At 40.9% G+C, this 288,358-nt stretch overlaps 8 protein-coding genes across 8 annotated transcripts; 1 reads left to right on the top strand and 7 right to left on the bottom strand.

The window, feature by feature from the left end:
- Positions 1-28,135: 28,135 nt before the first annotated feature.
- Positions 28,136-54,984, bottom strand: cdk7 (cyclin-dependent kinase 7). Its single transcript, XM_072257817.1, has 12 exons — positions 54,883-54,984; positions 46,672-46,731; positions 44,775-44,808; positions 41,360-41,427; positions 38,256-38,324; positions 38,031-38,141; positions 35,065-35,183; positions 33,488-33,587; positions 31,519-31,605; positions 30,531-30,680; positions 29,595-29,739; positions 28,136-28,678 (listed from the first exon to the last, which is right to left on the bottom strand). The coding sequence occupies exons 1-12, from the start codon at positions 54,946-54,948 to the stop codon at positions 28,650-28,652; spliced, it is 1,038 nt and encodes a 345-aa protein (XP_072113918.1). The 5' UTR covers positions 54,949-54,984; the 3' UTR covers positions 28,136-28,649.
- Positions 54,985-59,225: 4,241 nt separating this feature from the next.
- kgd4 (alpha-ketoglutarate dehydrogenase subunit 4) lies at positions 59,226-79,917 on the bottom strand. The gene is made up of 4 exons (XM_072257816.1): positions 79,811-79,917; positions 72,973-73,036; positions 62,103-62,290; positions 59,226-60,730 (listed from the first exon to the last, which is right to left on the bottom strand). The coding sequence occupies exons 1-4, from the start codon at positions 79,859-79,861 to the stop codon at positions 60,713-60,715; spliced, it is 321 nt and encodes a 106-aa protein (XP_072113917.1). The 5' UTR covers positions 79,862-79,917; the 3' UTR covers positions 59,226-60,712.
- Positions 79,918-81,516: 1,599 nt separating this feature from the next.
- Positions 81,517-106,124, bottom strand: cenph (centromere protein H). Its single transcript, XM_072257815.1, has 10 exons — positions 106,027-106,124; positions 99,439-99,576; positions 98,909-98,964; positions 92,774-92,822; positions 92,559-92,630; positions 91,969-92,025; positions 90,807-90,870; positions 89,997-90,048; positions 87,826-87,986; positions 81,517-82,925 (listed from the first exon to the last, which is right to left on the bottom strand). The coding sequence occupies exons 1-10, from the start codon at positions 106,122-106,124 to the stop codon at positions 82,818-82,820; spliced, it is 855 nt and encodes a 284-aa protein (XP_072113916.1). The 3' UTR covers positions 81,517-82,817.
- Positions 106,125-109,757: 3,633 nt separating this feature from the next.
- On the top strand, positions 109,758-134,993 carry LOC140197483 (uncharacterized). Its single transcript, XM_072257444.1, has 8 exons — positions 109,758-109,975; positions 114,536-114,612; positions 117,585-117,667; positions 119,823-119,940; positions 120,376-120,512; positions 123,829-123,980; positions 128,815-128,932; positions 134,732-134,993. Exons 1-8 carry the CDS (start codon positions 109,758-109,760, stop codon positions 134,972-134,974), a joined length of 1,146 nt encoding a protein of 381 aa, XP_072113545.1. The 3' UTR covers positions 134,975-134,993.
- Positions 134,994-139,396: 4,403 nt separating this feature from the next.
- On the bottom strand, positions 139,397-153,931 carry LOC140197219 (uncharacterized). Its single transcript, XM_072257142.1, has 6 exons — positions 153,105-153,931; positions 152,767-152,918; positions 150,211-150,379; positions 149,392-149,466; positions 148,021-148,156; positions 139,397-139,959 (listed from the first exon to the last, which is right to left on the bottom strand). The coding sequence occupies exons 1-6, from the start codon at positions 153,163-153,165 to the stop codon at positions 139,692-139,694; spliced, it is 861 nt and encodes a 286-aa protein (XP_072113243.1). The 5' UTR covers positions 153,166-153,931; the 3' UTR covers positions 139,397-139,691.
- Positions 153,932-158,428: 4,497 nt separating this feature from the next.
- Positions 158,429-170,573, bottom strand: LOC140197218 (G2/mitotic-specific cyclin-B1-like). Its single transcript, XM_072257141.1, has 9 exons — positions 170,527-170,573; positions 166,317-166,442; positions 162,362-162,487; positions 161,443-161,610; positions 160,116-160,274; positions 159,560-159,796; positions 159,096-159,236; positions 158,907-159,017; positions 158,429-158,555 (listed from the first exon to the last, which is right to left on the bottom strand). Exons 1-9 carry the CDS (start codon positions 170,545-170,547, stop codon positions 158,442-158,444), a joined length of 1,203 nt encoding a protein of 400 aa, XP_072113242.1. The 5' UTR covers positions 170,548-170,573; the 3' UTR covers positions 158,429-158,441.
- A 5,941-nt stretch (positions 170,574-176,514) lies between these two features.
- On the bottom strand, positions 176,515-187,576 carry ccnb1 (cyclin B1). Its single transcript, XM_072257814.1, has 9 exons — positions 187,511-187,576; positions 185,181-185,312; positions 184,931-185,020; positions 183,653-183,823; positions 182,699-182,857; positions 180,612-180,848; positions 178,319-178,459; positions 178,128-178,238; positions 176,515-176,729 (listed from the first exon to the last, which is right to left on the bottom strand). The coding sequence occupies exons 1-9, from the start codon at positions 187,529-187,531 to the stop codon at positions 176,619-176,621; spliced, it is 1,173 nt and encodes a 390-aa protein (XP_072113915.1). The 5' UTR covers positions 187,532-187,576; the 3' UTR covers positions 176,515-176,618.
- Positions 187,577-211,161: 23,585 nt separating this feature from the next.
- Positions 211,162-246,693, bottom strand: slc30a5 (solute carrier family 30 member 5). The gene is made up of 16 exons (XM_072257813.1): positions 246,271-246,693; positions 237,709-237,831; positions 236,322-236,388; positions 232,765-232,850; positions 231,581-231,668; positions 227,940-228,027; positions 227,735-227,811; positions 226,542-226,712; positions 222,762-223,050; positions 220,358-220,566; positions 218,949-219,106; positions 217,617-217,746; positions 217,104-217,347; positions 215,407-215,633; positions 214,493-214,621; positions 211,162-212,706 (listed from the first exon to the last, which is right to left on the bottom strand). The coding sequence occupies exons 1-16, from the start codon at positions 246,339-246,341 to the stop codon at positions 212,536-212,538; spliced, it is 2,328 nt and encodes a 775-aa protein (XP_072113914.1). The 5' UTR covers positions 246,342-246,693; the 3' UTR covers positions 211,162-212,535.
- Positions 246,694-288,358: the final 41,665 nt, after the last annotated feature.

Raw genomic sequence — 288,358 nt, 5'->3', positions numbered from 1 at the left:
GTTCCACACGGTAGGCTTATTCAGAAAGTCAGAAGGCATGGGATCTAGGGAAGTTTGGCCAGGTGTATTCAGAATTGGCTTGCCTGCAGAAGGCAGAGGGTCGTGATGGAGGGAGTACATTCAGATTGGAGGACTGTGTCTAGTGTGTCCCACAAGGATCTGTTCTGGGACCTCTACTTTTCGTGATTTTTATTAACGACCTGGATATGGGGGTAGAAGGGTGGGTTGACAAGTTTGCAGACAACACAAAGGTTGGTGGTGTTGTGGATAGTGTAGAGGATTGTCAAAGATTGCAGAGAGACATTGATAGGATGCAGAAGTGGGCTGAAAAGTGGCAGATGGAGTTCAACCCGGAGAAGTGTGAGGTGGTACACTTTGGAAAGACAAACTCCAAGGCAGAGTACAAAGTAAATGGCAGGATACTTGGTAGTGTGGAGGAGCAGAGGGATCTTGGGGTACATGTCCACAGATCCCAGAAAGTTCGCTCACAGGTAGATAGAGTAGTAAAGAAAGCTTATGGGGTGTTAGCTTTCATAAGTCGAGGGATAGAGTTTAAGAGTCGCGATGTAATGATGCAACTCTATAAAACTCTGGTTAGGCCACACTTGGAGTACTGTGTCCATTTCTGGTCGCCTCACTATAGGAAGGATGTGGAAGCATTGGAAAGGGTACAGAGGAGATTTACCAGGATGCTGCCTGGTTTAGAGAGTATGCATTATGATCAGAGATTAAGGGAGCTAGGGCTTTACTCTTTGGAGAGAAGGAGGATGAGAAGAGACATGATAGAGGTGTACAAGATAAGAGGAATAGATAGAGTGGATAGCCAGCGCCTCTTCCCCAGGGCACCACTGCTTAATACAAGAGGGCATGGCTTTAAGGTAAGGGGTGGGAAGTTCAAGGGGGATATTAGAGGAAGGTTTTTTACTCAAAGAGTGGTTAGTGCGTGGAATGCACTGCCTGAGTCAGTGGTGGAGGCAGATACATTCGTGAAGTTTAAGAGACTACTAGACAGGTATATGGAGGAATTTAAGGTGGGGGGTTATATGGGAGGTAGGGTTTGAGGGTCGGCACAACATTGTGGGCTAAAGGGCCTGTAATGTGCTGTACTATTCTATGTTCTATGTTCTATCACAATCTTTCCAAGGTTTTGGGGCAGGGGTCACTTTGCTTGACAGGCGAGAATTGTGACTGTGAAACAATCTCAGCTTCTGGGGACTCTTCTGTGGTGATTGTAGAAGTTGACTCTGAGACTGCAGGAAGCGGTTCTAACAGTTCTGGCCTCCATTCTTCTCAAACAAGAAATTTGTGCCCATGAATGGTCTGGCAAAATCCTCGTGAATCCTCTGCCAGGGCAATGCAGGCCTTTGCCAGGGATGGAGAGGCATTGCCCTGGGCACCTTCTGGATGTGTCACCATACTGAACAATATATGGCGATCTGCTTGATCTGTCCCTGGCCACCAGACAAAGCTTTGAGCCAACACTTTCATTTTGGCCATGTCTAGAAGACCAGCATGTAGCTCCTTCAACACTTCTGCTCTCAGCTTGGAAGCTGCACAACTCTCAATCCCCACATAAGGCAACCCCTGTCATGGGCAAGTTCATCCCAGTGCTGGTAAAAATAGGGGGAACTGGAGTTTCTGCAAGACATTCCAGTCATTTTGAGTTGCTATGTCAACCTGAGACAGTGTGGGGTTTTTCAGCTTTCCTTTGGATCATGCCTGTCGTAATAGTGAGACTTTTGATTTGCACTGGGGAGAATACATCAAGAGAAACGTCCTCTTTTGTAAATTTTTCAGGTATTTCCTTTTCCAAGGGTAGACAAGACAACCCATCAGCATTTCCATGAATAGTTGTCCTCCTGAATTTGATCTTGTAGTTGTGTCCTCTAAGAAACAGAGCCCATCTCTGTATTCGTGCTGCTGTTGTTAGTGGAACACCCTTCTGTGGATTGAAAATGGACACTGGTCATTGATGATCAGTAACAAGGGTAAAACCTCTCCTATACAAGTTCTCGTTGAAATGTTTACACACCAGACCAGACTCAAGGCTTCTCTGTCAATGTGGTAAGGGAAAGCGATGCAAAAGGGAGAGGCGTTCACTTTCACCACTCATAACATGTGACATAACTGCACCTACAGCACAGGCAAGTTTCACTGAGTGGTCTGGAGCATAAGCTTTGAGTACAGTGTCTGTCGTAACCATTTCCTTTACCTTTTGGAAACCACCTCACACTGCTTTGTCCGTTGCCATTTCCTCCCAATGATGTGGTGAGTTCAAGGGATGGAGCACAGTAGCCAGATTTGGCAGAAACCACAAGACCATAAGATATAAGAGCAGGATTAAGCCATTCAGCCCATCGAGTCTGCTCTACCATTCCACCATGGCTTGATCCTGGATCCCACTCAACACCATACACCTGCCTTCTCACCACATCCTTTGATGCCCTAACCGATCAGGAAATAACCAACTTCCGCCTTAAGCATATGCACAGAATTGGCCTCCACCGCAGTCTGTGGCAAAGCATTCCACAGACTTAGTACTCTCTGTCTAAAAAACTTCCCCCTTACCTCTGTTCTAAAGGGTCGCCCTTCAATTTTGAGGCTGTGCTCTCTAGTTCTGGATACCCCCACCATAGGGAACATCCTCTCCACATCCACCCTACATAGTCCTTTCAATGTTCGATAAGCTTCACGCATTCTTCTAATTTTCCAGTGAAGCCCAAAGTTGCCAAATGCTCCTCATACATTAACCGCTTCATTCCCAGAATCATCCTTGTGAACCTCCTCTGTACTCTCTCCAGTTACAACACTTCCTTTCTGAGATATGGGACCCAAAACTGTTCACGATAAACCAAGTGCAGGCTGACTACTGTCTTATAAAGGCTCAGCATTATCTCCTTGCTTTTATATTCTATTCCCCTTGAAAAAGATACCAAAATTGCGTTTGCCTTCTTTACCACAGACTCAACCTGTAAATTAACCTTCTGGGAGTCTTGTATGATGCCTCCAAGTCCCTCTGCACCTCTGATGTTTGAACCTTCTCCCAATATAGATAATAGTCTGTGCTATTGTTCCTTTTACCGAAATGCATTATCATACTTTTTCCAACACTGTATTCCATCTGCCACTTTTTTTGACTATTCTTCCAATTTGTCTAAGTCCTGCTGCAATCACATTGCTTCCTCAGCACTACCTACCCTTCCACCTATCTTCGTATCATCCGCAAACTTTGCCACAAAGCCATCAATTCCATTATCTAAATCATTGACAAACATTGTGAAAAGTAGAAGTCCCAATACCGACCCCTGAGGAACTCCACTAGTCACTGGCAGCCAACCAGAAAAGGCCCTGTCTGCCATTCCACTACCTGCCCCAGTATCTTTCCTATAACTCCATGGGATTTTATCTTGTTATGCAGCCTTATGTGTGGCACCTTGTCAAATGCCTTCTGAAACCCCAAGTAAATAACATCCACTGCCTCTCTTTTGTCCACCCTGCTTGTTACTTCCTCGAAGAATTTTAATAGCTTTGTCAGAGGATATTTTCCTTTACAGAAACCACCCTGATGTTGATGTTATCATTAGTCTCCGAGCACCTCAAACCTCATCCTTAATAATAGATGCCCCAATAATTTCCCAACCACTGAGGTTAGACTAACTGGCCTATAATTTCTTTTCTTTTGCCTTCCTCCCTTCTTAAAGTATGGAGTAACATTTGCAATCTTCCAGTCCTCCGGGACCATGCCAGAATCAAGCTGATTCTTGGAAGATCATGACCAATGCATTCATTATCCCTACAGCAGCCTCTCTCAGGACTCTGGGATGTAGTCTATTGGGCCCAGGTGACTTATCCACCTTAAGACCTTTGAGTTTCCCTAGCATTTTTTCCTTTGTAATAGCAATGGAACCTGTTGTAGTAATTGACAAATCCTAAAAAGGACCACAACTGAGACATCCACCACTTTGTCCTTTGGCCTTGGGGCACCCACCACTGTTTGAATTTTCTCAGCACCCTTGTGTAATGCTTATGTGTCAATGGTGTGGCTACAAAGGTGATGCTTGGTTTAAAGAATTTACTCTAGTGCCATGCACTGAGCCCATAATCTCCTAATCTTTTTAAGGCTGTCTTGAGATTTTGGATATGTTCCTCATCATCCTGAGCAGTAACAATAATGTCACCTAGGTAACACTGAGCACCTGTGCAGCCTTGCAACACCTGGTCCATAGCTTTCTGCCAGAGTGCAGGCGCAGATGCTACTCCTATTGTAGCGATTAAAGCCCTTTGTGAGTGTTTATGGTGAGAAACACTTTGGACTCTACTTCCATCACCATCTGTTGGTCGGCCTCAACTAAGTCCACTTCACTGACGTGTTTCCTTCCAGAAAGGTTTGCAAAGATATCCTCCATCCTGGGCAGAGGGTATTGATCTACTTTCGGTACTGAGTAGATGGTGACATTAAAATCACCACAAATCCTGACAGATCCTTTCTTCTTGGCTACTGGAATTACTGGCATTGCCAATGGGCTCCCCTCAACCCTGAAAAAAATTCTTTCCACCTCCATGCAATCTAGCTCACCAGCTAATTTATCATGGATGGTATAAAGAGCTGGACTATACTTTTCTCCAATGTAAGTTCTTAGTTTGATAGCTGCAGTTTAGAGTCATTGAAATGCCATTCAAACTCATTTTGTGGAATGACTGAAACAGCCAAGCCAGTGTGCAATTCCATTCTATTTAATTTGAATTCACTTCTGGTGTAAGCCATATTGCTTGTCCCTTTCTAGTTTACACATTGTAAATCTCAAGGCTACCTAGTCCTGTATCACTCTTTGTATGTGTCCTATTTTGTTGCATTTTCTGTAGGTTTCACCTTTAAACCTGCATTGGTGAGCCGTTGCCACAATGGTACCACAACTGGTTTGGCCAGGCTGGTTTCTGTTTAAACATTGCAATTTTGTTCACACTCATTTTTGTTCTTGGCTGCAACTCAATTGCATCTCTGTCTGCAGTTTCTATTAATACAGCAATTTCAACTGCTCTTTTAAATGGGAGTTTTCTTCCAGTTAGCAACCATTTTTGAATGTTTTCTTGTAAGATTCCAGAAACTAAATGATCTCTCAGTGCATAATTAAACCTATCACTAACAATGCTCGGACAATCTCTTCAGTTCAGTCAAGTGTGCTGAAATGGATTCCCCTTCCTTTTGATTCTGCTTACGTAACCTAAAGCGTTCTGCAATTAACAACGGTTCCAATTCTAAATGTTGCTGCATTTATTGCACCTAGCTCACTTTGGCTGGTTTGGTTGGAGCAGTTAAATTTCTAAGCAAACTGTATACTCCTCCATCTAATACACTCAGCAAAAACAGCACTTGCTTCTCATTGGCTATTTCATTTGCTTCAAAATACTACTCAATTTGTTCTGTATACAGCAGCCAGTTATCTGTTATGTGATTAAGTGCATCTTTCCAATGTATCCAACCATTTCTGCTTTATTTTTCCATTTACTTTATCACCCCATACTCACTGTTTATAAACTCGTGAGTTTGTCCATTTTATGCCCTTTTTAAAAACGAACATCTCAGTCATTTCCTGAAGAAGTATGTGCTGCACTATTTTTTCATTCAATTGTTTCTCGCTGTGCTTTTTTTTACTTGAATGTCTCGATGCACTTCAACAGGTAGGTGGTCATCTTGGGCTCAATTAAAACTTCTTCATCGCCACTGTTATGTTTTGTAATTCCAAAACATAAACCTAATTGTAAGCAAAAACACAGAGTGTCTTAGTTTCATTTTAACTTTAGCGAGACTCGCTGTTATGACAAAGTGGCGTGATGACGTATGCCATTCACATACTTTTACATATAATCTGCAATACGTTCTGTAAACAGGCAAGAATTTTTTAGCAAGCAATATATTTACAATATTACTCAAATATTACTGACATATTAAATACACTGCACTAAGTACAGCTCAAAGTTTGCTGATGACTTCACAGTTGTTGGTCAAATCAAGGAGGCGGGAGGAGAAGATGGCGGCACGACGCAGTGCACGCAGCTCTCCAGTGAAATGATATCGTATTTGTTAAGTAGGGGCCGTGCACAATTCTAATTTGAGGGAGACAGATGTGAGAAGCAGAGGAACATCTGGAGAAAAACTTCTGAAATGCCCGGTTCGCTGCCGCTGCTATTGTGCGATCGAGAATTTCCAGAGGGAAGGCCCCAAAATCCCCGGCTTTGCCTGCTGCTGGTGACTGAGGCTGAGGTCGAAGCGTTCGGCAGAGATGGTGCTCGGTACTCAGTGTCAGAGGGCTGATCAGAGGCTTGAAGTTTTCAGATGACTCAGAGTCGGACTGTGGTCGGGCATGGCAGAGAGAGTTTTCTTCCTTCTCCCGTCTGCGTGAGATGTGGGGCTTTCAAGAGACTTTGAACTTTTTTACTGTGATCATGGCCTGTTCTTCATCAAGTTATGGTACTGTTGCACTGTTGTAACTATATGTTATAATTATGTGGTTTTGTTAGTTTTTCAGTCTTGGTCTGTCCTGTGTTTCTGTGATATCACACCAGAGGAATATTGTATCATTTCTTAATGCATGCATTACTAAATGACAATAAGAGAGGACTGCGTGTCCTCATAATCTAATCTAATCCAATCTAAAAAATCAAAGGTAGTGACAAATCAGCACTTAGGTGAGAGGATGAAAACCTGATTGAGTGGTGCCACAACTATAATCTCTCACTCAACATCAGCAAATCCAAAGAGTTGATTATTGACCACAAGAGGTAAAACTGGAGGCTCATGAGCCAGTCCTCATTAAGGGACAGAGGTGGAGAGGGTCAGTAGCTTTAAATTCCTTGGCGTTATCAATCAGAGGATCTGTCCTGGACCAGCACATTAGTGAAGATACAACAGGACTTCTGTTTTCTTAGAGGTTTGTGTGGATCCAGCAGAAACTTTGACAAACTTCTATAGATGCACAGTGGTGAGTATCCTAATTGGTTGCATCATGGCCTGGTACAGAAGCACCAATGCCCAAGAACAGAAAAAACTGCAAAAAGTCACGGATAAAGCCCAGCACATCCCAGGCAAAGCCCTCCCCTCCAATGAGTGCAATGCCTTTACACGGAGTGCTGCCACATGAAAGCAGCATCCATCATCAAAGACCCCTAGCATGCTCTCTTCTTGCCATGCTCTCAGACAGGTGGTACAGGAGCCTGAGGTCTCACACCACCTGGTTCAGGACAATTACCATCCTACAACCATCGGGCTCCTGAAACATCGTGGATAACTTAACTCAACACAACTCTGAACTGATTCTGCAACCTACAAACTCTTTACAACTTAGGTTCTGAATCTTATTTTTTTCAATTTGCCAATTTTTTTTCTTTTTTTGCACATTGGTTGTTTGTCAGCCTTTGCTTATGTATGTTTTTTTGTGGATTCTTTCTGTGTTTTTTTTATTTTTCCTGTGAATGCCGGTAACAAAATGAATCTCAGGGTAGTATGCATATAACATTTATGTATTTTGATAATAAATTTACTTTGATGTTTGAACTTTGAATGTGTTGACATATGATACTAAGAATTTAAAAAAGTTTTGTGCTGTTTCAGAATTAGAGATTGAATAGTCTGAGTCTGTCTGCCCTGGAGCAAAGGGGGCTGACAGATGATATAATAGAAAAATGTAACATTGTGATAGACAGCTAGAGTCTGCTTTCAATAGTAAAATGAAAGGACCTGGGCTTAAAGTGATTTAAGGTGGAGGAGGTTTGAAGCAGATCTGAGGGATTAACTTTTCAGACAAGAGTATCTGGAAAGAGCTGCCAGAGGAGGTGTTGGAGTTAAGAACAGTAACAACACTTGAGTGGTGTCTGGACAGGAACCTGAAAGAGCAGAGTGGAGAGGGATACAGAATTAATGCAGGCAAGTGGGATTAGTACAGACAGGTATGATGGTTGACAGGGCCTGTTTCTCCTGCTACTCAACTTTACGACTTTATGCCTTGATGATCTCTCGGTTGTGAGAATTCTCTAATGTAAGTGTTTCAATAGCTGCTGGATACTGACAAAGGTGAAGTGTGACCTCAGAGGGTTTCTATGGAGGTGAATGGAAATGGTGCCATTTCATGGCTATGTTCACACTATGGGTCACTGGTACTTAACAACTGGAGATATTAGGCTCGACTTCACAGTCATCTGGCACTTCTATGTTCTTCTATGTTTGCATGTATGACCTGAAGGCCCCATAGAGTACAGCATCCAGAATTTCTATCCTCTCTCTCAGAGGGTTCAGATGGTCTAGGCCAGCCACATGCTCTGGATAAGTTGATGTGGTCTATGCATTCATTTGAGGCGAATAAAACTCCCAGAAGTGATGACTTGCCAGATTCTAAGGGACAGTACAGACTTTGTCGGTGACTTTTTCCAGCTGGAAGTGTGTCAGGATCCACGAGGAAGTGCATTTACGTGGAGCATTGCCACAAGCAAACAGCATTCACCATCCAGGCCATGCCTTTCCTCACTACTACCATCAGGCAGCAGACACAGATGCCTGAAGGCTCACACCACCAGGATCATGAACACTTAATACCCTACAAGCATCAGGCTTCTGAACCGCTGTACATAACTTCACTCACTGCAACCCTGAACTGATTCTATGAGCTACAGGCTCACTTTCAAGGACTCTTGACAGCTCGTGATCTCAGTCTTTTTTTATTTGGGCAGTTTGTCTTCTTTTGCACGTGTTTGCTTGTCAGTCGTTGTTTATGCATGTTTTTTCATAGATTCTACTGCACTTTTATTTTTCCTATAACTGTCTACAAAAACATTAAACTCAAGATAGCATATGATAACATATATGTACTTCAATAATAAACTTACTTTAAACTTCACCCTTGTCCAAAGCAATGCGGAAGTGAAGAGATCAGAAATAGATGACTCAACTCACTGCTTAAAGTTGTTTACACGATTCTGTTCAAAGCCGTTGCCAATTCATTCAGCTCACTGCACATGAGTCACCCAGACCTACATCATACACAACAGCAGGAATCTAGAGTGAAAATGGAGAGGATGTTTCCCACAGTGGGGAAGTCTCTGACCAGAGGACACAACCTGAGAATACAAGGATATCCTTTTAGAACAGAGGTGAGGAGGAATTTCCTTGGCCAGAGGGAGATGAATCTGTGCAAAGAAGGCTGGGAGAACAAACCGTTGGGTATATTTGCAGCGGAGGTGGATAGGTTCAAAGTAAATTTATTATCAAAGTACATATATATGACCTTGAGATTCATTTTCTGTGGGCATACTCAATAAATCCATAATAGAATAATAAAAGATTGCACCCAATAGGGTGGACAACTCATGTACAAAAGACAACAAACTGCAAATACAAAAAGAAATTTTAAAAAAAGGAAATAATAATAATAAAATAAGTAAGCAATAAATATCAAGAACATGAGATGGAGAGTCCTTAAAAGTAAGTCCATAGGTTGTGCAAGCAGTTCAGTGAAGGGGTGAATTGAGTTGAGTGAAGTTATTCCCTCTGGTTCAAGAGCCTGATGGCTGAGGGGTGATAACTGTTCCCGAACCCGCTGTGAATTCTGAGCTCCTGTATCTTCTTCCTGATGGCAGAGGTGAGAAGAGAGTGTCCTGGGTAGTGGGTGGGTGTGGGGGGGGGGGGTCACATCAGTGATGATGGATGCTGTGTTTCTCCATGTAGACGTGCTCAATGGTGGGGAAAGGGTGTCAAAGATTAAGGGGAGAAGGCAGGAGAATGGGGTTGAGAGGGATAATATATCAGCCCTGATGGAATGGCGGAGCAGACTCGATGGGATCAATGTCCAAATTCTGCCTCTGTGTTTTATGGTTTATTCTGACAGCCCTGCTGTCTTAGGGTATACTTACCTATGTACAGGACAGGAGAGACTTGATTATCTTGGACCAACAGAAAGCCTTTACAGAGTATTGCACAAGTATATGATGGAACATTCTCTCCTGAATGGGCCTTGGGGAAGAAGTCTTTAACTGGATACAACAGCTTCACACAGCTATCAGTAGCATAGTCCAAGTCAACAGCTGGGAAGCAGATGCTTCCTGATCACATTTGAAGCCAGGCAAGGTTTCCCTCACTTTTCTGTCTATTTCTGTTGCATTCAGTCCAACAGGAAGGACTATGGCAAAAGAGAGGTGATGATCCCAGTCAACGCCTCCTGTACGTGGACATCACCATCTCCTCTTCGAAACCCCACCATTAAACGATAGAATGATCAGCATCTGACACAAGATTAAACTGGTCCCAATGACCAAAATCAGTTGCAGTGAATGTGAAGCCACAAACTTTTGGTGAATGGTCTGACCAAAATTTGATCCCTTCACTGTCAGATCTGGGAAGATGGAAAGACAGTTCTGAGGAACTGGGGCAAGAATTGAATTGAATTTATTTAAATCTTACATCCATCCCACAACATGAGGGAGAAAACATCTTTGCGTTATGACTCCATCACAATGTACAGACATGTGAATTTATGTCTAATGGCTTGTAGAAAGAAGCTGTCCCATCGCCTGTTGGTCCTGGCTTTAATGCTGCAATACCATTTGCCAGACAGAAGTAGCTGAAACAGTTTATGGTTAAGGTGACTGGTGTCCTCGATGATCCTCCAGGCCTTCTTTCTGCACCTGCTGCTGTAAGTGTCCTCAATGGAGGGAAGTTCACATCCACGGATGTGCTGGGCTGTCCGTACCTCTCTCTGCAGTGCCCAGCGATCAAGGTTGGTGCAGTTCCCATACCAGGTGATACAGCCAGTCAGGATGCTCTCAATGGTGCCCCTGCAGAAAGTCTTGAGGATTTGGGTGCTCATGCTGAACTTCTTCAGTCGCCTGAGGCGGAAGAGACGCTGTTGTGCTTTTTTTGCCACGAAGCTGGTGTGTACAGTCCAGGTGAGATAATCAGTGATGTGTATATTGAGGAACTTGAAACTACTCACCCTCTCAAGTATAGACTCATTGATATTGATCAGGGCGAGCCTGTCTCCGTTCCTCCTTTAATCTACAATCAGCTCTTTTGTGTATTATGAACATTGAGGGAGAGGTTGTTATTTTGGCACCACTGTGTCAGGGTGTCAACCTCTCCTCTGTAGGCTTGAGTTAACTAGTCAAGGAGATGCAGATTTTGGGAAAGTAGGAGCAGTGCCCCCTTTTAATTGGAAGAAGGAAGTTGACCTGACCCATAATTGCCTCCTGCACTGCACCAGTTCCTAAACTGTCCCAAAGGAATGATCCTCCACAGAGACAGCAGAGAAGGTGTACACAATTGTCATGGTCCGGTCTGTGAAGTCCACATCCGGTTCATGGTCCGGTCCGTGGACTCTGGGTCTTCCAGCTATCCCTTGTTTGAGTTAATCATGGGCACCTGATTCCCATCTTGGGGCTTGGAATATAAGTAGCCTTGGGGTTGAGTTTGAGTGGCTGGTTTGCTTGTCAGTCCCCCTTGGAGCAACCTGCTGATAGAAGGCTAGTGAAACCATTCATGATCTCTAGGCCTGGTTGGAGGACCACTGCTTCATGGAGCCTTGTTGCCACTTGTTGGAATAGTCTTTGCGATATGGATTTGGCTGTTTCCTGGGCCAGCTGAGTGGCTGCCAGCTACTCTGAGCTAGGTAGGGATCCAGCTGTTTCTGTAGCCAGCTGAGGTTGCTGGCTGAACTGAGATTCGGAGCAGCCCCAAAGTGGAGATGGAACTGTCTGTTGTTCTTTGGTGTTTGTCTCTTCTTGTCCTCGCCTCTGTGGGGTAAGTCAGGCCGTTTTGCTGTTGCCCTGTGGGGGGGATGTGTCTTGTCTTGTCCTCGCCTCCGTGGGGTAAGTCAGGCCCTTCTGCTGTTGCCCTGCGGGGGGGGGAGTCATGTCTTGTCCTGCCTTTGCCTCTGCTGGGTAAGTCCGGCCATTCTGCCATTAGCCAACAGGTGGGCCTGTCCCACCTTGGTGTGGAGAAGTTCAGTCCCGGCTTGTCTAAGTATAAGTCCCATCTCTATGTCTATGTACTGTGCTGTCTCATGTTAGTGTCGTGTTAAAGATGAGTCCCGGCTTTTTGAAGGATAAGTCCCGGCTCTATGTTAATGTACAGTTCCCAGTCTGTCTCCGAGTTCCAGCCTCCGAGTTGTCAGCCTCCGCAAGCTCAGGATCCCAGACCCCAGCCGGCAGCCAAGCTCAAGATCCCAGACCCCAGCCGGCAGCCAAGCCCAGGAGCCCAAGCCTCGAGGATCCCGCAGCCAAGCTCCAGGAACCCAAGCCTGAAGTCCCCAGCCCACAGCCAAGCTCCAAGAATACAAGCCTGAAGTCCTCAGCCTCCAAGCTCAAGACCCAAGACGCCAGCCTCAAGCCTCTGGAGCAAAGACCCCAGCCTGTCTCCAAGTTCAAGACTCTAGGCCCCAACCACATCCTGTCTTGAAGCCATGTCATGTCCTTGCCTGGTTCTGGGTTCCTAGCCTGATGCAAGACCCAGGTTCTGGGTCCTTGTCCAGTCTCGGGCTCGGAGTCAAAGCCTTGTCTCCTAGTCCATGGTTCCTAGTCCTGGTCCTGCTTTTCCTAGCCCAAGTCTGCGTTCTTGTCCCTGCTCCTTGTCTATATCCTGTCACATCCCTACTCTAGTCAAGTCCTGTTCCTGGTACTTCAGTGTCTGTGTCTCACATTTGGGTCCATCCCCAGCACCCCACTGTGACAGAATGAACCAGCCAACCATAGACCCAGCGACACAGACACTGGAGGTGAACTCTTGCTGCCCAGGATTCCCTAGTGCCGAAACTTCCCACCCACCCGCCCAAGTTGTCCTAAGTCCTGGAGAGCCTCTTCAGTCACCCGGAAGCTCCCGTGGGGGTGGGGGGGGGGCGGTACTGGCCTGGCCTGGTCCGTGAAGTCTGCATTCCGGTTCACGGTCCGGTCCGTGGACTCAGGACTCCGGGTCTCCCTTGTTTGAGTTAATCATAGGCACCTGATTCCCATCTTGGGGCTTGGAATATAAGTAGCCTTGGGGTTGAGTCTGTGTGGCTGGTTTGTCTTGTCAGTCCCCCTTGGAGCAACCTGCTGATGGAAGGCTAGTGAAACCATTCGTGATCTCTAGGCCTGGTTGGAGGACCACTGCTTCATGGAGCCTTGTTGCCACTCGGAGTCATCTTTGCGGTATGGATTTGGCTGTTTCCCGGGCCAGCTGAGTGGCTATCAGCCACTCCGAGCTAGGTAGTGATCCAGCTGTTTCCGTAGCCAGCGGAGGTTGCTGGCTGTAACTGTGACTCAGAGCAACCCCGAAGCAGAGATGGAACTGTCTGTCATTCTGTGGTGTTTGTCTCTTCTTGACCTCACCTCCGTGGGGTAAGTCAGGCTGTTTTGCTGTTGCCCTGCGGGGGTCATGTCTTGTCTTGTCTTTGCCTCTGTGGGGTAAGTCCGGCCGTTCTGCCGTTACCCAACAGGTGGACCTGTCCCACCTTGGTGTGGAGAAGTTGAGTCCCGGCTCTGTGTCTATGTACTGTGCTGTCTTATGTTGGTGTCGTGTTAAAGATGAGCCCCGGCTTTTTGAAGGATAAGTCCCGGATCTATGTTAATGTACAGTTCCCAGTCTGTCTCCGATTTCCAGCCTCCGAGTTATCAGCGTCCGCAAGCTCAGGATCCCAGACCCCAGCCAGCAGCCAAGCTCCAGGAGCCCCAGCCTCAAGGATCCCGCAGCCAAGCTCCAGGAGCCCCAGCCTCAAGGATCCCGCAGTCAAGCTCCAGGAGCCCCAGCCTCAAGGATCCCGCAGCCTCCAAGCTCAAGACCCAAGACCCCAGCCTCAAGCCTCTAGAGCAAAGGCCCCAGCCTGTCTGCAAGCTCAGGGCTCTAGACCCCAAACATGTCCTGTCCTGAAGCCATGTCATGTCCTTGCCTGGTTCTGGGGTCCGAGCCCGAGGCAAGACTCAGGTTCTGGATCCTTGTCCAGTCTCAGGCTTGGAGTCGAATCCTTGTCTCCATGGTTTCTAGTCTTGGTCCTGCTTTCCCTAGCCCAAGTCTGCGTTCTTGTCCCCACTCCTTGCCTGTATCCTGTTATGTCCCTACTCTAGTCAAGTTCTGTTCCTTGTACTTCAGTGTCTGTGTCTCGCATTTGGGTCCGTTCCCGGCACCCCATTGCGACAACCACCTGATGGTGCCTTTGTGTGTGGCTGCATCAAACTGTGAATGGATGCTGGGTATGTGAATAGGAAGTATGAGCATGAGAGGAGGTTCTACGTGAGCCCCTTGATTGAAAGAAGGGGCAGGCCTCTTTGCCAGAAGAACTCTATTCAGTTAGACTGAATACCAGCTGCCCCCATAGATCGGTTTCTGCAGAAATTACTTTGGACCACAAATCATTCAAAGGTCAGCAAAGGGTATTCCATAGGCCTTGGTGGAGGAGATAATGAATCTTATTAGAATGTTCCCTTAGGGAATTGTTAAAGTCAATCTGCAGAATGCCTCTTAATGAGTACTCTCAAGCAAGCACTGAGACCTTGTTCAGCTAGTGGTGAGAATGGCCTTTCCTGTCAGATCCTTAATGCAGCTCCCAGAAGGTCTACAAAAGGATGTGATGTTCTTTGGCAGTTGCTGTGTAACACAAGGCTCTGTGGTCGTACGGACTGTTCCCAGTGCTGAGAGGAACATCGACCGCTGCTGGAAGGCCACCAACTCGGTGAAAGGACGTATAGCTTGGAATCTTTCCAGTGCAAGGAGATGTCTGCAGCTGACTGGCACATCCCAAGGTGCAGGAGCAGCTGCTGGGGGGCACTGAAGCTCAGTACAGTCACCATATGAGCCCTGTGAAGAAAGGCTACAGGGAGGGGTTTCCGCAAGGGTGGGCACCTTGTGAAATAACTTCGCAAATTTATCACTGTCACAGTATTTGGGACTGAAAATATTCAGACTTCCAGCTGGGTACAGGTATTGATTTTAACCGACAATTCGATGACAAGCTCTGCCATCTTCATCGGGGATGACGCCTGGGCATGTCTAGTCAGGTGGTATTTATACCCCCGTCATCCATACCCCCCTCCACCCCCAGTCAGGTTTCTGCTGCCCCGCCTTGCTTCCGGTTTTTGGGACCACTTGGTGAAGGAACCCATTGCAATAAAACTAGAGGGAAAGAATTTTAACCAAGACAAAGGTCTCTCTTGAAGTAAGAACTGGAATTCGATTGTAAACAATGTGGGAGAGTGGAAACCTGATTGGATGAGGACCAACCAATCGGAAGGGACAAATGATGGGCGTATAAATACCACCGGACTAGCCATGCCCTGGCATAATACCTGATGAAGATGGCAGAGTTTGTCATTGGTTCTAATCAATAGTTGTACCCGGCTGGAAGCCCAAGAAACAATTATTGGTCATATTGACATATTGTAAATATCGTGAGTAAATGTGTTAATATGCTTGGTGCAGTGAACAAAGACAATGTTCTGCTTCCTGTTGTATAATTATATATTTTAGGTTTGAAGTATAGGGTAAATGGAGGCATGTTTTGTTGTATTTATTTCTTTATATCTTAGATTAATTTGCAATACATTATTGTCTTTAAATACAGGAATAGTCTAAAGTATTTAGTCGATAACTTTAATTCAAAGTTAATTTTAAAAAGATTTAAATGCTTCTCATTATCAGACAATTACGACAAGTGGCACTGGGTAGTGGAAGTGAGTAACTATGTTTTTAGCACAACGCATATCAAGAAAAATGCAATGGATTTACATTTGAAAGAAGATCTGGCTGGATTGGGCAAAGCGGTTAGTTTCACCATTGCGCATTCCCAGCTGACATCCAAGATGAATTTTATATCACAGTCAGCAGGTAGTGGATGAAGTGGGATTGCATACAACAGTACAGCACAGGGACAGACCACTCGTGATTGCTAGGGATTATTTTGGTGATAGCAGATACTAATTCAAATGTCCTGACGAAGGGTCTCGGCACAAAATGTCGACTGTTTAGACGTTTCCATAGATGCTGCCTGACCTGCTGAGTTCTTCCAGCATTTTGTGTGTGCTGCTTTAATTCAAATGAGAGCCAGTCTTCAGGAAATAAAAGCTGTTCACAATTTAACTTCAAATGATACCATTGAAACCAGTCTTTGGCTTTCGGGCATTCTAATTCTGTACCACTGAAACTATGCCGGGGTAAACAATAGATGAATGTTCATGCAACACACATAAAAGTTGCTGCAATTTTTATGTGTTGCGTGAAATTCCAGCATCTGTAGATTTCCTCGTGTTTGCAAGATGAATGTTCATGTTTGGTGACCGAAACCTTCAGGATGAGATCTAGGAGGTGATTGTGTAGCTATCTCCTGTATTAAGATATTGTTAAAGACATATCCCTGCCATTCCATGTATAGTTCAGGCCAGGTCTTTATTGTCCCCTCATATTCCGGCTACTTGTAACCTGAGGGAGTCGTAATAAAGAAAAAGCATTTTTGGCTGCTCGGGGTTCGCGCTCAAAGCTTTCGGACCAGTCTTTGAATATTCAAAGCATTCTGCTCGTTGGGACATGCTCCCTCTGTAAATATGTGTTTCTACTAAGTTACCCAATGACGACGTTCAAGCTGCTAAAGTTAAGCAGGTAATTACTCTATAGCTGCTGAAACTGAAACTAATTGTTTATAGTTGTGGTTAAATGTATAAAACTTTACGCGGCGGTGATCAATAAAGATCACTTAGAACCGTCAGTTTCGGTGTCTCCTGTGACTTAGTTCAGCAGTCACAACAGGGACTTACTAATTGCTTTACAGCCTGCTCAACTTTACCATCTATAAAAGTCAATGAAGTTAAAATTCATCTGGGCACAAAACAGTTTGTTGTGACCCCAGCCAGACTTCACTAGGCAGCTTGTTTATGATTACTAGTACCTGGACCAATCCTGAACTGTGTTCATTTGTCTGCTACACAGTAGCTTGGAACATCCTCTGGAAGGTCAATTGATTATTTATTTTCATTTATTTAGACCTGCAGCGCAGAAACGGGTCCTTCCAGCCCAAAGCCCGTTCTCCCCGAACACATCCACGTGGCCAGTTAACCTACACCCAAATGTCTCTGGAATGTGGGAGAAAACCAGAACACCCGGACAAAAACCCCCACAAGGTCACAGGAGGACATACAAACCCTTTATAGACAACGGCGGTATTGAACCCACGTCGACCCGATAGCGTTGCAGCGCTGTAGCTACGCTACCGGGCCGCTCGATTAACTTGTCTTTACTTGAGGCGATTAATGAATCAAGGAAAACGGAGCGAAAAGAACATAATTGTAAATGTCCCATTAAGGCTCTCGGGATCGCAACCCCCGGCTGGTGCGGAGGATCACGTAGAACCTCAGCTTCGCAATCCTTATCCCCTACTTGCATACGTGGTTCCTGCGAAAAACAGAATTACATCAGATCACCTGTTAGATTAGCTACCGCAAAGGCTGCATTCAAACGTGCACATAAAATAGCCTCCAAAGACGACTTTAGACGTAATTTTTGAAAATTCCATCCGTCCGGGAGTCAGGGCAGAATGTACAGCATTTCTGCGCCCTCTAGTGGATTATAGTCGCAGCTAGCAGAACCTATGATTTGAACGGAAAATGTACCCTGCCACCGACTGTCCAGCATCCAAAACTTGTACACATTTCGGATTCGGAAATCATTACATTTTTGCTAATCGGAAGCAGATGCCAAGCAAGTGCTGTGAAAATAAAAGCTTATTCTCTCATATTTTCAGTTCTATTTTCTTTCAAATTGCTCAGTTAGGAGCAATAAACTAAACACAAGGACGGATCAGCTGGATATAATAACTTGCCACAGAGTTCTGGAATTTACTTAATGCCAGTCAGAAATGAGATTTCTAAAGAAACTAAGCCACTCACTACTTTGTAGTAATCATCAGCTTCTAACAGGAAATGTCTCCGCCACGGACATGGGATCCAGAGAGCTGACTCAGGAAATGCAAATCCAACTGAAAAGCACAGCATTTGGATGATGAATAAATGACACAAACTATCACCACGACCTCAATAAAATCTAATTTAGACAGTCAGAAGAAGAATCAGCATTGCCACCAAGGCAAAGATGATTAACAGATACTGTATACAGTAAACTGCACAGATTTGTAGAAATTATTTCATTTTGGCCTATTTTGTGGCTTGTGCTGAAAAGTGCTATTGGTTACTGTTATTCTGGCAGATGCCTTAAGGTTTGCCATTTTCCCCTGCATCTGTTTTAATTTCAGACACTATAAATTCAGTGTTGCCACTGCTTCTGAAAAGTTACCTCTGGGGAAGTTGCCCTGAAATGCCAGTCAGTACAAGTTTCTTTGCAACTGCCTCTTGCAATAGCAGATTAATTTTCTCCATGTAGACATATGAAACTACGGGGTGCACTCTTCTCTGAGGCTTTAGATACACATTATTTAAAAACCACATTCAACATGTAGAATTTGATACCCATTCTAAATGCCCTTGAAAGTGGTCAGGAGACTGCTTTCTGAATTATTATGGTGCATGGGTTAAATGTATTCCCACAATTGCTGTTGGGCGGAGTTCAAATGAAGAAACAGCAAGGATGAATGGTTTACAACTTGGAGGAGAATTTGCATGTGAGGTATTCACAAGTCAATTAGCATTTAGTTAGACTGTAAATTTGGGAGGTGCAATGAAAGAAAGTTGCTGCAATTATCACATTGAAACACACATAAACCATGCTGACTTTTTTTCCACAACATCTATTTTTTAACTCATTATACACATAAAATGGTTTGCCATACTCTTCTATGGTAAAGCTGTTACAAGCTACAACTCAGTTGTTATTATGTTCAAACCAGGAATAGCTCAAAATCTACATCAATTTCCATGCACTTATGGAATTAAAGCACAATAGACATTAATTATTTTTAAAAACGCAAACATGAGGAAATCTGCAGATGCTGTAATTTCAAGCAACACAGATAAAAGTTGCTAGTGAACACAGCAGGCCAGGCAGGATCTCTAGGAAGAGGTACAGTCGATGTTTCGGGCCGAGACCCTTTGTCAGGACTAACTGAAGGAAGAGCTAGTAAGAGATTTGAAAGTTGGAGGGGGAGGGGGAGATCCAAAATGATAGGAGGAGACAGGAGGGGGAGGGATGGAGCCAAGAGCTGGACAGTTGATTGGCAAAAGGGATATGAGAGGATCATGGGACAGGAGGCCCAGGGAGAAGGAAAAGGGGGAGGGGGGAAGCCCAGAGGATGGCAAGGGGTATAGTGAGAGGGACAGAGGAAGAAAAAGGAGAGAGAGAAAGAATATATATATACACACACACACACACATATATGATAAATAAAAAAATAACGGAGGGGGTACGAGGGGGAGGTGGGGCATTAACTGAAGATAGAGAAGTCAATGTTCATGCCATCAGGTTGGAGGCTACCCAGACAGAATATAAGATGTTGTTCCTCCAATCTGAGTGTGGCTTCATCTTGACAGTAGAGGAGGTCGTTGTTAGACATATCAGAATGGGAATGGAACGTGGAATTAAAATGTGTGGTCACTGAGAGATCCTGCTTTCTCTGGTGGACAGAGCGTAGGTGTTCAGCGAAACGGTCTCCCAGTCTGCATCGTGTCTCGCCAATACAGGTTTCCCCCGCCATCCGAAGGTAGAGCGTTCCTATGAAACTGTTCGTAAGCCGGAATGTCGTAAAGTGAAGAAGCAATTACCATTTATTTATATGGGAAAATTTTGTGAGCGTTTGCAGACCCAAAAATAACCTACCAAATCATGCCAAATAACACATAAAACCTAAAATAACAGTAACATATAGTAAAAGCAGGAATGATATAATAAATACACAGCCTATATAAAGTAGAAATACTTTTCCACAATCATTGCCGGCACTGTTCTCCGTAACGAAAATCTCACGCAAGCGCTCTCGGCAGAAAATCTCACACAAGCTCTGTTGGCAAAAACACTCTCTCCAGTAACCTTTAAGCTATGAAGCTGCCAAATCATACCAAATAACATGTAAAAATACACAGCCTATATAGAGTAGAAATAATGCATGTACAGTGTAGTATCACTTACGGGAATCAGGGAGACAGCTTGCCGAGCCCACTGATGATGGTGTGTTAGACTAGGTTGTCGCAGGTTGGGTGGTGCAGTGGCCCCCCACCCTCCAGGCTGCTGAGCGATACATTGCCCCAAAGCACGCAGGGGTGTAACGGTAGCCAGGAGGCATCCAGCACATCTTTAAGAAAAAAGCCGAAACAAACATGCTAATTAATTAGGTGCCACCCGGCACGTAATTGTAGGCCCAGATCAGTGCCGATTTCCGATTGCATCGTCTCTGATCTGGGCCGACAATTACGTGTCAGGGGCACCTAAATAATTAGCATGTTTATTTCAGCTTTTTTCTTAAAGATGTGCTGTGTGCCTCCCGGCTACCGCTGCATTCTCCACGAATCGCTATCTGTCCGTGGCCTGGGGTGGTGGGACACTGGGGTGTCATCTCATCGCCTGTTTCCATTAGAGCAGGCAGCTCAGCTTCTCCCATGACTGCTCACCTCGATGTCGAAGATTGAGGTTCATCGTCTGCTGTGGCTGATGTGGAAGGCTTGCTTGACTGCTGAGCCTCGCACATTTTTCTATCACACAGTTCTTTGTAAGGACTCAAACCATCCTGCAAATATCCCCTAAACCGACGTACCCTTTCAAAATTAAAGTCGTACTTTATCTTAACTCATTCGGTTTCGATTGTTATCCTTTTTTCTTTCAATTGCATCAGCTCTTCATCTGTCAGTTCTTGGACATGGGATGCCAAAACCTCTTCAAAATCATGTTTGTCAGCTTCCAGAAGCCAAACTCACTTTGTCCTTACTTCATTCACCACGATCGAATTGCTTAATTATGTCTAGTTCTACGCTAAGTATAACACCCTTACGAGCTCTTTCAGGCTTTTCCGATACCATAGAGCTCATCTTGCTAATGGCTGCTCACAGGCACGTGTTAAAGCAATGCCGGTGAGAATGCAGTTCTGAATCCGAGGAGAGCGGCTGCTCGGGGTGCACACTGCCTTTTTTCATGCGCTGATTTTTTATTGCGCACTGCTTTTTTTTTGTAACAGTGAAAACACCTTCTGAAAGCGAAAACAGGGTACTAATGTAGGTCTTTCATAACAGTGAGGTTTCGTAAAGCGAACATTCAAAAAGCAGGGGACACCTGTATATAAAAGGCCACATTGGGAGCACAGCCGACTCACAGGTGAAGTGTTGCCTCACCTGGAAGGACTGTCTGGGGCCCTGAATGGTGGTAAGGGAGGAAGTGTAAGGACATGTGTAGCACTTGTTCCGCTTACAAGGATAAGTGCCGAGAGGGAGATCGGTGGGGAGGGATGGGGGGACGAATGGACAAGGGAGTTGGGTAGGGAGCGATCCCTGCAGAAAGCAGAGGTCGGGGGAGGGAAAGATGTTTTTTTTTCTGTATCTCGGACATTACCTTGAACCCTGCCCCTTATGGACAAAAAGACATTTTTTTCATTGTACTGTGTCTCATTGTACTTATGTAATTACAATAAACTCAATTTGACTTGAAACGTGTGGAGCTGGTGGACATGTGAATGGGAACAGGTCACAGGGAAATATGAAGGACGGGGACCATTAAGAGAGCCATCATAGACTTGATGAGGCATTTGGCATGCTTTCCTCCTCCTGTCCTCAGAAAACATGATAAATTTTATATTTTACCTTGGAAAAATGGTTTCGAGATCCACAGTTGGACAATCAACATCAGAGGTGTGTAGAAAGAGCTACCTTCTAATCAAAACAGTGATCGAGATTTTAAAGGCAGAGTTTCACAACAGTTTCTCTGAGTTAAGGAGCAACCAATCAGCAAGAGGCAGTGCGTAAAAAGATCTACCTTTAAGACAGGTCCGCATTCAAGATTTAAAAAACCCAGCTTCACAGCAGTCTTCTCTGAGTTGGACAACCAATGTCAGAGATGCGTAAAAAGAGCTAGCTCTTTAGTAGGATGGTGATCGAGATTTTAAAGGCTGAGATTTGTGGCAGTTTCTCTGAGTTGAGGAGCGACCAATCAACAAGAGGAGTTCATTAGAAAGGGCCAGTAAAAATAACTCAAGTGCAAGCAGAGTGGCCATTCTTTAGAGTGGCTTTGGCTCATCAGGGTTGGGTGAGGTAAAGTACCTTGTAAGTTACTCTCTCTCTGTTCTTACTTGTTCATTTTTCATCTGTTAGAGCATTGTAGGTTAGAGAGAATAGCTCTGGGGCAGTGTTTCGTACTCTGGGATGTGGGAAGTCTGGGAGGCCTCCAGTCTCCCAGATAAACACATCTGCGTCAGATGCACCGAGTTGTGGCTCCTGAGGGAACGTATTAAGGAACTGAAGCCGCAGCTCGATGACCTTTGACTTCCATGGGAGAATGAGGAGGTGATAGACAGGAGCTACAGGGAGGTAGTCACCCCTAGATTACAGGAGATGGGTAACTGGGTGACTAACAGGAGGAGGGGAAATGCACAGCCAGTGCAGAGTATCCCTGTGGCCATTCACCTCAATAATGATTATACAACTTTAGATACTGTTGAGGGAAATGACCTAAGGGGGGGCAAATTGACCGGGTCTCTGGCACTGAGTCTGGTGCTGTGGCCCAGAAGAGCAGAGAGGTGAAGAGGACTGCAGTGTTGATAGGATGTTCCATTGTAAGAGGAACAGAGATGAGGTTCTTTGGGTGTGATAGAGACACCCGGATGGTATGTTGCCTCCTTGGTGCCAGGATCAGGAATGTCTCAGATTGTGTCCATGGCATTCTCAAGGACAAGGGTGAGCAGTCAGAACATATTGGCACCAATGCAAGGTGAGGAGTTCCTTAAGAGAGATTTTAAGGAGCTATGTAGAAAGCTGAGAAACGGGACCTTCAAGGTGATAATCCCTGGCTTTGAGGGTAAGAATAGGATAATTTGGCTGGTGAACGTGTGGCTGAAGAACTGGTGCAGGGGGCAGGGGTTCAGATTTCTGGATCATTGGCATCTCTTCTGAGAAAGGTATGACCTGTACATAAGGGATGGGTTACAATTGAACCCAAATGGATCCAATATCCTTGTGGGTAGGTTGGCTGGAGTTTTCTAGGTAGGCTTAACCTAATTTGACAGGGGGATGGGAACCAGAGTGATAATGCTGAAGATGAGGTTGTTGGTTTATAAACAAAGGCAAAGTGTAGTGGAACTCCTAGCAAGGAGAGGCTGATGATAGGGCAAAATTGCAGTCAACAGGATGAGTTGCAATGCAAAAGGTGGACAGCATTGAAAAGGGTGAGAACAACTGAAGCTTTTATATTTGAAACTGAATAAGTATTTTACAAATCAGTTGGAATTCCTTGAAGAAATAACAAGCAGGGTAGACAAAGGAGAATCGATTGATGTTGTGTACTTGGATTTTCAGAAGGCCTTTGACAAGGTACCACACTATGGGCCCCTTATCTTAGTAAGGATGTACTGAAACTGGAGAATGTTCGAAGGAGCTTTATGAAAATGATTCTAGGATTGAATGGCTTGTCATACGAAGAATGTTTGACTGACCTATATTCACTGGAACTCAGAATGAGGGGTGACCTAATTGAAACCTGTCAAAAAGGCCTGGATATAGTGGATGTGGATGTGGAGATGATGATTCCTATGGTGGGAGAGTCTAAGACCAGAGGACACACCCTCAGAATAAAGGGACATCCTTTTAGAATGGAGATGAGAAATTTCTTCAGCCTGAGAGTGCCGAATCTGTGCCACAGGCAGCTGTGGGGGCCATCTTTGTGTATATTTAAGGTGAAGGCTGATAGATTCTTGATTGGACAGGGCATGAAGGGATATGGGGGGGGAAGGTAGGAGATTGGGGCTGAGATGAACAATGCATCAGCCATGATGAAATGGCAGAGCAGACTCAATGGGCAAACGGCCTAATTCTGCTCCTTTATCTCATGGTCTTATAGATTCTAAATTATTTGTAATATTGTTGAAAATAAATGAGGTCATATTGCATAGTATGTGTAGCTTGGTCCAGATCATAAACAGTAGACTGTTTAAAATAAACTATCACTAATCTTAAACATTTGTGCTGCTCATTTTGAATTTGCTGCCACAAAGGTAAAGAGAGCTGACTTAACACTGGCCTGAGGCCCAGTGTAATAGTCACCAAATGCTATACTTGACACTAGATCTGTTTCGATTTGCCAGGTGTAGAGAGGGAAATCAACAAAAAGAATCAGGTGAGAGGTGATCAATTGTTTAAAAAAAACTATGTAGGTATAGTGCAAGTAAAAAGACAGACAGATGCTATTCCCATTTCGATAGAAAGGAAGGAAAATGACCTATGGATAATTTGGGGAAAAGTCTGATTCTAATAACACTATCGCAACTTCAGAATCTGGATACTGCATGAGAAATCTTGGAAGTAAATGCTGCTGTTTGTAAAAAGTGACTATCATTGGCATCAATGCATTTGAAAGTCACATTCCAATTTGGCCTACAGGGCATTATTGGGTTACACCAGGAGCTCCCAAACTGGGATCGACGGACCCCTCGGTTAATGGTAGGGATCGATGGCATAAAAAAGGCTGGGAAACCCTGGGTTACTCCAACGTGGTTGACTCAAGACTACCCATTGATGGCCTATCAAGCCCCCAAATAGAAGGAGAGCAGATTATACAGCTAAGGTGTAGGTTTCCCTGATCCTGCATGATCAACATCTGGAGACTGGTGCTGAACTGAAAAAGCGGTACTATAATTAACCAGTAGGCAGGCAGGGTTATACCATCACACAGATCATCCAGTTTTCTCTATAGCAATTCAAGCTAATCTCCAATCATCAGACACAAACAAGAGTGTCCAAATTCTGAGGAATACGGTCACCCCTCAGGTCATACACCATCCTGACTTGGATATACTTGGTCACTGCTTTACTTGTTGTCGGTCAAAAATCCTGAAACAGATAGCAATACATATAACAACACACATCAAAGTTGCTGGTGAACGCAGCAGGCCAGGCAGCATCTCTAGGAAAAGGTACAGTCGATGTTTCGGGCCGAGACCCTTCGTCAGGACTAACCCAGGGAAGAGTGAGTAAGAGGTTTGTAAGTGGGAGGGGGAGGGGGAGATCCAAAATGATAGGAGAAGACAGGAGGGGGAAGGATAGAGCCAAGCGCTGGACACGTGATTGGCAAAAGGGATATGAGAGGATCATGGGACAGGAGGTCTGGGAAGAAAGACAAGGGGGGGGACCCAGAGGATGGGCAAGGGGTATATTCAGAGGGACAGAGGGAGAAAAAGGAGAGTGAGAGAAAGAATGTGTGCATAAAAATAAATAACGGATGGGGTACGAGGGGGAGGTGGGGCATTAGCAGAAGTTAGAGAAGTCGATGTTCATGCCATCAGTTTGGAGGCTACTCAGATGGAATATAAGGTGTTGTTCCTCCAGCCTGAGTGTGGCTTCATCTTTACAGTAGAGGAGGCCGTGGATAGACATGTCAGAATGGGAATGGGATGTGGAATTAAAATGTCTGGCCACTGGGAGATCCTGCTTTCTCTGGCGGACAGAGCGTAGGTGTTCAGCAAAGCGGTTTCCCAGTCTGTGTCGGGTCTCGCCAATATATAGAAGGCCACATTGGGAGCACCGATCGCGGTATATCACCCCAGCCAACTCACAGGTGAAGTGTTGCCTCACCTGGAAGGACTATTTGGGGCCCTGAATGGTAGTAAGGGAGGAAGTGTAAGGGCATGTGTAGCACTTGTTCTGCTTATAAGGATAAGTGCCAGGAGAGAGATCAGTGGGGAGGGATGGGGGGGAACGAATGGACAAGGGAGTCGCGTAGGGAGCGATCCCTACAGAAAGCGGGGTGGGGGGGGGAAGAGAAAGATGGGATCCTGGATCCTGTTGGTGGTGGGATCCTGTTGGAGGTGGCGGAAGTCACGGAGAATGATATGTTGGACCCAGAGGTTGGTGGGGTGGTAGGTGAGGACCAGGGGAACCCTATTCCTAGTGGGGTGGTAGGAGGATGGAGTGAGAGCAGATGTGTGTGAAATGGGGGAGATGCATTTGAGAGCAGAGTTGATGGTGGAGGAAGGGAAGCCCCTTTCTTTAAAAAAGGACATCTCCCTCGTCCTGGAATGAAAAGCCTCATCCTGAGAGCAGATGCGGCAGAGATGGAGGAATTGCGAGAAGGGGATGGCATTTTTGCAAGAGACAGGGTGAGAAGAGGAATAGTCCAGATAGCTGTGAGAGTCAGTAGGCTTATAGTAGACATCAGTGGATAAGCTGTCTCCAGAGATAGAGACAGAAAGATCTAGAAAGGGGAGGGAGGTGTCGGAAATGGACCAGGTAAACTTGAGGGCAGGGTGAAAGTTGGAGGCAAAGTTAATAAAGTCAACGAGCTCTGCATGCGTGCAGGAAGCAGCGCCAATGCAGTCGTCGATGTAGCGAAGGAAAAGTGGGGGACAGATACCAGAATAGGCACGGAACATAGATTGTTCCACAAAGCCAACAAAAAGGCAGACATAGCTAGGACCCATAGGGGTGCCCATAGCTACACCTTTAGTTTGGAGGAAGTGGGAGGAGACAAAGGTGAAATTATTAAGAGTAAGGACTAATTCCACTAGACGGAGCAGAGTGAATACATATGGTAGAAGTACTTAGAACACAAGTTCTGGAGTTCAAGTATTCCCATCACAACCTTCCCATAACTACTGAAAATGCCATTACATAATCAGTTCTTCAGAAATACCACAGCCTGAATGATTATTGACAAACTTGCTTTAAAACATACAAATTACTACAGGAACGCAGCAGGCCAGGCAGCATCTATGGAAAAGAAAAGAGTCCACGTTTTGAGCCAAGACCCCTCATCAGTATGATAGTTACTCTAGATTTCCAGCATCTGCAGAATCTTTTGTGCTTAAAATATACAGTAGCATTTTCCTTGTCATCACGATGTGACAAGGTATATACAAGCAACTGAGTGCCATATACTAGCAAGCATTGTTGTAATACAGTTCTGAAAAGACAAGCAGTATGCAATAGCAAGATCCAATGTTTATCTATAGAGGTACAGTGTGGAATAGGCCCTTCCAATGCCCAACAACCCTGGATTTAACACTAACCCAATTGCAGGACAATCTACAATGACTAGTTAACCTAACAACCAGTTTAAAAAAAACTCATTGAAGGATAAATATTAAACAAGGATCTTTACATGCTCCTGAGGGGTTGGGGTGATGGTGTGAAGTTGTGCGTAAACGTGATGTTTTATTGTGTCAAAGGACAATACAGCATAGATGGTCCTTCTGCCCACCTAGACCTGCACCTGGGCCATTGTCCTCCATACTCTTCTGATTCATGTACTTATCCAAACTTCTCTTAAATTTTGGAATTGAACCTGTATCGACCACTTCGCTGGCAGTTCCTTCCACACTGTCACCACCAAGTGAAAAAGCTCCCCCTTAGGTTCCCCTTAAACGGGCGTCCTTTAAGAATGGAGATGAGGAGGAATTTCTTTAGCCAGAGAGTGGTGAAACTGTGAACCAGTCAGATGTGGAGGCCAAACCTTTATGTATATTAAGGTAGAGGTTGATAGACTCTTGATTGGTCAGGGCATGAAGAGATACAGGGGAGAAGGCAGGAGATTGGGACTGAGAGGGAATTGGATCAGCCATGGTGAAATGGCACAGCAGACTCGATGGGTCAAATGGCCTAATTCTGCTCCTATATCTTATGCTCTTAAATATCTTGCCTTTCACCCTGAACCTATTAGACATAGTTCTAGTCTCACCCAAACTCAGTAAAAAAAATGCCTGGTTGCATTTACCCTATCTATACTCCTCATAATTTTGTCTCCACTCACTCTCCTACATTTCAGGGAATAAGATGTCATGGATCTTGATTTAACAATCCTTTTCTAATGTTAAAAAAGGCAAGTTAGACACTGTAACTTCATGACAGCATTTCTAGGGTTTCCACGCCATTTGTAATCCTCTATTTGCCTTTGTGGAGCTCTGATATTGCAGGTCTCAGATATCCAGCAGTATATCATAAAGTATGACCATTATTCAGTCAGCTACAATACAAGCTGAGGGAAAACATTTCAAAGGTTCTTTTATTATCAAAGTATGTATGCAGAAATACAACTCGGATTTGTCTTCTCCAGATAGCCATAAAAAAAACAGAAAACCATAGTAGTTGAAAAAAAGACATAAATCCCCCCTGCATGAAAAGAAAAATACACAAAAATTCGCAAACTCCAAACCCAACCCCTCCCTTGCATAAAAACTAACAGGATCACCCAACCTCCAGCCTGCCAATCGGCAACAGGAAAGAATGGGTGAGAGCATGAAAAAAAAGCATAAAACTGACAGAGGCCAATATGAACTACATATTATAGATCCATGGTACAAAAAGCAATCAATAACACTATACATATTTCTTAAACATTTATTGGAAAAATTACTGAGACATCATTATTCACAAGTACAAATCAAGACCCTTTTGGATGTAATAAATCTATTCTACTTTGTACACAGCAGCTAAGTCTTTGAGTTACAATATGTAACTGGTATATTATCTTCTATCGCATGTTGGTTCCTTTTCTGTCCAGTATTCAATGACAAAGGTCAGAAAATTAATCTCTTAGCCAGGCCACCTGAAAATAAATGCAACAGTATTTAATAGTTGATATTAAACAAAATAAATATGCCACCCCATTCTTTGCATTGAAATACTGACCTTGAGGAAAAGAAGTAGTACAGGCAAGTGCTTGACTTACTTCACCAATTATTTTCAATTATTTGCTCAAATTTCAAAGTAAATACATTCAAATTTATGAAAAATAATACATAACTAAGACTGACAAACATCTAATGTGCAAAAGAGGACAAATTGTGCAAATAATAAATAAAAATGTAGATAAGTAACACTGAGAACGTGAGTTATAGATTCTTTGAAAGTGAGTCTCTAGTTTGTGGAATCAGTTCATCATTGAGATGAGTGAAGTTATCCATGCCAGTCCAGGAGCCTGATGGTCATCGGGTAATAACCGTTCCTGAACCTGGTGTGGGACCTAAGGCTCCAGTACCTGATGGTAGTAGTGAGAAGACAGCATGGCCTGGACACTGGGGGCGCTTGATGAAGGACGGTGCATTCTTGTAGCAGTGCTTGTTAGCACTGTAATTAAGTTCAGCCTTTTACTGGTTAATTTTTATTATTTACACTAATCTGAAAGTTTAGAAACGCCTTTGCGTTGAGTAGGTGGTAAGAGCAAGCAATGAGTCCAAATCAACCCAATGCTTGCCACAATTCTAGAAAAACAAATTGGCTAGCAACATTTCACTAAGGGAAAAGAGAGGTATATAATATGGGGTCTTCACTTGGAGAACCCAACAGGGGTTCAATCACTAAGGGAACAGTGGTAGATTATCATCTATTATTTGCATGCATATTACTGGTAGAAGTTGCGGTGCTCAAGATAAACCACAAGTATACAAGTTAGACAACATTTTAAAAAGCAATGTGGGGGAAGAAAATGTGGCACTCTCCAATGCACGAAGCCTGCGCATTACCTTGCTCCAGGTTTTCAGTTCGTTTACGCTTGAAGCTTGTCTTAACCTCTTGCTCCTTTAAGGCTTCTGTTGAGCAGTTGGGTCGGGGCAGTTGAGGTCCTGCTGTTGGTCCTGGACGATTACTAAAATACCTCTTCTTCAGTGCCTAGGAAGATTGCATTTCCCCAATTATACTGGAAGTGGCAAGGGGCAATCTAAAATTATGAAACTTCCAAAGAGGTGATTAATTAGTTTTAGTACCATCTATGAACGATCTTGTAAATTAACACGAAGTTTGAAGTCCTTCTCTTCTTACCAGTTTTATTTCTCCTCCACTCAATGGCATTGACGTCCCAGTTTCCTCTTTACAGGTTGCATAATCTTACTCTCATCTGACACCCACACATTCATGTTAAAGCGGATTTTCGATCAGCATTCAGAATGGCAACAGATTAGAAGTATTTAGTTCTTCATTCCCAGTTATATATTCATCCTCACCATCATCATGTGCCATGTCATTTGATGTGGTCGATCATGTTCTTTTCATGACCATGATCGTTCTTGGCAAATTAGTTTGCATTGCCTTCTTCTGGGCAGCGTCTTTCCAAGACGGGTGACCCCAGCCATTATCATTACTCTTCACAGAGTGCCTGGCATCAGTGGTTGCATAACCAGGACTTGTGATATATGTACCACCTGCTCCCACAGCTTCATATGACCCTGATTGGGGGGCTAAGCAGGTGCTGCACCTTGCCCAAGGGTGACCTGCAGGCTAGTGGAGGGAAGGAGTGCCTTCTACCTCCTTTGGTACAGACGTATCTCCACCCCACCACCCAAATTAAATATTCATCCTCCTAAAGTACAAACTTGATCGACTGAATTGACAGCACATTGCTTTTCATAGTTATTTATATACAAACGTTTGTAAATCGGTATCATAAATAAGCATCGATTTACCTGTGTAGCTGTTATTCTTGTACAAGGATTAAAAGTAAAGAGATCTTGTAATAATTCAAGTAGGTCATCCCCAGCAGCACTGAATATATGCTCCAAAGGAGTTCCAGGAAAGCGTTTAAACGATACATAGTCTGGAAGGCTCGTCATTCCCTGCAATTAAAAGAAATATTCATGCAAACTGAAATGCCAAATCTGGATGTGGGGCATAACGTACAACTGCAATAAACTGAGCATTTATCCTTCTGTTTTTCCAATATGATCCAGATTTGTAAAGAGCATTCATTTTATAGATATTTAATCCAACACAAGAAACTCTCGAAGATAAATTAATTTTTAGGAACAGTTTCTTCCCCTCCGCCATCAGATTTCTCAAGTCCATGAACCCATAAACGTTTCATCACCATCTTGCTCTCTTTATTTTATTTTCCTTACTGTAATTTATTTTTATGTATTGTAATGTACAGCTGCTGCAAAACAACAAATTTCACAATATATGTCAGTGAGTATAAACCGGTTTCTGATTCTTTATATAACCTGATCAATGTTGCTAAGATTATTGCTTTATTTTAATGCATCATATTGTTCAAAAGGCAAAGAAAACAGTTTGGTTTATTCTTCGGACGTGCTGTACACTTGCAAGACAGAAATATTGCGCTATATTCTCCTCCTTAGAAGCAAATTTTAAGAACATGGCAAGCAGTAATCCATAACAAGCGTAGCATTATGCACAATTAATTTTAATTGATTAAAAATCATTAGCAGAATATTTCAAATCCTCTGCCCAATTTTAATATTTATGTTGAACAGCAAAATTAACCCAAAATAAGGGGACACATGTAACACCAATCAAATGTCAAAACTATGAAGGTGGAGGTCCAGCATTTCCTGGGGTGAGCTAACTATGCAAGTAAAATCGCATGCCTTTGGACAAGTGCTTCACGTTTCAGTGCTCATTTGCTTATAGTTCTCATTCAGAAAACTGACTTACAGGCCACAGTTCTTCTGTCGGCGTGCCCAAAGCTTCGAATATTTTTGTCAGCTGGTCTAGATCTGAATCGCCAGGTAAAAATGGTGTCTACATCAATACAAAATACAAACATTTAAGCCAGCAATAGCTTTTGGCTATTTAATCTATTTTGTTAAAGTATGTACAAATAAAGTTGAAATACAATAGTAAGAAAACAGCTTTGAAATTCAAATAACACCCTGAACATTTTCATGAATGAAAGATCCAACTCTACTGTGCCAGTGGCTAAACTAGGAACACAAGTATCCCAAACATCCGCTATCAGCAAGACAGTACTCCCTACCTTCCCCACTACTGACCAGGAACATGATACACATCCTTTTGATTGTACCCTCAGCAATAATTTACCCCGTGGCTCTGTTGGAGAGGCTGCAAGTGAGGACTGGTGATGGGAGGCCTTGTTGAGGGATGCAGACACTCATCACCAGGACGTGGAGCTCAGAGTGTAGGCCAGGCTGGGGACCAGCAGCAACTACTGCATTAAAACAGACCACCCCTCCTCAGCACAGAGGAATCTCCATGGAAACAAAATAGAAAACCAATGGAAAGCGATGAATAATCCCGCAGGATGTAGGTGGTGCATCAACACGTGGAGCAGATACTGTCTGTCACCAGCAATGGCCATGCTCACCGTGCTGGCTGAGGTGCAGTCACAGTCCTTGCCAAGCCCACTCACCACCAGATCTCTACAGATAACCATGGGGTGATTTGCTTTGTATTCGCACCAGACCTCTGGCACAGCTGTGGGAGGGTAGGGGGTTCACACAGGTCCCAGGAACAATAGTACACAGCAGCAGAAGGGCAAGGGTTCCAAAATACCATCTGATCAATCTATCTTGACTGAGGCCACATTCAGATCATCAAATCCTCACAATTTCCCTGTCCCTGGGCCCAGCTTACATTTTAGGATTATCACTTCCTCTGCTGGTAGTTTGGGAGAAGTTACAGTCTACTGTTTAACTTTCTTGGGATTATCTTGTACTATTTGTCCATCGCCCTTCTGCAGGCTTGCACTGTGTACCAGTACAGCAATGACTCAAGATTAAAATCCTGGTTTTCAGACCGTCTGAGGCCTTGCTTGTAATTGTACCCATCCTTATTACTTCCTCATCTCTGCTGAACTGTGGCATAACATTCAGGGCTGCCTGATCTTGATGCCTATAAGGAGCTTACCATTTCTCTGACCATTTATGTCCAGTGCTCATGGTTCCTCGCATATTGTATTAACTCTGCCAGTAAACTGGCTACTGCTCATTGCCCTTTATTGTGGATAACTGGCAGAAGGGGAGTTGATGTGCATGTGAGAGAGAACAGGTTGCAGGGCCATTGAGAAAGAGAGACTGGGAATGATGGCATTCATCTGTTATATTTGCCCTTTGGGGACAGCATGGAGCTGATGGGCCAGATGTCCTCCGGTGTTAGACTAACTTGGTAACAAGAAAGTTCTCATCACAAAACATCTGCAGTCCTCCAATTCTGTTTTCTGGCACATCCCAATTTTAGCTGTTGACTACAATCCCTCCAGCTGGTTAGGCCACAAGGTTCTGGACTAACACACTCAACTTCTCATTCACTCATCCCTCCTTTACGAAATTCCGTACATTTTCCCCCGATTAAGTTTCTGCTCAGTTACTGTAGTACCTCATATTTGATAGAGCTCATCTGGAGCTCCTCAGGATGCTTCACTACGTTCAACATGCTAGAAGATACTTGAGCTTTCATGCTACAACTGACCAGTGAAAAACTAAGACTTTGCAGAATGCGCTCACAATGTTTGTGCCCTCAGCGAAGAAGGGAACAAACATTTAAAAGGAAGAAACAAATTATTATTGGATAATATGTAACAGAAAAAGTAGTTAACTTCACTTTAAATGTTAATAATATTTAAAGGAATTTATTTATCCAGTTACTTTCAATTGTAAGTACTTACCCGAAGAAGCAGCTCAGCCAATATGCAACCAACAGCCCACATGTCTACTCCAACACCGTACATTCTTGCTCCAAACAATAACTCCGGTGATCTGTACCACCTGAAATACAGCATTACTTTTTCATTAAAAAGGTTTTTACAGAAGTTAGGAAATGCTCAACTAGAAACTTGAGCAAGTCTCTGTCCCTCATCAATTCTAAGGCAACCTACTGCAGATTCCAAATACTCCTGGGACAAAATAATTCTTCCTCAGATCAAAGTTCAAAGTAAATTTATTACCAAAGTGCATACATGTTACCATACAGTGCCCCAAGATTAATTTTCTTGCAGGCAATCACATTGGAACAAAGCAATACCTCTCTAAGTCTCCTTTTCCTAGCCTTAAACCTATGACCTCTGGTTTTAAACAGTCTGTTTCAGGGGAGAAGTTTCTTACCCTCATAATTCTGAATACCTCCATCAGATACCCCCTCAACCTCCTGCACTCCAAGGGAAACAAACTCAACATATACAATCTTTCCTTATAACTGATTGCTCCATCCCAGGCAACATCCTGGTTAATCTGATCTGCACTTTTGCCAGTGCAATCACATGCTCCTGTGGTGCAGCCACCAGAATTGCACACAGTACTTGAAATATGGTCAATGTTTTCTAAAGTTATACTATTAAAGAAGGCAAGCACCCCACATCCCTCCTTAAACATGATACCTTCAGGTTTCTATATCTTGTACACAAAGGTCCCTTTGTTTCTCAGTACTCCCTAGGGGCCATTGTGTACAAAGCAGCCTTCTTAATCCTTCAAAAATTCATCAGCTCATTTTTATCTGGATTAAATACCTGCCCAATTTAACAAATCATTAGTATTGTTCTGCATCTCCCTCACCATCAACAACACTAATTTTTGTGTCATCTGCAAACATATTACATTCACATCTAAATCTTCAGTGCATTTAACAAACAGCAAGGGCCCTAGTACCCATCCCAGTGGTAACCACAGGCTTCCAATCACAAAAACACGCTCAGCCTACTATTACCAAACCAATTTTGTACCTCATTTACCAACTTGTCTTGAAACCCCTAGGCTCTAATGTTAAAGACCTGTCTTCCATGTGGAGAACTTGTCAAAAGGCCTTCCTGATGTCCGTTAGACTGTATCGGGGGTTCCCAACCTTTTTCTATGCCATGGACCAATACAATTATGTGGACACCAGGCTGGGAACCCTGGACTATATCAACAGCAATTTTTGCATCCGTACACTTTATTACCTCTTCAAAAAATTCAATCATGTTGGAAAAACCAGGTCACCCCCAAACTAAACCAGGCAAGCTGTCTTTGTGTAACCCTGCTTTTCTAATTATTGTCTACATCAGCAAATAAAAAGCAATCTTAGCGGCCTTGTTTCTGAACAAACAGGAAGGTAATCATAAGCTGCAGAAAATCTTGACAAAATTATTAGTCCACATCACTGGCCACAACCTGACTTTAAAGCTCTAGATGAACTTTCCCAACATGTAAACACGGCTTCATTCTTTCCCCATATAATTAGATCTTGGTAAGTTCTCTTGCGAGGTATTACCTTGTTACTACCTGATGTGTATACATTCTATTGGGGCTTCCAAACGATTTGGCCAAACCGAAGTCAGCAAGTTTGAGGATTCCTTTATCATCTACTAATAAGTTGTTGGGCTTCATATCCTGAAAAAAATACATTAAAATCAATATTCACAATGGTCTTCTGTAAAATATTCAAATTAAATGATTCAGTAGTAGTAATAAGAAGAGGATGTAGATGTGGTGAGGACCTACAAGTATCTGGGGGTGCACTTGGATGACAGACTTGAGTGGAGCACCAACACAGAGGCTGTGTACAAGAAGGGCCAAGGTTGCCTCTACTTCCTGAGGAGACTGAGGTCCTTTGACATATGCAGGCCTATTCTTCATTTGTTTTACCAGTCTGTTGTCGCCAGTACAATCTTCCATCTGATGGTGTGCTGGAGCAATGTCAAAAACATGGGTGATGCCAACATGCTCAGTAAATTGATCAGAAAGGCTGGCTCTGTCATAGGGGTCAAACTGGACATATTGGAGGCTGTGGTAGAACAAAGGACCCTACGGAAAATCCTGGCAATTCTGGACAATGTTTCTCATCCTCTGCATGCCACCTTGGCTGAACAGAGGAGCACTTTTAGTGATAGACTAAGACAACTGTGCTGCTCCAAAGAGCGCTGTCTGAGGTCATTCTTACCCTCAGCCATTAGGCTCTATAATGAATCAACCTATAGCCAGGGGAGTGATGATCTCCTCCTGTTAGACTGTTTATGGTAACTTATTTTTTATTCTTTCTACTTCTCTTCTAATATTTATATCTGTGAACTTGTAATGCTACTGTGACACTGTAATTTCCTTTGGGATCAATGAAGTATCCATCTACCTATCTAAAAGCTTAGATAGGGAACAGATTAACATGCTTGTGCCACATCTTTGAAAGTATCTCCAAATTAGTCCCACATCCTAGCACTTTCCCACTGCTCCTCTATATCACGTACGTATACTGTATTACTCGCCCTTCAGTAACTTCCTACAGATTCTGACTCTATTACCCTGTGAAGCAGATCATAACTACCCTCAATGCACAATAAATTAGGCCCATTCCCTCCCTTGTTTTTTTTGACAGTTAGATATATAACTGCAGTCATAAATCCACTTGGAGGTGCTTTCTCTATTTGGATCTATTTCTCTATTTGATTATCTCTATTTGGACCTCACTCTCTTCCCTGTGCTGAGAATAAATTCTCCAGTACCTCCATCTTTTTGACATAACTAAAAGCCTTCATTCCAAGCATCATCCTGATAAACCACATTGTGCTCACATCAAAGTTTTGAAATATTTTTAAAAGTACAATGCCCAAAAAAGTAACATAATTCCCCAGGAGATGGTTAGCCAGTGATTTGCAAAGGTTAGTGGGATTGCCTTCTTCAGGTTATCTACTCTCTTGGTTTTCCAATTTTAATAAATAATTAACCACAATTGTTTATGAACTACTTTATCAGCTGTCACCTGAATATTCAATGATTCGTGATCATTCATAGTTTGCTTTGTATTTGCAAAGCAACACATCTAAATTATAGTTCCTCTCTACACCCCCTCCCCCCAGAGCATGTTATTTCATGTTCTGCAATGCATTTGCCAGATATCAAGAAACTCACAGAACGGTCACAACACGAGGCCATTCAGCCCATTGAGCCTACTCAAGCTCCATGAAGGAGTCCTGCTCACCCTACCCTCTCTTCATTTCCCTCCACTCACCTTGATTTCAGATACTTCATCAGCTTCCTACTGAACCTGACTCTGCTACTGTCCTGGTCTTTCATTCCAGATTACAGCCACTCTGTGTTTTAAAAAACAAGTTTTTCCCCTTAAAAGGAAACTCTCAATACTCAAGACATGGCTGAAACAACATTGCATAAAATTTCATGACTTCTTTGATGTCTATAAATCTATTCATACAGAAGAGAATTTCACGTTTTTTCAGAAATGCTTTCACCCTGTATTATGCACACTCGTGGATCTCTGTTCTGCTACACTTTTAGAAATAAGCCATCCACCTTATTTTGCCTCTTCTTGTTCTATTGACAAAATAAAACACCTTGTATTTCGCAGCACTAAATTTTCCCTGCCAACCATCCTGCATCTTCTTTAAATTCATACTCATCCATTTTATTCCTCACATGCCTCTCAAGTTTTGTGTCATCTGCTGTAATGTAACTTTGTGCAAGTTTCAATTCCTCATTGTTCTAAGTTATTATTTGTTTTGTTGCTTGCTATTTATCCTTCTATGGCTCTTCCTCTGCATTAAAATCTCAGACTATTACAATGGAGCAGCTTCACCAGATACATAACACACTCGGAGGGCTGTATCTGTGGAGAGAAATAAACAGTTTAGGTATGGGGCCATGACCCTTCATATGGGCCGAAAAGGAAGGAAAGGAAGAAGGGCTTCTGCCCCCTTCCTTCCCCGAACTGAGGAAGAGTCTTGGCCCAAAATATTGACTGTTCCTTCCCCTCCATTAATGCTACCTGACTGGCTGGGTTCAATGAGCACTTTGTGTATGTTGCTGAAAATTTTCTGCACCTGAAGAATTGCTTGTGTCACAAACTTGGAAGTCTGCTCCAGAGTATCCTGCACCATGGGAATAAATTTGAACATGTAGAGAATGTTCTCTCCATTTGCTCCTTTTCCTCTCTCCCATTCATACAGTAAGAGCATTTTGAATTTGAAACACTTTGCCCTAGTTATATAAATTAGATAGCAATTATATGAATGTAGGGCTTTCAAAAAAAACTCAAGACAAAAAAGCACAGAGCTATGGAATAAACCCTACATCAGAACTGATTTTTACAATGAAGTTGCACTTAATGATAAACCAGAATCTTACTTTAAAATGCCAGTTTTAGATTAGATATAATCTATTAGAATAGTGGATAGAGTACATTCTCAGACATAACATACAGGTATAAAACAGATGCATGATACACCTTACCCTATGTAGAATCCAGTGCATATGAAGATATTCTAAACCCTGGAGTGTCATTAACATATATGCTTTTATATTTGCAGGAGTCAGCACAAGGCTAGTATCTTTTATTATCACCTGTATTTAATGAAAAGGTAGTTAAAAATAAAGCTTCATGACATGAACAAAATAATGTAGTTTTCATCACATGTACATTGCTGGCCAGAAAATTGTATTCACACGAAATTTTACCTCTAAATCAGTCTCCATAAAGTCAAACACAAGACTGATGTTGGACTTGTGACCAAAGGCATCAAGAAGCTATGGAGAAAAATTACAACACATCAGCATCATATACAAATTTGGAGGAGAAGGGCACTCAGCTCTTCAGTCCTGCACTACCACTTAATAAGATCATGGCCAAGCTGACTGCAACCTCAACCCCACATGGAAGTATAGAGTCTTACAGCATGGAAGCAGGTGCTTTGGACCAACCTGTCCACGCTAACTGTGTTGCCCAGAAAGCTGGCCCCACCTGCCCAGATCTGGCCATATCCCTCTAAACCTCTCCTACCCATATACTTAACTACATGGCTTTTCAATGTTGCTAACGTTCCTGCCTCAACTACTGTTCCTGGCAGCTCTATCCAAATATGCCCCCCCCCCCCGCCTTTGCATGAAGCTGCTGCCTCGGATGTTCCTTTTAAATCTCTTCCCTCTGGTCTTAATCCTATTGTGTATAGCATCTCGCCCTGGGAAAAAGACTTCTCTATGCCTCTCATGATCTTATACATCGCTCTCTCATCACCCCTCAATCTCTCATGCTCCAGGGAATAAAGTCCTAGTCTATACAACATCTCCTTGTAATTCAAGTCCCCAAATCCAGGCAACATCCTGGTCAATTCTCCTCTGTACTTTTTCTAGTTTAATCACATCTTTCCTATAACTGCATCAATGAAACAGTGCACAACACTCTAAGTGAGGCCTCATCAACATCTCACATAACTGCAACATAACTCCCCAACTCCTAAACTTAATGCCCCGACCAACATAGGTCAATGTGCCAACCGCCTTCTTCAACACCCTGTCTTCCTGAGACACTGCCTTCAGTGAATTAAGAACTTGCATTCCGAGGTCCCTCTGTTCCATAACACTCCCCAGGGCCATACCATTCACTCTATAATCCCTACCCTGGTTTGATCTCCCAAAATGCAATACCTCATTTATCTGGATTGAAAGCCATCTGCCAGTCCTCAGCCCACGTACCTAGCTTTTCAAAATCCCTCTGTAAAGTTTCATAACCTTCTACCCTGTCTACAGCAACAGCTATTTTAGTATCTTCTGCAAACTTACTGACCTTGCCTTGGTGCACTCACGTCCAAAAGGTTCATATATTTACAAAGGTCCAGGCACCAATCCCTTTTGCATACCACCAGACACAGTTCTCTAATTCAGAAAACCACTTGACCATCCCCACTGCTTCCTAGCCAATTATGAACCTGAACAGCTATTTCCTCTTAGTTCCCATGCAATCTAACCTTACAGACTAGCCTCTGACAAGGGATCCATCTTGACATCACCACCTAACAGTCAACCTCTGCAAGATCCCACCTAATTGCTTCAAAGTTTGCTCCGTCACCTTAACCTGTAAGCTGGTCGTATCCTTCTCTGCAACTATTTAAGAACTAATAGAATTATGGTCACAGGACCCAAAGTGCTCTACAACAGACATTTTTGTCACTTACCTTACCTCGTTTCCCAGGAGGCTCAATGTCGCACCCCCTCTAGTAGGCCCCTCTCTATATTGATAGCAACAGCTTTCTGTCTGTCAGCTCACAGTAAGCTTTCATTGCCTTACTCATCAAATCTCTTACAATAGTTTTCACCCAAAAGTACTTAAATCCTCTACGATAAATCGTTTTGAAGAAGTCTGAAAGATTCATGACCCTTGGAGAAAAAATATCACCATATCTCTGCTTAAATGGATGGCCTCTTATTTTTACTAGTGATCTCCAGACCTAGAGCTATTGCTACATCATGAAACATCCTTTCTACATCCACCTCACAGCTTGCCAAAGCCCCTTAGGATCTTATCATTCAATCAAGTTTCTTCTGAATCTTCTAAACACCATTAGATGCCAGCCTGGCATAACCCGTCTTTCCTCGTAAAACAACCTTCTAGTCCAGTTATTTGTCTATTAGTCCAAGTAAGAGTACAGCTGAACCACTTCCAAAACGCTTACACACTTAAATAGGGAAACCATATAGTAGCCAGGACTTCAGTTGTAGACTCACCAATGCCATAACTTCTACACTTTTTTGTTCGATTGCTCTAGTGATAAGTGATAACATTTTGTTACTTTTAACAATTTATTGTTTTAACAACATATTAGCAAATCAGATATCTGCTTTTTTCTTATTTGTCCTGCTAAAATGGAGTATCTCCCATTTGAATTTGAATTGACTTTATTTCTTACATCCATCCTTCGTATACATGAGGAGTAAAAGTCTTTAGTTTACGCCCCCGTCTAAATGTGCAATATGCAATTTATAGTAATTTATAATAACTAGTATGTACAACAGGACAGTCAAAATATCATAGAAAGACAATTGTATCAGCGTGAATTAAGCAGTCTGATGGCCTGGTGGAAGAAGCTGTCCTGGAGCCTGTTGGTCCTGGCTTTTAAGCTGCAGTACTGTTTTCCTGATGGTAGCAGCTGGAACAGTTTGTGGTTGGGGTGACTTGGGTCCCCAATGATCCTTCAGGCCCTTTTTACACACCTGTCTTTGTAAGTGTCTGAATAGTGGGAAGTTCATGTCTATAGATTCGCTAGGCTGTCTGCACCACTCTCTGCAGAAACCTGTGATTGAGGGAAGTACAGTTCCCATACCAGCTAGTGTTGCAACCGGTCAGGATGCTCTCAACTGTACCCCTGTAGAAGGTTTGTAGGATTTGGGGGCCCATACCAAACTTCTTCAACTGTCTGAGGTGAAAGATGCGCTGTTGTTCCTTTTTACTCATTACACCCCATTTCCAAGAAGGTGTGTAATATGGAAAAATGTGAAGTGATTTTCCTTTGACAAATTGATCACAATGCAGATAGACTGAAAGAACCAACAATTATGAGCATCCTTCATAAGTTCTAGATAATATTTCGGTATAATGCAGTTTAAGTTCACTAGGAACTAAACTAGTAAGGCAAAAGCTGGCCTTTGATTTTAAAAAAACTTACGATTCCACAAGCCTGACAGGTTCAGCCATCAGAATGTAGCTAAAGCAGACTTGCGGAACAAAGTATTTATTTGTCAGTCAGATTATATATACAAAATGATTTTGAAATTTTGTGCATACTTACTCCTATAATATTTGGATGACTGAGTTCCTGTAATAGTTTGATTTCTCTCAAGGCTGTTCTATTAATTCCTAAAAGAAACAGTATTTGTTAATGAAAAATGGATGTGATGAGACAGCATACAATGATAATTAAAATGATTTAACCAGCTCGAAATCTCTTCAAGCGTTTGTCATTTGTTCTCTTTAACTATAACAGACAACTTTCCGTTCCGTGGACAGGGTGCAGGAGACTTCAGAGCTATTAAAATCAAAGGTGAATCTGACTTTTGGGTTATGACAATGATTAGGTGTTCCTAGATCAATTTCTGCAATTTCCTAATCATATTTTTAAAAAACCATATTAATAAATCAGTCCATTCTATACCTGATCTATAAAACACCACCAATATAATACCATTACCTCATTTATATAAGATATTATCTGTTTCTAGTTCAATAAACTTGAACAATGGAATGCAAATTTGTTAACTCGCTGCTGATAACTACCTTGGTATAATATTGTTCTTCAGCATTTTAAAAGGGATGTGGGCAAAGAGTTAAATTCTCAATCCATATTACAGTTGTGTCCTATACTAGCCTGCTGAGATAAAGTAATCATTTTGCACTCTGTTTTTGAGTAGTAAACAAACATACCGATGATTGTAAAATGATATGCTGGCTTTACTGATTATATTTATGGGAGGGGGAGGGGGAGAGGGGGATACCAAAGTGCTGGGTTTTGGATTGTAGTTTTGATGGACTCTGGATCAAATTCCCTTTGGGGCTTCTGCTGTTGCTTGCATGGTGGGTGGGGAATCGATGTATTTGCTGCTACTTCTGCGAAGGCTGAGGAGTGTGGAGGGGGGGGTTTTGGGGCTTCGAAGTTCTATCATTCATTCTATTGGGTCTCGTTTCCTGGATGCCTGTGAAAAGTATGAATTTCAGGTTGTATACTGTATACCTTCTCTAATATTAAAGGACCTGAATCTAAATTATTCAAGATGATGATTAACATTAGTCACATCAAGTTAAACAGCAAAACAGATAATTCCCTAGAAGCTGACAAAAATAAAATAAATAACTTGTTGGAATTATTCTAGACGATCAGTTTGTGACAGTATTAAACAGGTAACCTATCAATGCAGTTCTTTTACTTGGACCCTTTTTTTAAAATTGAAACTGAACATTAAAATGAAAAAAAAAGCTTCATGTGAAAACTCCACCCTTATTTAATTAATTCCTTCTAAAATTACACCTGAAATTATCATAGTTTTAAAATAATTACTGAGAAGGTTACAACCAGTTCACAGGTCTTGAACTGTGACAGCAAAGTTTGGAGAGATTATCTGGGACATTAAGAGTTCTTAGTAAATGACATATTTTGAAAGATATGATAATGAACTGTACAGAGTTATCCAACTTCAAACTGAACAGAAGATTTTGTAAAACAAAAAACACATGCAAAAGCAATTCATGGTATATCTTTATAATTAGACTATCCAGTTTAGAAGTGAGTGGACAGGGACACAAGACTCCAGATGCTGGAATAAGGAGCAAAATACACAATGCTGGAGGAATTAAGAAAGTCAGGCAGCATCGTGGACAGAATAGATAATCCATGTTTTAGACCGTAAAACATAGGAGTAGAATTAGGCCAGCTGGCCCATCAAGTCTGCTCCGCCATTCAATCATGGCTCATCCATTTTTTCCTCCTCCTCAACCCCAGTTCCCGGCCTTCTCCCTGTAACCTTTGATGCCATGTCCAATCAAGAACCTATCAATCTCTGCCTTAAACACACCCAACGACCTGCCCTCTACAGCTGCATGTGGCAACAAATTCCACAAATTCACCACCCTTTGGCTGAAGAAATTTCTTCGCATCTCGATTTTGAAAGGGCGCCCCTCTAACCTGAGGATGTGCCCTCTTGTCCTAGACTCTCCCATCATGGGAAACATCCTTTCCACATCTACTCTGTCTCGATCTTTCAACGTTTGAAAGGTTTCAATGTGATCCCCCTTCATCCTTCTGAATTCCAGCGAGTACAGACCCAGAGCTATCAAATGTTCCTCGTATGATAACCCTTTCATTCCTGGAATCATCCTTGTGAACCTCCTCTGGACCCTCTCCAATGCTAGCACATCTCTTCTAAGATGAGGGGCCCAAAACTGTACACAATACTCAAGGTCAGGCCTCACCAGTGCCTTATACAGCCTCAGCATCACATCCTTGCTTTTGGTTTGAGACATTTCATTTGTTGGATGGAAGGGGGTTGGATATATATAGAAAGGCAATCAGTGCCCACTGTTGAAACTGCATGATCCAGACAACAACTTCTGTGATCATATGTACATCATTAAATATGAAATTGGGAAACTACTGCCAAAATTTCCCTGCTCCTCCAGAGGTTATACTTATTTGCTGAGAGATTTGGTAATGAATCACATGGATTGGCATGTCCTGATGAAAGGCCTCAGTCCGAAATGTCGACTGTGTATTCCCATCTATAGATGCTGCCTGACCTGCTGAGCTCCTCCAGCACATTGTGTGTATTGCTCTAGATTTCCAGCATCTGCAGTACCTTTTGTGTCTCTGGAACAGAATGAACTGCTACACTTATCCAGCAGATAATCAATTCAATTTGCAGAAAAAAGTTACGTTTTCCCACTGAAGGACAAGTAATTTATAAATGGCAATCTTAATTTATACCGAATAGAAAAATATCCTTGAGGATTTAATAAATGATAGTGATTTTAAAAATTCTATCTTTTCCCCCTTTTTTGGGCTTCTCTATATGATTTTGTAGTTAAATTAATTATTAATCAACACTTGCTAGTTCAGAGGATCAATTTCAAATTTTTCATGCAGTTTGGTTAAAAGAACACAGCAATCAAATCATGTGAAGGTGTTGTACAGCAGTGGATCACTGCTCAGCACAGGTTCTAGTGCAGGAGTAAGTGGAAAAACTACTGGCACTGCACATTTATGCTGCTCACAAAAGTATCATAGAAATCAACAACATTTATTGAAATTAAAATGAAAGGTTCTGACAGAGGGTCTTCCGTTTTTTTAAAACAGATGTTGTATGACCAGTTGAGTATTTCAGCATTTTGTTTTTATTTAGATGTCCAGCAACTGCAACTGTTTAATTTTAACACAAAACTATTGTATTCTTTCTAATATCAAATATAGCTATTTGGATTATGCGCTGTACGTGATATACAGTATGTACCCTTGGTCCCTGAAGAGAAGTGTTTCATTTAGCTGTATACATGTGTACAGTTGAATGACTATAAACTTAAACTTGAAATCTGAATCAATTAGGATACAAGAACACATGAAAATAGGATTAGACTACCCAATCCCTCAAGCCTGATCTGCCATCTAATAAAGTCACAGTTGATTTTCCCCAAGCCTCAACTCCTAATGCACTACTCACCGTCTTTAGCTTCTGATCTGTGACCAACCTTAATCTGAAAAGTAAATACAAGATTGTATTTAAATGGAGCGTATTTATGTAGCTTGCTATACATGTATTGTCTGCATTTCTGGTTTTTCCAAGTTTACTGCGGTAAACTGTTTAACTTGCTTTCAAAACTGTTAGTTACATTAATTCTAAGATGGACTCCAGACAGCAATCAAAGACAAGCCTATCTTCAAGATGGAAAGCATGGAAATCCCTCATGAGATAGATGTACTGCCAATGATTAGCGAAGAGAATGTCTGTAAAATTTCATGTGAGGGTGGGGGAATTTTCTTTTCAGAATATTTTTCTATTTGACACATCAAGAAATCACTGGATTTGTTTCTGCTCTGTCTCCATTTTTACTACAATGAAAGTGTGATGCTAGATGGAGTCTGGGAGTCTTATTCTGAGTTCCTCAAATTACATCAACAAAACATGTAGGTATCAAGAACAAGGGGTGTCTAACTAGCAAACCTCCTAAAATTTTTAGCTTTAAAAATAAGATTTATGCTACATAATATTTAAAAAAATAAATCTAGATAAAGTTTACTAATATATTACAATTGTCAGACTTCAAAAACATTGTTTTGGCAACAAAATACTTTGGGAATTCTTGTGGTCATATAAATACATATTTTTTTAAAACTTTGGAACCCTAATCCCTTCTCAATGTAGAAGATAAATTTAACAATGTCTGGAACTTGACCCTGCTTTAATATCAGACTAAGTTCAATCTCATGTTTAAAAACACACTGTATCATTTAAGTCTAGGTCAGAATAGGTCAAATATGCTCCCTCTAAATATTGCAACTAAAAAATATGCACAACTTTGTTTCTGTATCTAGAATTCAGTTCAGATTTTGAAAAATGTTGCTTGCTTTTCTTAATGATCATAATAAAAAGCTGCAAGATCCAAGCAAAAAAAGTCAAGTTACTAACCCCCAAGTTTATGGATTTATAAGCCCTTTTATAATTTTGGATAATTTGTTAATATGGTATAGGATAAGGAATCATTTTGAAGATAGGGTCTGAATACTGAGAATGAACTTGGGTTCAAAATGGTTGTTGTAGCCTACCTGGAGAAAGTTACCAAGATGTTAAGTAAATATAGCAGTGAATACAATCTACCTGGATTTCAGTAAGGCATTCTACACTGACATTCAGGACAGGCTCAATCGTATATGATGTGGGAGAGAAGCATTATATTAAGCCAGTTTGATAATGACCGGAGATGTACAGCAACAACTGGGTAAGTTATCAGGTTGTATTGCTGTTCCTTATTTTAACTAAAGGCGATCAAGAGGTCAGAATAATGCCTTTGGATACTGTATTTGGAGACAACAGAAAACTGTGCACAGCAACCATAACCAATGCACTATGTCGAAATCACAGGAGCCTGAAAGACAACAGAATAGGAGAAAAGGCAGGCAGTATCTGGCAGTTAAGTACAAAATCATGAAACTAGCAGTAGCAAATAAATTCAAATACAGGCTGTCTCTGGGTTATGTAACTATTCTGTTCCCGAGAAATGTCAGAAGCCAACTTCTCTTAAGTCAGAAATGTCGGTTTTCTAAAGATACCCATACTGTACAGTTTTAGATACAGTTGTATACTTTAATTTTATTGAAAAATAACTCTAACACTACCCACAATTAAACTGTGTACAGTCATTAATGAATACATGGAACGTTTTATTAGTATTACTAGCTTGCAATAAAGCTTTAACATAGTAAGAGAATTGCAATAAAGTTGGATTTCTACAAATCAGGTCATTTGTAATCTTGGCAATCTTATTGCCCACTTGCAACTCTCGACTGAAATTACCAATTCCACTTATATTACCAGACAATCTGACGATAGCCATGCTTACCTTCTTAATTGCAACAATGTTGTCAGTGTTCTTGTCTTTCGCCTTATATACAGTGGCGAACTATAAAAAAGAAACACATATTGTGGCATTAGGCAGAGGAGAGGTCAGTTTTTTCTAAAACCAAACTATAATTTAAAACGTCTGAACTGAGAATTGTGGATTTAATATCTACAATCTTGCATCTGTTTATCTCAATAAAATCAGTGTTCTGTCTCTTAGAGATTTTCATGACAAAAACTTCGTAAGTTGTTCATTTCATATCAAAGGATCTTCAAACATAGCATCTTATATGCTGAAAACAAGATGATTTACATCTTTACAACCTCACACGCACCAAGTATTGCAGAAATGAAATTATTAATAGACATGAAGTAAACTAAGATGGGTTGGAAACAATATGGAAGCAAGCCCAACAGTATTCCCTGCCAGAAATACATGAAAATGAGTCACACAGTAATGAGATCTCAACCAAAGTGCTAATACTGTATTGTTTTAAATCCACAGTAATCCAGATTTGTTTAATTAACATGTTAAACACCAAAAGCAATGGAGTAGTGTTCATTAGGTAAAACAATGAAGAGAATAGAGAAGATTTGCTATTTTTTTGAGTTGTGGCGATCCAATTTATAGGGTAACTTACTCATCTTGAAAAATGGAGAATATTTTGCTTTTATTCCACAAAATTTAAAATGACCATAATGCACTGCACTACATTCAATTATTTCCTTTAGATACGATGTGCATTTACTGCTTTGCGCGAACTATGTTTTAACATAAATATGGATGATATATTTCTCTCATTCTCAAAATGCTTCAAAATGTATCGACTACTTGCTGGATTGCAATTACACAAAAGTTACAGGAGTTACAAATTTTTAAAAAAATCTCTCATCATACATTACCTGTGAATAAAGAAGCAGCGTTTCCATAAGAACATCAGATATAGGAGCAGAATTAGTCTGCTCTGCCAGTTCATCATGACTGATCCATTTCCCTCTCAGCCTCAAACTCCTGCCTTCCCCCAGTATCCCTACATGCCCCGACCAATCAAGAATCTATCAACCTCTGCCTTCAATATACTTAAAGACTTGGCCTTCAAAGTTGCCTGTGGCAATGAATTCCACAGATTCACCACTCCCTGGCCAAAGAAATTCCTCCTCATCTCCATTCTAAAAGGACACCCCTCTATTCTGAGGTTGTGTTCTCTGGTCTTAGACTTCCCCACCATTGGAAACATCCTCTCCAAATCCACTCTATCAAGGCCTTTCACCATTCAATAGGTTTCAATTAGATCACCCCTCATTCTTCTGAATTCCAGTGAATACAGCTAAATTACAGTGATTTCAGCTAAAAAAAACTTTCATCAATATCATTAACTCTTATTTCTCTCTATGCACACGCTGGTTAAAATATTACTCACATTACAACACAGAGGGCTGTCGTTTGGCCCATTCCCAGTTGCATCAGCCCCATTTCCCTGTAGTTAAACAACTTGCTGTCTCTCAAATACCCATCTCCCCCCACTTGATACTATGGCACTTACTTAGATTAAGAGGTAATTTACAAAAGCTAACTGATCTGATGATGAAATTGGGATCTTTTATTATATGAGACATGCTGGCTATACTACAGCCAGGTTTACTACAGCTCTGCACTTTGCACCATACTCCTTCACTCTAGCTGCCCCATATTTCATAACTTTTGTTTGTTTTCTCCCTACCTGCCAATATAAACTCACTAACTAGATGACACCATAATGTATTGCTTCTACCCACGCTGCCAGAACTATTCCCTATCAATCCCTCCACCAAACTACCAAACTTCTAGTTTTTCCCCATGCTGATGAAGATTCATTTTCTCACAAATGCTACCTAACCTGCTGAACATTTCCAACATTTTGTTTTTATTTCATATTTTCAGCATCTGCAGTTTTTCTTATTTTATGAGACCATGTGGTGGAGCTCTGGAACCAAAACAGGAAGATTACTTAGCCAGGACATATTACAGGCTTGCAAACAATTACTGGAAGGCAAGGGAATAAAATGAGAAGTATAAAAATGATAGGATAACAGTAGTAGGGGACTTCAACTTCTCCCATGTTAACTGGAATTGCCAAAGGATTAGAAGGAGTTGAATTACAGTGCACTCACAAAAGCTTTTTGAACCAATATGTAAATCCTTTTACAAGAACTATACTGGATCTTATCTTTCCAAACATAAGAGTCAAGCAGTGGAAGTCGGAAAACGTTTTAGAAACAGTGATTATAATGCTTTAAGTTTAAAATTGTGTTGGCACATGGCCAAGTGATTAAGGTGTCGGTCTAGTGACCTGAAGGTCGCTAGTTCGAGCCTCAGCTGAGGCACCGCACATTGCTCTGCGACGACACCGGTGCCAAGCTGTACTGGCCCCAATGCCCTTCCCTTGGACAACATCAGTAGCGTGGAGAGGGGAAGACTTGCAGCATGGGCAACTGCTGGTCTTCCATACAACCTTGCCCAGGCCTGCACCCTGGAAACTTTCCAAGGCACAATTCCACGGTCTCACGAGACTAACGGATGCCTGTAAGTTTAAGATTGTTACAGAGCAGTAGACGAATAGATCAGACTCAAGGTCTGAGTTGGGACAAAACCCATTTCATTTTGATGAGACACAGCCGGGAAAAGGAAACCGGGAGCATCCACTTGCAGGTAAATCTACATGTGACCAGTAGAAGGCATTCAAAAATGAAGTAGTAAAAGCTCAAGACCAATGGGTTCCTGTTATGGACAACAAGTATAAAGATTCTGAAGTGCAGGCACATTTACAGCTGAATGAAAAACTAAGGTACTTAAATGCAGGGTTGGAGAACTGAAATTAGAAAAGGCCAAAGGTAGTGAATAAATGTTTCTCATTTGTATTCACTCTGGAGAAACATGTTGTAGCCTGATAACTCAGGGAAGGGAGCAGGGAAAATTTAAAATGAACTGCCTTCAAAAAGGTATTAGCTGTCTTAGTGGGCTTTGTAATGTACGGATCTACTTCTTTTAGAGCAATGACCGCGCCCCCCCACCCCCACCAGCACTACGTATTGATCTGTTGCCAACCTATGCACTGTTGTCTATGTAAATGCATCATTCTCTCTCTCTCTCTCTCTCGCTGCAATGTGAATAGACCAGTTAAAGCCATTTCCTGCGTACATGCTTCTATGTAATTGATATGTAGTTGTGCACAGACACAACAAATTGGCGACAAGGACAAACCTGAATGTCAGAAAATATCACAAACTGTACTGACAGTTAGGGCACGATTACGGGATGCAACAGTGAGAGATAAACAGCACAAAGAAGGCCATCACAGATGCTAACAAAGACATTAGTACAGTACGTAGTACACAGTCAAAAGATGTGCTGAATTTAAAGTGAAAATAACGTGGCAATGGCTTCAGTCGGGAAAGTTGACGAATTTGATAGCGCTAATGAAGCCTAGGAGTTGTAACATGAACAATGTGGAGGAGCAAAAGAAAGCCCCTACACTTCTTACTTAAATGGGCCCAAGAACACACAGTCTTTTATGCAACCTAGTAACCCATGAAAAGCCAGCAAGCAAGACGCTCAACGAAATCGTTACAATTTTACAAAATCTCTTGAGCTCTAAACCACTGGTAATAGCTGAGAGATTTAGGTTTTACAAAAGGAACCAGTCAAACGATGAAAGGCATTTCTGAATACATTGCAGAATTGCACAAACTTTCCCAGTACTGTAACTTTACAGATGGACTTCCTGATGATTTAAGGGACAGGCTTGCATGTGGCATGCATAGTCAAAGCACTCAAAAGAGACTACCATCTGAAAGAGACCTAGCCTTAGAACAGGCATCGACCATTGCAATATCGTTAAAGACTGCAGCAAAGGATACAGCAGAACTACAGAAAAGGAGGTTAGAATGTGAAATGCACAAAATGTCCCTAAATGATGCAAAAAGCCAAAAATGTTATTCAGGTGGCAAATCCTCCCATGATGCAAATGACTGTCGGTTCAAGAAAAAGTCCGTAAAAAGTGTCACAGACAAGGTCACACAGAGAGAGCGTGCAAGGAAGACAAAAAGCACAACCGAAGTAACAGTCTCAAACACAAAACTAAGCAAATGCATAAAGTTATTGAATGCAAACCAGAATTAGACAACATAGAGTCTGACAAAGGTGAACTGTCACGCCTAGAACTGCATAGTATAACTGAAGCAGATCACAAAATCATCTAGATCACAATAGATATGTCTGGTGTAAAACTGAAAATGGAGCTGGATACAGACAGGGTCAGGTTTCTCCATAATTCCAGAGGCTGACCACAAGATATGATGCTAAAGACTTACACAGGCGAAAAAGTGTTTCCCAAAGGCAAACAAAGTAAATGTGATGTATGAAAGCCAAACACAACAGTTAGAGCTTTAAGTTTTGGTAAGTGGAGGGCTAGCACTTTTCAGATGTGAATGGTTGAGAAAAATCCAGCTAGGCTTGCACTCAATCAAAGCTTCCTAAATGGTAGCACTAACCAGAGGCTGTCACAGCTGCATAATGCTAATCATAAGGTGTTTGAGAAGGGAATAGATAAACAGATCGAAGACTTGGCCAAAAGCTCTTCCGGATGCTAAAATGTTGAAAATGCACCCCCACAGGCACCGTTACACCCATGGGAGTGGCCGTCTTCACCATGGCAAAGTGTACATATTGACTTTGCTGGGCCATTCATGGACTCCATGTTTCTGATTGCTGTGGATGCTCTTTCTTCTTTTTAAATCTTTTTATTAATTTTTCCAAAATTATAAACAAAATAACAATGTTGATACAAAGAGATTGGAATAATCTTATAGTTAATAAACATATACAGAAAAGATCTCAGATAACACAGGTATAATAGACTTCCAAACTCATGATGTAATTAATCATAAAGAAAAAAAGAAATAAAAAGAAAAAAAATAAAAAGAAAAACCCCCAAAAAAAGGAAAAAAAAGAACTAAATACTAAACCCAAAAAAGCAAACGGAACAAAACAAGGCTAGACCAATATCTTAAATCGAACATGTTCAGTAATGTCGTCAGCTCCCCTCCTCTATTCATATATTTTAAGTTAATAAGAAGGATTCGGAAAGGTCAAATTACATCATATGATAATGTTGAATAAATGATTTCCAGGTTTCTTCAAATTTAACCGAAGGATCAAAAATATCACTTCTAATTTTTTCTAAATTTAAACATAATATAGTTTGGGAAAACCACTGGAATGTAGTAGGAGGATTGGTCTCCTTCCAGTTCAATAAAATAGATCTTCTAGCCATTAAAGTAACAAATGCAATCATCCGACAGGCTGGAGAAGACAAAGATCTATGTTCTAGCATCGGCAATCCAAAAATTGCCTAATAGGATGGGCTTGTAAGTCAAAACATAGAACTGTTGAGATAATATCAAAAATATCTTTCCAATATTTTTCTAAAATAGGACAGGATCAAAACATATGAGTTAAAGAAGCCACCTCAGAGTAACATCTGCCACAAATAGGGTTTATATGGGAATAAAAACAGGGATTTTATCTTTCGACATATGGGCTCTATGCACTACTTTAAATTGTATTAATGTATGTTTAGCACATATAGAGGAAATGGATGTTCATTCGAAGTGGCGTGAGGTTATACCAATGAAGTCAACCACCTCAGCAAAGACTGTCTCCGCTCTGAGGACTATCTTCACCAGAAACGGCAAATTGTGAGTGACAACGAAGCACAATACACATCAGAAGAATTCTGACTGTTCATGAAGAAAAATTGCATCAGACATTTGAAGTCAGCTCCTCACCACCCAGCAACGAATGGGTTAGCTGAAAGTTTTATCAAACCTTCAAAAAGTCCACAGGCACTAAAGGAAGTAATGGAGGACATTGGTGTTGCTGTAATTCTGACAGAAATGTTCAAATCTTCTCTGGCTACAGGTGACAGATGAAATGTAGTATCTTTATTTAAGGAGGTACCTTGGAAAAAGGCCAGGTAATTACAGTAGTGAGTCTCACACTAATGATAGGGACTTTATTGGGGGGAATAAAACTCCTGAGGGGCAGGAATTGTAATAGATGGTCAGTGTAGCCTTGCTAAGTAAAGATCCTCCTAACTAACTAGCCTTACCTTTTAAAGAATCAGCTCAGCGAGGATGATGCAGTTGATGTGGTCTGACAAGGTTCCTCATGGGTAACAGCCCAAGGAGTCCAGGAGAATTTAGCAAATTGGATCTAAAAATGGCTTGGTAGTAGGAAGCAAAGGCCGATGGAAGATTGTTTTTGCAATTGGAAACCTGTGCCTATTGGTGTACCCGAGGAATCTCTGTTGTATACATAAATAATCTGGACATTAAGGTAGGAAGTATAGCTGGTAAGCTAACAGATGAAATGAAAAACAATGTTGCTGAAGTGGATGCTCTAACTGCACAATGATATTGATGAGTTTGTATGGTGGACAGGGCAACAGCAGATGAAAATTTATCCTAATTGAGGTGATACTTTTTGGGAGGGACAATGCAGTTAGAATACAGGCCCTGGAATGTGGCGTGAAACTGAGGGGTCTCGATGCACACATACAAGAATTCCAGCAGGTGGCAGCACAGATAAAATGATGAACCCAGCCCTGATGAAGGGCCTCAGCCTGAAACGTCGACTGCTTATTCCTCCCCACAGATGCTGCCTAAACTGCTGAGTTCCTCCAGCATCTTGGGTGTGATGCAAGACATTTGCCTTCATTAGTCCAGATGCAGTGTGTAAGAGTCGTTAAGTTATGGTACAACTATATAAATCATTAGTTAGGCCAGAGACAGAGTATATGACACCACACAACAGTAAGAAAGTAGCTGCAGAGGAGATTCACCAAGATGTTGCCTTGGAAGGAGCACTTCAGACGGAGACACAACAGACTGCAGATGTTGGAATCCCAAGCAGAAAACTAACTAATGAAGGAAGCAATTGTAGAATGAAACTGTCAATTGATGCTGCAGGTCAAGACCCTTCATCTGAACTAGATAGGCTGGGTCTGCTTTCCTTGGAGTGGAGAAAACTGAGGGGGCAACCTGTATAAAGGATACGTAAATATGCGGGATATTGACAGGGTAAATACTTAAAACTTTCCCACTGATAGAGCCAAAACAGCATGTTGTGATGAGGACACTGCAACAGAATACAGATATTCTATATTGAAGAGCCTTGCAAATAGAGTTTAAAGTGGGAAAAGGTGAGGTCATGTACTTCAGTAAAGTTCAGAGGGATTTGGTGTTTCAGTGCTTTAATCAGAAAAAGTTAGTATCAGGTGCAGCGAGTAGTTAAGGAGGAAACAGTATTTTGGCCTCTATTCTGAACAACAATCTGCTGGAGGAACTCAATAGAGTCAATCATGTCTTGATGCAGGGTTCTGGCCCAAATCATTGACAATTCCTTTCCCCTCACAGACACTGCTCTATTCACTATTCCCCCATCAGATTGCTTCCCCACATCCCAGTATCTTTTGTCCCCTTCAGAATAGGGAAGTTTTGTTATTGTTATACAAGGTGTTGACACAAAAGAAGAGCTGAGACCAGCATAGATCAAAACCATGATCATTTAGAATGGTAGGAAAGGATTGAGAAGCACGTGGCCTACTGCTACTTCTATTTTCTTGTGTTCCAAGTTTGTACAGGTTCGAGGTAACGGGGTGGGAAAGTTAGAAGAAAGTTGAAGAAGAATTTTTTTCACGTATTGTGTTTGGAACGTGGAACAGACTGCCAGCCATAATTTCAGGGAGGATGGTGGTGGTGGAGGTAGAAACTCTCACAAAATTTAATACTTAGTTGGAACGCCATGGCATAGGAGATTACCGGCCGATTGTTGGAGCATGGAATAATAAAACAGCTGACGGCCAGCAACGACACGGTGGGCCGAAGGGTCTGTTTTCGCACGCATGATTCTCAGTGATTTTCAATTGGGAAATGAATGTTTAATGCAAAGTTTTGTTGCCAAGTTAAATACCCATCAACTATTTCATAGACTTCTCGATGCAGTAATTGAATCGGTGCCAGATATTTGTTAAAGCAGAAACGAATGAAACCCATGATGTTCTGAGGAGTAAAGCCTCAGTTCAACATCGCGCACGGTCTCCATCACTGAAACACGTCGGGCTGAGGACTATGCAGAACTACATATAAGGTCGGAGCAGCGGACGAGCCTCACCTGTCCCTCGCCCAGGAAATCGAGCTTCTCGTAACGCTTTGCCCGGGATTTAACATCCACCGCCATCCTGCCCCGAAACGGCAGCTGCTGCACAGCACAACTTCCGACTCAACGGCCTCGTCACTTCCCTGAGAGCAGAGAGCCAAGCCGGAAAGTCAGCGAGGCTGCCTAGCAACCAAACTAAACACAGCATCCTCCCCAGGAGCTGGGAAACGTGCAACGCTACTGCAGGGTGCTGTGCATCAGTGCATTAAAAGGTGGACGCGGAATTCTCAGCTTCGAGGCATTGTGTGCATTGAAGATGTTATAGTCAAAACTGAAAGCACTGCGGATTTCATAATGACAATCTAGGTTCGAGCAAGCAAAGCTGGTGATGGAACACTAACCAAATCGGATAATTGGTTTATTATCACATATAGCGGGATAGTGAAAGCGTCATCCAGACAGATCATTCCATACATAAGCACATTTAATTGGGGTAGGGGGAAATATGATGCTATTAGGCAGGAACTTGGGAGCATAAATTGGGAGCAGATGTTCTCAGGGAAATGCACAGCAAAAGGGAACATTTGCATGGCATTCTGCATAGGTATGTTCCATTGAGGCAGAGCAAGGATGGTAGGGTTAAAGAACCATGGTGTACAAAGTATGTAGAAAATCTAGTTCAGAAGAAATGCTTAAGAAAGTTTCAAGAAACTAGGCACTGTTAGAGCTCTAGAAAATTACAAGGTTGCTACGAAGGAGCTTAAGAATGGAATTAGGAGAACCAGAAGGGGCCATGAGAAGGTCTTGGTGAGCAAGATTAAGGAAAACCCCAAGGCATTCTACAAGAATGTGAAGAGCAAGAGGATGAGCCGTGTGAGGATAGGACCAATCACATGCAATAGTGGAAACGTGTGCATGGAGTCGGAGGAGGTAGCAGAGGTACTTAATGAATACTTTGGTTCAGTATTCACCAGGGAAAAAGACCTTGGCAATTGTGGGGATGACTTACAGCGGACTGAAATGCTTGAGCATCTAGACATTAAAAAAAGGATGTGCTGGAGCTTTTGAAAAGTATTAAGTTAGATAAGTCACCAGGACCAGATGAGATATACCCTAGGCTACTGCGGGAAGTGAGGGAGGAGTTTGCTGAGCCTCTTGCAATAATCTTTGCATTATCAATAGGGATGGGAGAAGTACTGGAGGATTAGAGGGTTGGAAATGGTGTTCCCTTGTTCAAGAAAGGGAGATAACCCAGGAAATTATACACCAGTAAGTCTGACTTCAGTGGTGGGCAAGTTGTTGGAGAAGATCCTGACAGGCAGGATTAATGAGCATTTGGAGAGACATAATCCGATTAGGGATAGTCAGCATGGCTTTGTCAAGGGCAGATCATGCCTTAGGAGCCTGATTGGATTATCTGAGGATGTAACAAAACACGTTGATGAAGGTAGAGTAGTGGATGTAGTGTATATGGATTTCAGCAAGGCATTTGATAAGCTTCCCCATGCAGGGCTCCTTCAGAAAGTAAGGAGACATGGGATCCAAGGAGACCATGCTTTGTGGATCCAGAAGGCAAAGGGTGGCTGTAGATGGTTTGTATTCTGCATGGAGCTCAGTGACTAGTGGTGTTTCTTAGGGATCTGTTCTGGGACCCCATCTCATCGTGATTTTTATAAACGACCTGGATGAGGAAGTGGAGGGATGGGTTAGTAAATTTGCTGTTGACACAAAGGTTAGGGGTGTTGTGGATAGTCTGGAGGGTTGTCAGAGGTTACAGTGGGACATCAATAGGATGCAGAACTGGGCTGAGAAGTGGCATATAGACTTCAACCCGGATAACTGTGAAGTGGTTCATTTTGGTAGGTCCAATTTGAAGACAGAATATACATGGATGCTATAGAGAGTGCAGCAATTTACAAAGATGTTGCCTGGATTGGAGGGCATACCTTATGAGAATAGGTTGAGTGTACTTGGCCTTCTGTTCTTGGAGCGACAGAGGAAGAGAGGTGAGCTGACAGAAGTGTATAAGATGATGAGGGGCATTGATTGTGTGGATAGTCAGAGGCTTTTTTCCCAGGGCTGAAGTAGCTAACACATGGGGGCATAGTTTTCAAAACTCGCAACCAGTCTTCATTAACAAAGGTCATATTAAGTTCTCTCTCCCTATCTTGTTTACTCTTTAGTGAGAGGTTATCTTTTTGTAGTAAAAATAAATTATAAATTCTACCAATGGAACCTCTCACTAAAGGATTCATATTTAAAATAGTATCCAACAGATAAGATTCTTGCATATATGGAAACTTCTGTAAAAAATGTCTAACCTGAAAATATTGCAGGAAGTGTGTCTGAGAGAGAGAATATTTGCTAATTAACTCTTCAAAAGTCATCAATTGACCACCAAAAAATAAATCTGCAAAAGAACAGACCCCGTTCTTTCTCCATAAGAGAAAAATGGGATCAGTTATTGATGGTTTAAATAGAAAATTTCCGTATAAAGAGCTAGACAATTTAAATTGTTTAAAATTGAAAGAGTTGCGAAACTGAAACCAAATCCGTAAGGACTGTTTAAGGAATTTTAGCAAGTTGTAAAGGTAACGAAGCTCCTAATAATGAGGTTAGATGAAATTGTTTGATAGCTTTTAATTCCAAATCAATCCAAGCTGGTTTTTGGCTCTTATCAAGCCAATATAGCCAAAAACATATTTGTCGAATATCAACAGCCCAATAATACAATCTTAAACTAGGTAGCGCAAGTCCACCATCTTTTTTAGATTTTTGTAAATGATACTTACAAATTCTTGGTCAATTCTTCTTTGATATGTGCCAAGAAGGGCTATTTTATTGAAATGGAAAGATACCTCTGTCCCTACATTAATTCAATGGTTTTCTCAAGTAATGTTATATCTTAGCTTGGAAAAAATTAGAAGTAGAACTTTCGATCCTTGATTCGATTTTGAGAGAAGGTGGGGCTCTTTTGCCAAATATTATCATTTAATGTGAATTAATTCATATGGTTTCCTTCCAATCTTATTTTATATAAATGTGAATTGGCGGTTGATGATTTTTCTTCTTTATATGTAGATGATTGTAAGGCGTATTGCTCCGGGAGTTGATTACTAATGTTTTTTTCCCTCTTTTTTCTTTTTCTTTCTCTTGTAGTTACTGTTTTTTTTTCTTTTAGTTAGTTGGGGTTCTCTTTTTTCCTTCTTTTCTTTATAAAAAGTATTTTTCATTATCATATATTATTCTTTCTTGATAAGTTTTTTTCTTCAGCTTTATTAACTGTATGTATATCAATTTGTTGAACTCTTGTACCATTTTAAAGCTGTAGAAGATTATGTATCAATAAAAAGATTTTAAAAATGAAATGGAAATAGGTACCGAGGGGATGTTGGGCAAGTTTTTCACACAAAGTGGTGGATGCATGGAACACATTGCTGCCAGTGGCATTGGTGGAAGCTGATACAATAGGGTCTTTTAAGAGTCTCTTAGATAGGTACGTGGAGCTTAGAAAAATAGAGGGCTGTGCGCTAGGGAAATTCTAAGCAGTTTCTAGAATAGGTTACATGGTCGGCACAACATTGTGAGCTGAAGTGCCTGGCATGTGCTGTAAATTTCTATGTTTTATGTTCTAGGCACACTGAAGTAGTAGAAACTGAAAAATGGTAAGACTACATTTTTCTTTCTTTTGTTACGGTTACAGAGAATGTGCCAGTGCAGGTAGAAAATTAAGATGCAATCCAGGGTGAGGTAGATTGAAAGATCAAGAAATCATCTTTAGTACAAGAGTCTTATATCAGTGGGACAGAAAGCTGACTTGATCAAAGGAATAGTGTTCCAGAGCTTATACCCAATGGAAGGTAGGGGGAGGGGGGGGAGAAAAGAGAGAATGACTAGGATGGGAGGAGTATTTTATTATGTTGGCTGCAGAAATTACCAGTAGTAATCATTCTCAGGCCACACCAGTGAGGTGAAAAACAGATGATATTTCTGGGCGAAAGCCTCTTCTGCCAGAACTGGAAAAGTGAGATGAGTGTGTTTTAAAGACAAGATGCTTGGAATCCAGATTAACATACACAAAAAGCTGGAGAAACTCAGCAGGCCAAGCAACATCTATGGTGAGGAATAAACAGTTGACATTTTGGGCTGAGACTCTTCATCCTGACTGTGTTTAAGGTGTGGAGAAAGATCAAAGAGAATGTTCACGATATGGTGCAGACCAAAGTTGACAAGGTAACAGTGACTTTGAAACCGCATTTGGAACAAAAGGATACAGAAATAATTAGAAATGTAGAATTAAACATGAAAGGATGAAACATTTACCACAATAGTTGCATTTCCTTTCTGGCCTTTTATTTATTAAAGTATTTTCTTTCAGATTATTTTAACAGGTTAGTGTTTGATAACTGTAGAATGCAACATACTTTCTGAATTGTAGCAAATTGCTAACACTTGCTAATTGTGAAGGAGCTACTGTTTGTATTTTTCCTGTTAACCCAACAAATTGTTTTGGAAAAAAATAAAATCTTGTGTATTAAAAATTTTAAATAGAATTTTGAATGTTTATTATGTTTCCACATCAGTGAATATAGTAAAAAGACTCAACCCTACCAGAATAGCAATGTTTACAATTGACTGCCAACATTTAGTTCTCCTACTCTGATGCATGTACCCATTGACCATGAGAAGCAACTCACTTTTGGATATGTCACTTCGACACCTGGAGAATTATTTAAACTGCTCAATTGGGTGAGGAGAAATGCTATTAAACAAAAAATCCGATGTTTTAAGTGATCTTCTGATTAAAATTCATCAATTATGATGCCGATGGAAATCAGTAATTTGTGATAACATTTCACATCAGAATACCACAAAAACATGAGTGATTTAGGTCATTTTAATAATTCCTTAATTTATACTGATATTTTTGTTGGACAAATATATTTGGCAATAAAAGTACATTATGTAGCTTACATGCACATTTATATGTACAATAGTGCTTTTACTTCCCGCACCCCCACCCCCCACACACATTAAAAGTACATTTCAGTTTTGCACTCAGTTGCTGGATGCTTTAACAATCTCACATGCACCCGGTGGCAATATCCTATTAAGTTTTATGTACAGTACATAATCTTCTATTTTGCTATTTGTCACATTATTGTGCTAACATATCTTTATTCAAATATAATTTAATTCTGCTGTTGGACTCCATAATTTACTATTTCATTTAGCAAAAAAATAGCAATACCTGGCAAAAGTAGGATTTTAAGGTTAGGCACTTAAACATTTAAATTGACCATTGACAATATGCCAAGTAAATAGTTCATTGGGTTCATTGGTGGAGCAAATAGCATTTTTTGGATATATCATGATACTCGTGTTATTGAAAAAACGTATTTCAAATTCTCTACCTAACTTGTAAAAACAATTGTATGAAAATGTTTGTAAACTAGCACTGTGTTATATGTGTATTTGACACCAGGCAACTAAAATATAGTTTGGAAGAATTATAATTTGGAAAGTATTTATGCACAAAATAATTTGCTTAATAAATTTTAATAACAAAGCAGTATAAATACTTGTAACTTCACCAAATCATTCCTATGAAATTCACTGAACACAACTAGGGGAATACATCAGGATATTTCTACTTTATAAATTGTGACAACTCTTCACTGTTTATTGAATATTTCAATATGCACATTCATTCTGAGGGCTTGTCATCTGTCCAGTGGTATAAAGTCCTTCAAAAGTTTGTAAATATATCCACAGCTTTGAAATGAACAAAATCCACAAACGGTTGAAACGTCCACTGATGGATGACAGAAGTAAGCCATTGACCCTACTCAGGTCCACCACGCTGTAAAACAAAGTTACAGTAAGTTTGCTGTTCAATGTACTCAAACTATAGAAAACGAAATACACAACTTGATAATTAAATCAGTTCCAATCCTACTCTGAAATTTTATCCAATCCAAGCAAAATGCAAATGGAACACAGGCTGGTTGCTGGCAATACAGGAGGAAGCCAAACAAAAATATGACAGTTTTAACATTAGTGTAGATTATTCAAGTCAATTTCAGTATTAGATCTTGGAACTAGAAGAGTAGAAAAGACCAACTTACTTTGGTCTTTTATTTCAAAAAGTTTAATTAAACTGCAACATCATTTAACATTGAGAAGCAGAACCTAGCCAAAATGTCAATATAACAGAGATAACCAATATACTCAAACTGCAAACTATATTTAAATTATTGTGCAATGAAGAAAGCCTTAATTATTCTTCTTAGACACTTCTACAGTAATACTTGTTGATTTCCCTGTGAGGTTCATAGTTTTATACTTATTACACACTTATATCGGAGAACTAAAAATTATTAGCTGTTTGGAATCACTTAAAAGACTACTGACATGCAAAGGTCAGATTGTGATTATTGGAATTTAAATTCTATGATAAAATATAGATAATATGGTATATTTTGCACATAGTATCAAAAGCTTGATAAAGTGCCAATTAAGAGAGCCCAGTTCCAAAATGAAGCATTTGTTATTGAAGGAAATGCAGTTGCTTGGATAGAGGAAAGAGTGAAACGATAAAAACGAAGTGTAGATGCTGATTTCTACTATTATGTTACAGCTTCAGCAGCAGAATGCAATTGAAGGTGAGGTTGCTGCTGAAGCTGTAACATAATAGCAGAAATCAGCATTTACACTTAGATTTTAATCGGTTCACTCTTTCCTCTATCCAAGCAACTACATTTCCTTCATTAACAAATGTTTCATTTTGGAGCTAGGCTCTCTTAATTGGCACTTTATCAAGCTTTTAACAGCTTTCAACAAGTTTTTGGAGATAAAACCCAGTTTTCTTTTAAGGCAAGATACTTACATGAGTAATCATTTGAAATACTCTGAAATTATTTTAGTATCTACAGACTCACTCTTTGCAACTTATGTTCTCAGTATTATATTTACTTGCACTGTCTGTTTTCTCTTACACATTGGTATTTGTTAGTCTTTGTCTAATTATGTATAGTTCTACTGTATTTCTTTTTCCTTGTAAATGCCTGCAAGAAAATGAATAGTATATTGTATCGTATATGTACTTTGATAATAAATTTTCTTTGAACTATCTCCCCTACATACTTCACTTAACTATTTTAACCTAATTACAATACATAGACCTTATACTATAGTCAACTGTTAATGATCTTATCGAGAATGTGCATACCCACCTGAATGTACTCCATTTCTTCGTTTGACACTGGTAGTCTTTTGTATTTCTGTGGTAGAGCTCTCACTATCTCTATAGTGTCACGTTTGCTAGATAATTCGCTAACAGTGGGAGCACTTGAAGAAATTGAACTTGTTGTTGGTTGCTGTCCTTGGATTGATACAGACACTGATTTGAGAGCTTCATGCACTATAAAGTGAAAAGGAGAATAGAACAATTAAAGCCATTAATAAAACCACCACTAAGCACTAGACTTCCTCTCTGCCACAATGTATGATTTATTCAAATTTCAATCTACAAAGAATAAATGACACAGCGAGTAATGTTAACAATATTAACATTTGCATTTCATTCCATAGAAAACTGCAAAAAAAAAGCATGAATAACGCAAACAACGGGAATTCTGCAGATGCTGGAAATTCAAGCAACATACATAAAAGTTGCTGGTGAATGCAGCAGGCCAGGCAGCATCTCTAGGAAGAGGTACAGTCGACGTTTCAGGCCAAGACCCTTCGTCGGGACTAACTGAAGGAAGAGTGAGTAAGGGATTTGAAAGTTGGAGGGGGAGGGGGAGAATAATAATAATAAATCTTTAAGCAGAATTTCTGGAAAATTACTTTATCTAAAAAAAAATTCATTTCTCTTAGAACAGTGTCAAAACTTACAAAAACCCAGTCCAACTCTCAAACAAAAGTATTTTTTTTAATGAAAAGCGAAGCTTAGGAGGGTTAATGCTGCCTAATGGCATCTCCTTTGATTGCATCTTCGGAAACAGTTCTATTTCCATCTTTAATATCTCTATTTTTCCTTTTTAGGGTTCTTCGAAGACCCTGACCTGGAGCCACATGCTGGCTACAGTTCTCTGCGGGAATGGGACCCACTCTCGGGGTTTCACAACTGGCCGTTGTTTGGAACGCCAAGGGCTCGGCCTAAGAGCTCCGCTCGCCTTCGGAGAACCTAGTTTTCGTGGCTCTGGAGACGGGTGGGGTGGGGAGATCGGAGGTCGGTGTCCGAGCAAAAGACCAGGGTGTTGTGGGAGATGGAAGATCTAAGGCTGTGTGCCCAGAGACCCGAGATTTTTGGACATGGAGCTTGGAAAAAGTGACGCAACGGACTTTTAACATCGTAAACCAGCGAGTTGTTTGTTATGTCTCTCCTCTCGCTGTGAAACGGAAACACCTCTTTCTCCCTTATTAGGGAGAGAGAGAGAGGCTGTGGTATGTTGAATGCCAGGTGAACACTGTAGTCTTTGGAGCACTGCAAGTCTGTGTCTTTGCTGTTGCCTTGCTCATGCTTTGAGTGTTCGGTGGCGGGCGCTGATGCTTTTTTTGCCAGTGGGGGGAGGGGTGATTGTTGCTTGCTGCCGCATACGCACGGGATGGAGGGGAGCTGGGGCGGGACTTTGGGGTTCTAACATTTAACTGTCATTCATTCTTTGGGGGCACTCCTCTGTTTTCGTGGATGGTTGCAAAGAAAAAGCATTTCAGGATGTATATTGTGTACGTTTCTCTGACATTAAATGTATCTTTGAAACCTTTGAAAGTAATTTCAAATGCATCATCATTTTAAAAATAGTTTTTAGTTATTCAAATCCATGTGCTTAACTTATGGAAAACTATTATTGTACATCTAACCCCTCGAAGACCACAAACTGTACCATCTCGAAACATCTTAAATATCAGCTGGGAAGATAGAAGAACCAATGTCAGTTTGCTAAATGAAGCAAAAACAACAAGCATTGAAGCCTACGTCATCAAGAACCAACTAAGATGGAGCGGTCATGTTGTTCGGATAAAAGACTAACATTTGCCGAAACAAATCTTCTACTCCCAGCTTAAAGAAGGCAAACATAAAAGAGGCAGACAACAGAAGAGATTCAAAGACGTCTTAAAAGCCAACATGAAGAAATATAACATCGACATCAACAATTGGAAAACCAATGTCATGGACAGGAAACTCTGGCAAGCCATCATCCGAGAAGGAACAGCAACTTTTGAAGCCAATAGACATGCAGAATTAGAAGAAAAGACAAGAAAATGGAAAGAGAGGCAGCAACAACCAAAGCCCAATCTGCCATCTGGAACTACCTGTCCTGAATGCGGAAGAACTTTCAAAGCCAAGATTGGACTCATAGACCACTTGAGAGCCCATAAGTAGATCAACAGAACGAAGACCATCATCCTCGACCTCGTGGGATAGCCACGACAACAAATGTTATTCAGCTAGATCAAAACTGGAAAAAAAGTGGCCAAACAACACACTCAAAGTGCTGAAGGAAGTCAGTAGGCCAGGCCTGAAACATGGACTGTACTTTTTTCTATCATCATCAGCATCATCAGGTGCCATGCCCAGTTTGAGCTTTGACTGCCATGGCCCACACACTCCTGTTTTGGGTCAAGTGGATCAATTCATTGATATTCATTTCCAGTTCTCTGGCTGCTGTCTCCATCATCATTTGTCTTTGTCTTCCTCTTGCTTTCTTCCCTTCAATCTTTCCCATAATTACCATGCATTCTAACTCCTCTTTCCTAATCACATGTCCAATGAAGTTACGTTGCCTTTTCATGATCTCATACATTATTTCTCTTTTTGTGTTTGCTCTGTTCATGACATGCTCGTTAGATATTTGTTTCGTCCATGATATTCTTTGAATCCTCCTCAAAAACCACATCTCTGCTGCTACAATTCATTTCCTCATGTTACTAGATACTGTCCAACATTCTGAGCCATATAACATAACTGGATAAACATAACATTTCAGTACTCTGAGGCGGGTTGTCATGCCTAGTTTAGTATTGGTCAGTATACTCTTCATTCTCGTAAAGGTGTCTTTTGCCATCCCTATTCTTCTTTTGATATCCAAGTCGCACCTGCCATCTGATGTCACCCAGCTTTCTAAGTAGCAAAAGTTCTGTACTTGCTTTATATCTTCCCCATTTATTCTCAGCCTGCTGATAGGATTCGCCTTCTTTTTTGGATATCACCATACATTCTGTCTTTTTGCAATAGATAGATGGACCTATTTTTGCACTTTCTTTAACAATTATATCAACTAAGTTTTGTAGTTCTTCCTCCGTAGTTGCAATTAATAGTGTCATCTGCATATCTGAAATTACTGATGTTTTCACTGGCAACTTTGATTCCCAAGATGTCTCTTATTTTTTGTAATATTGTTTCACTATACACATTAAATAAATCAGGGGAGAAAACACACCCTTGTCTAACGCCTCTCTTGATTTTTGTAAACTGACTCATTTCCCCATCTATTCTTACAGCGGCAGTTTGTTCCCAGTACAGATTTCTGATTAGGCGGAGGTCTTTCGAATCTAGATTTAGAGTTTTCTGTAATATTTCAAATAACTTATTGTGCTTCACTTTATCAAGTGCTTTTGTGTAGTCGATAAAACAAACAAATCTTTTTGCACTTGAATAGCTCATTCTGATAGTATCCTTAACATCAATATTGCATTTCTTGTACCTTTTTTCTGTAGATGCTGCCTTTCCTGTTGAGTTCCTTCGGCATTCTGTGTGTGTTGCTTGGATTTTCAGCATCTGCATATTTTCTCTTTTTTGTGAAAAAGGTGGCCAGTTTATTACAGGTTTATATATTTCTCTGATCTATATTGTATTTGTGAATAGATTGTCATGGATGTAAACTGTATAGGGCCAATTTTTTTTTGCCAAGTTCAGCTTTCTAAACACAGCAGCTAACTCTATCTCCAGAAGCTTCTAGATTACTAGTATTAAAAAGTATTTGAAAAAAATATCATGTGGTGAAGTCACCCAAAAGACAAAGAAATAATATAAATCATGAGAGAAGTTCAGGTTTATTAGGAATAGTCCAGGAACATCAAGAAGCATGACAGAAATATGGGTGAATTAGAATCCATTCCTCTGCCTTCGATTTCTATGGCTTGTGTGTATGCCTTTTTAGCTTATAAGAATTGTATATGTTATGGAAATCCTTAGTGTTTTAGAAATGGTTTGTAAGTTGGAAATCTTTTATAAGGTAGAAATTTTCTGGGTGTTTAAATGTGTTTTAAGAATGCTGTTTGAATTTAAATATGTATCACTGAAAATAAATTAACTGCACTTAACTACTTTGTTAGCTAGAAGCATCTCAGTGGGGGGTGGGGAACTTACTACTCAAATAGTGGGTATTGGCAGCTAATCTTGCTGTGGAGGGTAAACAGCAGAAGTGAACTAGCTTTTGAAGATTGGTAGTTATAGTATAACCTCCCTTTAATGATACTACCTGTAACTATTTATATTGATAGGACTTAAGGTATTCATTTGAGTTTAGAACTTTGCGGTCAGGAAACCCGATACCGATTGACCATCTTAAATCCGGCAATCAGTAATTTGGTTCCACCGCTGGTGCAGTCATAATTTTTGCCAGCTTAATTTCAAATTTCCCGCCTCACCACGCCAACCTGTCGCCACTGTTTTGTGGCACCACTAACAGAATCAGCTACTGGCACAGTCTTTAAAAGAAACAAGTAATTCCTCTGTTTTATTCTGCATTTATTTTTATAACCTATAGACAATAGACAATAGGTGCAGGAGTAGGGCATTCGGCCCTTTGAGCCAGCACCGCCATTCACTGTGATCATGGCTGATCATCCACAATCTGTATCCAGTTCCTGCCTTATCCTCATAATCTTTGATTCCTCTATCTTTAACAGCTCTATCCATCTCTTTTTTGAAAGCATCCAGAAACTTGGCCTCCACAGCCTTCTGAGGCAGAGCATTCCATATATCCACCACTCTCTGGGTGAAAAGGTTTTTCCTCAACTCCGTTCTAAATGGCCTACCCCTAATTCTTAAACTGTGGCCTCTGGTTCTGGACTCACCCATCAACGGGAACATGCTTTCTGCCTCCAGCGTGTCCAATCCCTTAATAATCTTAAATGTTTCAATAAGATCCCCTCTCAGCCTTCTAAATTCCAGAGTATACAAGCCCGGTCGCTCCAATCTTTCGACATCTGACAGTCCTGCCATCCTGGGAATTAACCTTGTGAACCTATGCTGCACTTCTTCAATAGCAAGAATGTCCTTCCTCAAAACTGGAAACCAAAACTGCACACAGTACTCCAGGTGTGGTCTCACCAGGGCCCTGTACAGCTGCAGAAGGACCTCTTTGCTCCTATACTCAATTCCCCTTGTTATGAAGGCCAGCATGCCATTAGTTTTCTTCACTGCCTGCTGTACTTGCCAGCTTGCTTTCAGTGACTGATGTACAAGAACACCTAGATCTCGTTGTGCTTCCCCTTTTCCTAACTTGACTCCATTTAGATAATAATCTGCCTTCCCGTTCTTACCAACAAAGTGGATAACCTCACATTTATCCACATTAAACTGCATCTGCCATACATCTGCCCAGTCACCCAGCCTGTCTAAGTCACCCTGCATTCTCATAACATCCTCCTCACATTTCACACTGCCACCCAGCTTTGTGTCATCGGCAAATTTGCTAATATTACTTTTAATTCCCTCATCTAAATCATTAATATATATTGTAAACAGCCAGTCCCAGCACTGAACCCTGCGGTACCCCACTAGTCACTGGCTGCCATTCTGAAAGGGGCCCGTTAATCGCCACTCTTTGTTTTCTGTCAGCCAGCCAATTTTCAATCCATGTCAGTACTCTGCCCCCAATACCATGTGCCCTAATTTTGCCCACTAATCTCCTATGTGGGACTCTATCAAAAGTTTTCTGAAAGTCTAGGTACACTATATCCACTGGCTCTCCCTTGTCCATTTTCATAGTTACATCCTCAAAAAATTCCAGAAGATTAGTCAAGCACGATTTCCCCTTCGTAAATCCATGCTGACTCGGACCAATCCTGTTACTACTATCCAGATGGGTCATAATTTCATCTTTTATAATTGACTCCAGCATCTTTCCCACCACCGACGTCAGGCTAACTGGTCTATAATTCCCTGTTTCTCTCTTCCTCCCTTCTTGAAGAGAGGAACAACATTAGTCACCCTCCAATCCACAGGAACTAATCCTGAATCTATAGAACATTGGAAAATGATTACCAATGCATCCATGATTTCTAAAGCCACCTCCTTAAGTACCCTGGGAGGCAGACCATCAGGTCCCATGGACTTATCAGCCTTCAGACCCAACAGCCTATCCAACACCATTTGCTGCCTAATATAAATTTCCTTCAATTCATCCATTACCCTAGGTCCTTTGGCCACTATTACATCTGGGAGATTGTTTTTGTCTTCCCTAGTGAAGACAGATCCAAAGTACCTGTTCAACTCGTCTGCCATTTCCTTGTTCCCCATAATGAATTCACCCGCTTCTGTCTTCAAGGGCCCAATTTTGGTCCTAACAATTTTTTTCCTTTTCACATACCTAAAGAAGCTTTTACTATCCTCCTTTATATTCTTGGCTAGTTTACCTTCGTACCTCATTTTCTCTCCGTGTATTGCCTTTTTAGTTACCTTCTGTTACTCTTTATAAGTTTCCCAATCCTCCGGCTTCCCACTCATCTTTGCTATGTTATACTTCTTCTCTTTTATTTTTATACTGTCCATTACTTCCCTTGTCAGCCACGGCCTCCCCTTACTCCCCTTAGGATCTTTCTTCCTCTTTGGAATGAACTGATCCTGCACCTTCCGCATTATTCCCAGAAACATTTGCCATTGCTGTTCCACTGTCATCCCTGCTAGGGTATTGTTCCACTGAACTTCGGCCAGCTCCTCCCTCATAGCACCATAGTTCCCTTTGTTCAACTGTAATACTGACACTTCCGAGTTTCCCTTCTCCCTCTCAAGTTGTAGATTAAAACTTATCATATTATGGTCACTACCTCCTAATGGCTCCTTTACCTCGAGGTCCCTAATCAAATCCGGTTCATTGCACAACACTAAATCTAGAATTGCGTTCTCTCTGGTAGGCTCCAGTACAAGCTGTTCTAAGAATCCATCTCAGAGGGACTCCACAAACTCCCTTTCTTGGGGTCCAGTACCAACCTGATTCCTCCAGTCTACCTGCATGTTGAAGTCCCCCATAACAACTGTAGCATTACCTTTGCGACATGCCAATTTTAACTCTTGATTCAACTTACACCCTACATCCAGACTACTGTTTAGGGGCCTGTAGACAACTCCCATTAGGGTCTTTCTACCCTTAGAATTTCTCAGTTCTATCCATACTGACTCCACGTCTCCTGATTCTATGTCCCCCCTCGCAAGGGACTGAATATCATTCCTCACCAACAGAGCCACCCCACCCCCTCTGCCCATCAGTCTGTCCTTTCGATAGGACGTGTACCTTGAATATTCATTTCCCAGGCCCTGTCCACTTGAAGCCATGTCTCTGTTATTCCCACAACATCATACTTACCAACTTCCAGCTGAGCCTCAAGCTCATCCACTTTATTTCTTATACTCCGTGCATCCATATACAATACTTTTAATTCATTACTCCCCTCACCTCCCATATCAATTCCTATTTCACTTGGCCATACTGTACAATCCCTTCTTGAGCTTTCTGCTCTGTTGATTCTGCTGTCATTCTTAACTTTTTTTATTCTCACTTTCCCTTTATCTCCATCCTTGTGTTTCCAGTTCGTCCCCTCCCCCCCCCACTACTTAGTTTAAACACACCCATGTTGCAGAGGCAAACCTGCCTGCCAGAATGTTGGTGCCCCGCTTATTAAGGTGCAACCCGTCCCCTTTGTACAATTCATCCTTACCCCGAAACATACCCCAGTGGTCTAAGATTGTAAATCCTTGCTTCCGGCACCAGTTCCTCAGCCACACATTCAGATCCATTATCTCCCTGTTCTTGACCACTCCAGCACGGGCAACTGGAAGCAAACCGGAGATAACCACCCTGGAAGTCCTGCTTTTCAGCCTTCTTCCGAGTTCTCTGAAGTCGCACTGTAGAATGTCTTTCCTCTTCTTCCCCACATCATTTGTGCCGACATGCACCGCCACTTCCGGATGTTCACCTTCACTCTTGAGGATTCTCTGCACCCGGTCCGTGACATCCTGGATCCCGGCACCAGGGAGGCAATACACCATCCTTAAATCTTGCCTGTTGCCACAGAAACCCCTTTCTGTACCTCTCACTATAGAGTCCCCTACTACCACGGCTCTGCCTGACATCTGTCTCCTCGGCTTTGTCCCGGCGCCAATTGTTGACTCGCAGACCCGTCCGCCTCTCAGACTGGCACTGTCTTCTGTCCAGACGCTTATAAGAGGGAGAACCTGTTTACGAGAGGCGCATCTCCCGGGGTCTCCTGTACTTCAAGCATCCTTTCCTTGCTCGTCGTCGCCCCCCTTCTCTCTTCCTGTATCCTGGGTGTAACGACCTCACTGTAGGTCCTGTTCAGAAAACTCTCGTTCTCCCGAATTAACCTAATGTCATCCAGTTGCCTCTCCAGTGCTGCAACACGGTCCTTCAGAAGCTGAATCTGGACACATTTTCCACAGGTGTAGGATCCAGAGGCACCATCAGTGTCCCTGACCTCCCACATCATGCACGCAGCACTCTGAATCAGCCTAGCGGTCATTTCCTCACCACTTCTCCCCCTCTCCAACTGTGGCGTAGTCTCCACTCTCAGCCTCCTCGCCGAAGACTCCTGAGCCAAAGACTCGCACTTTTCTCACAAGGCACTTCCCTCCTCCGACCTGGAAGGTCTAGTTAGCTTGCTGCTCATGACTGGTTTTTTAAATCAGCCGCTCCTTCTCGGCCAATCCCCACATTCGCTCCATCACCTGCCGCGCCTCCTCCGAACTGGAAGGTTATTTAGCCCCAGTCACGTTTTCATTAAATAAAGCAAGTGCTTCTTGTGGTGTAAAGCACAAACACCATATGTTAGCTATACAATATAAGGTGGAAGTTCTGAAAAAACTCAGTGTCTGTGAAAAGCTATGTAACTCGTATAACATTGGCTCTTCCACAGTTTATGATATAAAAAAAACAAAAAGAAAAGTTGCTCCAGTTCTTTACTGACAGCAAATCAAAATTAGAAGAGTTTATTTATTTGATCCTAACCTAACCAGGGCCCCAAGACAGTCCTTCCAGGTGAGGCGACACTTCACCTGTGAGTCGGCTGGGGTGATATACTGTGTCCGGTGCTCCCGATGTGGCCTTCTATATATTGGCGAGACCCAACGCAGACTGGGAGACCGTTTTGCTGAACACCTACGCTCTTTCTGCCAGAGAAAGCAGGATCTCCCAGTGGCCACACATTTTAATTCCACATCCCATTTCCATTCTGACATGTCTATCTACGGCCTCCTCTACTGTAAAGATGAAGCCACACTCAGGGTGGAGGAACAACACCTTATATTCCGTCTGGGTAGCCTCCAACCTGATGGCATGAACATTGACTTCTCTAACTTCCGCTAATGCCCCACCTCCCCCTCGTACCCCATCCGTTATTTATTTATATACACACATTCTTTCTCTCACTCTCCTTTTTCTCCCTCGGTCCCTCTGACTATACCCCTTGCCCATCCTCTGGGTTTTCCCCCACTTCCCCCTTTTCCTTCTCCCTGGGCCTCCTGTCCCATGATCCTCTCATATCCCTTTTGCTAATCACCTGTCCAACTCTTGGCTCCATCCCTCCCCCTCCTGTCTTCTCCTACCATTTTGGATCTCCCCCTCCCACTTTCAAATCTCTTACTAGCTCTTCTTTCAGTTAGTCCTGAAGAAGGGTCTCGGCCTGAAACGTCGACTGTACCTCTTTCTAGAGATGCTGCCTGGCCTGCTGCATTCACCAGCAACTTTGATGTGTGTTGCATGAATACCAAATGAATGTTTCTTTCCTAATGGTCACTTAGCTTCTACATCCGGATTTTTGAACATTAAAAGAGAATCAAAATCATTCGACCATAAAATGGAAATCATATAGCCATGATTAAAACTCTGCAAATTTCCAAGAATTATACAAAATATGCCCACATAACCTGTGGAAATATATTAACAATAAATGTTGCAACAGGACATTTAAGTTGGAGATGAACAGCTGTACTTATAATCAAGTCCTATCCTTCGATTAATTACCATTATATTAATTTCTTGGCCCTCAATTATAAACCATTAAGAACTTGCAGATGATCTCGTTATGGAGCATAACAGGAGAACAGCAGCAACAACCCAGCTTGTGGCACCACAGTGAACACTGTTGTACAGAGGACATAGGAGTGGAGGTGGGGGAGTGGGGACATTACAGCTTTGGAGACCGATAGTAGTATGGGATTCTATTGTAAGTAGCATATAGGAGTTTCATTAACTGCAAAGGAGACTCCAGGTTGGTATGTTGTCTTCCTGGTGCTAGGATCGAAGATATTTTGGTTGTAGGATATTATGGAAGAGAGGATGAATAGCCCAAGGTCATGGTACAATGATGTAGGCAGGAGAAGGGATGAGGTCCAGTAATGTGAGTTTAGGGAACTATGCAATCATACCCCGAAAGCTGCAATCTACCGATCATTTCCAGTGTCACAAGCTAGTGAGTACAGAAAGAGAAGGATAGGTTAGATGAATGCGTGGGATGGTGCAGGAGGATAGGCTTTATGTTCCTTGATCATTGGGACTCCTTCTGTACAAGCAGGATGGGTTGCACTTTAACCATAGTAGCACCAGCATTCTAATATTCCCTCCTTTGGCTAGGTGTTATTTCCCGTACTACCCCGCACCCACACCCCCACCCCACCCCACCCACAAGTTTGGTTATAATGTCCTAATTTGCCACAGGACACTTTCAAATACTAAACATATTAGGTAAATACTGTTAATAGATAATGAGTTTTAAAGCAGTGAAACTTGGGTAACATGGGTTAACCTATTATCTTTCTTTTCTGTAAATGATCATAAAGATTTACTGAGTTACACTTACCATTAGGTCGAGGGAAGGCTTTTCTATCTGGGAATTTAATTAATCGCTGATGTGGTTTCACAATCTACAAAGACATTTTAAAAGGAAAAAAAATAAGTACATATTTTCCTAGTCACTCTAGTTGTTCAATCCTCAGAAGAGCTCCAACGAACATTTAGAACTTTCCATCATCCATCTTCACTTAAGCATATTAAGATGTATTCAGGATTGGTGAAAATCGGCTTAATGTAGAAACTTCAAACCAAATTCCTTTAATTGAATATTTTGGGGTGACAGTATGTAAATACAAACATTGATTTTGATACCTCCACTACAAATATTATCTTATATATGATGGCATAAATATATGTAATAGCTGATGATCCATCAATAGACTTCTCAAGTTTTGAAAAGGATTCACATTTTACTGGTAGCTTTTAATCCTAGTTACCAAAGTTTTTTTTCAAATTGCTTTTAGCATTTGGGAATTTGGTTTGAAAATTACAAACTTATAAAATGGTGTTCTATTTTCCAACAAGAAGGTCAGGAGAACACACTTGTAGTATAGTGTGCAGTTCCGATTGCCCAGCTACAGGAAAGATGTGATTGAGATGGAAATGGTGAAGATTCACAAGCATGTTATCAAGACTGGAAGGGCTGAGTTATAAGGAGGGGCTAGACAGGCTGAGATTTCTTCCACAGAGCGCAGATGATAGTATGTAGATAAGGTGGATGGTTATTCCAGAGTAGGAAGTCTAAAACTGGAGGACGCAGATTTAAGAGGGACTTGAGGCGAAATTGTTTCTTGCAGAGTTGGTAGTTATATATAAATAGCTGTCAGAGGAAGCTGCAATGATGGTACAACTACACTGTTTAAAAGACATTTAGACAGGTACATGAATAGATGAAGTTTAGAAAGCCGTGGACCAAATGGCCTATTTCTATGACACTTTCAAAAAGTGATGTATCTGTACCCCTATACCTCTCTGTTTACAACACGCTCCAGGGCCCTATCACTTACTGTGAATGTCCTGCCCTGATTTAACTGACCATAATACAAAACCTCTCAACTGTCCAAGTTAAATTCCATCTGCCATTTCTTAGTTCACTTCCCAGTTCATTTAAATCCTGTTGTAATCTTAAATAGTCTTCTTCACTGTTGACTCCGCCGCCAATTTTGTTGTCATCTGCTAATTTACTGTGTAAATGACATTGACACCCATTTTAATAATATTGATTCTAAACAACAGTGGATGCAGTACTGAACCTTGCAAAATACCTCTGATCACAGGCTTCCATTCTGAATAAATACTCCAATATTGTAACATGACTAAGTCAATTTTGTACCAGTTGGCTAGCTCACCCTGTTTTGTACAGCTGCAACATGACATCCCAATCCTTGTACTCAATACCTCAGACTATGAAAACAAACAAACTAACCATCTTCTTCACTACTCTTATCAAGGGGCCAAGGACTTGTACCTCAAGACTCTCCCCAAAACTTGGTGCAAGTTCTTTCAGTGCAAGGTGGTACCAACAGACAGACGTTTACTGCCACATACAAAGGTGTTCTGGGATATACTAGAGCTACATGAACTGCCACAAGGGCTCTAAGAAAAGACATTTTATGGGCCCTCCTGCCATACAAGTGGAACAATACGTTGGGTACAATGAATAATGATAGATGAATATATTTGCAAATCTTTTACTCTCTCTACATGGTAATCTTTTCCCATGACAGAGCACAGAGTAGAGTATTTCTTGTGGGTATTTGGTGTCAGTAATCCAAATGACACGTTTGTTGTACAGAGCTGATCGGTACAACAAGCCTCACTGCCCAGGATATTAGCCTGGAAGAGATCACTGACATTGGTTCACCTATCCTTCCAGTTGAAATGGAGTATTGTAGAGAACTCAATAATGTAGCAGTACTCTAAATTATACTTGCTTGCATAATGGAACCACAGTTAAAAGTGGACATATAGTTAACATTACTAATCACTTTACCAAAATTTGATTCTGGGCTTTACTTGTGAGTTAGAAGCTGCAGTTGGAGCAACCTTATAATTCCAATAATGAGGAAGGCCTAGCTCCGACTGTTCTTTGATGACAGATAGCCCAAAAAAGTCCGAAAGCTCTCTAGTAATCATGTATCATTTCTCTGAACGGGCTGGCAAGCCAATCTGTGTCCTCTGAGAGGAGGACCCCCACAAAAGCTACAAAGAATCTAAGGAAAAGATACCTGGTGCCCGGGGGGGGGGGGGGGGGGGGGGAGGATGAGCACCCCATTCGGATGGACACAACGACATGAGACCCAGGTGATGAACAAACGACGATGAGGAAGCAGTGTGCATGTGGCAAAATCTGCACGAACGATCGTGGCTTGAAGATCCACCAAACAAGGATGAAGTGTTTGGCAGGAGCAGGAGCAGCACAACGCGCAGATGTCCAACCTGGTGAGATGAAGGAGGGGCCAGGCCCGGAGTCACCCCATAGTGCCCGGAACCTCCAAGTGTTGCAAACTAATCCCTCTAACGTGAAGTCTAACAGGAGGCGGATCAAATGGCTGCAGCTAACATGACTTCACTGTGGAAGCAGTTTGATGAAGATGTTAACCAAATTCTGGAGGCAACGGCGAAGGGGGAGGGGGGAGTTGATAGGAAGCTGCAAGCCATGATGGACAGCGAGATGTTTCCCAGTGGAGGTTGGTTGTAGGAGATTCGTAGCCCATTCTTTAGTTAGAGCCTTCAGCATTTTGGGCATCGAGGGACAGAGGAAGAGGAGAGCCATCCACAGTACCACCGATGTGGCAGAGAGGGCCTCAAGATGGCTGTGGCTCAAAAGAGGGGAGCCATGGAGTCATAGGTAGCTAGCCATCTGGACACAAGCTGGGGTCTGATCGGCCCCGGCTGGGTCACCTGGAGGAGGTTGTATGATGTTAAAAGATCCGAAACACCCGATGATTCCAGGAACATCACTGAAGATGTGTCCAGAAGCATCAGTAGATGTATGTACACAGCTGCATAGGAGGAGATCTGAGGTTGGGTACAAATCAAAAGTGACAAATTTGTTGTTTGAAATTCAGAAGCTAAGTTTCTGCGGCAGAACTGACAAGAACTTAACCAAGCCACCAAGCAGTACCCATCTGTGAGCCTGATTGGCTGCTCCAAGAAATAATTTGATTGCTAAGATTTTTGTTTTGTTTTTACTTAACCATGATTACCGGGTATGATTTATGGAGGGTTATTTCAAGGGCGAAGAGACAATTTCAAACGAGATTGGAGGCGACATCAGATGTACGACAACTCTGGCAAGATATTACTTCCTTCAAAGCGAAATCCAACAGCATGAATGGCAGCGATGCCCATTTCTTGAGATATTTACAGATTAGAAACTTTTTAAATACTGTTCTTATTACCTTTCCGATTTCATATTCAATGGATATAATGGAAAAAATTTTAGATTTAAATCCTCTTCAGAAAGGTTCAATAGCAATTATTTATAATATGGTTATGAAAATAAATCCAGATGTATCAAATACAATTAAGAACGACTGGGAAAGTGAACTTAAGCTCACTTTACCTACAGAGAAATGGGGGAAAATTTTTCAATTAGTTAATTCTTCCTGTATATGCGCTAAACATGCGTTGATACAGGTTAAAGTAGTGCACAGGGTTCATACGTCCAAAGATACGCTATCTCATTATTATTCTTATATAAACCTTGTATGTGATCGATGTCATTCTGAGATAGCTTCATTAACTCATATGTTTTGGTCTTGCCCTTTGCTGAAGAAATATTAGGATGACATCTTCGATATTATTTCAACTGTTTTGAATATTGATCTACAACCTCATCCTATTACTGCAATCTTTGGTTTACCAATAATAGAACAACGTCATCTGACCTCGGCAGCTTGTCGGATGATTGCTTTTGTTACTCTAATGGCTAGAAGATCCATATTATTGAATTGGAAAGAGATTAATCCTCCTACTACATTTCAATGGTTTTCTCAAACTATGTCTTGTTTAAATTTAGAAAAAAATTAGAAGAATCATTTATGACCCTTCTATTAAATTTGAAGAGATTTGGAGACCATTTATTCAATACTTTCACATGATGTAATTTGACCCTTTCCAATTCTATTTTGTTACTTCAATATACGGGGAGAGGAGTGGAGTTAATGACACTAATGGTTTTATCTGAGGTATCATAATAGCCCATTCTTTTTCTTTTTTTTCCTTTAGTTTAGTTTTCTTCTAGTTGGGTTAGATTTTTTTTTCTTTTGGGGTATATATATATTTTTTTCTTTTTTCATGATATTTTTATATTTTCACTTTATATTTTTCTTATATTTGTACTTTGTGAGATTTTGGGAGGTTCATTAATTATGTGTCAATTGAGTTTATACTTGCATAAACTAATTATTGATAATGTAATCCCAATTGCTCTGTATCTATTTTCTGTAATGTTTATGATGTGGAAATTAATAAAAAGATTGAAAAAGAATGGCAGTGATGCTTCCCTACCAGATGAAATCAACATCTTCTAGCCCCGCTTTGAAAGGGAGAACACAACTACAGCTGTGAAGACTCCTGCTGCATCTGATGACCCTGTGATCTCTGTCTCAGAGGCTGATGTTAGGCTGTCTTTAAAGGGGGCCCTTGCAAGGTGGAAGGTCCCAATGGAGTACCTGATAAGGCTCTGAAAACCTGTGCCAACCAACTGGCAGGAGTATTCAAGGACAGTTTCAACCTCCCACTGCTGCGGGTTGAAGTTCTCACTTGCTTCAAAAAGACAACAATTATACCAGAGCCTAAGAAGCGTAATGTGAGCTGCGTTAATGACTATCGCCTGGTAGACCTCACATCTACAGTGATGAAATGCTTTTGAGAGGTTGGTCATGACTAGACTGAACTCCTGCCTCAGCAAGGACCTGGACCCATTGCAATTTGCCTATCGCCACAATAGGTCAACGGCTCTTCACACGGCTTTAGACCACTTGGACAATACAAACACCTATGTCAGGATGTTGTTCATTGACTATAGATCAGCACTTAATATCATCATTCCCTAAGTCCTGATTGAGGGGTTACAGAACCTGGGCCTCTGTCCCACCCTCTGCAATTGGATCCTCGACTTCCTAACCAGAAGACCACAATCTGTGTGGATTGGTGATAACATCTTCTCCTCGCTGACAATCAACTTGGGGATGTGTGCTTAGCCCACGGCTCTACTCTCTATATACACAAAACTGTGTGGCTAGGCATAGCTCAAGTACCATCTATAAATTTGCCGATGATACAACCATTGTTGGTAGAATCTCAGATGGAGACGAGAGGGCATACAGGAGTGAGATATGCCAACTAGTGGAATGGTGTCACAGCAAAAACCTGGCACTCAATGTCAGTAAGACGGAAGAGCTGATTGTGGACTTCAGAAAGGGTAAGACAAAGGAACACTTACCAATCCTCATAGAGGGATCAGAAGTGGAGAGAGTGAGTAGTTTCGAGTTCCTGGGTGTCAAGATCTCTGAGGATCTAACCTGGTCCCAACATATCGATGCGGTTATAAAGAAGGCAAGACAGCAACTATACTTCATTTGGAGTTTGTCAACAAAACACTCTAAAACTTCTATAGAAGTACCGTGGAGAGCATTCTGACAGGCTGTGTCACTGTCTGGTGCAGAGGGGCTACTGCACAGGACCGAAAGAAGCTGCAGAAGGTTGTAAATCTAGCCAGCTCCATCTTGAGTACTAGCCTACAAAGTACCCAGGACATCTTTAGGGAGCGGTGTCTCAGAAAGGCAGCGTCCATTATTAAGGACCTCCAGCACCCAGGGCATGCCCTTTTCTCACTGTTACCATCAGATAGGAGGTACAGAAGCCTGAAGGCACACACTCAACGATTCAGGAACCATTTCTTCCCCTCTGCCATACGATTCCTAATTAGATATTGAACCCTTGAACACTACTTCACTTCTTAAAATATATATTATTTTTCTTTTTTGAACGATTTTTAATCTATTCAATGTACATATACTGTAATTTATTATTTTTCTTTTATATTATGTATTGCATTGAACTGCTGCTGCCAAGTTAACAAATTTCACGACATATGCCAGTAATAAACCCATTCTGAGATTCAACAGAATCACTCTTGCCTCCGACTCATAACTTGAAATCCCTGTATAAAAAGTGGTCACATGATCTAATAACGTCTCATTGCACTGAGAAAGTGGCGCAATATCAGGGGAGCTGTAGTTTAGTGAGACGTTAAACAGCGGTGGTCAGATGGATGTAAATGACACATAATATCCTGATGAAAGGTCTCGGCCCGAAACGTCAAGTATTCGTTTCCCTCCATAGATTCTGCTTGATCCGCTGAGTTCCTTCAGCATTTTGTGTGTGTTGCTTCAGGTTTCCAGGATCGGCATTCGCTCGTGTCCCCGTCTCTATCGATTTGCATTAACTGTAACTGCAGTAACTTGCGACCGATTAACAGTGTGTCCAACAGGCCTGGGACACTCGGCGTCCTTCAATTAATTCAGGTCAATCAATGGCACTTGCTACTCCAAACCACTTTCTGTTCCCCTTCGCCTGGTCTCCCGCTCTATGGTCACGGAGACCGCCGGGCCAGTGGAGCAGCCGAGAGATCTCCCACAACGAGTGCTTTGCATCACGTCGCCTGTCCTGCAAGGACAAACTCAAGGAAAGCCGCAGACAGGACGCGAACGCCTGCAGCTTCATTTCAGGGTCACCATGATTTGTTTTTTCCCCCTCTCTTATTTCTCAGTGAAACAATGAGAGTCAGAACCTGAACACGACAACACCGGGAGAAGTGCGACTTCCACACTTACCCGAACAGCTTGACTGACAGCGGCCATCTTAGATCCCCAGCTGTTCCCCATAGCGACGTTGTTCAGTCAGCACTTCCGATAGGCTGAGCCAACCAGTCACGTGGGTACGTTCCCGAGGCGGAAGTCCGTCTGAGCGCTGGGCACGTCTCAGTGTAACAGGCAGATTCTCACAAGGTCAGTGGGTGGGAGTGAGTTCCCTAATCAGTCGGGCGCACTGTCGTCGGTGAAAACAGTTTCGACTGCAGCACGGGCAATTAGGATTTGGAAGTATTCATATAACCCTGAGCAAGTGAAGTCTAAACACATAACGTCCGCAAATTCTGTTGCAAATAACCTTATAAAGGTTGGATCGTAGACATGTACATTTATAAAGTACCTTTTTAGTATCTATGTCTTACGGGCAATCAAGTGCAGTCGCATCATTATGTGCCGTGTCGTATGACGTGGGCGATCATGGTCTTTCTGAGACCATAGTTGTTCTTGGCAATTTTTTCTACTGAAGTGGTTTGCATAGCCTTCTTCTGTATAGTGTCTTGACAAGACGGATGACCCCAGCCATTATCAATACTCTTTCAGATTTCCCTGTGGGAAATATTTTATTTTGCAAGTCTAAATCAGCTTACCCCAACCTATTAAAAATCAACTACTAATATCGAGCTGTTTTATCACAGATAAATAGCCTTGTGACCTTATTGATTTCTACATGGTTGCCACTTTCCTTACTGGTGGTAGATTCTGTAACATGGGTTAGTATTGTGGGATCCCCAAGAATGTGATGAAAGGTAATGGGCTATTGTAAGCTCATAAGGTTGGACAAACAGAGGTTGCTCCATTCCTCCAACACCATAATTTGCTTTGCTTTGCCAATTTTTTGTCAGATTTAGTATTTGCTATATTTTATTTGCTTTCTTGGAATGAATGTTTTGTATGCATTGGTAAAATATAAATTATCTGCATAGAATATTTTATTGCTGCCAAACAATTGATACTAGAGCGTACAATCATCACAGGGATATTTGATTCTGCTCTTCGTGCTCCCTAGAGTACAAATCGATAGTAAATATTAAAAATTTAAATTATAAATCATAAATAGAAAATAGAAAAGGGAAAGCAAGGTAGTGCAAAAAAAAAACGAGAGGCAGCTCCAAATATTTGGAGGGTATGGCCTAGATCCGGGTCAGGATCCGTTCAGCAGTCTTATCTCAGTTGGAAAGAAACTGTTCCCAAATCTGGCCGTATGAGTCTTCAAGCTCTTGAACCTTCTCCCAGAGGGAAGAGGGACGAAAAGTGTGTTGGCTGGGTGGGTCATGTCCATGATTATCCTGGCAGCACTGCTCCGACAGCGTGCGGTGTAAAGTGAATATAATTCAAATTCACAATTTCAGCTTAATATTAAATTATTAGTAGAGACAAATATCCTGATATGACTAGAGTTCAAATCTATTTATGAAGGTTGGGAGAAGGGCTTTAAAAATCAACTGCAGTTTTGGAATAAATAAGCCTCTGGGAATAAATTAATAAATGGAATCAATCAATTTTAAATTGAATAATACTGTACACCATTTTAGCTTATACACAGGATTCAGTCCAAAAAGTATGAATTATGTACTTCATTAAAATATCCAAAAATAAATGAAATTAACCTGAGAAATGTGCAAACTAAAATAAAAATAAAACTTCACACTGAACAGATGAAAACAAGCCAACCATTCATTTTTATTGATTTTATAGCCATTGCCATATCTTTGCTCCTTTTACATAAAATGGAATTACTGCATATAGTCATGCGACTCAAGCTTTATACTAAAGGATAAAGTTGCATGCACAATATTGTCATATGTACTTAAGATTTACATTCTGAAATGATTTATCCCCTTATAATGGGCACATTCTTATCATATTAGTATTTATATTTACAAAGACATTAAATATTAATGAGAAAGCAGAAAAATATTTACAAGAACATTCGTTATGGACAGGATTAAAGGGAAAGAAATAACTACAATATCAACAAAGTATTCCGTCAAATAATTTAGCTAATTTTTCACTGAGAATTTCTTTCAGTTAATTCTAATTCCCTCCCAATTTATATTCACCACAGATAAGAAGGCTAAGATACAAACTACATTTAATCACAATTTAAACTACCGTAAAAAAAACTCAGCAAAAAAAAGCAACTCTACAGTTGGAAACAAATTGGAAATGCACTTTTGTTGACCACTGCACTGCCAGAATTCCACCAATTAAACTGAAAACCCAGTCTTGCATGCTGCATCAAAAACAGTGAAGAATTAAGTGACAAACTTTGAAAGGGCAAAAGGTATTAGTTTTCTCTGCCCCTAGAAAAAAATTCAGGTGTGCTTGCTGGTCTTGGCGATATCAGAATTACATCTGGGAGATGGGAGAAGGGGCCAAGTAGAATGGGAGGCATGGAAAAAGAAAAGCCTCTCAGGTCTGGTTCTGATCTGGCATATGACCCCACATCCCATTGATCTTACATGGAGACAACAGGCAAAAAGTGGGGAAGGCACTTTTAAATAACAAAATTTAATTATTTGTTTTTAGTTAATAATACACTTTAAATTTAAGAATTTTAAATGTATTTTTTAAATAATTTCAATAGTCTTTCAATAAATGGCAGATACATTAAAAATGATTAAATTTACAGTATTTTAATCAATTAAAAGCTTTGTTTACTGTTGGGGAATTTAGGGGCAGAGCCCCATCACAATACCCACTTAAGGCTCTTGTCCTCACTGGACTCTGGGATAGAGTCATAAACGCTGGCCCAGCTCATCCAGATAGGATAGGGACAGGTAGGCATAGGGGACAGAGCACTGCAGGCCAGCAAGGTCTGGCTCTTCAGACCAGAAGGTGTTCAAAAATTCAGCTTTCCACATTATGGTGGAAACCAGACAGTGATGGGATGGGAAAGGTATTTAATGTAAAGAATTACTTTGTAAATTACATTGGACTTCATTTTGTCCTTCCCATCAAATGCAATCTATCAGTGGATTGAATCTGTTTCTTCAAGTGGATTATTCTCCAACTGCAAAACTATTTCTTTCAATTCAGAATCATTGGCCCAGTTCACTCCACTAGCAAGAATAACGCCCTGTAAAAATACAAATTAATATTCCTGATTAATTTTCAAAACATTAGTAAGAATGTACATGATTAACAAGACAACTCATCAATGTTTCTACCTATTTTACATTTCATCAACCTCTAATAATAAAATCAACATGTAGAAGAGAACAGCAGCCTTTTATTCCAAATACAAATAATTTTCAGTTTGTGTCAAGGTAGTTGGATTCATATGGGACTGCCAAAGCAGAACTACATTTAACTTTGAGTACTTAATCATTATCAGAGATACTATTCTCATGAATAAGCCAGGGTCCTTATTAAAACAGAATATACTAGAAGCACATGGGACAAAAAGTAATTGTTGGTGTCACCCAAAAAGGTGTGGCAGAGAAAAGGAGCAGCTAGAAAAATATAAGGTCTTATTAAGCAGAAAGTAGATGACCAAGTTGTGCCAGTTTGAAAAGATGTAACAATAATAAAACAGCAGAGATGCATCAGAGGCACAGAGGGTATGCAAGTACAAAGTTCAAAGAAAATGTTACTATCAAAGTATATACATGTCACCATATACAGCCCTACGATTCATTTTCTTGTCAGCATAGTCAGCAAATCTATAGAATATTAATTATAACAGAATCAGTGAAAGATTGGTCAGAAGGCAGAAGACAACAAACGGTGCAAATGCAAATATAAATAAATAGTAATACATAACGAGAACATGAAATAATGAGATAGAGTCCTTAAAGTGAGATCATTGGTTGTAGGAACATTTCAGTGATGGGGCATGTGCCATTTTCTTCCATCATTTTCCTTTAGGTCTCCAGGTATTTCACCCTTCCCTTTTTCATTTTTGCTCTCGTATATCAGTTGGTTATGAAATAAGAAGTTATTGATATAAAACATCTTCCTCTCATCATAGCCACTGCCCAAAACTGAATTTCCACTATCTTCTGTTTAAAATAAGGGACTTTCAGCAATTGCAGTAGTTTTTCTTTATCCCTCATTCTCATAGCTATTCCCTTGGCACATCCAAAAGGCATTTAGAGGTTATGTTGCTGTCCCAGAAACTGAATTAAACCAGAGACCTGACTCCCGTATTGGGACTGATTGGCACTTAATTCAATAATTATTGTGGTTTGTAGTAGCTGTGTGTATGCAAAACAGAAGTTATGTTTCCTATGTAATTGTGACTGCAATTTAAATCAATTTATTGTTGCAAGATACTTCTATGTGAATAATAGAAAGGATTTACTTTCGGAGCATAGAACAGTACAGCACTGGACATGTCGTACAGCCCATGATATTGTGTCACTCTTGACGCCAATTTATACTAAATGTCTTCCTCCTGTTACCAATATCCCTGCATTTCCTTAATATTCATGTGTCTATTTAAGTCTCTTAAACTTCACCAAACTGCCTGCTTCCACTGCAAATGTACTACACTCTGTGTAAAAAAAAATGCCTGACACGTTGTCTTTAAATTTCTCCTCCCCCACCTAAAAGCATGTTTGACATTTCTGCCCTTGGGAAGATTCTGACTCTCTGCATCTATCATTAAAAAAAAACCTCTGTCAGGTCTACCCTCGGCCTCTGACACACTACAGCAGGGGTTCCCAATCTGGGGTCCGGGGTCCACGGTCCCCTCGGTTAATGGCAAGAGTCTATGGGATGAAAAAAAGTTGGGAATCCCTGCTCTAGAATAAACAGCCCAAGTTTATTCAACTTCTCCTTATAGCTCAGACCCTCTAATCATGATAAACCTCTTGTGCACCCTTCCACAGTCTCCACATCCTTCCTATAATGGAATTACCAGGACTGCAACAATACTCCAAGTACAATCTGAATAGTGCTTTAAATAGCTGCAGCGTGACATCCCTACTCATATACTCTACTCCAATGAATGCAAGCAGGCCATATGCCTTCTCTATCACCTACAGTAATCCACTTGTGTAGCCATTTTAACTTGCCCAAATTAAACTCCATATTCAACTTCTCTGCCCATATATCCCACTGTATTCTTTGACAGATCTTTACACTGTCCACAATTCCAGTAATCACAGTGTCATCCACAAATTTGCTAATCCACCCAATTACATTTTCATCTAAATTATTAATATATCCTAGCCCCAATCATTGTGGAAAAACACTGGTCACGGACCTTCAACCAGAATAACAGCCTCCTACCCCTACTCTCTGGCCTCCATGGGCAAGCCAATTAGGAATTCAAACTTGCAATTATGAGGGACCTTATCAAATGCCATACTAAATTCCGCACAGATAACATCCACTGCCTTACCCTTATCAAGCACCTTTGTCACCACCTCAAAAACTGTAGGCATGATCTCCATGCACAAAGCCAATACTGACTGTCCCTAAGCAGGCTATGCCCAAACAATGCATATAAATCTTACCCCTTAGAATCTTCTTCAGTACCTTCCCTGTCAGTGACTTGAGTCTTACTCATCTACAATTATCTGGATTATCCCCATCTCCTTTCTTGAACAAAGACACAACATTTGCTCCTCTCAAGTGCTCTGGGACCTTGCTTGTTGCTAATGAAGACATAAAGATCTTTGTCAAAGCCTCAGAAATGTCATTTGTTTATTTTTCCAGTATTCTAGGATATATGCTTGGGTATTTATCCACCTTAACATTTTTCAGAAAATCTGTCACCATCTCTTCCTTTATTTCAAAATCCCCAGCAGGTTAGCCTGTCCTACTGTTTTCACTATCCTCCAAATCCTTTCAAAGTACGTACCAACACAAGTACTTATTTAGTACCTCAGCCACTTGCTCTGACTCCAAGTACAAATTCCCTCCTCTATCATCAAGTGGACTCTCCTTAACGCTGCTCTCCAAGAACATATCATGGCCTCTTATGGCCTTTCTAATCATCTGCTTGAGCATGTACTTATCTTCCACAAGGGATCAGTCTGATTTTAGGTACCTAAACCTTATATATGCTTCCGTTTTCCCTTCCTAACTAAACTTAGGGCTCTTCAGGGTCATCCAAGGTTCCCATACTGTACCATCCTTGTCATTACTCCTTAGCAGGACATGCTGGTCCTTAAACAACTTCCGTATGTCTGACAGCAGTTGCTCCCAGTCAATATCCTGTAGCTCCTGTTGCAATTCTCCCTCCCCTAATTTAGTACCTACCTACAAGAATTAATTATATTATTATTCAGAACTATCTTAAAATGTTCACCCACTATCAGGTCTGCCCCCTGGCCTGGCTCATTTCTCAAAACCAGGCCCAGTATGTTCTCTCCTCTAGTTGGATTCTCAACATACTGTTTCAAGAACTCCTCTTGACTGTATTAAGAAACCCCACCCCATCTGAACTTCTCGTATTTTAAGGAAGTTTTAATCAATACTGGGGAAGTTAAAAATGACCCGCTATGACAATCTTGTTATTTCTGTCTCTTCCCATTCTCCCGTATTTCTTCTCCACTACTGACTGGCTAATGGGTCCTATAATCCAGTGGTCCCCAGCCTCCGGGCCGCGAAGAATGCAGCGGTGGCCGGGACACACCCAGCACATCTTTAAGAAAAAAGCCAAAATAAACAAGCTAATTAATTAGGTGCCGCCCTGCATGTAAATGTCAGGCCAGATCAGAGCCGATAGCCGATTGCATTGCCTCTGATCTGGGCCAACATTTAGGTGCCCAGCGGCACCTAATTAATTAGTTTGTTTATTTCGGCTTTTTTCTTCAAGATGTGCTGGGTGCGTTCTGGCCACCGCTGCACCACTACATTCTTCGTGGCAATGTATCGGTCCGCGGCCCGGAGGTTGGGGACCACTGCTATAATCCCATCAGGCTGATAACACCTTTCCTGTTTTGGAGCTCCATCCAAATTGCCTCCGAGAATGAGCCCTCCAGTATGCCCTCCCTGAACACAGCTATAACATTCTCCATTATCAGCAACACAACCCCACCATCTGAAATAATGAAATCCAGCAATATTGAGCTGCCTGTCCTGTTCTTCACACGGCCATGTCTCTATAATGGCAACAATATTGTAATTCTATGTACTGATCCAGGCTCTAAGATCATCCTCCTTCCCCATATACTCCTAGCACTGAAATAAACAAATGCATTTCAGCCCATCAGTCCCACAATGTTTATCAGCTGTTCTTCTTCTTTGTCTTATTTGTCACTCCATCTTTCTTGCCCTCATCCCTACCATCTGTTGTCCTGCTACCGTGGTCCCTATCACCCTAACACTCTAGTTTAAATCCTCCTTGAGCAGCACCAGCAACGACATCAGTTCCCCTCCAGTTCAGAATCAAACCATCTTATTTGTACGGATTCCACCTGTCCTAGAAGAGAGAACCTGGTGATCCATAAATCTGGAGCCCTCTTTCCTGCAGCCACAAATGAATTGCACTGTGTATCTATTTCTAACCTAACTAGCATGTGGCACAGGTAGTAATCCTGCTTTTTAATTTTCAACTCAGCTCTGTAAAATAATTCTGCAGGTAGCCCTGTACCCTTCAATGGGCCTGCCTGGATATAAATATTTCTTTGTATGTTTATGTGCTAAGAAGCCAGGATTGGACTTAGTTGTGATGTTCAAAGTAGTTCAGCAGCCTGCCAACACTTGGGTGGACACACATATACAATTTTCAGTCCATGAATTGTGCTGACTAAGAGGAGAAAAAAAATCATAGAATGAAAACTATATAGTGGAAAAAATTGGACTGCAATCCTAGATCATATGATTAGCCATAAAATTTGTCAACGTTCTCATAAGAATTCATTTTACATGAAACTACATTAGAAACAGACAGGATATTCAACTAAGAAGGTGGGAGTAGGGAGCAGGATGGTGTAGAGAGCAGCTTGAAGTAAATACAAAGATGACATTTTCTGTATTAAAAAATAAAGCATACAATATTATTTTGTATTAATAATCTCTACCTGCAAAACCTTCTGAATTAATGTCACCATTTTAAAGTGTTCTTGCAAGTTTTTTTCTCCACGTCTTGGAAGTTCCTTCTCTAACTGCTGTAGCAATTGTTGCTGCTTCATCTTTTCAGCTCTCATGTCTTTTAATACACCTTGCATTTTTCGTTTCAACACTAAATCAGAGAAAAAAAATACACACACTGTTTCATTTATAGAGGACTTTGATATTTGCCCTTAAGTGGACTTTCTTCATTTTTGTTCTTCACTTCAATTGGTATAGGTTCACTCAATGATCCTTCTAACATATTATCCACTCCCACAGCTGTGTTTTATTTTGAACCAATCCCAATGGTCCGTAACATTTGCAGCAGTTCACAGGGTTCGTGTATAATAGAAATGCTCACCTCGATGCTCAAAAATGATGTGATATACCTGCCCCTTCCCAGCCTCAGGCAATATATTCTGGATTCCAACTAATCCCCCCCCCCAATGTTTCTCAGATCCCATCAAGACTCTTTCACCCCAGCTCTGCACAGAAGAGATTCCTTCTTTCAATTCTATCTATGTTCCTCATCATATTGCAAATCTCCATTGGGTTTCTCCTCAGCCTCATCTGCTCCTAAAAAAACAAACCCAGTTTATTCAGTCTTTTCTCATGACCGAAACGTCCATTTCCAGGCAACACCCTGGCAAGTCACTTCTGCTCCCTCTCCAGTGCAGTCTCATCCTTCATATCAGGTGGTGACAGAACTGCCCACAGTACTCCAGCTGTGGTTAAATTCAGAGATTACTACTTTTCAAACACCTGCTTCTAAATCTCGTCACAGACTCCCTAAAATCTGCCGAAAGGACCACTCCCAATTACTATACAGGTCACAGGTACTGACTTAGACCATAACCTCTGGTGGGTCACCCTTTCCCTCAAGAATTTTCTGCAGCCACTCAGTGGTCTCCTTGATCCTGGCACCAGGAATGCAACACACCAACTTGGAATCACACATGACTGTAAAAGGCCAAACAATAGCATTCTCTATTGCCTCTTTTTGCTCCCCAACAACCTTAGAATTCCTCCCCCTTCTTGAACAGATAAGCCACCCAGTATGCTGCAGCCTTCCTTGTGGCTGAACTTCCCTCTGCTTCTCCAATACTCAAAACAGAATACTGGGTTGGAGATCAAGGTGTCGTCAGTGGCCTACTGAACTACCTTCCTACTTAGTTTTGTTTGTTCAACAGTCACCTATTCCTTATCGACCTACATTTTAACCTGCAGGGTAACCATATCCTAAAAAATGCCACACAGCTGGTATTTCAGCTTATAACCCAGAGCTCCAGCTCCCTTAGCTGACAACATTTCATGCATCTGTAGTTATCCAGAATACTTGAAATATAGTTCCCATGTGACACAGGATAGAACTGGGGTACCTGGCCGAGCTTCTATTTATTAGATCAACTCACTGCATAGATAACCTAAAGGACCAAGGGACACAAGAGACTGCAGGTGCTGGAATTCTGGAGCAACATACAGAATGCTGGAGGAACTTAGTGGTCAGGCAGAATCTATGGAGGGAAATGAACAGTTGACTCTTGGGTCAAGATCCTTCATTAGGACTGAAAAGAAAGAGGGGAGACAGTCAGTATAAAAAGATGGGGTGAAGGTGTGAAGCAAAAGCTGATGAGTGATAGGTGGATCCCTGAGGAGGAATTGATTGACAGGTGAGGGAGGGGGAGAGTGGGAATGATGCAAGAAGCTGGGAGGTGATAGGTGGAAGTGATAAAGGGCTAAAGAATCATCTTAAAATTTATTTATTATTTTATTAATACAAATCAAACTTTATATATCTCATAATTTTGCTTTAAACTCATGTTCCCATCTCCCAAACTCTTTTTAAAATTACTGCCTTCCTTCCTGCATCATTTTGAAATTCACTGCATCTCCATTACCTGCAATACTTTTAAACTCATATGGCCTTATTCTCCCATACAGTTCTGTCTCTCAATCTTAGCATTCTAATATATGAACGTTAAAAGAGAACAAAATCCATTATACATTTTGAAATTGGTTCCAAGAGGAATGTTGTATATTGAAAGGAGAAGGAATAAATTTATTACTAAAATAATATGCCAGTAGTGCACTCTATTGAATTAATTTTAAACCAAATGTATTGCATTAAAATTATAATTACATAGTCTTTGCTTTTGAACTTCAAACACGGCATTTTCCAAAGTCTGAACTTCCTACAACAAAACAAAAAAATGACTAGATTTCCACAAGTGTGAATTATAATAGATTAATTAACAATTTGAATACAAAGCTAAAGGAAAAGTATAATTAATATAAAACAGTATTTTAAATAAGATTTAATTTATATCAGTGCTGAGTAATGGAGCTTTAAGTAGTGTGCTAGCAGCAGACTCTTGCAGACCAAACTCAGCAAAATGTTAAATTATTGCCATTTTACTTCAACAATATCCTTAAGCCCCAATTTAGGAATAGCGTTCATTAATTTGAACAAGCAAAGTACAAATCTGAGAGTACTCCAAATTCTCAGCAAGTCAGTCAGCAGCTGAAGAGATAGAATGAGGAAAAACAGAATTCAAATTTCAGGTTGATGACCTTTCAACAGAACCAGGAAGAACTAGAAATCAAATATGTTTCAAGTCCTAGGGAAGGGAGAGAAATAGAGTAACAAAAAGATTGTTTGTAATACATCGAAGAACATGCCAAAATGGATGAAAGATTTAGTCATCATGAAAATTGAGTGAGGATGGTAGAGTCTTATTGATTACAGATGATATGTCTGCAGAGATACAATAGGAGGAAATGAATGAGAATAGAGAGAAAAAACATTTCTATTACATTTATTTCATTTTTAGAAATAGCAACAACAGCAGCTAAATGTGCTTTATAAAATTCTTCTGATTTGAAAGAAAAGTTAAAACCAGCAGTGAATGTTAACTCCAAATACGTGACAGATTAATTTTATTCAACATACCTTCTGGGTTGCTATAATCTCAGAACAGAGATCTAAAGAGTGATTAATTGTTTCCATTATCAACCTTAAAACAAGAAACAATTCATTAAATAATAAACTTGAGTGGATCTTACTGAGAACTTCAGAATTACTTCCATTTTCAGAATAACACTAGCAACATTCCAAACAAAAATAGAAAATGTCATAAACAGTCAGCAGGTAGAACAGCATCTGTGGAGAGAGAAACAGATTAAGCATTTCAGGTCAATTAATCTGAGCAGGAAAGACAGAAAATAAGCGTGTTTTAATTTGAAGAGAGGTAAAGAGTTGAAAAGGATTTGGGATGCCTGTGATGGAGTGGAAACCAAAATATGCAGGCAACAATTACTTTCAGTGCCAGCAGTCAGAAAGAAAAGAAATCAAAAGGATATGTTGGAATCTTACAAACTGAGTACAACAGTTGTAGGAAATTTGGGGGAAAAAAAGTCAGAATGCTGAAAAAACTAGTAGGCCAAGTGAGACAGAAAATATTTCAAGTCCTTTTTTTAATAGAAATTTTTATTTCAATCGCCAAACTAAGGAATTTTTAGAATGACAGAATAAGTGATAATGTAAAGCAACAGAATTATCAGTGTTAGAATAAAGAAAGTTATTGAGGAGTAATTTTACATTAATAACAACAAATAATTATATTGTTGAAATGAAAAGTGAGGCTTTGAATTGCCAAGGCATAGAAGGCTAGGAACTGAGAGCTGGTAAGTGGGTTTAGTATAAATGGGCACTTGATGATGGGTATGGTCATGGCAGGCCATAGGGCCAGTTTGCATGCTTTATGTCTCTACAATTAAATAAGGTCCTTTCATTCATCATATAAATACTGGAAAAACTAGACAGATTCCCGATGAGCTGCAGTTGGAAACTGAATGCAGATTGAGGTTACAGTCACATCAGCCATTATTAAATGGCAGTGCAGGCCTTGAGACCAAGTGGTTTATACCTACCCTGATTCATATGGTTGAAAGTTTAAAGAGTGCTGAAACCCAATTTTAAATCAAGTAGAGATTAAAGAAGCTAAGGTGCTTTCATTCTAAAGTAATTTTAAAAATCTACTTTGTCTTTAAACCTGATGTATTTGAATGAAGATAACACAGTATTTACTAAATCAGGCACTGGAAATACTTACTTCCCTTCTTTATCATTCATTTGCGCTGCTTCGCGTAGAGCATGTGTGTACTGAAGTCTGCAAAATATCAGAAGGTCAAACGTCTTTTCATTTCTTCATTCCAGAAGCTAAGAAACCAACCTGAAAGCTGTAAAACTTGTAGTCTACTCCTAGATTTCTTCAGATTTGGTTAGCCAGGTGGTAAAGAACTGATTGTCATCAAGATGATTTTACTGCTTCACAGAGAGATCCAGCCTATGACAGATATGTAATATAACATGCAGCTTGTCACAGATGGGCCACTGCCTTAATTTACCTGGATTTTACAAAAAGAATGGGGCTCCTACTTAGTCTGAAGCACAATGGATAAATATACCATATACATATTTAATTCTATTTGCATGCATAACCCATAAAATATTTTTCCAATTGATGACCGGTGATTACAGAATTGCGGAATTAGCATAGTATATACCCAAGCATGTTTCCACCCATTCTTGATAAACATCTTTCAATGCTCGATAAGTAAAGGTGCATAGGTAGAATGTATAGACAACAAATACTGGCCTTGAGAGCCAAAACGCAACAATGAATCCTGGATTTTTTCATACCTATGGAGGGCCATGTTCTTCTGCTGGAAAGAGATTGATACATCTTCTAATTCCCTTTCAATCACTTGAATTCTTACAACATGCAAAAGAAAATAATCATTCCATAATTAATGTTGACTTCCTAATGATTTCTCAAAATGAAAATAATACTGTACTAAGACAAAAGATAATCCATCTTTTACTTCACAGTAGAATAATAAACTGAATAAACATACGTTTCTTTCAAATTATCTTCCGACACAGTCCCTGAATTAGTTTCAAGACCTGGTTAAAAAAATACAAATACTAATTAATTTTGGTCCCAAAAAAAAAACAACAACTTTTGGCTAAACAAAGGGTCTGACGAAGGGTCTCGGACTGAAACGTCGACTGTACCTCTTCCTAGAGATGCTGCTTGGCCTGCTGCATTCACCAGCAACTTTTATATGTGTTGCAACAACTTTTGGCTACTTGTTTAATATTTTTTACTGAGTTTTACTGGTCATTTTATAGACCAAGAAATGAAGGTCTTTTGATTAGGATCTCTCATTGACCATTTGTTCAATTTTACTTTTTTCTTTCAGTTTAGAACCTCAAAAGTACTAGAAATTATTTTAGTCATTAAATTTGCAATGAATAAAGAATTTTCTGCAAGATATTTTTTCTTTTAACTCCTAAAAAAGGAGTATACAATGTGTCATTCACATACACTGTGGACAATCCAATATACCAATGTATTATTTCACTTCAGAAAAGGACCTTAGCAATTGTAGGGATGACTTACAGCAGACTGGAAAGCTTGAGCAAATGGACATTAAGAAAGAGGATGTGCTGGAGCTTTTGGGAAGCATCAAGTCAGTCACTGGGACCGGATGAGATATACCCCAGGCTACTGTGGAAGGCGAGGGAGGAGATTCTGGAGGGTTGGAGGGTTGCAAGTGTTGTTCCCTTATTCAAGAAAGGGAGTAAAGATAGTCCAGGAAATTATAGACCAGTGAGTCTTATGTCAATGGTTGGTAAGTGGATGGAGAAGATCCGGAGAGGCAGGATTTATGAACATTTGGAGAAACATAATATGATTAGGAATAGTTGGCATTAAAGTTAAAGTCTGCCCCGAGCTTTGTGGCCCATCAGGCCAGTGCTTATGCCGGTTTCTGTGGTGTGAAGCGACTGAGAGTGCGAGACTCCCGCCCACCGGATAAGACGCCAGTCTATCGCAAGGTTAACCCCCAGCATTTGCCAGTACCCATTTTCAGCTGGGTGGACTGGAGCAATGTGTGGTTAAGTGCCTTGCTCAAAGACACACATGCTGCCTTGGCCGAGACTTGAACCCACGACCTTCTAATGGTGAGCCCAACGCCCTAACCATTTGGCCACACACCACACAATAGTCAGCATGGCCTTGTCAAAAGCAAGGCATTTGATAAGGTACCCCATGTAAGGCTTATTGAGAAAGTAAGGAGGCATGGGATCTAAGGGGACATTGCTTTGAGGATCCAGAACTGGCTCACCCACAGAAGGCAGAGTGGCTGTAAACAGGCCATATTCTGCATGGAGGTCAGTGACTAGTGGCGTGCCTCAGGGATCTGTTCTGGGACCCTTTCCCTTCGTGATTTTCATAAATGACATGGATAAGGAAATGGAAGGATGAGTTGGTAAATTTGCAGATGACACAAAGGTTGGAGTGTTGTGGATAGTGTAGAGGGCTGTCAGAGTTTACAGCGAGACATCGATAGGATGAAAAACTGGGCTAAGAAGTAGCAGATGGAGTTCAACCCAGATAAGTGTGAGGTGGTTCATTTTGGTATGTCATATATGATGGCAGAATATAGTATTAATGGTAAGACTCTTGGCAGTGTGGATGATCAGAGTCCATAGGACACTCAAAACTGCTACGCAGGTTGACTGTGTGGTTAAGAAGGCATATGGTGTATTGGCTTTCATCAACAGTGGGATTGAGTTCAAGAGCCGAGAGGTAATGTTACAACTATATAGGACCCTGGTCAGACCCCACTTGGAGTACTGTGCTCAGTTTTGGTCACCTCACTACAGGAAGGATGTGGAAACTATAGAAAAGGTGAAGAGGAGATTTATAAGGATGTTGCCTGGATTGGGGAGCAGGCCTTATGAGAGTAGATTGAGTGAACTTGGCCTTTTCCCCTTGGAGCGACGGAGGATGAGAGGTGACCTGAAAGAGGTGTACAAGATGATGAGAGGCATTGATCGTGTGGATAGTCAGAGGCTTTTTCCCAGGGCTAAAATGGCTAACACGGGAGGGCATAGTTTTAAGGTGCTTGGAAGTAAGTACAGAGGACACGTCAGGGGATACTTTTTTTTTACACAGAGAGTGGTGATTGCATGGAATGGGCTGCTGGTGACGGTGGTAGAGGTGGATACAATAGGGTCTTTTAAGAGACTCTTGGATAGGTACATGGAGATTAGTAAAATAGAGGACTATGGGTAACTCTAGGTAATTTCTAAAGTAAGTACATGTTCGGCACAGCGTTGTGGGCCGAAGGGCCTGTATTGTGCTGTAGATGTTCCATGTTTCTATTATAATGCACACGATACCAGCTACTTAGCTGAAGAATGCAGCAAGTAAAGAAATAAAATAACCTATCATAGTGAGTTATTTTAGAGAGCTGTTGAAAGAGGAACATAGTGCATTTTTTTTTAAAAAAGAGGCCGAAGAGGCAGCTCCCTTCTTACTTTCAGCTATGCAACATAGTAAATGTTAATAAATAATGAACGTTTTAAACAATGAATATAGAAAGCAACAGAAGAGAAAGGAGAGAAATCTACATATGGAAGGATGTAAGAAATGGTAAAGTATATTCCAGACAACACATACAAAATGCTGGAAGAATTCAGCAGGCGGGGCAGCATCTATGGAAAAAAGTATGGTCAATATTTCAGGCTGAGACCCTTCAGCAGGACTGAAGAAAAAAGATGAGGAGATTTAAAAGGTGGGGGGAGGGGAGAGAGAAACACAAGGAGATCGGTGAAACCGGGAGGGGGAGGGATGAAGTAAAGAGCTGGGAAGTTGTTGGTGAAAGAGATACAGGGTTTGGAGAAGGGGGAAATCTGATAAGAGAGGACAGAAGGCCATGGAAGAAAGAAAAGGTGGGTGGAGCACCAGAAGGAGGTGATGGGCAGGCAAGGAGATAACGCAAGAGAGGGAAAAGGGGATGGAGAATGGTGAAGTAGGGGGAGGGGAAGGGAAAGATGCGCTTGGTGGTGGCATCCCATTGGAGATGGCGGAAGTTCCGGAGAATTATATTCCAGACAGCAGTTTGAGGAAATCAGAGCACTGTTGACGTTGGAGGGCAAGAGGAGAAAGCAAACTCAAGAAAATTACATAAAGGGGAAACTAGCAATTTTATAGAGTGATTTTGGAGAACAAAGCACAAAATACAATATCCTCAAACTGTGAAATGTGTAATAGGTGAGCAGACTTTGGATTAACATAAATTTTATTAAGCGTTAAATCCGAAAAGTAAAAAAGCATGTTTCCTGATATCAGAGCATTTCTAAGCCAGCAAAGTACTTTCAAAGTAGAATAGAATAACTGTGATAACGTAGGGGAGATCAGACTTTGCTGAACATCTCACCTGAAATGCAATTCCCCAGACAACGTAACAATGCATTATGGTACTGCATCAGATTTGATTGAATGGGTCTTTAACTCATAATCAGACATCAGACCAAGAGAGCCAACAGTAAATCAAGGCTGGGGGCCTAAAGAGATCTGAGGAACATGAATTTCCCACAGAGGAGGTGGGTATATGGAACAAACTGCCAGGGGAAGTGTTAGAGGCAGGAAAAATTACAACACGAAAGACAGTTGGACTGGTGCATGGATAGGAAAAGTTTATAATGATATGGACCAAACATAGGCAAATGGGATTAGTTAGATATGCATCTTGGTTGACATGGATGAATTAAGCTGAATGGCCCACCTCCATGCTGTATTACTCTATGAATTTAACTGGCTATGGAAGATGAATCTTTATGCTCTTCCTGCTTAAGATGGCGCTACTGACATTGGGCAACAGCTTACTGGTGGTTCATAAAGCATGAAATACAATTAAATACTTCATTAATAACACTTTTTCTGGGGTAAATTGTGGTAAGCTATCATCGTAAACAATGAAAAGGCGCGCAAAGCCAAGGCTGACTCGACGGTCGAGGCATGCGGGTGCAATGCCAAGTCAGAGCAGGGCATGTTCGACAAGAAGTGACTGGAGCGAGGCCAAGGCATGTTCAAGATGGAGTTGGAGATGGAGTTGGAGCTGGAGTTGGAGCAAGCAAATTGGAGAGGAGCCAGAACAGAGGAGTTTCGAAGTCTGTCCACCTAAACCAGGAATGAGGTTGGATCGATCTAAATGCCAGGTTGATCTGTAAACGTCAGGTATGGGTCAGAACGTGGCAACAGGGTCCAGGCCGAGAGCATATCGACGTGCTGGGGCTCAAATCCTAGTGCAGGGGACAACCCGGTGTTAGGGCAATTAAACAATAGATTTGATAGAAGTATATAAAATTATGATGGGTATAGATAGAGTGAATGCAAGCAGGCTTTTTCCACTGAGGCTAGGGGAGAAAAGAACCAGAGGTCATGGGTTAAGGGTGAGGGGGGAAAAGTTTAAAGGGAACATTAGGGGGGGCTTCTTCACACAGAGAGTGGTGAGAGTATGGAATGAGCTGCCAGACGAGGTGGTAAATGCGGGTTCTTTTTTAACATTTAAGAATAAATTGGACAGATACATGGATGGGAGGTGTATGGAGGGATATGGTCTGTGTGCAGGTCAGTGGGACTAGGCAGAAAATGGTTTGGCACAGCCAAGAAGGGCCAAAAGGCCTGTTTCTGTGCTGTAGTTTCTATGGTTTCACATAAAGGAGGAAAAGGCAAAATAAAATAAAGTACAATACTATAACATACATCTAGATCCTAGGACATTCTAAAGCATTTTGCCACCAATAAAACAACATGGGAATGCAAGCAACACACACAAAATGCTGGAGAAATTCAGCTGTCCTGCTGAAGGGTCTTGGCCCAAAACGTCAACTGTACTCTTCTCCATAGATGCTGCCTGGCCTGCTGAGTTCCTCCAGCATTTTGATGTGTGTTGTTTGGATTTCTAGCATCTACAGATTTTCTCCTGTCTATGGGAATGCAGTCCTTGTTACAACATAGAAAACAAGGCAAACAACTTTCACACAGCCAGTTCTAACAAACAGCAACAGGATAATGACTAAATAATCTGTTGCAGTAATACTAATGGAGACAAATACTGGTCAGGCCACAAAAAACATCTCCATCTCCACCGTCTTCCTTCAAAATGGCACTATGCAATCCTTTATGTCCAGTCAAAAGTATATATAGAACTTACATTTAATGTTTTGCCCTAAGGACAGTACCACCCCAATGAAGTACTCCTTCAATCCTGCATTAGAAATTTTTATGCACTAGATTCTGGATGAATGTTAGTTCTCCAAACTATAACATCAAACAGAGGAACTTTATTCTATTCTAAACATGTTCAGTGAATGTTGAAGTTGTAGAAGATATTGGTGAGGTCTAATTTGGAGTATTGCATGCAGTACACCTACCAACAGCAAAGATATTAAGATTGAAGGAGTACAGAGAAAATTTACAAGGATGCTGCCAGGACTTGAGGACCTGGGTTATAGGGAAAGGTTGAATAGGTTCAGAATTTATTCCCTGGAGTGTAGGAGAATGAGGGAGATTTGATAGAGGTATACAAAATTATAGATAGGGTAAATGCAAGCAGGCTTTTTCCACTGACACTGGGTGAGACAAGAACTAGAAGTCATAGGTTAGGGCAGTGGGCCCCAACCTCCGGGCCGCGGACTGATACATTGCCGCGAAGAATGCAGCGGTAGTCGGAACGCACCCAGCACATCTTTAAGAAAAAAGCCAAAATAAACAAGCTAATTAATTAGGTGCCGCCTGGCACATAAATGTCGGCCCAGATCAGAGGCGATCGATTGGGTTAGGGGGTGAAAGATGAAATATTTAAGGGGAAACCTGAGGGGAAACTTCTTTACTCAGAGGGTTATGCAAGTATGGAACTAGCTGCACGTGGAAGTGCTGGATGGGAGTTTGATTTCAACATTTAAGAGAAACTTTGATAAATACATGGATGAAAGGGGTACGAAGGGCTATGGTCCAAGTGCGGGTTGATGGGTCTAGGCTGAATAAGTTTAGCACAGACTAGATGGGCCGAAGGACCCTTTTCTGTGCTGAAGCATGCTATGATTCTATGAAGAAATAATAACTGCAGAGATCAAATTTCACAAAGAAATGAAGCAAATCAAAATAACTTAAAAGGTAATTCAAAACATCTTACAAGCTTTCACACCAGTTTCTAGTTCCAGTGTTTGTTGGGTTACTTGATCCTTTAACCTATCAAGAAAATATATAAAACATAAAACAATTGTTATTTTTACATCTATAAAAGTAAACAAATCAGACGTCTTGCCTTTGTTTCAAATTTTCGGGACTGAAGGTGGCATTGAGCTTTACTATAAGATCAATCCCACATGTACATGGCACGGCCTTGCAGCATGGAATTTTAATGAATTTAATATTCATCCCAATACAATGTGTTTTTACTTTCCTACAATATTACCAAATTTAAGAAATTAAGAGTAATTTCCTTGGCCAGTTTTGATTTTCCATTTGCATCATCCTCCAAAGACCTTTCGGGGATATTGTGCCTTCCTCTTGCTCTCCACTCTATTAATTAAAAAGGAGACTATGGCTGGAAACTCTAATGCTCTAATAGAAATCAACAAAAAATCATTATGATTAATAATTCTGCTGTGATGGGATATTGAAAATCTACTGTATCTCACTAAATGCACAGCCATTACTCACCACATAAGATGCAGAATAGAGTCCATTACGGTAGCATTTTCTTGTTCAACAGTTGGTGTTACATGGAAATTATCAAGTGCCAACTGTCCCAGCTTCATACAGGAACTGCCAAGCTTTTGTAGGATAGATCTTTCTGTTCTATAAATATTAGAAAATACTGTAGATAGGCTATTGCAAGATATCAAATAATGTGAACATACAAATTTTAAAGTGTGCAGTAAATTATTCCAATTAGGAACAGAAATAAGCCAAGGAATCTCCAGGGTGGAGTGGTACATCAGAACTATAAATCACATCCTTAAGAAGAGCTGTAAAAATTTAATTAATGTGTATTATTAGTGGGTATTATGCACACCCCACACTGGGTGATAACAGTATAATAATGAGCAGATGATTTTTGTAATTCAGGTATGAATATTAGCTGGCACACATCTTCTATTTACATAGCACTTTTAGTAGAGCAAAAATGTGCACCTCACACTATCACTACCCATTAAATTATTAATGTGAAGGTATGCAAAAGATAATGGAGTTTAGCAAAGGCTTGGCTAAACAAATGGCTTTTAAGGATTAAGGTAGAGGAAACTAGAGAGGACTTTCCACAACTTAAAGCCTTTCAAACTGAGAGTAAGGTAAATTAAATGAACCATTAAATTCAGGCATGTTCAAAAGCTAGAATGGATGGGGTCTAGATATCTCAGTTACATAGCTGGAAGGAATTAAAAAGATGGAAAGAAGACCGGAAAGGAACTTCTAAATCAAATATGAGAATTTTAAAATCAAGATACTGTTCAACTGGAAACCAACATGATAGACAAATTGAACAGTAGTGGCCTAAATACAAACTTAACTCTTTTGATCTACTGTGACACCAAAGTTGTGAACAACCTAGTTGGTAGAGGGCTAGAATCACCAGCATGGAAACAGAAAGTGAATGGACATCAAAGGTACTATAAGAAAAGTGACAACTGTATATAGATATTCCTAATAGAGGAGAGGCAGTACTGAACTGTGGGTGAGCACTTTGAGGATACTAATCAAAACACTAAGTTTCAGGATAGTTGTAGAAAGGGATAAAGGTGATCTTGGTTGGAGAGGGAAGACCAGTTTCAATATCATAAACAGGATTTGGCAGAGGCAGAGGGGAAAGTTATCCAAGGGTAAACCTACATCTAACAAATAGGGGTCCCTTAAAAGTGAAACAGTGAGAGTTCAGCCTGCAAAAGTGAAATCAGGGAAGCTAAGCCCAAGAGGTCAAGGGATAGAGGATTTGATAAGGTTTAAAAAAGGAAGCGGATGGCAGGAATAAACACTGGAAAAAAAGGCAAGGCCCTTCAGGAGTACAGAACATGTAGGAGAGGACTTCAAAACTAAATTAGTATGAAGTGGGGCCATGAAACATCTCTGACAGATTAAGAAAATTCCCCTGGGCATTTTATATTAAAAAGCGGGTAAGCAGGGTCCCCATTAGGAATCACGAGGCAATCTGTGCATGGGGCTATGTTGATGAGGGCTTAAATGAACACTTCTCATATGCATTCGGATGAGAAAGACATTGTAGTTGCAGGTTTCATGGAGAGGAACACGGATATTTCAATCAATGCTGATATTAAAAAGGAGATTGCTTTAGATGTTTACTCTATATAAAGATATATAAATCCTCAGGCCTCATGAGATGTATTCTAGAAAAGAGATTGCTGGGGTTGTGATAGAGATTTTCACATCTTCACTGGCCATAGGTTATTTCATTTTTAAAACCTTTTTTAATTATTATTAAAGATCAACAAAAAATACATTAAGATAATCAAGTCAATGTGTCAATATATACAATAAAGTATTAAATTAGCAAATAACTGATTAACAAAGCTAAGCAATATATCAATAAGAATAAAGTGTTAATAATTTTTTTTTGAAAAAAAAAGAGAAAAAAAAAAGAACCTCTACTAACTAGAGGTTATAATTAGAGGATAGCAAATGTGTTACCTTTATTCAAGGTGGCCTGCCAGGCACTAATCAGGTAATTACAGGCCCATGAGTCTAACTTCAGTTAAAATAAAAGTTATGAGAAACATGATTAATACTTGGAAAGGGAGGGGTAGATCAAAGATAGGAAGCATGGCTTTGTCAGTGAGAGAAACAAATATTTAAAAAGGCAGAGCTTTGAAAGAACATTCCTAATGTGGGCAAATAGATAGATGGGCAAAAAGGTCATCATGCATACAGTAGGAAATATCATTTCTATGCTGTACGACTCTTTGACTCATGTTGGGACCCTTACAATGGCGCCTCCTTTGCTTGCATCTTCGGAAACAGCTCTATTTCTATCTTTAATATCTCTATTCTTCCCTTCCAGGGTTCTTTTGAAGACTCTGACCTGGAATTAGACGCTGACTTGGGTTCTTTGCGGGAATGGGACCTGCTCTCAGAGTTTCACGACTGGCCGTTATTCGATATGCCGAGGATGCAGCCTAAGAGATTAGCTCACCTTCAGAGTTCCAGGATCTCGTGGCTCTGGAGATGGGTGGACCGAAGGTTGGTGTCCTGGCAGGAAATCGGTGTAGCGTGGGAGACAGAAGATCTCTGGCTATGTGCCCAGAGACCTGAGATCTTTGGGCACAGAGCTCGGAAAAAGCGACGCAACAGACTTTCAACATCGTAATCAGCGAGTTGTTTGTTATGTCTCCCCTCTTGCTGTGAAACAGAGACACTTCTTCTTCCCTCATTAGGGACAGAGATAGCCTGTGGTATGTCGAATACCAGGTGAATGAGTAGTCTTTCGGGTACTGCAAGTCTGTCTTTGATACATGCTTGAGTGCTTGGTGGTGGGCGCCGATGCTTTTTCTTTTGTCGGTGGGATTGTTGCTTTGCTGCTGCTTACGCATGGGAGGGGGGAGCTGGGGGGCTGTGGGGTTCTAACATTTAAGTGTCATTCACTCCTTGGGGCACTCCTCTGTTTTCGTGGATGGTTGCGAAGAAAAAACATTTCAGGATATGTATTGTATACATTTCTCTGGCATTAAATGTACCTTTGAAACCTTACTATTTGTCCTATGCATGACTGATTTGAATATGATTATAGGAGGTATTAGTTTGAATATGACATGAAAATTGGTTGTCCTAACAATAGTAATGAGAACAGTCTTAGGTTATAAGATGATATTGATCACCTAGAAAGGTGCACCAAACAATCACAACTGTCATTCAACCTTGATAAGTGCACAGTGCTGCATTCTGAGGAAAAATATTTTCACCCGAAGTGTGGCTGCAATTTGAAGGGGCTGTCTGAGGTGGTGAAGTCAGGTACTCCCACCCATTTAAGTAGTATTTGGGTAAGCACTTGAATCACCAAGACACAGAACTAAATGCTGGTAAACTGAATTAGGACAGGTACCGCCCCCCCCCCCCCCCCGCCCTTTGCACATGCTGCCTGGCCTGCCGAGTTTCTCCAGCAGTTTATTTTATACTCCAGATTAAAGCATCTGTAGTCTCTTGTATCTCTACTATAGGTAGGCACTCGATGGCCCAACAGAGCATGTGATTCTAAGGAGATCAATACTGTACATAATACTCCAAGTGTAGTTACATGAATACCCCATAGAACTGAAAAATGGATATCAATTTTTGCATTCAATTATTTCAAAATAAACCTTAAGATGGTTAGTCTTCCTAATACCTTACTCTGTCTACATTTAAGCATTCTGTTGCATCTCCTCCAATCTATCATTTAGCCATGTGTTTCTTTATTATTTATTTGAAAATGGACAATCTTACATTTTTACTACATTGTAGTTTGCCAGATTTTTGCACTTTAACATATCTGGTATCCTTTTATAACCTTATTCATATAGAATGTAAACAGTACAGCACAGTAATGGACCTTTGGCCCACAAAGTTGTGCTGACCTTTCAACCTAATTTAAGATCAATATAACCTTTCCCTCCCCTATAGCCTTCCATTTTTCTTTCATGCATGTGCCTAGGTTTCTTAAATGCCCTTACAACATATCGGTCTCTATCACAATCCTGGCAATGCACACCACACACTGAAACTCTAAAAAAAAAAAAGTACCTCCGACATCGCCGTATACTTTACTCCGTTAAAGACATCCGTTAGTCTTGTGAGACCATGGATCTGTGCCTGGAAATTCTTCACTCTCCAGGGCACAGGACTGGGCAAGGTTATATGGAAGACCAGCAATTGCCCACGCTGCATGTCTCCCCTCTCCATGACACCGATGTTGTCCAAGGGAAGGGCAAGGGCCAATACAGCTTGGCACCAGTTTCTTCGCAGAACACTGTGTGTTAAGTGCCTTGCTCAAGGACACAACATGCTGCCTCGGCTGGGGCTCGAACTCACGACCTTCAGGTCACTAGTCGAATGCCTTAACCACTTGGCCACGTGCCCACACACTTTATTCCAATCACCTTAAAATCACACTCCCTGGTGTTAGCCACTCCAACCCTGGAAAAAAGTTTCTGGCTATCCACTGTATCTATGCGTCTTATCACCTTGTTCACCTCTGTCAAGTGACCTCTCATCCTTTGCTCCAAAGAGCTGTAGGTCGCTCAACCCTTCCTAATAAGGAATGTTCTCTAATCCAGGCAACATCCTGGTAAACAACACACATCAAAGTTGCTGATGAACGCAGCGGGCCAGGCAGCATCTCTAGGAAGAGGTACAGTCGACGTTTCAGGCCAAGACCCTTCATCAGGACTAACTGAAGGAAGAGTTAGTAAGAGATTTGAAAGTGGGAGGGGGAGATACAAAATGATAGGAGAAGACAGGAGAGGGAGGGATGGAGCCAAGAGCTGGACAGGTGATTGGCAAAGGGGATATGAGAGGATCATGGGACAGGAGATCCGGGGAGAAAGACAAGGGGGGGGGAACCAGAGGATGGGCAAGTGGTATAGTCAGAGGGACAGAGGGAGAAAAAAGAGAGTGAGAGAAAGAATGTGTGTATAAAAATAAATAACGGATGGGGTACGAGGGGGAGGTGGGGTATGCACATTCTTTCTCTCACTCTCCTTTTTCTCCCTCTGACCATACCCCTTGCCCATCCTCTGGTTCCTGTCCCATGATTCTCTCATATCCCCTTTGCCAATCACCTGTCCAGCTCTTGGCTCCATCCCTCCCCCTCCTGTCTTCTCCTATCATTTTGTATCTCCCCTCCCCCTCCAACTTTCAAATCTCTTACTAACTCTTCCTTCAGTTAGTCCTGATGAAGGGTCTCGGCCTGAAACGTCGACTGTACCTCTTCCTAGAGATGCTGCCTGGCCTGCTGCGTTCACCAGCAACTTTGATGTGTATTGCTTGGATTTCCAGCATCTGCAGAATTCCTGTTGTTAACATCCTGGTAAATCTCTCTGCACCCCCTCAAAAGCTTCCATATCCTTCCTATAATGAGGCAACCAGAAATGAACACAATACTCCAAGTATAGACTAACCAGAGCTGCAACATTACCTCACGGTTCTTGAACTCAATCTCCCAACAAGTAAAGGACAATACTCTACATGCCTTCTTCACCTCCCTATTAACTTGTACAGCAACCTTGTACATCTGTGGAAGTGGACTTCAAAATCCCTCTGTTCCTCCACACTAATAAATCCAGCCGTTCGACCTTCAAAGTATATCACGTCACATTTTTCCAAATTGAACTCCATCTGCCACTTTCTCGTCCAAGTCATTTATAAAAATCCCAAAGAGAATTCCCAGAACAGAACCCCACAGCACACTGAGCTCCAGCAGAATACGCGAGATCTCCTACCACTCTCTGTCTTCTGTGGCAAGCCAATTCTGAATGCCACCTGACTTTCCAAATGAACCTACCGCGGGGAACACTGTCAAAGGTCTTACTAAAAACCACGTACACCTCAAGTGCACTATCTTCATTATGCATTGTATCACATCCTCAAAGAGTTCAATCAGACTTGGGAGTCATGATCTGCCCCTCTCAAAACCATGCTGACCATCCCTATTCAGACTATGCCTCTCCATTTAATACCCGTAAACCCTACCTCTAGGAATCCTCTCCAATAATTTGCCTATAACTGAAGAAAAACTCCCTACTCCTTTTCTTGAACAAAGGAATGGCATTTGCCACCCTCCAATCATTTGATTCTACTCCTATGGCCAGCGAAGACACAAAGATCACCAAAGAAGCAGCATCTCTTCCTTCGCTTCCCTAAGTAACCTGGGGAATAGCCCATCCACACAAGGAATTCTGCAGATGCTGGAAGTTCAAGCAACACACATCAAAGTTGCTGGTGAACGCAGCAGGCCAGGCAGCATCTCTAGGAAGAGGTACAGTCGACGTTTCAGGCCGAGACCCTTCGTCAGGACTAACTGATGAAAGAGCTAGTAAGAGATTTGAAAGTTGGAGGGGGAGGGGGAGATCCAAAATGATAGGAGAAGACAGGAGGGGGAGGGATGGAGCCAAGAGCTGGATAGTTGATGGATGAAATATTCCGTCCACTTCTCCCATTTTTTTAAAATTCCAGCACATCCTCTTTACTAACGTTACCAGCTTGCAGCATATCAGCACCCAGCACTGAACGGACATAAACTACAAAGGCATTTCAATTCCTTACTCCATATTTCGCGCCGCTCCCTCCCCCGAATCCACCGCCGTGCGCGGCGCCGTCTCCATTGCGGACGATTCTTCTGCTCGCCTGCTCAATATGTTCATTGGGCAAGCTGGAGCTTCAGGGCGGGGCTTCTGACAGAGCTCGATTCTGTTTGGTTCACGGCGACATCAATCGCGATTCCCCGCCCCCACAGTGCCCGAGGAACGGCGGGGATTGGTATATAATGTCGGCAGTCGATTGGTCGCGCCCGTGGAGGCGGGTCGCTTGAATTTGAAGCGGGAGAGGAGGCGGTCGAGCAGGCGACAACGGTCGGACGCTGCTCTGGTTGTGTGGGGGCTGGATCGGGGCTGCGGGAGAGGAGGCAGCCGGTGCTAAACTCGACATGAACCTGTAGCAGCCCATCCAAGAACAACTCGGGTAAGGTATGGAGCACGTAGGCCACATGATCCGGAGCATAATAAACCAGAGGGAAGCTTGGGAAAGGGAACTAAACTCTCAGTGCACAGTTACCATTTCTGTGAGCGTGCGATCCAATTTGTTTACTGCGTACAAGTGCTTCTGGTCCACCATGTATGGTAAAAAAGGTTAGATCGCATGGGATCTGATTACCAACCGGATTTAAATCTGACTTGGTAGGAGTCTGTAAGTATTAGTGGGAGGCTGTTATTCTGTGAAAAGCGGTGTGTTGTAGGTTTCGATGCTGGGTCCACTCTTGTTTGTCATTTATGTTAATGTTTTTGGTGACCATGGAGATGAACTGGAGAGATGTATAAAAGACTGACAGATTGGAATTTAACTTGGCTAAATGTGAGTACTGTATTTTGGTGAGATAAGCTGGGGCAGGACTTGCAGAATAAATGGTGGGACCCTAGATTGAACAGAGAGCCTTGGAGATACAGATAGATACATGAGGGACGGCAAATGTTGGAATTTGGAGACTTAGACCACCTGCTAGAGGAATTTAGTAGATTGAGCAATATCTGTGGGATCTAAGTCAATGTCTCAGATTTAAAATCTGTATCAGTACTGTTTCAAAGTTGAGTTTATTGTTTGTGAGTACAGGTGAAAAATGTACTTGCTGCAGCATCACAGGCACATAGCATCAGATATGCAGCATTCACAATTAAACATAAATTACAGTATGCAGTTTTTTTTTCAAGAAAAGGCACAATTAGAACAAACTTAGACAAACTTCTACAGATGTGTTTTAAGGCCCTTCTTTGGATAAATCCTATCAAAAAATGGATATGGTCCAGTTCTCGTACAGGATACCCTTAAAGTTAACCTCCAGGTTGAGTCAGTAGTGAAGAAGGCGAATGCAATGTTGGCATTCATTTCTAGAGGAATAGAGTATAGGAGCAGGGATGTGATGTTGAGGCTCTATAAGGCGCTGGTGAGACCTCACTTGGAGTACTGTGGGCAGTTTTGGTCTCCTTATTTAAGAAAGGATGTACTGACGTTGGAGAGGGTACAGAGAAGATTCACTAGAATGATTCCGGGGATGAGAGGGTTAACATATGAGGAACATTTGTCCGCTCTTGGACTATATTCCTTGGCGTTTAGAAGAATGAGGGGAGACCTCATAGAAACATTTCGAATATTGAAAGGCATGGACAGAGTGGATGTGGCAAAGTTGCTTCCCATGATGGGGGAGTCTAGTATGAGAGGGCATAACTTAAGGATTGAAGGGCACCCGTTCAGAACAGAAATGCAAAGAAATTTTTTTAGCCAGAGGGTGGTGAATCTATGGAATTTGTTGCCACGGGCAGCAGTGGAGGCCAAGTCATTGGGTGTATTTAAGGCAGAGATTGATAGGTATCTGAGTAGCCAGGGCATCAAAGGTTATGGTGAGAAGGCAGGGGAGCGGGACTAAATGGGAGAATGGATCGGCTCATGATAAAATGGCAGAGCAGACTTGATGGGCCGAATGGCCGACTTCTGCTCCTTTGTCTTATGGCCTTCATCATGGGTATGTCCTCACTATTGAGCACATCCGCCCAGAGTGCTGTCACAGGAAAGCAGCATCCATCATCAGGGAACTCACCACTCAAGTCGTGCTCTCTTCTCGCTGCTACAATCAGGAATAAGATACAGAAGCCTCAGAGCCCACACCTCCAAGTTCAGGAACAGTTGTTACCCCTCAACCATCAGGCTCTTGAACCAGAAGGGTTACCTTCACTTGCCCCATCGCTGTCTTCCCTCAACCTACTTTTAAGGACACTTCATCTCATGTTCTCAATATTTATAACTTATTTATTACTATTTATTCTTTTTCATTTGTATTTGCACTGTTTGTCTGTGCTGTTGGGTATAATTTTTTTTTCTCATTGATTATATTGTTTCTTGGACTTACTGTGTATGCCTGCAAGAAAATGAATCTCAGGGTTGTATAAATTGAAGAGAAGTAGCAGTTCCTGAACCTGATGGTGTGGGATTTCGGGCTGAGGGTGACTCAAGTGTGCACCTTCCTTACGACTGCATCTGTATGCTGTGTCTGGGATGGGTCATCTGATGTGTAAGCACCCAGTGATATAAAGCTGCTGATTTCTCCATGCTATTTTCCCTCTCTATAGACTGGTATGTGTTCACCGCCCCACACACACACACACACACACACACACACACACACACACACACACACACACACACACACACACACACACACAAACACTTCCTGAAATCAACACAATCAGCTCTTTAGTTTTACTAACATTGAGCAAGATATTGATGTTGCAGCACCAGTCAACCAAACATCTTGTATCGCTCCTGTAAACTGATACATCACACCTCTAATTTTGATTAAGGCATTTGGTGTGCTTGTCTTTATCGCCACTCCATCCACATGTGTCAGGCAACTATGTATCTGTACCCCTTGACTTATTGATTTCCTCCAGCAGAGGAGTTTATTGCTCAAGGGATACAGATACAGAGCTCGCTGCTACAGGCAGACGGAGTGACAATAAAGGCAAGCATGCCAATTGTGTACAAGAGTTCGAATGCCTAGCTGCACCTCTACAGGTTGTTGCTGAATCATATTTGGAGCATTGTGTGCGGTTCTGGTTGCCCAGCTGTAGGTAGGAATCACTGAGCTGGAAAAGGTGCAGAAATTTCAAGGATATTACTGGAATTTGGTGGGGAGGGAGGCGTTCTTGAGTTATAAGAAGCTAAGTAGTCTGGGAGTTATTTCCCTGGAGTGTAGGAAGCTGCAGGGTGACCTTATAGAGATTTATAAAATCATGATGGCTGCAAATAAGATGGATAAACACTGTCTTTTTCTCTAGGTGGGGGAGCTTAAAATAAGAGGATACGGATTTAAGAGAGGAGAAAATTTTAGAAGACATGTGAAGAGCAATTTATTTTTCCCATGGTGAGGGTTGTCAGTCTGTGAATGAGTTGCCAGAGGAAGCTGCATAGGTGCGTGCAGTTACAATGCTTAAAAGGCATTTAGACAGGTACATGAATAGAGAAGATTTATAGGGATGGGGACCAAATGCAAGCAAATGAGATTAGTGCAATTCTCAAAGTGCAATGCAGTATTCAATCAACAATTAAATTCACAGGAACAATTGGAAATGTCTTTTAATAAAATTGTTATCCTATCTTGTCACCTGCAGAAGACTATGTATGTTAAAAATATTAATGTTACTTTTTGTTGCTGCCACTGAATAGTAACCACATTGCATAGTTACTGTAATTACATAATCTGTCGTAAATATTTTTGTTTTTCTAGAATAATGGCTCCAACACCTGGATCAAACAGATTTCAAGAAGCGGATGTCACTCCATGCCGTGGATACAAGAATCTCCATACTGGAATAAAAATACAATCTCAGCAGCTCTTTGCAAATAGAAGGAAGATCAATGGATCTCCTAATGAGAAAGGAAAAATCTCTCTTACTCCACGGCATCGATTGGTAACACCTTTAATTTCAAACACACTTGATCATCTGATGTAAGTACTAAGGTCTGAGATAGAAGAATGCTTCAATATCACTCTTCCAATGAATATTCATCTTCACTATGCTTAAACCAGTTAGTACTTCATGAAACTCTTTCTGAATCGACTTAAGATTTCTACTTAACTAATGTTCTTTCCCACGAAATTTTGTGAAATATAATTTTGGAAGCCCAGACTCAACAAGCTTTTGGGAATTCCATTAAGCTGTCAGATCCTCAAATAAGATGGTTAGTCAGGTGGTACCTTCAGGACTCATGCCAAGGGGCAAGTCCTGTTTATCCAATTCAATAAAATTGTTTGACTGGAGGGTAATCCAGTTGATGCGTATGTAGACTTCCTAAAGGTTTTTGATAAGATGCCACATTACAAGCTTATCAGCAAAGTTGAAGCACGTGACATAAAAGGGACACAGATGGAATAGATGTGATGTTGGATGGGTAACACAAAAGAGGGTCGTAGTGAGTGTTTTTTTTTTCTGGACTGCAAGAAGATGGACTGAAACATCCCCCAGAAGTTAGTGTGAGTACTGTCATTTTCTTTGGGGTGGAGGACTATATTAATGCAATTCATAATTTCTAAGTTAGCAGATGACACATTTTTCAGTATTGCGGCACAGTAATAATGGAGAGGAAGTAAACAGGGTGGTGGAATGGCCAGATGTATGGCAGTTAAAATTTAATGTTGGGAAATGTGAGGTGATGTATTTTGGCAAAAGAATTAGGAGAGGTAATCTAGAATAATAGATCCTATCCTAAATGTGTGCAGGAGCGGATGAACCTGAAGGTATCTATGCATGCGAGCATAAAAGCAGAGAAATTAAAACGTGCTTGATCATGTTTCAGCTGGAGAATTGTGTTCGATTGTGGTCCCTCCATTTTAGGAAGGAGGAATTATGAAAGTGATGGGAAGGGAGCAGAAAAGATTTTTAATAATATTTCCTGGGACATTTACAAGTATAGAGCAAAGGCTGGGGCTGTTTACTTTAGGGAGGAGAAGGCTGATCTGATCTGAGATTTGCTAGTGGCAGGCGGTTTATTTAGTGGAGGACTCAAAGACTGGAGATCATGAGTACAGATAAATGGGAGAAGAATTAAAAATAACATGAGGGAGGGAAGAAATGTACTGAATGGTGGTTTAAAACCTGGAACTGCGGCCTGTAGATATAATAGAAGCAAGGTTCATTCTAGCTTCAAAAATAAACTGGATAAATTAATGGCAAAAAATTTGCAATGCCATGGAGAAAGGGCCAGGAAGTGGAACTAGAAAGTTCTGATAGATACAATGTTCTGAAGAGCCCACTGTGTTGTAACCATTCAGTTATTCTATTGTTAATTTGGTTACTAATGTACAGATAACTTGCATTATCTGATTGTCAATTTAATTATTTTATTATAAATGATTGTAATGGTTGCCTAGGTTATACTTCAGGAGCATGCTACTCATTAAAGTCATTAATTTAGTGATTTATTGTGGGTAACATATAATATTTTGTTTCCACTTGTCAGCAATTCTATAGGGAGAAAAACATGCTTTATTTCTTGAATTCCACTTTTTAAGTGGGTGGCTGACATTGTGATTTTGCTTTCCTTATTTCCTCTGCTTTCCACCACAACTCATCTCTCCCCTCTAGCCAATCCTTCCTTCCAAATCCACTGTGTGCTGTGCTACTTTCATTTACCCTCATTGTTGGCTCTATGAGGCATTTTTCTTGCCAAGAAGTGACTTAATTTAATGGAAAAACTAACGTTATAACATGCACAGAGTGCAAAGTTCCAATATTCAAAATATTTCTTGAAGTTGGTTTGTGTGATTGGGAAAACTTGTCCGTTGTTACATTACCTCAAGGATCCTCAAGGACGAGGTTATGAAATACCTCGAGGTGCATGACAAGCCTATGAGAGAGAAATAATTTTAAAAGATTGGGTCCAATTGTGATGTCACTGAACTCACATTGAAGAATAACTAGTTAGGGTACATTTCTTTCATGGTCACTTCAAGAATTGTAGATAATTTAATCGAACTCAATATATAAGTTCTTAATATATACGGCCACAATTGTAGTCTGTGTCTTGGGTAATGATGAGTTTGAGTACAGAGAGGAAATTAAGAACCTGGTGGCATGGTGCGAAGACAATAACCTATCCCTCAACGTCAGTAAGATGAAGGAATTGGTTGTTGACTTCAGAAGGAGTAGTGGACTGCATGATCCAATTTACATCAGTGGTGCGCAAGTGGAACAGGTCAAAAGCTTTAAATTCCTCAGGGTCAATATCACAAATGACCTGACTTGGTTCAACCAAGCAGAGTCCACTGCCAAGAAGCCCCACCAGCGCCTTTACTTCCTGAGAAAACTAAAGAAATTTGGCCTGTCCCCTAAAAACCTCACTAATTTTTAGAGATGCACCGTAGAAAGCATTCTTCTAGGGTGCATCACAACCTAGTATGGAAGTTGTCCTGTCCAAGACAAGAAGAAGCTGCAGAAGATCGTGAACACAGCCCAGCACATCACACAAACCAATCTTCCGTCCTTGGACTCACTTTACACCGCACGCTGTCGGAGCAGCGCTGCCAGGATAATCAAGGACACAACCCACCCAGTCAACACACTTTTCATCCCTCTTCCCTCCAGGAGAAGGCTCAGGAGCATGAAGACTCGTACAGCCAGATATGGGAACAGCTTCTTTCCGACTGTGATAAGACTGCTGAACGGATCCTGCCCCAGATCTGGGCCGTACCCTCCAAATATCCGGACCTGCCTCTCGGTTTTTTTGCCCTACCTTACTTTCCCTTTTCTATTTTCTACTTATGATTTATAATTAAAATTTTTAATACAGTATTTACTATTGATTTGTACTCCAGGGAGCACGAAGCACAGAATCAAATATCGCTGTGATGATTGTATGCTCAAGTATCGATTGTTTGGTGACAATAAAGTAAAGTAATTTTAATATGATGGTGGCAAAGGGTCACAAATGTAGTTCCGCTGTTTAAGAAAGGAAGGAGGCAGCAAAAAGAAAATTACAGACCTATTAGTCTGACATTGGTAGTTGGAAAGTTATTGGAGTCGATCTTCAAGGACGAGGTTATGAAATACCTCGAGGTGCATGACAAGCCGGCATGGTTTCATGAAAGGAAGATCCTGTCTCACCAACCTATTGGAATTTTTTGAGGTAATCTCAAATAAGATTGATAAGGGAGAGGCTGTGGATGTTGTGTATTTGGATTTTCAAAAGGCATTCGATAAGGTGCCGCATAAGAGGCTGCTTAATAAGATGAGAGCCCATGGAATTACAGGAAAGATATTGGAATGGGTGGAGCATTGGCTGATAGGCAGAAAGCAAAGGGTGGGAATAAAGGGATCCTATTCTGATTGGTTGCTGGTTACTAGTGGTGTTCCGCAAGGATCGGTGTTGGGGCTGCTTCTTTTTACAATGTACATCGATGATTTAGATTATGGATTAAATGGTTTTGTGGCTAAGTTTGCGGATGACACCAAGATAGGTGGAGGAGCAGGAAGTGTTGAAGAAACGGAAAAGTTGCAGAGAGACTTGGTCAGTTTAGGAGAGTGTTCAAAGAAATGGCAGATGATATACAACGTTGCAAAATGTACGGTTGGACATTTTGGAAGAAGAAATAATCAGGCAGATTATTATTTAGATGGGGAGAAAATTCAAAAATCAGAAGTGCAAAGGGACTTGGGGGTCCTCGTGCAGGATACCCTAAAGGTTAACCACCAGGTTGGATCGGCAGTAAGGAAATCGAATGCTATGTTGGCATTCATTTCAAGAAGAATAGTGTATAAGATTAAGGAGGTGTTGATGAGGCTCTATGGGACACTGGTGAGACCTCATTTGGAATACTGTGTGCAGTTTTGGGCCCCCTATCTTAGAAGGGATGTTCTAATGTTGGAGAGAGTCAAGAGAAGATTTACGAGGATGATTCCTGGAATGCAGGAGCTAACATATGAGGAGCGTTTGTCGGCTCTTGGACTGTATTCATTAGAGCATAGAAGAATGACAGGGGATCTCATAGAAACATTTCGAATGTTGAAAGGGTTGGACAGAGTAGATGTGGAAAGGCTGTTTCCCTTGGTGGGTGAGTCCGGACAAGAGGCCACAGAGGGTACCCATTTAAAACAGATGAGGAGAAATTTTTTAGCCAGAGGGTCGTGGATTTATGGAATTCGTTGCCACATACAGGTGTGGAGGACCGATCATTGAGGGTGTTTAAGGAGGAAATTGATAGGTATCTAATTAGTCAGGGTATCAAGAGACATGGGGAAAAACCCGGAAATTGGAACTAGATGGGAGAATAGTTTAGCTTGTGGGGTGGTGGAGCAGACTTGATGGGCCAAATGGCCTACTTCTGCTCCCTTGTCTTGTGAAAAATGGATCAGAGTCTCATTATGTCTTTCAAGAGGAAAGCGTATAAAGTGTTCAAGTACTTTTCAGAAAACAAAGATTTAAAATTAGAATAGGCATATTTCAGAGCACTAAGTGTAAATAAGTTTTTATGCATTGTGTTTTTAAAGAAAATATTTTTTGTATTGTACAGGTCCAGTATTGAAAAGAGCCACAAAAAATCAGAAAAACCAGTCAGCCCAAATCTTGCAATGCTTAGAATGACTCCAGGTGAGTTGGTAGTTTGACAAAAAAAGCTATTTTTAAATTGAATGCCATTAAAGTGGAAAGCTTGAATCCTCTGGCCTCAACCTCAAATGCTCATTCTGACCTTCCATGGGTCCAGCATTTGGTGCCTGATTACTTACAGGTTTGGCCCGCTTGAAGTTTACAGCTTAGGAGGTTTGGAAAATGGCATTTTGAGTATTGCTTTAATAAAGACACTAGAAGAAGTAACAGATTATTGCAAAAAGCCATCTGGCTTACTATTATACACGAGAAAAGGAAACCTATCCTCACCCTGAATAGTCGTTGTGCAATTCTGGACCTAACCCTCTATTTGATTCTCAAATGGGCTCTGAAATGGCCGAGCAAGCTGCCTAGTTGTACTATTTGCTGTTAATCTCAAACAATAAAACTGGGCAGACTACCTGGCATGACTTGGGTACAATTTTGGGAGTGGCAAAGTTGTACCCACTTTGGTTAGATCTGCAAAGCTCTTCTCGCAAATATCTGGGAACAGGTACCAAAACTGGGAGAGCTGTCCCACAAGTTGGTCAGATGATACCATAACATAGCGTCCAGGTTATGATTCTGTGAATAGGAATATTTCAACTCCTGGGTAAATCCTGCCCCTCTGCCAGGAAGATCCACCAGAGATTACAGCATAGCAGTATTCCAAAGGAAGGAGTCGTATTGTGGCTTCAGATCAAATATGGACAAGGAAACTTCTTCCTGGTAACCACCTTCCACCCTCCCTGAGCCAATGATTCCATGTTCCTGCATGTTGAATGACAGTTGAAGCAAGCACTTAAAGTAGCAAAGATACAACATGTATTCCGGATGCAGGACTTCAATGTACATCTCAAAGAGTGACTTTGGAAGGCTGCCAGACTTTGCCTTCAACAATTATTGAATATACCCACTTGACCTTGACACTGCTTGTTCTCGCCCACCCAACACCATCTGTCCAGATTGCCACTCCACACTGAGTGGTGAAGTTCATTGCTGATTTTTGTACCGGTCAATTGCACCTCAACCCTGTCAATAACGTCTCTATATATAATGCTATAACGACTGTTTTTAGCGCTGATTCTTTTAGTGCTCGAATTCCAGGTCTAACTCCAAGTGTTAAACATGTTACCAGTGTAATACCAAGATTAGTCTTCAAAACATTTCAATCATTGACAGGTGGGCCCAGCATTTGAGTGCTCAAAAAACATCTGTAATTTTGTTCAGTGACAAAAGCCAAATAGGTGATCCATTTGGCTTCCTTTGATTTCACCAACTCAGAAACCAGTCTCCAACCAATTTAATGCACCCTATAAAATAGCAAATTACCTGAGAGCTGGACATCACAGACTGAGGTACCAAACAACATCCCAAGACCTAAGTTATACAGCTAATGCACCTCTCATCAAGCTATTCCAATTTCAATACTGGCACAGACCTGACAATATAGAAAATTGACCACATTTGACCTGTTTTCACTCAGGACAAATCCAGTCCTGCTAATTACAACCCAATCATCAATCATTCATTGATAAAGTGATTGAAAGTGTCATTGATGGTACTATCAAACAGCATTTACTTGCCAGTAAATTGCTCTCTGATGCTCTAGTTTGGTTTTGCTAAATATACGTAGCCCCTGACCTGACCACATCCTTGCTTCATACTTTTAATCTGACCTAAATTTCAGAGGTGAGGTGAAAGTGACTGCCCTTGACATACAGTATCAAAGAGCCCTGCTAAAATTGTAATCAATGGGCATCAAGGGGAAAGCACTCCAGTATTGAGAGTCATATCTTGCACAAAGCAAAATAACCCCAGGACATCACTGTAGGAATTTCTCTGGACACTGTATTAGGCCCAATGATCTTCAGCCACTTCACCTTCCTTCCAAGATCTAGTCAGAATTCAGGATGTTTGCTGATGACTGCTTAATGTTCAACCCATTGCAAACTCTTCAGCATCTGAAGCAATCCATGTCTGAATGTAACAAATTATGACAGCATTCAGACATGAACGGATAAGCAGTAAGTTACTTTCTGCCACTTCCCTGAATGAGCATAGCTTCATCCTGACAATAGCCAGGATAAAGTGGTGTGTGTGATTGATGGCCTGTTAACGGATATGAGGTGTTGCTCCATATTCTGTCTGATGCATGAACTTTGATTTCTCTAACTTACAGTAATTTCTCCCACCTCTCTCCTCTCTTTTTTATTTCTCATTCTAGTTACCTTCTCACCCCTTCTCTTTTCACCTGCCCATCACCTCCCTGTGGTTCCCCTTCTTCCATGGTCCACTGTCCCCTCCTATTAGATTCTTTCTTCTTCTGCCCTTTACCTCTTCCACTATAGCTTCTTACCTCATCCCCTGCCCCCACACCCACCCACCTTCCACCTTACCTGGTCTCACCTTCTAGTTCCCCCTCCCCATCACCTTTTTTATTTTAGCTTTCCAGTACTAATGAAGGGTCTCAATCCAAAATATTGGCTATTTATTTTCCCTCCATAGGTACTGCCCGACTTGCTGAGTTCCTCCAGCATTTTTTGGGTTGCTTGAAATGTTTATCATGATTGATAAAACAAATATAATGGCATAAAACATCAGACATGCTCTATAAACTTCTCAAAAGTGATGTCTACTCATCTTTATTTGCACCTTAAATTGAAAAGCATCGGTTACTGTAAATTGGAAATTGGGACATCTGCCAATGTGCAAACCAATCACAGGCAGAGCTCAACTGTTCATCTGCAGGAACGATAGCTAGCTTGAGTTCCAGTTGAGTTTTTGATGCTTATTAATTTAACAAGTGGTAAATCTTTGATTTAATTGTTTATCTAATTTTGCTTTCCTTTTGCATTGCTTTTCCTGCAATTAATATTTTTAAACTATCAAATTATCAAAAGCATGAGTAAGTGTTTCCACAACTGCAACCTGAAGTAAAGTTGAAGGCTTCTTAATTTTATTTAATGAACCAGGTCTTCAACAGAAACAAAAGCTCTTGCAGGAAAAGCATCTAAAGGCAAAATCGTCAGTGGACAAGATTCCTATAGGTGGTGGAGTAAGTATTTACTTCGTAATAAACACTGAATCCTATTTGCAAATGCCATCTGAATGTAATGGCAGCTTCCAAATGGAGATCTTTGAATGACGTATACTCATAGTAGTTTGGAGAATAAGTAAGCCCTTCAAACCTGCACTGTCGTTTAATATAATGACCAATTTGATTCTAACCTCGGCTTTGTAATTCCATCTACTTGTAGATCTGAAGTGTCCTATTACTGAATAAAATAAATATGTATTTGTATTCACAGTATAAAAGGGATCCAAACCTTTAAATATAAATTTCAGATGTACGAATAAACAAATTGATTGTTTATTTGCCTTTTGGATACTTAGCTAATTCATGGCCTTGAATTTGCTCTCAGGTATTAACTGTTCACTGATGCAATGTATTATCAGATAGTGCGGTGTAGTCTGCTTTGGACTGCAGAATCATGAACTCAAAAAATTACCCATGTAAAAAGCACATTAGTTAACAATACATCTATAAATCTGTACATTAAAAAAAAGCAACCTTTGAACCACGTTGTAACTATTGGTCTTTTGCTTTGCTAGTTAATATTTTTCTCATTATTCACTTTGATTTGACCATTAAGCTGTTTGTAGACTAGCAGCTTCCAGGAGTTATTCCAAATCATTTTTTAATGACACTGTGTACAAGTTGCCTTGGTAGTATTTTTTAATGAACCTTTGTTTCTAAAACTACTTGACTATTCAAAATGCATATTCCATTTTTTTTGAAACCCTTTTACCAAGCTTACTTATCAAAAATGTTAAGTGTACATTCATTTAATGGTCAAGGCTTAAGACAGTGTGGAAAGAGAGACAGATTTAACTTTTCATACCTAAGATTCCTTGTCAGTTGTGGAAGGGGACTGGCTAGCCTCAGGGGAAGTGAAAGGCCCTCAGATCAACCTGTTATGGCATGGAGAATATGTGGTGGGTTTGAATGTCCATAGTGAATGAGCCAGTTGGGACTAGCAAAGTGTTCTTTCCTGTTGGCATTGCCTGTTTCTGACATTTTTACCCTGTTTTAGTGGGATGGACCTTGGGTGTTTGGGTAACAGAATTTTTTAAATAGAGTATTGAAGAGTTGAGATATGTCATCACTGTCGATGTGTTGTTGTATCTCCTGCATCTCTGTCACCATCTATTCTTAGAGTACAGGTTTTTTTTGTTGGAGTTAACAAATTTCACGTCACACGCTGGTGATAATAAACCTGATTCTGATTCTGACCACCTCCTGTAGATGCCTATAAAGCCCTTTTTTAATAAAAAAACTGGCATAAGATGGAGCCTCCAATCCAAGAACACTATACATGTGTAGTTAATTGCCTCCTTGATCTCTTGGTCATTCACATCAAATCTGTCCTGGTTCTCAGTAGATAAACAGAATTTATAGACAGGTGCCAATTATGGTGAACTTCAGGGCAGCCCATAAACTGTGGACGCTTTGCATCACCTGGGTGTTGACATATTGTCTGAGGTTTCATATGGGAAGAGCTGGCTTTATGGAGTCCTTGGGTGCTCCAGGATTGAAGGTATATTAATGTTTCTGTTGGCACTGATGTTTTAGGTCCAGGTTGATGGGGGTAATAAAGCAGATTGTTCAAGTATATTATCTGAACAAGGGGCTGGAGAGGTATCTGCATCATAAACATGTATGCATTAACATAACAAAGTCCATTGCTAGGACTCTGGTTGATTCATGACTTTTTTTGTGCATGTTCCTTTAACAAAAAAGGTTGTTCACTATGATAGGACTGTAGTTGGAACTTAAGTTATTGTTTTGGCAGGCAGAAGATAGTTCTGCCTGTGACTGGTCTGCACTTTGGCAGATGTCCCATTTACCAATTTGCAGCCTAATAAAATGCTGAATTTAATTTGTGAAGCATTGGAGGCCTAAATTGGCATCATGGTGTTGATGTTAGGATGTTATTAGAAAGTAGAATGAATTTCAATCAGTTCTTACCTCTGCTGTGCTTTAATCTGAAATGAAGAAATGAAAAAGTATATTCACTCCTAAGCAGAGATGCTCATCGTGTTGAATACTGACAAAATAGTCAAAAACAATTGAAAAATTGTCATAATAAACTTCATGAAAATTCTTATTCCTATCCATGGCATTTAGTAAGTTTTTTTTGTAATTCCAGATTAGTTTATGGCCAGAAATGGACAATATGAGACTTACTAAAGGAGAAGTAATTGGTCTTGCAATAACATCCTTCCTGCTGAGTACTGCTGTTTTCATCATGTTTGAATACCTGCATGGTATGTTTTTGGTTTGTTATTTTATATATCCATAGTTTCTCTGATTTTACCTATATAGGAGGTTTTGATAAACATCTTCTCTGCAAACTACTATCCTATCTCTTCTCTCAGGGTTGATGGACATGCACATTAGATTCAATGTTTTACATTCACTTCAACATCACTTTTTCTCTCCATTTTGTCAGATTATATTATAAGTACCTATTCAATTTCCAAAACCTCATTATATGTGATTTCTGAAAAGAACTCAAGGGTTCATAGGCATTTATATCATTTTGTTTATTTGCATTTTCTTTGATCTTATTTTAATCTCTGATCCTCAGAGGATCTAACTTCCCTATAATTCTTTCTACTTTCAGCAATCTTGTAAATTACTTTCGATGGAATAAATTGTCATCATGATGGCAGTGCTAATGAGTGAATTTCTGTTTTCAGGCCCATTACTTTTGAATTTAAATTTGTATAGTGGGAGAGTGAGAACATTTCACAGGAATCATCCTGTTTCAAGCACCTCTGAACTAGTCCTCAACCAATCACTAGTAAGGTGGCACAAAGATTTCTGGAAGTTATTGGTGAGTAATGAAAGGAATGGATCTCATTGGAGTCATTTTGGGTGAGTTTTCTCCCAAAGTGCTTCCTTTACCAACAGCTCTAGCTTCATTTATAAAGTGCAAGTAGACAATTCATTATCTAATGTCATTGATTATGTAAGGCTTCTGTATTAACCAGTAAATGGTATATCCCTCTTGGCTCTGAATCAGTTATTTTTTATTAAGCTTGATGCCAGGTACATGCTGAGATATTAAACAAAGGGCCTGTACACTCTTTCAAATCAACATAGAAGTTCTAATAGAATATGTTTTTTTTAATATAGAAAATAGGACCAGAGTAGGCCTTTTAACCCTCAAAGCCTGCTTCACCATTAAATATGATTATGGCAGATTATCCAAATTCAGTAATTTTCTGTATGTCCTTTCATCCTCTAGTCCTAAGAACAATATTTAACTCCTTGATTATATTTAATTATTTGGCTTTAACCGGTTTTTGTTATTCCAATTCTATTATTCTAATTCTGTTATTCTAGAATTCTAATAGATCAACAGTCTCTGCAGAGAGTACATTTCTCCTCTTCTCAATCTTAGATGGCTTACGCTTATCAATAGACTACAGGATGTGCCTATCACTGGCAAGACCGGCATTTATGGACCATTCCTAACTGCTCTTGTAAAGTCAATATCTTAAGTGTTGCTGTACAACTTTTTGCACTATAGGCAGCTGACAAAATTATATATTTTACAGAATGCTAGGGATCAAACAAGGGCAGTGCACTATTTAAAATTGAATAAGATTCAAGTAGCTTTTTCTCTTTTTCAGTTGTCAGTAAATGATTATTACATCCAGTCAATCAGGCAGAGTCTGATTACAGTATCTGTGTTCTCCTTTGAAGACAAAACCAAAGTATTTGTCTAACTGGTCTGGTCATTTTTGTTCTCCATTATATATTCTCCTGTCCCTTACTGTAAGGGGTCTACGTTTGAATAGATTTTTTCTCTTTACAACTGGGTCTATAGCACTTCTTAAATTAGTTTTATGTTCTCTGCAGGCTTGCTTTCATACTCTGCTTTCACCTTCTTAATCAACTACTTTTGAGTTTTATGAGTACTTTGGCATTTTTGGGCCAATTTGTATATTTCCTACTTGGATTTAATAATATTCTTTCTTTCACCTATTACCCACAGTTGAACCACATTCCTGTTGTTATCTTCTTAGTCATAGTCATAGTCATACTTTATTGATCCCGGGGGAAATTGGTTTTCGTTACAGTTGCACCATAAATAATTAAATAGTAATAAAACCATAAATAGTTAATAGTAATATGTAAATTATGCCAGGAAATAAGTCCAGGACCAGCCTATTGGCTGAGGGTGTCTGACCCTCCAAGGGAGGAGTTGTAAAGTTTGATGGCCACAGGCAGGAATGACTTCCTGTGACACTCTGTGTTGCATCTCGGTGGAATGAGTCTCTGGCTGAATGTACTCCTGTGCCCAACCAGTACATTATGTAGTGGATGGGAGACATTTTCCAAGATGGCATGCAACTTGGACAGCATCCTCTTTTCAGACACCACCATCAGAGAGTCCAGTTCCATCCCCACAACATTACCGGCCTTACGAATGAGTTTGTTGATTCTGTTGGTGTCTGCTACCCTCAGCCTGCTGCCCCAGCACACAACTGCAAACATGATCGCACTGGCCACCACAGACTCGTAGAACATCCTCAGCATCGTCCGGCAGATGTTAAAGGACCTCAGTCTCCTCAGGAAATAGAGACGGCTCTGACCCTTCTTGTAGACAGCCTCAGTGTTCTTTGACCAGTCCAGTTTATTGTCAATTCATATCCCCAGGTATTTGTAATCCTCCACCATGTCCACACTGACCCCCTGGATGGAAACAGGGGTCACCGGTACCTTAGCTCTCCTCAGGTCTACCACCAGCTCCTTAGTCTTTTGCACATTAAGCTGCAGATAATTCTGCTCACACCATGTGACAAAGTTTCCTACCGTAGCCCCCTACCCCCTGCCCAGGAAGGAATGATCACTGGTTGTTTTTTTTAATCTGTGCTTTTCTTAGATGTTTGTCATTGCTAACTAACTGTTAATCCCCATAAATAATGGTCCACAATCTATTTTAAACAACTATCACCTATCCATGACAATTTCCTTTATTTGGCTTGAAGATCTGAGTTTCAGAATCAATGGTGTCAATGTACATCTTCATTAAATGGCCTCCCCAAAGGCCACACATGATATGCTTGCTTATCAATCATTTCATTGCACAATGCACAATCTTGGGTGATCCACACTGTTGTTGATTCTTCAATATATTGATCCAGAAAACCATCCTGTGTTCACTTCAGGAATTCCTCCAGCAAGCATCATTACTAATGGTTAGCTGTATCTATATGTAGATTAAAGTATTTGCAAAGTACTGTTAATCTTTATTTCATGTATGTCTAATTTCTTGTTTAATATCCCCAATATCACCCCCTACTGTTTTCAACTCCATCAGAACAAGTAACAAGGTCTCAGGAACTTGCATCTCTCCACTTAAACCATTCATCGAGCCATGCATTAATCCAATTTATCCTTTTACTTGTACTCTGACTGGCAAATGATACAGGAAATATCGTTTAGGTTCTTGTGTTTAATTTGCTTACCCTACATTCAGTTCAAAGATCTCATCCCTTGCCATTGGTGGTGATATGTATCATGACACCTTTACTCTCCTTTACTTCTTGACTACCATAATATGGTTAACCAGTAACTGTAGTTGGACCAGGATAGAGGTAGTGTCCCTGAATACCAACAGAATGCAGAAGCTTCAGCCATAATTTGCCTTTTAGTTACTTTAAATTACAACCTACTAAGGTCCTATTTCACTCTTCCACTTCTCCACATATATTGAAGTACCATTATAAATATACAGCCCTCTGTTCCAGATATGAACAGTCTCTCTGTTCCTGCACATTTAAACTTTGGGTCACCTGATCCCACTCTGAGAAATGTATTCGGAGGATAAATGGCGAGAAGAAAGGTCTAGGTAGGCTAGGAATTCTAAAGTCAGGAGAAAGGGTCTACTCACTCCATGTAAGAATGTGATTCCTGTACAAAGATGCATAAGCTTTTGATTTGGAATATTTCTATTTCTGTCCTTTATTTTAAAAATCTGTTTTTTTACTATCCAAAAGAATAATAACACATTTCTATTCTTGTCACCTTGTGCATTAATTTGTAATTTGGATCTCAACTGTATCATGTTTAGAGGTTGTAAATAGCTGAAGCCCAGGCATCTGATATCCTGTCTTGCTTTATGACTTGTTAAACTACAGGATAAGATTCAATGGCAATTTGAAGCACCTTTTCATGTGACCTTCATTCTGTATGTAATGCTGTACGTTGCTGGGATAATGATACTGCTTTACTACCTCGTAGATAACATGATTCAGAAAAGCAGACTTACTCCAAAGAGAACAAAAATCTGGTAAGCTTCTCATTGCTAACAATCTTCTTTCTTCAAGCCAAGAGTCTAAGCTATAGAACCAAAACAGGTAGGGGCAGTTGATTTGGCTTACTATGCCTGTAATGTGTGTGCTTCAGCAACCTATCACACTGTGTCACTTTTCTTAAGCTTTTAAACTGATGACCAGGCAATAGCAGTGCATAGGGAATTTTTTTTTCAAGTAGTTTTCTGAATAGCAATGTGTCAGAGGTTTGCAGCTTGTACAAGTTAACTGGAGGAGGGAAATGAGTGTATTGTAGACAAATTTGCAGATGACATTAAAAATGGGTGGAAAGGCAACTTGTGAGGAGGATATTTAAATGCAAAATATCACAGCTATCTGGACTATTCCTCTTCTCACCCTGTCTCTTGCAAAAACGCCATCCCCTTCTCGCAATTCCTCCGTCTCCGCCGCATCTGCTTTCAGGATGAGGCTTTTCATTCTAGGACGAGGGAGATGTCTTCATTTTTTAAAGAAAGGAGCTTCCCTTCCTCCACTATCAACTCTGCTCTTAAACGCATCTCCCCCATTTCACTTACATCTGCTCTCACTCCATCTTCCCGCCACCCCACTAGGAATAGGGTTCCCCTGGTCCTCACCTACCACCCCACCAGCCTCTGGGTCCAACATATTATTCTCCGTAACTTCCGCCACCTCCAACGGGATCCCACCACTAAGCACATCTTTCCCTCCCCCCCCCCCCCCGGCATTCCACAGGGATCGTTCCCTACACAACTCCCTTGTCCATTCGTCCCCCCCATCCCTCCCCACTGATCTCCCTCCTGGCACTTATCCGTGTAAGCAGAACAAGTGCTACACGTGCCCTTACACTTCCTCCCTTACCACCATTCAAGGCCCCAAACAGTCCTTCCAGGTGAGGCAACACTTCACCTGTGAGTCGACTGGGGTGATATACTGCGTCCGGTGCTCCCTATGTGGCCTTTTATATATTGGTGAGACCCGATGCAGACTGGGAGACCGCTTTGCTGAACATCTACACTCTGTCCGCCAGAGAAAGCAGGATCTCCCAGTGGCCACACATTTTAATTCCACATCCCATTCCCATTCTGACATGTCTATCCACGGCCTCCTCTACTGTAAAGATGAAGCCACACTCAGGTTGGAGGAACAACACCTTATATTCCGTCTGGGTAGCCTCCAACCTGATGGCATGAACATCGACTTCTCTAACTTCCGCTAGGCCCCACCTCCCCCCGTACCCCATCTGTTACTTATTTTTATGCACACATTCTTTCTCTCACTCTCCTTTTTCTCCCTCTGTCCCTCTGAATATATCTCTTGCCCATCCTCTGGGTCCCCCCCCACCGTCTTTCTTCCCGGACTTCCTGTCCCATGATCCTCTCGTATCCCTTTTGCCAATCACCTGTCCAGCTCTTGGCTCCATCCCTCCCCCTCCTGTCTTCTCCTATCATTTTGTATCTCCCCCTCCCCCTCCCCTTCCAACTTTCAAATCCCTTACTCACTCTTCCTTCAGTTAGTCCTGACGAAGGGTCTCGGCCTGAAACATCGACTGCACTTCTTCCTAGAGATGCTGCTTGGCCTGCTGCGTTCACCAGCAACTTTGATGTGTGTTGTGAGGAGGATACAAGTTTACAGAAAGATATTGATTGACTGGATGAGGGAGGCAAAATATTGAAAAGAGTATAATGTGGCAATGTGTGAAGTCCTTCATTTTGGAAGGAGAAATAAAAATGGTGTTATTTAAATGGAGTAAAACTGTAGAAAACTGCAACAGTGTTTTGAAACTCCTAGAGCATAGAAAGCTTACACACGTGTAGCCAGTAATAGAGAAGGCTAATCGAATGTTGATCTTACTTCAAGGGGGATTGGAATATAAAAGTCTTGCTGCAACAACCTGGTACCAAATCTGAGTTGTACAACTAAGTAAATATTAAAAGCAGCAGAAACCAAGGATAAAGTTGATAGTGTGAAAATGACTATCTATTCATTAGGGCTAATGTCTGCCTTAACCTCTGAACTCAGCATTTTGAGATTTTAATCTGGATAGTTCATACTGAAAAAATTAGTAACAATGGTTGCAGGAGGAATTTCTGGAGTATATACAAGATGGATTTTTGGACCTGTATTTGACTAGAGTGGGCTATCTTAGTTTGGATATTGTGCAAAAGGCATCCATTAGTCTTGCGAGACCATGGATCTGCACCTGGAAAGTCTTCACTCTCCAGGGTGCAGGCCTGGGAAAGATTGTATGGAAGACTGGCAAGTCTCCCCTCTCCATGACACCGATGTTGTCCAAGGGAAGGGCATTAGGACCCATACAGCTTGGCACCAGTGTCATCGCAGAGCACTGTGTGATTAAGTGCCTTGCTCAAGGACACAACATGCTGCCTCGGCTGTGGCTCGAACTCACGACCTTCAGATCGCTAGTCGAATGCCTTAACCACTTGGCCACATGCCCGCACATGGATATTGTGCAATGAGAAGGGATTAATTAGCAACATTAATTACCACGTCTAGAATGTGGTGAAGAATATTGGTCCTCTGTTTCAGAAATGTTGCTATTTAATTGAAGGTGATTCAGGAAATCTTCAGAGCTTGTTCCTACTTCTGGTTTTGTGACTCTAGACATAATAGTGAAGTTAGCCTTGCGGCAATTAAAAATGAACAATAAAAGATGGCAATACCAGCAATGTCCACATCCTAAGAATGAATGAGAAAATATATATTGTTGAAACAATTAAAATGTAATCAAATCTTCAAGTATGATCTATTGAAGCCAATTAGATGTTTTTCAGTAACATCAGTTCTTGTAATTGCACATGGTGTGGAAAAGGTCTATTCCCCCTTCTACATCTGACATACTTTAATTGAAATATGCTTTAAAGATCTATGCTAATTATCATACTCCAATGTTAATCCAATTCTGTATATCAGTACAGTTGTTTAACAATTAAATCTGGGATTTTTGGATTGCTCAATTGCCTTGATTAAATAAAACATCACAGATCTGTAATATTTTTTTCATGAAACATCTTGAAACTTCCACTGACTAGACTTAATTGTACAATATTCTTGTGGATCATTTATACTGTCACTAGATGTCACCAAACACTTAACACAGGAAATATCTGTCATGGAAAACCTTGGATTTATCTAGTGTTCTACAATATCAGTATCCTATGGCACCTTGTAGCCAATGATTGATTTTTTTTCAAAGTGTGTGTTGTGATAAAGCATAGATGTACAGTTCAAATGAACACCTGGAGGTCGGAACTTGTGTATGTATAAAATATTATTCCTTATAAAAATACACAAATATAAAATATGTAAGGAACCTGGATATATAAAATATCCACTAGTATGCAAATCTGGGAATGCCGTGTGCAGGGGCTGTGTTAGATCTTCATCTTAGTCAATAGATAAACAACAGAATTGACAGATGCTAGAAATCTGAGCCACACAAAATGCTGGAGGAACTCAGCAGGCCAGGCAGCATCTGTTGGGGGGGGGGGGGGGTGCGTGGTTGACATTTTGGGCCAGACCCTTCAGCAGAACTGGAGGGAAAAAAAGATGAGTAGATTTAAAAGCTGGAGGGAGGAGAGAGAGAAACAAAGGTGTTAGATGAAAGTGACATTGGGAGACCATTTCACTGAGCACCTACACTCTCAAGTCAGAAGAAGCAGGATCTCCCAGTGGCCACCCAATTTAATTTCACTTCCCATTCCCATTCTGATATGTCAATCCATGACCACCTCTACTGTCATGATGTGGCCACACTCAGGTTGGAGAAACAGCACCTTGCATTGCATCTGGGTAGCTTCCAATCTGATGGCATGATCCTTGATTTCTCAAACTTCCAGTAATGGGGACCCCACCCCCCGCTCTCTCCTTAACCAGTCCCCAACCCTCCCTCTCCCCCCCCCCCCCATCTGCCCGTTGCTTCCCTCTGGTGCTCCTCCCCCCTTTCTTCCATGACCTTCTATCCTCACCTATCAGACTCTCCCTTCTCTAGCCCTGTATCTCTTTTACCAATCAACTTCCCAGATGTTTACTTCATCCATCTCCCTCCTGGTTTCACCTATCACCTTGTTTATCTGTCCCCTCTCCTACCTTTTAAACCTACTCTTTTTTTTTCTCTCCAGTCCTGTCGAAGGGTCTTGGCCCAAAACATCGACCATACTTTCTTCCATAGATGCTGCATGGCCTGCTGAGTTCCTCCAGTATTTTGTGTGTGTTCCTTACTTAATAGATAAACCATTTTCAGCGCACAACATGACAATTTTCAGTGTCAATGTTTTTGTTTAATCCTGATTTTTTTTTTTAAAAACATTTCTGATTTGATTGCTTAACAAAAATTTGGTACCAAGTATATGGCACAGCAGCACCAAACTGAAGAGTTTACCAGCTGAAGAATGCACAACTTGAACACTTTATGGATTCAAACAAGCTTAAAGAAATTGCAGGATGCTTGTTATATGATCCAGTTTGAAGGTTGAATTCATCAACAATGTTAAGAATGCTTTTTGTTAGAAAAATGGTGACTGTTATTACTATTCCATGATCACCTGGTAACTTTCGTTCTCCTTTTAATGGCAGATCAGGCAATATCTATGGAGAAAAGAAAAGTTAGCATTTCGGATCAATGACTATTTCAGTTGCAAGGTCATTGACCTGAGATGCAAACTGTTTTCCTTTATAGATGCTGCCTGGCCTACTGATAGTTTACAGCACATTCAGCTGTTTCATATTTTCTAATATGCAATGTTTTGTCTTAGTGTTTTTTTAATTGAGTCAATGAAATCATTATTGGTGACTTTTCATACTCTTGTATAGGTTGGCTCTGCTGGTAGTTGCTGCTTCATGGACCTTGCTTATGTTGAAGCTGCTAATTGCTGCTCAAAATCTTGAACATGCAATTGAAGGAACAGTGTACAGATTAATAGAAGAACTGGTAAGGGACATTTATCATTTTATAGACTTTAACATAACTATAACATAAAAATAAGTAGTTGGTGAATAAGCTCTTCTCATCTGCCATCCAGATACAGGTATCGATTATAATTGGCATTTCAGTGACAAACTCTGCCATCTTTGCACAGTTAGTCATCAAAACATCGGTTATAATCAATTCCTGTACCCAGCTGGCAGTCCGAGAAGAGTTTATTTGTCACATACGCTGGGAAAGCACTAGATTCTTTTTCATAAGTGGTTGGTATTTATATTTTTTTATGATAAATGTAGGAGCATAATAAAATCCAGAGCAAGATAATCCCCTTAAATGGACTTTGTGTTGTTCTTCTCCACGTCTCATGGTGCATCAGGTGGTAACCTTGCCGTTTCCTTGGCATTCATCTACTTTTTTGAGGGAGTTGTTGGCTCAATGCTCAACCCAGCACTGAATGAAAGTGTGCAAGGAGCTGGCTGGATTTGAACCTGGGACCACTCTTCTCAAAGTCTGGTACAGATGCCACTACATCACCAGCCGGCACAAAGATACTTTGATCTGCATAGTTATTAGATCACAGACTCAACATGACTTGTTGAGATTCAAATAGACAAAGTTTTCATAGAAGGGAAGAGAACTGAACTGAATTCTACACCTCAGCACTCAACAATGCAATTCCTTTGCACAAGGCCTTCAGAGGAGAAATTTTGAGAGTGCAGAGTTTGTATGCTCCTGTCAGGATTAAAGGCAAAGTGAATAAGAATAAGGAACCTTGGTTCTCAAGGGATATTGGAACTCTGATAAAGAAGAGAGAGATGTATGACATGTATAGGAAACAAGGAGCAAATAAGGTGCTTGAGGAGTATAAAAAGTGCAAAAAAAAAACTTAAGAAAGAAATCAGGAGGGCTAAAAGAAGACATGAGGTTGCTTTGGCAATCAAGGTGAAGGATAACCCAAAGAGCTTCTACAGGTATATTAAGAGCAAAAGGACAGTAAGGGATAACATTGGTCCTCTTGAAGATTAGAGTGGTTGGCTATGAATGGAATCAAAAGAAATGGGGAAGATCTTAAATGGGTTTTTTTGCATCTGTATTTACTAAGGAAACTGGCATGGAGTCAATGGAAATAATGCAAACAAGTAGTGAGGTCATGGAACCTATACAGATTGAGGAGGAGGAAGTGCTTGCTATCTTGAGGCAAATCAGAGTAGATAAATCCCCAGGACCTGACAGGGTATTCCCTCGGACCTTGAAGGATACTAGTTTTGAAATTGCAGGGGCCCTGGCAGATGTATTTAAAATGTTGGTATCTATGGGTGAGGTGCCGGAGGATTGGAGGATAGCTCATGTTGTTCTGTTATTTAAAAAAGGCTCTAAACGTAATCTGGGAAATTATAGACCAATAAGTTTGACGTCAGTAGTAGGTAAATTATTGGAAGGAGTACTGAGAGATGGGATCTACAAGTATCTGGATAGACAAGGACTTATTAGGGAGAGTCAACATGGCTTTGTGCATGGTAGGTCATGTTTAACCAATCTATTGAGTTTTTCGAGGAGGTTACCAGGAAAGTGGATGAAGGGAGGGCAGTGGATGTTGTCTACATGGACTTCAGTAAGGCCTTTGACAAGGTCCTGCATGGGAGGTTAGTTAGGAAGATTCAGTCGCTAGGTATACATGGAGAGGTAGTAAATTGGATTAGACATTGGCTCAATGGAAGAAGCCAGAGAGTGGTAGTGGAGGATTGCTTCCCTGAGTGGAGGCCTGTGACTAGTGGTGTGCCACAGGGATCAGTGCTGGGTCTGTTGTTATTTGTCATCTATATCAATGATCTGGATGATAATGTGGTAAATTGGATCAGCAAATTTGCTGATGATACAAAGATTGGAGGTGTAGTGGACAGTGAGGAAGGTTTTCAAAGCTTGCAGAGGGACTTGGACCAGCTGGAAAAATGGCAGATGGAGTTTAATACAGACAAGTGTGAGGTATTGCACTTTGGAAGGACAAACCAAGGTAGAACATACATGGTAAATGGTAAGGCACTAAGGAGTGCAGTAGAAGAGGGATCTGGAACACAGATACAAAATTCTCTAAAAGTGGTATCAGAGCTAGATAAGGTCGTAAAGAGAGCTTTTGGTACATTGGCCTTTATAAATAAAAGTATTGAGTATAAGAGTTGGAATGTTATGGTAAGGTTGTATAAGGCATTGGTGGGGCTGAATTTGGAGTATTGTGTACAGTTTTGGTCACCAAATTACAGGAAGGATATTCATAAGGTTGAAAGAGTGCAGAGAAGGTTTACAAAGACGTTGCCGGGACTTGAGAAACTGAGTTAGAGAAATTTTGAATAGGTTAGGACTTTATTCCCTGGACCGTAGAAGAATGAGGGGAGATTTGATAGAGGTATATAAAATTATGATGGGTATAGATAGAGTGAATGCAAGCAGGCTTTTTCCACTGAGGCAAGGGGAGAAAAAAAACAGAGGACATGGGTTAAGGGTGAGGGGGGAAAAGTTTAAAGGGAACATGGGGGGGAGGCTTCTCCACACAGAGAGTGGTGAGAGTGTGAAATGAGCTGCCAGATGAAGTGGTAAATGCGGGTTCACTTTTAACAGTTATGAAAAATTTGGACAGATACATGGAGGGATATGGTCCAGGTGCAGGTCAGTGGGACTAGGCAGAAAAATGGTTCGGCACAGCCAAGAAGGGCCAGAAGGCCTGTTTCTGTGCTGTAGTGTTCTATGGTTCTAAATGTTAATTACCCAACTTTCTTGGAATTTGTACATGGAAAGAATAAAAAAAACATATTCTGGAATGCTTAAATATGAGTAATCAGTGTACCCAGCAATTCTTCTGATGCTTTCGGATTCAGTATATTGTTGAAAAGCCTTATCACTTTAGAATGTGCAGTAAATTAAATTTAATAAAAGAGCTGCCAGAGCAAGAAGGTGAGTGTTGATGCTATAAGGCTGTGATAGTTGATGAGAATGAGTAATATTGATTTTTATTTAAAGAAAAGATATTTCATTTAGAGAAAGATATGGACACATAAAGGCCCACACAGTGTGTAAAATAAAATGTAATACCAGTTCAACTCGATGCAAAAGAACTATGTTTAAAATTAGAAATTCAGCTTTGTATGATAGCGCCCACCACCTTTGTCTAAAGGGCCATGAGAAGGTCCCATAAAAAGCGACCATATCAAATGAATTAATGTGCATTCTCACTCCTGGTTCTTTAGTTCTAATTTTGTTCTATTGCATCATAATTTCAATAGAATTAGATGAATTTCTTAAATATAAATATTATGGCAGAGACTTACAATCATTGTTAATTCTGTAACATCTCAAATACTCCAGCATTTTCAGTTTGTGCTGTAATGGCAATTGAGCAGCACAGCAAGGTTTACATAACTGTTTCTAATGTCATGTGACCACAATCCATGGCATGGCTTCTGTCCACTAAGTTTGGTACTAACCAATTGTTCTTTTACCCTGTCTCCAATCTTGCTAAAACCTTTTGGTCTAGGTGAATTTATAGTGGATTCCAGTTAATTGGGACACATTGGGTCCAGTACATTTTGATCCCTTTAAGCTACTGCCCCAACTAGCCAAAGTTTCATAAAAATAGTTAAAAAGATACAGAAAAGACAAAAGACATACTGAGTAAAAATTACATATTTCATGAAATATAGAGCCAATTAGAACACTACTGATAATACAGTACTATAGTTTTAGGAACTAATAGTTTCCGACAGTAATTCCTCCAGTGTACGCTGCTGTGTTCTTTTGACTGTAAATGAACAAATTGGCGCAGGCATCCAGATAATGGACTGCCTTCATATGCTTTTGATTATTGCATCCTCCAAATCTTCATTTTCATTGTAAGATTCAAGATGATTGTCTATCTTCAAATTCTTCATTGTTCCTAACTTGAAGCAGTGAAGTTGTTTCATTTTCACTCTGTGCCATTTATATCCATCTCCAAGCCTGAATGCTTGAAAAGGCAGTGAGCAAAATAGTTCTGAATTGTCTTACTGCTTATTTCTCACTAACTATCACTGACAGAAATCACTGCTTTTTGAACACGAACATGAGCAGCTGATACTATTTATAAACCGTTCCCTCTAAGCACGGTATATTGTCTACCAGCTACACACAACTGACACTGGTTAGAAACTATTTGGCAACAGTCTCCTGTCCCAATTAGCGACATTGTGTCCCAAATAAACAAAGGGAATCCTGGCTATTTTGATTACTACTTGTTCTTTAATAGTTGTCCCAAATAAGTTGCTGCCCTGATTAACCAATGGCTCATTTAACTAGAGTCCACTGTATTTTGCAAAAGGGCTCTGCACTGACTTCCCCTCATCAATGCTTCAGCTATACTTTGGTCCACATTCCAACGTAAACATATCCACTTTTTTATTTTTAAAAAGACGAGTGTTTCAGTGCCAGTTGTGCTGAGAAACTGATTGTAACCTCCTATTGAGATTTTGTGGTGTCTGTGCTTCTTAATAATGGCAGCATACTGCTGCCAAGATGAGTGGCTGAGAGAGAGAGTATAAACTTCCAGCAGCAAGATCACTAAATGCACTCCTATGTCTAGATTATGTCTTCTCAGTATTTTTAGGTCTAAATAAATTTGTTTCTAATCTACACCACGATGCCTACAGAGTAAATAATGCTGATTGCCAAAAGCAGTTCATTATTCACACACAAACATAATCCATCAAAGTGTGAAGTAAATTTATATAGGTTTATAGAGGACAACTTTCACTGCACTATTTTGTTGAGCATTTGTTAAATGATTGTACAGTATGTCGGGCCAAATCTTCTAATCAGAATGATCTCTCAACTAGTCACTGTTGGTATATAAAGTGGAATGTGGATGCATTGATATACAGGGTAGTTGTAAATAGTTTTGATGTTTTACTGTATTTCTTGTAACTTAAATACTGGAATTTGCCTTCTGTTCTAATACCAGACTTTAATTTCCTTTTAGATGGATATGTAGATGGTAAATGGTCTTATGATTTACAAATCATAAATCATGGTACTGGAATTTAACCAATGTTAACTTGTATTTCCAAGTTCCTTAGCTTGTATTTCCAAACCTGGCAACTGCATAACAAAGCCAAAGCATTTGTAAGGGTCTCGGCCCGAAACATCGATTTACCTCTTCCTCTAGATGCTGCCTGGCCTACTGCGTTCACCAGCAATTTTTATGTGTGTTGCTTGAAATTCCAGCAGCTGTAGATTTCCTTGTGTTTGCATTTGTAAGTTGATTTGTTTGCACCAGAGATAAATTTTCCAATTAATGAATCACCACAACTGCCTATTTCTACCTCTAATGTTGCCTGCATTTGCCCATCTCAGTTTATCTGCTATCGAAAATTTTGTCCACTGCCTTATTTCCCTTGGACTTCACAGTGCAAAGTTCTACTGGTTAACTTTTTGTGTCCCATCTTGTTTTACTATTAGTGTTCATATAGCTCTATTAGTTGCTTTAGCCCTAAACTTCCAAGCTCTCTATGGTCCTTCCATCTTGACTCTGTCCTCCCTGACAACAATCCTTAAGACCAGGCTTCAGTTCAACCATCCTGCTTTGCTCCCTGTAGTCTGTTGACAAAAATATTTTTTAGTTATGCTCTTGTTAAGAACCTTGGAGTAATTTATTTGGTTACATATGTAAATTAAACATTAATAAAAGTTAAGGATAAATAGCCTCATGAACATAAGCATTTCTCTGCAAAAATGAAAAATTAATTTATGCACTTGGTGAAAATTAATTATTTCTATTTGCAGGCCGACCTAGCAGTATCAGGGCATGATCTTCACTGCTACCATGACATTGTTAGCTACTGGCGATTCCGATGCCTTCCTCCAACAAAACGGGGGATTTTGAAAATATTTGGGTTAATAAAAGTCCACGATATCTCATTTTACCTTCAATATTATAGCCTGCCTGTAATTACAGCATTGTGCACACCAGTTATTAAATTATTACTTGCATTAAAGGCAATCTACACCAGGCCATATGTCAGCTAAACACTGTAACCATTTTAATTTTCATCCATATCAGAATACTTTAATACGTAAATATTCTGTCAGTTTTATAATTTAAATTACTAATCATACTTTGCATATTAGAATACTGTTGATGTTAATCTGTCAATTTAGAACATCCTTATAATGCAATTTGCTCTATAACTGGTTTGTATATGAGATGATCTTTCTAAAGGATGAGTGTTTTGGTGCATTTTGTCAATGCATTTGTTGAAATGTAAAAACTGTTCTTGTAACTTATCATGATTTTATAGTTAAGTGGGTATAATCATGGCTTGCACCTTGCATAGACATATAATAGATCATTCAGTTGGTTTGGGTCTGATCATACCTCAACTGCCCCATCTGCCTCTGAGTTATGTAAAATAGTGCATCCTTGAATTCACCATGTCAAAACATAATGATGATATGGCTGTTACTTTATGTACTAGAACTTAAGGCTTGAAATTTGTGTAATTGGAGCTGCTCCTAGAGGAGAAGTCCACAACTACTTTTTAATTTCAGGTCACATGTTTGGAAATGTGTATTCTGCTCAAATCACCAAGTTGAGCCACAGGAATGGGAGGCATCCTGGTTACATATCTGCTATAGCTTCTGCATACTTAGTAGATTTTGAAAGTAATCAAGAAAATAAAGGAAACTGCAGATAAAGGAAATCCTTGATAAAAATGAAATGCTGGGAAAGAACAGCTGGCAGCATCTGTTGAAAGGGAATTAATGTTTCAGATTGATCACTTTTCACTGAAATATTAACTTTGTCCACACATGCTGCCTGACCTGCTAAGCATTTTCATTTTGTTAGTTATTCTAACATAGGGTGTGAACAATGCTAAGTAGATGACGATTCAAAACTGAGAAGTTTGAACAAAAAGTGTTACAAAAACAGTTGTGTATAAAAGACGTTACAAATAACCTATTACTTTGATTTGAGAGTGAACAAATCCATCTAGAAATCCATTCAATTTCTATTCAGTAGTTTTCTTTTTCCTCTGACCTGTTGTTCCATTGCAGGAAAGACTTAACGCAGTTGAATACTTCTTGATCAAAACAAGTTGAGTTAATAAATGCCTGAGAACATGCGTGGGTGGAGAGAAAGGCCTATTTATTGTTAACATTAAAACTTCACCACAGGTTTTTACTGAGAACCATAATTATTTTGTATCTTAAGTGTCTATATTAAAAATTCAGATGGTTAGGATAGAAAATGTGCTGCTTGAGCTTAACAAAAAACAAAACAAAAATAACAAAATGGTGGAAGCATTCAGCTGGTCAGGCAGCATCACTGGAGAGAGAAAATTATGTTAGTGTGAAGACTTTGCATTGGTATTAGAAAAGTAAGAGTGTCTTAAATTAAAGAGCATAGGGATAGAGAGGGAAAATCAAGGAATTGACTATGACAGGTATATTTGGATTTATGGATGGTAGAAAAGGATGTAAGAAACTGCAGTTCCATGCATCCTTCTCAAGATAAATTCTTGGGTTTAAAGAATTCTGGACAGAATTTCAATCTGAAAGAAAGGTAAATACTACCCCAGTTTTCTCTTTCTCAACATATGCTGTCTTTTTTTTTTGAAAAGCTTTTCTAGCATCCTTGTTTGTTTCAGATTTCCAGTTCCTACTGTGTTGATACCTCAGTGCCCTCATTTTCTTTCTCCAGTTTGCCTCTATCATCCTCTACTTGCATCACACCAGCTATAATCACATCAGGTCAGCTTCAATTAACAAACCTTCATCTGCTCTCAGCTGGCACTACCACTGTCTATCAGACAGCCTCTCAATTCCCACACCATTTGTGAAATTCCCTTCAGTCAACCCTTCCCATCCCCTGTAAACTAAAACCTACTTGTTTCCGTTGTACTGAAGAACAGCAATTTACCTGAAACATTAACTCTTCCCCTGCACAAGTGCTTCCTAAACTGAATATTTCCTGTTTTTGCTGATTTTTTAAAAAAAAATATTTCAGTTTGTGCATTTTTATAGCCCTCACACATTGACACACATTTTTAGGTTTAAGTTGAGGGGAGATTGTTGTGGGTGGAACCACAAAAGGCTGATTGTAATGGAAACTGTAAGGAGCAGCACAGGCATAATGGGCCAAATTGCCTTCTGTAAATTTGGACATTGCATTAAATGATATTCACAAAGTGAAAGAGGAAGATAATGCAGGATTTGTCTGCTAATTACTGGTTCTTGAACTTTTAAAACTCTTAAGGGAAATGTTCCAAGTTATTCAGCATTTTTTTTTAAAAAAAAGGTAGGATGTTGACAGTTTAATCTGAGGCTAAACATTTTTCTTCCCAGAGTTTAAAAAGTAATCTTTTCCTCCTTGTCCACACTCAAAAATCAATGTCCTATCCTACTTTTTATCTTGGGGCCCTGCAATCCCTTACCTACATAAATCAGAAGTAAAATTGGGAGGCAGGTATAAAATCTAATTTTAATCTGATCACTGCCAAACTTTACCTGAGTCCCTGTATGATCCAGTCAAGTCTTAATGCAGACATAGTGGACCAAAGGGCCTATTCTGTGCTCTATTGTATGGAAGCAAAAATCTCTGAAGCGTGTAACTAGTGATCAGCACAGGTCTTATCAGTGATAAACTGTCTTTTTGACTGGCATATACGCAATAGCCTGAATGCGAAAAGAATTTTGTTTTGGGTAGTTAATGAGGAACAACTCTTTCAAATTAGTTCAGTTTCAATTGCAAATTACATAGGTGAAATAAAAATCTCAATATTCAAACTACCTCCAAAGTGATTGAATAAAGGGTTACTTTTAAAAAGGATCTACAAGTTCTGCTACATCTAGCTTTTGACTAAATTTTAACAATTTTATGTACAGTCAAAAAATTCTGCATTTATTGTTGAAACATTGCACTTCTGGTAATTTGGCTTCTCTCAATTCCAGCATCTCCACTATTGAAAGTTGTTGCATTTTATAATGAACTAACCACATTAAATTTTCACTTGTTTTTGTTCTGTTGATAGGATTGTTAGTAATAAATTGAAATTACTGCCAGATCAAGGTTACTAACTTCATTTACATTTTACTGTATCCAGAAATGAGGTACATTAATATATACCTTGAATGGCAACACTGAGAATTTAAAAATGTCCTATACTTATATTAATGGAAAGTTGTCAGACAAAAACTATGATTGTTCCTTTACTTTGTTAATAAGTACAATCCAATCCCTCCATATATAATTATTGAAAGTAGGTAGCCAGTATGAGACTGGCAGAATAATAAATCAACTCTTGGCAGTCATTTGATATCAATTATAATGCAAAAAGCTCACTGAGAAGATAGGTTCTAAATGCAAAAGTTAATGCATTATGGAATTGTTATTTTACTGAAGGCAGCCAGGAGGCCTCTTGAGCATCTGCAAGAGTAGGGACAGAATCTATGGAAGTTAGATAAACTGAACTAGTACAGGTCAACCTTCACTAATCCGGCACCATTGGGACCTGAGGAGTGCCAGATTAGTGAAAATGCTGAATTACAGAAGGATCACATTAAGCATAAGCAGTGCCGGATTATTGAAGGAACAAGATTACAGGTAGTCGGATTAGTGAAGGTGGACTATACTTATTTTCATATTTAAAAAGGTAATGAAAACAAAGGGAACTATAAAATGAAGTAAATATATTAAACCTCTATCTAATAAATGGGATAAGAATAGCTTCATGACTTTCAAAGCCAAATAGAGGTAGGAATGGTCATTGTTAACCAAAAGCTGCAGTTGTTGGAAATCTGAAGGAAAATAAAAGTTGCTGCAAATACAGTAAGGCAAGCAACACATTTTTTGCGGGCAGCAAAAATTACATTTCAGGTCATGAAACACTACCCCTGAAACTTAATACATTTGAATTTTCATAAGAACTGGAAATTTTTTTTTTTAAAAAGCCTTAACTTGAAGCAGATGCTGTCTGATCCATTGAATAGTTTAGGCATTTTCTGTTTTTATAATACTAATGACTTTTATAAAAATAACTGATGCATTTTGACTATTTAATGATGATCCTTGAAGGTTGGGAGGGGTGGAGAGAGAGAGAGAGGGGTACTGCAATAAACAGTATGTTCATCCATTTAATGCAGTATAGTCCCAGTCTTGGAGAATGTGAAAATGCCAGTTGCATGAACAATGTTCTAAGAACTCGACTAATATATTCATATTTGCACACTAGTATCAGAATCAGATTTATTATCACCGGCATGTGACGAGAATTCAAATAAATTACCCATTTATGTCATTTCCTTGTCCTTTTAAAGAATTATGTTTTACATTGCAGTTCTAAATGTAAAATGAAGAGCTCAATGGCTGTACTCTTCACGTGAAGTGCCAAATCTTTAAAGATGTTGCTGCTACAATTTTACTGCTCTTATGTAACAATGTTGCTAAATTGAAAATATCTTTTGATTTATTTTGTATAATAAAATACACTATATCAGCTAATTTTCATAAAAACAGTCTAATCTTCCTTGGTTGTATGAGAATTCTGGATGTACAAACACAAAGTGAAACAATCAGGCCACAGCACACAACTTGAATGAAAAGTAGTTATTAATTCTAAGGATTTACGCAGCAGTTTATTTTTCAGTTAGATGTTCCTTCTAAACATGCTGACTGGTACTTCATTTAGTGTCACAGGCTCAGGCAACAGTGCAACAGTAAAGTATTCAATGCAATTACATTATATTAATCAATTATTTGTCCATGTTGATTGAAGGTAAGCAGACTTATTTGCCCATCAGTCAATGGCGGTACAGGGACCATCTCAACACCATATTTAGGATACTTACGTACAGCATTAATCTTAGAATTTTCAAGCTTTATTATTAGCTCCTGAAGTTCATGGTTGAGATTTTGCAGTTCTTGAATTTCCAGGATTGTGATATTACGTTCCTTCACACTCATATCCCTTTCACGAGTCACTGAAGCTAATTCTTCTTCAAGTACTTGCAATCTGTTAAATATAGTCACAAAAAAATAGCCTTGACATAATTATATAAATGCAGTATTAAACATGCTAATTGTGAAAGAGAAAAGTAATTGAAGGGGAAGAATGTTAGACCAATATCAATATTATTAATTCTTTCTTCCCTATTTAAAGTTTCTTCATTTGAGAGTTCATTTCATGTGCCTAGATTAATGATAGAAGAAATAAGACCTTCAAAAAGGAATTAGATAGTAAGTGGCCTGATTAGTGATTAGGCAGATAACACCAGAATCAATGGTGTGAGGAAAGTTGACCCCAATGTCACTGAAGGTGATTTTGAGAAACAGCATTTGGAGGACTGATTATTTATTTAGTGATTGAGATACAGCATGGATAACCCCCAATGTAACTAGTCTAATCACAGGGTAATGTACAATGACCAATTAATATCCAACCAGTATGCCTTTGGACTGTGGGAGAAAACCAGAGCACCTGGAGGAGACCCACACAGTCATGGAGAGAACATAAAACTCTTTGCAGCCAGCGGCAGGAATTGAAGCCGGATTGCTAGTACTGTAAACTGTTGTGGTAACCACTACTCTGCCATGGTGATTAGGAATAAACAGCATGATTTTGTTTGTGGGAAATTGTGTCTCAGAAATGTTTTTTTTTTGAAAGAGGTCAGTAACCTTGAGGATTGACTAAGGCAGGATGGTAGACATTGTCTATATGGAATGTAGTAAGGCTTTTGAGAAGGACAGACGTGGTAGACTGTTCCAAAAGGTGAGATTACTGGGTGAGCTAGCTAACTGGATACAAAATTGGCTTGGTGGAAAGAGTCAGAAGATGGTGGAGAGCCATCTGTTGATTGTTCAGAGTTGTACTTCAGCAATTGATGCTAGGTCACTGTGATTTGTTACATACATTAATGAGTTGGATGAGTAGGTGGCCTGATTAATAAGTTTGTAGAGGATATCCAAAACTGGTGGCATATTGGACAGTAAGGAAATTGTCTATGGTTACAACAGGATTTCGATCAAGTAGGAAAGTAGGCAAAGGAGTGGCAGGTGGAGTTTAACTCAGACAAGTGTGAAGTGATTTGTTTTGGTATGTCGTCAGGATGTCAGGATATGCAGTGAATGACAGACTGAGAATGTTTTTCAACAGAAAGATTTAACAGTACAGGTGCATAGTTCCCTTAAAATGGTGACATAGACAGACAAGTTGGAAAAGATGACATCTGCCTCCATTGAATACAATGATGATGAGCCAGTGTACAGGAGTGAAACAGAACACCTGGTGAGTGGTGCCATAACAACTTCACACTCAATGTCATCATAATGGAACCATATTCCAGCTGTAAAAGACTTGTGGGACTGCACTTGGAAAATTGTATGCAGTCCTGATTACAATATAGGAATGATATAGTTAAGTTAGGGTGCAGAAATAATCCACAAAGATGTTGCCAGAACAAGAGAACTTGAAGTATAGAACATAGGTTAGTACAATACTGAATCAGGCCCACAATGTCTGCACCAAACACAATGCCTCTTCTGCCATGTACAGGATACTAATCTCTCCATTTTCTGCCTATTCATGCTTCTAACAGCCTCTTCAATGCTGCTATCGTATCTGCTGTCATCACTAGCCCTGGCAGCCCATTCCAGGCACTTACTATTCTGTGTAATAAACTTGCCCGCACATCTCCTTTAAACTTCTCACCTTAAATACATATACTTGCCTGCACATCTCCTTTAAACTTCTCACCTTAAATACATATCCTGTTACATGTTTACTGTGGGAAACAGATTCTACTATCTACCCTATCCATGCCCCTTAGAATTTCATACACTCCCTTCAGTCTCCAACACTCCAGAGAAAACAACCAAAGTTTGTCCAACCTGTCCGTGTAGCTCATACCTTTTAATCCAGGTAGCATCCTGATAAACCTTCCCCCCCCCCCCCCCCCCACACCACCACTTTTCCAAACCATCCAATATCCTTCCTGCATGGGGCGACCAGAATTGCACACAATACTACAAGTGGGCCTTACCAAAGCTTTATATACATTTGTAGCTGCAACACGACTTCCTGAATCATACTCAAAGTTTTGACCAATGAAAGTGGCAAAGAAAGCAGGCCATATGTCTTTTTTACCATCCCATCTACCTACGTGGCCACATTCAGCGAGTTATGGACTGGAACTCCAAGATCCCCCTGTACAAAGTTGCTAAGGGTACTATTGTTAACTACACCTCCCAAAGTGCAACACCTCACACTTGCTCAGATTAAACTATATCTGCCATTTCTCTGCCCATATTCTGCAGTACCCTTTGACAGCCTTCTACACTGTCTACAACTCCAGCAATCTTTGTTTTAAAGTTACTAACCCACTGATCTACATTTTCAATCAAGTCAGATGCTGTATATATCACATGCAGAGGTCCCAGCATCAATTGTATGAAGATCGTTTGATGGCTCTAGGCCTGTATTCACTGGAATTTAGAAGAATAAGGGGGTTCTTATTGAAAGACCTCATAGAGAGGACAGTGAGAGAATGTTTCCAATAGTGGGGGGCGGGGGGGGGGAGGGGGTGCTCTAGAATCAGGGGACTCAGCCTCAGGATACAAAGATTTCCCTTTAGCACAGAGATAAGAAGGAGCTTCTTTAGCCAGAACGTAGTGAATCTGTGGAATTCATTGCCATAGACAGCTATGACAGCCAAGTCATTATGGCAAAAGTTGGTAGTTTCTTGATTAGCAAGGGCATCGAAGGTTATGGAGAGAAGGTAGGAGAATAGGACTGAGAGAGATAATAAATTAGCCATAATAGAATGGCACTGCAGAGTCAATGGGCTGAATGGTCACAGAACTCCAGCCAGGTGAGAGGGGGAAATGTTTAAAGACTTGCAAGGCAAGATTTATTTCTAAACACTGGGTGATTAGTGTCCAGAATGCACTGCCAAGGGAAGTGAGGGAAGCAGATATGATAGCAATGTCTAAGGGATATTTAGACAGGCAGAGAATGGAGGGATATAGGCCATGTGTGAATTGGTTTAATTTTGCAGCATGGTTGGCAGAGACATTTCCCAGGGCTACACGTTGGATCAGTTAGGAAAACACCTGAATTAACCAGAACATCATGAAACCATAGAAAGTAGGACCTCTGAAAAACACAGAATTGCAATCCAATTTTAAGAATTTATTAGGTGGACCCTTCATCATAGACACATTGCCTAATTAAACAAAACAGATGCACGACATCCTGGGCTTCATAGGGAACAATTTTAAATTGACATTAGAATCAGAATCCTTTATTATCGCCAAGTATGTGGACACATACAGGGAATTTGATGCCGGTTTCCCTGAGCTCTCGCTGTACAGAATCAAAAAGCAAACAAAACAATAGTGCAAATAATCGTGAACTATATACAATGAGGTATACCTGTGTATGTACAGGTGGACTTGGTTTATAATAGACTAAAATTCAAGTGTTCATAAGACTGATGGCACACGGAAAGAAACTGTTCTTGCACCTATTTGTCCTGGCATACAGCGATCTAAGTGGTGTTAGGGAGAGTGAGGAAGGTAGTCTAAGGCTGTAGCAGCATACAGATCTGATGAAAAGTTTATAGAGTATTGACAGATGGCATTTAATCCCATCAAGCATGAGGTAATGCATATTAAATAGTCAAATTATGATGGGACACATACAATAAATGGTAGTATGCTACCATTTGATGAAAGACCTGCAGGTCCAAGTCCACATTTCCCTGACAGTGGCAATAATGGTCGAGAGGTCAATGAAGGCATAAGACATGCCTGCCTTCGCAGGATAGGGCAAAGAACACAAGGGTTATGAAACTACATTGCATTTCTACAAAACACTGGTTAGGCTGCACTTGGTGTATTGTGCGCAGTTCTGATCGCCGCACCGTAGAAAAGATTTGACAAACTAGAAAGAGTGCAGAAGAGGTTCAGCAGAACTGGAGGGCTCAGTCATGGAGAATTTTAGATCGGCTGGTCTTGTTCTCCCTTCAGTGAAGGAGACCGGGGATGACCTAATAGAAATATATAAAATTACAAGGCATAAATAGTGGCATGCCCATGTTAGGCCAAATGACCTATTTCTATGCTCTTATAATTACGACTAATGTTTGTAAATCTCTTGCTGTTGCTCCAAAACTGGGAAGTACTGTATATCTGGATTATGGTCTTCCATTTTCAATTTGCTGCTGCATTTAGCACTGCAATACAAATTCACCATTGTTGGAAACTGGGAAGAATAACATTGAATGTGGAAATGCAGTATAGCATGGTGCATTTCTAAGGACCCAAGAAACAGAAATAGGAGTCAGTAAAATGGTGTTTACAGACTGGTCTGCCATTCACAATGTCAGTGACTTTCTTCAGTGAGTGCGGGTCAACTTGAATCTTTCTTCATTAGGTAGCTCCATCTTGGGTCTGATTAACTGAAGCTGCACTGTTTTCAAGGCGTGTAAATCTTTCTTTGAATGCAGTAATAAAAATTACATGCAGTTCTTCCAAAGAGATCTTAGAGAATGTACAATCTCAGCAAGATTACTGTACATTAGTGTTCCTATTCTACCTACAATGAAGATTAACATACAATTTGCCTTCCTAGTTGCATGAGATAGCAACATATTTACTTCCTGTCTCATGACCAGCATGACAAGATCCTCTCCACCACAGCCTTTTACTAGCTTTATCTTTAAAATATTTCTTCTGTTTTCATTATCACTTTGAATTGCCTTATTTTCCCACATTTACTCCATCTGCTTCATAAATATAAAAGAATCTGCAGATACTGTAGTGAAAATCTGGAGGATTTCAGGTAGCATCCATTCAAGCGGTGAATCATTATTCCTCTCCATAGATGCTGCCTGACCTGCTGAGTTCCCCCAGCATTGTGTGTGTGTGTGTGTGTGTGTGTGTGTGTGTGTGTGTGTGTGTGTGTGTGTGTGTGTGTGTGTGTGTGTGTGTGTTACTCTATCTGCTTGTACCTTCTAGCTCGTGTCGTTAAACTTAGACCATTAGATATAGGAGCAGAATTACACTAATCTGACCATTGGGTCTGCTCTGCCATTCCATCATGCTGATTTATCACCCTTCTCAACCCCATTCTCCTGCCTTTGACACCTCAACTAACCAAGAGCCTTTCAACCTCTGCTTTAAATATACTCATTGCCTTGGCCTCCACAATTGTCTGGAGCAATTAATTCCACAGATTCACCAGCCACTGGCTAAAGAAATTCCTTCTCATCTCTGTTCAAAATGGATGACCCTCTATTGAGACTGTGCCTTCTGGTCCTATACTCACCCACTATAGGAAACATGCTCTCCACATCCACTGTATAGGCCTTTCAATATTTAATAGGCTTCAATGGGACCCCTCTCATTCTTCTAAACTCCACTGAGTACAGGTCCAGAGTCATCAAATGCTCCTCAGTCTTAACCCTTCCATTTTCAGAATCACTCTCCCCTGGACCCAACGGCAACACATCTTTTCTTAAATAAAGGGCCCAAAGCTGCTTACAATACTCCAAGTGCAGTCTGACCAAGCATTATAAAGCCTCAGCATCACATCCTTACTCTTGTATTCTAGACCTCTCGAAATGAATGCTAACATTGCATTTTTCTTCCTTACTACTGGTTCAACCTGCAAGTTATCTTTTAGGGAATCCTGCAAAAGGACTCCCACTCCTTTGCATCTGTGTTTTGAATTTTTTCCCCATTTAGAAAATACTCTATACCTTTATTCCTTCTACCAAAGTGCATGGCTATACATTTTTCTGCACTATATTCCATCTGCTACTTCCTAGCCTATTCTCCCAATATGTCCAAGTCCTTCTGCAGACTCCCTGCTTCCTCAAAGCTACCTGCCCTTCCACAGATCTTTGTGTCATCTGCAAACATGGCCACAAAGCCATCAATTCCAAGATCCAAGTCGTTGACATACAGCACAAAACGAAAAGTGGTTCCAATACCGACCCCTGCAGAATATCACTTGTCCTCAGCAGTCAACCAGAACAGGCCTCCTTTGTTCCAACTCCTTGCCTCCTGCCAGTCAGCCAATCTTCTGTCCATGATAGTATCTTCCCTGTACCACCATAGGTTCTTATCTTGTTAAGCAGTCTCCCGTGCAGCATCCTGTCAAAAGCCTTCTGAAGATCCAAGTAAACAATATCCACTGACTCTTCTTTGTCTATCCCGCCTGTTATTTCCTCAAAGAATTCCAACAGATTTGTCAGGCAAGATTTTTCCTTAAGGAAATCATACTGTATTTCACCCATTTTATCATGTGCCTCCAAGTATCCTGAAACCTCATCCTTAATACTGGATTCCAACATCTTCCCAACCACTGAGGTCAGGCCAACTGGCCTATAGTTTTCTTTTTTCCACCCTCCCTTCTTAAAGAATGGAGTGACATTTGCAAATTTCCAGTCCTCCAGAACCATACCAGAACCTAGTGATTCTTGAAAGATCATTACTAATGCCTCCACAATCTCTTCAGTTACCCCCTTCAGAAATCTGGAGTGTAGTCCATCTGGTCCATGTGACTTACCTACCTTCAGACCTTTCAGATTCCCAAGTACCTTCTCCTTAGTAATAGCAATTACAGTCACTTTTGCCTCCTGACTCTCTAGAATTTCTGGCATTCTGCTAGTGTCTTCCACAGTGAAGACTGACACAAAATATTTATTAAGTCAGTCTGCCATTTCTTTGTCCACTATTACTACAACTCCAGCATCATTTTCCAGCAGTTTAATATCCGTTCATGTTTCTTTTACGTATACAGTCTATCTGAAAAAACTTTAGTTATCCTCTTTAGTGTTTTTTGGCCATTTACCTTCATATTTTACTTTTTCTCTCCTTATAGTCTTTTGGTTGCTTTCTGTTGGATTTTAAAGCTTCCCAATCCTCTAACTTCCCACTAGTTTTTGCTATATTATATGCCCTCTTTTCCTTTTATGTTGTCTTTGACTTTCCTTGTTAGCCACAGTTGCCTCATTGCCCCTTTAGAATACTTCATCCTTGGGACATATAGTATCTATCTGTGCTTTCTGAATTACCCCCAGAAACTCCAGTCATTGCTGTTCAGCTATCATTCCTGCCAATCAGTTTGGCTATACTGTATCCTCTCTCATGCCTCTAAAGCCCTTGACTTCACTGTAATATCAATATATCTGACTTTATCTTCTCCCTCTCAAACTGCGGGGTCAATTCTATCATATTATTATCACTGTCTCCTAAGAGTCCCTTTACCTTAAACTCCCTAATCAAATCTGGTTCATTACACAATACCCAATCCAGAATTGCCATTCCCCTAGTGGGGTCAAACACAAGCAGTTAAAAAAAAAAAAAAAAATCTTGTAGGAATTATACAAATTCCTTCTTTTGGTATCCAGCACCAACCTAATTTTCCTTATCTACCTGCATATTGAAATCCCCCATGACAGTCATAACATTGCCCTTATTACATGCCTTTTCTATTTCATGTTGAAATTTATATCCTTCATTCTGGCTACTGTTTGGGGTTCTGTATACAATTCCCATTAGAGTTGTTTTACCCTTGCAGTTTCTTAACTCTACCTGCAAGGTTGGAATCTTCCGATCCTATGTCACCTCTTTCTAAGGATTTGATTTACTTGTTATTACCAACAGAGCCACACCCACGTCCCGCCTACCTGCCTGTCTGTTCAATACAAGGTGTGTCCTTGGATGTTAAATGCCTAACTATGATTTTTTAGCCATGTCTCATTGATGCCCACAATATCATACCTGCAAATCTCTAACTGTGCTGCAAGATAATCTATCCTATTGTGTATATGGCGTGCATTCAGATATAACATTTGTAGTCCTGTATTCTCACCCTTTGAGTTTGTGCCATGTTACACTTCAACTCATCCCACTAACTGCAACTTTTCCCTATCAACTGCCTGTTCTTCCTCACAATCTCACTACATTTCTTGTATACCAACTGCCCCATCATTAGTCCTATCACTTGTGTATCCTATTGTTAAGTCCTTTACTTTGATATTTTGAAAATAACTTATTTTTGATTTACCTTTGTAAATATTCTTCCCTCATAAGTCCCACCTTTTGACCCAACTCCAGGTTGTCTTCTTTTAGATTTTTATTGGCTTCTTTGGAAAGCAGAAAGTTTTCTTTCAGGTGCTGCTTATGGTATATAGACATACATCCTACAAGGTAAAATGAAGTATTTAATACAAAGTCAGCAAACTCATGTGCAAATAGTTGTGGAGAAATAGTGTAAATAAAATCAGTTAACATTTTTCCCCTCAGCATTCTCCCTATAGCTGCCTGGATTTCTCCCTCGTCTCCTCCCACATCCCACAAGCAGACTGATAAGTTAGTTAACTTCTATACATTATCCCTCATGCAGGTGGTAGCAGGAGAACTGAATGGGAATTGTTGGACAAAGAGTCGATTACAGAGAATTATAAGTAGGAGTGAAATTGATGCCATTGCCTGATAGGGCTAGGGCCAAACATCCCCCCATTGTATCATAAACTTTCATAAAATTATATGCTTCAGATTCTGATTTATTTCGTTGTTAATTATCATACAAAAGGAGCATCAGAAGTTTATAATTTTATAACATAGAAATTTCAAATCTAGAAACGTAGGCACAAATCCAATACAGTCCCCAGAACACATATGGGTTTCATTCCCGAGAATTGTCCACAAGCCATTTTTCTGTAAATTAGGAAGATTAGTTTTCCATGGGAACCCATATTGTTATTAATTACACTTGCTATACTACTCAGTTAAACAAATGGAATATATACCATATCCTGTCATTGATGAATTAAGGTAGAATATTTTATCATTATTATTACTAGCTTGAAAAATCTATGAGAATTTGCAGAATTTGTATTTCTGTAAGTCAGGTCATTCATAACTTGGGGTGTCCTTGTATATAGGCCTATTTAAAAATCAGACATTAAATGTAAAAGCATATTATTTTTTACTCTTCTGATTGTTTAAACCACTACAGATGCAATCTCACTATTTACATTGCTGACCAATATAATTTCTATTCCTAATGTATTGATTACTTTTTCCTGGTATAAAATGGAAAAGATCAGGTTTAACATTCTAGTTAGTATTCTTTCAAGGTTATATGCCATGTCCCCTTCATGAGAATTGTAATAATAGCTTTTTAGTCTAAAACATAGCACCTTCCTCCATTCTAAGATGAGACTGTTGGACACTACCTATGATGTAATATAGCCAGCTGTCACTCGGGCAGAACTAATCTCTCAGGAGTTTGTCTCACTGACCCTAACCCAACACTTAAGGAAAAGTAGTTCCAACCTCACCTTCAGGCAGATCCTACTCCCACGAGACTTACAGTCTCAAGGTTCACTGTTGAGTCCAACAATATAATTTTCTAAAGCTTTGGATAACCTACCTGGCTCAAGGATTGGATGATGGAGCTTCGCTGATTTCCAGTCTCCCAGTGTTGGCTGTGTTGACCTGGAGCCACCTTGATTCCACACAGACAAAAAATTAATAGACTGTTGGATAGGTGATGTAGCTTACAAATTTAAAAAAACTTAAAAACAGAGCAAAACAAGGAGAGAAGTTCAGGCAAGCAGAGGAGCTGCTTAACTCAAAGTCTGAAGCTAGTGGAAGTCTGCCATTTTGTGCAAGTCTGCCATTTTATATTTACAGAAACAATTGTGGAGGTGCTAATGGTTTGTAAACTTCAATTAACTTCCTGTACAAAATGAAAACAAAAAATGTTGAGAGTACAGGCACATAAGAAAGGAGTTAGGTGTAATATTTTAGTTGTTCAAAAGTAGGCTAACTCCTTGAACTTTATTTAGAAAGACATGAAGAGTGTGTGATTTTAAGTATTTAAAAAATCTTAACTTTAACTATGTGGGTGTGTTGAATCTTGACAACTTGATTTTAATTATCCACTGGCATTGAAAAACTTATCCAAAATAACAAAAACAGATTAAGTGGTGCAGTGGGTAGAAAGAAGAATTTTTACAGTTAGTTATATTGTTGATCTTATTCTGAAAAACAGTAAAAAGGATTTATAAAAATAAAACATACCCAAAATAAAACATACCCAAAATAATTGTAAGTTAAAATTCACTGGTGCAAGGCATATTCTGTTTAGGAAAGCAATAAGACTTAAAAGATTATTAGGACAAAATATTTTTGAATTTTAGTCACACCAAAATTTGAAGAATCCATTTCACTTCATTTTGTCCTTTACCTGTAGAAGACGTCCATTCTTTTTCTTCAGTGGCTGTTCGAAGAGTCTGCGCTAGGTACCAGTATCCCATCTCACCAAGAACACCACAAAATGACTTGAACACGTGGCTATCAGCATTTCTAACAATCTCGAGAAGTTTGGCCACCTTCAGTTCTGGCAAGCTCTCTAACTGCACAGAGCACCAATTAACAGTTTTAATTTGTTTGACTTCTTAAGTTTTACTTTAAAGCCATGTTTATTATATTTCCAGTTGTACATTACACAATAACTTCTGATGTAAGGAAATACAGAATGAATGACAACAGTTGTCTGTCCCAAGTCTTTTCTTGCAGCTAATCACTTGAATTTTGCTGCTTCATAATTGCAAATCAATGATCTCAGAGGAGCAAAAAAGCTCCAAAGCTATGAAGACCTGAAAAATTGGCATCTCATTCCCAATTAAGAGAAGCTTTAGGGTACAAATTATAGCTTTAGAATCTAGCAGCATGAAAAACCTAATTACTGATATCCAAGTCATGTTTCACCCAGTTCATCTCGCTCCAGATCTTACCATAGCATTGGTTCCAACATGAACTTGCGAACTAAATTCTACAGAAGAGAGTAACTGCCCTGCACAATCAAAGCAGCATTTGCATCGAGGAGCTTGTTAATGCTGAAGTCAATGGGCTACAGGGCAAAATATGTTGTAATGGTTAGACCATGCGTCACACAAATGAAAATGGCTTTGGGAAATCATCCACCTCAGTCCCAGAACCATTCAAGAGTATATTCAACTAGTTAATCAATTATCTTCCTTCCATTATTAGGGCTATAGTGTGACATAAGTATGATAATTCCTGAGGATTGTACCACATTCATTTCCATTGCCAATTCCTCAGTAGACAAAGCCTCCCTGCCTACAACAGGACTGAATGAACTTTAAGGTAGGGTTGAGCAATGACCATCTCCAAAAAGAGAGTCACAACCTATTCCCTTTCAATTCAGTGTCATTATAATTGCCCCAGCAACAGATCCTGAAGTTCAACTAAACAGACACTTACAACAGCAGCTACAAGAGTGGGTCGGAGACTGAATATCCTGAGGTGACTGACTCACCTCCTAACACCACAAAGCCTTCCCACACTCCTTAAGGCACAATTATGAGAATGATTACATACTCTCCACTTAGCCAGATAATTGTGGCTCCAACAAAATCCCAGTCACTTGATGTCACCCAGGACAGAGCAACTTCCTCAATTGGCACCCCGTTCACCACCTAGATGTTCATTTCCACAACTGAGGCATTAATATCTACAGCATGTGCTCCCCCAGTAGCAACTCCCAATCCATGATCTCTACTATTAAGACAACCAGGCAGAAGTTAAAACCGCCACCTGCAGATTCCCCTCCAAGCCTCACACCACCCTGATTTTGAAATGTTATTGATCCTTCATCATTATAGGGTATGAATCTTGGACACCTGTCCATCAGCACTATGGGAGCATTTTCACCCGAAGGACTGCAGTGCTTCGAGGCAGCAGCTCAGCACCACCTTCTCCAGGGCAATAAATGCTGGTTCTTCCAGTGATGCCCATATCCCCCTAAAAATAAAAAATCCTGTACTATTGTGCCCATTTGTTGCCATTCTGGAGAAACATTTATCCTCCCAAACTAACTTCATAATATTCAGTCCACAGTTTCTAACTGGACATCTAAGGTTGCTAAAATGATAGCACCTGTCACTAGTGTGAGAATTTGTGTAAAAAAAAGTTCTCCTTTCTGATATTGGTTGAGGTCTTATTCATGTACTTATCTAGTGAGAGGGTTATAACTTCAAATAACATTGATATTTTCCCCGAAATATGTCAGGGACCGCCACCATATGTAAAGGGGTTAGAAAATAATATTACCTCTGAGTCATATCCGTTCAGTTAGGTTTCAAACATTAACTGGCTACAAATTATGTCTATTTTCAGCACTTTCTGTTTCCAATACAATAGAGTTCATTTTTTTTTAATGATGTTCTATTAGGAATGGGGAGAAGATTTCATAAACTAATTATGCATTATCGGTGATGGATCTTATTTGTAGAAGATTCCGAAAAGCTGCCAGTTCAAGGAGATGAGTTTCCTTATTTCAATGTACCCAGAATAACTTATGATTGCGGGCTGTTATAGAGCTAGAGCTCACATCAGAATCCAACCCGTTCTTACTTTACTATCGCCCCGGTAATCGTTGCTGTAAAATAACCGAGCTCAGTACTGTACTTGCAACATTTTTTTAACTGAACGATTATTTGTCACAAAATACAGTGTAAAATAAAAACAAAGCAACGAGGTCATGAAAATTATTTGCAAGCAGGAAATATTGTTAAGCTACAGAGAATAACAGATGTAAAACAAGGGGGTGCATTTGCTAGGACCTGGGGTTCCCTGCAGAGTCAATGAGGATGTACACCTGTACAGGAAATTGAGGATAATCTGTAGAGCGGCGTCTGCTTGTCTATTGGCCGAGAACTGTTCGCGACTCAAAGGATGCAAAGTTCAACGGAACAAATAAAATGCAATACAACCTTACCTCAATCTGTCCCACTTGCTCGGTGGTTAAGACATCCTTCTCCTTCAAAGCCCGGTAAAAGGGAGAAGATAACTTCAGCTCTTTGAGAAGGAAAACGAAGTGAGACCGAATCACACTGCGATGGCGATGAGCGCTTTCTGCCGTGGTCTGACCTGTTGATGGATTTGAGGATTGTAAAATACTGCAATTGGGTGGGGGGAGGGGGTACGAATTTTGTCATTGCCATCAGATCTTAAAAGAAAATTCAGCGCGCTACTAGAGTTAAAAGAAAAGTGCACTGGGAAACAAACAGTCCCATCACCTGTATCCACGCCAGCATTAGATGTGTAGTAACTCACGGTAAGTTAGTTGCTCCCCAAATGTCACCTTCTTCTTCCGATTGCCGAACGGTCGAGACATCGCTTGCAGATTACTGTCGATACTTGGCGTTTAGTGAAGTCCTGATACCATGTCCTCAGCCGTGTTTAATCCTAAATCTAAAGGTCTGGAAGTCCATCCGAGGAAACGCAATTTACAAACGTTTCAATCAAGTGAACCGGATTTCCAACATTTATCAAAGGTAAGCTCAAATTTCGGCATGTGTTTCATTAGGTTGCTAAGTAGCGTTGGGATTTAATTGGGAGTTGCCTAGCACAAGCGTAAAACAGTGATCCAGGATGGAATCAGGCGCTCCGGCCCAACTCGCCCAAGCCGCTTTCTGAAGCGAGCATTTGGCCCACATCTATCAAAACTCTTCTTATCCCGGAATCCGTCCGAATGCCTTTCAAATGGTGTAATTGTAGCTGCCTCTACCAGTTCGTCTGACAGTTTGCGAACGGTGCAGAATTCGATTTTCGCATAAATATGACCCACTGTGATCTCACGCAAGTCCTAAAACTAGATAGAGAACTCAAATAATAAATAAACAAGTGTAGCGATGTGTTACACACAGCGCTAGAATAACCACACGAAGTCGGTGAGTTAGAGTTGCGATGAAAGAGATTTATTCAAACTTCGCGGCCCGTTTTAAAGCCTTCCCGTTCCCGCCCTCCCTGGGGCGGGACTGCTGTGGGGAATGTATATTCCCAGACCCTTTCTGCGCACGGGATTTTCCCCCTGCTGGTGAAGATGGCCTGGCTCCCTTTTCGGGGCCGGCCCTCTGCCTGCGTGCGCTGTTGTGAGCCGGTTCGTGTGCGCCAGAAAGTGGGTCGCCACATAACCCCCCCCCCCCGCCAGAACCGGCGATACCTCCCCCAATGTCCACAGTCTGGATCGGCCTCTGTTTGGGAGGTCTGCCCCTGCGCCTGGACCGGCTGTGCCAAGTCCACATGGGCCGGTTTGAGTCGGTCCACCATGAATACCTCCTCTCTCCCCCCAATGTCCAGCACGAACGTGAACCCGTTGTTCCTGGTCACCTTAAACGGCCCCTCGTAGGGCCGCTGTAGCGGTGCCCGGTGTCCGCCCCGTCGTACAAAAAGAAACTTACGGTTCTGCAGGTCTTTGGGTACGCAGGTCGGGCTCTGTCCGTGCTGTGAAGTGGATATGGTGAATTTTTACCACCGTTTAATTCGAAAAGTCTGAATGGAGTGATAAGTGCTGTTTTGGGGATGTTGTCCGGAGGTACAGGGATTTGATGGTATCCCCGGACGAGGTCTACCTTGGAAAAGATCCTTGCGCCATGTAGGTTTGCTGCGAAGTCTTGAATGTGCGGCACAGGGTAGCGGTCTGGCGTTGTAGCCTCGTTCAGTCTGCGGTAGTCACCGCATGGTCTCCAGCCCCCCGTTGCCTTGGGCACCATGTGAAGGGGGGAGGCCCATGGGCTGTCGGACCGTCGTATGATCCCTAATTCCTCCATCTTCTTGAACTCCTCCTTCGCCAGTCGGAGCTTGTCCGGGGGAAGCCTTCGAGCACGGGCGTGGAGGGGTGGTCCTTGGGTGGGGATGTGGTGCTGTACTCCGTGTCTGGGCATGGCTGCCGTGAACTGCGGTGTCAGTACTGATGGGAAATCCGCCAGGACCCTGGTGAATTCATCGTCGGACAGCGTGATGGAGTCCAGGTGTGGGGCTGGCAACTGTGCTTCACCCAGGGAGAACGTTTGAAAAGTCTTGGCGTGGACTAATCGCTTCCCTTGCAGGTCGACCAGCAGGCTGTGGGCTCGTAGAAAATCTGCCCTCAGCAGTGGTTGGGCCACGGCGGCCAGTGTGAAGTCCCACGTGAACCGGCTGGAGCTGAACTGTAGCCGCACCGTGCGAGTGCCATAGGTCCGTATTGTGCTGCCATTAGCGGCCCTCAGGGTGGGTCCCAGTTCTCTGTTGCGGGTGTCGTAACTCGTTGGAGGTAAGACGCTGATCTCCGCTCCGGTGTCGACCAAAAAGCGGCGTCCCGACTGCCTGTCCCAGACGTACAGGAGGCTGTCCTGATGGCCAGCCGCTGTAGCCATCAGCAGTGGCTGGCCCTGGCGTTTCCCGGGAATTTGCAGGGTGGTCTGCAGCGGCGGACCTCTGTGCCCCACGCTGGTGGTAGAAACACCATTGTTCGTTGGGCTCCTCACTCCCGTCGCCGGGTTTTGTAGGCTCTGCTGCCGGGCCTGGTCTGGTCTGTCGTTGGGCACGCGGCTTGGTGATCTGTGCGACGGATGCCACTCTCTCTTTCCTGGTTGCTGAAATCTGCGTCGGACAGCAGCAGGCTTATGTCCTCGGGCAGTTGCTCTAGGAACGCCTGCTGAAACATGAGGCAGGGTTTGTGTCCTTCAGCCAGGGCCAGCATCTCGTTCATTAATGCTGACGGCGGCCTGTCTTCCAAACCATCCAGGTGCATTAAGCGGCGTGCTCGTTCACGCCGTGAGAGTCCGAAAGTCCTTATGAGCAGGGCTTTGAATGCTGTGTATTTGCCATCCTCCGGGGGCGACTGTATAAACTCCTCAACTTGTGCAGCAGTCTCCTGGTCGAGTGAGCTCAGCACGTAGTAGTAGCGAGTGGACTCCGAGGTTATCTGCCGAATGTGGAATTGTGCTTCTGCTTGTCCGAACCATAATTGGGGTCGCAGCATCCAGAAGCTTGGCAGTTTTAACGAACCTGCGTGAACAGTTGCAGCGTCGGTCATCTCTGGTCCAAATATCGTTTGGGCCGTCGGGGTCACCAATTGTAGCGATGTGCTACACACAGCGCTAGAATAACCACACGGACGGAGTCGGTGAGTTAGAGTTGCGATGAAAGAGATTTATTCAAACTTCGCGGCCCGCTTTAAAGCCTTCCCGTTCCCGCCCTCCCTGGGCGGGATTGCTGTGGGGAATGTAATTCCCAGGCCCTTCCCGCGCGCGGGATTTTCCCCCTGCTGGTGAAGATGGTCTGGCGCCCTTTTCGGGGCCGGCCCTCTGCCTGCGCGCGCTGTTGTGAGCCGGTTCCTATGTGCCAGAAAGTGGGTCGCCACACAAGTATGTTTTTGTTGAGAAAAATGATCCACTATTACACGTATTTGTTGGAAAAAGTGTGAACCTCTGAGGTAATGCCTTCTACGAAAAACTATATGGAGTCAGGTGTTCCAATTGCGATGAGATTTTTCATCCGGGTGGTAGTTCAAATATAGAAGACACAGATCACAGGATTGTTGAAGTGGAGACACTCACCATCGAAGACATTCACCATATTTGATGGGGACTTGAAATTTAGGGCAAGATAGGATTGATCCAAAAAAAAGGACAGTCACATTACTGAATCAGAGCCTGCTCTTCTCAAGAAATCTGTTTATGCACACGGTGCTTCCGTCAAAACAACTTTGATGACCCTAGAAGAATTGTAGCCTTCCACGAAGCTGCAAAAGGTTACAAAAACATTTTTGCAGTGTTTCAGCCCACAGCAAGAGAAATTGCCTACAAATGGTAGAAATCCTGTATTCTTGCTACTCTCCCTAGGAGTGGCCATACTGCAAAGATCACACCAAGAACACCATATGCAATCTGCTGAAAAAGAACCCAAGGGTAAGAGCAAAAGACCTTCAGAAAACTTTAGAACTTGCTAAAGTCTCTGTTCCTGTATCCACAAAAGAAAACACCAAATAAGAATCAGGTTTATGAAAGGACACCACATTTCAAGCTTGCAAAAGAGCACCTGGATGTTCTACGATGCTTCAAGGACAATGTTCTGTGGATGGAGGAGGGAAAAGTAACTTTTTGGCAGAAATGCACCTTGCTATGTTTGGAAGAAAACAGGGCACTGCACACAAATGCAAAAACTTCATCCCAACTAAAAGCATGGTGGAAGGAGCATCATGGTTTGGGGCTGCTTTGCTGCCTCGGGGCCTGGAGAGCTTGCAATCGTTAAGGGAACAATGAATTCAAAATTGTATCAAGACATTTTACAGGAAAATGTCAGGGCAGTAGTCTGTCACCTGAAGCTTAATAGAAGTTAGATAATGGAACAAGACAATGGTCTGAAAGACAAGGATAAATCAACAGAATGATTTAAAAAGAAGAAAATTTGTATTTTGGAATGGCCCAATCAAAGTCCTTAATCCTATAGAAATGTGGTGGACAGACCTGAAGCAAGCAGGACATGTAAGGAATCCCACCATCATCCCAGAGTTGAAGCAGTTTTGCAAGGAGAAATGGCCCAAAATACCTCCAAGCCAATGTGTAGGACCAGAAATGTTTGGTTGAAGTTATTTGTGTACAAGGGGTGACACCAGTTACTGCAGGCAAAGGTTCACATACTTTTTCCAATAAATAAATATTAGTTCATTTTTCTCAATAAACAAGTATAATGTTTGTGTTATTTATTCACTTGGGTTCCCTTTCTAGTTTTAGGACTTGCATGATGATCTGATCACATTTTGGTCATTTGTGCAGAAATAGAAAATTCTATAGGTCCACAACCTTACTAGCACTGCTGTACCGTGTGGAAACAATTCCAGTCCCTATTTAAATCCTTCCCCTCTGTTTATTAAAACTCTGCCCTCATTTAAAATTCACCCATCCTGGGAACCTCCCCATGTCCCTCATGATTTTTAAAAAAAAAATAATACATAAATCTCTACAAGATCCAAGTCTCTCTCAAGCCATCCAGTCCCATCAACATCCTTGTGAATCTTGTTCCTTCTACCTTAATCACACCCTTCCTAATACAATAACAATCAGAATAGCACACAATATTCTAAGTGTTGTCTCACTAATGTTTTAAATGGCTGTAATACAACTCAGTTCTTGTACTCAATGCCTTATTGATTAATACAAGTGTGCCATACCTTCACTTTATATACCTGTCACTATTTTTCCTGGTAAAAATGTACTTATACCCTCAGATCTACAACATTCCAGTGCCCTGTTATTTAACCTGTATACGCTGCCCTGGTTTAACTTCCAAAAACGCAATACCTTGACATTAGTGTCATATGCTATTTATTTGCTCATCTTTCCTGTTGCTCTAACATCCTAGCCAACCTTTGTGTCCAGTGTAAGTGTAGATGGCTAGAGGTTAGAAATAAAGTTTACAACTTCAAAGCCATCCAGCATTGTATGGGCAAGTCTACAAGTAGAGGCCAGCAGGACAATTAGTCTAATTCAGTACTGCTACTGGAGTGACATGAAAGTGCAATACAAACATAGGCCTTCATAAGAAATTCTTTATTGATTAAAATACATAAAATAATAAATTAGTTAAGACACCGCCAGCAACAAGTTCAAGCAGTATAGACATACTACTTTAAAGTTGTTTGGAGATTAGTGATCGTGACAAATTGAAAATCAGGACTGATGTCAGTTGCAAGATGGTGCTGATCCTTAGTTCACTCTTTCTAGCATATTTGTTCTTAACAGTCTGCATGAAAGAAAAAAGTTTCAATTTATAAAAGTCTAGCTTGCTAGAATTATGGTTAATGCAGCTTAGAAAACATTGTATTGTCTGAGGCATTTACTTAGACTTTAGTCTCTGCATTCTTGTTTATGAACTACTGCATGTTTGCATCCAGTTAATTTAAACACTTGATTTTTGACAAGACTGAACAGTGCAGCACATTGACTGAACATTTAGTTCAGTCAGAAGGCTCTTGTGGATATTTTAAAGCCATTTTTCTCCACTGCAGGCAAGGATGTCGTGTGCCAAATTCAACTAAAGACTCATTTTGAAGAATGTCAACTATTGCCAAGCTAGCCCAAGTTTCAAACTTACCATATGCTTGGTGAGACAGTTATTGACTTGGACAACATTTTTTGCCATGTGTTGCATAACTGGAAGCAAATCCTCTTCTTCATATGAGAGGTAATACTGCAAGAGGGGAGTCTAAAAACAACAGTGATTATGTGTTGTACGTACATTGGTTCAAACCAGAACTATTGTCAATACTCAAAAGGTACTCACCCATTCTCCAGAATTAAAGAGTTTCTGAGCAAGGTGGATGGCTGCTGCTGCAATCAGGGAGGGAGGATAATGTACCATGTCATAATCCCCCATTGTCAGTTCCATTAGGTATTTGGCAAGAGCATGTTGTTCTGCACTAACCTACATCAAGAGGTTAAATATCAGATGATAATGCAACTTCAGAGCTGAAATATTCCACTAGTTAATCATGGAAAGTTGATCATGGAGGTGTCATATTGCACAGCTTTTTAAACCATACAGAATTCATGGAAATGTGGAAACAAGAATACACAAGATACAGTTTAACAATCACAATTACTGCTAGAACTATTAACTTGTTTACAACAGGACACTTAATTTTGGAAAAGCTCAATTTTGTTCTATATTGATTGTGAGAGACCATCTTCTGGGACATTAAAACCAGCATTTTGACAAAAACCATCAAATTATAGGAAAATGCTTACATCTGCAACTTTTGATGCCCTTCTGAGGAAGTGCAGTGGGACTGGCTTGCCAAGAGAAAAGCCGAGTTTCTTCAATATCCACCTCTCCATTTGCCGTACTTGAGCAGTAGTATAGGCATTATCAGTGATGACGACAAAGTCCACAATTTCTGGAGGATAAACCTCTTCATATTTAGAAGCAATGAACATTGCTGTGACACCAACAAGTTGCAGATTTTTCTTGGTTACTGAGTTATCCTAAGAAAAGTAGTCCATAATGAATGAAAGTTCAGAATTTCTTCTGCCTTTAATTGTATTGGTAACATTTATTTCATCCAAGAATTACAGAGCTACTCACAATTAAGCTTTATTTTTTAAAAAATTGGGAAGTTGGAAAGCAGAAAGCATTATATACTCAACTCATGGTGATGCCAGACTCAATTCAGAAACAAGTTATTGTTTTGAAAAATGCTCACTCCATTTGTATTTTAAATGGTACATTTCTTTCAAGTGCTTATCCAAGGACCAAAATAGATGCGTAGTTAGGCATTTTCCATTTCCCCTCAGGAATCCTTACCTGGAGAAACCTGTCCAAGATGGACACAGTCATGTAGAGTGTTTCTGGAAGTAGCTTAAATTTTACTTGAACTTGCACAAGCCAGTCAATTAAGATAGCACGCATGGCTCCAGTTATCACTTTCCCAGCCAAGTAGTTTGGTCGCACTGCCTGCTCAACCTGTATGAGGAAGGACCAGTCATGTATTTTAGTAACAAAGCTACAAAAGTTGATGTTTCATGACAATTTGATAGGATTTTCAATTTTAAAAATAGAATTGGAAACTTCAATCATATTAAAAACACTGAGTAACATATTAGAATAGTCGAAATGACAGAATTGATTTATGGAATGTTATGCCAGACTCCAATAATAGAAGCTAGTGCATAATAGAAGCTAGTGCATACTTATCTTTGGGCACTTCACAACCAAGAAAGCTACATACCAAATAAACAAGCCATCTTTCAGGCCATTTGATCATATCTTTCCACAGGAAGATCCTAATCATTAGGCAAGACTTATCTACTCAAGCCCCATTCAATAACCCAAGTGCTCAAGCAAATATCCACTTAGTTGTCATAATTTTGCTGCAAAATGCTCTTACCAGATATACCTTTGATACCAGTTCAGTGCTTTCCACAACAATCATGTAGCTCAAAGAAACAGGACAGTTCTTGGAACTTAGCAATCTCTTGGAAATTAGCTCAGCAGCATATTCATAGTTGCCTCTCTCTAGCAAATAATTTATCCCATACAAAACAGTACAGCACATCTCATCAAAGCTTCATTTGCTACTGGTCAGGTTAACTGAAAGTCCTAGGCTGCTCCAAGACCCTGGCTGCTTCACGTCCACAAATCCCACCTCTTCAAATCTAGCTACAAATTTACCATCTTACACAAGCTTAGAAATCCAAGTAATGTAAAAGATGGAGCAACAGTGTTTAAGACTTCAGGTGCATTGGTTTAAAGGTGACAAGATTGCAGATGTTGCAATCTGGTACAACAACGAAATTGCTGGGGGAGCTTGGTGGGTCAGGAAGAAAATGGGCAGTCCAAGTTTGAGGCTGTCCATCTGGAACAAATAAAGGGTATTGAACCAAACTATTAATTGCTCTTGCCCTTCACAGAAGCTGCCTGATCCATTGATATCTTCCAGAAGTTTACTATTTTTGCCACTGGTTTACAGGCACACTTCCCTAGCCAGTTAATAGCCCAGAGTTACACTCTAAATTCAAGATCCTAGGATTAAAAGAGCTTTTACCCCTGTCTCAATTTTTTTCATTATTAATAGTCTATTCTGTGGTTTGTACTGTAGTGCTTTGGATCCACTTTAAAGTTCAAGACCAACCTCTAGTTGTCTTAAATACTTGTAGATATCTTTAACGTAGTTACTGCAGAGTACTGGGTTGTTGCCATCATTTATATCAACATCTTCAACAGGAAGGATTGAGACAGAGAAGGCATCACACAGTTCTTCAGACATGCACACTGAAATGTCCATTGGAGATGGTGGTACCTGTATAGTATTTACAATATGTTACAGGAAGTGATAACTTGAACATAGGACCAGCATCTTGCATTTTAAATTTCTAATTTAACATTCAAGCCAGTTTTGATTTTAAGAATTACATGTTCCTTCAAAAAAAGAAAAATTAACATCTATCTTTAGAGAATGGCTGTGGATGACAAAGTCATTCCAATTCTTGGAGCCCAGCACCGATACCACATCCCCTCCACCGAAACACCTTTCCGAATATTTCAGTTTATACAAGTGTTAAACCAATTGTTCTGAAGCACTGTTCTTAGTAAACAAGCAGCATCTACACATTTGCCAGACACTATTTTCATTAGCTAAAGAAATTGTTCCTTTTGAATATGGAAAAAAAGGAATGTTAGAAAATCACAAGTCCATCTAACTCAGTTACCTTCTAAAGAGAAATCCTTCACACAGAAAGCTGTAAAACTGCAGTTTTAATAAATTGCAAAATTTTAAAAAGTACAAGGATTAATTTTCCCAATTTTAAAAATTCTGTAGACAGGAAAAATCCCATTGCTAAATTCTCAAGATCACAATCTCAAATCCCAAGATTACAAGATTTTCTGTCAATAATTAATCGATCTTAATTAAATTGTAGAATAAATTTCCATTTAATTTCCAAAAACAGGAATTCATTTTATTTCAATCCCCTATGCTCCAGATGACCAAAGGCCAACATTTGAGACAAACATACATATGGTTTTACTAGATCTGCTAATCAAGTCCAAACCTCAATTATTACTAAATCTTCTGGAAAGAATTCTTGTGGCAGAGCCTCTGGCTGTTTGCACGTCTTTGCTGGTTCCTTTTTTGGAGACACACATTTTATTGTCTTTGGGAGAAGTACCGTTTCATCCTACACCAGAATGCAAATAACCAAATTTAATAGATTCTTTAACCAAACATTAAAAGTAGCAGGTATTTTAAAATACACTCAAAGGTATAAATGTTACACCTGTGGTTTTACTCCCTCAGCTTAGAGAAAGTGGATACTTGTGTTGTTACAAGTCTTGAACAGGGTCAATACTGAATTGCAGTCGTATTTCGCATTGGTCAAATGGCATTATTAAATTTTATACACCAGACATGTCCAACATTCTTGAAGGCCTGAAGTATTGTAGTTTCAGCAAGTCTACAACATGCTGCTAGCAAACACCTTTGAAAGTTCAACCAGAACTTCACCAGATATACTGTTATTGGAAGCATGAAACCTTTAAACTAACGGAATAGAGTGGGGAAAATTTCTTTAAAATTAATAAATCCTATTTCAAACAGCAAGTCCTAGACCTTAGATCCTGCTCAGGTTCTAAAGGATATCATGCGTATTGAAACAGTAGGCTGCCCATTTGGCTCTGAGCCTACTGTAATATTTAATAAGATCATGCTGATCTAACTGCAACTTTAATACTATATTCAGAGGCAAAATTCATAAGGGAAAAGAATGCAGGACTGAAGCCTCTGCATTCAGAATAAGGTGGACAAACTCATGGGGCAATTAGAGATTGATCCGTATGACATTGTGGGCACCACCGAATCATGGCTGAAAGAAGGTCATAGTTGGGAGTTTAACATCAAAGTATATACTTTGTATAGAAAAGACAGGCAGGAAGGCATAGGCAGTGGTGTGGCTCTGCTGGCAAGAGATGGAATTACATCTTTAGAAAGAGGCGACATTGGGTCTGAGAAAGTTGAATCTTCGTGGGAGGAGTTAAGAAATTGCAAGGATAATAAAACCATGATTATGGGAATCATCTGTAGGCCTCCAAATAGTAGCCAAGACGTGGGGTTGAGATTGTAAAGGGAACTGGAAAGGGCATGTAATGTGTAATGTCACGATTGTAATGGGGGACTTCAATATGCAAGGGGATTGGGAAAAGTCAGGTTGGTGTCTGATCGCAAGAGGGGGAACTTGTTGAAAGCCTACAAGATGGCTTTTTAGAGCAGCTTGTGCTTCAGCCTATAGGGGAAAGGCTATCTTAGATTGGGTGTCGTGTAATAACCCAGATCTTATTAGGGAGCTTAACATAAAGGAACCCTTAGGAGGCAGTGATCATAATATGATTGAATTCATACTGCAATTTGAGAGGGAGAAGCATAAATCACATTTCAGTATTGCAAAGGAATAAAGGGAATTAGAGGCATGAGAGGAGCTTGCCCAGGTGGATTGGAGGAGAATACTGGTAGGGATGAGGGCAGAGCAGAGGTGACTGAAGTTTCTGAGAATGGCTCACAAGGTACTGAGACATGTCTGTCCTGAAGTAGTTCTCAGTTAGCAGGGGTAGGCAACTGTGGCAGACAAGAGAAATTAAGGACTGCATAAAAGGGCATACAAGGTAGCAAAAGTAAGTGGGAAGCTGGATGATTGGGAAGCTTTTAAAATCCAACAAAAGGCAACTAAAAAAGCTATCAGGGAAAAGATGAAATATGAGGCCAAACTAGCCAATAATAAAGCAGGATACTAAATGTTTTTTCAGTTATATAAAGAACAAAAGGGAGGCAAGAGTTGATATTGGACCACTGGAGGATGCTAGTGAGGTAGCACTGGGGGAAAACAAAGAAATAGCAGATCAATTTAATAAGCACTTTGCTTCAGTCTTCACTGTGGAAGACACATTAGTGCCAGAGATCTGAGAGTGTCAGGGAGCAGAAGTGAGTGAGTGCCATTGTTATTACAAAGGAGAAAGTGCTAGGCAAACTCAAAAGTCTCAAGGTGGAGAAGTCACCTAGACCAGATGGACTACATCCCAGAGTCCTTAGAGGTTTCTGAAGAGATAATGGATGCATTTATCATGATCTTTCAAGAATCACCCGATTCTGGCATGGTCTAAGACAGGGGTCGGCAACCTTTTTGCCTCTGTGGGCCGGATCACGTATTAATGAGCGGACAGTGGGCCAGATAAATGCCATTTTAAAAACTTGAAATATGGGAATTATTGATTTAAATACATTGTTTTTTTTTTGCCTCTAATGAATAACACATGCTAGAAGATGATTTGTGCTCAAGGTTGCCTACCCCTGGTCTAGGAGGATTGGAAAACTGTAAATGTCACTCCACTCCAAGGAAGGAAGGCAGGCAAAAGAAAGGAAATTGTAGGCCAGTTAGCCTAACCTCAGCAGCTGGGAAAATGTTACAATCCATTATTAAGGATGAGATTTCAGGGTACTTGGAGACTAATGATAAAATAAATCAAAGTCAGCATGGTTTCTGAAGGGAAATCTTGCCTGACAAATCTGTTAGAATTCTTCAAGGAATTAACAAGCAGGGTGGACAAAGGAGAGGCAGTGGATGTCATTTACTTAGATTCTCAAAAGGTGTTTGATAGAGTGCCTCACATTAAGCTGCTCAACAAGATAAAATCCTATGAAACATGAATAGACGAATGGCTGACAGGCAGGAGGCAGTGAGTTGGAATAAAGGGGCCTTTTCTGCTTGGCTACCAATGACTAGTGGTCTTCCTCAGAGATCAGTATTGGGACGTTTACTTTTCACATTGTCAATGAGGATAGTGGAACTGATGGCTTTGTGACAAAGTTCACAGATGATATGAAGATATGTGAAGGGGTAGGTAGTACTGAGGAAGCAATGCGATTGCAGCAAGACGGACAAATTGGAAGAATGAACAAAAAAGTGGTAGATGGAATAGTGTTGGGAAATGTATGATAATGCACTTTGGTAAAAAGGAACAAAAGTACAGACTACTATCTAAATGGAGAGAAAATTCAAACATCTTAAGTGCAAAGGGACTTTGAGTCCTTGTGCAGGACTCCCAGAAGGTTAATTCACAGGTTGAGTCCATGATAAAGGCAATGTGGCATTTATTCCCAAGGGAATAGAATGTGAAAGCAAGGAGATAATGCTGAGGCTTTATAAGACATCAGGCCGCACTTGGAATATTGTCAACAGTTCTGGGTCCATATTGTAGAAAGGATGCATTGTCATTGGAGAGAGTTCAGAGGAGGTTCATGAGGATGATTCTAGGAATGAATGGGTTAACATTTGAGGAGCATTTGGCAGTTTTGGGCCTGTATTCACAGGAATTCAGTAGAATGTGTGGTAATCTCATTGAATCCGTCAGATGTTGAAAGGACTAGATAAGGTGGATGTGGAGAAGATGTTCCCTCTGGTAGGGGCAACTTTTTAAAGAATAGAGGAGAGGAGGATTTTTTTTTGATATATATATAAATAAATAAAAGCCAAATCGTGGTGAATCTTGTGGAATGCTCAGCTACAGACTTATGGAGGGAGGGAATAAATAAATCAATCGGTGGGTATATGAATGGCCTAATTCTGCCCCTATGTCTCATGGTCTTCTTGTACCCTGTAACCTTTCAATCCCTTAAAACATTTACCACTGTCTTTAAAATCCATTTCACATCTTATAGGCAACCACATTTTCAATTTAAATATTTAAAGAGTTGCAAAGAGCAAACATCCTCTCCATTGCCAACTTGTTACCATCCTTTGGACATTTAAATTAATTCCCTCAACTCCAGCTGAGAAATGTTATGAAGACCACACTCCACATCTGTACTATCTTCCATTGAAATGGAAGTACCATCTATTCCAATCAATAAGCTCCATTTTTGTATAAAAGTCCCACCAGTTTACAATGGATTTTAAGACAAATCACTAATTAACACAAAGTCTTTAGGTTACGCAATTAGAATCCATAAAGCAGGTTCACCTTCTTTGGGGCAAACTTAACACCACATGGCTTATTTATGATATCCACCAAAGCAACTCTGTGTTCCAAGGCTGTCACTGTTTGAAGATTCTTGGATTGGATGTCCACTGTAGAACTACGTGCATTCTGGAGAGAACAATGTCACAAGATTCAAGGCAGAACCTGAAACTATACTAATAAAAAGTTTCAACATGTGGATGAGAAGATGGATCAGAAACTCAATCTCAAAGTCTCAGCAGTTCTAAATGACCCAATGGGTTAATTCTACCTACTCAAGCATCATGATGTCAGATTGGTAGAAGATTTCTATCATTTAACTTTTAAGATAGTTATTTTAATCTGCAAATTGTACAAGTAACCAATTCTTACCACTTAAGTTACTACCACAATGATTTTAAACCATTTCCATGATCAAAATGTTGATTACACCAAGTTGTTTTATTGATTGTATAGTTGCACAATCCCTAGGAATTGGTAAAAATCAAAATGTGCCATATTGAATAGATTTCATTTTGCACGCAAACAGTAAAACAAAATGTTCTAACGAAGCAAAGGTGCACAAAAGGAGTAAATAAACTCATTTGCCCTCATTTGTTGACATTTCATGTACTCTACAATTTCAAAAATCACCAAGCAAGGTTTGCAAATGAAAAATGTCCCAGGCAGAATATACTAGTGATCTATCAATAATTGAATCAATACTCTTCTTGATCATACTTTTGATATTAATGGAAGAGCATTTACCAGATGTTTATTCAAATCCAATTTAATAGACCACATACTAAACTCATAAATAGTCAAAGGAGGCAGAATATTGCTGACCACGGCAGCAGATAGCAATGATATGGTAAACAAGATCTGAAATTGATCAGTAATGAAGGGAGAACGAGATGGGGAAGGGATGTTTGCCATTGGAAGCTTGTAATCATGGGAACGCTGCAGTGATCATTGCTGGAAATTTTGCTTATGTAACACAAATCTGCATCCAAATCATTAATGTATGAAGTACAATTGCCAACTTCCAGATGACCAAGATTGGTGACATTGTCAATAGAAAGAAGACAGTCTTTGGCTATAGAATAGTGATCTATTGACAAGATGAGCAGATAGCACTTAAATCCTACAAAATACAAGGTGGTGCATTTTGTGAGGCTAATTAGACTAGGATTTATACAATGGTAGGTCCCCAAACACCGAGGAAGAGGGACCTCGAGGGAAAAAAAATGGAGAAACAGGTAATATCTGTAGAATCAATGGGATGGTTGACATTTCAGCAGTTTGTTATTTCTAAATGTATATATTCAGGTATCTGGTGGGAGATGTGCAAAGGTGGTAGAGAAGGCATTCAGGATACTTGCCTTTATGCATCATGCAACTATACCAAACATTAGTTAAGCCCCAACTGGACTAATGTGTGCAGTTCTAGTCACCACACTATAAGGAGGGCATTATTACACTGGGGTGAATCTCTTCTGCATCTCTTCAATGTTACTTAGGATGAAGTGTTTCAGTGATCAAGACGACAAGGCCAATAGTGACCTGATCAAGAAACTATGGAGAGCATAGATACAGTATACAGCAAGAACATTCTCTTAGCAGGGGGCTAAGGATTGGACACAAGTTTCAGATGAGGGGGGAAAGAGAGAAACGATTTAAGTAGTAAGACTTATCTGGATGGCAGCTGAGATATGGAAGACACTGCACAATAGGATTGTGGAAGCAGAGACCCTCAACACTTAATGATAGGGACTTGAAACACTATAGTGGAAGACTGCAGATAAGATGGGATGGATACGAGAAAGTACTGATGGCTAGCAAAGTAGGTCAAATTATGCTTTTCTATGATGTGTAACTGAAGTTCTTTAAAACAGGTTAGATAGATATACTTCATTGATCCCGAGGGAAATTGGGTTTCATTACAGCCACACCAACCAAGAATAGCACATAAATATAGCAATACAAAAACTACAAACAATAATATGTAAACTATGCGAGATGAAAAATAAGTCCAGGACCAGCCTATTGGCTCAGGGTGTCTGACCCTCCATGGGAGGAGCTGCAAAGTTTGATGGCCACAGGCAGGAACAACCTCCCGTAAGGCCCAGTGTTGTATCTTGATGGAATATGGCTGGAGTCCAACATCCAGTCTACAAACACATTCCTCGATCATAATATGACCAGGATTGCACCATCCATTGTTAACCAGAACAGTAAGCTCCCAACTCCTTTACGCTTACCGCTCTCAGTGCACTTCCAGTCAGCCCGAACGGTCTGGTAGCCGTCCATGGAAAAGTTTTGATCGGGTTTGTCCTCGTGCAATCCCAGTAAAACACAACACTGCACTCCCGAAATATTCTCTGACGCCTGGCTAGCGCCGTCAACTCATCCATTTTATTACCCACCGAACTCCTCTTCTCCACAAGTCTCTGTTGCCTCGTCTTTCCTCGCCTTTGTAATCCCCCTCTGCATCCTCTGTTTTTCCTCCAGATTTCAGCAGGGGTGCCCACCGCTCTGCTCGCTAAACCGGCTGGCATAAGGGCAAATCAGCTGGTCCCTGGAATAAACAATGCAACCATACTGCTGCCCCGCTAATGAGACGTGTCGGAATGTAACTATTTCCAGCGCTAAAAAAACCAAATAAAACTCTCTTAGGACTTTATTTGGAACATTGACCAAGAAACTGGAAGGAAATTCCCCAGATCTCAATAAGGAAAGTGGACTTGGGCAAATTAAATAGAATCTTAATACGTTTAAGCTATTAAGGTTTTACACTTAAAATAACAAAAATTAGAAGCCAGTTGATGGTCAAGTGTAAAACAAACCTATTACTAGTCTCCTGTCCTCTATCAGATTCTCCTTCTCTTTCACCAGTCACCTTCCCAGCTCTTTACTTCACCCATCACCTTGTACTTCTTTTCCTCTCCTCTCCCCCCCCCCCACCGCAACTTTCTTACTGACTTCTCATTTCTTTCCAGTCCTGCCGAAGGGATCCAGCTTGAAGCATGGACTATTTATTCTTTTCCATAGATGCTGCCTGGCCTGCTGAGTTCCTTCAGCATTTTGAGTGTGTTACTTTGTATTCCAGCACCTGCAGATTTTCTCTTGTTTATTACTAGTACGGGATAATAACTTTCTGCACATCAAATGAACTGCAACAAAGTTAGAATATCCTATCTGGACATATACCTAGTTAAACCAAAAGATTAGACATTCATTATGGATCATAATAAAATACTAAAATTTACCTTTCAGGAGTTGGGGAAGTCACAAGTCTAGTAACGTTCATCATTCTGACCTGTTACTACTTTATTTACTCAACCCAATTACCAAGTGAAAACAAATAGTTAATTCAGTTTAATGACGTCCAATTCAGACAAGACTTAATAGTCATTGAAGCAAAATTATTTTATTACTAATGCAGAAGATGCAGCAATCATATTTTTGAGCCTGAAAGGAAGTATGTTTATTTTGTTAAGGAAAGAATGTAAGGTCACAGCTGGAGACTTAATCTGTGAAAAAATGATAAGAGCTTAGAGTTGACACTCCAATTAATATATATCCCTATTCACACAAAAGTAACTATCCATTAGCCAGCAAATTGAAAGAATCCAATACTTTGGGGGATATTCATCGTTAGACTATTGTTGCTGTTAATGACAGGTTAAAATTGAAAATAGTTACAAAATGAAGCATATTCTTATTCTCGCGAGCCTCCACCACGTCCCAACAGCAGATTAGCAGGAGACAGGACAAGGCGTACATTAACGAAATGAAAATACTGCACACCGTGTCTGGCATTAACTTTACGACAAAATTCGTCCAAAGGTCGAGGAAGGGCAGTTGCACGACACGGGGCTGGTAATGTTTAAGAGTTTAACATTGATTAAAGAGTTACTTTTATTGACTAGGTAGCAGCAAAGGATTCTGCAACCAATTAACATGGTAGAGAGCAAAGTAGATGCCCAAATATACTGGGGTGTACATTTGAAAACACCGCTCCGTTTATTTGGGGGTGCATACAGTGACTGTAATAAGCGGTGGGGCGGGGCAGGACCTCGCCACCTCAAAACCTGCCCCACAGTGAAGCCCATCAGTTCACAACACCACAGCCACCAACCTATTTTCAGAGCTCCAGCCGCTATTAACCTCAACTTTACATTCAGCCAGCCAATCTTAAAAATTTGAGCAACGTTAATGAAGTCCACCTCACCCTTCTGATTCGCACAGCCATTCTCCCAGCGTCCTCTCGTTTCCTAACCCACCGGTAATCCATTCTCACTCGAACCTTCTTCGGCTCTTTTAAATGCACCCCCAAATTCGTGATAGGCAATCTAGCGTTCTGATTGGATGAAAAGATCCGCCCTGAGCCCGACGACCAGTCGCAACGCCAGGTAATTCGGAGGTCGATTGGGACATCGTACAAAAGGGGAAATAGGCCTTTCTTTGAAGTCTATTTTAAAATCTTTATCTTTTTTTTTGTGTGTGCTTTGTTGCCATTCTGACTTGGCGCAATACGGGCTGATAGAATAGACGCGTTACCAAGACCACATTCCCTTTCGCGGGTATTTTGTTCATTTTACCGTAATGAAAAATGGATTTGCTTGGCACTTCGAGTGGTCCTGATGAATAAATCAGAGTTTTAAGAAATAGGCCAAGGGTAGGGACTTAAGTAATTCATGGGTAACGATCAACTTTTCCACCTGATCCCAAAGTCCATTTATTCATTTATTAAGTACAAAATCTCTTAAAGCTCTGAATGTTCTCTGTGCTGGACAGAAAATATCAAAAACTAAGAAAGTAAAGGTGATGAAATTACTCCTCACTTCTGAATGGTTGATTCCATATCTGGCTCTCCAATTCTCATCTCTCTAGCCGCCTCAGCTCTCCTGAAATATCTCCGGGCATCTACTTCCAAGCATTTAAGAATGATACACGTTCCAGTAAAATCCTTATACTGTACTACAGAGAATATAAGCCCATTCTACTAAAATTTATTCCAGAAATCAGTCAGAAATTAGAAATAGTGATGGAAACATTCAGCAGGCCAGGAAGCATTGATGGAGAGAGGTAGACAATTAATGTAATCAGTTAGTCAGAACTGGGATTAACTTGAACTTGAACAAATTTCAAGTTGCAGAGTAAGGGGGAAGGACGAGAGAACATGGAGGGTTTATGTATGAAAAATCAGTGTAGAAATAAATAAGTTCAGTGGGACAAAAATCAGCTAAAATGAAGGTGGTCTACCAAGGCAGTCCTGCTTTTGCATTTAGAGAGAAGGCAGAAGCATCATAAGTGTAATTAGGAGTAGGCTGTGGAGGAAAGATCTTTGAAAGGAAATGGGGTTAGTAAAGATCTGGGAGATCATGGCCTGCTGTTTAGTAGTGGGGTTAAGGGCTCAAGGATGGTATAAGAAGGTGCCAGAGAGGTAGGGTTCAGATTTGTCAAACAACAACCTCAGAACCCTCCTTGCCAGCAGGTTTAATGAAGTGTTGTACCAAAGATAGAAATTCAGGAGGTCAGGCAGCCAAAGGGATAGTTGACATTTCAGGTCGAGACCCTACAGCAACTTGTTTTTTGCTCCAGTTTCAAGAATCTTGTCTCTTGATGAAGGTTTTAAGGACTGATTATGAGTGGAAGTGTAGTCAATTAGAATAAGTCGACTAGAAAAAATGTAGAGGGGTACTATCACAGCAACTATATAAAAGTTCAAAAGTTCAAAGTAAATTTAAACTATAAGTCCATAAGACATAGCTGGCTGGTGGCTTAGTGGCATCAGCGCCAGACTTCAGAGTGAAGGCTCCTGAATTCGAATCCAGCCGGCTCCCTTGCATGCTTTCTATCCGTGCTGGGTTGAGCGTCGAACTAGCAACTCGGCCTCATAAAAATAAGAAAGCCTGCTAAAAAAACACCGTCATGTCGGCGTCCCAATGACTCCATGCGGAGTTAAGGGCTTTCTTCTTTCCATAAGACATAACTGCAAAATTAGGCAATTTGGCCCATTGAGTCTGCTCCACCATTCTATCGTGGCCGATTTATTATCCTTCTCAACCCCATTCTCCTGCCGTCTCCCTGTAACCTTTGATGTCCTGACTACTCAAGAACTACTGCATTAAATATACTCAATAACTTGGGCTCCACAGCCATTCGTGGCAATGAGTTCCACATATACACCACTGTCTGGCTAAAGCAATTCCTTCTCATTTCTGTTCTAATTCTATGTCCCTCTATTCTGAGGGTGTGCTATCTGGTCCTAGACTCGCTCACTTTAGGAAACAACCTCCCAACATCCACTCTTATCTACCCTTTCAATATTCGATAAATTTCATTGAGATCCCCCTCATTCTTCTGAACTCCGGTGAGTACACGTACAGAACCATCAAATGTTCCTCATGTGTTAACTATTACAGTTCCCAGAATCACTCACTTCCTCTGAACCATCTCCAGTCATTTCTTAAATAAAAACTCCTCAGGAAGTTCTAAGTTTGATCTGACATCTGCCTTACAAAGCCTCGGCATTACATCCTTACACTTATATTCTAGTCCTCTCAAAATGAATACTAACATTGCACTTGCCTTCCTTATCATGACTCAACCTACAAGTTAACCTTTAGGGAATCTTGCACAAGGCTTCCAAGCCCTTTTGCATCTCTAATTTTTGAATTTTCTCCACACTTAGAAAATAGTCTACATCTTTATTCCTTTTACCAAAGTGCATGACCATACACTTCCCTTAACTATATTCCATATGCCGCATCTTTGCCCATCTCCCCAATCTGTCTAAGTCCTTCTGCAGATTCCCTGCTTCTGCAACATTACGTGCCCCTCCATCTTTCTTTGTATCATCCACTAACTTGGCCACAACATCATCAATTCCATCATCCAAATTATTGACATTTAATGTGAAAAGGAGAGGTTCCAATACCAACCCCTGTGGAACACCACTAGTCACTGGCAGCCAACTAGAAAAGGCCCCCTTTATTCCAACTCTTCAGCTAATTTTCTACCCATGCTGGGATCTTTCCTGCAGTACAATGGGCTCTTGTTCAGCAGTCTTACCTGCTGCAGCTTGTCAAAGGCCTTCTGAAAATCCAAGTAAACTACATCCACTGAGTCCCCTTTATCTATTTTGCCCGTTATTTCTTCAAAGAATTCCAACAGATTGGTCAGGCATCCCTTTAAGGAAATCAGGCCGACGTTGGCCTCCAAGTACCCAGAAACCTCATCTTTAATAATGGACTTCCAACATCTTGCCAACCTCTGAAGTCAGGCTAACTAGCCTATAATTTCCTTTATTCTGCCTCCCTCTCTTCTTAAGCAGTAGAGTGATACTTAAGAGTTTTCCAATACCATGAGATTTATTTTTATACTAACACTTACAGGAAAAATAAAGAATATAATAGAATTTATGAAAAACTATACAGAAACAAAGACTGTTCTGGAGGACTGGTGTTTTGTTTGGTTGTATACATGTACAGTCGGATGACAACAAATGTGATCAACTTGACCCTGAATTTCACTGACAAACAACCAATGAGCAAAAAAAAAGACAAATCATGCAAATAAAAAATAATACTGAGAACATGAATTGTAAAAAAGTGCTTGAAAGTACGTCTGTAGGTTGTAGGTTCAGTTCAGAGTTGTGGTGAGTGAAGTTATCCACACCAGTAAAAGAGCCTGATGTTTGTAGGGTAATGACTGTTTCTGAACCTGGTGTGGGACCTATGGCTTCTGTACTTCCTGTGCAATGGTAGTACGAGAAGGGCACATGGCCTGGATAATGGGTCTTGATGATGGATGCTGTGTTATTATGCCATTGTTTCATGTAAATGTCTTCACTGGGCTTTGTTTGTGATGTACTGGGCTATATCCACCACGTTATGTGACTTCTCCATTCCTGGGCATTAGTTTTTCTATGCCAGGCTATGATGTAACCAGTTAGGACACTCTCCGTTGTACATCTGTAGAAGTTTGTCAAAGTTTTAGATAACGTGCTGAATCTATGCAAACTTCTAAGAAAGTAAGGGTGCTGTTGTGCCTTCTCTCTGATGCCACTTACATTTCTGATATGAAAATGCCAAGGAATTTAAAGGTACTGACTCTCTCTACCTCCAATCCCATAATGAAGCCTGGCTCATGGAACTCCTTTCTTCTTGCTGAACTCAATAATCACCCCTTTGGTTTTGCTGGTATTGAGTGACAGGTGGTTGTTGTTGTACTACTCAAACAGTTTTTCAGTCTTCCTCCAATATGCCGATTTGTCACAGCCTTTGATTCAGCCAAAGACAGTGGTGTTACCAGCAAACATGAATACAGTATTGGAGCCATACTTCACCACACATAGGTGTAAAGTGAGTAAAGCGGGGCTGAGCACTCAGATTTGCGGTGCATCTGTGCCGACGGTGAGTGTGGAGGAACTGAAGGAGCTAGACTTGGGGTGGATCGTACTTCTGTCTGCATCAGAGAGACATTGAAGTGGGTGTCTGAAGCAAGTGATCGTTTGAATCACTTTTCCTGTGATCGCAAGACCCTGTTGGGATATTGTCAACATGGAATGCTGCAAATCCAATTCATTGGTGAATGGCAGGGGGTGGGGGAGCTGCGTGGCCTCAAGCCAGTGTCACCTGCTGCTTGCAGATGCCCAGGAGTGAGGAACGAGAGCCAGCACACTCCAATGACATGTGGGAGGCAATGTGGCACAGCAAACACATTCAAGTTCACAGTTTGTTTGGCTGTATTCATGTATGGTTGAATAACAATTAAACTTGAACAGTCTGTACTGACTGGGGTCTGCCAGTGAGGAAATTCAGGTTGTTAATTATTAAAAGAAACATAACACCATTGCCATTTATGGCTCCTTGGGGGCAATATACCATTTCAACATTGTGGGGTTCCCCATCTGACTCTGCTCCTCCACACAAGGTAGCAGCAGGACCCCAGATTGCAGGCAACATTCCTGTGGATCTTTTTGCAGCCTCCCTCACTTGAGCCAAGATCAATTAGCCCAAGATACCAAGTCTGGGGAAAAAAGTAGGGCACCATATACCAAAAATCATCTCATTTCAAAAATATTTACATACACCTAGTAATGCTTGAACTCATTGTGCTGATCAGGGTATTTGAGCCCCACATGCATAGGGGAATCTTACCAAATGACACATTCCAGGTTGCAGAAGTAGATGCTGATGGATGCTTTGAAAGTTGGTGCAACTGATGTGAAGGGTCAGAATATCAGGCCAGGTAGTCAAGAGGCTGAGGGGAAAAGATACTGAGTCTACCAAGACAAATTGAGAAGTGGAGTATGGTGGGAATAACATTGAGTTGTGCCTATTTCAATGCAAGGCAAATGAGCTTAAATCACAAGGAATTATAACATTGTCTCAATTATAGCTATAATCATAGGAGTGGTGGAATCAGCAGATCAATGTTCTGGGGGATCCATTATTTCCAGGTGTGGTGGAGCATAGGGATCGAGAGAGTGGTATTACTTATTAGAGAAAATAGCAGTGCTCAGACTGAAGTTTGTCTGCTGAGGTAATAGGGGTAGAACTGAGGAATAAGGGATTACTATTATCTTGGCTGAGAGCAAATTTGTAGGGAGATCACAGACAGTGGCAAGGAGGTTGTGTTAGTTAGTGATTCTGTCTTCACATTGACTGGAACACCTATCAAAAACTGGATGAGCACTTTTCAAATGTGTTCAGGAAGGTTTCCTTAATTATAAAGGGGTTCCAACTAGAGCAATACTGGATCTCATACTAGGGAATGAGTCAGGGCAGCTGAGGTTTTTGTAGGGTAATACTTTACATTGTCTTGAAATGAATGGAATTGTGATCATTCAATCATGAAGGCATCAAAGGATCTGGTAGATGTGGGCTGGGACAAGTTGTCATTTTTTGGCAAAGGGACACTTGGCTGGTGAAATATCAAGCACACAACTCTTATGTTCTTGTTAGAATAAAAGGCAAGGCTAATAGGTATAGGGAAACTTAGCTTAAGGAAATACAAGAGGACACCCAAGGAAATCACATGGGCTGAAAGTAATTGAGACCCATCCTGTAATTACACAACTTAACACACTTTCAGAAATTTTGGATTAAACATTTGGACTGAAAGCTACCACCCAACTGCCAGCACAAACCAAATTACTGTAGAGGACCATGATGATTACAATTCAACTTAAATTAAATAAGTATTAAAATCTTTAAAAACACCTTTATTAAAGTAAAATGGTAACTACATTTATGTACAATAGCACATGGTGCTGAGAAAAAATACAGAAGGCTATACAAGTAGGTATGGAAGTTATTTCTGAAGTATCAGGTGCTTTGACAAGTTGATAATCACATCAGATTTTAGCTGTGGAATGGTGCTGATCTTCATTAGCTTGGTGCTGGCATATTTGTTCTTAATGGTCTGCAGAGAACAAGAATTCAAATGAAATACCAACACAAGTGCAATCCAGAACAATGACTAAACTATTCAAGTTAGAGCAATAAATATATTACTTGGTTTCAGCTCATTTACAAGAATGTAAAAAGAGTACACTATAGATCTGTGTAATTGGTACAAGTAGTGATATTCATCAGATCATTGCAGATCAAGTAACAAGCAGATAGAGTTTACACTTTCCTTAAAAAACTGCTATTGAAAAGCTGTTATGCAAAGGAGGTCTAGGCCAATATTGCATCTTGCTCCCACACTTACTCAGGAATGCCCAGGTGATTTGACACTCTGCAACTGGCCTCAAGCATAGAGCCAGACTAGTGATATTTTAGTTCTGGTGTTTGTGGGGGGGGGGGGGCCAGGGGGAGAACACATACCCACTCAATCCCTTAATATCAAAGGGCCAACTACCAACTGGCTAAAAAGAAAGTTCTTCAACATAAGTAACTTTTCTGAAATCCACCCTCAGCACATACTGGCCCAGGGAGGGGGGGGGGAAAAAAAAAAAAAAAAAGTACAATATCTACTCAGGACCAAGCTGAAGGATGAAAGGGCCAAGGGCATTCTGGCATGTGCAATAGAAAACTGTCTGTTGCATGTACATCTCAGCAGATGAAGTTCAATAGAACACAAGTTCTTGCAAGGAGTCCAAGGCAGTGATTTTTCTGGGTAGTTATCTTCACAACTACAGGTAACAAGATTTGTGGAACAATGGCAGCCAATTGTCAATAGAGTGGATCCCTTCCCATTTCACCTAGGCAACATACAAATCCCTGCATTCACATCTTACTATGTCACCAGATATCCTGTACTGGAAATTCTAGAAAGAGCTTGTATTAGTTGCTCCCACATTTCAGTCTTCTTCCTTGCAGGAAAAGCTTGTTGCCCCACACTACAGACAGGACATCTTAGCCCAAGGCAGAAATTTGGATTTGTCATTTTAAGGCATTTCTGAAATGACAGGATAGTAACTGCTTATGTTTATCTTAACAGGACAAGATAATGTCTTCTAAGATAACCATACTTTCCCCCTTTTTAATGGCTTGTTCATATCAAACCATCTCACCAACTAAATACAAATTACCACTTGCCCTACAGCCAAGCCCAGCACTTGAGTCAGCCTTACAAGGTACAATTTTTATCTGCAAGCTTTCATCTGTAGGGCCTCCAGCAACAACCTTGAAACATTTAATTAGCCTTGAAAAGATTAAGGTTGCATGGCACACCAGACTCCTTAGACAAAATGGCCCAAATTCTGCTCTAATCTTGTTTTATTTTGCCACTGCCCTGGATTCAATAGACCTCAGCTTTACTTTGATCAGATTGCCAAGTGGGACTTAACTAAAAATACATGCTGACCAAACTTACCATGTATTTAGTGAGGCTTTGATTAACCTTCACAACATTCTTGGCAATGTGCTCCATAACAGAAACCAGATCATCCTCTTTATAGGTCATGTAGTGTTCTAGAAGTGGTGTCTGAAAGAATCATATTGAAATAGTCAGTAGATCAGTACAATGAAAACCAACTAAAAATTGAAGTCATCATCAATACTCACCCATTCACCTGCATTCAGGACTTTTTGAGACAGGCAAAAAGCACCAGCTGCAATCTGGGACGGGGGATAATGCATCATTTCATAGTCCACGATTGTCAGTTCCATCAAGTACTTGGCCAAGGTGTGATGCTCAGAGCTTACCTAGAATTAAGTAGCAAATAAAATGGCTTGCACATTGACAAACTGAATTTACTATATAAATGAGATCTCTAGAGTTGCAACTATGAACACAAGCTAATGAATTTTTGAAGTAAACACTATAGCTATTGCTTATTTTACATTGTTTTACCTGACAAGCTTAAGTTTGGTTTACTTTGGATGGAAGATATTCTGCCTGGAGGTCAGTGGCCACAGGAACAGTACCAAAAGACTGGAGGTTGGCAAGTGATATTCCTTTGTTTAAGGGAACAGGGATAACCCAGGGAATTATAGATCGGGAAGTCCTGTGCAAGTGGTGGGCCAATTATTGGAGACATTCTTAGCATTTGGAGAAGCATAGTCTGATTAGGTTTAGTTAACAAGGCTTTGTGAGGGGCAGGTCATCTCAAGCCTCATTAAATTGCTTGAGGAAGTGACAAAACAAATTGATGAAAGTAGAGCAGTGGATGTGGTGTCTATAGACTTTAGTAGAACATTAAGACAAGTTTCCTCATGGTATGCTCGTTTAGACAATCAAGAGGGATGGGACTTATAATTGGCATGTCCACAGAAGGCAATTGTGGTAGTAGATGGAGTAAATTCTGCTTGGAGGTAGGTGGCCAGTGGTGTCCCGCAGGGATCCATTCTGGGACCCCTACTCAGATCGTTACAAGTGACTTGGATGAGGAAGTAGAACAGTAGGTTAGCAAGTTTGCAGATGGCACAAAATTTGTTAGTGTTGTGGATAGTGTAGAATGTTGGCATAGGTTATCAGAATGCAAAGCTAGGATGTGAAGCATTCAGTCTGGAAGCACAAGCAATACATTTTACAAGATCAAATTTAAAGGCACAACAGGGTTAATAAAAGGATCCTTAGTACAGAGGAATAGAAGGATCTTAGCATCACTTCCATAGATCCTTTAACACTGCTGTGCAAGTTAAAAGCTAGTTAAAACAGATGGCCTGTTTGCCTTCATTAGTTGAAGGGTGAGATTAAGAGCCACAAAGTAATGTTACAGTTCTATACAACTCTGGTTAGACCACACTGGGGTATTGTGTTCAGTTTTGGCTGCTTCATAGGAGGGATATGGAAGCTTTAGAGGGTGCAGATTTACAGGATGCTGCCTGGATTAGAGAACATGACATAGGGAAGAAAGGTTGAGTGAGCTAGGGTTTCTCTTTGGAGCAAAGGAGATGATTTAGAACTGTACAGAGGCATGGAGTAGTCAGAGTGGAAATGGGCAATACAAGGCAGCACAATTTCATGATTGCAGGAAAGTGGAGGAATGTTAAAAGTAGGATTTAAAAATATGGTGGGTATGTGGAATGCACTGACAGGAGTGGTGTAGTATAGAAACAGATACATTAGGGACATTTAAGACTTAGATCAGCACATGGATGAAAGAAAAATTGAAAGGATTAGATTACTTTGAAGTAGGTCTGCACAACACTGTGGGCCAAGAGTCCTGCACTAATTGATTAGATTTATCATCAACTTTCATGGTATTTGTTTTCCCCAACAGCAGTACAGTGTAATATTACAAGATATATCAAAATATTAAATTTGTACAAGAGCAAGGTTCATGAGCTTATCATCCATTCAGAAATGTGAGGGGGAAAAAAAATGTCCTTGGGCTCCTGTACCTCCTCTTTGATACAATGAGATGGCATGTTCTGGGTGGTGGGGCCCCAGTGATTGATACAGTTCTAATAGTACAACTTCAGCTTAAAGTTGTTTGGCTGGTGTGCTCTGCCAAATTCCCTGACATGCATCATTACAGCAAATTAATTTCTTTGTTAATACTTTGTCAGAAGCTCAAGCTAGTTACTTACAAATTATATAGAGAACTGGGACTTTCCAAGCAATCTAGTATAGACTACAGATAAAAACACTCCAGATCTAGAAAGGAATTAGAACCAATTAGCTTAGACAAATGCTACAAATGGAATGATTTGGATGATATTCACAAGACCTTGCTTAAAAGGTTTACTCATGCAAATTAGAGCATGAAGGCAGATTTCCTTTATCTTTAGCCATGGTCTTTTGCAAAGTACAATCACCAGTGAACTGTTCAAGCCCTAAAATAATGAACTACATACATAGATTTATAGAGTGGACAAATTTTCAATTCTTTTCTCAATGATTTAAACTCACTTCAGCAACTTTTGAAGCTCTCCGCAGAAAGTGTAAAGGAAGTGGCCGGCCAAGAGAAAAGTTAAGCTTTTGCAAAATCTTCCTTTCCATTTCACGTATTGCAGCTGTAGTGTAAGTATTGTCTGTAACATAGACAAAGTCCCCAATTTCTGGAGGATACATCTCTTCATATTTTGAGGCCACCAGCATTGCTGTCACACCAACAAGTTGTAGATTGTTTTTGGTCACTGGGTTATCCTAGAAGAAACCAGTCGCATTAGTCTCTATCACAAACACGAGGAAATCTGCAGATGCTGGAATTTCAAGCAACACACAAAAGTTGCTGGTGAACGCAGCAGGCCAGGCAGCATCTCTAGGAAGAGGTACAGTCAACATTGAGCTGAGACTCTTTGTCAGGACCAACTGAAAGAGCTAGTAAGAGATTTGAAAGTGGGAGGGGGAGGGGGAGATCCAAAATGATAGAAGACAGGAGGGGGAGGGATGGAGCCAAGAGCTGGACAGTTGATTGGCAAAAAGGATATGAGAGGATCATGGGACAGGAGGTCTGGGGAGAAAAAAAAAAAAAAAGAGGGGGGAAAGCCCAGAGGATGGGCAAGGAGTATAGTGAGGGGGATAGAGAGAGAAAAAGGAGAGAAAGAATTTATATTATAAATAACAGATGGGGTATGAGAGGTGGGGCATTAACAGAAGATAGAGAAGTCAATGTTCATGCCATCAGGTTGGAGGCTACCCAGACAGAACACAAGGTGTTGTTCCTCCAACCTGAGTGTGGCTTCGTCTGTGCTACACATGCCCTTACACTTCCTCCCTCACTACCATTCAGGGCCCCAGACAGTCCCTCCAGGTGAGGTGACACTTCACCCATGATCAGCTGGGACGATATACTGTGTCCAGTGCTTCTATATATTGCCGAGACCCGATGCAGGCTGAGAGATCGTTTCGCTGAACACAGATGCTCTGTCTGCCAAGAAAGCAGAATCTCCCAGTGGCCACACATTTTAATTCCATATCCCATTCCCATTCTGATATGTCTATCCACACCCATCTCTACTGTCAAGATGAAGCCACACTCAGGTTGGAGGAACAACACCTTATATTCCATCTGGGTAGCCTCCAACCTGATGGCATGAACATTGACTTCTCAAACTTCTGCTAATGCCCCACCTCCCCCTCATACCCCATCTGTTATTTACTATTATAGACAATAGGTGCAGGAGTAGGCCATTCAGCCCTTTGAGCCAGCACCACCATTCACTGTGATCATGGCTGATCATCCACAATCAGTACCCTTTTCCTGCCTTCTCCCCATATCCCTTGACTCGGCTTTTTAAGAGCTCTAACTCTTTCTTGAAAGAATCCAGAGAATTGGCTTCCACTGCCTTCTGAAGCAGAGCACTCCACAGATCCACAACCCTCTGAAAAAGTTTTTCCTCAACTCCATTCTAAATGGTCTACCCTTATTCTATAAACTGTGGCCTCTGGTTCTGGACTCCCCCAACATCAGGAACGTGTTTCCTGCCTCTAGCCTGTCCAATTCCTTAATATTCATATTTCCAATCAGATCCCCTCATCCTTCTCATATTCTTTCTCCCTGTCCCTCTTACTTGCCCATCCTCTGGGCTTCCCCCTCCCCTTTTCTTTCTCCCTAGGCCTCCCATCCCATGATCCTCATATCCCTTTTGCCAATCAACTTTCCAGCTCTTGGCTCCATCCCTCCCCCCTCCTGTCTTCTATTATTTTGGATCTCCCCCTCCCACTTTCAAATCTCTTACTAGCTTTTCTTTCAGTTAGTCCTGACGAAGGGTCTCAGCCCAAAATGTTGACTGTACCTCTTCCTAGAAATGCTGCCTGGCCTGCTGCGTTCACCAGCAACTTTTGTGTTGCATTAGTTTCTATACCATGCAGTTACCTTTAAGCAAAAGCAAACCACCATCTTCCAGATATTGCATGATTGGGAAGTTTTGGTTTTAAAAATCTCAAATCTAGATTTTGCTCGAAGGAGAGCAATAGTGTGGGATTTAGAGCAAGTAGAGACAATTCAGTTTTTGTAGATCAAGATTCAAAAGCAAGGAAAATAACATTCTTACCTGAAGGAATCTATCTATGATTGATACAGTCATGTACAAAGTTTCTTGAAGCAGCTGGAATTTCCTATGAACCTGTACAAGCCAGTCTACTAAGATAGCACGCATGTTCCCAGTTATCTCTTTTCCTTCCAAATATTTGGGCCTCACAGGCTGCTCCATCTATTGGGGATAAACAATAGAATTAGTAACCAAACTAGTTTAGAGCAAAATTTCAACTGAATCTCAGCCCTATCTTTACACTTCCATATTCATCTATGAAACTCCTCCAAAGGAAGATTTAACTTTATTCTCTCCATGATTGCTGCCCAATCCAGTTAATTCTAGTATCTGCACTATCAAATCCCATTTTGACTGCCACATAGTTAAGCACCGACTATTGTCATTCCTAAAGAATGGAGTCCAAGGTCATTTTTTAAAAAAGTTATTTATTTTGCCATCAACCACCCCCCTCTTTCCCCACAAAACTAACCAAGAATCTAGTCAACATCCACCTTAAGGATCAAATCAAATATAGGAGTTTACCCTGCAGATCAAGTTCCCATTTCCACTCTATTTCCCCCCCCCCGCCACTTAAAAGCAGCAAAGCAAAATTGAGCCAAGCCAGGTTATTTCAATACATGCAGGTTTGTTTCATCATTAAATTTGTGTTCTTGGAGGAAGAAAATTTAATAAAGTTAATATTAAAGCTGGCTTTCCAGGGCTGTGAAAATTGAAATAGTGAATTTTTGACAGCCTAAAAAATGTTTCATTGTTTAAACTTCTGCCCAAAAATTACACCACCCCTGAAGTACAAAAAATACTGAAGCCAACCCACTTTTTTGGGCTGTGAAGTGATTAAGGAGGCACAATTATAACTGGATGAAAGAATTATACAGCAAGTGGCGAGGAAAGCAAATTTAAATTTTGAGGGTTAAGGTAGCTAGAATATTCTTTTATTTAAAAATAAAATCTAACCTCCAACTGTCTCAAGTATTTGTAGATATCTTTAACATAGTTGCTACATAGCATGGGGTTGTCACCATCGGCTGCATCAACATCTTTCACTGGAAGCAGCACTTCAGAGAAGGCCTGGCACAAGTCCTCAGATACACAATCTGTAGCTTCACTGGCTACCGACACTGGAACCTGTGGAGAGTTGCCGTGGCAGAAACTATAGGTAAGCATTTCCAATCCCATAGAGTTATTACCACAAACATCCCGAAAAGATACCCCGAGATAAAAACAATTTGCAAGTTGCTCAAGCTCACTTAAAACTGATTTAAATAACTAACAAGAGAAAATCTACAGATGCTGGAAATCCAAGCAACACACTCAAAATGCCAGAGGAACTCAGCAGGCCAGGCAGCATCCATGGAGAAGAGCAGTCTACAGCTTAAATAACTATTGTCTTACCAAGACCAGAGTAAGAGTAACAGAAACAGGGGGGTGGGTAGTTTTCAATTAAAAAGCTGGCTTACTAAGACATGAAATACCTGGAGGATCTCAGTAGATCAGGCAACACAAGTGGAGGGAAATGGACAGTAGATTTCTCAGCTCAATATCTATATCTGGACTAATTACTTTAGATCAGGGGTCCCCAACCTTTTTTGCACCACAGACTGGTTTAATATTGACAATATGCTTGCAGACTGGCCGACCAGGGGCTAGGGGGCGTGGAGGTGTTGAAGTTCAGTGAGAGACAGGGAATGAGGAAAGGTGCAAGGTGCAGCTGACTCATCATTTCATATTGCCAAATCATATTGTTTCCTCACAGCCCGGTAGCACATGCTTTGCAGCCCACTGCTTTAGATGACAGATCTTGACACAAAGCATTCGCTGTCCATTTCCCTCCAGATGCTCCAAGTTTCATTAGTGTTCTGTGTTACTCCATATTTCAGTATCTGCAGTCACTTCATCTGGTCCAAGAACTAGAGACAAGTATTTCATATCTTTAAGACTTAACATTGCTTTAGACAAGATATTTGAAATCTAACAACGTCAACTTTGTGTACAAATAATAAAGCAGCTAGTCTTTGGTCAGGAGAAAATGGAAGTCATGTTTGAACACATGGTCAGATGCCGGGAAACCACATGCAAGCAATCACTTCAGAGTTCAACATTAAAGATTTCTCCAACATGGTCAGATTGTCTTGAAAAGGTAGGTTCAAGATGCACTCTGTCCATTTGTAGCAAGGTTAATGCATTAATGTGAAGCACTTAACACATCATTGTGCTTAGCATTAGCCAATTTACCTCTGTCACATCTGTATAGATTTCCGATTGTTGAACAGGTTTAACAACCTTCTTTGCAGGTTCTGCCTTTGGAACTGCTGTAGGTTTCCCCTGTAAAATTCAAAGTCTGAATTAAATTCCAAAACTTTCTTATCCTACCACAAGTTGAAATACAAAAGAACCCACTCCATTGAAGAGCTTTACACCTGATTAAACCACTAAAAGTCCAATTTATGAACTACAAATGATTCAAGGAAAACTCAGACCATACCTTTTTTACAGGGAGTTTAGCTCCTTGTGCCCTGTTTCCAATGTCCACCAAAGCAGCTCTAGGCCTCAAGCCAGCTTTTGTTCCAACTTTTGCTGGGGGAACATTTGTCTCATTGTTTCTGCCAGCGCGTGCCTAAAATGAAAACAGATTTAAAATTGAACTTCTTTTAACATTAACCTTGTTCACTGCTATAGATTTGTTGCATTTCTGATCACTGAATTCTATGCACAGAAATTACATGTTAATACTGCAAAGATCAATATCAATTTGAAAAGGGCCAAGATAAGAAAACAAAATAGAGATGGTAGTCAGTGATGAAGGATTTTGGGATGGGTGAGGAAAATATCTGCATACATTCCAAAGCAGAGGTCAAAGCCCTGTGAAATCCAAAGGCTTTATTGATGGGTTACAAAAAAATTTGAGTTTAAAGCACACTCTAATCACACCTTCAGTCCCAGTTGCAAATTAAATGTCCCAGGATCAATCCTCAGCATGGAGCATGAAAAGCATATGGTTTATGGCAGCATGGACTCCGGAACAACTGAAGCAATAGTCAATTAAATCTTGAAATGTTAACAATTTCAGTGGCTGTTTATTGACACTTTACTGCAGCATGGATGGACATTTTATTTGTAAGATTTTAAATATTAGTCAGAAATTGTTTGATTCAATAGGCAAATTATAAAGAGACTATAGTACTGGAATTCCATTTGTGCACCCAGTTAAGTCTCAAGTTATTCTAAAGGTTTGACTCTACATTCCACTGTAGAAAATGCTTCAGGGCAACCACCCATGTTGAAAGTTCAAATGCAACTGCAGCTGTGGAAGGGGAAGCAGTTAATGCACGATGACTGCTTAGAAATGAGAAACATTAAAAACCAACCATCAAGCTGCACAAAAGGGTGGTGCAAATAAAGGAATGTCCAAGATCAATGATGGTGGTGTCAGCTGATCTGTTTGGATGAATTGAGGGGGAAAAGGGAGATGAAAGACTGGCATGACCAGAAATTGGGAAGCCTTGGAAAAACCCTAACAGTTAGTGTCACAGTCTAATGATCTGATGAATTTTCAATTCTTACAGACAGTAAAAGTTGTCCATGTGAAACCCTAGAATGGAGCAGCAAATTCTGATGGGGGGGGCAGGGGGAGGGAGGATGAGAGAAATTCAAGTGACAGGCAACCAGAATTATATGGGCCTTGATGTGATGTTAAATGCAACACCTTCATTTTCTCCTCAAGAAAATCTGTCAATAATTATGTGCAGCAAAGATTCACTAGACTGGTCCCAGGCATGGCAAGTTTGTCATCAGGCAAGACTGACTAGGCCATGAGATCTCCACACAGTCCAATTTTTTTTTTTTTTTAGAAAAAAAAATGAGTTCCACTTAGACACTTCTCCAATGGAGGAGACCAGGGACAAGAGGGAGTGGTGGATAAAATACCATCTTTAGGTCTGTATTTTAAATAACCACCCAGAGGCAGCTCAAGACATCTCAACCTCAAAAGGAGAGGGCAAAACAATTTCAAGGAGGCAGGAACATATTCAGGGCAGGGGGGAGAAATGAATCATACCTTTGAATGGCAGAGCAAAGAGCTCAAATACTTGTATTCTTAGAGACCTTAAATTTTGCACAGAGTCTCACTCTACAGTCATCTATTGTGCATCAGGTTGCCCCAAATAAAACAATTGGAAACGGTCAATATTAAAGGAAATCAATTTTCTACTTGTTGTAATGTTACCATTTTCTTCTCCAGATGCTGATTATCTGCTGCATTTTTAAGTTTTATGCTCAAGTTTGGAGAATTATCATTTCAGTAGTGATCGGCAAGTTTTATGGGGATGGGGGGGCGGTGAAGCGGTACAGAGAAAAACATCGGCTCAGATACATAACATGATTTCCCTGCTACTATACAAATGCTTTGGCACACAGTCTTATACAGTTTCTAGTACCCAGAACGGCATTTTCAGCATTCAAGAACAATACAGAACCAGCAGCAGACGGGGAGTTAGGAGCTTGCACAGTTAGCCTCTCTACTTAGCCGCAATTGAAGAGGTTTGGAGTTGTGTTACAAGTTAACAGTTAGCAAGTTTAAAGGTTTCTAAAGTATATATATATATGTATATATATATATTACACACAAGCTTCTTAAAAATGCATTTTACTACTAAGGAATGTTAAATTAAGAATGAACTAAATCGAGCTCGATAACCGCCTCACATTAATTAATCAGGGAAATAATTTGCAACGCAGCCCATCCATACCACAGAAAATACAATTTCCTTCCAGTAAGACTATGCCAACTTCATTTAAAAGATACACGATTCAGACCTTCACCAAGCGTAGAGCCATGCCCGCATCCACTGCACACCGAGCTCACACTAAGCACCAGCGAAGAGTGGATTTTAAAATCCGCCGTGCTCTGCGCTCATTCGCTACCGTTCCACGATCTGCCTCCTCTGATTGGATGGCCCGCGCCTCTAGAATGCGTTGCCATGCGGACGGATTGTTCGACGTCATTTTCCTGTGTCCGTTTTTCGGCGTGCATTATTAGAAATGCGGGGCAGGGCGGCGCGGTGAGCGATGGCAGTGCGTGACCAGGCCATTCCGCCCGTCGGCTGCTCCCTGTTCTTGGTCTTCCAAAGTATTCCGCGTGAATTTAAACTGCAGGTGGCGGAGAGTGGGTTTAAGAAGGAGATTTTTGAAGAAGAAAAGCTGCAGACTGGGAGATCATTTCGCTGAACACCTACGCTCTGTCCGCCAGAGAAAGCAGGATCTCCCAGTGGCCACACATTTTAATTCCACATCCCATTCCCATTCTGACATGTCTATCCACGGCCTCCTCTACTGTAAAGATGAAGCCACACTCAGGTTGGAGGAACAACACTTATATTCCCTCTGGGTAGCCTCCAACCTGATGGCATGAACATCGACTTCTCTAACTTCCGCTAATGCCCCACCTCCCCCTCGTATCCCATCCGTTATTTATTTATATACACACATTCTTTCTCTCACTCTCCTTTTTCTCCCTCTGTCCCTCTGACTATACCCTTTGCCCATCCTCTGGGTTCCCCCCACCCTTGTCTTTCTTCCCAGACCTCCTGTCCCATGATCCTCTCGTATCCCCTTTTGCCAATCACCTGTCCAGCTCTTGGCTCCATCCCTCCCCCTCCTGTCTTCTCCTATCATTTTGGATCTCCCCCTCCCCCTCCAACTTTCAAATCTCTTACTAACTCTTCCTTCAGTTAGTCCTGACGAAGGGCCTCAGCCCGAAACGTCGACTGTACCTCTTCCTAGAGATGCTGCCTGGCCTGCTGCGTTCACCAGCAACTTTGATGTGTGTTGCCTTAAATTTGATTTTGGTTTGGTCGTGTGACTGTGGTAGAATGAAGATTATTCCATGCTTTAATTGTGCGGGGGGCGGGGGATGAATTGCTGTACACATCTGACTTGGTAGTTAGTATTTCAAATTGAGTTGAGTGCCCTCTCCTGCTCCTAATAGGTTTGGGTTTGAAGTGGGATTGGTAGTGTATGTTGAGCTGACCATTTAACATTTTGTAAAAACAGGTCAGGCGTCTATCTTGGATGGATGAATGAATTTAAAAATTGAGTAACACTTGCTTCTCTCTCATAGGTATTTGTGACAAATCGGGCTGCCTGTCAATGAATTCCACAGATGTACCACCCTCTGGCTATTGATATTTCTCCTTATATCTGTTCGAAAGAGTCCTGTCATAACCTGAGTCTGTATCCTCTGGTCCTAGGCTCTCCCACTACGCCATAGATTTCAATGAGATTCCCCTCCATTTTCATGAACTCTAGCGAGTACAGGCCCAGAGTCTCATTGCAACACCAATTTCTAAATTTCCTCAGTGTTTAGAAAATATTCTACGCCTTTATTCTTTCTAGCAAAGCACATGACTATACACTTCCTGACATTGTATTCCATCAGCCACTTCTTTGCCCATTCTCTTAACCTGCCTAAATCCTGCAAACTCCCTGCTTCCTCAACACTACCTGCCCCTCCACCTACCTTTCTGTCTTCCACAATCTTGGTCACGAAGCCATCATTTCTGTTGTCCAGACCATAGACGTATAACGTAAAAAGAAGTGACCCCACTGACCCTCACTAGTCACCGGCAGCCAACCAGAAAATGCCCCCTTTATTTCTACTCCAGCCAGTCAGGCAACCTTCTGTCCGTGCTAGTATCTTTTCTGTAATACTATGAGCTCTTATCTTGTTTACCAGATTCATGTGCCGCACCTTGTCTGAAAATAAAAGTAAATAACATTCACTGACAAGAGATTCTGCAGATGCTGTGAATCCAGAGTGACACACACAAAATGCTGGAGGAACTCAGCAGGTTAGACAGCATCTATGGAGAGGAATAAACAGGCGACGTTTCGAGCTGAGACCCTTCATCAGGACTGGAAAGGAAGAGGGAAGACGCCGCAATAAGAAGGAGTAGAAACTGGAAGGTGATAGGTGAAGCCAGGTGAGGGGCATGCAGCTGGGAGGAGAAAGACTGAAAAGGTAAAGGGCTGAAAAAGGGAGGAGAGTGGACCATGGGAGAATGGGAAGGAGAAGGGGCACCAGAGGGAGGTGATGGGCAGGTGAGGAGAGGTGAAAGTGGTAAGAGGGGAGCAGAATATGAGATGTTACTCCTCCAATCTTAGAGTGGCCTGATTATGGCACTAGAGTAGGCGATGGAATGGGAATAGGAATGGAATTAAAATGTTTGGTCAGTGGGAAATCCTGCCTTTTGTGGACGGAGCAACGGTGTTTGACAAAGCCCAGTCCACGTCAGGTCTCACCAATGTAGAGGAGGCTGCACCAGGAGCACCAGATTCAGTGGATTACCCTGACAAACCTGCAGGTGAGATGTTGCCTCACCAGGACGGAATGTTTGGGGCCCTGAATGGAGGTGAGAGAGGAAATGTAGAAAATGTGCCACTTGCAGGGATTAGTGCCAGGAGGAAGATCAGTGGGGAGGGACCAATGGACAAGGAAATCATGGAGAGAGAGGGCCCTGTGGAAAATGGAGAATGGGGAGAGGGGACATAAAGTATTTAGTGGCAGTGGTAGGATCTAGGCATCACTGACAAGGTTAGCGTTTATTACACATTCCTCATTGCTTTTGGGAAGCTGGTGGTGAACTATTATAATCTCCCAGTCACACATTGACTCCAAAGGTCACCCATTTCAGTTTTACCAAGGCTCTGGCACAGTTCAAAGTGCATATAGGTCACCATATACAACCCTGAAATTCATTTTCACAGTAAGTACAAGAAAAACAATAAAATTACCGAAAGAGCATACCTAACAGGATGGACGAACAACCAATGTGCAAAAGACAGCAAACTGTGCGAATAGAAAATGAAAGAAAATCTTAGTAATAAATAAATATTGAGAACACACGTTGAGTCCTTGAAAGTGAGTTCATAGTTTTGTGGGAATAATTGTTCCTGAACCTGGTGGTGTGGGTCCTGAGGCTCTTGTGCCCTCATCCTGATGCCAGCAATGAGAAAGGAACGTGGCCTCGGTGATGGGGTCCTTAATGATGGATGCTGCTCTCCTGCCATAGCTCTTCATGTAGATGTGCTCAATGGAGAGGAGGGCTTTACCTGTGACGTACTGACATGTGTGCACTAGTTTTCGTAGGATTTTCTGTTCAAGATCATTGGTGTTTCCATTCCAGGCTGTGATGCGGCCAGTCAATATACTCTCCACCACATATCTATGGAAGATTGTATAAATCTTATATGTCATACCGAATACTCGCGAACTTCGAAGAAAGTAGAGGCGCTGCCAGGCTTTCTTTGTAATTGAACTTATGTGCTGGACCCAGGTCAGCTATCATGTTTGCTGTTGTGTGCTGGGGCAGCAGGCTGAGGGTAGCAGACACCAACAGAATCAACAAACTCATTCATAAGGCCGGTGATGTTGTGGGGATGGAACTGGACTCTCTCACGGTGGTGTCTGAAAAGAGGATGCTGTCTAAGTTGCATGCCATCTTGGACAATGTCTCCCATCCACTACATAATATACTGGGTGGGCACAGGAGTACATTCAGCCAGAGACTCATTCCACCGAGATGCAACACAGAGCGTCATAGGAAGTCATTCCTGCCTGTGGCCATCAAACTTCTCAACTCCTCCCTTGGAGGGTCAGACACCCTGAGCCAATAGGCTGGTCCTGGACTTATTTCATAATTCACTGGCATAACTTACATATTACTATTTAACTATTTATGGTTCCATTACTATTTATTATTTATGGTGCAACTGTAACGAAAACCAATTTCCCCCGCGATCAATAAAGTATGACTGTGACTATGACTAGATCTGCTGAACTGATATCACCGAGGAATTTAAGGTTGCTGACCCTCTCCAACTCTGATTCTCTGATGATGATTGGCTCATGAACCTCTGGTTTCCTCCTGAAATCAATAATCAGCTTCTTGGTCTTGCTGATATTGAGTAAGAAATTATCGTTGTGGCACCACTCAGCCAGGTTTTCAAACTACCCCCGATTCATCACCACCTTTGAATCGGCGAGTGACAGAGGTGTCATCAGCAAACCTAAATATGACAGTTGAGCTATGGTTAGCCTCACAGTCATAAGCTTATTCATTAGTTTTGAGGGGATGATAATACTGAAGGCTGAGCTGTAGTCAATAAAGAGGATTATTAGGCTGGCAGTAGACATTTCATGGCCTTTGATAATGTCCTGATTGGTAGGCTGATCTTGAAGGTCAGAGTCAGAACTCATAGGATACAAACTGGAAACAAATTGCCTTGGTGGTAGGAAGCAGAGGGTGGTAGAGGAGTATTTTTTTTTAGATATGAGGACTGTGGCAATTGGTGAGCTGTGGGTATCAATGTTGGGTCTTCTGTTGTTTGTCATATGTTTCGATTTGGATGAGAATGCAGGTGGCAGAATTAGTAAATTTGCAGATCACACCAGATCTGGTGGTGAACTGGACAATGAAAAAGGTTGTCCTGTTAAAAGCAGAATATACAGTATATCAGCTAGGAGAGCAGACAAGGAGATGGCAGATGGAATTTAACTTGTACAAGTGCGAAGGGATACATTTTGGGAATCATAGGGCCCTAGGGAATGCTGTTGAACAGACAAACTTTGGGGTACCATAATTGTAAACACTGGTAGTGTGGTGAGGCAGGCATTTGGCATGTCTGCTTTCGTTGGCTGAGGTATTGAATATGAGACTTGGAGCATCATGTGTCTGTTATACAAAATGTTGGTTAGGCTGCACTTGGAATATTGTGTGCAGTTCTTGACATCACATTATAGGAAGAGTGTGCTTAAACTAGAGAGGGTGTAGAAGAGACTCACAAGGATGTTACCTAGATAGGTAGTCTTAAATTATCAGGTGAGATTGGATAGGCTAGGTTTTGCTTATGTATGCAATGAATGCATCAAAGGTGACAAGATAGAGGTATATAAAATTATGAGCAATGTGGAAAAAGTTCACCCAATGATCACTTCATTAAGTACACCTGCAACAGCTAATCGGCCAATCACGTGGCAGCATACAGACATGGTCAATAGGTTTAGTTGTTGTTCAGACCAAACTTCAAAATGGGGGAGAAACGTGACCTAAGTGACATTGACTGCAGAACAATTGTTGAGGTCAGATGGGTGGTTTGACTATCGTAGGAACTGCTAATCTCCTGGGATCCTAGAATTTACTGAGAATGGTGCAAAGAACTAAAAGAATGTCCAGGGAGAAGCAGTTGTGTGGGTGAAAATGCCTTGTTAATGAGAGAGGTCAGTGGAGAACGGCCAGACTGACTCAAGCCAACAGGAAGGCGACAGTGACTCAAATAACTACGCATTACAACAGTGGTGTGCAGGAGAGCATCTCAGAATGCACAACATATCAAACCTTGAAGTGGATGGGCCACAGCAGCAGATGTACATGGACAGGACATTTGTACAGAAGGTACCTAATAAAGTGGGCACTAAGTATAGATAGCATGTGGCTATTTCCCATATAAAAGCTAGTAGTCACAGGTTAAGGTGAGAGGGAGGGGATTCAAAGGAGATTGCTCATTTTGGAAGGAAGAACAAGAGTATTACTTAAATGGAGAGAAGCTGCAGTAAGCTGAAGCACTAAGAGATTTAAGGATTCTTGTGCATGAAAATCTGCACAGAAGTGCAGCAGGTAATAAGGTAATTTAGAACCTTATTTCAAAGGGGTTGGACTATGAAGAGAGGAGTTTTACTGCAATTGTACCAGGCATTGGGGAAACCACCTCTGGAATGCTATTGTGGGTAAGATATTATTTTGCCGGAAGCAATTCAGAGGTTTGCTGGGATGTCCCAGGATATGCAGGAGGAGGGATACAGGGGGATGACACAGCAGTGCAGCGGTTAACACAATGGCTTTACAGCATGATCAGGGTTTGGCTCCACCTGCTGTTTGCAAGAAGTTTGTGGGTTCTGCCCATGACCTCGGGATGCTCTGCATTCCACCCACATTCCAAAGATGCACGGTTAGGGTTAGTAAATTCTGGGCACGCCACATTGGTGCCAGAAGCGTGGTGACACCAGCGCAAACCTTACTGATTTGATTTGATGCAAAACGATGTATCATACATTTTAATGTTTTGATGTACATGTGATAAATAAAGCTCTTCTTTGTAGCTTAATCAGATCGGCATTCATTGGAATTGAAGAATGAGGGATCATCTTACCACAAAAAAAAGTTAAGTTTTTTTGTGGGCTAGAAAGGATAAAGCTGAGAGGATGTTTCCTCTCATGGGAGGGTCCAAAACCAGAGGTCTCAGAATAAGAAAAGATTTAAGATTGAGATAAGGAAGAATTTCTACTGTGGGTGTGAACACCTTGCCGCAGAGAACTCTGGGTGAAGCATTCTTGGGTTTATTTAAAGCTGAGGGAGATAGATTTCTAATAATTAGGGAGTCCAGTGTCATGGGGAAGGTGGACTTGAGGTATGACTGATCTTCCACAGTGTTATTGAATGGCAGTGCGGGCTTGAGAATGGCTTTCGTCTATTTCTGCAAGTTTTGGTCTCATGGCCAAAGATGTGTGAAGGTAATTGTCCCTGGATAGGGTACCCACTGAGGGTTGTTCTTTTCTTCCATATGTCTCCAGGAGTTTTCCCTGGTCTATGCTTTTCCATTGAATTCCGTGCTGTAACCCCCAAAATGAAGACACTCTGAAATATTTGTTCTGGAAGCAACTGGGAAATGCAGACGTCTTGAAGTCAATAGAAATTCCACAAGCGTGTGGCAGACCGCTCTCTATATACATTACAAACTCTAAAGAAATAAACAAGCATGAAATTCTACTGGAAAACTCTGAGGAAAGCAATCAGTTGTAACTGAAGAGAACGAGATAGGAAATTTGATAGTGCTAAACAAAATTATGAGGGGTATAGGTAAGGTAAATGCAAGCAGACATTTTCCACTGAGGTTAGGTGAGAGTAGAACTAGAGGTCATGGGTTAAAGCTGAAAGTTGAGAAATTTAAGGGAAATATGAGTGGAAACTACTCTGGATGGTGAGAGTGTGGAACAAATTGCCAGTGGAAGTGGTGGATGTGGGTTCGATTTCAATATTGACAGCTCTATGTAACATGCAAGTAAATGATGCTTTTAAATAGCTCAAGTGATGAGTCTTTCCTTCTCTCTGTCCTTTATAATACAGTTCTGAAATACTCTGCTGTGTATTTTGAGCACATGCCACGAGTTGCATTGCAGAAGTCTGGTTTTAATGGCGTGGGTACAAAATCAAAGTCTTTAATCTGCCGATTCCGCAGCCGTTAGACTCTATGCAACTGGAAACGCTCAGTGATGTCCAGCCAACTGGATAATGTGATCTATGCTTACACAAATGCAGGCGCAACATTTGATATAATCTTGTGTGTGAGTGTCTATGCAGTCAGGCCAAGTTAATCTCAAATCAGTACACATGCTGCACAAACAGTAAGTACCACACAGAGTAACATATTTGGAGTTTGAGGAAATCGATATATCACCAAAGACACCTGCAAATTTCTACAGATCTATCGTGGAGAGCATGCTAACTGGTTGCATCATCATCTGGTATGGAGGGGCCACCCCACAGGATCTGGAGAAGTTGCAGAAAGTTATAAACTCAGCCAGCTCCATCATGGGCACCAGCCTCCTCAGCATCCAGGACATCTTCAAACAGCGATGCCTCCAGAAAGCGGCATCCATCATTATGGACCCCATCACCCAGGACATGCCATCTTCCCATTGCTACCATCAAGGAGGAGGTGCAGGAGTCTGAAGACACACACTCAGTGTTTCAGGAACTGCTTCTTCCAGTCTGCCTTCAGATTTCTGAATGGACAAAGAACCCATTAACTCTTCCTCTGTAGTTTTTCTCTCTACTTTTTGCACTAATTATTTATATGTATAGGTGATAGGTGAAGCCAGAAGAGGGGAAAGCTACTTCCCCCCCCCCCTTCTTATTCTGGCTTCATTTCCAGTTCTGATGAAGGGTCGCAACCTAAGACGGCAACTATTTATTTCTCTCATAGGTGCCGCTGATCTGCTGAGTTCCTCCAGCATTTTGTGTGGGTAACTCTGGATTTCCAGCATCTGCAGAATCTCATGTGTTTGTAGTACCACCCCAGTGACTTTTTCAGGCTTTACCCCCGACATATGAGGTAGAGGCAAAGTCATGGACTGGCTGTTGATTATGACACCGGTCTGTGTTCAACGTACTTACAGTAGAACATGGAGGAGTTACACACTTGGCATTACTCAGAGGCTGCCTAGTCACAGGAAAGAGATAATGTGATTTATGAAGTGTGGTAGAGACAGAGGACATTTAAATAGAACACTGAGTGATCTGTTAATTATTTGATTGCATGATGTCGGGAAGCAAGTTTACAGAGCCATTTTATAAATTAGACAGTAGCATGCAATCATGTCAAAGTTTACTTACAATAATCCAACCACTACATGGGTACACACATACACACACATAACACTGGTAGAATTTAACAATTTCTTTTTTTTTCACTTTCTTTTTTTGTAAAAGGAAACAGAAAGGGGTTAATAGGTCAATACTGCTTTCTCCAGTTTAGGAGTCTAGAACCAGCATTGCAATCTCGAAATGTGGTTGGTCAATTAGCATTATGCAGAGGAATCTGAATTATTGGAAATAGAGGGGGTCTGGATGCTTGGTTGATGAGCACACCAAGGGCTGAGATCAACCACATTTTTTGCACTAATGGAATTAGATGATCAGATGGGAAAGGGCTTGAGGTCAAGGATCAGCAAAGATCTTTTTGAAGACGCAAGTGAAAGAGACTGTGTGCCTATTATTTCCCTTTGTTTCTTATATGCATTTTTGCTCTATCTGTGAAAAACAGCATTTTTTCCCTTTGAAGATGTAGCTGTTTTAAGCATCAGTGAGATGCAGTTTGGATGCTGAAGAACTGGTAATAGCAAGGCAGCAAAGATAAGAGAATAGAATTGCTAAGTTAAAACTGTCCAAGTCCTCAGTGAAATCCAAAACACTTCTTCCGGTCAATGTGAGTGCCTGTCTTTTAACCCCACTGGCTTATGCCACTCAGCTGGTTTCCCAATCATGCTTTCACACCCATTCAGAAGGAATCATATCAAACACAGATAAATAACGTACTTAGACATTCTGATGTCCATTCCTTTAATTCAATTTTTTTTGGGAGAGTCCAAGTTTAGAATCAAAATAACTTTTGAGGGTCACTCACAAGAAGCTCATTTATTTTAAGTATTTATAAACTACGTACTGATACCTATTGATCATTGTGGAAGACACAAATGTCATTGTTCTTGTTGGTGCACTAAGTGTTTTTTCTTACTTTTCAAATCTTTATATTATTATTATCCAAAGCTAACAAGAGTACATCGAAGTAAGCAACACTTACAATGTCTCAAGAAAAAAAACATTATTTTAAAGATTGAAAAAATTTTGATGACAAAAAAAAGAGAAAAAAACCCTACTAAGCAAGAAAAAGTGAGAAAAGAAAAGATCTAAGCTGTAGTGTGATAGTCTGACAACTTTTATCCATGTTATAGGCATGGATCTACATCCATCAGTATTGGTAGCTCTGGTATGAGAGCTGGATATGAGCTTCAATCAGAAGATTGAACTGGCTTAATCTATTCCCTGCATCCAGCACCCAATTTACCAGGGCTTTCAGGGTGGTGAATGCAAGTTGGTGGACCATTTTGAAGGTCATATGTTGTGTACTATTTTCTGCTGCTGGTAATAATTCTGATGTCCCTATCCTTGATTAACAATTGCCTTGGTAGGTATATGTGTGTATATAGATGCTGTCTTATTCCACCATAAATAGATAGAAACAGAGAAACAGAGAAAACCTACAGTACAATACAGGCCCTTTGGCTCACAAAGCTGTGTTGAACATGTTCTTCCTTAGAAATTACCTAGGTTTACCCATAGCCCTCTATTTTTCTGAGCTCCATGTACCTGTCCAGGAGTCTCTTAAAAGACCCTATTGTATCCGTCTCCACCATTGTCACCGGCAGCCCATTTCACACACTCACCACTCTCTGCGTAAAAAAATTACCCCCGTCATCTCCTCTGTATGTGCTTCCAGGCACCTTAAATCTGTGTCCTCTTGTGCTAGCCACTTCAGCCCTGGGGAAAAGCCTCTGATTATCCACACGATCAATGCCTCTCATCATCTCATACACCCCTATCAGGTCACCTCTCATCCTCCGTCACTCCAAGGAGAAAAGGCCGAATACACTCAACCTATTCTAATAAGGCAAGCTCCCCAATCCAGGCAACATCCTTGTAAATCTCCTCTGCACCCTTTCTATGGTTTCCACATCCTTCCTAGTACTCCAAGTATGGTCTGACCAGGGTCCTATATAGCTGCAACATTACCCCTCGGCTCCGAAACACAGTCCCACGATTGATGAAGGCCAAAGCACTGTCTGCTTTCTTAACCACAGAGTCAACCTGCGCAGCAGCTTTGAGTGTCCTATGGACTCAGACCCCAAGATCCCTCTGATCCTCCACACTGCCAAGAGTCTTACCATTAATACTATATTCTGCCATCATAGTTGACCTACCAAAATGAACCACCTCACACTTATCTGGGTTGAACTCCATCTGCCACTTCTCAGCCCAGTTTTTCATCCTATCAATATCCCGCTGTAACCTCTGACAGCCCTCCACACTATCCACAACACCTTCAAACTTTGTGTCATCAGCAAATTTACTAACCCATCCCTTCACTTTTTCATCCAGGTCATTTATAAAAATCACAAAGGGTAGGGATCCCAGAACAGATCCCTGAGGCACACCACTGGTGACCGACCTTCATGCAGAATATGACCCATCTAAAACCACTCTTTGCCTTCTGTGGGCAAGCCAGTTCTGGATCCACAAAGCAATGTCCCCTTGGATCCTCCTTACTTTCTCAATAAGCCTTGCATGGGGTACCTTGTCAAATGCCTTGCTGAAATCCCTATACACTACATCAACTGCTCTACCTTCATCAATGCGTTTAGTCACATCCTCAAAAAATTCTATCAGGCTCGTGACGTAAGGTATGACCTGCCTTTCACAAACCCATGCTGACTATTCCTGATCATATTCTGTCTCTCCAAATGTTCATAAATCTTGCCTCTCAGGATCTCCTCCATCAGCTTACCAACCACTGAGGTAAGGCTCACTGATCTATAATTTCCTGGGCTATCTCTACTCCCTTTCTTGAATAATGGAACAACATCTACAACCCTCCAATCCTCCGGAACCTCTCCCATCCCCATTGATGATGCAAAGATCATCACCAGAGACTCAGCAATCTCCTCCCTCGCCTCCCACAGTAGCCTGAGGTACATCTCGTCCGGTCCAACTTGATGCTTTCCAAAAGCCAGCACATCCTCTTTCTTAATATCTACATGCTCAAGCTTTTCAGTCAACCCTACAATCGCTAAGATCCTTTTCCGTAGTGAATATTGAAGCAAAGTACTCATTAAGTATCTCTGCTATCTCCTCTGGTTCCATACACACTTTTCCACTGTCACATTTGATTGTTCCTATTCTCTCATGTCCTATCCTTTTGCTCTTCACATACTTGTGGAATGCCTTGGAGTTTTCCTTAATCCTGTCTGCCAAAACCTTCTCATGGCACCTTCTGGCTCTCCTAATTTCTTTCTTAAGCTCCTTCCTGTTAAACTAATAATCTTCTAGATCTCTATCATTACCTAGTTATTTGAACCTTTCGTAAGCTCTTCTTTTCTTCTTGACTAGATTTACAACAGCCTTTGTACATCATGGTTTCCGTACCTTACCATCCTTTCCCTGTCTCATTGGAACGTACCTATGCAAAACTCCACACAACTATCCCCTGAACATTTGCCACATTTCTTCTGTACATTTCCCTGAGAACATCTTTTCCTAATTTATGCTTCCAAGTTCCTGCCTGATAGCCTCATATTTCCCCTTACTCCAATTAAATGCTTTCCTAATTGCAAATAATTAATCATAATTTATTCACAATTTCAACAATGCGTTTAGAGAGCCTTCAGTATTCCCAACTCCTTTCCCCAAACCATTTAAAAAAATTGATTTTGATATCCCTTGCAAGTTTCTTTTTATACCCATACAAAAGAAAATCTGCATATGCTGGAAATCCAAGCAATACACATAAAATGCTGGAGGAACTCAGCAGGCCAGGCAGCATCTATGGAAAAAAGTACAGTCGTTGTTTCAGGCAGAAACCCTTCAGCAAGACCCTGAGTCGACTGTACTTTTTTCCATTGATGCTGCCTGGCCTGCTGAGTTCCTCCAGCATTTTGTGTGTGTTGCTCTTTATATACCCATTTTATTGTGAGTTGTACATTTTGTCTTTGCATCATTCTTGGGTAGCAGGATCTGCGGTAGTTTTTAGTCTTTTGTATGTATTTCCTTTATTTTGTACTATTTGTTATCTGATATGTGTTGGCACCACAGTGGTGTAGCTGATAGCGTGACACTATTACAGCTCAGGGTGTGGGAATTCTGAGTTCAATTCCAGTGCCGTCCTTAAGGAGTTTGTATGTTCTCCCCATGACCACATGGGTTTCCTCCCACATTCTGAAGACGGACCAGTTAGTAGGTTAATTGGTCATTGTGAACTGTTCTGTGATTAGGCTAGTGTTAAATAGGTGGGTTGCTGGGAAGTGGGCTCATTGGGCCGGAAGGGCCTGTTCTGAATTGTATCTCTGAATAAATACATAATAAATAGCAGCCATCTCTGTGTGATTTTCTCTTTGCTAAAAAGGTATTTTACCTCTTTGGGTTCATACTCTCATTAAATTGAACATCTTCCACTGCTTTTGTTTTGCTTTATCTAATTTTTCTCTTTAAAAATGTCCCCCAAAATTAAAATTTTAAGCTGATTTATTTCCCAGTGATATTTATTGCATTCAGCTCAGTCACGGTGTATGTGTGTATATGTATAGTGCAGTCCTTATCAGAATTACTTTTCTTAACCATGAGACAATCAAGCAGCTTAGGAAAATTAATCATTCAATGACATATGACTAGTGGCTGGAGTCCGAGGAGATGGGGAGAACCTTCTTAATGAATACTTTGCTTCAGTATTCACCACCGAAAAGGACCTTAATGGATGTGAGAACCGCGTAAAACAGCTGATATGCTGGAACATGTCAACATTAAGAAAGAGAAACTTTTGAGAAACATTAGGATAATTCCCTAGGGCTGGACGGGATACTTTATACTTTATTGTCGCCAAACAATTGATACTAGAACATACAATCGTCACAGCGATATTTGATTCTGCGCTTCCCACTCCCTGTATTACAAATCAATAGTAAGTATTAAAAATTTAAATTATAAGTCATAAATAGAAAATAGAAAAATGGAAAGTAAGGTAGTGCAAAAAAACCAAGAGGCAGGTCCAGATATTTGGAAGGTACGGCCCAGATCCGGGTCAGGATCCGTTCAGCAGTCTTACTTTATACCCCAGGTTACTAAAGGAAGCAAGGGAAGAGATTGCTGTGACTTTGGTGATGACCTTTGCATTGTCACTAGCCAAGGAACAGTACCAGAATGATGAAGGGTGGCAAGTTATTCCTTTATGCAAGAAGGGGAATAAGGATAACCCTGGGAATTAGAGAGCAGTGAGCCTCATGCGAGTGGTGGTCTAGTTATTGGAGATCATTCTTAGAGACAGGACTTACAAGCATTTGGAGAATCATGGTCTGATTAGGGATATTCTGCATGGCTTTGTGAGGAACAGGTCATGTCTCACAAGCCAGATTGAAATATTTGATGAAGTGACAAAACAAATTAATGAAGGTAGAACTGTGGATGTGGTGTATATGGATTTTAGTAAGGCGCTTGACAAGGATCCTCATGGTAGGCTCATTCAGAAAGTCAGGAGGCATGGGATCCACGGTTGGCTTGCCCACAGTAGGCAGAGTCTGGTAGTAGATGGAGTGTATTCTGCCTCGAGGTAGGTGACCACTGGTGTTTCACAGGGATCTGTTCTAAGGCCTCTGCTCTTTTTTTCATCACTAACTTTTTATTGCAACACCGACAAATTACATTCAATACAACCAGTTGCCGATTACGTTTTAACTGTTTAACCCCCCAACCCTCGTCGCCATCCGCCCTCCACCCCTCCTCCTCATCCTCATCCCCACCCCCCTCTCCACCCCTCCACCCTCTCCATCCCTCTCTCCCCCCATCCTTCTCCCCTCCACCAACCAACTGAATAGCAGTGCATACGCAGACAGAGCATTCCTATTTTAACAGAAGATCTTTGAAGTTAGATATGAAATTTGTCCACATTAAGATTGCGTTTGGTCGTGCATCATTTACTCTTGCTGATGAAAGTTCCAGGTAAGAAATGTCCAAAAAGCTCCTGTTACGTACCCCGTAACTGGGTTGCCAAACCAGCAGAAATGGATCACTCAGTTGGAGTCTGGATTACTAGAACTAAGAGAGTTTTATTAAAGAAACAAGCAACACAGTAATCGAAAGGATAATAAATGCAACAGTTCAGCAATGATAAACACACATGTGCACAGAATTAAGATAACAGCATCAATCAACTTCTATCGTTGTCTAAGGGTAAATGACCAATTTCAAAGTGACACAAAGTTCAGTCCAATTTGGTTCAGTTTGCAGTAATCATTGCCATGGCGATGGACAACGTGGGGGGGAGAGAGAGAGAGAGAGAATGGGAACGACTGATCATTCAGAAACGGCTTCCACTCACAGACCGGCGATATTGCTCACAAGCAAAAAAACCCCTGGACATTCCCATACAACATGTATAAAAGAGCCAACGGTTCCGTGGGGGCAAAATGAGCAATAAAGGGTCAGGAAACAGTCCCATTTGATGTCTAATTCTCGGTGTTAAATATGCTCTATGACAAAACTTCAAGTGTATATACCGATGATTTGGGTTTTTCGAAGCACCAGCAGCATTATCCCAAATCGCATCCCAGTCTAAGTCTTGTCCCAATTCAGATATGACCCTACCCCAGGCTTTCATTCCCGATGTGGGCATATAATTCTGGGAGTTTAATTTATCATAGATATATGACACTATCTGTCCTGGAGCACTCTGTATCCAACTTAAAATGGGATGGTCCTTTAAATCTGACCCCCAGGGAATGCCGTAGGCTTTACAAGCTGATCTTACCCTAAAGTAGAAGAAAAGAGAGTGTTTATCAATATTGTATCGAGATATCAGTTCTTGAAAGCTAAGGATAGTACTTGCCCCGTAATATCTTGAAGAGTAGTAATACCTTTATCCTCCCAAGTTCTGTTAGTGAATGGTTTCCCCCCCAGATAGAAAACGATTATTGTTCCATAATGGAGATGATTTGCACCATACGCTTTTAAATTTTAGGAGTTTTTCTGCTACACTTGTAGCGTATGCATTAAAATTGGACCGTAATACAAATCACATTTTTTGGTAGACATACCTATAAGGAGAAAGTCCTTCAACCTTATTGGTGCTATTAGCTCTTGTTCTACATTTTTCCATGATGAAACTTTATCCTCCTCCATCCAATAGCTAAGACTTTTTAATACAAATGCCCAGTGATACAATTTAAAATTTGGACATGCCAATCCCTCATCTGACTTTTTGAATTGTAGAGCTGACCACTTTATATTGGGTTGTTTACCATTCCAAACATAGCATCGTAGTAAGGAGTCCAGTTTTTGCCAATATCCTGCTGGAGGCACAAGCGGGATCATTAGAAACATAGAAACATAGAAACATAGAAAACCTACAGCACAATACAGGCCCTTCGGCCCATAAAGTTGTGCCAAACATGTCCCTACCTTAGAAATTACTAGGCTTACCTATAGCCCTCTATTCTACTAAGCTCCATGTACCTATCCAAAAGTCTCTTAAAAGACCCTATCGTATCCGCCTCCACCACCACTGCCGGCAGCCCATTCCACGCACTCACCACTGTCTGAGTAAAAAACTTACCCCTGACATCTCCTCTGTACCTACTCCCCAGCACCTTAAACCTGTGTCCTCTTGTGGCAACTATTACAGCCCTGGGAAAAAGCCTCTGACTATCCACACGATCAATGCCTCTCATCATCTTATACACCTCTATCAGGTCACCTCTCATCCTGCGTCGCTCCAAGGAAAAATGGCTGAGTTCACTCAACCTATTCTCATAAGGCATGCTCCCCAATCCAGGCAACATCCTGGTAAATCTCCTCTGCACCCTTTCTATGGCTTCCACATCCTTCCTGTAGTGAGGCGACCAGAACTGAGCACAGTACTCTAAGTGGGGTCTGACCAGCATCCTATGTATTTGCAACATTACCTCTCGGCTTCTAAATTCAATTCCACGTTGAGCTGATAAAATTAATGCAGGATAAGATGTTCATTTTAATGACTGATATATGGGCTGGGACTGATGCTGGCAGATGTCTCCATCTATTAATATCTTCTTTTATTTTTTTCAAAATTAAAGAGTAATTTGTTTTAGCCACAGACAACAGGGAAGTATTAAGTTTAATACCCAAGTAGAGAACCTCATTTGTAACATTAATCTGGGGAGGGAGAGACACCTTACTTTTATCTGTATTGATCAGCATTGGTGCTGATTTTGACAGATTAACTTTGTATCTTGAAAGAAATCTAAATTGTTCCGGTGTTTTTAAAACATAGGAGAGAGTTTGTTGAACATTTGCCATATGAACTAATACGTCGTCCGTGTAAAGTGATATCGAATGTGATGTTGCACCATTGTAATAGGGGAGATCTGAGGAGAGTTTCTAATTAAATGTGCAAGTGGTTCAATAGATATAGTAAAAATTAAAGGAGATGAAGGGTGCCCTTGTCATGTGCCCCGTCCTATGTCAAATAACTCTGAGAAACCTCCTCCCACACATACCCGTGGTGAAGGATTAGCTACAGTGTTTGAATCATATTGATTAATTTATTGCCGAACTTAAATTCTTTTAGAACTCTCCAAAGATGTGGCCATTCAAGGTGATCGAGTGTTTTTTCGGCATCTAGAAGTAGCAGGCCACAGGCAGGCAGCATTTTAAGTGTTGCACTCAGTATGTGTAAGATCCGGCGAATATTATCAGATCCGAGATGTCCCCTGATAAAGCCCATTTGATCTGGGCTAATTATTTTCCCAACTACTGGCTAGGACTTTGGAAAATAACTTGAGTTCGGCATTTATCAAGGAGATTGGACGGTAATTGGCACACTCCAAGGGGTCCTTCCCGGGCTTAGGTATGACTGTGATCAGGGCTGTGTTTAGATCTCTATGGAAAGCGCCATTTCCAAAAGCATAATTTAATGTTTCTAACCATACTGGTCCAAGAATATCCCAAAGCACTAGGTAAAGTTCCACAGGTATGCCATCTATGCCTGGCATACGGCCCTTATTTGTAGCTTTGACTGCTTTGAGTAGCTCATCCAGTGTACTAGGAGAGTCTAGAGTTTTGGTGTCCTCTAATGACAACGTAAGGAGGTCTAATCCACTAAAAAAATCGGTGAAGTCATTCTCAGAAGGAACTGAGCCACTTTTATACAGTTCTTTAAAGTAATTCTTGAATGTCTCGTTTATTTCCTCTGTTGAAGATACTACTCCACGTTTAGCACATCTAATCGCTGGTATAGACCTTTTAGCTTCCTGTTGTTTTGAGCTTAGTGCCAAAAGATGGCTCGGTCTGCTGCCTTCTGCATAATACTTATGTTTGGTTATATGGATCATATATTCTGCCCTGCTTCTTAATAAATCATCTAATTCTGCTTGTTTTGTTTTGAGCTTGTTTTCTTTTGTTATAGTGTATCTCCTTTTGAGATCATTCTCCAAAACCTTACATTCTTCTTCTAGGTTAGAAATCTGGCTTTTATGTAGGTGGGAACTGAACCGTATGGCGTTATTTCGTAAGAAACCCTTCATGGAGGCCCAAATCACTGTCACATCTGAGACACTATTTTTATTTAAATTTATAAATTCCGTCAGTTTTGTTCTCAGTTGTGTTAAAAATTCATCATTTTTAGAAGAGTGGAGTTAAACCTCCACCTAGTAGCCTTAGGCCCCTGCTTGTTGTGATTTTTAGGAATGACTTGGATGGGGAAGTGGAAGTTTGCAGTTGGCACGAAGATATGTGGTGCTGTGGAAGGTTGTCGTAGGTTACAATGGGACATCAGTAGGACGCAGAACTTGGCTGAGAGGTGGCAGATGGAGTTCAATCTAGAAAAGTGTGAAGTGATACACTTTGGAAGGCAGAGTAAAGGATTAATGACAGGATCCTAGCAGTGTGGAGGAATAGAGGGCTCTTGGAGTCCATGTCCATAGATCCCTCAAAATTGCCACAAAGTTGATAGGGTCGTTTAGAAGGCATTTATTGCCTCCATTACTCAAAGGATTAAATTCAAGAGCCAAGAGGTAATGTTGTAAGACCATTAGATATAGGACCAGAATCAGGCCATTTGGCCCATCGAGTCCGCTCCGCCATTTCATCATGGCAGGATACAATTTTCCTCACAGCCCCAATCTCCTCCCTTCATACCCTTGACCAATCAAGAATCTCTCAACCTCTGCCTCCACAGCTGCCTATAGCAAATAATTCCACAAATTCACCACTCCCTGGCTAAAGAAATTCCCCCTCATTTCTGTTCTAAAAGGACACCCCTTTATTCTGAGACTGTGTCCGCTGGTCTTAGACTCTCCCACCATAGGAAATATCCTCTCCACCTCCACTCTATCAGGGCCTTTCACCCCTCATTCTTCTGAATTCCAGAGCCATCAAACGCTCTTCATATGACAAGCCATTCAATCCTGGAATCATGTTCATGAACCTCTTTTGAATCTTTCCAGTTTCAGCACACCCTTTCTAAGATAAAGGGGCCCAAACCTGCTCACAATACTCCAAGTGAGGTGTCACCAGTGTTCTATAAAGTTTCAACATTACATCCTCGCTTTATATTCTAGTCCTTTTAAAATGAATGCTAACATTGTATTTGCCTTCCTCACCACAGACTCAACCTACAAATTAACCTTTAGGAAATCCTGCACAAGGACTCCCAAGTCCCATTGCACCTCAGTTTTTTTGTATTTTCTCTCCATTTAGAAAATAGTCAACCCTTTCATTTCTTCTACTAAACTGCATGACCATACTCTTCCCAATGCTGTATTCCATCTGCCATTTCTTTGCTGCCTTTCTACTTCCACAAAACTACCTGCCCCTCGACCTATCTTCATATCCTCTGCAAATTTTACAACAAAGCCATCAATTCCATCATCGACATATAACGTAAAAAGAATCAGTCCCAACACCACTGGTCACCGGCAGCCAGTCAGAAAAGGCTCCTTTGTTTCTACTCTTTTCCTCCTGCCAATCAACCACTGCTTTATTCATGTAATACTTTCCTGTAATAATAAGGGTTCGTAGCTTGTTAAGGCCTTCTGAAAATCCAAGTATACAAGATCAACTGATTCTCCTTTGTCTATCCTGGTTGTTACTTCTTCAAAGAATTCCAACAGATTTGTCAGGCAAGACTTTCCCTTGAGGAAGCCTATTTTATCATGTGCTTCTAAGTACCCTGAGACCTCATCCTTAATAATCGACTCCAACATCTTCCCAAAATCTGAGGTCAGACTAACTGACCTATAGTTTCCTTACTTCTGCCTTTCTCCCTTCTTGAAGAGTGGAATGACATTTGCAATTTTCCAGTCTTCCAGAACCATTCCAGAATCCAGTGATTCTTGAAAGATCATTACTACTACCTCCACGATCTCTTCAGACACGTCTTTCAGAACTCTGGGGTGTGCATCATCTGGTCCAGGTGACTTATCCACCTACGAAGCTTTCAGCTTCCCAAGAACCTTCTCTCCAGTTATAGTAACTTCATGCCCCCTAACACCTGCAACTTCCAGCATACTGCTACAGTGAAGACCAGTGCAAAATATTCATTCAGTTTGTCTGTTATTTCATTGTCCCCTATTAATACCTTTCCAGCATTGCTTTCCAGTGGTCAGATATCCACTTTCGCCTCTCTTTTACACATTATATATCTGGAGAAACTTCTAGTATCCCCTTTAATATTATTAGCTAGCTTACTTTCGTATTCCATCTTTACCTTCTTAATGACATTTTAGTTACCTCCTGTTGGTTTTTAAAAGCTTCTCAATCCTCTAACTTTCCACAAATTTTTGCTCTATTATAGCCCTCTCTTTGGCTTTTATGTTGGCTTAGACTTCTCGTTAGCCATAGCTGTGTCATCTTTCCTTTAGAATACTTCTTCCTCTTTGGGATGTACATATCCTGTACCTTCCAAATTGCTTCCAGAAACCCGAGTCATTGCTGTTCCGCCGTTATCCTACCAGTGTTCTTTTCCAATCAGTTCTAGCCAACTCCTCTCTCATGGTTTTGTAATTCCGTTTACTCCACTGTAACACTGATACATCTGACTTTAGCTTCTCTTTCTCAGATTTCAGAATGAATTTGATCATACTATGATCACTTGACACTAAGGGTTCTTTTACCTAAGATCTCTAATCAATTCTGATTCATTGCACAACACCCAATCGAGAACAGCTGATCCTCCAGTGGGCTCAACCATGAGCTGCTCTACAAAGCCATCTCGCAGGCACTCTAGAAATTCCACCCCCCCCAATAATCTAGCACCAACCTGATTTTCCCAATCTACCTGCATATTGAAATCCCCCATGACTATTGTAACATTGCCCTTTGGCATGCATTTTCTATCTCCCGTTGTAACTTGTAGGCCATATCCTTACTACTGTTTGGGGATCTGTATATCACTCCCATCAGGGTCTTTTTACCCTTGCAGTTCCTTAGCTCTATCCACAATGATTCAACACCTCCCTACCCTATGTCACCTTCTAATGATTTGATTTCCTTTTTTTTAAACCAACAGAGCAATGACACCCCCTCTGCCTTCATGCCTATCCTTTTGATCAATATGTATCCTTGTACATTAAGATTCCAGCTACAATCTTTCAGCCATGAGTTAGTGACACTTACATCATACCTGCCAATTGCAACTGTGCTGCAAGTTCATCTACTTTATTCAGTATATTGCATGCATTCAGATACAACTCCCTCAGTCCTGTATTCACCCTTTGATTTTGTCTGCCCTTTATATTGCAATTCAGGATGTTGACTGTAATATTGCCCTATCAACAGCCTCTGCTTACTATATATTGCCTCCATTTGCAAACCAGCTACCTCCTCTTCAGCACTATTATCCACCTTTCCTATGAAGCTTCTTGCATTTAAATATAAGCAGCTGAGGACACTAGTCACACCATGCTCAACCTTTTGCTTCTTAACTTTGTCTCAAGTCTCACCGACATCTACCTCCACAAACTGTGCATCCCACCCTGCTGCATCTCTAGTTTAAACCCCACTGTGCAGCATTGACAGAACTTCCTGCTAGGATATTAATCCCCTTTCAGTTCAGGTGGAAACCATCCCTTCTGTACAGGCCCACCTTCCCTGGAAGAGAGCCCAATGATCCAAAAATCTTCAGCCCTTTTTCCTACTTCAACTCCTTAGCCACATATTAGACTGTATAATCTTCCTAGTTCTGGCCTCACTAGCACGTAACATGGGTAGCAATCCTGAGACCATAACCCTGGAGGTCCTGCCTTTAACTCCCTTTGCAGGACCTTGTCACTCATCCTACCCATGTAATTGGTAGATACATGGACCACAACTTCCGGCTGTTCACCCTCCCACTTAAGAATGCTGAGGACTTGATCTGAGATATCCTGGACCCTGGCACCCGAGAATCTCGTTCTTGTCTTCAGAACCTCCTGTCCGTTACCCTAATAAACCCCCTATCACCACAGCATGCCCCTTCTTTCCCCTTCCCTTCTGAGTCACTGAGGCAGTGCCAGAGACCGATCTCTGTTAGGTCATTACCCCCAACAGTATCCAAAGTGATATACCTGTTGTTGAGGGGGATGTCCACAGGAGTACTCTGCACTGGCTCCTTATCCCCTTTCCCTTTCCTGTCACTCAATTTACTATGCCCTGCACCTTAGGTGTTACTGACTCTCTATATGTCCTATCACCCCCTCAGCCTCCCGAATGATCTGGAGTTCATCAGTTCCACCACCAATTCATTAACACGGTTTGCTAGAACTGCAACAGAATGCACTTCTCACAGTTGTAGTCATCGGGAACACTGGAGGTCTCCTTGCTTTCCCACATTCTGCAAGAGGAGCATTTCACTATCCTGCCTGCCATCCCTACTGTCCCAGCTGAGCACACACAAGGGAAAAACTTGAGCTTTTCTTTCCTTTGCTTTCTCTGAGTGAAGCCTCGAAGAGCTAAATCCTTAAGATCACCTCGGAATCTATCCACTCAGATGATGGCTGCTGCCCTTGCTCTGTCTTCCTTTAACTTGCATTTACTAGTCTATCCCAAAACGCTGGTTGGTAGCTGGTCAAAGCTCTATTACACTGCTGCAGTGCACTCCTGCCTTTTATTGTCAGGCAGTGGGCCTGATTGAAATCCCCTCCTCTCCAAACTTCTGATGTCTGAATTGGCGGTTGCTCAAAGCTCTATTGCAGCTGTAATGTTGCAAGTCTATAAAACGCTGGTTAAACCACACTTGGAATATGATGTTCAGTTCTGGTCATTATAGTAAGAATATGGTAGCTTTAGAGAGGGTGCAGATGAGATTTACCTAGGATGCAGCCTGGCCTGGACAGCATGTCTTAAGAGGAGAGGTTCACTGATCTAGGGCTTTTCTCCTTGGAGCGAAAGATGAGAGGTGACTTGATAGAGTACAAGATGATAAAAGGCATAGATCAAGTGGGCAGCTAGAGCCTTTGTCCCAGGGTGGAAATAACTAATATGAGGGGCATAATTTTAAGGTGATTGGAGGAAAGTATGGGGGCAGGGGAAGTCAGAGCTTGTACTTTTTTTAAACAGAGTGGTAGGTGCATGGAATGTGCTGTCGGTACAGGCAGAGGTATTAGGCACATTTAGGAGATTATTAGAAAGGCATATGGCTGAAAGAAAAATGGAGGGCTATGCGGGAGGGAATAATTAGATTGATCTTAAGAGTAGGTCGTGGACCTAAAGACCTGGACTGTTTTGCATGTTCTATAAACATAGCTATTCATACTAAGGTGGCAAAATATACTTATTTTCTGTAAAAACTAAATGTAAGAATATAAAATCTGAAACAAGTGAACAGCAATGAGACCAGCATGACTGTCCTCAGCCCTTCATGATTATTCCCTTTTGAACTGTTCTTGTGCAGCACCTGTTTATCTCCTAGTGCAAATATTGTTTTCTCCCCCTCAGTTCATTATCTCATTAGATAATAATCAAGTCTAACAGGTCATTACTGAAATCCTCAAACTGTTGCTAATATGAAACTGCAGAGTTACACAATCTTCTTTTTATATAGGAGCTGCACAGAAAAAAAAATCTGATGCCAACGAATAAATTGTTTCATTTTAATAAAAATACATACCCTGGTCTTATTTTTGCAATAACTTTGTTTACATGAAGACTTGGGGTGAGAGACAGGGAAATATTAAACAATCTAAGATTATTGGAATAGAATATTATTTTCTAGATTCACGTGTGACTATTACAATAGTTTAGTACCATATGTACAGAAGTATATTTCTGACACTTATAAAAAGTAGGCTATATTTTAGCTATGACCGAAGAAGACAAAGAAGAATTTAGAATACTGTGGGTGCCACTTTAAATTCTAGCAACTTGAAAACAAGTTGAACATTCCCCCAATGGGGAGTATTGACATCAAATTCTTAACTAAGAGGTGAAGTTAGTCACATTGAGACCATCATCATCTTTGGATTATTGTGGAGAGTAATTTTGTCAGATTTGCTGTCATCTATGAAAAGGAGTGAAATGAGAAGTCTCAATGGAAATATTCAGGAGCTGGTTGGGAAAATAAAATACACTTTTTTTAAAAACAGGCAGCAGAATCCATTAAATGATGCCTATTTAATTCTTTCCAGTAGGTATGTGCTATTTCTTCAATCCCCCTTCCCCCTCTCCATAAATATCTTACAAAAACAAATACAGAAACAGCCAGCATCAGTGGAGAGAAAATAATTAACATTTCAGGTTGATTATCTTACATCCGATGAAATCTTGTATCTGACTCTCTCCAAAGCTGCTACCTGATCTGCTGAGTATTTTCAGTTTCCATTCAGATTTGCCACATATATAGTTTTTTTTTGTTTTTTTAAATTTACTTATTAAAGATGCGGGTAAAGGATAGAATGATATTTTACATCCAATGGTTCATCAAGAAGGAAATTACTCAGGATTTGTACACATATAACAAACATAATGCAAAACATAACAAATTACACAAAACTGGTAACAGCAAATTGTTGGTCAATTATTAACAAGTAATTCCACACAAAACAAACTGGATGCAGCATCAGCACAAGAAACAAAAATCTCAGTATAACCAAATTTCTATCAGAATAACCAAATTTCATTACCTTTCCAAAACCATTGGTAACATGTGATCATGTGACATAATGTACAGAACAAGAAAATATCTGATCTTTTTAGATAAAATGTAAACATGATTAAAATGCTGTGGATGTGCGATAAGAATGAAGAATAGGTTGTTCCATGGGTTTAATGCTGACAATTTAGATCTATAATTCAAATTTCCATTCACTAATCTGGATGAAAATAAACATCAACAATGTTCCAAAACAACTATATAATGCAGATGACTTTGTTCAGTTTTTCTTGAAATAAATACTATTTATAAATTGCTGTTACATTGAATTGCCATCGCTCCTTAGTAGGTTTCAGGACTTGTCACATGATGTAGGTACCATCTTTCAAATATTTTACAGCTTCCATTTGCTGAGTCAGAGCAAGGATGTCCTGGAAACCAGCACTAAGTCCAGACATATGTTGAAAGTACGACTCCTTTTCCACCTGAACTGACAGGTTATTCACACCAGCATCTTTTAAAGCAGCTGTGACCTAATTGCAACACATAGGAAGGATATCCATTAATGTGGATTCTAAAACATTTTTTGAAGTTTCTAATACAGTAAACTTCTAAATCATTGAAACTGAAGTTTGTGTTGTTGACTAACACTATTATTTGTTGAACTAGGGAGATTTATTTATTCTCAGGATAGCGAAGGGCTAAATTGTGTTGATACCTCAAATCCACAGAATTCATGAGGAGATGATGGACATTCACCTTTACCCAATGCACACCACCAATGGTGGCAAGTAGTGAATTCACAACCAAGCCTGGATATTCTCTCTTCTCCCCCCTCTCATCAGGCAGAAGATAGAAAAACTTGAAAACACTTACCACCAGGCTCAGGGACAGCTCCTGTTCTGCCTGATTGAATGGCTCTCTAGTATGACAGGAAAGACTCTTATACCTCAAAATTTACCTTGTTATGACCTTGTACCCTTGTTGTCTGCCTGCACTGCACTTTCTCTGTAGCTGTTGCACTTTATTCCGCATTGTTATTGTTTTACCATGTACTACCTCAATGAACTTTGGAATAAAAAGATAGGAACAAAGAGAGTGTGAGACAAACTTCACTGTACATGTCACACTAATAAACCGATTGCAATGATAAATGTTTGAGTGAACAACTGACTCAAATGTTGTTTTCAATGCAGGAAAGGGAGCAAAAGGGAAGGAACAAGGAAATGATCAGGTTTAGGGTGGGGAAAAAAAGAGGAATCAGTGTGCTGGTGAGGTGGATGGGAGACGGGGAAGAAAGTAGAAAGCTATAAGGGAGACTAAGAGGAGAGAGATAGGGAGGAGGATAGAAATATTTGTGGCCGCAACCTAAGTGAATTATTTTACTGGTGGTGGTTGTTATATGGGGGGGTGGGGGGAGGAGGATTTTGTCTTGCTGTTATATTAAGGGATAACCTGGTTCTTAAATAGGCATTGCACATTTTGTACCAGGTTTTGAATGCATCACATGATCTGATAGATAATTCACAGCATATCTTCCCATCTCCGATGAAACTATTGGAGATTAACACATTCTTGCAGGTAACAGAAAATTTTACAGATTCTGGATCAAAAACTTCAATTTGTCATTGCATTTTTAACAATGTAAGTTTATAAAATACTGTAGCTGCACTACATATAAAATTGTTTTTGTTTGCAAAATGCAGATAATACTGAATATTTGAAATGAATTGCCAAGTATCCAAGGAACTGTCAAATCATCAGGGACTCAAACGTTTGCATTCCAGTCTCTAGACCTTACTCTAGAGAATAGAACATACAAAATCTAAGCTGCCACTCTAGTACAGAACAGAGAGACTGTTATATGACTGGATGTTAAACTGACCTTCCATGGTACTGTTTTGTAGTTTTGCCCCAGTGACAAGACAAATATTTATCCCTTTATCAACATTACTTAAGAGCTTATCTGTTCTTACATTAAAACTGTGAACACACTTCAAACAAACATTTTTGGATCTAAGTCTTAGACTCTTAGGCACAGATGAGAAGGTTAAATCTAATTTTTAAAAATTATATTAGTATTTATTGTTGGTGCCAACCAAATGATGTGCCATTTAATTTTTTTTAAGGTGTATTGAAAGTTCATATTTTTAAGCACCGAATTCCATTCAAAGATACAACTAATTGGATATATAATTAGATAACCATTTAGCAGCAAATCAAATAAAGAAAAACCTGAATAGTTAATGAGTTTACATTAGTGCTTCCCTAAATATCATGAAACTAGAAGTACACCAAATAAATGTAAGCGATAGTAACCTGCTGTATGATTCTCTGCTCCACAACATCTGGCATGACTTGCACGTGGATGGTTCCTCCTATTACACTAGCAGAATGGCGCCAGAAATGAGGATCTCGATAAGATATAATACCTTCAATTTTCTGAATCTGAAAAATAGAGTTAATGTAATAACCTTTAAGTACATTCAAAGACAATTATAATATTTAAAACAACAAAGAATCAAGCTGCTGTTTGGCTAGTGAGTAACTCCATAGAGATACTGAAGATCAGCAGAGTTTTAGGTATTGAACTGTATCTTAAGTTAATACAAATAACTTTTTCTTCTCCTTCTGCATTTTCCTCCATTGCTACAACTTTCAGATTTCTCAGCTCTTCAAATTCTAACCTCATGTATTTCTGATCTCAGCTGACCACTTGGTGGATGTGGTATTATTTGCCACAGACTTATGCTCTGGAATTCCATCCACAAAGTTTTATATCCCTCTGTACTAACTATGGATGCTACCTCTTTGACTGAAATTGATTTTTTCCTGATATCATGTGGTACAAAATTTTGTTTGATAATGCTTTTGAGAAGACTATACATTAGAGGAGCTGTGTAATAACAAAGCAGAAAACACTGTAAATACTCAGTAGTTTGACAGCATCCGGAAAGCATTAATGTTACCAGTTGATTATCAGAATCATGAAGTTAGAAAATGAACATATTTTAAGTTGCAGAGACGAGGAAGAGACAGCAGTTGGAATTCTTCAATTCACATTTTGGGAAGTACTATAAGCATTGTTGGCAAAGTCAGTATATTATTCATCCCTAACTGCTCTTGAGTAGACAGTGGCATCTACCTCTTTAAATCACTTCAATCCTTTCAGCAAATATGACATTTTATGGGGAAAGAAATGAGTAGATGTTAGGAAATGTACAGATTCTGACCTTATTAAGGGCACTACTGAGTTGTTTCTCATACTCTGGTGGTGTCCGTAGCAGCAACAACTGACAAGCATCTTTCATGAGTGGGATGACACTTAAAAAAATTAACACAGCAATGAAGAGAGAGCAAATAGGATCTGCAATTAGCCATCCAAATTGACGTATCAGAAGAGAAGAGATTATCACTCCAACACTGCCTAGTGTATCTGCCAGCACATGTAGAAATACTCCTGTAACAGAAACGCATTATTACAAAAGGAATGTACACAAATGTTTTAAGTCTATTTTGTGAGTCCAATATCTTGGAATACATCCCATGATAAACATCTATCCTCCAATCATCAATTCATTTAGCTCTTAGCAATCAACTGATGGAGCCACCATTGCTATTCCTCAATGCTGTTGTAGGAATTTTGCTATGTACAGATTGATTGTACACCAGCTGGATTAGACATGAAGTACAGGCTCATTCCAAACATTCTTTGCTGTCAGCATTAACCAAAACTTAATTTGATCACTCATACTTTTAAGTTCATACATGTCCTTTTATTTTTAAAATGTACGACTATTAAACAGATCGTTTTCAGTAAAGACATAAAACAAATGCTTTTACAACCAATAACACTTTTCAAACATAGCCACTGTTGTAATCTGACAGTTAATCTATGTCCCATAAACAGCAATTTGTTGATGACTGCAGGACTTGTTCAGTGGTGTAGCCTGATGAAACAGTGTTGGCGGCAACAGCACTGCCAAGATTTCCTGCTTTTCTTTGAAATGTCTACAGTATGAAGTAATGCAAACATGGTGTTTGATTAACATCTTATCCAAACGAAGGTTTTCTGACTGTGTCACTATGCCACATCAGCCTGAGCATTGTGCTCAAGCCTATCAAGTAAAATTTGAACACACATTCGTCTGGCTCAAAGATGGTATCATAAAATTTAATATTATATTTTATCAAAAATATCACTAACAATAAAATCGTTGATCAAATACATTTGGCCAAGTAATACTGAAATTTTGTGGATTAATCTATTGAACTTTATGGGTACGTGGGAAAAAGTCAATACCCTTGGATGAGAAAAAGGAAAAAAAAATCATTGTAGGCTTCTTCTGGACTGGGATATTTAATTTTATTTATTTACTGATGAAACAGATACGAATAGAAAAGCATTGAAGTATGCAAATAGTAAGTAACCGTTTTTTTGAGGCCAAAATTTCTAGGCAAGTTCAAGGCTTAAAACTAGGCAATTAATTTATCAAACATTTTCACTACAGTAAAATCTTGCACATATTCCGTTGGACGTTCTGCTGCAACATCTTAATTGCACATAATGTTGAGTTTTTTGGAAAAAAATGTCAAATAGTCTTTAAATACAAGGTGAAAGAATGGATAACTTTGCATTTCACTTAACATTAAGTATTGAGTGATGGAAGGCACACTGAGGTTGGGGCGAGAGAGACAGATTAGCTCAAATATAGGGGGAAAATACCAGTATTTGTTATTTATACTGTATCATTCTGTAACTCTAACTCATGGATTTAAGTTTGACAGAAATACCCTTACACAATTAAAAATTTCATATGAAAGACATTTTTTACTATAAAATTATACTTAAAATAAAACATTAATGTCCAAATTATTATTTACGAGGTTGTGTTCAGCATAAAATTACTCAATTATACTAATATTTTACCTCTCATATTAGCATTCATTCCTCCTGTCGAAGATCCATGGGAATGGCCATGGTTGTGGCTGTGACTGTGGCCATGACCTCCATGCCCATGGTCACTATGCGAATGTCCATGTCCATGTCCATGTCCATGTCCGTGGCCATGTTCATGTGAAGAACAGCTGCTATGAGAACCCCCATGGGAATGTGCGTGGCTAAAGGCACAGATACCAATCAGGTTCACTATTAAACCCCCAATGGAAACTGGCTGTGCAAGATTAAAAGAGGTACAACAGGATGAGTATACAAGTGCAATACTGGAATTCATTTATTTAAATTTACACTGAAAGACTTCAACATGTTTCACATTGATACTGATATGATCAAAACATTTACTATATATAATATTGAAAAGAGAAAAAATACCTCTGACTATATTTATACAGTAAAATTGAAAAACCATAACTTTTCCAGGCTAGTTGCACACAAACACTTAAATATTGTACATACACTCAAGAAGCATTAAGAAACACCCACCGTTAACATTTCTGTGTCTATGTCTGGAGGATCAAAAACTCTTGCCACTGACTCAATGAAAACAAAAAATGCTATAACCATTAAGAAAAGGCCATTAATAAATCCAGACAAAATTTCAAGGCGGCCATATCTGAAAAAGAAAAATAGTTACAATTTTATTTTATTTACTGAATCACTATTAAGATCAACGAGTAATGATAAAATCAAAGAAACTACAGTAAGACTGTGATAATCTGCCTCTGATTAATTGAAAATCTCAATGGTTTGGCATTGTCTCATCAGATCCTTGTCTTCCTCTTTTTCAACTCACTGGGGCACTGAGTACCATATACTTTTAAGGCCTGAGTTCCAATGCTCTATTTCAACTCTACAGATTCACTAGAAAGCTTATTACTACACTGTGTAACAGCTTAAAAAAAAAAGCACTTTGGGTATTAATATTCAGCAATCTGGAACATCTACCAGTTGCAATCAAAGTCTCTCATGAGTGTGCTGGATTATCAGAGTTTTACTGTATTTCACAAAGTAGCTGTACCATACTACCATATGACTTTCTAGTACAACCAGCTTAACTTGGGCAGAATACTGCAACTTTTATACCGATGAAATGCTGGAGGAACTCAGCAGATCAGGCAGCATCTACGGAAATGAATAAATAGTTGATGTTTCAGGCCAAGATCTTCCTTCAGAACTCAGAAGGAAGGGTGAAGACACCAGAACAAAAAGGTGGGAGAGGGGAAGGAAGGTGATAGGTGAAGCCAGATGGGTGGGAAAGGTCAAGGGCTGGAGACAAAGGAGTCTGATAGTGAGGAGAGTGGACCATAACAGAAAGAGAAGGGGAAGGGGACCAAGGGGGAAGTGATAGGTAGGTGAAGGTGAAAGGTCAGGGTGAGGAATGGGGGAGGGGAGAATTTTTTTACTGGAAGGAGAAATTGATATTCATGCCATCAGGTTGGAGGCTACCCAGATAGAACATAAAGGTGTTGCACCTCCACTCTGAGGATAGCCTCAACTTGGCACTGGAGGGGTCCATGGACTGGCATGTCAGAAAGGGAATTGAAATTGGAACTACGATGTTTGGCCACCGGGAAAGTCTCACTGGGGCTGATGGAGCGGAGGTGCTCCAACTGACATATTCTTTCACAATTAATCAGTAGTTAATGGTTATTTGTCCCTTTGCTATTTCCTGCAAATAACAGAAATAGCATTGCAAGTTGCTATTGTACAAGGAGAGTTGAAATTTGGTCTGAGAGAAGAAATTTGATTTCATAACTGATTGACTTCTCTAAATGAGTATTAAGGGATAAAAAGATGAACATCAGAAAAACTAACCCATATGAGTAAATTCGAGTTGCCTTCCATCTGGTCATTAGGGCTGCAAAGAGACCCAAGACTAGTGCCGAACAGTCAAACAGCATGTGGAAACCATCAGAAATGAGGCCAAGGCTGTTCGTCCACACACCATAGAATAATTCGACAAACGTGAAGGTCTAAAACAAAAACAGTATGACTCTGCATTGGATTGTTTGCTCATGTCCAGGTTAACATTGAAGAAGTTTAATCAATCTTTGGATTTTCTTACCAATATCAAGGATATGGCTAAACACACCTAGAATAAATAGATAGGCTTGAAGCAAATGGGCAAAAAGTAATGATTTTGGGAAGAATTGCAAAAGGTTGGTTTACTGCACAATTTTTCTATCTTTACTGTATCCATACATTAGCTTGCTTCTGCTGAAACCTTTAAGCTTCCCTTTGTCACCTTGTTTTTTTTTATTGCAGTGCAGCCTTGACTTTCAATTGCCCATCAATATCAGTTAATCCGAAACTCCTCTCCAGTGCCATACCAATTAATTATCCCTGCCGTCGCTGATTTACAAGTACCAACAAATTTGAAGCTGTCATTGTTATGGTTAATTCCCTTCACAACATCTTTCTCTGCAAACTTTTTAACCCACATACTATCCCCTATGTAAATTCTCGAATTCTGGTCTCCTTTCAGTCTTTAACATGTAGAGAAATGCCTGTTTCTGCAGCATACATATCTACATATTTAGTTTCTGTGCCCTACTGTTACACAGAAGTAAAGAATGCAAGAAAGGTTAGATTACATCCTGCTCCATCTCTGGACCCACCACTACTCTCTTTCTGGCATCTCAACTTTATGTAAGCTGTCACTGGCACATGTGGCTTTGTCCCATTAATTTGGACAGGCTCATCAGCTTTTATTCAAAAGACCTCTAAATTTTAGTTATTATTTTCAATTATATTATTCAGGTTGAATGTTCATTTGAATTTATTGCCACTAAATAATTAATTATTTAAATGTTTACACCATTTCCAAATGCATCTGATCAGATCCTAACAGAAAGACAATAAGGAAGGCTATCTCTAGATGGGGTCTTATGGAGTACGGCTCAATGCCATTCTTGCTGCTTACAACCTTCTTTATCTCAAGCAATGGCTGTAGTGGTGAAACCAGTCACTGAGACACAAATGGCCACTAGAAGAATTGTGCACCATGAGTTTCCCATAATTAATTTTTAGGTAAGGCAAGGATAATCTGGTCCAATATAGATAAGGAGTACCAATTTCATTTCACAACAAAGCAATTTAAGGTAAAAATTTCAACTGCAATTCTGAAACCCAAGTGAGAGCTTGGCACATTGCACTAATTTCCTTGTTAATAGACAGATCTTTGCTCATAACAACATATATTTGAAAAAAAACATAATACTCACAAGGTTAAGGCAGAGAAAGTAGAAGATTTGTCTAGAATCGTACTCTTCCAGAATTTGTTTTAAGGATTCTTTGATAAACTTGGGCAAAGACTGAGAAGTATGCTGTAAGGCATCACCCATGAAATTATACAGTGGGGTACCTTCAGGTGAGTAACCAACCAGAGTGCCCTTCTGACCTTTCTTGGAAGGTGAGGATAATATGTTAGCAGCTAGGGAAAGAAAGGATAAGCAAGTTAAATAAATCCCTGTTGCATCCAATCTTTGAGGTTTTTACTCTTTTTAAATTTCTTTGTTTCTGTCAACAGAAAATAGTAGAAAAACAAGATTAAAACCCTTCAAGCAAAACACACAAAATGCTGGAGGAACTCAGCAGGCCAGGCAGTATCTATGGAAAAGAGTACAGTTGATGTTTTGGGCCCAGATCCTTCGGTAGGACTGGAGGGTCCAAAATGTTGACTGTACTTTTTTTCCATAGATGCTGCCTGGCCTGCTGAGCTCCTCCAGCATTTTGTGTGTGTTGCTTCAATTTCTAGCAACTGCAGATTTTCTCTTGTTTGTGATTAAAACCCTTCAAACAGAATTTAACAATTTGACACAAAATTTTATTAGAGCAAGACAAAAGTCTACACCAACTTTACTATCAAATACCATTTAAGCAAAGGAATCAAAAGCTTCTGCTTCTTTTTTACAAAAATACACAGCACATTTTTCTTAGTACAGATTGTGATTAATACATGGAATATACTGAAGCTGTAATGAGCAAATGGTGTAAGTGATGTGTTTGAAGGAGGAATATTTGGCAAGAATTTTATGGCTATATTTGAATTTGGATGTTGATGTATAATCTGCAAAGGAAAATAATAACTGTTTACCAGAATCATTTTAATAAGCTATAACTATACACAAATTATACTCTGGAGATAAACTTCCTTGGTGGAGTTGCACAGGAGTGAAGCTCAATTTATCATTCACTGCAAAGGCAAATATTGTACTTAATTAAAATATGTGAGAAATAGTACACCTGTCTAATTTACTGTTTCAACTTTAAGACTAATGGGGGGGGGGAAGTGAGCATAAAAATATACACTTCAGAACAGTAATGGAAAAAGTTTTCAGCTATACTAGGATAAAAATAATCCATTATAGGAGATCCAATTTCGAAAGGATAAGAATAGATCTGTAGGGAAATTAAAGCCTGAGCTCCCTGAATGACTAGAACAAAGAGATGCCCCGTTGTTAACACAAGTGAGATCAGGTTGATTACAGAAAGTACAGAAGGGAAGTGAAAAAGCAAATAGGAGGGGTAAAGAAAGAGTATGAGAAGAGTCTGTCAAAGACAATCCAAGAATATTATGTATACATGAGCACTGGAAAATGCATGTAAGAAAAGGGCTTTAATTGAAGAGACAAAACAAAAATAAATTACTCTTGGGGGCAAAGAGCATGTTTGAGGTACTTAATAAATACTTTATAGTTGTCTTTACCTAAAAGGATACTACTGGAGCCTTAAAACAAAGGCATTATTAACATTTTGGATTATTGATAGATGAAGTAGATCTACTAGCTGTGTTTAAATTGGATAAATCTGGTCCAGATGTGTTTCATCCTCAGATGTTGAGGAATGTAAAAGGAAATATGGAGAATCTCCCTATGATCTTCCCATAATTGACAGATTCAGGGGTGCAATAAGCATCTGAAAGGAAACAATCTGGAGGATCAAGGGGAGATTAAATGAAACTGATATGGACTCAGTGGGCCGAATGGCCTTCTTCCATGCTGTTATCATTCTGTAGTGCTGAGATTTAATAATTTCACTCTGAACTTAGAAGAGTTTTAACAGGTAAATAGTGACTCATCATTTCCACTCAATGTAATGATGAAACAGGCTAAAGATATACACTAGAGGAGAAATGCTTTCACACACAAATGATAAAACCGTAAGACATGGAGCGGAATTAGGTAATTTGCCCCACTGAGCCTGCTCTGCCATTCCATCATGGCTGATTTAATATCTCTCTCCAACCCATTCTCCTGCCTTTTCTCCCCATTACCTTCGATGCCCTCATTAATCAAGAACCTATCAATCCCCACTTTAAATATACCCAATAATTTGACCTCCACACCACATTCTGGCTAAGTAAATTCCTCATCTCTGTTCTAAAAGGATGTTCTCTGAGGCTGTGCCCTTTGGTCCTAGATGTACTTATGAAGCTTTCCTTCTGCAGCAGAGAATATACTGTAATTTAAATGTTAAGGGACCAATACCAAAAAACAAAATTTGATGTGGGGAAGGAAACGTAATTACAATGAATGGCTTTGGCAAAAAGCATGCTAGTAAGCTGAATAGACACATCCTCTGCAGAACTTTACATTATTTTAAATATTTAAACATAAAATTACTCACCTAGTATGAAGAAAATAGCACTAACCAAAACTCCACCTGACAATACGTGTTCAGTACTATGCTGCAGGGTTTGTTTGTTGATCACACGTAGCTGATCGGTTATTGGATGTGTCCAGAAATTAGCAAGAAGTAGGGCCCCAAAGATGACTGGAAATGAACCATATTGTGCACACTTTGAAACTTCGATCTTAGCTGAACATATAGATTCCACATAGAAGTCCAATATTCGAACACAGAAGATGATTGTCCCGAATGGCATGATAAGGGAAGACCAGGATTCCACTTTATTCTTTAAAAAAAAGATAAAATAACTAATAAGGTGTTTACCCTTGCTAAAGGTGATATTTGGAACAATTTAAACATCTGAATATTAGTCAAAACCTTGCATAAAGATAACTTAAAGAAAAGATAGTAAAAATATAACTAAACTTTTCTTTACCACTGTGAAGCTAACTGTATTACAAAAAAAAGTGCTGAGGAAGTTCTCAGGAATTTACAGACATGTATTGCATTAGAAAATGATTTTATGGATTTTCACTTGTAAGAAGTTATGTATTGTGATATCCAGTATTTTTTCTTTGTTTCTTTCTATTTACTGAGAATGCCTGTAAAAAATGAATCTCAGGGTTGTATATGGTAACATATATGAACTTTAATAATAAATTTACCTTGAACTTTTGAGTTCTGAAAATATTCCTTGCTTCAACAGTCGACAAATGGTACTTACTCTAACATAAATGCTTTTTTTTTGTTTTTTATAAAATCATATTACATTTTCCATTTATATTTATAAATGGTAACCCCCCCCCCCACCTTTTTTAGGCTTTTTCGAGGTACTAGACAGGGCTGATCTTTAAGCCCTTTACTATTTGATATTGCCTTGGAGCCCTTGGCAATCACTCTTCGTGATTCACCCAATATATTTGGCATTATTCATGGGATTGGGACGCATAAGGTATCACTATATGCAGATGACCTGTTACTATACATCTCTAACCCAGAGAAATCCATCCCTGTAGTAACATCAATACTTGCTCAGTTTAGTAGTTTTTCTGGTTACAAATTGAATCTTAATAAGAGTGAGCTTGTCCCATTAAATATGCAAGTTCCAATCTATAGACAATCACCACTTAGCCTGGTTACTGATTATTTTACTTATTTGGGTGTTAAAATTACTAAGCAGCATAAGGATCTATTTAAAGTTAATTTTTTTACCCTTAATTGATCATGTTAAACAACAGCTTACTAAATGGTCCCCATTGTCCTTATCATTGACTGGCCGAATTAATGCTATTAAGATGATTATTTTACCTAAATTTCTGTATCTATTTCAGGCAGTACCAATCTTCATCTCTAAATCCTTTTTTGATATTATTGATTCTAAAATTTCTTCATATATATGGCAGAATAAAAATCCTAGGTTAAGTAAGAAATATTTACAGAAATCAAAAAAGGATGGCGGTTTCAAATTGCCGAACTTTAGATTCTATTATTGGGCAATTAATATTCGATATCTAATGTTTTGGACACAAGAATTGGATGAAATTCAAAGTCCACGATGGGTGAACCTCGAGTGTGAGTCTGTACAGGGGTTCTCATTGGCTTCTATTTTTACTAAACTGAATAAACAAACAATTAATCCAATAACTGAACATACATACAACTAAACTAAACACAGTGGTTTCAATTTCATCAATTTTTTGGATTGAATAGATTTATCCTATCAAGTCTTATTATATCCAATTTTTTCTTCCAACCATCCGGAACTGATCAAGCTTTTCTTTTATGGAAAGCGAAGGGAATAACATGTTTTCGTGATTTATTCATGAATAACTGTCTCATGTCTTTTGAACAGTTGTCCAATAAATATAATTTGCCTAGATCACATTTTTTCAGATATTTACAGATTAGAAACTTTTTGAATGTTGTTTTACCTACTTTTCCGATACCACATCAAACTGAAATTACAGAAAAAATTTTAGGTTTAAATCCCTATCAGAAGAGTTTAATAGCAATTACTTATGATTTAATTACGAAAATACGTCTAGGTACATCTGATAAAATTAGGAATGAATGGGAAAGAGAACTTCAGGTATCTTTCCCTCTAGAGAAATGGGAGAAAATTCTCCAACTAGTTAACACTTCTTCTATGTGTGCTAGACATGCTTTGATACAATTTAAGGTGGTTCATCAGGCCCATATGTCCAAGGATAAGTTAGCTCGTTTTTATTGTCATATAAATCCTGTCTGTGACGAATGTAATTCTGAGGTAGCTTCCCTAACACATATGTTCGTTCTGGTCTTGCCCTCTTTTGGAAGAATATTGGAAAGGCATTTTTAATATTATTTCAGTAGTTTTGCGTATTGATTTACAACCTCATCCTATTACTGCAATTTTTGGATCACCAGTGATGGGACTCTAATCATTTATACCCTTCAGCTTGCCGTTTGATTGCATTTGTTACATTAATAGCCAGAAGATCCATTTTATTTAAATGGAAAGATTCTAATCCCCCTACTACATTTCAATGGTTTTCCCAAACTATAACATGTTTAAACTTGCAAAAAATTAGGAGTGGTACTATCGATCCTTTGGTTAAATTTGAGGAAACTTGGAGGCTATTTATTCAACATTTTCATCAGATGTAAGCTGACCTTTTCTGAATCCTTTTCAATAATTTTTTTGTGTATAGAGGAGCGGAGTTAATGACAAATAATGATTTTAACTGATGAAACATGGCAGCCCAGTCTTTGTTTTGTTTTTTTTAGTGTAGGGGGACTTTTTCTTTGTATAAAACTTATTGAATCTTTTTCACGTTCAGTTATTAAGAGATTGGGAGGCTTTAATTACATATGTTACTCGGAGTCTGTGTCTGTACACGTTAACCGTTATTAATGTAATCCCGATCTCTTTGTATTATTATGTTTATCAATTCAAAACTTAATAAAAAAGACTGAGAAAGAAAGAAATGGTACCACATCCAAATGTGATATATGAAAAATACTTTACCCTATGATTGGACTATTTACCTAAGGTACCATTATGCCCCCTCAAGGAAAAGGAATCAAATCTAGATGAAAAATCGCAGCTTAAGAGAAGATATATCCCTAATAATAATGCAAACATAAATTATCCCAAACGTTTATAGTCAGCGCTTGCCAAAATATACATTTTGTAATAGAACTGAAGGGCATAAAAATCCTATTAGATGTTCTTGGATGCAATGCTTAGTGGACATAATGAGGTTTTTAAAATTAAAACTCAATTCCTGTACACCATGGGAATGTTGAATGTACAGGGCATCAGGCCGATGTCGAACGCATAATTTAGTAAATCAGCCACTCCTAAAAATACACGTTTGCTGCATACATATTTCGCTCTAAAATAATGTGAGTTTGTGAATTTTTAAGATGTAGAAAAAATTTTCAGATGCTCTTAGCAGTGTGGATAGGAAAAGACACCACATCAAAGAGAAAGTCAACAATGTACAGACAGTTACAGGGAATGACTTAATGGCGGAGATAGAATTGCATTGCTTTGTGTATTGAGCTCCAGTAGATTTGACATAACATCAAAAGCCGCTGCACCAATGGCAATAAAAGGCAGAGGGCTGATTCATTAGAAGTGTTTAAAATTACAGATCAAGGGAAAGAAGAGATGATTTCATACACAAAAAAGGTAAAACTGCAATTTATGAGAATGATAAATTGCTTCGTCATCAACACTTAATTTGTTTACTTTGCTTTAACATCTGATGAATATATTTGATGCAGAATTACCTCTGTGGTTGCAGTCAATATGACCACCCATGGAAACAGTAACAGGGCCGACATTAGAGTAGACAATGTATGGAGACGCTTTGCTCCACCAACATCCACGGAGAGTTTCCTGGAGGCTGTATGAAAGCCAACTTTGAAACATAACGATATCACAAGCAGTAAAACCCCGCCCTAAAGCAGACAAAAGTGAATGAGATGGTGAATTTTTAAAGACATGAAAAGAAATGTAAAATGTAAATTCAAGTTCTATAATCTAAACCTGAATTGTTTTATGTACTTTTCAGAAACAAATGATCCTGTTTCCATCTTTCAAAATTAATATTTTTGCCATCTATTTTGATTGGATACCTACTGCATCGATCTTTGCCTCAGATCATGAAGGTGACCACCTAGACAGTTGTAACTTTTAACCATGTCATTCTTAGCTAGCTATTTGGAGGAGAACAAAGCAAATCAGTATTTTTGAGTATACATCAGGGTGCATTCAGTTTTTCACTTGAATGCATTGACCAAAAATGCCAACTCCTCATATGGGAAAAATCAATTATGTAATTCTGCTAGTCAACTATTTTAATTTTTGCTCTGGAAAGAGCCATGTAAACAGTTACAAATAAATCACTGTATTTATAAAACTCATTAGAGCTGGCCTGCTGCAGCCAACACCATGCAAGTTCTAACCATCTCAAAATAGCTTTTCTAAAGATTGAATTGATAAGAGCTTATACTTTCTACTGAAAATGAAATTGCTACTCTCATTTGCTTCTGCAGTTTATTAAATTTGAGATTAGTGAATGCAACTTTTGACACCATTAGTAAAGAAGTTTCTCTAAATTTGTAACAGTGCCAGGGACGAACAAAGGAAACAAATAATTGAAAACAGTTAAAAAATAACATTGCCTACCTAATCCTACCTATACATATGGATAAATGAATATGCTACATTAAGTACATAATGTTTTGCTACTTTCCATTATGTTCAAATACTGTATGATACAGTTTCTTGATAAGGTTGGAAATCAGAAGTTTAAAATCAAGTAGTTTTAGGTATCATTTAATAATTTTTGAAAACTTAAAAATTAATAATGTGAAAAATGCTAGTTAAAGATGATTCAAGAGTTGCCAGCATAAAATTAGTGCATGAATTTGAATGAACTGCCAGTTAGCGCCATGTTTGCTATTATAATGAAAATTACCTTGTGGTCTGCAACTCCAAGAAGAGAGATAGCTGTATGTAGTGCATGGGTTAAAGCACTGTCATGATGTCCCTCAGCTACACAGTAAATAATGTTAAGGAACAACAAATATATCATGGATTTAAAATACTGTATGTCTAATAGCAAGATATATTGTTTACCATTAATTAACAAAAAATTCTTACACACAAGACAAAGAGGATACGGTGTTCAGCCATCTTGGCCATTAAGTCATCATTGTCAAATAATAACAAACAAATAACAGCAATTATGAAGAATGCAGTTCCTCTTGTCTGTGATTGTGGTGGGGGAAGGTGGAGAGAGAAAGATTACATAGTTTGATTAATGAAATGGAAAATCAGCAACTTATCTTTACTTAAGGCAAAACTTTAAACCAGTGGTTTTCAAATTCTTCAGATCTCAGACACACACTGATACATTTCCTAGGGATCCCTTTTCTTCAAAGCTTCCAAAACATAATCAACAGCAAAAAGAAAATCAAGAGCTTTTAAAGAAGTGTTCATATATTCAAATAATATGCCAGCAATCTAGAATATCACAAAATAATCAGTAATGTCATTGAGTAGTTTAATCTTTGGATTGTTTATAGAGCCTTACGTTCCTGGATTCCGAGAAATAAAAATACTTATTTCTCAGAATCCAGAAACTTAAGCTACTGATTTTAGAAATCTGCCACAAGGCTGAATAAATATAACACATTAGTAACTGAGTACCAATCAGTTACAGACTAGATCTATTCCAGGTTTGTTAAGTTTGTGCAACGTCAGCTACCTCTCTCAAAGCAATTGCAGTACATAAATGAAAACTTTTGTTAACTACAGGCATAATATGTCTTTTCAACTTCTCCAGGGTGCAGTGAAAACAGTCTTAATATTTTTTAAGGCAGAGGTAGATGGATTCTTGATAAACAAGGATATGAATGGTTTCTAGGCATGCAAACAATCATAGTCATACTTTATTGATCCCGGGGGAAATTGGTTTTCGTTACAGTTGCTCCATAAATAATAAATAGTAATAAAATCATAAATAGTTAAATAGTAATATGTAAATTATGCCAGGAAATAAGTCCAGGACCAGCCTATTGGCTCAGATTGTCTGACCCTTCAAGGGAGGAGTTATAAAGTTTGATGGCCACAGGCAGGAATGACTTCCTATGACGCTCTGTGTCGCATCTCGGTGGAATGAGTCTCTGGCTGAATGTACTCCTGTGCCCAATCAGTACATTATGTAGTGGATGGGAGACATTGTCCAAGATGGCATGCAACTTGGACAGCATCCTCTTTTCAGACACCACCGTCAGAAAGTCCAGTTCCATCCCCACAACATCACTGGCCTTATGAATGAGTTTGTTGATTCTGTTGGTGTCTGCTACCCTCAGCCTGCTGCCCCAGCACGCAACAGCAAACATGATAGCACTGGCCACCACAGACTCGTAGAACATACTCAGCATCGTCCGACAGATGTTAAAGGACCTCAGTCTGCTCAGGAAATAGAGATGGCTCTGAACCTTCTTGTAGACAGCCTCAGTGTTCCTTGACCAGTCCAGTTTATTGTCAATTCATATCCCCAGGTATTTGTAATCCTCCACCATGTCCACACTGACCCCCTGGATGGAAACAGGGGTCACCGGTGCCTTAGCTCTCCTCAGGTCTACCATCAGCTCCTTAGCCTTTTTCACATTAAGCTGCAGATAATTCTGCTCACACCATGTGACAAAGTTTCCTACCATAGCCCTGTACTCAGCATCATCTCCCTTGCTGATGCATCCAACTATGGCAGAGTCATCAGAAAACTTCTGAAGATGACAGGACTCTGTGCAGTAGTTGAAGTCCGAGCTGTAAATGGTGAAGAGAAAGGGAGACAAGACAGTCCCCCGTGGAGCCCCAGTGCTGCTGATCACTCTGTCGGACACACAGTGTTGCAAGCACACGTACTGTGGTCTGCCAGTCAGGTAATCAAAAATCCATGACACCAGGAAAGCATCCACCTGCATCGCTGTCAGCTTCTCCCCCAGCAGAGCAGGGCGGATGGTGTTGAACGCACTGGAGAAGTCAAAAAACATGACCCTCACAGTGCTTGCTGGCTTGTCCAGGTGGGCGTAGACACGGTTCAGCAGGTAGACGATGGCATCCTCAACTCCTAGTCGGGGCTGGTAGGCGAACTAGAGGGGATCTAAGTGTGGCCTGACCATAGGCCGGAGCAGCTCCAGAACAAGTCTCTCCAGGGTCTTCATGATGTGGGAGGTCAATGCCACCGGTCTGTAGTCATTGAGGCCGCTGGGGCGCGGCGTCTTCGGCACAGGGACGAGGCAGGACGTCTTCCACAGTACAGGAACCCTCCGGAGCCTAAGGCTCAGGTTGATTACATGGCGAAGTACTCCACATAGCTGAGGGGCAGAGGCTTTGAGCACCCTGGTACTGACACCATCCGGGCCTGCTTGGGTTAAGACGTTTCAGCTGTCTACTCACCTGTAGAACTGTGAAGCCCACCGTGGTGGTTTCGTGCGGGGAAGGGGTATAGTCATGAGAGCAGGGTGGGGACCTATGAGGAGGGATAGGAGGGGAGAGTGGAATATGTGTTGGTTGGGGGCCGACAACAGATGACTCATATGGGCGATGGGCAGCGGCCACAATGTCAAATCTGTTAAAGAACAGGTTAAGTTCATTGGCCCTGTCCACACTGCCTTCAGCTCCTCTGTTACTAGTTTGCCGGAACCCAGTGATGGTCCTCATCCCCCTCCGGACCTCTCTCATGTTGTTCTGCTGGAGTTTCCACTCAAGCTTCCTCCTGTACCTGTCTTTAGCCTCCCTGATCCTGGCTTTCAGGTCCCTCTGTATTGTCCTCAGCTCCTCCCTATTTCCATCTCTAAACACCCTCTTTTTAGTGTTCAGGATGTCCTTAATATCCTTTGTTACCCATGGCTTGTTATTTGAATAACAAAGGACAGTTCTTGTCGGAACATTGTAGTCCACACAGAAGTTGATGTAATCAGTGATGCACTCTGTGAGCCCATCAATACCCTCTCCATGTGGCTCACAGAGTGCCTGCCAGTCTGTCACCTCAAAACAACCCTGGAGCACCTCATAAGCCTCCTCCAACCATTTTCTCAATGTCCTTGAGGTTGCAGGTTTACTCTTCACCAGAGGCACTTAGCAGGGTTTTAGATGCACCAGGTTGTGATCTGACCTTCCCAGTGGGGGGAGGGGAGAGGAGCTGTATGTATCCTTAATGTTACCGTACATCAAATCCAGAGTCCTCTCTCCTCTGGTTGTACAATCAGATCAACTATGATCTTATTGAATGACAGAGCAACCTACTCCTGCTCCTAATTTGTTAATTATTTATCCCAATCCCATTATGCTATTGGCAATTAAAAAAAATTAAACGCCCTTTTTTGTAAATTTAAATATTTCAAATAAACTATATAATTCAACATTAATATTTATAGAATCATAAAAAAGCACAAACTGGCTATTCAGTCCATCTAGTCCATGCTAAAACCATTTAAATGCCTACTCCCACTGACCTATATACAGATCTTTTCAAAAACATTTCACAATCTCAGATGCATTTACGTCATTAAAATAAATTCCCCCTACCACAGATCTGTTCCTTTTATACACTTTGGTCAACTGAAAAAACTTTTACCAACTAATACCTCAATTCAGAGACAATTTGCTATGCAAAACTTAATGTGGTTATGAAATTGCTTACCAACATGCATCTACATATTTTACAAATGTATCTAAAAAGTTACACGTTATTCCTTAAGCTCCAGGTCTTCGGTTGGGTAAAAACACTGAGTTTATCAATGATGCACAATACCTTTGCTGGGGTTCCATCAGAGCTTGTAAACAGCACACCAAGTAGGGAAATGACCACAATATCACTGTGCTCAAACAGAAGTATTGTTCTACAGAGAGAGAACACAGGCATATTTTTAATACTCCAAGTTTCCCATTAATACCATCAAAGATCAGCAGTGCCATAGCACAAGGGTGCACTAACACACTGTACCATAAAGTAACGGAAAGGGTTATATCATTTTCCAACAGAATCAGAATGTGATTTTAGCTGGATTATGAGGAATTTATTGATTAATACAAGGGTTTACAGAGGAAAAGAGAGTCAATGTAACCTTTAAAAACTAAGGCATTTGCATATTCCCTGCTAAAGAAGAGGCATTTGTAAAAGTGTGTTATTTTCCTAGGGCAGGCATAGATGTATGGCATAAAAGAACCTAAAAACCAAGGCTGAAGAAGCAAGAGGTAGAAAAGAAGAAAGTGTCATAAAACTAGAACAAGTTAATAACCTTGCAACCAACCTACTGAATTACTGCAGGGACGAATTTCCCACTGATTCATTGACAAATACCATTTATTTTGTTCACTAAAATGAATGGAGGCAAAAACTGTAGAATGGTAAGCATGCAAGGGGGAAATTTTCAAACTTTAATAGTGATTACAAATTGAAAACTTAATAGATCACAATTGCTAAAAGCAAGGTGGTAAACTGTCTCTAAAACATGTCTTCCAAAAGTCACACAACACAGAGTGTACCACAATATTTCAAAAAGTAAGTTGAGCTCAAAGTGCAAAGGAGGATAGGTAAATTCAGTGGATTTGTGTTATAGAGAAACTCAGAGCTGTGACCAACCCGAACTAGGTCTAATTGATCTCATCATAAATGTTTTCTCATTCACAGGATTTAACGAGAAATAATTCAAACCTGGCATAGCTTTGAAATAAACATATTTCAGAACAGCCACTTTAATTATACAAAAATTGCCATTAAAGATTACTAGCTTTAATTTTGATCTTTTCTTTTGCTCTGACTCATCTCAATCTTGCTCTGCATAAGCTACCAAAATACACTTAATATAGCCAGTTCATGTCGAGAAAACCTGGCATGCACTGTAATTTTTCCTCATTGTATGACTGAAACCAGAACAAACCAGATTGTGGTATGAATAAGCAACAAAATAATCCGCATTTTGTTTTTATACTTACCTCAATGGTCCACAAAGTGTGAGCCCAAAGAACCACAACAGCAAAATAATGCAGCCACCAAATGCATGTTTGCTAATCTTGATCCACTGAAAAATAATTAAAAGTATGTAGTTCAGGTTGTCGTGTATCTCTATTTTGTTCAATCTGTGACAAAGGTTATTATTAAATACATCACTGCAGTCTATAATGTTTCTACAATGGAGACCTTTCTGACAGGAGGTCACAATGGATTAAGTTTAGAATTAGAACTTGGCAGGCTGGCAGAATTTAAGGTCAAAGTAGCATGTTGGCCTCAGGTGGAAAGCATTTTAAAATTCTCCAGAGAGTGGAATTTAACTCAAGCTAAATCAAGATTTTGAAGCTTGCATCTGATGGAAAACAATTTTGACACCTTTAGACTACTGCTGCTACCAAAAATATATTAGAACTTTGCATTAATTCTCCAAGTGCAGTTCTCCAAAAAGACAAGTTTTCTCAAGGAAATGTCAATTTTTAAAGTAATAACATAAGGATTGCAAGATACTGGATAAACCTATAAACAAAGATTCTACAACCAACATATTATTTTATACAGATGTTTGATTTCCATACACATCCATACATTAAGAAAGGTACAAATTCGATGGGATAGCAAGTTAGGAAAATTATTCGAAGAATAAACAGTGAGAAACATTTCAAAAAATTACAGGATTTTATAAGGATAACAGCTTATTGTAGTAAATACAATTCTTGGAGATAAATATGTAAAAAGAATAACCTTACTTTGAAATTGTTTCTGATGATACCATGAATTATTTAAAAAATAATTAATGTGGTTATTGTTAAGAAAACCAGAAGGGCTTCTTTCTTTGTCAGATTTATTTTATGCATGCCAGATCAGTTCTGATTATACTGTACATGTCAGAGCAGATAGAAGCAGAAACTACTTGGTAAAGGGAATTTTGTGCACTCTTTCAGAAAAATCTTCGACATTCATAGAACTCTTAGTGCCTAGATAGCTCTTTGCTTACTCAAAGGCACCAGTGCTACCAACCACACACATATCCATAACCATTATCCTGAGATAAAACTTTATGAAGGTAAATAAATAAACTATCAATTAAAGCTCATTATTTTCCCATGCTGTTCTTCCTCAGTAGTTCCTTTATCAGCATCCTTCCTTGATATGTCTGCATTCCTAGAAAGTTATCTATTGAATCATTGTAACACTATACAGACACATACAGAGGGTTTTTGTTTGATGCACATGTCATGTCTGATAAGTTAACTGTTCAAATGAGACTCTGGAAATAAAAAGGTTACGCTTATTGCAACACCAACAAAGAACAAATATGATTTTCAAAAATAAAGTCACTCAGTACTTTAGTATTCTACATGACTTCCAACATATGACCTCTTAGAAGACTTGTTATTCAATAAATAAAATGAATTACTCATACAAGTTAACAAGTTAGCTATATTGCTAGTTATATGACATTGCTCTATACAATTAACTATCAAATTACCAACCATGATGCCAAACTAAACTGATGCAGATCCACCCATTCCTTGCACGTTCATGTTCAGGTGCAAGTTAAATGCTTTTTAACTTCCACTCCTGGAAGCACTTTCTTTCCAGGCGCCTTTCATGCTTGGTGTTTAAAAACTAACTTACAAATCTTTAAATTCTGTCCCTCCCCCCCGCCCTTCACCTTAGTTATGTCCTCTAGTATTTGATATTTCTACTCTGAGAAAAAGACTCTGTCTCTTCACTCTATTTATGCCTTGCAATTCTATCAACTTCTACCTGGTCTCTCCCCACCCCACCCCCTACACCCTGACACTCCAGGAAAACAATCCAAACTTGTTCAAACTCTGTAGATAATCTTTTCTAATCTAGGCAGTATCTTGGTGAACCTCCTCTGTAACCATTCCAAAGCCTCCGTATCCTTCCTGTAACGGAGTGAACAGGAATGAGTACAATAATCCAAATGCAGCCTTATCAGGTTTATACAGCTGCAACATGACTTACTAACTCTTACACTCAATGCCCCAACTGATTATGGGAATCATGCCATTATGAAATAGCTTATCCTGTGAGCAAGTCTGATTTGTCTTATGGTGTCTGACGGTGTTCCACAAGGAACAAAAAAAAATAAATGCTGCGGTATTTATTTCGTGGCATACTTAAGACATTTAGACACAGGAGCACCAAGTTGTAAAATCATTCATACACCTACTATTGGCCATTGCAAATCTTCTGTAAAACTATTGGATGTTTACTCATACACAAGGATGAAGAAACCTCTCACCTATATATTTGTAATAAGAACCTAAATGTTCCTAGACACATGTGTATTCTGTGCACGGATTGTGACATTCTTTAGTACAGTCCAATATACTCAGAATTTTAGTTATTGCAGTGCAGAATGGCTTTTCTTGCAATGTTCACTTCACCCTAGTGATATTCAATTGACTTCCATTTAACTGCAGATTTGGAAGAAGTGAAGTTTTATTTAGCATTGTATTTTACCATACTTTTCTTCTATGATTAATGCCAAGATATGTTCTATTAAGTAATATTGACTAGGAAATGAACCAGAATCACATGAAATCATTGCATAAAATCATGCTGAACAGAAAAAGTGCATTGCCTCAAAGAATCACACCTGAAACTAAGAAATATTCATTATACAAAGCCAGTGTTGTCTTGTGTACATCTATAGAGGATTCACAAAACAGAATGAAAGTCATTTGGCCACAGTGGTGTCAAGAAAACAACCTCTCCCTCAATGTCGCAAAAACAAAGGAGCTGGTTGTGGATTACAGGAAGAATGGAGATGGGCTAACCCTTATTGACATCAATGGATCTGGGGTTGAGAGCCTAAGCAGCTTTAAGTTCCTTGGCATTCACATCACTGAGGACTTCACGGGGTCTGTACACACCAGCTGTGTGGTGAAAAAAGCACAACAGCACCTCTCTCACCTCAGACGGTTGAGGAAGTTTGGTATGGGCCCCCAAATCCTAAGAACTTTCTACAGAGGCACAATTGAGAGCATCCTGACTGGCTGCATCACTGGCTGGTATGGGAACTGTACCTCACTTAGTCGCAGGATTCTGCAGAGAGTGGTACGGACAGCCCAGCGCATTTGTAGTTGTGAACTTCCCATGAGTCAGGATATTTACAAAGAGAGGTGTGAAAAAGGGCCCGAAGGATCATTGGGGACCCGAGTCACCCTAACCACAGTTTATTCCAGCTGCTACCATCTGGGAAACGGTACAACAGCATAAAAGCCAGGACTAACAGGCTCCGGCACAGCTTCTTCCACCAGGCCATCAAACTGATTAACTCACGCTGATCTGAGTGTATTTCTATGTACATTGACTATATATAATAAATTACTATGATTACACATACACATATAGACGGAGACATAACGTAAAGATTTTTACTCCTCATGTATGTGAAGGATGTAAGAAATCAAATTCAATTAGTTAACATATAGAAATTTGACGCTAGAGCAAGATATGGTCAATGACAGTAGGAGTTATCTTACAGCAACACTCCTTAACTCACCTGCCGTCTTGAGATTGGCTTGCCTGAAGAAAACGGTTTTTGGAACAAAACCAAGAATATTGCAGATCTGACAATAGAGAGAATGAGAGAATAGAATAAGTGCTTAAGGACAGCCTAATTTTCCAACTTGGATAAGTGAACTAGAAGCTGGTATTGAGTAATTCATCCATAATCAGTTATAAAGGTTAGTGGATACAACAGAGATTAATATTCTTATAAATCCATCAACTCTCTTTTCCACTTAAATAATTCCCTCTTACTTTCCAACTGAATGAACCCAAGGCCCTGTCACTGCTCTATTGAGTAAATGTTTTTGCAGATTCACATCTACCTTTCCCCAGAAGACAAGACAGAGTCACCTTTGGTAATTCTAGCCAAAGATTTAACACTAACATTTATTATTTTTTCTATTTCCTATAGAAATTAACACTAACTATCATATAGGCATTCCTAACTGATGTTGAATTAAGAGTTTTACTTGGTTCAAAATCCCAGATTAACTTAACTGAGGGCTCTCACAGCCAGTAGGCTGGAAATTTCATATAAGCAATCTGAGTAGAAGAGAAGCAAAAACCAAACCTATACACACTGCTGAATGCATTTTTCTTATAAGTCATATAGAAATTACTCCTTATTGACAGATTTTGTAAAGAGTTACACTGTAATGGCAGAGAAATGAATATAATTGATAGCTTAAAAGTCAGGTAAATACAACTTACTTTGCACGAAAACTAAATGAACTTTAAAAGCTGACTAAAATGTAAATAAAGATATAGTGTTGGCTTTAAAGGATAGTTACAAAAATATTACTAACAGAAGAATATCAAATTGCCTCATATTATATGAATCTCCATCATAAATGGCATAAGTAAAAAGACATAATTACTTCATACACCCATATTTATGAAAACCCTCCTATACCAGATGAGACAAACTACAACAATTCCTAGAATAAATATGGGATTCTACTCATCACTGCTGCTGATACAAGGCAAAAGTGAGACTACACCTCATTTTCAAATGGAATTTCATGCAGGATAATTAATTGAATTTAGAAAGGAACTCAACTCCTAAAATCAACTAAGCTCCCCTCTGCCTAATGAATTACCATATAGCCAGTTAAGCATTCCCTTTCTATCCTTGCTTTCCATTGTCGCAGGTAAAAAAAAAACACAACAGAAAATGATAAACTTTTCACATGGATAGAAACTTTCCATTCTTTTTTAGTTAGCTTTTCATGAACTTCTGCATGAATGCCAACAGATTTACGGATTTTAAGTTACTGTATTGTTACAAAATTACGCTATATCAATCGTTGCCCATGTCTTACATAAACAACCTTTAGTGTACACAGGATGATGTTGAATTACTTTCAGTTTAAACTTACCCTAGTTGAATTATGAAGACAAACTGAACAATGTGTACGACTTTAAGGAGGTCATAAGATTCAAAAATTCCAACAACCTTCAGGAACTTAGCCAGGCACAGCAGTGTGATATACCGAGTTAACCTGAAGTAAAAATGTCAAACATGGATGAGATACTCATGAATTAATATGACAAATTCTAAATCACAGTATAATACTCATAACTTTTAGACTGTAGATAAAGCATGTATGTAGATTTATAGATTATCTAGTACTGAATTATCTCCTCATTGTTAAGTTTTATTATCTCCATCTCAATTTTACAAGGAGTGGCAATAAATTTATTGTAGCCCTAGTTTACCTGAAACACATTAATTCCCAGCTCGACAAAGTATTCCCCTTCATTATATGTATTCAATCCACTTGAAAGATATTGATTTAACTACTTTCAGACAGTACATTACCAATCACAAATTAGCATAGAATATAGAAAACTTACAGCACAATACAGGCTCTTCGGCCCACAAAGTTGTGCCGAACATGTCCCTACCTTAGAAATTACTAGACTTCCCAATAGCCCTCTTTTTCTAAGCTCCATGTACCTATCCAAAATTCTCTTAAAAGATCCTATCGTATCCGCCTCCACCACCGTTGCCGGCAGCCCATTCCACGCACTCACCACTGTCTGCGTAAAAACTTACCCCTGACATCACCTCTGTACCTACGCCCCAACACCTTAAACCTGTGCCCTCTTGTGGCAACCATTTCAGCCCTAGGAAAAAGCCTCTGACTATCCACACGATCAATGCTTCGCATCATCTTATACGCCTCTATCAGGTCACCTCTCATTCTCTGTCGCTCCAAGGAGAAAAGGCTGAGTTCACTCAACCTGTTTTCATAAGGAATGCTCCCCAATCCAGGCAACGTCCTTGTAAATCTCCTCTGCACCCTTTCTATGGCTTCCACATCCTTCCTGTAGTGAGGCAACCAGAACTGAGCACAGTACTCTAAGTGGGGTCTGACCACGGTCCTATATAGCTGCAACATTACCTCTCGGCTTCTAAATTCGATTCCACGATTAATGAAGGCCAATACACCATATGCCTTCTTAACCACAGAGTCAACCTGCGCAGCTGCTTTGAGCGTCCTATGGACTCGGACCCCAAGATCCCTCTGATCCTTCACACTGCCAAGAGTCTTACCATTAATACTATATTCTGCCATCATATTTGACCTACCAAAATGAACAACCTCACACTTATCTGGGTTGAACTCCATCTGCCACTTCTCAGCCCAGTTTTGCATCCTATCAATGTCCCGCTGTAATTTCTGACAGCCCTCCACACTATCCACAACACCCCCAACCTTTGTGTCATCAGCAAACTTACTAAACCATCCTCCACTTCCTCATCCAGGTCATTTATAAAAATCACAAAGAGTAAGGGTCCCAGAACAGATACCTGAGGCACACCACTGGTCACCGACCTCCATGTAGAATATGACCCGTCTACAACCACTCCTTGCCTTCTCTTTCCCCTTGGATCCCATGCCTCCTTACTTTCTCAATAAGCCTTGCATGGGGTACCTTGTCAAATGCCTTGCTGAAATTCATATACACTATATCTTCAGCTCTTTCTTCATCAATGTGTTTAGTCACATCCTCAAAAAATTCAATCAGACTCGTAAGGCACGACCTGCCCTTGACAAAGCCATGCTGACTATCCCTAACCATATTATACCTCTCTAAATGTTCAGAAATCCTGCCTCTCAGGATCTTCTCCATCAACTTACCATTGAAGTAAGACTCACTGGTTTATAATTTTCTGGGCTATCTCTACTCCTTTTCTTGAATAAAGGAACAAGATCCGCAACCCTCCAATCTTCTGGAACCTGTCCCATCCCCACTGATGATGCAAAGATCATCACCAGAGGCTCAGCCTCCCACAGTAGCCTGGGGTACATCTCATCCAGTCCCGGCAACTGATCCAACTTGATGCTTTCCAAAAGCTCCAGCACATCCTCTTTCTTAAGATCTATATGCTCAAACTTTTCAGTCTGCTGCAAGTCAGCACTACAATCACTAAGATCCTTTTCCATAGTGAACATTGAAGTAAAGTATTCATTAAGTACCTCTGCTATTTCCTCTGGTTCCATACACACTTTCCCACTATCACACGATAGGTCCTATTCTTTCACGTCTTATCCTCTTGCTCTTCACATACTTGTAGAATGCCTTGGGGTTTTCCTTAATCCTGCCTGCCAAGGCCTTCTCATGGCCCCTTCTGGCTCTCCTAATTTCCTTCTTAAGCTCCTTCCTGTTAGCCTTATAATCTTCTAGATCTCCAACATTACCTAATTCTCTGAACCTTTTATAAGCTTTTCTTTTCTCCTTGACTAGATTTATCATAGCCTTTGTACACCACAGTTCCTGTACCCTACCATAATTTCCCTGTTTCATTGGAACGTACCAGTGCAGAACTCCACACAAATATCCCCTGAAAATTTGCCACATTTCTTCCGTACTTCTCCCTGAGAACATCCGTTCCAAATTGAAGCTTCCAATTTCCTGCCTGATAGTCTCATAATTCCCCTTACTCCAATTAAACACTTCTCTAACTTGTCTGTTCCTGTCTCTCTCCAATGCTATTGTAAAGGAGATAGAATTATGATCACTATCTCCAAAATGCTCTCCCACTGAGAGATCTGACACCTGACCAGGTTCATTTCCTAATACCAAATCAAGTATGGTCTCTCCTCTTGTAGGCTTATCTACATATTGTGTCAAGAAACCTTCCTGAACACACCTAACAAACTCCACCCCATCTAAACCCCTTGCTCTAGGGAAATGCCAATTGATATTTGGGAAATTAAAATCTCCCATCACGACAACTCTGTTATTATTACACCTTTCCGGGATCTGTTTCCCCATCTGCTCCTCAATATTCCTGTTACTATTGGGCGGCCTATAAAAAACACCCAGTAGAGTTATTGACCCCTTCCTGTTCCTAACCTCCACCCACAGAGACTCCGTAGACAATCCCTCCATGACGTCCACCTTTTCTGCAGCCGTGACACTATCTCTGATCAACAGTGCCACGCCCCCACCTTCTTTGCCTCCCTCCCTGTCCTTTCTGAAACATCTAAAACCCGGCACTTGAAGTAACCATTCCTGTCCCTGAGCCATCCAAGTCTCTGTAATGGCCAGCACATCATAGTTCCAAGTACTGATCCACGCTCTAAGCTCATCTGCTTTGTTCACAATACTCCTTGCGTTAAAATAGACACATCCCAAGCCGTCCATCTGAGTGCGTCCCTTCTCTATCACCTGCCTATCCTCCCTCACACACTGTCTCCAAGCTTTCTCTACTTGTGAGTCAACTACCTCTTCCCCAGTCTCTTCAGTTCAGTTCCCACCCCCCAACAATTCTAGTTTAAACTCTCCCCAGTAGCCTTAGCAAACCACCCCGCCAGGATATTGGTCCGCCGGATTCAAGTGCAACCTGTCCTTTTTGTACAGGTCACACCTGCCCCAAAAGAGGTCCCAATGATCCAGAAATCTGAATCCCTGCCCCTTGCCTTGCATTTATCCTTCACCTCAATCTATTCCTATACTCACTGTCGCGTGGCACAGGCAGTAATCTCGAGATTACTAACTTTGCAGTCCTGCTTCTCAACTTCCTTCCTAACTCCCTGTAGCCTTTTATCAGGACCTCTTCCCTTTCCCTACCTACGTCATTGGTACCAATATGTACCACGACCTCTGGCTGTTCTCCCTCCCACTGCAGGATATCTTGGACGCGATCTGAAGTGTTAAAAAAGTTTTCCTTGCTCTCTTGCCATAAATTCTTTTGCCAGGAGAGGAAATACCTGGATTCTTTGGCCATCAGCTTATTCTGGAATACACCCTGGCCAGGTTATTCCTCTTCCCCAGGGGAAAAGCCTTTGTTTCCAATCACATTCTTAATTTTGATCACAAAGCTAGAATTAAGGTGGTTAGATGGGAACTGTGGTGCTAATTCATACACTACATAATACAAATGCTTATCAAAAACGTAGAGTGATAAAGCATTGTGCTCATGCTGCTCATTCAGTCAATATGTTGCTTTAATTTTATCTAAAATGTTCAAGTATGAACTTGGACATTCAAATATTAAGAATAAATTCCAAGTAGTTAAGGCATCATTTTTCAAAGCTTAATAGAATTGGAATCCATAATTTTAGATTGGATAATATGCTCAAAGGAGGGAAGAAGAATCAGGTACAGGTGTCCCCCGCTTTTTGAACGTTCGCTGTATGAAACCTCACTGTTACGAAAGACCTATATCAGTTACCTGTTTTCGCTAACAGAAGGTGTTTTCACTGTTACGATAAAAGGCAGCGCGCGGAAAAAGCAGTCAAGCTCCTCCCCCGGAACTGCATTCTAGCCAGCATTGCTTAAACACATGTCTGTGAGCATCTGTACTTTATGTCGATTTATTTTGAGCATTCGTTAGCAAGATGAGTTCTAAGGTATCAGAAAAGCCTAAAAGGGCTCATAAGGGTGTTACACTTAGCGTAAAACTAAACGTAATTAAGCATTTCGATCGTGATGAACGAAGTAAGGATAAAGTGAGTTTGGCTTGTGGAAATTGATGAAGATGATGTTGAAGAGGTTTGGCATCCCATGACCAAGAACTGATAAATGAAGAGCTGATGCAATTGGAAGAGGAAAGGATAACAATCGAAACCAAACGCAGTAGCGAACTGACCGTTAAGTGAAGTCGTCCAGGAACTGAATGTGAAGCAACTGTGTGAGATTTTCGCTGCAATGATTGCAGAAAAGTACAACTTTAATTTTGAAAGGGTACGTAGGTTTAGGGCATACTTGCAGGATGGTTTGAGTGCTTACAAAGAACTGTATGATAGAAAAATGCGCGAGGCTAAGCAGTCCTTCCACATCAGCCACAGTAGACGACGAACCTCAACCTTCGACATCGAGGCAGGCAGACATAGAAGATGACCTGCCTGACCTGATGGAAACAGATGACGATGAGATGATACCCCAGTGTCCCACCACCACAACCTCCGGGCCGCGGACTGGTACTTTGCCGTGAAGAATGCAGTGGTGCAGCGGTAACCGGGATGCACCCAGCCCACCTTTAAGAAAAAAGCCGAAATAAACAAGCTAATTAATTAGGTGTTGCCTGGCACGTAAATGTTGGCCCAGATCAGAGGCGATTGCTGATTGCGTTGCCTCTGATCTGGGCCGACATTTAGGTGCCGGGCGACACCTAATTAATTAACTTGTTTATTTCGGCTTTTTTCTTAAAGATGTGTTGGGTGCGTCCTGGCCACCGCTACACCCCTGCATGCTTCGCGGATTGGTATTGGTCCGCAGCCTGGAGGTTGAGGTCCACTGCACCACCCCAACCTCTGACGACTCAGCCTAACACACCATCATCAGTGTGCTCGGTGCTGTCTTCCCGATTCCGGTAAGTGATACTACACAGTACATACATTATTTCTACTTTATATAGGCTGTGTATTTATCATATCATTCCTGCTTTTACTATATGTTACTGTTATTTTAGGTTTTATGTGTTATTTGGCATGATTTGGTAGGTTATTTTTTTGGGTCTGCGAACACTCACAAATTTTTCCCATATAAATAAATGGTAATTGCTTCTTCACTTTACGACATTCCGGCTTACGAACTGTTTCATAGGAACACTCTACCTTCGGATGGCGGGGGAAACCTGTATCTACAGATCTGTCAAATTGGCATCAGCCTTGAGGAGGTAACTGGATTCAACCAAATGGGACACAATGATTGAGCTGATTAAAGAGGACATGCATATATTTGTGAAGGAAAAGTCAAGTCCTTAGTATTTGACTCTATTTGCGTAAGGCATGGTGGACAGGGATGTATGCCACTGAATGGACTTCCAGAGGGTGTCTGGGCAACCAAGTACTGTAGCCGTTAAATAATGCAATTACAGCAAGAGTGACCTAGGTCCAATTTTGCCGTTGTCAATAAGGTGTTTGTATGTTCTCCCCAGGGCGGTGTGACTTCCTCCCACATTCCAAAGGGGCATGGGTTAGCAGGTTAGTTGTCAATGGGTGTGATTGGGTGATGTGGGCTCATTGGATCGAAAGAGCCTGTCATCGCACTGAGTTTCTAAATAAAAGTAAAATAATAAAAAGAGTAAAGCTGCACACCAGAGATTATTAACAAAAGTAAACGCATGAAACTAAAGGAAAGAGATGACGCTTTCTGACTACCATGGCTCTCATATGACATTCTGTCCCGACGTTTCAGCTTTTCAATATTTAGTAATTTGATCGAAGGGATAAATGCAGGTTAGGAAGTACAGTGATCTAGACAGGCTGGAAATAGGAAATGAAGAAACAGAATAATGCGAGTCAGCAAGTTTTACTTTAGTGAAAAGTACCAGGTCTTCCACCAAACCACATCACAAATCTGGGTGTTTTCTGAGAGACTGGAAACCGTTACAAACAGCTACAGAAGAGCAAGTACACAAATACTCAGCTATGAATACAATCAAAAATGTTATTGGAATGTTGTCATCACATTGAGTTTGTTTTAAGACTAAATGACATTTAAGTAGTATACAGTCCTTCTCAGGCTGCTGAGTAATCTGTCGAATCCTGTTTATTGGATCTTGGAGGAATTACTGGGGCAGATCACACAGATCCAGCTCAACTCCCAGGCTCACCTGTCTGTGTGACCTGCTCTGGATATGGAGGGCCAGCTAAGCCGAGAATCTGTACCTGACAGCCCTCCCACGGTGTGGAGTGGGCCAGGAGCAGTGACTAGGGCACAGGTAGTGAATCCCAAAACACAGCTTTGCAATATCCTTTTGACGACCCAGTAGAGTCAAATATTTTTAAAACTCATTTTAACTGCCTCTGATAAGAACCACTTAAACAGTTCAAATAATCGTATATAAAATAAAATGAAATAAAAATATAACAAAAACCTCCTTACAGCATTACATATGAATTAAAACATTGAGTAAACTAAAGAAATATAAAGAAGCACCCACTCTTACTCAAAGTCACTGATCCTAATCAAACGACAAGCAACCTGTTACACAAAACAGTGTAACAGAGGGTAGCAACAGGCTTGTCTGCCCACCATGATGATAATCTAAAGCATCACTCCCTGCCTGTGGACAGCCCTCATCCCTTTATTCCCTGTATATTTATGTGCTGTTTAAATGCCCCTTGGCGCATGGCCAAGTGGTCAAGGTGTCGGTCTAGTGATCTGAAGGTCGCTAGTTCGAGCCTCAGCTGAGCAAGGCACTTAACCACACATTGCTCTGCATCGGCCCTAGTGGAGGTATGGAGAGGGGAGACTTGCAGCATGGGCAACTGCTGGTCTTCCATACCTTATCCAGGCCTGCGCCCTGGAAACCTTCCAAGGGGCAAATCCATGGTTTCACGAGACTAACGGATGCCTATAAAATGCCTCTTAAGCATTGCTATGGTATTTGTTTCAACCCCATCCCCTGGGAGTATATTTCAGTCACCCACCGCTCTGCGTAAGATAAAATTGCCATGTAAGTCTCCTTTAAACTTTCCCCCTCACACCCTAAACCAATTCTCTCTAGTAGTTGACACTTCCTCCATGGGAAAAGGATGCTTATCTATGCCTCCCATAATTTTACATACTGTCTCTCTATAGGTCACCCCATTCACCTCTGACACTCTAAAAATAATTCACCTGCCTCTGCAGTTTCTTCTGCCTCCAAGTTCGTCCAACCTCTGCTTGTAGCTAATACATCCAATCCAGGCAAAGTCCTGTTAAACCTCTCCAAAGCTGCTACATCTTTCGTATAATTTGTCAACCAGGACTGCACACAATACTCAAAACCTGGCATACTTAGGGGGCAGATATGGAGAGCAACTGTGCAGTTGACACATGAGCTGACCTGGAAAGAGACTTGGCAGTTATCTGTGAAGCTGTATCAAAGGCAGATATGATTTGGCACAATGAACTTAGAAGAAGGAGTCAGCAGATTGATGTGGTGATTATGTTATGAAACTGACTCCAAGAATGTGATCTGTATTTACTTGGAGTTTAAGAGGTTAAGATAACCAATATGCTTGCAATGATCGCCAAGAAATAATTTACGGGGGTGGGGGGTGGGAATTCGAAACAGAGTGTGGGTGCAAAATATTAAAATGAAAACACAGGTGTCATGGAAATCAGACACTTTGACAGAACATATAAACTTGATTGAAGGAGGCGGGCAATGAAAGATGACCTCAGACTTAATAAAACTTTCAAAAATGGTTTCTCTTGGTAGGGTGATCCAGAAGATTAGTGATTATACCTCCTCTGGCTGGGAAGGGAAGTACTACAGTATGACTGTAACGTGACACATATCATATACTATAACACCGCAGGTAGAATGGAAGCGCTCCTCAGTGTTTCCATATTCTCACGCATTCACTGCTCCGTAGATCAGACAATATAGCAGAGCACTGCTTATAACCTGATGCTGTACCGCTTTTCATCCCAACTCTATGAATTCGAGCGCTAAAGCACTAACCGTGCCAGTTTCCCTTTCACTTTACCTGGAGTCAGGCACATCCACAGGGCCCAAGCGGGCGTTGGAGATGATGTTGCTACTGTACTTCTCCTCCATCCTTGCTCTCAGCCCGGGGAAGGGAGGCTGCCTGTGGCTTTCTCGGGGTACTCCTCACAACATGATTCTGACATACAGCGTCACCGTCTCAGGCCAAGCGCCTCAAAGGCCCAAGCCTGCGGCTCGAGTGTCAGAGCGGGCCGGACTGCCCCGGATTCCCAGCCGGGCCAGCGGCCACGTCATCCAATGGCCCCGGGAAACTCCAGAATGTGAGCGGGAGCTTTTCACAACCACCACGAAGGCCGATTTCGGCGCCACCTAGCAACCGACCCAGCCAGCAGCTTTGACGATCGTCTCCGCCGTCCTCCTGCTATTTCGCCCCCTCCCGGCCGTCCTCTCTCCAGCTCCCGTATTCCGCCCTCTGCCGTCTCCTGACCTCCAAGTATTCCGCCCTCTGCCGTCTCTTGACCTCCAAGTATTCCGCCCTCTGCCGTCTCCCGACCTCCCGGTATTCCGCCCCCTGTCGTCTCCCGACCTCCCGGTATTCCGCCCCCTGTCGTCTCCCGACCTCCCGGTATTCCGCCCTCTGCCGTCTCCCGACCTCCCGGTATCCCGCCCCCTGCCGTCTCCCGACCTCCCGGTATTCCGCCCCCTGTCGTCTCCCGACCTCCCGGTATTCCGCCCTCTGCCGTCTCCTGACCTCCCGGTATCCCGCCCCCTGTCGTCTCCCGACCTCCCGGTATTCCCTCTGCCGTCTCCTGAACTCTTAGTAGCCTGTACAGTATTTTGCTTCCTCCCGGCTATCTTCTCCCGACCTCCCGATATTTCGCCCCCTCCCGGTCGTCCTCTCACTACCTCCCGCATTCCGCCCTCTACATCCCAGAGTTCTGCAGCAGCCGCATATTCCGAAGCTTGGCGTTCTTATCTTCCCAAATCAAGTCGAGTTTATTGTCATGTGCACACGAGTACAGTGAGGTACAGATGCAATTAAAAAAAAACTTGCCTGTAGCAGCAACTCTCTCTTACCTCTTAAATTTTGACCTATCTGATGGAAAGAAATTTATAAAATCCATTTACTTGATTGTTAAAAAAAAATGTTGGAAACACTCAGCAGATCAGCCAGTATCTGTATTCTTTAAACTAAACATTAAATCTGTTTTGCTTTCCACAGATGCTGCTGGTTCCAGCATTTTCTCTTTTTATTTCAGATTTACAGCATATGCAGTTCAAAACAAAAGTCCTTATTTTGCTTCTGACTCCAACCAATGAATCCTCTTGTCACCTGGACTAGTGAGATTATTTTGGATTGTAATAAAGAGATTGCTGAAGCTGTAAGGTGGAGCAGAGAGTGAACTGCTGGGGGAGCTCAGGGAACAGCAGTGGAGAGAGATGGGCTGTCTACCTTCGGGCTGAGATCTTCACCTAGACTGATGCAGAATTCTTCCCCTATTGTTGTTGCAGTGAGCAAATGAAGCAAACCCAGGTGTAGGACACAGGCACGGAGATTGAGTTAGGATGCGTACACAGACATGAACGTTGAACAGCAAACGGCAAACAGACATTGTCTTGGACAATGTCTCCCATCCACTACATAATGGACTGGTGGGGTGCAGGAGTACATTCAGCCAGAGACTCATTCAACCGAGATGCAACACAGAGCATCATGGGAGGTCATTCCTGCCTGTGGCCATCAAACTTTACAACTCCTCCCTTGGAGGGTCAGACACCCTGAGCCAATAGGCTGGTCCTGGACTTATTTCCTGGCATAATTTACATACTACTACTTAACTATTTATGGTTTTATTACTATTTTATTATTTATGGTGCAACTGTAACGAAAACCAATTTCCCCCGAGATCAATAAAGTATGACTATGACTATGACTATGAAACAGGAGGGATCTTGACACAGAGCCTTGACACAGAGAGATGGAGTTTCATAGATGAAACTGGAGCAAAATTTAGAATACACGGTCCTAAGTGGTCTGGAAATGTTAATTACCACACAGGCAAAACCAACGATCTGGCGACTAGTGGTTGTAACGCCGGAGTTCTTATGCTGCAGGTCTTGATGGAAACCAGGTGTGCCGTCATCAAAGAGAATTAGAAGCAAATGGGAAATTAATGGTCGGAACCGTGGCACAATCAAAGGAAATTAGGAGAAAGATAGGGAATTAATGATCGGGATCGTGACAATAGTGAGTCAAGGCAAAATAATGGGGATTCTGGAAACATGGAATGCAAACAAGAAGTGTTGAAAACCAGGCAGTAACTTTGGAGAGTAAAGTAATTAATGATTCCAGTTGAACACTGGAGTTACATACAATTAGTTAATACATTGATTCATACTAACTTTTGGAAAATGTGTTTCTTTGCACCCGCGACAATGGAAAGCCCCGGGGGGGGGGTGGGTAGGGAGGGTAGGAGGTGGAAGAGGGGTAATAAATTGCAGTTTTAAGCCACTCATTTACCCGAACACTCTCTAGGAGGCATCTCACTAATCAGGACCACCATGATCGAAATGGGAACTCAATGTCCTGAATTTTATGATCTCTTTCACACCTACTCGACATATCCCTGATGTATTTAGACCACAAGACAAAGGGGCAGAGTTAGATCTTTTGGCTTATTCCATCATGACTGCTTCCAGCATCTGTAGAATATCTTGTGTTTATGATTCCACAGCTTACAAACTCACTGTCAACTTGTGTTCTCAGTATCATTATGATTTTTTTATTTGCACAGTTTTTTTTTTGCACATTGATTGCTTGTCAGTCTTTGTTTATGTATAGTTTTTCATATATTCTATTGTGTTTTTATTTTCCTGAAAGAGAATGAATCTCAAGGTAACATATGCATACTTAGATAATAAATTTCCTTTGTCTTTGAGAAAACAAAAGAGACAGCAGTGCTGAAAACAGAATGCTGAGGGAACACAGTGGGTCAGGTAGCATCTAGAATAGGGGACAGCGTGACTCCTATGGGTACTGACAGACTACATAGGCCTCGGCTTCCTCTCTTCATCGCCAGCCTTTCCCTTTGCAAAAACCAGCCAGAACTCTGGAAGAACTCAGTGGGCCAGGCAGCATCTATGGGGGCAAAGAAACTTCCAGCATTCTCTGTTTTTTTTTGTTGAAGAGGAACAAATAACTCCAAAGACACTGCCCAACCAACCGAGTTCTTCCAGTGTCCTGGTTGTTCTAGGTACTACCCGACAGACTGCATTCTTCGGGCATTTTTTTTTGTTTCAGCTGCTGCCTGATCTGCTTTTTTTCCCCAGAGTTTTCTGTTTTTCATTCAAGTTGTTGCCTGACCCGTTGAGTTCTCTCAGAGTTCTGGAATTTGATCTCGATTCCAGTATCAGCTACGACCTTTTGCTTTCTGCTGCCTTTCCCTCCCTTTGTTGCGTAATACGCCAGTAACTACCCTATAAGGAAGTCTCTGGGCTGGGGAACACTGCACCATGACCGACAATCCCCAATTCAATAGCACCACAGAGTAAAAGAGAGATAAACACAGGTAAAGGGCCTTTACCTCCCACAAATCTGCCTGACCATCAGGTACATTTTGTTTTGATTCTACCAGATCCCATTTTTATTCTCTCCACATTTCCGTCAACTCCTGGTCTCCCAACCATCAGGTTCTACCAGATATGTGCAGACTGGGGGCAACGTAGTGTGAGTAACTGACCTACCAACCCATGATGGGATGAGGGTGAAAACCTGAGGAATCCCAGGTGGTAAGAGGGAGAATGTGCGAGCTCCACACAGCCAACACCAGAGGTCAGATTGAGCGCAGGCTGAGGAAGCTGTACGGTAGCAGCTCTAGGAGCTGTCATAGGGTCACCACACCGTTCAGTGTTACTCGTGATTTACCGGGTTCACTTTTATTGTAATAACCTCGCAGCTCGGGGCAGCTTCACTTGGCTTGAGTTTGCTTGCTGTTCAATGGTGTTTCGGACTCGCCAAATAATTGTATATATGGGACAAAAAGGGAGGAGGGACATAAAATTGGCCGGGAACCTTTAAGTAGTGAATTTCTCATGCCCCGGACTACTAGAAAATTAGCCCATGATGTAGATTGTCAAAAGAGGTGCAAGTCTTCTTCTTGAGCTGGCCTATTATCAAAGTATCAGTCAAATATCATGAGTTAATTGATATTGAACCTGATCTGTGATCTATTCTGCCAGTGAGAAAATTGACAGGATTGCTATCACCAGAGAGTGGTTTTGGCCACAACCCCAAATCAGTACTCCATTTCTTGGCATTCCCAGTCATAATACTGAAGATGACAAAAAATAGAAATTTAGATGATCTTTTTGGTAAAATTAACATTCGTGCTAGGCTGTACATAATTTCTAGCTACTGTATATATCTGTGCATGTCTTTTTGACTTAGGTGAAGGCCATTTGACTCATTGAGTATGTCAGCTCTCATCCCACCACTGATTCCAAACCCACAGATTCACTTCCAAGGACTTTTCCACTCCATGTTCTCAGTTATTTGAACTACTTGTCCTCTTTGGCACATTGGTTGTTTGATGATCTTTGTTCACGAATGGTTTTTCATAAATTCTCTTGTATTTCTTTATGTTCCTGTGAATGCCTGCAAGGAAATGGACCTCAAGGTAGTCCATACATACTTTGATAATAATCTGACCCTCCCAGATTCTACCATTCATCTGCAGACTGGCCAATTAACTCACCGAATGTGGGAGGAAGGTGCTGCAACTGGAGAAAATCCCTGCATTCACAGGGTGAATGTGCAAACTCTACAGAGACAATGGCAAAATACACGTCACTGGAGTCCGAGGAAGCAGTTTTGGTAACCGTGCCATTTTGTCGGTCAAAAGGAAATGGAATTTTCAAAAAAACAAAGCAAAATTCATTTTATATTTATATTAGAGCACATTTAGAGCCTCGATTTAAAACCTCAGCTGAAAAACAACCTCAGCAGTTACAGCATTCCCTCAGAGGCAGTTAATTGCATAGATTTGCGTACTCAACTCTGAAGTCAGTGTGATCCTGTAACCCACTGGGTAGAACTGAAGGTGTGCAAACTGAGACAAAGCACACACACAGAATAACATTTCAGCCTCATATTCTGCATCATATGTCTGTGTGTGTGTGTGTGTGTGTGTTAATTAATTACTTGATAGCACGTCAGGCATTTGGAAATTGGAGACTCACCTTTCAGACTAATCTGTAGCTCTTACAATCTTTCACAACCTGTGAGTCCACCCATTGGACAGTTTAATATAAAACAAGAGCTGACAAATAGACACGAGAGATGCTGGAAATCCAGAGGAACACGAGCAAAATACTGGAGGAACTCAGCAGGTCAGGCAGCATCTCTGGAAATGAATAAATGGTAGATGGTTTGGGGCAAGACCCTCCTTCAGGACTGGAAAGGTGTGGGGAAGACAGCAGAATCAAAAGGTTGGGGGGAGGGGAAGGAGGAGAGCTGGAAGGTGACAGGTGAAGTCTGGTGGGTGGGAAAGGTCAAGGGCTGGAGGGGAAGAGATCTGATAGGACAGAAGAGTGGACCATAAGAAAAAGGGAAGGGGGAGGTGATGGGTAGATGGGAAGAGGTAAGAGGCCAGAATGAGGAATAGAAGAGGAGAGGGGGAGGGAATTTTTTTTACCAGAAGGAAAAATCGATATTCATGCCATTAGGTTGGAGGCTACCCAGGTGGAATATGAGGCATTGCTCCTCCACCCTGAGGGTGGCCTCATCATGGACTGAATATTTTCGTTCCACGCACAAGCAACGAGAATGCTGGATTGTGTTGGATTTTGATCAGTTGGGCTAGAAAAATAAGCACATGCCTATCGGCCCTGAGGACAACCTTGTACTTCTGCTTTAAGTACAAATTCAATTAAATCTTTGAAGGAAGAATTTCTCAGGAGCTTTTACAATATCTGGCCAAAAGAAAAGTTCAGCAGGGAAGCTGGAGGAGATAAAAGTGGGTTGTCGAGGAGCCGTGACACCTGAGCATTTATTACTTTGAATTTGATAGACAAGTGTTGTTGGAAATAAATGTGCCAGTATGATTAATGATGAACTCATTTTGTCAGCTCTGTGGTAACTTGTTGTTATTCAGGCCAGGAGTCTGCCAGGAGATATATTTCAACAACGTGGCTTTCTATCCCCTTTGTTCTACATCCCAGAATCCCTGGTAGGATTTGTGCAGCTTGGAAAATGCTGCAGCAAGGCCAAAGGCTGTGGTATGAAATATCAATAATGGCTACTTGCACTTATGTAGAAGGCAACTTATGTTTTATACATCTTTAATCGGACAAAATGATTGTGAACGATTTAGTGGAAGAGTGAGATGGGGTGGGGGGAGGCAACGCATGGTGCGGTAGGTTGGGGGGGAGGAGGTAATCTGGTGGATTCTAATTAAAAGAGGGGATGTGCGGGTTTGAGTGAGACAGGTCTGCTAAGTGGGACCTGGTTGGATGAAAGAATGGTTGCAAACAGTAACCCAACGGAAGGGTAAATACAAAGTGTTAGAGTTGGGGAATGGTGAGTTAATAGAAAAACAACGTATGTCTATTGAGTGTTGTCTACGAAGAGTAGGAGAGACCAGGAAGAGACATAATCACAAGGAAGAGAATGTTATGCTGAAGACATGAATGTACGACAAGTGTTTAAGAACGTTGAAGAGGAGAGAGTATTTGTGAGGAAGTGTCAGTTAAGGTAAATGTCAAAGGGAATGAGTGTTTGAGAAATACATGGTGCCTTTCTAATCTCTGAAAGCAAATTCAATTTTATTCAATCTAATTCACCTGGAAGAAAATGATTTCTAAGTCTATAACAAAAGAGTGACGGAATGGGGCTGACATTGACCTGACAGCCCAAATGGGCTTCTCGTGTGACATAACACTGTTATGATTCCGTCATTTTAACGAAGCCATAATCATTTGGAATGGACTTAGGTCAACCATACTGACAAATGGGAAATTAAATTGTTTCTGCCCTCTCACTGGGGCTCGTACACCAACGTTGCTCATGAGCTAACTCTGCTGACAGCCATGTGACTCAACGATGAGAAGGTTGCCTTTGATAAGCAATATATATCCAGGGTCGGTATGATCTGGGGTTCACCCAAATAGGAATGTCAGGATGTTCCGATTAAAGGAATCCCGATTTGAACATTTGTATTAACACTGTCCATACACAGTTATCGGTAGCCCAGAAATGACAGATCGTACACTAGCATAAAATTATAAAGAAAATATATTTACCAATTTTCAACTTTATCGAACAATTAAAAGAGAAAGAAAAAAAGAAGAAAGATAAAAGGGCCCATTACAGTTAAACCAGTCTAAATGTGCACGTAAACGTTGGAGCTCATTTCTGTGTTAGCTGGGTGTATTGCTTTACTCGGGGCACCGAATTCTCACCACCAACCACCGGCAGAACTTCCCTTCTTGGAATCCTCTGCTTCACAAAGCACTCCTTGCAATAGGGTCCCCCTTTCGGACGGGACCTGGTGCTCTTCTCTCCGCACCTCCTGCCAGAAAGACCCCAAACAAGACTACTTTCCTGCAGAAAACTCTTCCCTCCAGCTCTCTAGAACATTCTCTCACATCCCACAATCCTGATTGGCTAACGCAACATTCCTAAGTCGGACAACTTGGCTCCTTATCTTTAGCCGAAGCCGAAGCAGGTCACACTGCTTTTACAGCAAACTGCTAAAATAAAATACCTCACAGCATAGCAGTAGAAACCTTAACCAAGGCATTATGTTGTCATGGCAGATAAAAATGTACATTTACAGACATAACCTAGGAAAGGGAAACAAGAGCATATCATTTGGCACTGCTGTTCAATAGTATGCTGGTTGATCTTTAACTCAGCAGCATGTTCTTGCACTAACTCCATATCCCCTGCTTCCCTTAATATTCAAAACTATAAACTTATCTCTTAGATATACTCAACATCCACGCTTCCGCAGTCCTCATGAGTAGGGAATTCCAAAGACTCTGAACTTGGTGGGTGAAGAAAATTTCCTCCCATTTCCGCAAGCTAGAGATGTAGAAGACCACCGACGGTGGAAAGCTGGAGTTGGTGGAATTCATTGGGCCAGGCAGCATCTTTGGAGGAAAAGGGATGGTCTCCCATCTCTGTCCTACTTGCTACAGACCTCTCCGAGGCTGGTTACTTTGTCACGGTGGAGAGGCACGCGAGTTGCCGAGAACCTAAGAGCAATGGCTGCCCGGAGCTTCGCTCCTGGTAGGGTGGCCGTGAGGTCAAGGGGGAGTCTCCAGACAAGAGCGATCCAACCAGGGACTCAGTGGTGGAGCGGGTGGAGGATGATGATGCATCATAACGGCGGTGAGGGCTGCAGCCGTGAAGGATCCCCTGTCATCTTGGGTGCAATTCCACTGGGACCTGACCCCAATCTGTCAAGGATGATGTGGTGTCTGCATCAGTTTCCCTACGTTAAACAAAGTCACGCACAGTCATTCTCCATTAAGGCAGTAAGCCCTTGGGAGGACATCAAACTCAATGCAGGTGATTACATTACTACTACTACTTGCTACAGAATTTGTTACCCTTTGTTTCTAAACATACAGTTCAGCTCAGACATTATTCCTAAATCTACCTTGTCAAGGCCCTGTGAGAATTTTAAACATTTCAAAGAGATCACCTCTCTTACTTCCAAAGAGTTTGGACCCTGATACTTTTGTGATCCAAAGGTGCTTTGGAAGTCAAGAATGAGGCATAAAACTTGTTGCTTACAGCCATTTTGTTAAGTGCTAAAAGAGCAGAAAATGAACAAGAAAGAGGAGCTGAGTGAATAAAGCACAAGAACCAAAGGAAAAAGTAATCGTGGTCGTCTCATACTCAGAGGAAACAAAATTCAAGTGACAAAGTAGCTAGATTCAAGTGGTGTGACACCTGCTGCTGAAAACTAAGAAGCTTCTAGAAAAATACAGAAGCAACTGTACCACAATTGCTGGAAAATTCACTGAATGTGTATATACTGTAGATGATTATGTAAAAATACAAGCAAGCACAGGAAAGTCAAACCACAAGGAAAATACAAGAAAACTAACAATTCTACACTCTAATACAACATTAGAATAAGCAAAATAGGGTTTATAAATACCACAGAAGATTTGAAAAGGATGTGTCAATGTTAGATTTTTGCACTTCCTCTTCAAGGCTGTTTGAAGAATGAACTTAGTAAAGTAATGAAATGAAATGTCAGGCCTAAAGAAGGGCCTTGGCCAGAAACATCGACTGTCTACCCTTTTCCACGAATGCTGCCCGACCTGCTCAGATCCTCCAGCACTTTGTGTATGATGCTATCAATTGATCTCCTTTGGGTTACCTGGGTGAATTTGATGAGGATTTAGATTTTGCCATGGGTTGTAGAACAAGATGAGCTGTAGCCAGTCAGAAGGTATTGGACATCAGCTCAACTCTCTTTCCCATTGACATTATGGACTAATCTGCGGGGAGCATGTGATACTGCAGCTTTGCTCAGGGAGTTCGGCTGGTCAGCGATTTTATCCTGAAACCAGCAGTCCATCACACAAAACCATTACCAGTTACAGATTTACAACCTGTCTGCCAAGAGCTCGAACCAGGTCTTCACCCTCCCATCTGCTTCTGAATCAAGCATATGTTTTTGGACGTAACTGTAAATATTTGTGGAATATAGTGAGCGTAGCACAGATGATTTAAAAGAGTAGCCATCCACAGGCCAACCTCGGAGCGTACATTTGAAAATAGTCATGATTTCAACAATGGTGTGCAACATTTTTGTAGGGATGGCCAGATCTATAATCCAAACCACATCTAAGGGTCACTCATAGGAAACACATTTTATTTTTACAAACCATTCAGAAAATGGAAAAAAAATAGGGGACTTTTCTTTAAAAAGCTCTCTGTTCCTACTTCCCTAGATAAATAAGTTAAACATGTTTCTTCAATCCCCTGTCAATAACCCCCACCCTCCATCCAACATCAAGTTTGTATATGTCTCCATGGGAGGGAGGCCACTGTAGAGAAGTTACTGCTCTTTATGCTTGTACCAACTCTTTGCTAGGATGACAACATTGTCCTCTGAGGAGAGAGGTTGATATTCTTCCGAGTTTGGGAAAGTGAGAGGTGATACATGTAATTTTCCTAAGGGGTTTGACAGAGTGAATGCTGGGTTGATATCTCCCCCAGCCATGGATTACAGTCCCAATCTAAAGGATTAGCCATTCAGGACAAAGAAGAGAATAAATTGTTTCAGCTAGAGGGTAGTCAGCCCCTGGCATTCTCTAACAAAGAGGGCTGTGGACTCTCAATTGCAAGTATATTCAGGGCAGACTTCAATTGATTTTTCGATACTGAGGGATAAAGGAAAGATATGCTACAGTACATAATATAAATATAATGGACAGTATATGATCTTGATAAATGGGGGAGGAGGCACAAAGGGCCAAGTGGCTGCTTCCTGCCTCACTTATGATCAAAGAGCACCATGAAATTGCAATCAATTTCAGGTCTGTTCTTTGGTCCCAGCCTTATTTTTGCCTTGGCTTCACCCCTACTCCCCCTCCCTCTGGACTGGCATCTAGTTGGACTTGTGGCTCTGAGAGTATGGTGAGGAGCAGAGTCGACTTCTACTTCCGCCCTCTGGCCTCCACAATAACCTTCTTGGTTCTGGGGATACGCTGAGTCTACCTTGGGAGTTCCCAGGATGTGCCACATTAGTAGACTTATCTATCCACCACCCTAACCATTCAAATAGCGCACGGTGGGGTCGGTATGTATTATCTACAAAATGTACTGCCCTCTGTAACTACTCAGACAGCTTCCTGCACCTGCCATGCCAACATAAAGGAGAATAAGGGCAACAAGCTCAAAGGAATACCATCACTTGCAGGTTATAACCCTTTAGACATCAGGCTTCTGAACCAGCGTGGATAACTTCACTCACCTCAACACTGAACAGATTCCACAACCTATGGACTCACTTTCAAGGACTCTACAACTCATGTTTACAGTATTACTTACTTATTTCTTTTGTATCTGCACAGATTGTCTTCTTATGCAGATTGGTTATTTGTCAGTCTTCATGTGCAAGTTTTCATTGATTCTGTTGTATTTCTTTGTGAGTGCCTGCAAGAAATTGAATCCCAGGGTGACATAGATGTACATGGATATTAAATTTACTTTGAATTTTGAAGGTGTGCACCAGGCAGCTTCAGAAATATAAACCTGTCTTGGTAAGGTAAGAGTACACAGGGTTGTGGGTAAATTATTGGCAAATATCCCCACTCCTGAACTTGTGGCAGAAGGAGGATTAGTGATGGGCACTATTCCACTGATAAATATGCAGAAATATTCATGGAGTTTCATATATCACCATGAGAGTCAAGTTAGATTCCATTTTGTTATTTCAATGCACAGGAGAATTTTAATATAACATGATTCATGGTAAAATTCATACATCACATATTCACTGTTTCCTAAATTTGGCAAAAATGCAAAAAATGGAATTGGATTTCCATTTGTTTTGTTTTAATCATGACAGGTGAGTTAGCATCTTGGTACTTGGCATCACCCTTATAGGAAATGAAGAAAATAAATAACTCAACTGTAGTCTTTAGGCCCTTTTCTTTATTGCCGGTTCCAAACAGGAAAATTAACAATGAAATTACCGGTGCTGGAAACCGGGCATAAAAAACAGGAAGTGCTGGCAATATTGAGGTCAGGTGCTCTCAGGAGAAACCAAGGGACTCAAGATTCCAGGAAGCGAGCATGTTAATATGGCAAGGAAGGCAGAAGATGGAGAGAACATAGGGAATGTCTGCGATCAGGTGACCAAGAGAGACTGAAAGCTGTAAGTGGCAGCGATGTCAGCAGGCAGAAGAGAGCGAAGGCTTGTAATCTGCAGCTGGTTCGATTGGAGGAGATGTAGATGGGGAGAGGGTTGGGGATCGGGGGGAAGAAAAGTGTGCCAGGACTATGAGATTCACAAAACAGCAGTTGCTGGTATTTTGAATCCTTGAATAATGAACAGGTTCCATTTTTACAGAAGTCCATAGTTCAATTCTCTCTTTATGTCAGAAAATGAACAAATTTGCCAACTATACCTCATGGTATTGGAATGATTTGCATCAAAAGCACAGAAGACTGATAAGACCAAATAGAATGGGGCATGGGAATATGCCATAATGTCCATGTAGAACAGCATATTTAATTAAAACTCTCTCTACCAGCACTTCTACCTACTGACAAAATAAACAGGTATTTCCAGCATTTTGATTGTATTTCAGGTTCTGGGTTAATTCGAAAAGCCACAGAATATCTTGAATGTGGCAAGAAACTTGTTGAAAAGTAAAAAAAAAAGTGGATGGATGACTGCTTATTTTAATTTACTTCATTTTAATGTTTTCATTTTTTTTAACATTTTATGAGTTGTTAAAGTACTTTCAAGAGCTTTTTAATTGTAGTAATGTGCTTGAACTATCAACAACTTTAAAATCCGTTTAATAAATCTTTTGAAAGTAGAGGTCAGCTGGAGGTTTGGGAAGGGATCTCTGTTGTTGTGGGTGTCTCTTGGGTGTAGAGGGAAGTTTGTCAGTCCTTCTCAATGGGAAATGTAAGTATAGGTAGTTGGCTGAGTCTGCATCTTCCATGTTTCTATAGATATCCTGAACCTAACGTCACTTATGCCAAGATATCCTGCTAGCTCATTTCCAGACAAGTTCTGGATCACTGCTTACCACCGTGGGCTGACTGACATGCTTTCCAGTGTGGACTCCTCCAGGGACTTTCCATTATGTCCATCATAACATCAGTGGAAGAGATACTGGATCGTCAGAACAATCCTCTCAAGTTCCCAAAGAAATTCTGCTGGACTTTCTCAGATCATCCCTGAAATATTATCTATCTTCTTGTCAAATAGCATTGAGACATGAACAAATGGTACCACACTTTCATGACGTAAGAGGAAATTTGCTCACGCTAAATGTCATGCTTTTAGTCAGGCCCATTGAGTTTCACTCATATGTGGTTTTAGCACATGTACTCCCTTCTCCTTTTCAAATCTTTACCCTTAGTGAAACTGTAATTGAATTAGTAGCAGGTCAGAAGTAGGGCCAGTTAATTGAGCCAAATAGACACATAAGGGTCTGGCCTCCTCTTGTGCCCCCGTTCTGACATGTTGGTCCTTATAATCCATTTGGGTAGCCTTCAATCTGATATCTCCTTCCTGTAAAAAAAAATCCTCCCTTCCTCTATTTCCCACTCTGAACTTGCATCTCTTCTCACCTACCTATCACTTCTCCCTGGGTGCCCTCTTCCTTCCCTTTCTCCTATGGTCCATTCTCCCCTCCTATCAGATTCTTTCTTCTCCAGCCCTTGACCTTTCCCCTCCACCTGCCTTAACCTATCACCTTCTAGCTTGTCCTCCTTCCCCTCCTTCCACCTTTTTATTCTGGCATCTTCCCCCTTCCGTTCCAGTCCTGATGAAAGGTCTTGGCCTTCACGTCACAGGTGACCTCACCTGGTCCCATAATAACACCTCCCTGAACAAGAAGGCACAGCAACGCGTCCACTTCCTAAAAAGTTTGAGGCAAGCAAGGCTCCCACCCCCCCTCTTAACTGTGTTTTACAGGAGCAGCATTGAGAACATCCTGACAAGTTGCATCTCCATCTGGAATGGGAGCAATCCAGTGTGGGACCTGAAGCCCCACAAAGGACTGTGAGAACAGCCGGGAGGATCATAGGGGTCTCCCTACCATCCAGCGGGGACATTTATCAGGAGCGCTGTGTTCGCAGGGCTCTTGGTATTATCAAGGATCCCACCCATCCATCCAGCATCCTCTTTGACTTTCTACCATCAGGCAGGAGACTACGATGCATAAAAACAGAAACAGTCAGGATGAGAAGCAGTTTCTTCCTGCCTGCCATTAGTTAATAGTCGGCCCCGCTGCATCACAGTTAATGTGTCCCTGGTTAATCTGTTCTATTTAATATTAATGCCCTTTAGTTTGTTATTTATGTGTGATTTATCTGCAGATTTTATCCTTACCTTCATGTTATCGTGTGATATGTTTGCAGCCTGGTTTAAAGAAACGTTGCCTTGTTCCTGTATACATTATATACGTGTAAGTAGTTAAATGACAATAAACTTGACTTGAAATGTCACCTTTTTATTCATTTCCATTGATGCTGCCTGACCTGCTGAGTTCCTTCAGTATTTTGTGTGTGTTGATTTGGGTCTACAGATTTATTTTAATTTTCAATGCTAGACCATCCACTAATACTAAATCATTGGAAGCTGACTATTAACTTAACATTTGCAATTGCATTCCTTCTACCCTAATGCAGTCTAATGTGGGTAAAGTTTTTCTACATCAACCATTGTGTTAAATATTCTAAAAATTCACTTTAGATGCATTATAATTGTCTGGAGGTCAGGTCTGGACCTCTTGTACTTTCCTGAATCATCTGCCCGGAATGCCACCGATCTAGCCCTCCGCAGGTTTCCAGTCTTTTGTCTCAACCAGAGTATCTGGTTGGGGAAGACTCAGAATCATTTTGTGGGACACACTCAGCTTTATAAAGTCTGTGACAACCGTGGTGTATTCATTCAGGTCCTCTGATGAGTCCTTGATTACGGCCCAGTCCACTGAGGACAAACGTTTAAGGTGAGAGGAGTAAGTTCAAAGGAGATATATGGGCAATTATTTTACACAGAGATTGGTGGGTGTCTGGAATGCACTGCCAAGGGTGGAGGCAAATTTGATAGAGTTGTTTAAGAGTCTCTCGGATAGGCCCTCGAATGTGGAGAGAATGGAGGGATATGGACTGTGTGCAGGAAGAAGGGAATAGTTTAATTAGACATCATTAGCTAATTAGTTCAGTACAATATCATGGGCCAAAGGGCCTGTACTGTGCTGTTTTATGTTCTATGTTCTGAGTAAGTGAGGGAAAACCTGATTGATATCCAATGCAAATTTCTATGTGTGAATATTGGACCTAATCCTGCACAAACATTGCTGAAACGGATGAAGAAATGCATTGAGCTTATCTTTGTTATTTTTCTAGCAAATGTAAAATTCCCCTCTGCGGGGAATTTTAAAATGCTTGGTTTAAAAATCACATTTTAAAAAAATCTCAAGTCTGTCCAAAGGCACATTTCCTCTCTTGAACAGTTCTTATGAGAGTCAGGATTTCTTGATATCAGTCATAAACATCAGGTCACTGCTCAGCAGTTTCATTTCAAGGAAAGAAGGAAGATCAAGTACCTAGAAATGTCCACTAACAGCAGCAATGTTTCCCCAATAATTTAGCACATTTTTCTCGCATTGCTAACGTTAGTTTTATTTGGCACATGCACATTGAAACATCAAATCATACCTACAGTGAAGTGCATTGTTTTGCATCAACGACCAACATAGTCACGCTGGGGACAGTCTGCAAGTGTTGCCACACCTCTGGCATGAAGATAGCACATTCACAGCGTCATCCATACCACTTCGGAATGTGGGAGGAAACAGGAGCACCTGGAGGAAACCCACAGGGTCGCAAGGAGTCATTCACACACAATGCTGGGGCAACTCAGCAGGCCAGGCAGCATCTATGGAAAAGAGCAAACAGTCAACATTTTGACCTGAGAAACCTTCATCAAGTCTCAGCCCGAAGTGTCTCAGTCCAAAATGTCGACTGTGTACTTTTTTCTATAGATGCTGCTTGTCCAGCTGAGTTGCTCCAGTCTTTTGTTGTGTGTTTCTTGATTTCCAGCATCTGCAGATTTTCTCTTGTTTGTGGTAACGGGGAGAATGTACAACCCCCATGCGACAGCAGCGGGAATTGAACCCAGGTCACTGGTGCTCTAAAGGATCACGCTAACCACAATGCTACTTGTACCACCCTACAACACCAATCAGTCTTTAAAACATTACTGAACTGTTTCTAATGTACAATCGGACATTGAGATCAGAAAAGAGGTATACAAATGCAAACCTTTGCTGCCTTTCCACCTTCTTGGGCTTCTTTCTCCATGTCTCCATCTCTTTCTTAATTTTCCTTCATTCCTCTCACTTCCTACTTTTTTTCTGTCTCTCCCTGTTTTAATCTCCCATTGTTCATTCCTAGATACTACCTCCTCCATCCTATCTATCTCTTACCTGCCCAGCGCCTCCCTCTGGTGCTCCTCCCCCTTTTCTTTCTTCCATGGCCTTCTGTCCTCTCCTATCAGATTCCCCCTTCTCCAGCCCTGCATCTCTTTCATCAATCAACTTCCCAGCTCTTTACTTCACCCCCCTGTTTCACCTATCACCTACTACCTTGTATTTCTTTCTCCCCTCCTCCCACTTCTTACTCTGACTCCTAATCTTTTTTTTCTCCAGCCCTGCTGAAGGGTCTCAGCCCGAAACATGGACTGTTGACTCTTTTCCATAGGTGCTGCCTGGCCTGCTGAGTTCCTCCAGCATTTTGTGTGCGTTGCTTGGATTTCCAGCATCCGCAGATTTTCTCTTGTTTGTGTTTGAACCTCCTCCATCCTTTGCCTCGCTGTAAATGACAGAACATTTAATCATTTTGCTCATGCCTTCAAATTTTCCCTTAAAGCTCTGCTGTTACATCTTCCCTGGCATTAAAAAGCTTTCACAAGCTGCAATTTTAGCTAGACTCAGTGGGAATCAGAGAAAATTTAGTCCAGGCATCCATTTTACATCCTGTCACAATTGCTCTCCATTAATTTCAATGAAGAGTAAAATTGGACAAGTGTAAAATGTGCATTAAACCCAAACTTGATCTCCTCCTTGTCAAAAAGGATGGGTTAAAATTGCTGCCCCGAAATTCATTAAATATTTATGAATAAGTTATTCATATCTCTGTGCTATTTACAATGTCAATGAGTCATATAATTAGAAATTAAAATCAAGGCTCCAAATTTTCCTGCTGTCAGCTGCACTGTTATTGCTTTTTATAATTTACTTTTTAGGAGTTGGATTACGGAGGCAGGGCTGGCATTTATTGCCCATCCACACGAGAAATCGCATTTCTTCTGGCGAAGGGATTTTCTCAAGGATGTTATGGAGGAAGATGCAGAGCTTCAACCCAGTAGCGATGAAGGAACCAAGTTGGGAAGGTATGCAACTTGGATATAGGGGCATTGTTGGTGATGGTGCTCCCATGTGCCACCTGCCTTGGCTCTTCTTGCCGGTAGAGGTTAGTTGTTGGGGAGATGCCTAGATGAGTAATGCAGTGTGTTACTGAGAAGATAGGCACACCAGGCAAGGCTTGATGTTGGTGAATGGACTGAATGTTTAGGGTGGTGGATGGGGGTGAAAATCAAGCAGCCTACCTTCTCCTTGCCCTTGCTGGTGTTCTTAAGTGTTGTGGGAGCTTCATTTACGTGGCAAAAAAGAGGATTCCATCATACTTTTGACTTGTGCCTTGTAGATGGTGGAAGGGCTATGGGCATCAGAATGAGATGCAGGATACCCAACTATTGCTCTGCCACAGCATTTATGTCATAAGTCCAGTTGACATTCTGGTGAATATTGGTAATAAATGACAGTAATTCGTTAAATACTAATATAAACACAAGGTCCAATGAAAGGTCAGTGTCTGAACCATCAACTCAATTTCTTCAGCAGATGTTGTGTGACTTGTCAAAACTTTCTGTTCTTATTTCAGATTTTCAGCATCTGCAATATTAGCTTCACAAATGTCAAGTGAAGGTGGTTAAACTCTTTCTTGTTGGAGGTAGTCATTTCACACAAGTTACCACTTAGCACATGCCTGAATGTTGCCTGATTCTTTCTAATTGCAGGTGTGGACAAAGCAGAGTTTTAATCTTCTTATTTAAAGAAGGATATGCTTAAATTGAAGAGGCAATTCAAAAAATGGTGTCAAAATGGTTGTCGTGATGCCTCTGGTGTGGTAGTGAAGTGGGTAGTGCTTGTCACTCTCACTTTCAGCTTCCACCACTGGCTAGTGGCCTCATGAAAAGGAGAGCTGAATGTGTAAATCTCTCCCTGCCAGTACATAGCCCCTCCAACAGCAAGCCACATGTAGTGCCTCCTCACTGGGGACACACGGTGACAGACTCAGTCTGAACTACAGAGGACGGGGAGGAGGTCTGTCCCCTGCACACGTAGCACGCAGGCCCACCGGCATGTGGGCAGGCCTGGTGCTTGTGAACCAGATCCCCAGCTATGGGCAAATAGCCCCACTGCCTTGTGTGCAGCCTCAGGAGAGACAAAGGCTATGGGAGTGAACCCAGACAGCAAATCCAGAGTGGATCCCGTAAGGCTGCTGGATATCATGGAACATCCTTCTGGCAGCTCCTGCAGCCAAGCTGGTGTCAAACATTTTGCTTCTTAAGCTTTCCTTTGGACTATACTGGTGAGGCCGAGAGGGGGATCTTGAAGACCTTCTGCCCAGGCTTATGATGATGATTATGACAGATGCCAACCACAGCCATTCAAAAAAGATTCACTAGGATTCTTGAGCTAAAGGGGTAAATGAAGAGAGGATGGACAAATTGGATCTGATCTCATTGAATTATAGAATCATAAGACATGATAATGTGATCTTATTGAAACACCTAAGACTCTGAAGGAGAATGACCTGATAGTTACTGATAAAATATTTCCCCTCAACAAGCCATCTGGAATTAGGAACATAGTTTCATAACAAAGGAGCTGAGGAGGAATTTCTTCTCCCACAGGGTTGTGAACCTTTGCAGTTCTCTATTCCAGAGTGCTGTGAAGGAAGAGTCATTGACTCTAATAAAAATAAGGCTTTGGCAGATATTTCAGTGACAAGGAAACAGAAGATTATGGGTTGAGAATGGGAAATCCCTGTTCTGGCCAAAATCGGACTAACTGTGATTTTATTGAATGGAAGAATCTTCTGGGGCTGATTGATCCTACTCAAGAACATTGTACTTATGTTCTTATGATAAAGTTGGTAAGTCAAATTTAATAACTCATGTTATAAATTCCAGAATTATAAGTAAATATTAGCAGTACCAAAAAGACCTCAAATATATTTCATATTTATATTTAACTTAGAGTATGTGTTTATAGCTTTGTAATATTTACAGTGTCAACGAATCATACCAGTATATGAGACTAACATGAGACTGCATTTCTAATTGTTATTTGTACTTGTAAGTTACACTGCTCACCAGCAGAGGGCGCTGCACATCAATATCATAAACACTCAGCAAAAACCTGCAAAATTGCTGGCCTTTTTTATTGCACAGAGGCTGCCTGATCCACTGGATATTTGTGGCAACACTCTTCCAGAAAAGTCCACTGTGAACTTGAGGAGCAGCTCCTTATCTGTCTGTACCCACTACAACTCTCAGGGTTCAAAACTAATTTCCCCTAGAATTGGAACTGTTTTATTATTGTCACACGTACTGAGATAGATGAAAAGCTTGTCTTGCACACTGTTTATATGGATCAATTCATGTCACAGTGCAGTGAGGAAGCACAAGGGAAAGCAATAGTAACGCAGAGTGGTGTGATAGCTGCAGAGAAAGTGCAATGCAGACAAGCAATAAGCTGTGAGGTCATAATGAGGTAGATTGTGAGGTTAAAGGTCTGTCTGTAAGGAATTTGTACATTCTCCCCATGAGCAGGTAGTTTCCTCCAAGTGCTCTGGTTTCCTCCCACATTCCTGTAGTAGATTAGTAGATTAATTGGTCACATGGTCTAAATGATCCACAGTCCCACAAAGAAAAAAAGATACTCATCTTTTTTTCGTGTATTACCCTTTTTTTTCAATTCATCAAGTCCCTCTCATTGTACTAAACTTCAGGAATAAAGGCCAAGCATGTCTAACCTTTCCTTATAAGACAATCCATCCCTGCATATAATCTAGTAAATCTTCTTTGAACTGCCTCTCACACATTCTTCTTTCAATAGTGTGCACAGAATTCCCAATGTCATCTCACCAATGCACCATAACTGAAGCATATACTCCCTACTCTTATGTTCCATTAAACAATAATATTCTGTTAGTTTTCTTAATTACTTTATGCATTTACACGCAACCCTTTTGCAAATTCTATATAGATCCCTCTACACCACAGAACTCTTTCATCATTTAAATAATTTGTTTTTCTTTTGTGTTCCTTTATCTATGGAGAATTTCAATTTTTCCCACATTACAGTCTATTTTCCAGGTATTTGCTCATGCATCAACCTATCTAAATTTGCTTGCTATCTATTTATGTCTTCTTCACTTTCCTACCTATCTCTTTGTCATCAGCGAACTTAGCATTCATAACGTTGAAGACGTCATCCATCATTTATGTAAGTTGTAAAACACTGAGGCCCCAGCACCGATCCCTACAGCACACCATTTGCTCCCTCTTGCCAACCACAGAAAAGATTCATGCATATCTACTCTCCATTTCTTGTTAGACAGACAATCTTTTATTCACATTCTAATAAAAGATTTTCAACCAGCATCACAGAGGACCACAGCACAGGAACCTAGTCTGTGCCGAGCTACTAGTCTGCTTTGTCCCATAGCCATGCATACCCCTCCCGTCCAAGCCTCGCTAAAATGTTGCCATCGAATCCACATCCACCGTGCCACTGGCAGTTCACTCCATTCTTGCAGTATCCCCTTCAGTACTTAAAGGGAACCTGAGAAGTTCGCCCTCAGGTTACCCTGCAATCTAGCACCTTTCACCCTCATCCTATGACCTTTAGTTCTAGTCTCACCCAGCCTCAGTGGAACCTGCCTGCATGCATTTACCCTGTCTATTACCACTCAAAGTTTTGTATGTCTCTGTCAAATCTCCCTTCGTTCTCCTATGTTCCAGAGAATAAGGTCCCCAACTTATCCAACCTTTCCTCATAACTCCAATCCGAGCAACGTCCTTTAAATTTTCTCTGTACTCTTTCTATCTTATTTACATCCTTCCCATAGGAAGGTGACCAGAACTGCACACAATACTCCAAATTTGGCCTCACCAACATCTTATACAACTTCAACAGAACATCCCAACACCTGTACTCAATGCTTATGAAGGGCAATGCACTAAAAGCTTTCTACACCATTTTCAAGGAATTATGGATCTGTACTCTCAGATCTCTTTGTTCTATTGCACTCCTCAGTGGCCTACCATTCACTGTTCACCCTACCCTGGTTTGACCTCTTTAAGTGCAACATCATAGGCTTGTCTGCATTAAATTCCATCTGCTCCATATTACCTCTGTTCCTCCTTCCACAGATGCTGTCTGCCCAGCTGAGTTCTTCCAGATTTTTTTTTCTTTTAATTCCACTATTTTGATGTCACATATCCAGTTCTTTCTAGGGGTTTGTCACCTTCTGAACTACATTAGAAATCTGCTCTTTAATGTACAAAATGTGAAAATGCAAAGCAAATTTCAAATTTATAAGTATTATGTAAAGTAGAGCAAGTCATTACACCCCATTAATCTATAATGACAATAAGTTTTAAAATATCACAAACTTGTAACTGAATCTGCAAAGCTAAGGTTTATTATACTGACAAAATTATATCAAGTTCTTAATATTATCTTGAAATAATAACCTTAGTTTTGGTGCAATGTTAAAGTGACAGAAGAAGTACACACTGAGTTCATTAATGGACAATGATACATATGTGCTTGCAGCATAATCAGTAAAATAGAATCAAGTACTTTAAGGTTACTAAGCTGCAATGAGTATGTCGTGACATTTTTCCATTACATCATCTCCTGACAAATGTGTATATCTCTCTACAGTTTCCTTGGTATATTGAAAGAGCCTCTTATAATTATTTTATTATTAGACAGTTTTATTCAGATAAGAATGCATATTTTGCAGTTATGGCTTTGCCAGCTTCTTTGAAGTTACATGTTTGGAGTCGCAGAGTCAAAGGCATCTAGGAAGTACAATCAGTTCATCAATTTATTCCCAAAATCATTCTGAAGTGTATCAACTTCATTAGAGTCAGATTTCAGTGACTGAAGTCAATCCATGTAAACAGCTGTATCTTGTGTTTAGTAAAGTAAAAATGAATTCAGCTGGCAAAAGTTTGTGGTACTGGGTGAGCAGATTTATGGGATTACTGGAGGTTGTCGTATTGATGCTTTCATACAATTTTATTTAGCGTATCAGGCAGTGGAATCATGAATTGTTTATTGTAGACCCAACAACATAAGGAACCCTAACCACCTAGGATATGTCCTCTTCTCATTACTACCATCAGAGAGGAGGTACAGGAACCTGAGGACCTGCACTCTTCCCCTCTGCTACCAGATTTCTGAATGGACAATGAACTCATGAACACTACCTCACTATTTTTACTCTCTTTTCACAATACTTATTCATCTTTTATTCTGAATACATTCATAATATAAGTTATAGTATATTTCAGGTATTGCTCTGTACTGCTGCCATAAAACAACAAATTTCACCACATGTGTTACTGATAGTAAACCTGGTTCTGATTATGATTTGATAGTGGCAAATTTAAAGGGAGTGTGGGAAACAGGGCCTCAGTGGGTTGAAGGGAATATGGGAGCTGTCACCCCAGTGATGGAAGGGTTTGCAGGAACTAGGGTCTTTGGAAGTGGGAATGGAGTGTGGGAACTGTAGTACCAGTGAGTCAGAGGAGAGAATGGGAATTTGGGACTCGGTGAGTGGAAGTGTTCGCAGGAGCTGGAACCCCAGAAAGTGGAAAAGAAGCATGGGAACCAGGGTCCTGGTCAGTGGAAGAGGGTGTGGGACCCCATTCAGTATAAGGAGATGCCCGAACCATAGCCCAAGTGAACGTTAATGTGAGAATCAGCACCAAGTAGCCAGATGCCAAACTATTTAGGATTTCCAAATATTCGGATAGAACATCTTGGAATTTTACTGAGCAAGAGTTACTGTAGTATCAAAGAAAAGGTGATTGTAGGATGGTGCAGTTAAATAAGGTCATACAGAAATATTTTATGGATTTATAATGTTAGCAAGAACCATTAAGTTACCAGTAAGTGAACTGGTATAAATATTTCATTTTCTATTGGGAGTTAAGCCCTGAACTATCTCAGCACAGGTATTAGATCATACATTGCTAAATGCTGTGGGATTAAAACGTGATTTTACCTGTAACTGGTCACATTAACATTCATTTCTACATAGAATGGGGCCAGAGAGTGTGCCCCGCCTTCTTTTGGTATCAGGCTTGCTCCTAAAAAGATCACTTCTGACACAATGAAAAAGTTTCTGCCTCCAAGTTGGACTGGAGGGCTGGAAGCCACTGCTACCGTATGCACCGCCATCTTGGAAGTGACCGCTGTAGACATGTCACTGGGTTCACTTTCTCCTCTGACTCACAGTAGCTCCAGTTCTTACACTCCCGTGCCACTTACTGGGGCTCCTATCTTGCGCTTCCTGTGAACGCACCAGGGCCTCAGTTCCTCCAGTCCACCAGGGTTTGCTTTTCTCACTCTCTGGAAATTCACCTGGTCTGTTTTCTGTGTTCCCTTGAAACTTACCAGACTTGCTGGACTATTTATGATCCCGCTGTCTAAAGTGTTGAATAAAAGTGCATTAGAAAATTAATACAGCAATGTTCAATCATTCAGAAATTCTGCTCATCTGCCACCATCAACGTCCTTCAGATTTCTCACTGATGAACGATCTGCAGACTTCAGAATACTTGACTGGGGACCTTCTGTAGTGACTTCAGCTGATCGGCACCTTCCAAAATCCAGACTGTGCTACAACAAACACGGAGTTTTATCCAGCACCAAGCTGGTGATCTACTCTTGCTTCCCCAGCATTGACACATTGCATTACTGGACTGCCACCCAGACAAGTTTAGCAACATCAGAGCAGCAGGCAAAGGCACGTCTACCTGCTAAGAGCTTATTCCTAGAGGGCCTTCAGGGACAGCATATCTGACTTGGATTTATCTCACAGAATCACAGGGTTGAGGGCATGGAGTGTGGAAATATGTTCATGCCAGCCTATCCATTACAATGCTTTGGTGTTCCAAATGCTCTGTTAAGGAGAAAGGCTTCTACCCTGCTGTGAATAGGGCACTGAGTATGGGGACATTATGTTGCAGTTGTTGGCGAGGGCACTCCTGGTGTGCTGTGTACAGTTTTGGTTAGTTTGTTGGGAAAGGCACCATTAAGGTGGAAAGAGTGCAAATAAGATTCCCCAGGATGTAGCCAGGACTCGAGGTATGAGTTATAGCAAGAGGTTGGGCAGGCTAAGGATTTAATTGCTGCAGAGTGGGTTGACCTTATAAAATCATGAAGGCATAGATAAAGTGAATGCACACAGTTTTATCACGGGGAAAGGAAATCAAAGACTGGGGGGGGGGCATAGGTTTAAAGTGAGTGGGGAAAGATTAAAAGACACCTGAGGGGTTATTTCTAAACAGGGAGGGTGGTGAATATATGGAGCAGGCTGCTAAAGCAAGTGGATGAGCCAATACAATAATGCCATTTGAGAGATAGTTGGACAGGTACAGTACATGGATAGAACAGGTTTAGAGGGAAATGGGCGAATGGCACTAGCCTGAGTGGGCATTTCTATCTAACTGGACTACTTGGGCTGAAAGGCCTACTTCTGTGTTATTTTACTCAGTGCCAGCGCAAGTGGTGGATGCAGGTTGTGTTTGAACGTTGAAGAGAAGTTTGGGTGACTACATGGATAAGAGGGTTAAGGAGGGCTATGGGCCAGGGCCAGGTCGATTGGATTAGGCAGAATAATAGTTTGACACAGACTAGATGGGCTGAAGGGCCTGTTTCTGTGCTGAAAGTTCTCTATGACTCTATAACTCTATGTTCCTCATAATTTTTTAATCCCCCAATCAGCTTTCTTTCCTCCAACCCAACCTATGTCCTCAGAGCCAAAATGTCCCAATGAATCTACCCTGCACCCTGCTCAGTACAATCACTCCCTTGCTAATAACATGGTCACTAGCACTGGAAGACCTCTTCCTTCACTGTGACGTAGATACACTTCCTTAACAGAGAGCCTGAGACCTAGATGGGCCAGCTTACTGCTGCCTTGGGCCATTTGAAGCAACATACTGAGGGTTTGCTGGAGGGAAGCAGAGATGCTGCCAGACCCGCTGAATTCTTCCATCGGAATCTGAATATTTCAGATTCTAGCATCAACAGCCTCCTGAGCCGAGGCATCTCTTTATGTGAACAACCTGCTGGTGTTCTGTATCCGAGAGAACCGCGAGCTGCAAACTGCAGTTGTGGAGTACAGCAATCCACTCGCGATGGATTTAATTTCCTTTGAGCAATCTATAACTCCAACCAATTCCCTGGATTTCCAGTGACTTCATCTTTACCGGACCTCCTTGATATTATTCTCCGTTAAACGTTGTATTGATTTCAAATTCATTAACTTTCACTTCACCTCTGGTATTAAGCTGGGACTTGTCATGAAGTTGTGAGTTTATGGTACTGGTGAAACCCTTTGGGAAATGGGGTGGTCTTTTACATTCCCTCTGGCAAAAAAATTAACCATTCACTGAGCAAGCTGATGGATTGATTTTGAGACTCCTATTTTCCAATGAATACAGCTACATTACGAAGGCTTTTTGCTACAAATGCCAATAAACTCTTTTAGCTGACAGATTAGAGAGGTATGGATTACTTTTGTCATAACTGCTGCTCTTTGGTGAACCATGGACAGGCACATTCTCTAATCTGGTTGCGTGAGTTATCTTTAAATCATTTGTGTTGTTATGACTCAAAAAATGGAGCCTCCCACTTCTAACAATGAATTCAAAGTAGTATTAAGTTCCAGATTTGGAAACACCTATTTATGGGGCTACTGGAGTCTTAATTCAAATCAAATTTGGTTCATGAAAATCACAGGCGGTGAAACATGGAAGTAGGAACTACTTAAAACTATTAGGTAGTATGTTTAGCTGACCATTGAGGATATCTACATGAAATGCTGTCATAGGAAAGCAGCATCAAATATCCTCACCACCCAGACCATGCTCTCTTCTTGCTGCTGCCATCAGGTAGAAGGTATAAGTGCCCCAGAGCTCGCATCACCAGGTTGAAATACAGTTACTACCCTTTTTTCAGGCTCTTGCACATAAGAAGATAACTACACTCATCTATTGAGATGTTCCCACAATCAAAGAGCATGGATGGAAAGTGTACAAGGGGTCGGCTGGATTCGAACCCGGGATGATTCGCCTCATATGTTCATGGTCTTCTGCTGCTGTAGCCCATCTACTTCAAGGCTCAATGTGTTGTGCATTCGGAGATGCTCTTCCACACACCACTGTTGTAACATGTGATTAGTTGAGTTACTGTTACCTTCCTGTCAGCTTGAACCAGTCTGGCCATTCTCCTCTGACCTCTATCATTAACAAGGCATTTTTGCCCAGAGAACTGCCGCTCACTAGATGATTTTTTTTTTTCCTGCACCATTCTCTATAAATTCCAGCTAGAAACCGTCGTGTGTGAGAATCCCAGGAGATCAGCAGTTTCTGAGATACTCGAACCATCCCATCTGGCACCAGCAATCATTCTGCCATCAAAGTCACTTAGATTACAGTTCTTCCCCCATTCTGATGCTTGGTCTGAACAGCAATTGAACCTCTTGACCGTATCTTCATGCTTTAATATATCGAGTTGCTGCCACATGATTAGCTGATTAGATGTTTAAATTAACCATCAGACGTGCATGTGTACCTAATAAAGTGGCTACTGAGTGTACAGTTAAAAACTACCAAGCTACCAGAAAATAACTGCATGCCATGCATTTTCCTCTTATGGAGTCCTTTGTTATGATGGGAGTCAATATTCTGGTGGATTTCTCCTGGATGGTTCGCCCAGGAACTCCCAGGTCTGTTAATCTCTGCACCTGGGTTATATAAATATGGAAATGACCACAACTGGTGAGGACTTGGTACAATTAGTCTACAACTGTCTTTATGTCATTTGTGTGGGGATTTCACAGGTCACTATGGGACATTGCTAAAGCTGCCATGAAATATTGAAGCATTCAGTTCTTCAACCTGGAGCCACAATATTCCACGTGAATAGTGGACGTGTGCTGTCCGGTTACAGAGCACTGCCTTAGATGGAATTCTGCACATCTGTGTCATTGCCCACAGCGAGGCCTGCAGACATTTTCATTCCATATTGATTTGTAAATATTAATATCTGAGTCATAGTGTTGTATTATATGGTGAATTTAAATGGCATTTTATTATCAGAATTGAATACGGCAGTTCTGGCATTTTTGTTGCTTTGCACCTTTATGGATATACTGTATTACACTCTCTTTATTAATATTTATAGGAAAAGTGGCTAAACACAGCACAGTTCTTTCATTCTTTGATTAATACACTGACTTTGAATTCTTCAATTATAAATCTGTTAACATAAAATTAAACAAAATTAAAGTTAGAGGTGGCTTTTGACAAATGCTATCGGTTATTGCCATATTCTTTTCCTGGCTAGGTCATAGCTGTTCCTTATTGGATAAAAAAAGCTGCTACCAGACTCTGATCTGAAGAAGCAGTATTTTTGAAGGCTGTGCTTACTCCTTAAGCTTCACTGTAAGTGCAACTCTTAGCCCTGTCAACCCCAGAACTCTGGTTGTTACACAGAACTCTTCTGTTACTCGGGCGGACATGGTACTGTAGCAGTTATCATATGAGTGTTACAGTGCCAGTGACCCGGGTTCAATTCCTGCCGCTGTCTGTAAGGAGTTTGTACGTTCTCCTCACGACCGCGTGCTTTTCTTGCGGGCACTCTGGTTTCCTCCCACATTCCAAAGACGTACTGGTCACATGGGTGTATTTGGGCAGCCTGGGCTTGTTGAGCTAGAAGGGCCTGTTACAATTAAATTAAATGATGGCCCCTGCTGACTGCATTGCTGTTCCCACCCAGTTGTGCCACCACAGACCTTCATACGTTATTTCCTCAACCTCTACATCCACCTCAAATTTTCCTCCTCCACATGGGGAAAAATTAACTTGTCTTATTCTAGATGCAGACTTCCTGCTTTAAGGAATCAAACCTCACCAACTTTTGTCTTTCTTCCAGCTTTGGACTGGAAAAGCTCAGCAGGGTCGTGTCTCCAACATGTCTACTTCTTCACTGAAGCCTCAATGACTTCACCTAGTCCTCATGTGCTGTTGACAGATGTCCAGAAATACGAAACCAAGCGGCAATACAGTGTCCTGAACTAAAATAAGGAAATAGATATTTAAGGATTGGTTTTGGGGGTCTGGGAGTCATGCCAGGGCCAGCATTTGTTGTTCAGCTCCAACTGTCCTTGGAGAGATGGTCTTAAACTGCTGAGGTCATTCCAGTGAAGTTGTTTGCACTGTGTTGGGGAGTTAAAGCTAGTGAAGAAGGACTGGTAATAAGTTTCCAAAGTTAGAAAGGTGTCTAACCTGGACATGAATCTGCAGGTAATGTTATAGAGTCACACAGCAGCACAGCAGTCCCTTCACTCCACCTTCTCCATACTATCCCACCGACAATTCCCCGTGTACCTTCTGTCCTTGTTCATTGGCCTTGGTACATGTCATCAACGTTGCTTGGGTGAGCAACTGCAGTGCAGTTTGTAAATTGCAATGTATGCTCTGGTGATGGAAGGAACACTTGCTTAGGGAGGATGATGGGATACCAATGAAGTTTGTCCTCAATGGTGTCCAGCTTCTTGAGAGGTGACGTTGCATTCATCCAGACAAATGGCAAGTGTTCCATCAAACTCCCAAATTTTGCTATGAAGATGGTGGGAAGACCTTAGGTATCAGGAACGGAGTCACGTCCAACAGGTTTCCCAACATGTAGTTATGATTTGTGTGCAACTGGTCCAGTTTGAGTTTCTGGTCAATGGTGACCCCAGGATATCACTGGTCGCTGTTAGACTCTCTTACGTTAGGGAACATCATCGCCTGGAAATTTTGTTAGCAAATGTACTCGCCATTTAACAGTCCATGCCTTAATCTCATCTGGGTCTTATATGATATGCTTCATTTATTGAGGATCTTCAAGTGGAATAGGAGTTGCCCTTATAGTAGATGAAAGGTCACTGATGAGCAGCTGAAGAAGATGGCTGGGCTGGGTACCCTGAGGCACGTCTGCTCTGATGTCCCAGTCCTGGGAACCGAAACAATAAGGTGCAAGCGAGGTGTTGAGCTTATCTTGCATCCAACCCACAGTCAGACTGACTGCTACAATTCAGATGAAAACATGTCCCTAATTGATGATAAAAAAATACAATACTCAGCAGGTCAGGCAACATGTGTTCAGCAATTTGTGATTGTGATTCTGCCATTCTTACTTACATCTCTTCTGGATGCAACTTTATCAGCTCATAACATGACACTTTTGCCTTGCATTATCACTCTTTCTTTCTTCCATCCTGTATTAGACCTTTCCTCGCATACTCTTTCGCTACCATCTGTACTCACCTCTGCATTTACTTAAAAAGTGTCAAAACTCTAACCTGGTCATCAACTTGAAACATTAACAATCTCTCTGTAGTTCCTGCAAGATTTTTAGAAAATGATTTTACATTTTTTTTTTATTATGTTAAGTAAATCGGAAGGAACATCTAGCATACCAGCAATTAGTTCATGAACGGGACTTCACTTTCTTCAGAGCAGAACTGTTAGCTGATAGATGCTGTGCTGCCATCTCAGGCAGGATCACACGGATATCATCTTTGATATAAATCTTGGTCAAAAGCCCAGAATCTTATTTTCCCATTCCACTGAAATGTTAGTGCGAATCTAATCACTCACTAACAAATTTCTGCAAACGCTTAACTATTTATGGATTTGCTAACGTTGTTACTTTCTGCTAGGAAAGTTCTATATGTTATAAGGATAAGGCAATTATGTTTTGTACCAGACATGGCTAAATGCCATGTTAACACTTCATGAATAATGAAGTCCTCCTCAATCTCACAGAGCATTCTGCTTCCTGGCAGCGTGCATTTTCCAACACTGTTTGCCAACATAAACAGTCAAGAGATTTCATTCCTGCTCATCAAATTGATTGATTTTCATTACTAAGTTCAGTTGATTGAATGGCTTCATATAGTGCCAGTGGAATATTTACTATAGTGAAAATATAACCGTCCATGTGGCATAAGATTTATTGTTGATTTACCAGTGAAGTTTTCACCAGCCAGAAAATTCAGGCCTTTTGTCCTGATTTAGGTTTTGTGCATATACTGAGCTAAAGTAACATAATGATTAGTTCTACGGAATAATCTGATCACTGGTAACAGTTATTCTCACTTCAAGGGAGGAAGAATTGTGGATTTAAGACCTGCTTCAGAACCCCAAAACATGCCTTTTGTAGCTCATGTTTTTTAAAATTGCTTAAAAATAATTTGAATGCAGTCTATTATCTGGAAAATATTGTAAGTTTGTTATCCACAGTTCAGTTGGTTTTGTTTGTTTTATTGTTATACTGCATTTTTGTGGATTTGATTTAGACGAGGGGGTTAGACCATGAGGACAGAGTGAGTCGGCTGGGACCGTACTCACTGGAACTCAGAAGAATGAGAGGAGATCTTACAGAAACATATAACATTATGAAAGGGACAGATAAGATAGAGGCAGAAAAGTTGTTTCCACTGGAAGTTGAGAGTAGAACTCGGGGACATAGACTCAAGGTTTGGGGGAGTAGATTTAGGATGGAGATGAGGAGGAACTGCTTTTCCCAGAGAGTGGTGAATCTGTGGAATTCTCTCCCCAATGAAGTAGTGGAGGCTACCTCAGCAAATATACGTAAGATAAGGTTGGATAAATTTTCATATAGTAGGGGAATTAAAGGTTATGGAGAAAAGGCGGGTAGGTGGAGATGCGTCCCTGACCAGATCAACCATGATCTTATTGAATGGCAGAACAGGCTTGATGGGCCACATGGCCTACTCCTGCTCCTATTTCTTATGTTCTTATGTGCATTAGTTGGGTAAAATCAGAAAGTGTCTGAAATACTCAGCTGTGCAAGTAGCCTCTGTGGAGAGAGAAGCACAATGGGGAAAGAATCAGTGCAATAAGCTCCATCAGAGTTTGATTATAGGTCTCCTATCTCCCACCTGAAGCTTATTTCTCTTTCCACAGCTGCTGCCTGATCTGCTGTGCTCTTTCAGAATTTTCTATTTTTGTTCTAGATTTTCAGTACTTGCAATTTTTTTTATTTGTCATTATCTTGGTGCTCTTGATCTCCTCCCCTAATCCTCTAAACACCTGACAATGTCGCAGCTGTAATTAGGAACAGCTAGCAGTAGAGTCATATAGTCATATAGTACGGCACAGAAACGGGCCCTTTGGCCCATCGAGTCCATTTGAAACCATTTCAATGCCTACTCCCATCAACTTACCCCTACTATCCATGTACTTATCCAAATTTCTCTCAAATGTTGAAATCAAGCTTGTATGCACCACCTATGCAGGCAGCTCATTCCATACTTTCAAGAAGTTTCCCCTCATGTTCCCTTTAAGCTTCTCATCTTTCACCCTTAACCCATGACCTCTGGACATCGTCTCACCAAACCTCAGTGGAAAAATCGTGCTTGCATGTACCCCTCATAATTTTGTGTACCTCTGTCAAATCTCTTCTCAATCTTCTATATTCTAAAGAATACAGTCCTAACCTATTCAATCTTTCCTCATATCTCAGCTCCTCCAGATCCAGCAACATTCTTGTAAATTTTCCCCATAGTCTTTCAACCTTATTCACATCTTTTCTGTCAGTATGGATCAAAACTGCACACAGTACTCCAAATTAGGCCTCACCAATGTCTAATACAACTTCAACATAACATCCCATTTCCTGTACTCAGTAATTGATTTATGAAGACTAATGTGCCAAAAGCTTTCTTTGTGACCTTATCTACCTATGAAACCACTTTCAACAAATTATGGACCTGTATTCCCATATCCCTCCGTTCTACCACATTCCTCAGTGCCCTACCATTAATTTCCATTTGCCAGTTTTCAGCCGTTTTCCAGCTAATGCAGGCCCCTCTGCAAGTCACTGTCTTTAATCCAGGTGTCATCTGTAAATTTGCTGATCCAGTTAATCACATTATCATCCATATCACTGATATGGATGTCAAACAACAAAGGACTCAGCACCGATCCATGAGGCACACCACTAGTTACAGGTCTCCAGTTAGCGAGGTAACCCTCTACTGCCAGTTGCTGGCTTCTCCCACAAAGCTGGTGTCTAATCCAATTTACACACACAAACTGCTGGAGAAACTCAGCAAGCCAGGCAGCATCTATGGAAAAGAGTACCGTCAATGTAATGGGCCGAAACCCTTCAGCAAAGATTCAGTCCTCTTTTCCATAGATGCTGTCTGGCCTGTTGAGTTCCTCCAGCATTTTGTGTGTGTTGCTTGGATTTCCAGCACCTGCAGATTTTCTCTTGTTTGTGTCTAATCCAATTTACTACCTCATCCTGAATGCCAAACAACTGAACCTTCTTGACCAGCCTCCGATGTGGGAGAGTATACTTGTAGTTCTATAAAATTTTCTGTGGGATTTTTAACTAAATTACCTAAATATTATTAAACCACCAACATCTCCTTTACTACTTGACCACCTCTATAATTCCCACACCAACTCCTGCCCCTGCCACCATACCCACCCACCACTACAGCACCTTCCCACACCAAGGGAGTCATATGCTTCAGACAGGGAAACTCCAGTCTATGTGAATAATCAAGATTATACCCCATCCTTTCCCTGTTTACCCTCCTGCATTCAATCTACTGTACATATATAATGCCTTAGGGGATTTCCTTAATCATTAATCCTATTTGACAAGGACATTCATGACCATTTTTAGTCCTCCTAGTTTTTATTTCATCAAGGACCTTGTCCAATTTTATCTTCCTAAATCTTTCAAATGTTTTCTTTATTTTTATTAAAATTACAGTATTCCTTTACGTTCAGCGTTCCTGAATCTTGTCACCCTTGTATTTTACCCTCATGGGCAATTGCTGGTCCTGAACTTTCAGCAGATGGCATTGAAAGGACTCGCACACATCAGATATGGATTTGCCCCCCCCCCCCCCAAGCTACTCTCCCCAGTTCCTGCCTAATGCTCATTGTAGTTAGCATTGCCCCAATTTAGCACTATAATAAAGTTTACAGATGGTTTGTATCTGAAGACGTACCCCAGCTGTTAAAGTTAATTAACTCTTCAGATATCCTGTCTCCTGGCTTGGCTGGAGCCATCAAGAATTTTTTATCAATTTGTTTGTCTTGGCACCTATAAGTAAGAGAGAAATTGGACTTCTTTCCTTCTTCAATATTATAAGTCGTGTTCAATCCTTTTTATGCACTTAGTCCATGACTTAATTGAAATATTGAAGGAATCTAAATTGTGGTCTTCTTAACTAAACTATGTTTTGGCACAACTGATGCAAGCATCAATCAGGACTGAACAAACTATTCTGCTACACAAACCCAGGGAAAAGATTCCCAGCAATTGAGAAATGAGTGTGCTTGGTTATGCCCATATCTCGGGTTTTACCAGCTTGAGCTGAGAAAGTAAAAATAAAATAATAAAGAATAAATAATCAATAAATATTGAGAACATGAGATGAACAGTCCCTGAAAGTGAGTACATTTGTTGTGGAAAGATTTCAGTGATGGGGCATGTGAAGTTGAGTGGAATTATCCTCTTTGGTTGAAGATCCTGATGGTTGAGGGGTACTAGCTGTTCCCAAACCTTGTGGTGTGAGTCCTGAGGTACCAGTACCTTCTTCCTGATGGCAGCAGCAAGGAGAGAGCATGACCTGTGTGGTGGGGCTCCCTGATGATCAATGCTGCTTTCCTGCGACAATGCTCTGCGGAGATGTGCTCAGTGGTGGGGTGGCTTTGCCCATGATGAATTAGGCTGTATCCACTACTTTTTGTAGGGCCTTCCACTCATGCTCACTGGTGCACCAGGCAGTGATGCACCAGTCAACAAACTCTCCACCGCACATCAATGGAAGTTTGTCAAAGTTTTAGATGACATGGAGAATATTCACAAACTTCTAAGGAAGTAGATGTGCTACCGGGCTTTCTTTATAATTGCATTTATGTGCTAGGGCCAGGACAGGTCCTCTGAAATGATAACACTGAGGAATTTAAAGTTACTGACCCTCTCCACCTCTGATGCCCCAATGAGGACTGGCTCATGGATCTCTGGTTTCCTTCTCTTGAAGTCAATAATCAGCTTCTTGGTCTTGCTGACATTGAATAAGAGGATGTTGTTAAGGCACCACTCGGCCAGCTGTTCAATCTCCCGCCTATGTGCTCATTTGATTTGGCCAATGACAGTGGTATCATCAGCAAACTTAAATATACCATTGGAACTGTGTTTAGCCACACTGTCATAAGTGCAAAGTGAATAGGTCAGGCGGCTAAGCTCACAGCCCTGTGGTGCAACTGTTCGGATGGAGATTGCAGAGGAGACGTTGTTGCCAATCTGAACTGACAGTGAGGAAATTGAGGATCCAATTGCACGAGGAAGTATTGAGGCCAAGGTCTTGAAGCTTATTGATTAGCTGTGAGAGGATGATTGCCAAACTGTAGTCAATAATGAGCATCCTGATGTATGGCTCAGGACAGCAGACTCTGCTTCCACAGAGAGAGCTCCAAGATTTAGACGAAGATGGACTAAATAGATTTTCAGCTCAGGATTGTGTGAGACTTGGAGAGTATGCAGATCCTGATGTTCCCATGCCCATAATATTCTTGACCACCTGTTTAGAGAACTGCAATGCCATCGGGTAGATGTGCCTCAAGACTCGCACCACCAGGTTCAAGAGCAGTTACTACTCCTCAACCATTAGGCTCTTAAACAGAGGGGATAACTACACATTTAAGCACTCTTTTATCTTACTATTTCATGCTTATCACGCGACATAGAGCTTACATTGTTGGAAATCAGCAAGAGCTCTTTTGGGCTCTGGGGGTGTCATGGATAGTGTGGAGGGCTGTCAGAGGTTACAGCAGGACATTGATAGACTGATAGGATGCAAAACTGGGCTGAGATGTGGCAGATGGAGTTCATCTCAGGTAAGTGTGAGGTGGTTCGTTTTGGTAGGTCAAATATGATGGCAGAATATAATATTAATGGTAAGACCCTCTTGGCAGTGTGAAGGATCAGAGGGATCTTGGGGTCCAAGTCCACAGGACACTCAAAGCTGCGGTGCAGGTTGACTCTGTGGTTAAGAAGGCATACAGTGTATTGGCCTTCATCAACCATGGGATTGAGTTTAAGAGCCGAGAGGTAATGTTGCAGCTATATAGGACCCTGCTCAGACCCCACTTGGAGTACTGTGCTCAGTTCTGGTCACCTCACTACAGGAAGGATGTGGAAGCCATAGAAAGGGTGCAGAGGAGATTTACAAAGATGTTGCCTGGACTGGGGAGCATGCCTTATGAGAACAGTTGAGTGAACTTGGCCTTTTCCCCTTGGAGCGACAGAGGATGAGAGGTGACCTGATAGAGGAGTGTAAAATAATGAGAGGCATTAATCGTGTGGATAGTCAGAGGCTTTTTCCCAGAGCAGAAATGGCTCACACAAAAGGGCACAGTTTTAAGGTGCTTGGAAGTAGGTACAGAGGCGAAGTCAGGGGTACGTTTTTTACACAGGGAGTGGTAAGTGCATGGAATGGGCTGCCAGTGATGGTGATGGAGACGCTAGGATAGGTACATGGAGCTTAGTAAAATAGAGGGCTCTGGGTAACCCTAGGTAATTTCTAAAGTAAGTACATGTTTGATGATGATTATGAAGACACGTAGTCCTCTTTTATTGTCATTTAGTAATGCATGCATTAAGAAATGATACATTATTTCCTCCGGTGTGATATCACAAAACACAGGACAGACCAAGACTGAAAAAAACTGACAAAACCACATAATTATAACATATAGTTACTACAGTGAAACAATACCATAACTTAATGAAGAAAGTCCATGAGCACAGTAAAGTTCAAAGTTTCTCAAATGTCCCACATCTCACGCAGATGGGAGAAGGAAGAAAAACTCTCCCTGCCATGCCGACCACAGTCCGACTCCGAGTCATCCAAAAACTTCGAGCTCTGATCAGCACTCCGACACTGAGTACTGAGCACCATCTCTGTCCGAACAATTTGACCTCCTTCTCGGTCGCCAAAAGCAGACAAGGCTGGGGATTTTGAGGCCCACCCTCTGAAAGATTCCCGACCACACAGTAATGACAGCAGCGAACGGGCGTTTCAGAAATTTCTCCAGATGTTCCTCTGTGCTTTCACGTCCATTCTCCGTCAAATCAGAATTGTCCACGGCCCCTATTTAACAGATACGATACCATTTTTCACCGGAGGGTTGCGCACACACAGGCGCGCCACCATCTTCTCCTCCCGATGGCAGTGCATTGTGGGCTGAAGTGCCTGTATTGTGCTGTAGGTTTTCTATGTTTCTGTTTCTAAAAGAGAAGCAAAAATGGTGCATTGCCTCCCAGGTGCTGGGGTCTAGGATGTCTCAGAATGGCTGCAGAAGATTCTCAAGAGGGAGGGAGAGCAACCAGGGTTCATGTTGCACGATGGCATCAATGAGACAAGTAGAAAGGGGATGAGGTCCTGTGCAGTGAGCACAGGGAGTTAGGGAAGAGACTGATGAGCGGAACTTCCAAGGCAGAAATCTCCGGATTACTTGCAGTACTTTGTACTAGTCAGGGCAGGAAAAGGATGAATGATGAATGAGTGGCTGAGGAAGTGGTGTAGGGGCAGTGTTCCTGATTTCTGGACCATTGGGATGTCTTCTGGGGAAGATCTCTTGTAGGCACTTTGCTAGAGCTGTTGGGGAGGGGGATGTGAGCCAGTGTGACAGGGCTGAGAGTGGGGCAGTTGGTATACAAGCTGATGAAATGTATTGTGTGACTGTGAGGAGGGACAGGCAGATAATAGGGCAAAATGAGTTGAAGTGCGACACGGGGGAGAAACAAAAAGGGGTGACGAATACAGGACTGAAGGTGATATATTTTGAATGCACGCAATATATGGAACATGGAATTATTTTTAATCTATTCAATATACATACACTGTAATTGATTGATTGATTTATTATTATTTTTTTCTTCTTCTGTACTAGGTATTGCATCGAACTACTGCTGCTAAGTTAACAAATTTCATGACACATTCCAGTGATAATCAACCTGATCCTAAATATGGTAGATGAACTTGGTAGTGCATTTAGAGGTTAGCAGGCAAGTCGTTGTGGGCATCACTTAGTTGTGGCGGAAAGAAGCTCATACTTGGGAGCTTAACATCCAAGGATACTCATTGTATCGAAAGGACGGGCGGGTAGGCAGAGAGGGTGGTGTGGCTCTTTTGGTAAAAAAAAATTTTTGAAAGAGATGGCATAGGCTCAGAAGATGTAGAATCATTGTGGGTAGAATTAAGAAACCACAAGAATAAAAAGTCCCTGATGTGAGTTATAAGCAGCCTCCCAAGAGCAGCCAGGACATGGTAGTTAACAGGAAGTAGCAAAGGCATGTACTAAGGGCAGTATTACAATAGTCATGGGGGAAGTTCAATATGAAGGTAGATTGGAAAATCTGGTTAGTGCTGGATTCTAGGAGAGGAAATTTGTAGAGTTCCTACGAGATGGCTTTTTAGAGCAGCTTGTGGTTAAGCCCACTAAGGGAAAGGCAATTCTGGATTAGGTGTCGTGTAATGAATCAAATTTGATTAGGGAGCTTAAATTAGGAAGCCTTAGGAAGCAGTGATCATCATATGATAGAATTCACCCTGCAGTTTGAGAGGGAGAAGTTAGAAGTCAGATCTGTGAGTATTACAGTGGAGTAAGGGGAATTAGAGGCCTGAGAGAGGAGCTGGCCAAAGGTGATTGGAAGGGGACACCAGCATGGATGACAGCAGAACAGCAATGGCTGGAGGTTCTGGGGGCAATTCGGAAGGTCAGGATAGATACATCTCTGAGATGAGGAAGTATTCTAAAGGAAGGATGAGGCAACCATGGCTGACGAGGGCTGTTGGAGTTCTTTGAGGAAATAAAAGGTAGCAGAGACAAAGGAGAGTCAGTGGATCTCGTGTACTTATATCTTCAGGAGGCCTTTGACAAGGTGCCGCACGTGAGGCTGCTTAACAAGATAAGAGCCCATGGTATCACAGGAAAGAGATTAGCATGGATAGAAGATTGGCTAACTGGCAGGAGGCAAAGTGTCAAAATAAAGGAGACCTGTTGTGGTTGCTGCCAGTGCCTAGTGCTGTTTCACAGAGGTCAGTATTGGGACAGCTTCTCTTATATTATACTGTACACAAATGATTAGGATGACAGAATTGATGGCTTTGTGGCCAAGTTTGCAGATGACACAACAATAGGTAGAAGAGCGGGTAGTGTTGAGGAAGCAAGGAGTCTGTAAGGGGACTTGAATAGATTGGGAGAATGGGCAAAGGAGTGGCAGATGGAATACAATGTTGGGAAGTGTTTGTTCATGCACTTTGGTAGATGGAATAAAGGCATAGACTATTTTTTTAACTGGGGAGAAATTTCAAAAATCAGAAGTGCAAAGGGACTTGAGAATCCTTGTGCAGAATTCCCTAAAGGTTAACTGGCAGGTTGAATTGGTAGCAAGGAAGGCAAATGGAATATTAGCATTCATTTTGAGAGGACTAGAATATAAGAGAAAGAATGTGACACTGAGGCTTTAGGCATTGGTCAGACCACATGGAGTATTGTGATCATTCAATCAAAGAAAAGGTGCACTGGCATTGGAGAAGGTTGATAGGAAGGTCACGAGAATGATTCTGGGAGTGAAAGGGTTAACATATAAGGAACGTTTGATGGCTCTGGGCCTGTACTTGCTGGAGTTTAGAGGAATGGGTGGGTGGAGGGAGGGGTGTCTCAATGAAACCTATCCAATATTGGAAGTCCTAGTCAAGGTGGATGTTGCGAGAATCTTTCCTATAGTGGGTGAGTCTAGGACCAGAGGACACAACCTTAGAATAGAGGGACGTCCATTTAGAACAGAAATGAGAAAGAATTTCTTTAGCCAGAGGTGGTGAATCTGTGGAATTCAATGCCATGGATGTCTGTGGAGGCCAAGACATTGAGTATATTTAAAGTGGAAGTTGATTGGTTCTTGATTTTTCAGGGCATCAAAGATTACAGGGAGAAGGTAGGAGGATGGGGGGGGGGGTGGTTCAGGGGGATTAAAAAAACAGCCAGGATGGAATGGCCTGATTCTGCTACTATGTTTTATGATCTGATAGTCTTAAAGTGCCCGGTAAACAACAATCACTACAACAATGCCATCAAGGATTTTTCTTCTTAGAGCAGAGAAAGTGGAAAGATTTGATGCAGATATACAAAGTCAAAAATTATCTACATATGTTTTTATTAGCAGAGGAGTCTAGGACCACAGTAAACCAAGTGAAGGTGAATGGCAAAGGTGATGTGATAACACATTGAGCAGCTGTACCAAGAATGCAGTGCTTGGATGCAAATTCAATTGTAGCTTTCAGAAAGGGCTCAAAAAATAACTTAAGGCTAAAATAACTGCAGAACTCAAGGAAAGAGTTGAGTTCCCCCAATCCCTTTCTCCTCTAGTTCCTCTCCTTTTATCCTTACTCCTATGGTCCGCTCTTCTCTCCGATCAGATTCCTTCTTCTCCAGCCCTTAACCTTTCCCACCCACCTGGCTTCACCTAGCACCTTCCAACTAGCCTCCTTCCCCTCCCCCATTTTTTATTCTGGCATCTTCCCCCTTCCTTCTCGGTCCTGAAGAATACTCTCAGCCTGATATGTCGATGGTTTATTCATTTCCATAGATGCTGCCTGACCTAGTGAGTTCCTCCAGCATTTTGTGTGTGTTGCTTTGGGTTTCTAGTATCTGCAGATTTTCTCCTGCTTAGGACATTGGAACTGATTAGGTTGCTTGAGCAAAGAGCTGTCACATCTTCAATGGGCAAAATGGCTTCTCTGCTGTAAAGTTCTACTTTTTTCTCTGTTTCTAAGAAGGCTCACCATCGTTTCTCTGAAAAAGCAGAGCAAATCAATAAATGACCAACTTGTCAGAATCCTGGAAAGGAAAAATATTTTATGGTTCCTCTGCATGAAGGAGTATTCGTACATTTCATCCTCCTCCTCACTCCAGTCTTGGACAGGGATTCCTTGCTGTATCAAGATAATATTGACAGAAAGGGACGTGGGGGATGGCAGGTGCTGGGATCTGGAGTAACAAACAAAATGCTGGAGGAATTCAATGGGTCACACAGCTTCAGAGGAGGGAAATGGGTGATGAACATTTTGAGTTGAGATCTCTATTTGGATAATGTTTTTCATTTTTGATTCCAATCAATTTCTGACCTTGCTGACTGAGTGGTCGCTTTGGTGCCAAAGGTTTTTCTAATTGTGCTGACCAGGGACTCCTCTGACATAGGTAGCAAACACTGGGAAATTTCATCCTGTTCTCTGAGGCAGGTATGAACTCTACTTCCAGAGGTGAATGAATATATGATTCTTACCTTGCTAATGTGCTATTGAATTTTCAAAGGCAACAACAGACATATTAAAACAGAATTAAGTGTTCTGCCTGAATGCAGACATCAGAAAGTAAACATGAAAGACTTTTTCTTTAACAGGGACATGCTCTTTCTGAATGATATGTCTTGGTTACCAGAGCTATATTTTTCTCAGTTAATCGAGTTAAAGTCCATGAAAAGACCTTTGGTTTTGTATAATAGACCACATGACAAGCTGCCACATATAAAAATGCATGATTCAGTTTCTTCTTCTTGGAACTCGAGCAGACACAAAAAATAGTGGAAAGATACTGGAAACGACATGCCAGAAATGGGAGAGAGGCAGATTAAGATGTGGAAATACTTAGGCAACGAATGACCTTTAAACTCACATTGTTATGATGAAAGAATCATTAAGTCTCCTGTCTCTAGACCCAGATGGACTTCTACTGTTTTAAAAAAAAATGAATTTAAAGGGTTTGTGTGAAAGAGTAATAGTGAGATTTGCAGAACACTTGGCAACACAAAACCGAAGTATATTTCATGTACACTATTGAAGAGAATGCAAGCTATTTATTTTGTTATAATTTTAAATATTTTCAATTTTCTCATCTCTAGTGTACTGTCCAGCTTCCATACATGTGCTAAACCAGTCACCGAGAAGAATTCTTGGTTGGGATCCCAGCACCAAGCACACCTTTCACTGCGCCCACCCCCCCCCCCCCCCCACTTTCTGCTTTCTGCACGGATCGCTCCCTATGTGACTCCCTTGTCCATTTGACCCTCCCGACAGATCTCCCTCCTGGCACTTATCTTTGTAAGTGGAACAAGTGCTCCACCTGTCCCTACACCTCCTCCCTCACCTACCATACAGGGCCCCAGACTGTCCTTCCAGGTGAGGCGACACTTCACCTGTGAGTCTGTTGTGGTCATCTACTGTATCTGGTGCTCCCAGTGTGGCCTCCTCTATATCGGTGAGACCTGACGCAGATTGGGAGACCGCTTTGCTGAGCACCTATGCTCCATCCACCAGAAAAAACAGGATCTAGTGGCCACCCATTTTAATTCCAATTCCCACTCCCATTCTGACATGTCAATCCATGGCCTCCCCTACTGTCATGATGAGGCCTCACTCAGGTTGAAGGAGCAACACCTTATATTCCGTCTGGGTAGCCTCCAACCTGATGGCATGAACATTGATTTCTTGAACTTCAGGTAATGACCCCACCCCCCCACTTCACCATTCCCCATTCCATTTCCCGCTCTCACCTTGTCTCCTTACCTGCCCATCACCTCCCTCTGGTGCTACCCCTCCTTCCCTGGCCTTCTGTGCTCTCCTATCAGATTCCCCCTTCTTTAGCCCTGTATCTCTTTCGCCAATCAACTTCCCAACTTCACCCCTCCCCCATCCCAGTTACACCCATCACCTTGTGTTTCTTTCTTCCCTCCCCCCACCTTCTTACTCTGACACTTCATCCTTTTTTCCCTATCCAGTTCTGATGAAGGGCCTGGGCCCGAAACATCAACTGTATTCTTTTCCATAGATGCTGCCTGGCCTGCTGAGTTCCTCCAGCATTTTGTGTGTGTTGCTT

Source organism: Mobula birostris, chromosome 5 (assembly GCF_030028105.1).
Source record: "Mobula birostris isolate sMobBir1 chromosome 5, sMobBir1.hap1, whole genome shotgun sequence".
Classification (NCBI taxonomy): Eukaryota; Metazoa; Chordata; class Chondrichthyes; order Myliobatiformes; family Myliobatidae; genus Mobula; species Mobula birostris.
The sequence above is the reverse complement of the archived record's forward strand: the minus strand, read 5'-3'. Positions and strand labels throughout refer to the sequence as shown.

Bases quoted from the DNA above. Each gene is read 5' to 3' on its own strand.
- cdk7 (XM_072257817.1), bottom strand. From the start codon at position 54,948: ATGGCGGTGGATGTTAAATCCCGGGCAAAGCGTTACGAGAAGCTCGAT. The intron at 46,732-54,882 runs GTGAGGCTCGTC...TCTTTTTTATAG, and splicing joins ATTTCCTGGGCGAGGGACAG to TTCGCCACTGTATATAAGGC. The intron at 41,428-44,774 runs GTGAGTAGTGCA...TGTTTCTTTTAG, and splicing joins CAGATCAGAAGCTAAAGACG to GAATTAATAGAACAGCCTTG.
- cenph (XM_072257815.1), bottom strand. From the start codon at position 106,124: ATGAACATATTGAGCAGGCGAGCAGAAGAATCGTCCGCAATGGAGACG. The intron at 98,965-99,438 runs GTGAGTAATGGC...TTTTCTTGATAG, and splicing joins TCTATTCTGCATCTTATGTG to GTTAAAGGATCAAGTAACCC. The intron at 92,026-92,558 runs GTATGAAAAAAT...GATATTTTGCAG, and splicing joins AAGAACATGGCCCTCCATAG to ACTTCAGTACACACATGCTC.
- slc30a5 (XM_072257813.1), bottom strand. From the start codon at position 246,341: ATGGAGGAGAAGTACAGTAGCAACATCATCTCCAACGCCCGCTTGGGC. The intron at 231,669-232,764 runs GTAAGTATAAAA...CTCTCTCTGTAG, and splicing joins ACACTTTGTGGACCATTGAG to AACAATACTTCTGTTTGAGC. The intron at 217,747-218,948 runs GTTAGTTTTTCT...TTTCTTTTTCAG, and splicing joins ACTCGAATTTACTCATATGG to ATATGGCCGCCTTGAAATTT.
- LOC140197219 (XM_072257142.1), bottom strand. From the start codon at position 153,165: ATGTCTCGACCGTTCGGCAATCGGAAGAAGAAGGTGACATTTGGGGAG. The intron at 152,919-153,104 runs GTGAGTTACTAC...ATCCATCAACAG, and splicing joins TGGGGAGCAACTAACTTACC to GTCAGACCACGGCAGAAAGC. The intron at 149,467-150,210 runs GTAAAGGACAAA...TGTGGAATCAAG, and splicing joins AGAATGGACGTCTTCTACAG to GTGGCTCCAGGTCAACACAG.
- kgd4 (XM_072257816.1), bottom strand. From the start codon at position 79,861: ATGGGGAACAGCTGGGGATCTAAGATGGCCGCTGTCAGTCAAGCTGTT. The intron at 73,037-79,810 runs GTAAGTGTGGAA...ATGTCTTTGTAG, and splicing joins CTGTCAGTCAAGCTGTTCGG to ATTGTGAAACCACATCAGCG. The intron at 62,291-72,972 runs GTAAGTGTAACT...TTCACTTTATAG, and splicing joins AGCCTTCCCTCGACCTAATG to TGCATGAAGCTCTCAAATCA.
- LOC140197218 (XM_072257141.1), bottom strand. From the start codon at position 170,547: ATGGCTGTGCGAATCAGAAGG. The intron at 161,611-162,361 runs GTTTGGACTTGA...AATACTATACAG, and splicing joins AAGATTTAGTAATAATTGAG to GTACCACCATCTCCAATGGA. The intron at 159,797-160,115 runs GTAAGGATTCCT...TACTTTTCTTAG, and splicing joins TCTTGGACAGGTTTCTCCAG to GATAACTCAGTAACCAAGAA.
- ccnb1 (XM_072257814.1), bottom strand. From the start codon at position 187,531: ATGGCTCTACGCTTGGTGAAG. The intron at 183,824-184,930 runs GTAAATTGGCTA...AACTCTCCACAG, and splicing joins TCTATACAGATGTGACAGAG to GTTCCAGTGTCGGTAGCCAG. The intron at 180,849-182,698 runs GTAAGAATGTTA...GGTTTCTTCTAG, and splicing joins TCATAGATAGATTCCTTCAG to GATAACCCAGTGACCAAAAA.
- LOC140197483 (XM_072257444.1), top strand. From the start codon at position 109,758: ATGGCTCCAACACCTGGATCAAACAGATTTCAAGAAGCGGATGTCACT. The intron at 114,613-117,584 runs GTGAGTTGGTAG...TTAATGAACCAG, and splicing joins AATGCTTAGAATGACTCCAG to GTCTTCAACAGAAACAAAAG. The intron at 119,941-120,375 runs GTATGTTTTTGG...TTCTGTTTTCAG, and splicing joins CATGTTTGAATACCTGCATG to GCCCATTACTTTTGAATTTA.